The sequence below is a fragment of the Caloenas nicobarica genome, chromosome 8 (assembly GCF_036013445.1).
Source record: "Caloenas nicobarica isolate bCalNic1 chromosome 8, bCalNic1.hap1, whole genome shotgun sequence".
In the NCBI taxonomy this organism is placed as follows: Eukaryota; Metazoa; Chordata; class Aves; order Columbiformes; family Columbidae; genus Caloenas; species Caloenas nicobarica.
This window is the reverse complement of record NC_088252.1, coordinates 24,272,909-24,527,167: the sequence shown is the minus strand read 5'-3', so window position 1 is coordinate 24,527,167 and position 254,259 is coordinate 24,272,909. Positions and strand designations below refer to the sequence as shown.

Sequence of the window (254,259 nt, the reverse complement as noted above, 5' to 3'; positions counted from 1 at the left end):
GTGGTGGGAGGAGAGAGGGGCCGGGGGAGCACAAACAGGCGAGTTCATTAATGTCGCGCCAAGATGCCAGCTCGGGGCGGGGGGCGCGGGGGGGGCGCAGCCGGGGCCTCAATGCCGCCTTTGTTCGACGGGGCCTCCGGGCGGGCAGCATCAGACGGGCGCTGCGCTCCGGCGCTGCCCGCGGCCCTTGATCATTTTCACGCCAAGCCCCAGCCGCGCCACCCTCCCTCCTGCGGGCCCCGGGCGGGGGGTACGGGGGGGGAAAACGGGCGGGTGGGAACGCACCGAAGGCTGCGGGGCGCGGGGGGCCCGGGCCGGGCGTGGGAGACCCGCCGGGGGCTTCAAAGGCGGCCAGCGGGCCGGGAGCGGCCGGGCGGACATCGCGGGGCGGGGGGGGGGGGCGCGGGAGAGGGACACATGGGGCGGGGGGACAGGGGGATCTCTTTCTGTGCCGGCCCAGCCCTGGCGGAACGGGCCACCCCGTGCAGAGGCGCTGCACCCCCGTGCTGAGCACCGGCTGCCCCCGGGACCCCCCCCCCCAGTGTCTCCCCCAGCACCCCGTGTCAGCACTGAGGCCGTTCCTCTCCTGGGGTGCAGGAGGCGGGACGCGCCCCAGGGAGATGCCGGGGGGGCAGGTGGGGCCCGGGCAGCGGCTGCCTTTCTTGATTTTTTGCAGCAGCGGGCAGCAAGCAGTCAGCGTACTGGGGTCTGGGGGGGCAGCTTTGGCCCCAGGAATTGGGGGGCCACACTCACCTGCCCAGCTGGAGGGGTCCCCTCCAGTGTCTACAGTTTGGCTTGTCATTGGTCCTACACTTTTGGGGTGCCCACACCGCGTTCCTGCCCCCATTGCCACCTTCCTGTGCCTCTGGGCCCAAACTCAGCTCCTTTGGCAGGGCAGGGTGCGGCCACATCCCCATCACCTCTTTGGGGTGCAGGGGGTGTATGTGCTCCCATCTCTGTCCCTGTTAGGGAGCAGGGGGTCCCTGGGTCCCCATGTCCATCCAAGGGGTGCCCACGCCCTCATTTCTCTCATTGTAAGAGGGCAGGTGTGGGTGCCCATGTCCCCACCTTTGTCCTTGTTAGGGTAGGGGAGTGTCCATGTCCCCGTGCTCATCTGGCTGGTCAGGGAGTACCCGTGGCCCCATATACTTTGGGGTACAGGGGGTGCCCGTAGCTTCACCTGTCTCCTCCTTAGGGGGTGTCCACACCCCCCTATCTGTCCCCATTAGCTGCAGGAGGTGCCCGTGTCCCCATCCCCATTTAGGGGTTCCCATGCCACCATCCCAGTCCCCGTTAGGGGCCGGGGCGCCTCCGTGCCCGCAGCCCCGGCCGTGCCGCGCTTCCCCCGGCCCCCCCAGGCCCTAATTGCGCCAGCGGGGCGCGGACAATGCCGCTTCAGTGGCACATCAAAGGCGCGGCGCTGCCCGCGGCTGGCACGGCGACAGGCCCGTCGCAGATGAAAGCCCCGGCCCCGCGGGCTCCCACCTCGGCCGCGGGGACACCGCGGGGGCACGCTGCGCCACGGGGGACAGCGGGGACGGGTGGGGGAGCAGCGCCATCCCACCGCGGGAGCGGTCCTGCGCTCCGCCCCGGCGTCCGTCTCTGCACTGATCCCCCCCACTCGTGACACGGGCTCCCGCCGTGGGGGTCAGCCGCTCTGCTGACCGCAGCCAGCGCCCACGCGGGTACTCAAGGCCGGCGTGGGGTTCGCCCCCGGGCCCACCGTGCCCCACTCCCCCGCCGGCCGCGGTGCCAGTGCCAACCCCATTAGCCTAATTGGCGAGGCGCTCGGCCGCACCGGGCGGCGGCGGCAGTGGGACCCCGGGGCCCGGGCAGATCCCAGCCCCGGCGGCGGGGAGAGAGGGAGGGAGGGAGGGACGGCGCCCCCGGGGGCCTCGATTGTCCGGTAATTGGCGCGGGCAGCCGAGCCCGGCCGGCACCGGCGGGGGAGCGCTGGGAGCGGCCACCGGGGCGGGAGCAGTACCGGGGTCCCAGGGGGAAGGCTGGGGCTGCCGGGGTCGGTATCGGGGTGCTGGCTACGGGGTGACTCCGGCCGTTAGGGGGGTCGGGGCAGGGGGCGTGTGGCGATGCAGCGGCGCTAGGGCCGGTTTAGGGGTGCCGGGAGGAGTGGGGTGAGTTTCGGGGTCAGTGCCGAGTACCAGGAGTGGGGAGAGCCCGGGAGGACCGGGGGCATTCGGGTGACGCGGGGGCTGGGGGACGCCATGGGGGTGTTGGAGTGGGACACCTCTGGGCTGGATGGGGGTCGGGGGGGGACCACTATGGGAGTACATTTGGGGCCATGAGAAGGGTTGGGTAGGGGCGGGGGGCTGTGGGCGGGGCCAACAAGGGGGCGTGGCTAGCTGGCAGGATGGGGCGTGGCCTACATGGTGGGGCGGGCGAGGGGGTGGGGCCTGCCCACGGGGTTGGGCGTGGCCTATCCGGAGGGCCGTGGGCGTGGTCAGGGTGGAGGGGCGGGGCTGTGGGCGGGGCACGGCGGGTCGGGCCCGGGTCGGCGGGCGGGGCCGGCGGGGGCCAGGGCCGGGGCCGGGACCGGGCGCGTTTCGGGGCCGGCGGGGGCCGGGGCCGTGCCGGGCCGCGCCATGGCGAGCTCGGAGCGCAGCGCCTTGCTCACGTACCGCCTGTGCGGCGGCTCGGTCGAGGAGGAGCGGGGCCGGGAGCGCGCCCGCGGCCGGGCCGCCGCCGCCCCCCGCAAGCTGCCCACCTTCCTGGGCGTAGTGGTGCCCACGCTGCTGTCCATGTTCAGCGTCGTCCTCTTCCTGCGCCTCGGTGAGTGCTGCTGCCCTCCGGGGCGCCCCCGTCCCCCCTCCCAGCCGCGGCCCGGGGACCCCAGGGACTCGCCAGCCCTGCCTGGCACCCCCGTGTTCTCCCGAGGCCTCCCTGCATCCAGAGCCCCCAGCGCACCCCGAGCCCCTGAGGCTGAAGCCCCGGTGCCCTCACACTGCTTCCCCCCGCGGCCTCCCAGTTTGTCGTCCCAGTGCTCCTCCCTGAGCTCCCCCGGTCTGGGTCCCCAGTGTCCTCTCCCGACCCTGCCACTCTGGAGTCCCAGTGCTCCGCTGCAGTGTCCACCCTAATCTGAGGCCCTGGTGCCTTCCCAGTGCTCTCGCCAGGCCCCCCAGTCTGGAGTCCCGATGTCCTCTCAGTGCCCTCTCAGATCTCCCCCAGTGCTGTGTGTCCCCTCCTGACCCCTCCACCTTGGGGCCCCAGGGCTCTTGCTGTACCTGCCGGTTGGGAACCGAGTTAGGGACTTCAGTACCCTCAGTAAGGCTCCCCACTCTGAAGCCCTAGTGTCCCTGGGACAAGACCCCTGTGCCTTCTCAGTGCTTTCCCTAAGTGGGATCCCAGTGCCCTCATGTCCCCCCTATCCCCCACTGCTGGGACCCCACTGCTCCCCAGGCATCTCCCAGGACTGGCCTCCAGCACCGCACTTCCCTCCCAGTTCCCACATGGTGTCCCCAGGGCAGGACCCTGTGTCCCCCATCCGGCACCCAACTGCACCCCCCTTGCTGTTCAGAGGGTAGAGATTTGATCCCAGTCTGCTCCCAGTTTGGGTTATGAGTCTGTTTCTGGACAATCTGGGAGAACTAGGGGGGCAGGCTGGTCATGAACCAGGTGAGCTGGTGGCCCTTTGTGGGGCCCTGGGAGGAGGAGATGTCCTGTCCCGTCCTGGACCAGGCAGCGGCCCAGGGCAGGCAGTATCCGGCCGGGTCCGGGAACAGGGAAGGATTTTCCTCTTTCACTTTCTGCCCACGGAAAGCACAGGGCGGGAGTTGGCTGTGTGCCCGGGGGGCCGGGAGGCTCCGGGGGGCCATGAGCTCCTTTCCCCAGCCAAGGAACCCCTCGAGCTGTGGGCTGGGAGCACAGCTCTGGCCTGACATCACTCACCCGCTTCCCACCCTCCTGCTTGGGGTCCTCGCACAGACTGTGCACCCCCAAACACCAACCCCTACCCCACAGCGGGTACCGGGGTTACCCCACGGGGCCGTGGGGCTGGAAGGGAAGTGTGGGGCAGAGGGGGAAGGGAGCTGCCGGGAAGAGGAACCATCCTGCTGGGGGGGGGGGCATGGCTTCCCCCATCAGCCCCCCGCATCCCCCACACCTCTAACACCCCCCAGATCTCCAGAACGAGCAGCGCTGCTGCTTACCCTCACGCTACTTTCGGGACACCCCTTCATTTCCTCCCCCCTTGCCCTTCCCAGCTTTTGGCACTCAGGCACCCTCCAGCCCTCCACAGATCACAGGGGTTGCCCCCAAACCCAGCGGGTCTCCCCAAAGCCTCTTTGCCGTGCCCGTGCCCCGGCCATGCCTCGGCACCCCCCTCGCTGCCCCCGGGCATGGCTGCGGCCTGGCTTGTGGCTGAGATCGGGCATCTCCCCGCAGCCGCAGGCGGCCCCTTCCTGCCCGCGGCGCTGCTGGCTGGGCGCCCTGCCTGTCACCCTGGGCAGGGCTGTGGGAGGCTCTGGGTGCCCTGTGCCTGGCCAGGGGGCTCTGGGTGCCCTGTGCCTGACCAGGGGGCTCTGGGCACCCTGTCCCAGGGCGGGGCAGCAAGTGGTGCCCCAGCTGGCGCGGATGCCCCGGCGCTGCTTTCGCTTCCTGCTTTGCAGCGGGTGCGTGGGGCTGCAATGTGAACCTCACGGGGAGCCCATCAGCTCCTGGTGCCTGAAGTGGGGTGCAAGGCACTCCCTGACTGCTGAGGGTGCCAGCAGGACACGGGGTTCCAGCACCACCTCCCTGTAGTGCCCCAGGGCTGGGTGGGCAGCAGGGCCCCTGCCCTGTTTGTTTGCTTTTTGGGTGTGCGCCCCTGAGCTGCCCGTACCCAGGGTGTGCCTGGGCCTGATGCCGGCACGGCAGGAGGATGGAGATGCCCTGAGGTGGGAGGCACCAGCTGGGCTGGCCCTGGGTGCTGCTGCAGGTGAGAAGTGGCAGCACCATGGGAGGAGCTGTGGGCAGGGGGACGGGAGCAGCCCACCTGCCTTGGTGGGGACGAGCTCTGGGTGGTGGCTGTGCCTGTAGACCTTGCCTGGGGGTTGGTCCGTGCTCAGCTAACAGGCATGCCGGCCTCTCCCCAATGCTCGTCAGGGTTTGTGGTGGGCCATGCCGGGTTGTACCAAGCCCTGGCCATGTTTGCGGTGGCATACTTCATCATCGGCATGACGGTGCTGTCTGTGTGTGCCATTGCCACAAACGGGGCCCTGGATGCTGGAGGAGCCTACTGTATCCTTTGCTGTGGGTGCTGCTGCTGCAGGGCATATGGGCCAAAATCGGGTGACTGCCCAGTGGCCTCAGGGTGCCATGCTGGGGCTGGGACTCTCTTGGCCTGGGAGGAAGGGCTGGGGTCACCCAATAGTGGTTTGGGCTGGTGACATCTTCCCTTGACTTGAGCAAGACATGATCAGCCGTGCCCTGGGCCCGGAGTTTGGGGGCAGCATCGGGATCATGTTTTTCCTGGCCAACGTGTGTGGCAGTGCCCTCTACGTGCTGGGGCTGGTTGAGGCAGTGGTGGACAGCTTTGGGATCCCGCCTGGTGAGTACCCCTCCGTGTGGTGGCAGAGGACAAGGGTGTCCCTTACTGGAGTAGTCCTAGTGCCCTGCCAGGTGTGCCCAGCACCTTGCCCAGCACAGCCAGCACAGCTCACCCAGCCCTCTGGCAGGTGACTTGGTGTGTGTCGTGCCTGGCACAATGCTGGTGGCTCTCGGCTCCCAGTGCTGCCCCCTCTGAGCCTCACTGATCCTGTCTTGTCTTTGCCCAGGGCAAAAAGTGGGCACAGGTGTCCATGTCCTGCCCCAGAGCTACTGGTACGAGCTGCTCTACGGCACCGTGCTGCTGGCTCTCTGCCTCCTCGTGTGCCTGGTGGGTGCCTCCATCTATGCCAAGGCCACCTTCCTCATCTTCCTCATCGTCATGGGTGTGCTGGGCACCATCCTCGTCAGCTTCTTTGCCACGCAGCCCCTCGGGGTGCCCATCCGTCTGCCTCACTTCAACAGCTCCGAGACTGATAACGGCTCCTTTACCGGCTTCTCGCTCACCACCCTGCACAACAACCTGGGCGGTGAGGAGCAGCTCTCCCCACTCTGCCCACCGTACCCACCGTGGCACCTGTGCCGGGGTCACTCTGGCACCTCCACATTGGCAGGGGCTTGCCGAAGGGTGGGGGGAAGCTTGTGGGCACAAAACAGGTCCCATGGCACGATTTCCTCTGTGGTTTGGGTATGAGGACACCAAGGAGAGGGTGTCACATACCCCATCACAGCCTGTACCTGTGTGTCCTGCAGGTGGGTATGGGGTGGACTACACCACTGGGCAGATGATGAGTTTCAGCTCTGTCTTTGCTGTGATGTTCAACGGCTGCACTGGCATCATGGCAGGCTCCAACATGTCAGGTACAGGCAGGGGGAGCTGGGCTGGGTGGCACCAGGAGCAGGAGCCAAGGCTGGAGGAGAGCAGAGGGGTGCTGTAATGCTGCCTGCTCCTGCCCACAGGGGACCTGAAGCGCCCGAGCTACTCCATCCCACGAGGCACCATCTCTGCTGTGCTCTTCACCTACCTCGTCTACAACCTGCTGGCTTTCCTTATGTGTGCCACCTGTGACAGGTACAGCCACCTGTCCCCTCACTGGGGCCATCAGTGCCTGGCTGTGCCAGGGCATGCGGGCACAAGTAAGACAGGTGCCAGCGTGTCCATGTCCCTCTCCAGGACCCTCCTACAGAAAGACTACGGCTTCCTGCGTGACATCAGTATCTTCCCGCCCCTGGTCACAGTGGGCATCTACGCTGCCACCCTGTCTGCAGCCATGAGCAACCTCATCGGGGCGTCCCGCATCCTCTACGCCTTGGCCCGGGATGATCTCTTTGGTGAGAGCCCACCTGGCAGGTTGTCCCTGCCAGGGACCCGCCCTGGCACTGGGGAGCCTCCTTCCTGGTGTGAGGGTGATGTTTTAGGGGTTGGTCTGTGCCCACTTGGCTCACCCATGTGCCCTGGTGTTTGTCCATGCCCCAGCACAGAGGGTAGGGACAGGACTCCTGGCTGGTGGCTGAGCCTGTTGGTGCCTGCGGGGGTGCCCCAGCCCAACCTCCCCCCTTTGCCCACAGGCCGGGCGCTGGCGTTGGCCAAGAAGACATCTGCCAGTGGGAACCCGGTGATGGCGGTGATTCTCTCCTGGCTGGTGGTGCAGGTGAGTTCGTTGGCGATGCTTCTTCCCTGGCGCTGCCATGTGAAGGTGGGTTGGCACCTGGGCTGGATGTTGCAGAGTCTGGCATGTCCCCCTGCCCCTGGGGACCCCCCTTGCCCTGGGTGTCCAGCTGCAGCTGTGCCCTTCTCTCCTTGAGCCCATAAATGAAGGATAAATCACAGCAAGGTGCAGGGGTTCGTGGCTGCGTGGCACCGCCTGTACCCTTTCCCGGCACACCACCATGGCGTGACCCGGGCTCAGCAGGGCTGGCTCAGGCACGTTCCAGGATTGCCAGCCCTGGGGGTGCATTCACCTTGTGCCCTCTCCATGTTCTCTGTAGCTGGTGCTCTTCTCCGGAAAGCTCAACACCATTGCGGGGGTCGTGACCACCTTCTTCCTTCTGGTTTACGCCACCGTCAACCTGGCCTGCCTGGCACTGGAGTGGGCATCGGCCCCCAACTTCAGGTACCCCCTGGCACAGGGGAGGGAGGGTGCACTCAGATGCTGGGCTGGCACCCATCTGTCTGTCTTGTCTGTCTGCAGTTCCCCTGCCATCCCTCTTATTGCTGCCCCTCCACAGGGCAGAGATGCTGAGCACCCCTCTCCTGGGTATTAGGGGGAGCAGAGACACGTCCATCCCTGGGGACGGAGAAGGGGCCAGGTGCCGGTGTGGCACTGGCCTGGCACAGTCCCCATGCACTGGCACCACTTTGCTGAGTGGGTACAGATAAATCCAGCGCCACCGGGTACCACCTGCCCCCTCCCCTTAGGCTTTCTGGAGGTAATTTATAGCCTGTGCCTGCCCGGCATCCCCCGGGCAGCTTGCCAAGTGGTGATGGAGCCCACTTTCCATTAGTGCTAATTAAACTAATGGGGAAGGGGGAGGGAGAGGGATTCTGGGTGGTGAGGAGGAGAAGATCTTCCAGGAAGAAGGAGTGTGTGTGGTAGGCAGCCCCAGCCTGGGGTGGGGAGCGTGGGGTACCCTGGCACAGGGCTGGCGGGGCTGCCCAAATCTGGGGAGTCACAGCCCAGTGACTGGGAGGAGCCTCATGGCCCTCCTGGGTGATGCCCACTGCCCTGGTGCAGGGTGCTGTGCTTCCAAAACAGGGGGTGCTGCAAGTCGGGCAGAGGCAATGGCTGAGCAGGGCTGGGCGGCACCGCCCGGGGGTCCCCCAGGGCACCCCATTCCCAAGGGAGAGCTGGTGTCTGTGCCAGGCTGGGGTTTAGCCTCCCCCCGGGCTGCTGTCTTGGCCAGGCACAGATTGGGCAGTAGCAGTGCCTGGCGGGGGAGGCTGCTGGGGTGGGTGGCAACGGGCCCCTGCCCACTCACGTCTGGTGCCCCTCCTTCCCCATACTGAGGTCTCCATCAAGCGCAGCAGAAAACGATTTTAATTACCTTTCAGGAAAAACAACAATTAGAGAAAATAACAGCTTCTCGCCTCCCTGCCTCCGCCTCCCTGCGCCAGGCTGAGCGGGCTCCATGGCCGCCGGTGCTGCCACGCGCTGCCTGGCACTGCCTGGCCCCCCGGGTGTGCCGGGGCAGCCCCAGCCCTGTCACCATCATTACCCTTGTTTGCCAGGGGCTGGCAGCAAGGGGCTGCCCGATGCCCTGGGAGGTGCCATCTCCCCTCTCTGCCCTCTCCTGCAGGCATTGGGGGTGCACGACCTGCCCTGGGCTGGCACAGTGGGGTTCACTAGGGGTGGCTGTTTGGCACCTTGGTACAGCCCCCCTTGCTGCGCCCGCATTGCAGCTGGTGTGGGGGCTGCGTGGTAGCAGGTGTCCCCTCCTCCCTGCTCCAGGCCCACCTTCCGATACTTCACCTGGCACACGTGCCTGCTGGGCATCACGGGCTGTTGCGTCATGATGTTCCTCATCAGCCCCCTGTCGGCCTCAGCAAGCCTGGGCTTCCTCCTCATCCTCCTCCTCGCCCTCCACTACCTCTCGCCCAGTAGCACCTGGGGCTACATCAGCCAGGCCCTCATCTTCCACCAGGTGAGCCCTGTCCTTCTCTGCTGTCCCCTCACAGGGCGGAGAGCCAGTGTCCCTGTGGCAGCTCTGTCCTGGGCAGTGTGTTTTCAGGGTGGTTCATTGAAGGAAGGGAGGTCCCTCACTGGCTGCTCTTCCTCCCTCCAGGTGAGGAAGTACCTGCTGATGCTGGATGTGCGGAAGGACCACGTCAAGTTCTGGCGCCCACAGATGCTGCTGATGGTGCAGAACCCGCGGGGCAGCTCCCGCCTCATCGACTTTGTCAACGACCTCAAGAAGAGTGGCCTCTATGTCCTGGGCCACGTTGAGCTACAGGACTTGGGTAAGAGTCTGCACTGGCCCTGGTGCTGGTGGCCTCTGCCTCTCATTGTGGTGCCAGGAGGGTTCCAGAGTCTTTGGGATGATGCCACTGCCCAACTTCTGGCTGGCAGGGTGGGCACAGTAGGGGAATGTCAGCATTTTGGGCACATGTGTGTGGCACCTTGGGCTTGGCTTGGTACGGGGGATGTAAGTGGTTGTGTCTCTCCCCACGCCTCCTTGCACGCATGCTTGTACACGTGTGCTGCAAGCTTGCGCCTGTGTGTGCTCAAGTATTCATCCCCACGTGTGCAGGTGTCGACGCTGGCGTGCACACGTGGCACACGCCACCCAGCCTCCTCTGGGCCGCTGTGCAGCACAGTCCCGTTGCACAGGTCAATGCCTGTTCACACCCAGCACACGTGTGAGTGTTTTGCACGTGCTCGGCGCAGCCTTGCAAATGCGTGTGCCTGTGTGCATCCTCGCCCCATGCCTGCTGCTGTGCGTCCACATGCTTCGGGTGCGTTTGCACCCTGGTACGCATTGGTTTGCACGCTCCCTGGCACACGCCGTGCCTGTCCCCATCCCCACCCCCAGCGGATACACAGGCTCTGCTCCCCCCTCACCGTTGCCGTGGTGACTAATGGCCTGAAATTGGGGAGGGGGGGATGGGGCTGCCTGGATATTTTTTTATATATTTATGTATAATTTCCTATCTCTGTCTGGAAGCACCTGCTTCCACTCTCCCAGCTCTGTTTCATGGTGCTGGGGTGGGTATGGGGCTTGGCACTGGTTTTGCAGGGGTGGTGCTGAGGGAACACCAGAGCGACCCCCTGGTGCTGCTCTTTCTCCCCACTCAGACACGCTGCCCTCGGACCCCCTGCAGCCCCAGCAGGACTCGTGGCTGAGCTTGGTGGACAAGCTGAACGTCAAGGCCTTTGTCAGCCTCACCCTGGCGCCCTCGGTGCGGCACGGAGTCCGGCAGCTCCTCTTCACCTCTGGCCTTGGTGAGTGGTGCCTGGGCTGGGCACAGGTGAGGGTCCAAGAGTGAGAGGTTGAGAAGTGCCAAGGAGTTTGGAGGCACCTGGATGGGCAATACCAAAGCTAAGTTGAGACTTAGAGGCATCTGTGATGAGCAGCAGTGAAGCCAAGTTGGGACTTGAAGGCATCTGCGTTGGCAATGTTGAGGAGCTTGAAGACACTTAGATGGGCAATACCAAGGGAAGCATGTGGTGTGGGCGACACCAAAGCCAAATTGGAGGTGTTGGGTGAGCAATGCCAGAGCCAAGTTGGGTCTTAGGAGTGTCTGGGTACATGATGCTGAGGGGTCTGGAATCACCAGGGTGAGGAATGCCAAAGCCAAGCTGTGGCTTGTTGGCCCCTGTAGTGCCAGGAGGGCTGGTGGAGCCTTCCACCTCCGTTCAGCCAGGCTGGTGGGGTCTCTCCGGCAGGCGGGATGCGCCCCAACACCCTGGTGCTCGGCTTCTACGATGATGCAGCACCGCAGGACGGTCTGGCCCGGCACCCTGCCTTCACCAGCGCCCGCGAGGACGTCCCCTTGGGCTTCCCCCCGCTGCGGGCGCCCGCTGCCCCCAAGCTGCTGTCGGCCCGTGAGTACGTGGGCATCGTGGCTGACGCCCTGAAGATGCTTCGCAACGTCCTGCTGGCCCGGGACCTGGAGAGCCTGGACAAGGCCTGGGAGCTGCGGCGAGCTGCCAGTCCCCCGCCTGCCATCCACGTCTGGCCCGTCAACCTGCTGCGGCCCGACAGCGCCCGCTATGCCGACACCTGCAGCCTGTTCCTGTTGCAGATGGCCTGTGTCCTCAACATGGCGCGGGCCTGGCGCCGGGCCCGCCTGCGCCTCTTCCTCTGCGTGGAGGCAGGCGCCATGCCCCACGCCCAGGAGGAGAAGCTACGCCAGCTCCTCAAGGACTTGCGCATCCAGGCCCAGATCCAGCTGGTGCCCTGGGACGCCGTCACCTGCCTGCACTGGCAAACCCGACGGGGACCCCCGGGGGGGCCACTGGAGGAAGAGGAGGAGGAAGGGGCTGTGAACTTCCCGGCCAACACCACCCAAGTGTCAGATGAGTACGTCTGTGCCGCCAACAAACTGGTTCTGGAGCAGAGCCCTGCGCCGGCCGTGCGCTTCCTCTACCTGCCGCGGCCGCCGGCCGACACCGGGCTGTACCCGCTGTACCTGCACCAGCTGGAGCTGCTTACCCGCGGGCTGGGCCCCACCGTGCTGGTGCACGGGGTGAGCGCCGTCACCAGCACCCAGCTCTAGGTCACTCCACGGGTCCCCCCTGGCTCCCTGCACCCTCCTTTGCCCAGTGCCTTTAGCAGCCTGAGCCTGGGGATGTCCCCAGTGCTGGTGTCCCCACCCCAGCCAGCAGGAAGGGGTTGGGGGCTGGGTGCAGGGGGGTAGGATGTTTTTTGGGTGGTGATTAAAGCTGCCCTGGCAGGATCCAGGCACAGCCCTGGTGCCGGTCGGGCAGTGTGGTGCATTCACGGTGCCTTTTTTTTTGGGGGGCAGCGGTGGGGAATAGCAGGGTCCCATGAGGGGCCAAGCACCCGGTGCCCCAGTTGGCTGCTGGGAGGCTTTTGGTCGCACCCTGCACTCCCTTTTTCCGTGCTTCCCCACTCCCGCAGCCCCCAGCCTCTCCTCCGCCGGCTCCTCCGGGCACCCAGCCAGCAGCGGGGATTGATTAAAGGCAGCCTTGACCTTGGTGCCCCAGCTCCCCGCCATCCTCCCTGCCTTTCATTAGGAAAAATTAAATGGGAAGGGGTGGGGGAGGGGAGCCCAGATGCCTGGGTTCCCAGTGTGAGGCTGGGGGTGCGGAGAGCAGAAGGGTGCTGGCCCTAATGGCTGTGGGGTACAGCACCCCAGCTCTTGCTCAGCACCCCCAGTGCTGCTGGGAGAGGGTCACCCAGATGTTTTAATCTGTAGGGCCCCCCTGTGGGCTCTGAGCCCCTGATCCTGCGAGGGAGAGGGGAAATGATGGGGGGGGGTGGCCTCACCTGGATGCCTGGATCCCCTGACCTTGTTCTGGGCCCCCTGGCCTTGTTCTGGGCCCTGTCTCATGGGCATCACCACCTCCTCACACCCATCATGACCTGCATGGGGGAGCTGGCATTGCTCCCTACACCCCCCCCCCCATTATTGATTAGGGGAGGGCAGGAAATTGCCTGTATGCTGGGTGATAAATACTGCGGGTGCCTGGCAGGCGGGCAGCGTGCCCGGCTGCTTCCTGATGGATCGCTTCCTATTAGCCTCGGCACGGGGGGGCTGCGCTGGGCCAGGCTGGGCTCCGATGTGGGGGGACAAGTGTGATGCTGCCGCCTGCACCCGCTCTCGCCAAGCCTGGCACTGCCAGCTGGCCCCTCTGCTCAGCCGGAGGGCTGGAAAAAACAAGGAGGCTGGAGGGAGAAAATGTGGGGCCCCTCATTGCTCCCCACATTTTGCAGTGGGTTGTGTCTAAATCCCCAGCTGGGGATTTAGGGGCTGGCTTTGCTCCCTGCTGCAGGAGGGGGGTGCCCTGGGATGGGCACAGTGTGGCCCGCGGGTTTTATTTACAAACAGGCGGGAGCTGGCACAGGGCAGCCGGGCACCAGCGGGACCCGGCGGCCTATAATGTTAATTATCACCACGTAATTAAAAGCCCATAAAAAGCCTCACACTTCATTAAATTAAAGCTTCCCCGCACCGTGCCCACAGGCTCCAGCAGAGTTAACCTTGGCCGTGCCAGGCACCAGCTCCACCGCAGCTGGGGACCCGTGGCTGGGGGGGTGCAGCCCCCCCTGGTGTTGTCGGGGGGTGCAGCACCGAACACACGTGGGCACCCCAACACTGTCACACCTGGGCACACACGGGGAGCACACCTGGCTGCACGCGCGCTGTTGCACATGTGGGGATGCTGTTCTGGTCGGAGATGCCCACACGGCATTGCACAGACAGGTGTGCCCACGCTGCCCCTGCAGACATGCCGCCACGCACACCAGGACATGGACGGGGGGCTGACACGGGTGCACACATAGCGTGCACGCCCGCTGCAAAGACAGCATCGCACGTTGGCACAGCAGCTCCGGTGCACGACGCCCACACGACGCACACCTACACAAACAGCGTTTCTTCCTCCTTCCCAACAAACAGACAGACAGACACAAACCCTGCATCTTTGCCAGGCTCCCACCCATCACTGCCAGTGCCCAGAGAGGAGATCCCATCTGTGCCTGCACCCTTCATGCCTTAGTTCCCCCAGGAGGGGAACTGTGCTGAGGGGGAGAGGGGTGCACCCCCAAACTCTCATGGTCGTGGGTGTCCTGCATCAGGGGTGCTGTGCTGAGGTCTGGGGGATACAAAGTGGGGGTGAGGGCCCCCAGCATACAAGGATGGGCACATAGGCACTGTGTGGGGTGTGCATATATGCATTAAGGGGGGATATACATGTACTAGGAATGTGTGTGTGCTCAGGAGGGTTCTGTGCTGTGGGGTGTATATGTGCACAGTGGGGTGTCTATATGTGCACATGCATTGAGGTGTATAGGCACTTTCCCCTAGGTGTGATGCGCTGATGTACACGCAGGGCTCAGGGTTGGGGGGGCCAGGAGAGACACACGTACCTGTGAACACAAGGGTCTGCAAACTGTCGCATACGTGTGCCCAAGATCCTGGGCACTGCCACCAAGTGGGGTCGCAGGCAGGGCCCAGCCAGGGGGCTGGGGGGGCAGGTGCTGGCGGGTGCCCGTGCCCCGGCCTGCGGGGGTGGGCAGCCAACGGGGCCTCCGCTATTTCTTGGAAATTTTGCAGCATTCATTTCAGTGCAAATAAAAGCTGTCATTGCCGGAGAAATGATACTGATCGGGGTCTGAAAAGACAGCAAATTACCCGCCTGAAAATGCACCGCTGGAAAAAAATGCATATTAAACACACAAAAAGGCACTTTGCCATCAGCCGCGCTTCCCCCGCCGCTCCAGAATAACCACACTTTACATAATTCTCCCTCTCCACCTCCGAATTAATTTTGCAGACAGAGGCAGAGGCAACCCTTTGACAATAGTGGAGGGGAGACGCGGCGGCGGCGGGGGGGGGAGCGGGGCTGGGGGCTGCTGGGGAGGTGTCTGCTCTGGGCTGGTGACACAGCGGGTAATGGGGTACTTAGGGTTGGGGGGACTGAGGGGTTTGGGGGTGATGAGGGGTTTGGGAGGGTTGGGTCCATGAGTGAGGGCTGGGTGTGCTGGGTGGATGCACCCAGCTGTGGGGGGGCGTGCTCCTGTCCTTCCCCTCTTGGGTGCTGGGGAGGGAGATTCGGTCTCTTGGGCTGGCATTTATGGGATGATGCCCACCCCGGCAGGTACGTCCTGGGCCAAATATTTCCTACAAGGGGCAAACCATCGCCCACTAACACTGGGGTGAGCCCACCATGTGCGCACCCCAGAGCCTGGCACCCTCCCTGGGGTGCACATACCCAATGTGGCAAGGACCCCCATGCAACCCCCCCACTCTGTTCTCCCATGTAGCTGCACCCAAAGGACGCCGTAGGCCATGCTGCCCACCCAACCTGACACCCCAGACTAGCACCCCTCTAAGAAACCTCTCAGGAACCTGCACCGCTGGGCATGGGGGCACCATGCCCAGCACGCTGGCACTGCCAAGGGGGAGCAGAGGGTTTAGTGGAGGGGTCCAGCAGCAATGGTGGAGGGGTTCAGCTGGCCAGATGCTTGGCACTAAGGGATTGGTGAAATGGGGGAGTCAGGCAACGGAGGTTGGCACGGCGCTGCTTTGCATTTTCAATGACAGACCCATGCCGGGTGCTCGGGAGAGTGGAAAAATCTTATTTGTCACCTGCTGGCGGTGCGCGGAGGCTCCCGCGCCGCCGCTAATCTCGGGGAAAATGAGGATGCCGGCGGGGTGGCCCGTGGGACGAGCAGGGTGAAGTGGGGCTGAGGAGGTGGGTGCTGCCCCGCGTCCTGCTCAGGGTCGGAGCTGTGTGCCGCAGGATGGACAGGACCCCGGAGTCACACCAGCCTGGTCAAGCCTGGGTGTATTGGCACTGGCAAGGGCTGGGCAGCACCTGCGGGCATCCCAGAGCAAATGCCCTGCACACCCAGCCCTGTCTGCAAACAACTCCTTTTTCCCTCCAGCCTGGCTTCAGGGGCAGCTGCTTGTCTCACAGTGCCATCTCCGCAGGTTGGCACTGCCCACACATCCCCTCGGGGCACTCCGTGGAGATTTTTGTGGAGATACGGCACTTGGAAGCGGGCACAGGCACTGCCTGACCCCCCGTATCTACACACAGGTGCCCGTCCTGCCCCTGCCATACTCCAGCTTCTCAAGATGCCAATTCCTGCAGGATGCCGCAGCACTCGCTGGCTGGCTCAGATTTATCTATTATTTTATATCCACACGCCTTTAATTTTTACAGTCCTATTGGAGCAATACCCAGGACTGTTAATAATGCCAGCCCCCCGCCTTCCCATGTGCATCCATCATGCTCACACCAAGGTGCCAAGCGAGACTTGGGGCCAGGTAAGTGCAGGTATGGGGAGGCTGGTGCGTGGCACCCAGCCCTGTGCCCCCACCCTCCAGCCAACCCCCCCAGGTGAGCAGCAGGATTGGGCACCCTGTGCCCACCCATGAAGCAGCCTGCGTCCAGGTGCCCTTGCACCTGGCTGGTCAGGGTGCCCAAGGGAGGGGAGTCTCTCTGGTGGGGTTCAGGGAGCCCCTCTGTCCTGGCGTGTGCCCCAGGAATGTTTTGCTGCAACGCCCAAGTGTGTGTGTGAGCGTGCCAGGGTCCGTGTGCCTGTAACAGGAGCTGGACAGCAGCACATGTTCACATGTGTGTATGAGGGGACAGACAGCGTGTGTATCCGTACTCATGCGTGTCGGTGTGCATGGGTGTACATGTGATGCACGTGTGTGCCACTGCCTGTGTGTGGGCTGTTGCATGTCTCGGTGCTGCAGTAGGCACCTTGCCCGGGCCATACCCAGCACCCTGGCACTCCAGCACCGGGAAACACAGCCTGTTCCACCCTGGGCAGTGAGGGCTGTGCCTGAGGCCAGCCCTCAGTGCCCAAAGGACAAGACAGTGGGTCCCACGCCAGCTGAGCCATCTGTCCCATGCCAAGCAGGGTCCCCATGCCACCTGTAGCACAACACCCAGTATGTGCTGCCCGGGGCTCCCACCCCAGCACCCAGGAAGACCCAGGGACCTTTCTGAGCACCCAGGGCTGCACAGGCATGGTGGGCAAGGCTGGCAGGGCACCCCGAGCATGGCAGGCAGGAGAGCCGTGTGGGGCAGGGGTACACAGCCTCTGCGGGGGGCTACTGTGGGTGGTGGGAATAGCTGGGCTATAAATCTCCTTGCTGGGCCCCCCCGTGGCAGAGCAGCTCACGATATTTATGTTGGGGATTTATCTGCAATGCAGTTTAATATTCCCGGACCTTAGCATGTGTGTATCCGTGTGTGAGCACATGGCCCCCTCCCCATGCCACCCCGTGCCACCCCAGTGCCCATCCTCTCACTTGAAGCCTTCCAGGCTCCATCTCCTGCCCACCCACAGCGCTTCCCTCTTGCACCCAACCTGGCAAGACAGACGGGACGGGCACCCCAGGATGCCTGGGCACGGTGGGGGGTGACGAGCTGCCGGAATGCGCCTGGTACAGGCCACCGGCCGTACCCACCTGTGCCCCTCCTGGGTGCCAGGCTGCCGGGGGGTGGCAGCAGGGTCCCCGGACGGGGAGTGCCAGGCGAAGTGGCACTGCCAGCCCTGTGCCAGCCCTCGGGGACGAGGGGCCCGGGGACCCCCCTATCCTGCTTCCCCGCCGGCGGGGATGAGGTAAGGCTGGCGGGTGGCACAGGGCTGCTCAATTTGCATAATAATCTCGTTAATGGAGCCTGGCCTGCGGGAGAGCCGGGCTGGAGACGCCACCCCCTCCCCGCCCCGCTGCCTCCCTCCGGCCCCGCAGCTCCGCCAGCCGCGGCGCGGGGCGCGGAGCGGAGCGCGGGGCGCGCAGCCGGACGGGCAGCGCCGGACCGGCGAGCCAGCAACCCCGGGCAGCCTGCTGACATCCCCCGAGCAAGCCGGTGAGCACCCCGGAGCATCCCCCGCGCACCCCGGGAGCGTACCCGAGCATCCCGGGCAGCGTCCCCCGAGCATCCCGGGAGCATCCCCCAAGTGCCTCGGTGAGCAAGCGGTGAGGGAACCCCGAGCAGCCGCGGACATCCTGGGCAGCATCCCGGGGAACATGCGCTGAGCATCCCCCGAGTACCTCGGTGAGCAGCCCGGTGAGCATCCCCCGAGCAGCCCGGGGAGCACTCCCTGAGCCTGCCGGTGAGCACCCCGTGAGCATCTTCCGAAAATCCCGGGCATCATCCCGGGGAGCACTTCCCGAGCATCCCCCGAGCAACCCTCGACCATCCCCCGAGCAACCTTCGACTATACCCCAAACACCGCGGGTATCACACCGGTGAGCACCTCCCGACCACCTCCCGAGCATCCCGGCAAGCACCTCCCGAGCATCCCGGCAAGCACATCCCGAGCATCCTAGGCAGTGTTCCCCGGGCACTCTCGAGCACCCTGGGCAGCATCGCGGGCAGCATCTCCCGAACACGCCGGGCAGCCCCGCCGCAGCATCCCAGGCAGACCCCCGCCCACCCCGCGCCCCGCCGCGCCGCACCGTGCCCGCTGCCGGCCCCGCAAACTTTCCGGCGGCGGCGGCAGCTCCGCGGCTCGGGCACTGCCGGGCTGCGGCACTGGGGCACAACTTTGCCCAAGTTGCAGAGGGAGTGGGGGCTGCGGGGCTTGGGGGGCGCCGCCACAGGGATAGCAGCCACCTCCCGAGCAGCTCTTTGTCCCCAGAGTGTCCTCCCCCATCTGCACATCCGGACGCCATTCTGCACCCTTTTGAAGCGCCCCCCCACCCCAACATATCTATGCCCCACCCTCCTTATCCCTTGGGCAGACCCCTTCCTCCCTGGCACAGCACCTCTGCCAGAAATCTGTGCCCATCAGGCACCAGCTAGAGGGTTGGATGGATGGTGGGGGGGGATTTGCTTTGAGATGTCCGTGGTGTCCAGGTTCCGCCCCCCTCCCAGACTGGAATTAACTTTGCACACGCATCATGCACCGCACCACAATTTGACACAACGCAATGCAACACGGCGCACCACAACCCAACCCAACCCAACACAATGCCACTCGCCACGGCACAACGCAACCTGACGTGGTGCAGGGCCGTGCAACCCGATCCAAACCGCAACACCCCAACCCAATGCCTTCCCCCCATAAATCTACCCAAAGCCCCTCAAATCTTCCCAAAGCCCCTCTTCCCCAAGCTGCTCACCCCGCTCTGTACCCCACCCAGAGGGACTGACAGCCCTGTGGCTTCCCCAGGCTGGGAAAGGCTCTCATGGTGCGGTGTGAGGCTGGGCTCACTGGATCACCCCCCCCATGCCCATCCGGCGTGGGTGCTTTTGCTGGGTGGGCGTGGGGTGTGTGGGATGGAGCTGTGTCAGGGGCTGAAACCTGCCTGGGGTCATGCAGGCAGGACCCTGCCTCGTGACCAGAGGGACTGGCCGAGGGGACATGGGGTAGAGATGCCACTGAGCTCCTAGTACTGGGCTCAGTCCCAGTGCCACCAGCAGGGCAGACAGGCAGGGCTGGCAACGCAGGCGGTGATGACGGCAAGAAGCAAACTCCCCCCACCCCGATCCTTGCTCCTCCCAAAACCCCCCTCAACCACCTCCTCTGCCTTTTCCAGGATCTTCCTGACACAGCCAGGCACCCTCCACCACCTCCCCGCTCTGGGCATGCCTTCGGCATGAACCGTGGGACACCCAAACCTGTCCCCCACCTGCCCTGAGCCCCCCACACCCGTGCTGCCTGTTGGGAGCCCAGTCCCCGGCCATGGAGAAGACTTACTCATTGACGGCCCACTATGATGAGTTTCAGGAGGTGAAGTATGTGAGCAAGTACCAGAGCGGGACCCTGCCCAACGGCTTCAGCCTCCAGCTGGGCACCGGGGCCAAGAAGCGCCGGGGGGGGCTGCCGCGCTGGAGCCGCCGGGAGGTGTGCCTGCTCTCGGGGCTGGTGTTCGCCGCTGGGCTCTGCGTCATCTTGACGTGCATGTTGGTCCTCAAGTACCTGGCCACTGAAGGGGACAGCTACTGCTTGGAGGGGTGCCAGGAGAAGAAGGCCTTCCTGCGGGCGTCCCGCTTCCTCAGCGCGAACATGGATGCCACCATTGACCCCTGCCAGGACTTCTACTCCTTCGCCTGCGGCGGCTGGCTCCGGCGACACGGCATTCCCGAGGACAAGCTGGTGTACGGCACCATCGGAGCCATTGCTGAGCAGAACGAGGCCAAGCTGCAGGCGCTGCTCAGCCGCCCTGTGCGGCGCCGAGCCCCCGCCTCGGCCGAGAGGAAGGTCAAGGAGTTTTTCCGCTCATGCCTGGACCGCGCTGAGATCGACCGGCTGGGCCCGCGGCCCATGCTGGAGGTCATCGGGGAGTGCGGTGGCTGGGATGCCCCCCCAGGCCGTGGGGACCTCAACGAGCTGCTCTACAAGACACAGGGGGTCTACAGTGCCGCTGTGCTCTTCTCCCTCACCGTCAGCCTGGATGAGAGGAACACCTCCCGCTACGTCATCCGGGTGAGGGCACCCTGTCCCTAGAGCTGCTCCCCCCTGCCACCTGCCTGTGCTGGTGACACCCCCAGTGACACTGTCCTTGTTGCAGTGGCACTGTGCGCTTGCCCTGTGTGTGGGCTTGGCTGCAGCAAGCTGCTGGGCTGGGGACAGCTCCTGTCCCTGGGGACACCATCGTCTCCCCACTGCGGGACATCCGTCTCAGGCTGCCCCAGAGTGAGGGTGACAACCTCAGGGACAGGACTGGGGACATGGGCAGGGCAGTTCTACCCACCTGGGTGCTAGGAGCAGCCTAGTACGGCACCAGGGTCTCCGGAGTGCCGGCAGCTGAGCCTCTCACCTTGGCATCCTGGCTGCCACCTCTACACAGAAGGCAAAGCCTCGGCGGTGATGGGGGCTTGTCCACCGGCCCCACAGCACTGTGCCAGGGTGCCAGGGCATCTGCCCATGGCTTTGTCAGCCTTCCTCACGCCTGCCAGCCCATGTCCCTCATCCTAGAGTGCCACCAGGGCTTTTTCTGGGTGTCCAAGCCTCAAGTACCCTTGGTGGCTGTGGGAGTGTGGTGGTGGGCATGGTGGGGGCACAGCAATGACCTGGTGGGGATGCCAAGGTCAGCACAGTGAGGGACATTGGGGGGCCATGATGGATGGCACAGCAGTGGGGGGCATGGTGGGGTGGGCGTGGAGGGGACATGGGGTGTGGGCACAGCAGGGACATGGTGGGCATGAGGAGGGTGGGCATGGTGGGGACAAGGTGTTGGGGATGCTGATGGCACTGGGGGGGACACAGTGGTGGGGATGAGCCTCCCCGTTCGCTGTGAGCTGGTGGGACTGTGGGGGGCGTGCAGGGCCGGGAGGAGCGGGGCCGTGCTGGCGGCCACGCGTGTGTACACTAGAGGGAGCGAGTGTCACAGGGAACGGCGTGGGGGGGTGAGGCTGAGCGGGAGGTGCAGGTGTGCGTGGGGTGTGACAGGGCTGCGTGTCGGGGGGGTGTGTCTGGGGGTGAGAGCGGGTGTGAGATGGGTGAGTGCGACGGGGGGTGTGAGGAGGCTGGGGAGGGGGGTGTACGTGTGGCAGTGCCTTTGTGCGAAACCAAAGCGGGGTTGAGGGGAGAGGGTCTGGAGAAAGGCTGGGGGTGCCTGTGGGTGTGCACATGGGGGGCTGGTGCGGTGGGACACGGCGGGCTGCGGGAGCCGGAGAGAAAAGGCGGGGGTTGTGCGCATGGAAACAGGGGTAAATTAGATGGTGTATGTGTAGGGAGGTGGTGGGGTGAGCATGCACAGGTGCGTGTCATGGGCAGTGAGTTACAGAGCTATGTGTCTGTGTTTACACATATGTGTGTGTTCAGAGCAGAGGTGTCGCACTCATTTTCACCAGGGACCACATCAGCCTCGCGCTTGCCTTCAAAGGGTTGAATGTAATTTTAGGACTGCATAAATTTAATTACTCCTACATTTATACAGTCCTAAAATTACATTTGACCCTCTGAAGGCAATCGTGAGTCTGATGTGGCCCGCCGTGAAAATGAGTTTGACATCCCTGTGTTAGAGGCTGTGCTTGTAACTACAGGATAGCGCAGGGCTGACCTGCCACTCTGCCATCCCACGGATTCTGAGTCACCACCCACGATATGGGGGAGGCAGAGGGTGCCTTGCTAGGGCAGGCTGGGCGTGCACCTTGCTCAGCACAGCAGCCCCTCAGTCCTCACCTACTGCCCCCATCTCCCCCCAGATCGACCAGGATGGGCTGACGCTGCCAGAACGGACTCTCTACTTGGGGCAGGATGAGGAGAGTGAGAAGGTGAGGGTGACCACCGATGCTGCTGGCATGGGGACACCAGGAGAGGGAGCAGCACCCAGCAAGGGTGGCAGATGGAGGGTGGCCCACCGTCATCAGATCTGGGGCTGGGGTACCTGTGGGTGGCACTCAGTGTCCCTTCCCTCGGCACAGATCCTGGCTGCGTACCGGGTGTTCATGGAGCGGCTACTCACCCTCCTGGGGGCTGAGCATGTGGAGCAGAAGGCCCAGGAGATCCTACAGCTGGAGCAGCACCTCGCCAATGTGAGGGGGATGCCTGCCCTGGGCATTGGGGTGCCCCTGCCCAGCCATTGGGCACCCCATTCACAGGACTTTTGGAATTTCCATGCTTGGTCCTTCTGGACCCCACCTCCATCCCCTTGGGAACCTCTGCTCCCAGCCCTTGGGGACCTTCATGCCTGGCCCTTGAAGATCTCAGCCCCTTGAGGTCTCTGTGGCAGAGCCCCAGGGGGCCCAGCCCCAACGCCTTGGGAACCCCTAGTCCCAGCCCATGGGACAACCTCTCCAGCCCTTGGAGAGCCCTATGTCCAGTCCTTGGGAACCCACTCCAGACACTTGAGGACCCCATGCCCAACCCTGGGGAACCCCTATGCCCAGCCCTTGTGTACCCCAACTCCTTGAGGACACCAAGCCCAGCCCCAGGGCCACACTGAGAGCAAGCTGGGAGGGTTGTGGGTCAGCAGTCCCTATTGCCCCAGACCTGTGCCTTGTCCCCGGGCCACCCCAAGAGGCAGGCAGCGGGATGGTGACAGCTGTGCCCACCCCACGCAGATCACGGTGTCCGAGTACGATGACGTGCGGAGGGACGTCAGCAGCATGTACCACAAAGTGACCCTGGGTGAGCTGCAGCGCATCACCCCTACGGTGAGTAACCCCGATACCCAGCCTGCCACCCCGTATCCCCCATCTGCCCTGCACCCCACACTTGTCCCTGTCCCCCTGCTCCATGTCCCCTCTTGCTGCCAATCCCATGTCCCCAGGGCCAGCCTCCACCCTGGGTAAGCCAGCACAAGCCCCAGCACAATACCACTAGTGTCCCCAGAAACATCCTCGCTGCCCCCCCCATATAAGTCCACTTGATCATGATGCACGTACCTGCATGGGAAGGGGTGATGGGAGGCTAGAAAGTCTGGAGGAAGTTTCCTTCATGGTGGCATGGAGTTTGGGGGTGTCCCTCGCTGTCCCTCGATGGTGCCCATCCTGGCAGCTCAAGTGGAAGCGCTTGCTGGACCGCATCTTCCATGACAACTTCTCGGAGGAGGAGGAGGTGGTGCTGCTGGCCACCGACTACATGCACAAGGTGTCCGACCTCATCCGCGTGACACCCAGCAGGTGAGGGGGGACTGGCACCCCCGAGCCCCAGCACCTTTCCCAGCCTGGTAGGGGGCTCGCAATGGGGTGGGCACAGGCTGGCTGTGGCTGGTCCGCCCACCGTCACCACCCTCCTGGGGAGGCCAGGCTGGGGAGGGGGACTCCTGGGAAAGTCCCTGGAAGAGGCCACTCTCATGGGCCCCACAGCATCCTGGTTGTGACCAGCCAGCTGCTGAGACCCTCCCGTGCTAGATGTCACCAGACTCATCACACAACAGGGAGGGATATGGTGCCAGCCCATCCCTGAAGCCCCACAGGACATGGTCACCCCCCATGGCCCGCCTGGTCCCCAAGCAGCAGTGTCCCCACCCAGGCACAGGCTGCCCACCCTCCCCATGTGCTTGGGGACATGCCCAGTGTGGGGGGTCTGATCCTGTCCCCCATCACCAGGATCCTTCACAACTACATGCTGTGGCGCATCGTGGTAGTGCTGAGCGAGCACCTCTCCACCCCGTTCCGCGATGCCATCCATGAGCTCTCCAAGGAGATGGAGGGCAACGAGAAGCAGCTCGAGCCAGGCAAGATCTGCCTGAGCCAGGCCAACAAGCACTTCGGCATGGCCCTGGGTGCCCTCTTCGTTGAGGAGCACTTCTCCTCTGCCAGCAAAGCCAAGGTAGGTGATGCTGCCTGTGAGCATGGAGCCACCGTGTCCCTCTTGTCCCCTTGCTGAGGTGCCTACCACCATCTGGCACCCCCCTGAGGACTGGCTGGCAGGGTGATAGGTGGTGAGGATGCTGTGCCAGCACCCGTGATGACCCGCCATAGGTGCAGCAGCTGGTGGAGGATATCAAATACATCCTGGACCAGCGCTTAGACGAGCTGGACTGGATGGATGAGGAGACACGGAGAGCGGCCAGGGCCAAGGTAGTGGCCCCCAGCATGGACCCCTGCCCTTCCCTCCACCATGGCCTGGGGGCATGGGAATTGGGGGCCTTATCTGCTACTGGTTTTGCCTGCAGCTCCGGTACATGATGGTGATGATCGGGTACCCTGATTTCCTCCTGAAGCCGGAGGCCATCGACAAGGAGTATGAGGCAAGTGGTGGCCCAGGGACACTCAGGGGTATGGACACATGGAGGGGGGACGTGGTTCCCCCATCTGCCTCAGGGTCTGTGGACACCAGGGTGGGTAAATGCTACCTTAAAACAAGCCACCTCCTAGTAGGTCATCGTGCCCACCACTTGCATAGCCTCATGGGCAGTGCCATGCTGTCCCTGGGGTCTTGGATGATGTCCCCTTCCCCACATTGCACCCACCTAGAGTTCATCGCCATCCTCAGCAAGGGCTGAGGGTGCCTCTAACCCTGTGTGGCCCAGGGACTCCACGGAGGTGACGCATATGCAGCCACCCACATGGGCACACAGAACTGGACATGAGGACGCACTTGTGCCACATCTAGCCCAGGGCCACAACCCCACACCCTCAGTCTCCAAAGCTCATGGGGGTGCCCCAGCCCTGCTCCCCACACCCTTGGGGCTGGCACTCGGGGATGGCATTCCCCTGATGGAGCCATGTCCCCCCAGTTTGATGTGGATGAGAAGACCTACTTCAAGAACATCCTCAACAGCATTGCCTTCAGCATCAGGCTCTCGGTGAAGAAGATCCGGCAGGAGGTGGACAAATCTGCGTGGGTATCCCCTTGCCCTGGGGGGCTATCAGGGGCACTGCATGGCCCCACCAATGCCCCCTGTCCCCATGCCTGATTGTACCCCACAGGGTGCAGGCAGGAGAGCACAGGGCAAGCCAGGAATGTCCCCCAGATGTGTGAGGGGGTGGCATTTCTGTGTCCCCTGGTGTCCCCGCAGCCTGACACCACTGTCTCTACTTGCAGGTGGCTGCTGCCTCCCCAGGCGCTGAATGCCTACTACCTGCCCAACAAGAACCAGATGGGTGAGGCATTGCCCGGCCCCTGGGGCTCAGCATCCCCAGGGCAGGGGGTGTGGGGAGCGCCCGAGCAGGGGGGCACAGTGCGGGGTCCCCTGGTGCCAGGGGTTACTGCAGGTGGGCACCGGGCAGGGTGACCCCCTAACTGCAATGCTCTTCTCTGTCCCCAGTGTTCCCCGCGGGCATCCTGCAGCCCACACTCTACGACCCCGAGTTCCCGCAGTGAGTGTGGGGCTGCAGCACGCGTGGGGGGTGCCAGGGCAGGGTATGGGGGTGCCAGGTCCTGGGGCCACCTATGTCCCTGCCAGCACCATGCTCTCCACTCTCACCTATGCTCCCTCACAACAGGTCTCTGAACTATGGTGGGATTGGCACCATCATTGGGCATGAGCTGACCCACGGCTACGATGACTGGGGTGAGTGACCCCCTGTTCTGTGCCAGGGTGAGAGGTGGGTGGGCAGGGTGGTGGGCAGGACGCCTGGATCCCTTGGTGTGACCGGTGGTGGTGATGGCCTTGTCAGGGGGACAGTATGACAGGCACGGGAACCTGGTGCACTGGTGGACAGAGCGGTCGTACAGCAAGTTCCTGAAGAAGGCGCAGTGTATCGTCAACCTCTACGACAACTTCACTGTCTACAACCAGCGGGTGAGAGCCTCTCACCCACCGGGCAATGCCCAGGCACACGCTGCCCCATGTGGGGGTCCCTGCTTGCTCCATTGCTGGAGCTGGGTGCCCGCAGGAGAGCACGGCTCTGCCCTGCCCTGAGACCCAACAACTCATCACACCTCAGCCTGGAAATGCCTCAGGGCCCTGGGTGGGGGAAACTGAGGCACAGCCTCGGTGCCAGGGTGGGGAAGGGAGGAGGCCTGACTGAGGGGAACATCTCTGCTTACTCTGTTACTCTCCTGTCTCTGCAGGTGAATGGCAAACACACTCTGGGGGAGAACATTGCTGACATGGGGGGGCTCAAACTCGCCTACTATGTAAGTGTCCCCTCCCACACCGGGCTGTCACAGCCTCAGTAGGGGCATGGAGTGGCTGTTAATGCCATCCCCACTGGATGGGAAGGAGACCTCCCCATCCCCACCTTGTTCCCTGTATCAGGGACTGGGCATGATGCTGCTTGCTGGGGTGCTTGGGCTGGGGGTTTGAGGGGTGCCCAGGCTGTGCTGAGGGCACCCCTTCTTCTCCAGGCCTACCAGAAGTGGGTGCGGGAGCACGGCCCTGAGCACCCCCTGCACCACCTGAAATACACCCATGACCAGCTCTTCTTCATCGCCTTTGCCCAGGTGAGCCCCTGCCCTCCCCACACGGCATGCACTGGGGTGGAGTCACGCTCTGTGGGACCTGTGGCTCAGCTCCATCAGTGGGTCCTGGGCTCAGAGTACAGGGCTCAGCCCCGCAAGGAGCACCCTGCACACCCCTGCTGCTCCTGGTGACCCTACAATAACAAACGTGTCCTCCTCGTCACCTTCGGACACCGCACGATAACAAATGCACGTGATCCTGCAGCCAGGCAGCTCACAACCCCAGGAGACCCTACAATAACAGATATGTCCCTATGCTATCCCAACCCTTCTATACCATGCACAGAGGCTCCTGGGAGACCCTACAATAACAAACACAACCAGGATATTGCTGCCCTAGTGCTCCAGCAGTCAGAAGGGCCATTGTGGGCTCTGGTGGGTGTTGGGACCTGGGATGCCCCATCCACAGATCCTTGGGGTCCTTTCTCCCCGCAGAACTGGTGCATTAAGCGACGATCCCAGTCCATCTACCTGCAGGTGCTGACAGACAAGCACGCCCCAGAGCACTACAGGTACCAACTGGCCCTGAAATGGGAGGAGTACGGGGGGTGCCAGCCTTCCCAACGGCTGGCGGTGTTGTGCAAAGTGAGGTGGGCACCCTTTGGGGTGCTGACACCAGCAGCTCTGGGTGCTTATCCCTGGGGACAGGGATGGAGTGCTGCTGGGGTGAGCGGGTGCCCCAAGCCGGGTGCATGGCAGCGGTGGGGAGGGCAGGGGGTGCCCGGCTCTGAGTTGTCTCCCTCCCCTGGCAGGGTCCTGGGCAGCGTCTCGCAGTTCGAGGAGTTCGGACGGGTTTTCCATTGCCCCAAGAACTCGCCCATGAACCCGGCGCACAAGTGCTCAGTGTGGTGAGGCCGATCCCCTCCCTGGCAGCCTGGCATCCCCCGGTTCCTATCCCTGGCCGTGTGCCACCCTGTGCCCGATCCCTGCCTCCCCATCTCCTCCTCCTACTCCCCAGGGAAAGGGGGCACCCTGGGTGACGCAGGGGGTCACTCTCCAAAGACAGGCACCCGCTGGAGGGGTGGAGGCAGTGGGGAGAAACTTAGGGTGGGCATGAGCACCTGCCCAGAGGTAGCTGCCTCCTGGCCAACCCCATCCTACCCCCTGCCCTGCAAACTAGGGGGGCCTGAGTCCCCACGGAGGAACCAGGCAATGCAGGGCACCCCTGCAAGGCACCTGTGTACCCCCTCTTCTGTCCACTGACCCCAAACCCTTCACCGACCCATACCACATCCAGCCCAGCACCAGTCAGGGCACAGACAGTGAACCAGAGATGCCATGGGGCTGTCCTGTGCCAAAAGACGCCCCTGCCCAGTGCCCTCCCTGGCACCCCCTGTGCCAGCCCCGTCCTGTCCCCACATCAGCCCCAGCAGCAGGTGGACAAAACACCAGCTGGGCTCAGGGCCAGGTGATGCCAGCCTGCCCCAGGAGTGCAGGGACACGGATGCCCGCTGTATTTTTCGCTGCTGTTTCTGGTCAATAAACCACTGGATACGCCGGGTTCGTGCAAGAGGCAATGGCTGGGGGACACGTGGGGACAGTGAGCAGCAGGGAGCATCCCCAGCCCTGTCTCACCAGTGTCACAACCCATGTTTATTAACCACTGAGCAACCTGAGCAGGAGTTTAGGGTCCCCCTGTGCCTGGGGTCCGGTGCCCCGCTGCTGCATCAGGACCAGGGATGCTCCAAAGAGCTGCCAGCCACCTATGGGTGCTGCGGCCATGGGGAGGGGGGCCCGTGGGGTGCCCCAGGGCTGTGGGGTCAGTGGAAGAGGGACAGGAGGAGGGTGGGCAGGAGCAGGAGCAGGGGCAGGGGGACGGCGTGGGCGCTGGCGGCAGAGCCAGTGGCAGAGCTGCGCTGGCGACAGTTGGTGTAGGGCTCGAGGCAGGCGGCGTAGGCCATGACGTGGGCGATGTAGGTCTGCTCCTGCACCCCGTGGAACAGGTAAGCCATGGGGCCCTTGGCCAGGATGGCCACATCCTCACCACCATGTGTCTCAGAGAGGAGGGGCACAGCTGCCTGCTGCATGTAGTTGAAATTCACTGGAGAGGGCAAGAAGTGGGTGAGGGGAGCTGCAGGGGCACCTGGCCCCATCCCACCACCCGGCCACGGTCCCCATGCACTCACTGACTGTGGCTTCATCTACATCAGTCCGGTTGCCAGCCACATAGCCTGGCCCGTTCCCGTAGAGGATGGATGTGTAGTTCTTCCCATCAGCAGCTGTGCTGGGAGCCAGACCTGGGGAGAGGGCAATGGAGAGGAGGAATCAGCGAAGAAACCCCCGTGTCACCCCTCTGGCTGCAGCCAGGACACCCAGAGCTGGCAGTGCCCAGCACGGGGCCGTGTCCCGCTCCCAGCAGCCGGGCAGAGCTTTACCGAAGATGGAGGAGCCGCGCAGGGTGTAACCACCAAAGGAGAAGACGTGGGAGTGGTCGGCGGTGACGACAGTCAGGGTCTCTGCCTCATCTGTCACGTTGCCCGCCCGTTCGATGGCCCGGTCAAACGCCACCGCATCCGTCAGTGCCTTCTGGGCTGCCCCTTCGTGGTGGCCGTGGTCGATTCTGCCGCCTGCAGACGGGCGCCCGCGGTGGGCTGGGGACCGCCAGCAGCACCGCACCCCAACACTTACCCCAACCCTGGGATGCGGGACTCCCCTCTTGCCCACCCCGAGGACACCGGCCCTGACTTATCTTCCACAAAGAGGTAGAAGCCATTGGGGTTCCTTTTCAGGATGGTGATGGCCGCTTCTGTCATCTCGGCGAGTGACGGGTCCAGGGTGGGGTCACGCACCAGATCATACTCCATGTCCATGGGTTCAAAGAGACCTGGGAGGGGACACGGTGGGGACAGCTTCAGCACTTGCACGTGTCCTAGTGGCTGTTGGGTCCCGGCATGTGAGACATTTGTTACCCATCAAATAGTTCACGTTGGGGTCGGCAGCAGCAGCCAGCATCTCTGTCCTGTTCCAGACATAGCGGGCACCCTGTGAACAAATCCCGGGCTTGGGTCAATGGAGGTACAGTCCTGTGCCTGGGGCTGGTGGGCAGAGGACCATCCCACCATCTGTCACCCACCTGCCGTGCCTCCAGCCACATGTTGATGAGGTTATTCCCATCCTGGCGCATCCCGTTCAGCAGAGTAGAGTTGGGATACTCAGGGTCCGGTGTTCCTGCAGGGGTCATGTAAATCCGACCACCCCCCAGGATCACCTGGAGGGGACAAGATGGGCATTATTAGCAGGGGTGCTCAGGGAGGGTCTCCCGCTCCTCCCCTGACATGGTGGGATGCACGGGGCTCTCAGCAATCTGATCTAGTTGATGTCCTTGCTCATTGCAGGGGGGTTGGAGTAGATGACCTTTGAGGGTCCCTTCCAACCCAAATTATTCTATGATTCTATAGGCAACTCACGTTGATGTCGACGTTGTGGATCAGCTGCCAGGCGATGTCCTTGCAGCCCTGGCTCTGGGCCTCTGCGGGCATGCTGGCATCCGCATACCAGTCGCGATCCACCACATGGGCATAGGTCCCCGAGGGTGACGCGTGCTGCACCCGTGTAGTCGTCACGATGCCCACCGCCTTCCCTGCCATCCCCCCACCCATGAGACTCCATGAAGGGTGACCAGGGCAGGCCATGGGGTCCCCCACCATTGAGCCCCAGGATGCTCACGGTGGGGCAGCCCCGCAGTGTGATGCCCCTTGTCCCTGGGGGGTTCCCCCAGCCTGGCCAGCCCTGCTGCCTCGTGTTCCACATTACCAGCTTTGCGAGCTCGCTCCAGCACCGAGATCACCTCGTTGCCGAAGGTTGTGTTGCACTGCTGGTAGCGGGCGGCCGCGCTCACCCCGATGGTCTTGTAGTTGGTCTTCACCCCGCAGAGATAGGCTGTGGCTGTCCCTGCACTATCGGGGACCTGACGGTCCACATTGTACGTCTGCCGAGGACATGTACAAGGCTTAGGGTGGGGGTGGTTGGCAGAAGCACCGGGCAGGGGGCCCCCATTCCTCCTGCACCCCTTGCCATGCTCATTCCCTCCCCCAAGGCCCAGTGTAGGATGGGCAGGGACCCCATGCACCCTGTAAGCGCATCCCTGGGGTGCTTCCGTGCCAGCAGCCCCATGAGCAGCGCTTTGGTCCCAGCAGCCCAAAATCACCCTGCCCCATGCCCAGTGTGGTGGGGATTTACCTTGGAGAGAGCCACATAGGGGAAAGCATCCATGGCAAGGGGGGTCTCGGGGCCCAGATGTCCCTCCTGCTGACCCTTTAGGATGCGGGTGGCTGTCATGGTGGGGATCCCAAATCCTGAGCGAGGAGACAAGGTTCTGGTCATCCCCTGGACTGGCTGCCCTCCCTGCATCCAGCTCTTTGAGCAGCAGTGACACCAGCCTGCCCGCCACGGGTGCCAGTGGGACTCACCATCCCCCAGGAAGATGATGAGGTTTTTGGCTTCGCTTGTCCTGGGCTGGATGTTGAAGGAGGCCCGGATGGCTGCGGCCGCCTGATTGTTCCAGAAGGACGGGTTCTCCTCCTCCACTGGGATGAGGCAGCACCCGTCAGACTCAGCTTGTCAGCACCCGCGTCCCTGGGGCACCAACATCATCCCTGGGCCACCAACATCATCCCTGGGCCACCCACATCATCCCTGGGCCACCCACATCCCTGGGCATTCCCTCTGACTGGGACCCAGTTGGTCAGGGTGCAGTTTGGGGTGGGGAAAGGCCATTCGGGCTCGGACCCACTGCCTGGGCCAAGGGTGCTGGGGTAGCAAAAAGGGACATGATGGGGGTGTTGGGATGGGGCCAAATCCATGGTGGCGGGAGGCTATAGGCACTCCCCCCAAACCCCTAGCCCAAAACAATGAGGAACCTGGTTCTACAAGAGAAAATTGGCTCAAGGTCCTCAGAAAAGCAGGCATAACCCTTACTAACCCTTGCAGAGCCAGGCAGGCACCGCGCTCCTCCCCAAACCCTCCCTGTGCCCAGCCAGGCTGGTGCCCTGCTGGGTGCCCCACTTCGCTGGGCATCCACTGCAGCCAGGCTGGGCACCCATCCCCATCCTCGTCCCCACCTGGGATGACAGCAGCGCTGAGCCCTGACCAGAGGCCCAGGCAGAGGGCGAGGGGTGCCAGGAGCTGCATGGTGAGATCCATTAGCCTAACGCCACTTGCAGTGTCCACAATTCTAGCAGATCAGGGGAGGGACTTTGGACCAGGATCGCAGGGTGCATGCAGTTCGGCATGTCTCTGATAATCTGGCGTTCTGCTGGGCCGCCAGCACAAAGGCCACGGGGTTGGGCTGCTGGCGCTTCCTCACGCACATCATCTTATTGCTGGGGGGGAATGGACAGACTTGGGGTGCAAACAGATGTTGTGGGGCAAGAGGATGGGCATAACCTGGCAAATGCTCTTGCCCACCCTGGCTGCAGTGCTGCAATGCCAGACAGGGGGATGCCCTGGCCTGGGGTGCCACAGGCAGTGCTGACCATCAGATCTGGGGCAACAGGGGTATTGGGAGCACCTGGGTTCTCTTGTACACTGAGCAGCCCTTATCTCTGCCCAGCAATTTATGGAGCAATAAATCCACTGATATGGACTAAAACTTTGTTCATTGCTCATCCCTTCCTGGGTGAGTATGAACCCTTGTGCCTGTCAAAGCTGGGAGCGACATGCAATGCCTTCACCCACATTTCATCACCTCATTCACCCCAGTGCATCCAGTGCTGGTCCGAGGGTAGAGAGCTGGCAGCTACAACAACATAGGGAAACTGAGTCACGGGGTAGCACCTTGGGAGACATTCACCACTGCAAACACTCGATCAGCAGATGGAGGCAAACAACCCCTGTTTTACTGCATCCCTTGATCCTGGCTCCCACTGCAAGGCTGTGCACAGGACCATTGCCATAGAGGATGCTGGTGTATGCCCGCTTGTCCTTGGCTTTCTTGGGGGCCAGCCCTGGCACAGGGAAACACTTGGTCACTCCTGTCCCATACAGGTACCTCTGCCCAACCCCTGCCTTGGACAGCTCAGCCTCCGGTGGGAGCAAAAGGGGGAGGTGGGAACAGGGATTCTCCCCGCCCCTCCTGGGGACCCACCGAAGATGGAGGTGCCATGCAGCGTGTTGCCCCCAAAGGTGAAGACATGGGAGTGATCCGCCGTCACCACGGTCAAGGTGTCAGCGGGGGAGGTGAGCTCGCCCGCCCGCGCCACCGCCCAGTCCAGCATGACGGCCTCCATCAGCGCCTGCTTGGCTCGGCCGCTGTGGTGGCCGTGGTCGATCCTGCCGCCTGCACGGGGAACGCGGCCGTCAGCCCTGCCTGCTTCCCCGGAACACCCACCTGCTCCCAGACCCGCATCCCAGCGCCGCTCCAGCCACGCTGCCCATCGGGGCTACTCATCTTCCACGAAGAGGAAGAAGCCGCTGGGGTTCCTGCGCAGGATGCGAATGGCCTTTTCCGTCATCTCCAGGATGGAGGGGTCTGTGGAGGCGTTGCGGTTCAGCTCGTACTTCATGTCCTTGGGCTCAAAGAGGCCTGGGGGAGTGGGGCAGGACGCGTTCATGCTGGGGCTGCTCTGTGTCCCCACCAGCTCCTCAGGAGCGGGGAGGATGAGGAGACAGTGCCAGAGGCAGGGCCAGTGATGCTCTCACCCATCAGGTGGCTCACAGAGTCATCCTCGACTGCGTCCAGGCCCTTCTTATCCCAGACATAGCGGGCACCCTGCCAGCGATAACAGAGCCGGAGCCAATGGCACATGTCCCGTGCCCGGCATCACATGTCCTGCACCCTGGCACGGTACCTGCTTGGCACTCAGCCATTCGGCAATCAAGTCCAGGCCGTCCTTCCTGATACCGTTCTGAGACGGGTCCTCTGGGTACTCGGGGTCTGGAGTCTTCCTGGGGTCATGTACATCTGCCCGCCGCCCAGGATCGCCTGCCAGGGAGTGGGGGAGAGCGGCCACCCCATGCTGCTCACCCCGGCTCCCTCCCCAAATGCTGCCTGTGTCCAGGGTGGGGGGACAGCCCTTTATGGCCCTGCCCTTTCCCGCCAGAGGGCTGAGACGATGGGCTGATAACATTCAGGGACTATCTCCCAGCCCTGCCCAGGGCCCCCAGCCCCGCCTGGGGCCATCCCTGCCCCCAGCAGCCAGGTAGGACCTTTAGTCCCTCCCTGGGGACCGGGACACCTGGGGGCCCCCAGCTCCCACGCTGGCAGCTGCTGTGGGACCCCGGGGAGCGGCAGGGAGGGCGCAGGGCAAAGTGCTGGTTTTGCAGACAGGTTGAGCCACGTTGGGCCTGATTGGCCTTGTCTTCCCCAAGACAAACCCGAGGAGGAGGACACTGAGCTGAGGGATAGTGGGGAGGACTTCTTGCCTTTGCTGTCAGTGTCCTCAGATCCTTTCTCCCAGGGGCTGGGGACAGGGGCATGGCTGGGGCTCACAGGGCAGGATACAGGGCTCAGCCCTTCAAGGAGCACCCTGCCCAGCACCACCGCTCCTGGTGACCCTACAATAACAAACGCGTCCCCCTCATCACCTCCCGACACCCACAGTAAAAAAGGCACATGATCCTGCAGCCAGGCAGCTCACAACCCCAGGAGAACCTACAATAACAGACATACCCCTATGCTATCCCAACCCTTCTATACCACATACAAGGCTCCTGGGAGACCCTACCACAAAACACAACCACGGCATTGCTGCCCTAGTGCTCCAGCAGCCAGAAGGGTCATCGTGCCCCAGTGGGTGCCAGCACCCCACGGGTTCTGGTGGGTGCTGGGACGTGGGATGCTGCATCCCCAGATCCTTGGGGTCCTTTCTCCCTGCAGAACTGGTGCATTAAGCAACGATCCCAGTCCATCTACCTGCAGGTGCTGACAGACAAGCAGGCCCCTATGCCAATAGCCCCTCTGGCGCCCTGTGCCAGCCCCGTCCTGTCCCCACATCAGCCCCAGCAGCAGGTGGACAAAACACCAGCCGGGCTCAGGGCCAGGTGATGCCAGCCTGCCCCAGGAGTGCAGGGACACGGATGCCCGCTGTATTTTTCGCTGCTGTTTCTGGTCAATAAACCACTGGATACGCCGGGTTCGTGCAAGAGGCAATGGCTGGGGGACACGTGGGGACGGTGAGCAGCAGGGAGCATCCCCAGCCCTGTCTCACCAGTGTCACAACCCATGTTTATTAACCACTGAGCAACCTGAGCAGGAGTTTAGGGTCCCCCTGTGCCTGGGGTCCGGTGCCCCGCTGCTGCATCAGGACCAGGGATGCTCCAAAGAGCTGCCAGCCACCTATGGGTGCTGCGGCCATGGGGAGGGGGGCCCGTGGGGTGCCCCAGGGCTGTGGGGTCAGTGGAAGAGGGACAGGAGGAGGGTGGGCAGGAGCAGGAGCAGGGGCAGGGGGACGGCGTGGGTGCTGGCGGCAGAGCCAGTGGCAGAGCTGCGCTGGCGACAGTCAGTGTAGGGCTCGAGGCAGGCGGCGTAGGCCATGACGTGGGCGATGTAGGTCTGCTCCTGCACCCCGTGGAAGAGGTAAGCCATGGGGCCCTTGGCCAGGATGGCCACATCCTCACCACCGTGGCTCTCGGATTTGAGGGGCACAGCTGCCTGCTGCGTGTAGTTGAAATTCACTGGAGAGGGCAAGAAGTGGGTGAGGGGAGCTGCAGGGGCACCTGGCCCCATCCCACCACCCGGCCACGGTCCCCGTGCACTCACTGACTGTGGCTTCATCTACGTCAGTCCGGTTGCCAGCCACATAGCCTGGCCCGTTCCCGTAGAGGATGGATGTGTAGTTCTTCCCATCAGCAGCTGTGCTGGGAGCCAGACCTGGGGAGAGGGCAATGGAGAGGAGGAATCAGCGAAGAAACCCCCGTGTCACCCCTCTGGCTGCAGCCAGGACACCCAGAGCTGGCAGTGCCCAGCACGGGGCCGTGTCCCGCTCTCAGCAGCCGGGCAGAGCTTTACCGAAGATGGAGGAGCCGCGCAGGGTGTAACCACCAAAGGAGAAGACGTGGGAGTGGTCGGCGGTGACGACAGTCAGGGTCTCTGCCTCATCTGTCACGTTGCCCGCCCGTTCGATGGCCCGGTCAAACGCCACCGCATCCGTCAGCGCCTTCTGGGCTGCCCCTTCGTGGTGGCCGTGGTCGATTCTGCCGCCTGCAGACGGGCGCCCGCGGTGGGCTGGGGACCACCAGCAGCACCCCAACACTTACCCCAACCCTGGGATGCGGGACTCCCCTCTTGCCCACCCCGAGGACACCGGCCCTGACTTATCTTCCACAAAGAGGTAGAAGCCATTGGGGTTCCTTTTCAGGATGGTGATGGCTGCTTCTGTCATCTCGGCGAGTGACGGGTCCAGGGTGGGGTCACGCACCAGATCATACTCCATGTCCATGGGTTCAAAGAGACCTGGGAGGGGACACGGTGGGGACAGCTTCAGCACTTGCACGTGTCCTAGTGGCTGTTGGGTCCCAGCATGTGAGACATTTGTTACCCATCAAATAGTTCACGTTGGGGTCGGCAGCAGCAGCCAGCATCTCTGTCCTGTTCCAGACATAGCGGGCACCCTGTGAACAAATCCCGGGCTTGGGTCAATGGAGGTACAGTCCTGTGCCTGGGGCTGGTGGGCAGAGGACCATCCCACCATCTGTCACCCACCTGCCGTGCCTCCAGCCACATGTTGATGAGGTTATTCCCATCCTCGCGAATCCCTCTCGCTGACTCATCGGTGGGATACTCGGGGTCCGGTGTTCCTGCAGGGGTCATGTAAATCCGACCACCCCCCATGATCACCTGGAGGGGACAAGATGGGCACATCAGTAGCGGGGGTGGCCAGAGAGGGTCTGTCCCTGCTCCAGCCCCAGCGATGGTCACTCACGTTGATGTCGACGTTGTGGATCAGCTGCCAGGCGATGTCCTTGCAGCCCTGGCTCCGGGCCTCCGCAGGCATGCTGGCATCCGCGTACCAGTTGCGATCCACCACGTGGGCATAGGTCCCCGAGGGTGATGCATGTTGCGCTCGCGATGTTGTCACGATGCCCACCGCCTTCCCTGCCATCCCCCCACCCATGAGACTCCATGAAGGGTGACCAGGGCAGGCCATGGGGTCCCCCACCATTGAGCCCCAGGATGCTCACGGTGGGGCAGCCCCGCAGTGTGATGCCCCTTGTCCCTGGGGGGTTCCCCCAGCCTGGCCAGCCCTGCTGCCTCGTGTTCCACATTACCAGCTTTGCGAGCTCGCTCCAGCACCGAGATCACCTCGTTGCCGAAGGTTGTGTTGCACTGCTGGTAGCGGGCGGCCGCGCTCACCCCGATGGTCTTGTAGTTACCCTTCACCCCGCAGAGGTAGGCTGTGGACGTCGCTGCGCTGTCAGGGACCTGACGGTCCACACTGTACGTCTGCCGAGGACATGTACGAGGCTTAGGGTGGGGGTGGTTGGCAGAAGCACCGGGCAGGGGGCCCCCATTCCCCCTGCACCCCTTGCCATGCTCATTCCCTCCCCCAAGGCCCAGTGTAGGATGGGCAGGGACCCCGTGCACCCTGTAAGCGCATCCCTGGGGTGCTTCCGTGCCAGCAGCCCCATGAGCAGCGCTTTGGTCCCAGCAGCCCAAAATCACCCTGCCCCATGCCCAGTGTGGTGGGGATTTACCTTGGAGAGAGCCACATAGGGGAAAGCATCCATGGCAAGGGGGGTCTCGGGGCCCAGATGTCCCTCCTGCTGACCCTTTAGGATGCGGGTGGCTGTGATGCTGGGAACGCCAAATCCTGAGCGAGGAGAGAAGGCCCCGGTCACCCTTTGGACTGGCTGCCCTCCCTGCATCCAGCTCTTCGGGCAGCAGTGACACCAGCCTGCCCGCCACGGGTGCCAGTGGGACTCACCATCCCCCAGGAAGATGATGAGGTTTTTGGCTTCGCTTGTCCTGGGCTGGATGTTGAAGGAGGCCCGGATGGCTGCGGCGGCCTGATTGTTCCAGAAGGACGGGTTCTCCTCCTCCACTGGGATGAGGCAGCACCCGTCAGTCTCAGCTTGTCAGCACCCGTGTCCCTGGGGCACCAACATCATCCCTGGGGCACCAACATCATCCCTGGGCCACCCACATCATCCCTGGGCCACCCACATCCCTGGGCATCCCCTCTGACTGGGACCTAGTGGGTCAGGGTGCAGTTTGGGGTGGGGAAAGGCCATTCGGGCTCGGACCCACTGCCTGGGCCAAGGGTGCTGGGGTAGCAAAAAGGGACATGATGGGAGTGTTGGGATGGGGCCAAATCCGTGGTGGCGGGAGGCTATAGGCACTCCCCCCAGAGTCCTAGCCCAGAAAAAAGCAGGAACCTGGTCCCCCAGTCTCAAGGTCTCCAGAAAAGCAGGGATAACCCCCATTAACCCTTGCAGAGCCAGGCAGCCCCTGCTCCCCTTCCCAAACCCTCCCTGTGCCCAGCCAGGCTGGGCACCCATCCCCATCCTCATCCCCACCTGGGATGACAGCAGCGCTGAGCCCTGCCCAGAGGCCCAGGCAGAGGGTGAGAGGTGCCAGGAGCTGCATGGTGAGATCCGGTAGCCCAATGTCACTGGCATTGTCCACAATTTTAATAGATCTGGGGAGGGACTTTGGACCAGGACCAGCCCACACAGGGTGTGTGGAGGGTTTCGGCATGTCTCTGATAGCCTGGTGTCCTGCCAGCCAGCCAGCACAAAGGCCATGGGGCTGGGCTCAGGCACTTCCTCAGGCACATCATCTTATTGCTGCTGGGTGGACAGAGAGATTTGGGGTGGAAATAGATGTCAGGGAGGGCAAGAGGATGGGCAGAACCTGGCAGATGTCATTGCCCACCCTGGCTGCAGTGCTGCAATGCCAGACAGGGGGATGCCCTGGCCTGGGGTGCTGCAGACAGCACTGAGCATCAGACCTGGGGCAACAGGGGTATTGGGATCACCTGGGTTCACTCGTGCCCTGAGTAGACCTTATCTCTGCCCAGTGCGTTCCACTGATGTGGACTAAAACTTTGCTCCCTGTTGGTAAGGTATGAACCCTTGTGCCTGTCAAAGCTGGGAGGGACATGGACTCCCCTCGCCCACACTTCATAACCTCCTTCACCCCAATGCCTCCAGTGTTGGTCCTGGGGTGGGGAGCTGGAAATCACAACCATCTGGGGAAAGTGAGTCACAGGGCAGCGCCTTAAGAGGTGACCGCTGCCACTGCAAACCTTCGCACGACAGATGAAGACAAACAACCTATGCTTTATTTCATCCCTTGATCCTGGCCACAGTGGACCTGGCTGTCAAGACCCTTGATGTGGCAGCTGGGGATGGCTCAGGGAGTGGTTGGGCAGCCTGGATTGAAGTGGGGCTCAGCCAGGGGTTCTCAGCCCCCCACCATATGGGCAGCCATGCAGAGGGCCAGGAGGGCGAGCAGGGGCTGTGGGGAGCACTGGGTGCCATAAGATGCCCTGCGTGCTGCCTGGCACTGGGGGCCGGTGGCGTATGGCTCGAGGCAGGCGGCGTAGGCCATGGCGTGAGCGAGGTAGTGCTGCTCCTGCACCCCGTGGAAGAGGTGGGACATGGGGCCCTGGGCCAGCACCACCACGTCCTCCCCACTGTGGGTCTCCGTCTCCAGGGGCACGGCTGCCTGCTGCCTGTAGTCCTTGTCCTCTGCAGGGCGGGCAGGAGAAATGGTGTTGGGGGCAGCAGGCTCCCCTACCCGTTGTAGGGCTGGGGGGTGCAGCTCCCATTACCCGGGCACGAGGGTGAGTCCCACCCAAGTGACTCCTGAACCACATGGTGGCACCGGGATCCCGTGCAGCCCCAGTGTCCGTGCTCAGGGGATGCTGCCCCGCCACCCTGTGCCCCCCAGGCTCCTACCTGCGGCAGGGAGGCTGGCAGCCGGGCGGCCCCCGTTGTGGATACTGTAGCCGGGACCATTGCCATAGAGGATGCTGGTGTATGCCCGCTTGTCCTTGGCTTTCTTGGGGGCCAGCCCTGGCACAGGGAAACACTTGGTCACTCCTGTCCCATACAGGTACCTCTGCCCAACCCCTGCCTTGGACAGCTCAGCCTCCGGTGGGAGCAAAAGGGGGAGGTGGGAACAGGGATTCTCCCCGCCCCTCCTGGGGACCCACCGAAGATGGAGGTGCCACGCAGCGTGTTGCCCCCAAAGGTGAAGACGTGGGAGTGATCCGCCGTCACCACGGTCAAGGTGTCAGCGGGGGAGGTGAGCTCGCCCGCCCGCGCCACCGCCCGGTCCAGCATGACGGCCTCCATCAGCGCCTGCTTGGCCCGGCCGCTGTGGTGGCCGTGGTCGATCCTGCCGCCTGCACGGGGAACGCGGCCGTCAGCCCTGCCTGCTTCCCCGGAACACCCACCTGCTCCCAGACCCGCATCCCAGCGCCGCTCCAGCCACGCTGCCCATCGGGGCTACTCATCTTCCACGAAGAGGAAGAAGCCGTTGGGGTTCCTGCGCAGGATGCGAATGGCCTTTTCCGTCATCTCCACGATGGAGGGGTCTGTGGAGGCGTTGCGGTTCAGCTCGTACTTCATGTCCTTGGGCTCGAAGAGGCCTGGGGGAGTGGGGCAGGACGCGTTCATGCTGGGGCTGCTCTGTGTCCCCACCAGCTCCTCAGGAGCGGGGAGGATGAGGAGACAGTGCCAGAGGCAGGGCCAGTGATGCTCTCACCCATCAGGTGGCTCACAGAGTCATCCTCGACTGCGTCCAGGCCCTTCTTATCCCAGACATAGCGGGCACCCTGCCAGCGATAACAGAGCCGGTGCCAATGGCACATGTCCCGTGCCCGGCATCACATGTCCTGCACCCTGGCACGGTACCTGCTTGGCACTCAGCCATTCGGCAATCAAGTCCAGGCCGTCCTTCCTGATACCGTTCTGAGACGGGTCCTCTGGGTACTCGGGGTCTGGAGTCTTCCTGGGAGTCATGTACATCCGCCCACCGCCCAGGATCACCTGCCAGGGAGTGAGGAGCTGCCACCGGCACCACCACAGCCCTGCAGCTCAGCAGACCCTCCCAACAGCCCTGGTGTCCCCTCCCTCCCATGCCCACTCCATGGCTCACATTGATGTCTGTGTTGTGCACCAACTGGTAGGCGATGTCCTTACAGCCATCCCGCAAGGCCTCCTTGGGCATGTTGGTGTCGGCATACCAGCTCCGGCTGGCTGAGTGGGCATAGGCTGCGCCAGGCGACGCGTGTTGCACCCGCGTGGTCGTCACAATGCCCACCGACTTGCCTGCGGTGCGGGCACGGGATTATGGAGACCCCATCCAGCCCTGCACGGCATGGGATGGCCGTCCATGCCAGACTATCTGACAGGGTCGCCACTGCCCTGTACCTGCCAGCCTGGCCCGGTGCAAGATCGAGTCCACCTCGTTGCCGAAGGTAGTGCGGCATTTGCCGTAGACGGCTGCCCCGCTCAGCCCCAGCGTCTTGGCGTTGGCCTTCACCCCACAGAGGTAGGCTGTGCCTGTGCCGGCGCTGTCGGGCACCTGCCGGTCGATGGTGTAGGTCTGGAAGCAAGCAGGCACCAGTGGGGTTTTGAGCAGGGGCAGGTTGGCCACCCCCTCCCCAGCGCTGCCCCACTCACCTTGGCCAGGGCCATGTGGGGAAAGGTCTCCATGGCCAAGACACTCTCCTCACCTGAGCCACCGGCCAGTTGCCCCTTGTAGATCCGAGCAGCTGACACTGTGGACAGCCCCATACCTGCGGGCACGACAGAACCACGGGGTGGGCAAGGAGTGGGCACCAGGGATGTTCCTGCCCTCCTCAGGCATTGCCTGGGGCCAGTCGGAGAGGAGGGGACCTGCGCCAGCCCCATCTTCTCACCAGCCACGTCCCCTGGCTGCTGTGGAGCCGTGGGGCCCAGCTGGGACCCGCAGGACTCACCGTCACCCATGAAGAGGATGATGTTTTTGGCCCGCCCTGCTGCCGGCTGCAAGGCCAGGGCTGACTCCAGCCTCCTCCTGGCCCCGTCATTCCAGTAGTCCGGGGTCTCCTCAGCGTCTGGAGGCGAGAGCAGAGCCAAGGGCATGCGGGGGCACCGGGCACCCTGAGGGTCCCTGGGGACAACCCTGCCAGGGGAGCAGGGTGGGCATCTCCCCCCTGGGTGAGTGTAGCTGCTCTGAGCTGCGTCCCTAGGAGCCTTACAGAGTCACAAACCATCCCAAGCTCCCAAGGCGGCCAGGAGGGTTTGCCCTCACTGGTATCCCACGGGGGGGTGACAGGGTCCCCAGAGACCCAGAGACCCACAAAAAAGTGCACCAGCCCCAGTGCCCCCCCACCGAGGGCTCACACTCCCCTGTACCACTCATCCCTGCTCCAGCTGTCACCTGAGGCTGCAGCAGATGGCCGGGCGAGGAGGCAGAGGAGAAGGCATGTCCCAGGGGAGAGCGGCCACCCCATGCTGCTCACCCCGGCTCCCTCCCCAAATGCTGCCTGTGTTCAGGGTGGGGGGACAGCCCTTTATGGCCCTGCCCTTTCCCGCCAGAGGGCTGAGACGATGGGCTGATAACATTCAGGGACTATCTCCCGGCCCTGCCCAGGGCCCCCAGCCCTCCCTGGGGCCATCCCTGCCCCCAGCAGCCAGGTAGGACCTTTAGTCCCTCCCTGGGGACCGGGACACCTGGGGGCCCCCAGCTCCCACGCTGGCAGCTGCTGTGGGACCCCGGGGAGCGGCAGGGAGGGCGCAGGGCAAAGTGCTGGTTTTGCAGACAGGCTGGATTTGCCTTGTCTCCTCCAAGACAAACCCGAGGAGGGGGACACTGAGCTGAGGGATAGCGGGGAGGACATCTTGCCTTTGGTGTCAGTGTCCTCAGATCCTTTCTCCCAGGGGACACAGCACATGCTGCCTGTCAGGCCCTGGGGCAGCCCGTGCCAGCAGAGCTCACAGCGAGGTACCAGCTGCAGCAGCGAACAGCCCTGCATCGCCAGCACCCAGCGAGAAGCAGGAGACCCAGGGATGAACGGGCTGCTCCCACCCTGTCCCACGTCCACAGCTGACATCCACACGTGGTTGCACCAGGTCACCTGGAAGGACAGTGCCAGCAGCTCAACCACCGGGGACTGCAGATGACCCTGATGGCTTTCATGGCTTGCCAGCTCCCGGGGAGTGGGTTGTGCCCAGCCCTGACCTGCCCCATGTCCCAATCCCCCATCCTGAGCGGGGCAGCCCGGGTTTCTCCATCTCCTGGCTCCTGCAAAGGGCAGATTGTCCATGCCGAGGCCATGTTTGCCACCACTCATGAGGCAGAGTGAAGCAGGGTCCCCTCCCTGCACGGCACGATGGATCCACCCCTCGCCAGACATCAATCCCTCCACCAGCTGCCACTTCTGGCTGCCTGTCCCCTTGGACGTGATGAAGCAGATGCTGCCGGAGCAGCCACTGCCACCAGGGACAGGCTGCACAGGAGCAGACGTCCACCCAATCCCCCGCGCCACGGCTGAGCACATCCCAGGGCTGGGGGAGGCTTTCACAGCGCCTGGGAAGCGACAGGCAGGGGAAGGCACAGGGCTGCCTGGGAGAGGAGTTATTGCTGGGATTCCCAACCAGAGGAATGCAGAGGAGACAAAATAAAACGTGCACGAGATCCTCACGTGGCTGCTGACCCAGCTTTTATTACATGACACACAACCCTGCAAAGCAACCCTCCTGCACGGCCCCACAGCCGCATCCCACTGCATCTCAACCAGGATGGTGGAGTCAGCTCCTCTCCAGTCCTGAGGACACGCATCCCCGCTTGGCCCTCACCACGGGCACCCAAGGTGGCTGGGGATGGACACCACTGCCTTAAAAAAAAAGCAAGCCTCAAACTAAAAATATCTGAGAGTAGAAATTCTCTGCCTGGGGCAAAACCCTGAGCCCCACTCCCAGACGCAGTTAAAATTCAAACCAAAAATCAAACAGCTGCTCTTTTAAAACTCCCAACCCCAAACTCCTCGTGGGTTCCCTCTGTCCCCGGTGGGTGCCGGTGCAGGGCCTGGGAGGTGAGCGAACGTCGGCAGCGGGGAGCGCACCCAGCCTGGGCTGCTCACTTCTCCGAGCTCGGTCTCTTGAGCAGGGCGCTGTACTTGAGTGGGGCGCCATCCGACGTCAGCACGACCTCCACCAACGTGAAAATGGTGATCACCTTCAGTGATGGAGGGAAAGACAGAGAGAAGAGGGTTTTTCAGGTGGCTTGGCATCAGACCAGGATTCGCTTAGAGCCATGCTGGCACCCATTGGGAGCTGGGGAATGGGGCCGGATGGCTGCAGACAGCTCTGCTGGGGTCCAGGGTGTTCCCAGGGCTAGGGCTGGATGCAGCATCTTCAAAGGCAGCACCGCTGGGCTGCAAAGCCAGCCAGGGATCCCAAACTGACCTAAATAAGCCCCCCAGAACATCCTCACTTATTCCACCAGATCAGGCCCTGGTCTTGTTCTCTGCACAATCTGGGAAGGAGTGTGGGTGACTGTGCCCTTGGCTTGGGTCCCGACCTCCCCTAAAACCTGCCCAAGTCTCCCTTCTCCAGCTGCAGAATGCACATCATCCCTTAATGAAGCAACTTGGCCAAGTGCCAGCAGCAAGCTGCAGAGAGGAAGGTTTTCCACATGATGATGAGCATTTTGTTAGCATCCCGCAAGGAGGGAACAACCTCCCCATGCCCACACAGCTAGAGGAGACCTGGGAAGGGAGCACAACGGATGAGACAGGTGCAAGGGACTAAAGACCCCAGAAAATCAATCCCTCCTGTTCAGGAATGTACCGCCACCTCCCCACTCCTCTGACTCCATCTCTCTGTGCGATTATGCAGATTAGAAGCACAAAGCATCTACCAGGTCTGTCCGTGAGGCACAGTTAACGGGCTGGCTGGGACACCGAGAAGGGGCTGCCATGGTTGGGCATTTGGGGGCTTCACTTGCTGGAGCCCATCCCCAAACCCTGTGTTACAGCAGGGCTGGACGGGGCCATCTGCTCAGGGCTGGCCCACAGAAGCGGGCACGGAGCCACTGGCATAACCTTGTCAAACGCTTCCCAGCTCATCCAGCACCAGTCGCTCCAGATCAATCATTCAGAGCAGGAGAATCTCGTTGAGACATAAACATACCAAAGCAGCCAACAAGGAGCAAACCACAGGGAAATCCTTTTGCAGACAGCTGCCCAGGTAGCTGCTGGCTGTCTAGCACCAGTCCCCTGCACAGCTGGTAGGAACACATGGGTCAGTGGCTACGGGGCAGCCCCCCACATGCGGAGGGCTCCAATGGGGATTATCAGGGCTCTCCCTTAGCAATCCTGCCTCATCCCTTTGCTGAATCACTGGAGAACAGCACAATCTTGCATGCAATCCCCCGATTCCTAGATCCACTTCATACTCAAGCCCTGAGTAATGCCCACTGAGGCCCGCGGCCGTCTCCTGGAGCTGGGGGAGGGATGGGGGCAACACCTCCTGTCCATGGCAGGGCCGGCCAGCCCAGAACCCCGCACAGCTCCCCGCAGCCAGCCCGCCCTGAGTTCCTGCTGCCCACGGGGGGCTGAGCCAAATCGGGAAGCAGAAGCCAAGCGCCAGGGCCAGGCAGGGTGCAGGGGGGGCTCAGTGCCACAGGGTGTCCAGGTGACATCTCCCACGGTTCAGCATGGGAGCCGGCTCATCCCGGGGCTGGAGATTTATCGACTCGGGGATCCGCTGGCTTGGAGGACAGCTCAGAGCCTGCTCCCAGGGGAGGGCTCCGGTGTTTTCTTAGGAGGCGTGGAGGGTTCATTGAGGAGTTTCCTCTATTGCTGAGTATTTGCTTAACCAAAATGGGCCCTGCTCATGCTGGGGCGTCATTTTTCATGCGGGTCCCTGCTAGGGTGTAAGTGATACCCGCTCCTGTAAGAAAGGAGGAACCGAGGCCACTGTGGGCCGTGTCCAGGGGGCTTCTCTGAGCCAAGCTGAGAAAGAAAAGCTCAGCTTCAAAGGCAGGGAGGGAGAGCTGCAGAAATGCCTGCAGCAGTCAGCTCTGGCTGCATCATCTCCCCTGGGAAGGAGAGGACTCCCCAGGACAACCATCGCACCAGGTCAGCCCGGCCCTGCATCAGGAGTAGTTTTCATCCAGCCCTAGGTGGACAAGGATGGGTTGTGCTGGGCTTGGTTGGAAATGAGATTGGAGTGCAGAGCCCTCGGAGCGGAGCAGGTTGGAATCCAGCCCTCCCATCCCCGCCCAGGCAGCAGGCAGGGATCACCGCAGTCAACACAGCTGTGATTTTACAGCAACGCCAGACAGAAGTTGGCAAAGAAGCACCACTTAATCAAGCCAGACAAATGCGATTGCTCCCTTTGATTGAGTTACCAAGTTAATAGATGACAGGGACACAAGAGAAAGATTTCTAGATGCTGTTAAACCATTTGACACTGCATCTCACGAAGTCTGACTTAAAAAATTCCTCCTAATTGGGTCTCAACCCTGTCATGGGGATGGAAACCTGAAGGAAGGGCTGTGCCAGTGCAAGGAATGCCAGGATGGGGGAAGGGTCTCAGCGGGAGTTGCCTTGGGCCTGATCTTAACATCTTAATTGATGATCCGGAAGAAGGAAGTAAACAGCATGTTAATTCAGTTCTTGAAGGAAACTGAACTGGGAGGCAGGGCAGAGTCTGAAGGCCGTGGAGGGGTCAGATGCAGGGGCAGCGATAGGATGGAGCGGGGCTGGATGAGAGAGGAGGCTGAGACTGAGGTCGGGCTTGCTGGGGAGCGGACACAGAGGGACAGCAGGACTCGACAGCGTGTGAGCCAGTCCTGCCTCCCAGACCTGTCCCTGAGGAGACCTCAGGATTCACATGTTGTACACAGTTTCCACGCCAGCCCCGTGGTGTTGGGAGCCTGTCCTGCACTGGGGGGTCTTACCTGGGGCACAGCTTCCTGCTCCGGCTTCTCTGGCTCCCACATCAGCGTCAGCTCCGGCTTCCTCCCCACCTTCTGGAAGTGGAAGCCCAGCAAGGGCAATGCCTGTGGGCAGGGAGAGTGTTGGGAACAGCCCGTGGCCCTGACAACACCCCTCTGCTCAGCTCTGCCCCTCCACTTCACCTGTGGACGGGGATGACGCTGCTCCTGCCCAGCACGCTGCCTCCACAGCTCTTTAACACCCAGGATGCAGCAGCCCGCGAGCCTAAGCCTAGCACGTAAATCAGGGGCTGCTGCGATACACAAACAGCCTGTATATCACGCTATATGTCCTGTTTAAAGATGTCATTGCCAGCCATATAACCAGGTTATTAAGAGAAGATGCTGTCACTAACCGCGGGTGCTGGCCTACAGTGCTGCTGTCACAGCCTCAGAAATACTGTCTGATTAAATGAAATGAAAACCAGCCTCTCTCCCTTTCCTCGCTTCAGCTCCTTGTTGCTTTCTGTCCCCCTGAGTCTGCCTTTATTCCCTTTTAACTAGACTAGATCCGCCCCAGCACATAGCAGGGAGAGAAGGTGGTTCTCAGAGACTGGGCTGCTCCAGACCTCCCAGCCCCCTGTACCTGCTCGGGGCCGAGGGGAAACCCCAGCAAGGCTCCAGAGCAGCTCTGCCAGCTTCGGGGCTGGCACACAAGGGCACCAGGGCAGCCCCTGCCCCCAGTGATGTCAGGCTGTGGCAGCCCTCTCTGGTGAGGCGGTGTTGGCACTTTCAGTGTGAGGTACTTACATTGCAGTAGACGCGCTTCTGGACTCCAAATTTCAGTACCAGGACATCAAAGGCCTCATTCAGGACGCCCATCACCATGGCCTCTGACTCCAGAGGACCGCACTCCTGCAAAGAGACAGAGCCGTCATTACACTAGTGTTGCCCATCCAGCCATCCCCAAGGGGAGCCAATGTCACCAGGTCTTGGAGCTCTGGTGGTGACAGTCGCTCAGTGTGTCCCCTCTTTGCTTTCCCCCTGGCCATGCAGCCCTCTGCCTGGTGGCATCTAGGCTGAGGCCTCATGGGGAAATCCAGAGATGCCTCAGGAAAAGATAGTCTTGGTTCTCACCCTGACGAAGATAGCGAAGAAGAGATCAGCGCTGAGCTCCTGCACCCTCTTGGAAGCCATCTTCCTGTCGTTGCAGTGGTCTGCCTGTTTCTGGATGGCCTCTTTCTTCATCTTGACGGGGGAGCTGGCACCTGGGAAAGGGACACGTGACAATGACGTGCCTATGCTCCCTCCTGCTCCACAGCCAGCCCCTGGCAGCCCCCACCCAGATGCCCAGCTCCATGTCCCTGCTAGCTGAGGGCACCTATGTGCCACGGAGCTGCCCCGTGGGATGCAGCCCCCAAGCACCAGCACCCGTGTCAGGCAAGGCAGGGACCAGGGAGCCACCCCCCGCCCTCGCAGCACCCACCGAGCGAGGCGGAGAGGAGCCGGTGCACGATGATGTCTGCATAGCGGCGGATGGGCGAGGTGAAGTGGGTGTAAAAGGGCACGTTCAGGGCGTAGTGGCGAAAGAGGGTCTCGTCCTCCAGGACGCCAGTGCAGAAGTAGAGAGCCATCTGGAAGGGGTGAGAAGAGAGGGAAAGGGGTGAGCGAGGATGGTGGCGGGACCCTGCGCGAGGCTGGAGGGGTCTGTGTCTGCGAGACAGAGTTCCAGCAGGCAATGGCCCTTCGCCTGCTGCTCCGTTTGGGCTGTGCAGGGACAAGGTGGGTGCTGCAGGACCTAGAGCACAGACAACGGAGAAAAAGCCGCTGCAGGGAGCTGCTGACTCCGGCTGGCCCCGTGGCTTGCACCAGCTTTCACATCACATGTGGGTTTAAGCAGCCTCCTGCTTCTGCTCAGGATTCAGGGCTCATTCACCATCCACCTGTCATCAAGGGGAAGGAGAGCCTGGACTGCCCTGTCCTGCCACGGATGCTCTGGGTCCAGCTGCAGGCTCCAAACACCCACTGCACCTGCTTGGAGAGCACTGGGGGCTGGGAGAGGGGCTGGGATGAGGGCCTCCCCCACTCCCCGCTGTGACCCCTGCTGCTCCGTCCCACCACGACAGCTGGGAAGCTGAGCGTCTGGGCCGCCTGGCTAAAGCAACACTGGGGCTGCCATGGCCCCACAGCCTCTTCAGCCGGAACCTCTCCCGGCTGCGCTGTCCCTGTTATCCCACATGTTACAGCTTTTATTTTTACATCAGTGAAACACCAGCCCTGAGGGCTGAGAAAACAAGGGTCCGGAGCCCAGGCGGGGAGGGAAGGCTGTGCGGGTCAGGGGGGTTGTGGTGGGGTCACGGCACAGTGGCGATTGAATGAACCCGTTTAAAAATAAGAGCAAGTGATTGAAAGAAAACAGGAGTAGCCAGCTCTGATTACGGAGCCGTCCTGGGATCCACGGTTTGGGCAGCTGTATCCTCCACTCTCCAGCCCAGCGGCACAGCCAGCTCCTGCTGAGCAGCAACGCACTGATCCGGGCAAGTAAATAGAGCAGGTTAAAAAAAGCAGCATCAGTCCCGGCCTTATTATGAGACCCAAGAGCTGGGATAGGAGCTGTGGCAGCTGCCAATTTCCACAACCCAGAATTAAATTGTTTCTGATGGACTCCGTGAAGCACGGTCTCCACTCAATTAGCTCGGCTCCCACCGAACGAGGCTCTGTGCGGTCGGGCAGGGAGAGATGCCGAGGGCTGGAGCCTGCTGCAGGAGACGAGTGCCCTTGTGCAGACAGACAGCATGAAATTACAGGGGTTACAGCACCTATGCCAGGCTCCTGGGCAGAGGAGGGGAAGGTCTCCGCAGTGCCAGGCAGGCGGAGAACAGAACGTACCCATTTGACAGCACAGGTCAAAAATCCTTGCTGTGAGAAAGCCACTGGGAAAGGCTCATTCTTAAGTTAGAAAAGCTGCTGCAGGTCCTGCGCTGCTTGCTGGGGCAATTCTTCCTGATGGGTGTGCTGGCCAAACCCAGCTGCTGCTGCGTCCAGCACCATTTTTGACACTCTACTGGCAGCTCATGACCCTCGCTGAGGTTGGCATCAGCCTGGGTAGCACAGCAAATGTACTCTCTGGGCTGTGGTAAGGTTATACACTGCAGGGAACCTAGTCCAACACGTATCTGATACCTGTCTTTGCCACCCTGACAGCGCTACCCAGGGACACTGGCATAAAGCAGATGTTTTCTCATTAACAGATTTGACTCACAAGTGGTCTCCAATCTCCAGGGTTTGCTGCAATCCCCAGAGAACTGCGAGGAGCCTGGAAATAAATCAGCCCCAGCCAACCAGGGGCAGCTTTGTTCTCACGGACAGATTAAATCCCCGAGTGACTGAGCCCCTGAAAAATGATATGTCGCTGCTCCTTCATCTGTTACGAGGCTCCTGGCATGGCAATCCAGGCACTCCTTCAGACACACGTGTTACCAGTTGCTTCCTATCTCTCTCCTCCAAGAGGCTGATGTCTTGATGAAGAAAAGATAGAAGACACAGGCATGGCGTGACCATGGGTTGCCTGTGGGCGGCTCGTTTTGGCTGATTTAACTGCAGCCTTGTCCCTGAAACACCAGCTTTATCACCAGGAGCTGAGATGTGTGCAGGGATACGGGTGACTCCCCCGTGCCCTGGGCTCACGGTCCCCACGCCATCTGTCAGAGTGGTGGCCCAGCCCTCGACACCGGCACAGGCCCTGCCTGGCTGTGCTCTGCAGCTGCCAGCACTCAGATCTGTCCTCTCCCCGGGGAGGGACCGCGGTGTCTGGGGACACGGGCAGGATGGGGCCGATTCTCCCATTTGCTGGTGGCAAAGAGCAAAAAATCCTCCTTGCAGGGAAAGTTCCCTCCACTCAGTAGCTGTCTGCCCTTTCTGAGGGGCTCTGACATGGCTTTGCACTGCCTGTGCTTTGCGGGAACAACGGTGGGTATCTGAACTGCTCAGGATTTTGGGGAACTCTGAGTCCACCCTGCAGTGACTGTGGTCAAGGACCAGAGGCCACAGAAAGTCTCCACAGCGCCGTGGTCCTTCCTTACAGACGAGGTCATATGGATCCACCGCCGTAAGCACATCAGGAACAGCCCTCAACACGGGAGGGGACAGTCTTGGGTGAGTCTGAAACTCCATTTACAAACTAAACAACCGTTCAGCAAATGGCCAACTGCATAAGCTCACCCCAGGATCAAGACAGATTTCTGCTGCTTCTGGCTCATGCACCACTTCCAATAATGAGAGCGCCCCACCACGCATGGCAGTGCCATCTTGCCAGGGAACACCGGCAGACGGGAACGCTGCTCAGCACCCAGAGCCAGGCTGCTCTGCGGGGCTGATGGGCTCCGCTGTAAACTGGGAGTGTGCCAGACAGCAGGATTGCCAGGCACAAGCGGACTGCACAGCACACCTGAACACACGGGCACCTTGGTCTTCTGACCACAAAACGAGTTTAGTTCCTGCCAAAATCACATCTCATGGAATATCTCCTTTAAAAGTTCCTCCTTCTTTTCGCCTAAACTCTCTGTCTGGTATCTACTCTGCAGAAGACCTCATCCCCAAAATCCTGATGCCTCTTTCGCATACAGATCTAACGTGTTCACAGGGCTAAGCCATAACCAAAGCCACTGGGAGGTACCTCAAAGCACACCCGCCACCTCTCTGACCACAGCCTCGGGAGACCAAAGAGGCAAAATCTCAGCAAGTCAGTGGGTCCCAAAAAGCTCATCTCCTCCTTCGTGCCGCTGCAGAACCAAGCCACCTTCTCCTTGCTCATCCGTCCTGGCCCACAGTCAGGCTTGCTCTGAGTGCTGCTGCTGACAAAGCCCAGGCTTGTGCCACAGTCAGCAGGACCAGAGAGGGACCCCAGGGAATGCATGTCACCAGTGAAGTCACCTGTTAGCACCTTCCACCAGAAAAGGAAGATGTGACAGAAGGGACCAGGACAAGCCACAGCAGGACAGGGGACCTGGGACAACAGAGCCTGCTCCAGAGGACACTCCTTGGATTTTACAAAGCAGCACTCCTGAGCTGGACACATACATGAGGGGGTGACTTACTGAACGGCTTCAGTCCCCGGTCCCACTTGCAAACAAGCATTAAGTCACTAAAGTACAGAAAGACTTCAGGCAACTGCTAATGAGTAAATGGAGCAAATAAGTTAATTAGAAGAGTGACAGTCAAATGAGTGATGATTCATTCCTGCAGCGATAAGCAGGCCACAGCAGAGAGACCATTTTGGGAACGTGTCCCTTTTCCCTGTGGGGTAGGGCTTCCCTCGGAAGATGCTGTGCTATGGAAACATGGAAAGGCAGATGCTTCACAAAAACTATTTTTAATGGTGAAGATGGAGCCAAGCAGACAGATACAGCCAGACACGTCCGACAGCACGGTGCTATTCTCACCTGCATGGGCCTGGAGAACATGTTGGTCAGCACTTCTTTCCTGGCTTCGGAGTATTTGTCAGCACCAAATGTTTCATTTAAGCTTTTCTGGAGGAGAAAAGAGAGACAGCATTCAGTGCTGGCAAGCTGTGGTGGCAGGGGGACCCAGGCAGACCTTACTGGGGCAAGCAACAGCTTGCCAGAGCCAAATTCCTCCATTCTCTGCAAATCCCCCCATAAGCCAAAAAGTGCACGTGAAATTGGGCTTTGCTCTGGTCCCAGCAACCCTGACAGGACCGCACACACAGTCCTGAGCGCTGACCCACCTCTCAGGGTCAACAGCAAGGAGCACCTGGGGCATGTGGACCGCTGGCTCCGTCCCCAGATGTGCGAGAGCATCCATAACCCCTCTCCTGATCTCCCGACCTCTGCCTGGCTCCCATCCCGCTAATGAGAGCTTTGGCACACGGACTAATGGGACTCTGGGGAGACGTGGATACAGGGGGTCACTGCCTGGGGCTTGTGGTAAGGAAGGGCTGGAGGGTTCAAAGTGCAGGAGAGGAGCTGAGTGCGCAGCCCTGCATCTGCTGACGTAGCCTCGGCGCAGCCAGCGAGCAGGGAACACAGTCCCAGCCGACGGAGGGGCGAGCAGGAGGCCAGCAGGAATGGGATTAACAGAGGATTATCTGCAGTCCGGTTGCGGTGAGTAAAAAAAATCCTGGAACCTGCGCTGTGCTGTTCAGCTGGAGTTCAGCCTCAGGACACGCTCAGCGGAGGATCGGTCAGATACCTCCCGTGCTGGCTGTGTCTGACCTTTCCCGGCACCGCTCTCCAGTCCTTCCCAGTCACCCGCCTCCCCACCCTGCCCTCCCTGAGACCTTCGACAGCCCAGACAGAAACATCCCCTTGCAGAGCTGCTTCTCCTGCAGCACAGAGCAAGTGTTCTGCCCAGGACCTGCCGAGAAGGCAGAGAAAGGACACGCAGGTGTCCCAGCGAGTGCCCCAGCTCTGAAACATCCTTCCCATTGCAGAGAGGGCAGCACTGGGGTCACCTGCAAGGCGTCCTTCACGCTGCTCTAAGCTCTGTGCACAACGTCAGCTGCCTACGACAGGCTGGGCCACCCTTGCCCAGTGCTGGTGGGGTCAAGAGTGAGTGAGGGAGGTATTTTATTTTGGCACAGCTGTCAGTTCTGCTCGGGCAGAGTGGGACAGGGAACAAACCACGCACTGCCGCAAACGGCCATCACGTGGCTGCGCACCCTTCTCCCCCACGGCCCTGCTCCCCGCCAGGCCAGTGCACTCACATGCAGGGTCCCCGCGCTGCTGAAGTCGATGTCGAGGCCAACTTGGTTGCAAAACTCCATGAGGTCTTTCAGCAGCTTGGTTTGGGGCGGGGGGTGGCGGCGCAGCAGGGCCTGCTCGGGGAAGGAGCGGTAGATCTGATGGGCCACGGCCATGTTGGCGAGCAGCATGAACTCTTCCACCAGCCTGTAGCACGAGAAAAACAACCCCAGACTCCAGTTAGAGAGGGGAGTCCCCTGGGAAGCCAAGTGGGTCCACAGTGATTGGAACTAATATGACACGGGGGACCGGGGAGCAGCTTGTAGTTGCTGTTATAAGCAAAGATTAGATGTGAGACTGCAGCAAATCCCCTCCCAAATTCTCACTTTCCAGCTGAGGTTTCCCCAGGGACTCAGAGCAAGCTGTCCTGCTGGTGCAGACAAGCAGAAGTCAGTGATAAATTGACAGCTTAAATTAGGATAAAATAATCTCCCTTTAGGTCATTTTATCTCCTGAAATGCTCAACAAGCAAAACAAACGCTGTACGAGAGATAGCATGGAAAACAAACACACATTGCTGTCTTCCTGGGCCAGAGAAAACAGCGTCTCGCTTGCTCCCCCACCCCAAGCTCGACATGTGTGGTCAAGCCCAGCCACTGAGCCCTGCCGTTGTGTCGGGCTTCCACCCAGAGCGAGGAGCAGCACGGCTCCCGGGGCTGCCTCCAGCATCCAGGCGATGCAAAGGCTCTGGGGGCTCCTCCGTGCAACCTGCAGACTGCTGGGGACACCCCAGGCTGGCCTGAGCACCCCCCTTCCACCTCTGAACGTACATGCATTGAATGGAAACCTCCAGAGCTATGCACTGCAAAGAAAAGCAATGCCAGCGCTAGAGATCATTTTTAGAGCATTTATGGGTTGTGTTACCAGCTGTAGGGCTGTGCCACAGGAGACTTGTTTAACTGGGCTTAGATAAGCAGAGAGATGTGCTTAACTGGGCTTCCTGCTATTTGCTGCATGTATTCCCAGGGCTCCTAACTAGTGCTAATTGCAAGAAAAGATAATAGATTTACAGAAGTAACCTCATCCTACGCGCAATGCCCAAGTGAGCCATCACTGATTGTGCTGGCTCGGCCTCATCGCTCTTGCAGGCGAAGCAGCGATTCTGCAGGGCTGGCTGGGGGACCCAGGCTGGGGCTGGTGGTCCTGCAGCTCCCGGCCCGGCCATGGCTGGGGGCACTGGCCAGGTGAGATGTGCAGGGCGCTGTGCCCCCGGAGTGCTTGCTACAGCAGCAATGCGTCCCCAGCCTGGGAGCACTTGCCAAGTACTCCAAAGAGAAAGCAAATAAAGACAAGCCCAGAGGAGGAATAAGCACCTGCTAGTGATAACCAGCAGGGGAAATGTCTGTCTTTAATGGGAAGGAGCTCCCTTAAGAAGAGCCTTGTGGGTTCTCCCACAGCATGTTGTGCCAGAGGCCAATACTTCAGACGCCCGGGGAGGGCAGGAGGGACACCCTCACAGACACATGCAGGAAGGGGTGGGGAGCAGCACAGCCTCAGTGGGAACGGGCCACCCACCCTGTCCCCTAAAACACCTGCTGATGGGCAGATGCTGCCAGAAGGCCAAGGGCTGGGTCAGCGGGTGGGCAATGCGCTCACAGCGTGGGAAAAGGGTCTGTTCACCTGTTCACCGTCCCGACAGGCGACTTCCAAGAGGGTTGAGCCAAGCTCTTGCTGCTCCTGTGCAGCTAAGCCAGCAGATGGCAACATCGGTCCCTCTATGGCCACCAGCACCAGGGGGGCTGAGGGTCGGTATGGCCCAAGGGTGCTGGGCACCCCAGCTGAGCAGCACCCAGGGGTGGCAGGCAGGGAGCAGCACCCAGCGGGTTATGGCACCGCCATCCCCATCTCCTGGCTGCGGATAGACCCATCAGCTCTCACCCAGATGCTGTGCCTGCAGGTGGCACGTGGGACACCTGAGGACACAGGTGAGGCTGTGCCAGACCATGTTCATACCTGGTAAGCCCTCTCTGCCCAAGCCAGCTCGCAGCAAGGCACAGCAAACAGTGCGGGCTGTAAAAGGCAGCACCTCCCTTCCCATAGGCTTTGGTGCAAGGACAGCTCCAGCTACACAGATGCACAGGTGGGCATAGGCTGGCCATGGAGCTCCCTGTGCCTCCCTAGAAATGGGGCCTCTACAGAACGAGGTGCAAACCCATTTTTAAAGACAAAGCAATAAACAGCCGTGAACAGCATCTCCTCTTTGTCACAAGCACAACGTGCTTATCTCATGTCCTACAGGCAACACTGGGAGTGCTCAAGCAGTCCCTACTGTTCTTGCTCCTGTTGCACACTACATTGTGAAGCTTTTACCTCTTACCTCCAGCGACACTTTGGGCTGGATGCAATTTCCACCTGACTATTAAGTTCTGCATTTTGTTTTACTGTTTTGGAGCCTGAGGCTTTTACATTTTCCTGGAGATATCCTTGTTCTGATATTGCAGGTAGCACTGAGCTGAAGGTAATAACCTGAGCACCCTCCTGCCAGGGATGCTTTTACTGCCAAAGAAAAACTACCAGCACACATTTCCCACTTTGCTCTGCAAAACCCCATTCTCTCTCTCCTCAACATGTCCATACTTGGAACACCAGCCCCCCAACAGCATCCAAGACAGCCCGCATCAAGAGGAGGTACCAACACATGGCTGGATTGATCACATGGGCAGGAGAATCTCATTAGGAAGCACCCAGCAACTTTGCACCCATGACAAAGCTACTTGTCTTGTTCATCCACCCAAAGGCAGGGGCAGGCTTTGGGAGACATGGCTGTAGTTTAGGCTTCCAAAGAGCAGATAATGCAGATGAGTTTGGACAGGTTCCCCTGTACCCGAGGGGAAATGAAGCCCCAGGAACAGCTTTGTGTCAGCTCAGGTTAACGAACCGTGGTGGCCCAGGAAGGCTCAGTGCCCTGTGGGTTGAGGCCAGAACACTCTGCAGAGACAGGGGGTCCTTCCTAGTCCTGGATCACCTGGCGGTCACAGAGCTGCTCCCCACATGCAGCCCATTGCAGCAGCCCTGCAAGCGTTAAAGGGATGAATGGCATGGGGCTGCTCTGTGCTGACTCCGAGAGGTTTGTTTAAACACTGGGATTTATTCCCCAGGGAGAGAAAAGCAGCTTCCAGAACAGACTGCTGGATTAATCCAGAGCATGCAGATTTCTTGGCCAAAAAGGCCAACAGCATCCTGGCTTCTATCAGGAATCGTGTGGCCAGCAGGACTAGAGAAGGGATCACGCCACTCTGCACTGGTGAGGCCGCACCTCGAATCCTGTGTTCTGTTTTGGGGCCCTCATCATAAGAAGGACATTGAGGTACTGGAGAGAGTGCAGAGGAAGGAATGGAGCTGGTGAGGGGCTGGAGCACAAGTGTGATGGGGAGTGGCTGAGGGACTTGGGGCTGTTCAGCCTTGAGAACAGGAGGCTGAGGAGAGACCTTATCGCTGTCTACAACTACCTGAAAGGAGGTTGGAGCATGGAGGGTGTTGGTCTCTTCTCCCAAGTGATAGGACAAGAGGAAATGGCCTCAAGTTGCACCAGGGGAGGTTTAGATTGGATATTAGGAAAAAATTATTCCCAGAATGGGTTGTTGGGCATTGGAACAGGCTGCCCAGGGAAGCGGTGGAGTCACCCTCCCTGGAGGGGTTTAAAAGGCGTTTAGACGAGGTTCTTAGGGACATGGGTTAGTGCTAGAGTTAGGTTAGGTTATGGTTGGACTCAGTGATCCTGAGGGTCTCTTCCAAACGAAACGATTCTACGATTTTATGTGGGAGCCTGCCGGGGTCAGAGGGGATGGGCTGGGGACAGCAAAGGAGCTGGCACCCGTGCCCAGAGTAACGCCAGGTCAGCTCTTGAGCAGAGAAACAGGGTCTGTGGCTCAGGACACAAGGAGGGAGCCAAGATCTGCAACAAACAGCTCAGCGTGCCAGTCTCACTGCACCTAAAAGGAAAACCATATTCCCAAGAGGGTTCATGCTGAGACTGCATGGGATGTTGGGGACTCAGGAGGACAACCCAGGGCTGGGACAGGTTTGGGTGCTGAGGAGCAGGAGGGCACAGCAAAGCTGCTGCCTTCCTCTTCTCCCCACGTGGCCTTCTGGCTGCACTTTTAGCTAGCATCCTCAGCAGGGCTCCGACTTGGCAAGCACTACGCTGTGCTTGGAAAAAAGCAATGGATGCTGAGGCAACAGGAGCTGAGGCTGGCTGGCAGTGGCTGGGAGCCTGACCAGTGCCCGGCACTGGTGTCGCTGGGAGCTGCGCTGAAGCCCTGCTAACTCATCGGCACGGCAAACGACACGAGCTTTTTTTTTTTCCTTTTTTCTTAAAAGAGCCTAGCTCGGAGTTTGGCTCAATGCGGTTGGCAAACGGGAGTGCAAAGAAAAATATTTCATGGCTAAAAAAAATGGAGACAGAGAGACTGGTCCATCTGAAGGCGCGCTGAGTGAATCCCATGTGAAATGCATTCTAACGCCATCGCTACAGTTTCCTCTGGATTAGCTGAGCTATCCTTGGCTCCCGGCTCCATAAAATCCCATAAACAATCTGATCTGAACTTTTGCCCTTTCTGTGCTGATGCGAGGTTTGCTCCGCTGTCCTGTGAGAGGGCTGTGGGTGAGCAGGTGCTGTCCCCCCAGGAGGTGCCTGCAGCTCCCGGCTGTCCTGCTCGCTGGGGCTGCAGGAGGGAGCGTTTCCAAACCTGCTCAATGCATCATTTAACATGTGCACATGCGAGAGAGATGAGAGGGAGGAGCGGGACCACTTGCGAGCTCTGTAACATGCGTAAGCATCTTCTGCCGGCTCTTTCAATACTCAGATTTTGCTTATGAGCTATGGGCTTGGTGAGGGAGTTAGTGGGTGGAACTCTATAGCCTTATGCAAGACGTCAGCCGGAGCGTACATTTTCAAAAGCATTCACTTCTGATTTTGAAACGTGATCGAGGCGTGCAGGTTCCTAAATCCCACTGATTGCTGGGGAGATTTCAGGCTCCTGAGATGCTGCTAAACACAGGACTTGGTGCTTTTCAAAGTATCTTAAACGATGGTCACAGCTCCTGTAGGCAAATAGCCACCTGTGAAACCATCCAGCTGAAGAGGACTGATGACGGCAGCCCCGAACCTGAGATACTGGGCTGTAACTCCTCTCACAGAGCTCCCACCAGAGCCAAACACCCGTGGGACACGGGAGGAGGAGCTGCACATTCAGACCCTGGAATTGTTTTAGTAGCAGCATTACTATTTGCTGCGTAAAAGGTGAGCTAGACCCTTCCCAATCTCTTGACAGCAACCTTGACAAAGTACTCACATCTCAGCAAGTTGTTTGGTTGACGGCAAATAAAACGTTGGTTTCTCATACCACATCTCTGCAGAGCAAAGCAGGGCAAGTAAAATGCCTGTTTGGCTGCATGTCTCCATGGCAATGCAGCCAGGCTATAGAGCAGCCATCAAAGTGCCCACTCTCCCTGATTAACTTGACAAACGACATTAGCTAAGCAAGGTTCGCTGCAAGGAAGAGACAAGCAAGAGAGACTGCAATCCAGTAAGTGCGGGAAGGAAACAGGCAGCTTGGTTAAAGCAAAATGACACTAAAACATGGGCTGTTCCACCAGTCTACAAGCCAACGGCGGCGAGGTAGAGCTGAACAGATGAGTATGGCCCTTCCCCCATGCCACCTTCTTCACTTCCATCCCTTTCTGCAAGATGTAACTGCTGAGTAGCACATTGGAAATGTTCTCATAGCTGAGGCACAGATTCAGAGATGCACCCGAAATACCACGCAGCTCTCCCATGGCAGGGTTTGGGTTTTTTTGTTTGTTTTTGACAGGCTGGAGAAGTTGGTCATTTCTTCACATGTAGCTCATTGTGGAAATCTGCTCTCAAAGGGAGAGAGCTGAACCATCCTGAGGTGGAGTCAGAGCCCCCCTTCCAATGGTGGTCCACCTGGTTGGGTGAGCTGCCACCAGGTAAATCCCAGCATACTTCCAACATCTTCAGCCAAATGTGACCAAATAATTTCTGCAAAGGTTACCAAACTTCTTTCCCCTGCTTCACTACAAAATCCCATCTGCTGCTCTCCATCTTGTCTCCCCATCACAGCACTTGCTCCCTCCTGCACATGGAACAAGGCTTTTGCTGCTCAAACTCCTTTCCATCTCCAGGTGGGTTTGCTATACCAGCTCAGCACGGGTTTGTGCTTCAACCAGCAGCCAAGGCCTCTGGTTTCTCAGCCCATAGCTACGTGTCTGCCAAGGGTGTCCAGCCCCATGCTGGGTCCAAACAGGGAGAGCACAACAGAGCTTTGAAAGCATCAAGCTTGGTTTGTGTTTGAACCTAACAGTGCCATGGCAGACTAGTGTTGAGAAAAGGAAGCCCTGGCCTCTGTGTGTGTGTCTGAGAAGGCTCTAAAGACACTGATGGATAGAAATCCCCTTGCTAAGGGCAGTACGTGGCTGAGAGCCCTCGCTCTCTGTTGGCTTGAAGAGGATTATTGCTGCAGCGCAATCTCATAACAAACCAGAGATCTACAGCCGCCTCCTGGGAATGGGACTCTAAATCCTGCTGCATTCACCAAGAGAAAGTCACCTTCCACAAAAGCCTGCTAACAGTTCTGTGCACGTCCAACAGCAGCAGCAGCAGCTGAAGGAAAACAGTGAAGAAAAAGCACCACAGTTCAACCAACATACCCTCTCCAAAGTCCAAAGAAGCTGGATGCGGTATGACTTTTTTGTCTTTTCTTTAAATCATGTACGTTTATTTTTGATTACAGCTCTTCCATGAAGCAAAGGAACTTGAGAGGTTTCTATAAAAGCTCTTCTAAAAGCAACATTAGCTAATCCCACATCTCCCGAGAGCGCAGCCAATGACAGAATCATGCTCTTTGGCGAGTAGCTGGACCGGGGCTTGCGATGGCTCTTTTCCACGCAAAATCCTGCAAGAACGGTGTACGATCTTCCTGGTGACACTCCGCTTACCCAACGAACGAGAACATCTTCAGCCACCCACTCCAGAACAGCACTGCTGCTTGAAGAGTTATGAAAATCAAATCCCCTTTTATCCAAAAAAATTGGATCGCAGTGTTATATATGAGCCTTGCAGTGCTGGTGTGGAGCTCCCTTTGCCAACGACAGTTGCCAAAAGCCCAAAAGCCCTACCTTTTTTTTTGAAAGAAAAAGTTGTAAAAGGCAAGAACACTGGTGGTTTCTGGCTCGATGAAAGTCGTTTGTGCTCCTTTCGCAGCTAGTGGTAGCCTTGAACAAAGCAGAGCTGAATAATGGAATTACTGCACTTTCTGAGATTGCTCAATTAGCTCTTGGTTAAAACTGTTAACATTGAAACTTGATGAGAATAGCAGCTCTGAGGCAGTTTTAGATTCATTTTTTACTAAGCTAGAATAGCTTTTCCCTCTAATGAACTCCCCTTCTGGGGTATAATGAATGACCTTTTTATTAGCTATGGTGCCTTCCCAGTAATAGATGCCTACAACACAAATGCATGGGAGGGTTGTCTCAATACAAATGTCACTTACTGGCCACTCTCACACCTTGAGGCTGGAAATGCCACGAGACCACTCTCTTTGCTTTATCCAAATTAACCACGGTACGGTGGAAAACCGCTTTAAGCTCTCAATACTAACGCTGGGCTACTGCAGGATTCAGCATGATTAGGAATTAATTGCTTAAAGCCTGATGTACTGGGTTTGCACACAGGGATTTAAACCACTAGAGAAACCTCAACCATTTGCCTAAGTTCCTTTGATATTATCAATACCACTTGGCAGCCCTGTTACACAAACAAAAAAGCTGACTTAACCTGGCAGCAGGACGTCAGGCCAGACGTCAGGGCACTGGAGACGGCACAAGCGGCCATGGAGCCTCCGGCACCTCTTGGCGCTCGGCTGTACGGATGGCAAACGCTTCCCGCCTGGCCTGGAGCTCCTCAACCTCACCTGTGGTTCGTATGGAAGGGATAAAGTCAACACCCGCCTGTCCCACCACTCTCCATCCCGTCTTGATCCAAGCGGCAAAGGAAACATCATCAACCTGAAGAGCGAACGCTGCAGGGGACGCAGTCTCTGTGGGCCGCACCTCTTCATAAAATGTTAATATGACTGCAGTCTGCTCCTTTTCATGCAAATTGGTGACAACCTTCAGACTCCTGGCACGAAGCTGAAGTGCCCCTCTGTGCCAAAACAGCATCTTCAGCTGCTGCAGGCCACGGATGAAAGCTCAGACCCGTGCCCACGTTCTGGGCCACGCAGGACATGGAGGCAAAACTTCAGCAGGCTCCCTCAGTCCCAGCGTTCTATACAATTTTCTCAAGACTACCATGTTTTCAAGCCCAGGGCAGAGGAATTCACCCTCAGCATCACAGACAAAGGAAGATCTCCCTCCAGGAATGGCCTTCCTGGGTCAAGAAACCCCTTTTTCCACGGGTCCCAAAGAAGCCCGCAGAGTGCCATCTGCCCAGCATGGTCACAGCCCCACATCCACACCACCTTAGAACCGCCTACAAAAAACCTCCCCACTTGTGCTGGATGTCAGCAACAAAGTGATGGCGCCGTTCGAAAACCCTCCTTTAAAACACACCCCGCTCTCCCTGCCTAAACATCTATCCGTGGGGAAGCTGACGGCAGCACTGGAAAAGGTTTGCAATCCCTGTGGTTGGGAATCCTGTTTCAGTCCCTCAGGGACCCATATCAGATCCAGTTTGTCTTTCCAGGGAATCACCGATTCACTGAGATCTCACCTCCGAGAAGGAGCTGTGATGGCCAGGGCTAAGCGGTGACCATTAATGCATACAACCCAATGCTGTGTTCAGCTAACAGATCTCACAGAGCAATCGTCTGGAAAGCCTGACTTTTGGGAATGCATTAGAATGCTCCCGAGCAGTGGTGCTGCCCAGCTGCCCCAGGGACAGAAGAGGGACCTGAAACAGTTTTCTCCAGCCCATGGGAATTGCTGGTGGGCAGCAGAGCCCAGAGACAAGCTGTGTCTGGGATGGTGCAGGAGAGAGCAGAGACACCCCACAAACAGCACCCAAAGCAGGACGGGCAGCCCACATTCCTGAGACGTGCAGCCTGATACGTGACTGGCCCCGCAAGCAGAGCTTATGACAAGATATATAATATTAATGTCATCCAGAGTCCGGCTAAGAGGGGAATGGAAAGAATTCCTGAAGAAATGCAGACAGCCCCTCTCCTGACGGCAAAGTCTCTGGCCCCACACATAAGGCCAGCGCCGCCTGTTATCAGGCTGCGTTTCCCACCGAGCGGAGGAAGCAGGAATGAAAGGCACTTTTCCTCACCATTAAAAGTTTACACAAGTGATTTATGGGTCAGAAAAATTAGCAGGTCCGTTGCTGAGTGCTCCATACAGCAGCATGTGTTACATGGCTGCCGACCAGAAATGCCAAGACCCATTAGGTGGAAGCAAAGGGCAGCATGATGGAAAGTTAAAGATGCTTTTTGCCCATTTAATTAATTAGTCAGGTCTTTTTTTCCATCCCCTGCAGCCTTCATTAATGTAACATTGAAGTGAAGGAATATTAACAATTCAGACAACACATTAATATTAACACAACACCTGCAAAATGCAAATGTAAGTCCATTAGGTAAACAGATGATCTTAAGTCATTGAGGCAGAAATAACATTCTGACATTTCCTAGCACGAGTATCCTGCAGAGATACTGTCCATCACTTTTGCTCCATTATAAAGCCATGACCCCTTTGTACGTAGGAGCTCCTCATCTGTTCCTTGTCCCTGAAAGGATGAGAAAAACTCATATTTGAATTAAGACATTTGCCAGTTCCATATGGCAAGTGTCTTACTAAAGCCGTGTCATGAACCAGAAACATCAAAAGGGATTTTTGAAAGGATTTTATCTCCGTGCTAGCAAGGGATGGACATAAAACCTGAAGTCGATAGCTTGTAAATATTAACCTACACTTGGGATCTCTCCAGAACCTGAGTTTTCAATTACACTGGTTTAATCTGAGATAAGTTTTCAGTAAGGGAGAAACAAACAGTTAATCACCCGGAGAACTGATAGTACCACAGGGAGTCACAGACCGCTAGAACCAGCCTTCCTGCACCACACTGCCCACCAGCTATTGCGCTCCCAGACGCTCCAGCTGAGGAGACGTTCACACTCTGTGTGTGCTTCTCCCTTTAGTCTTTGGCTTTGCTTTTAACAAGCTTATCTGGCATTGAAGGGTTGATTACTTCCAAAGCAAGAGACAAACTGATAGACGAGGGGGAAATAAAGAAGAAGGGATGAACATCCCAGACTGGAAGCATGAGATGGCCTGAGATGGCCAACAACTGGGGAGAGCATCCATGTACCAACCTGGAGGCGACCTGGGGACAAACAAGCAGGAGCCTGCAGAAGCTTATGAAGAGATGAGCAACAAAAGCTAGCAAAAAAACTTCAAAAGACCATAAACGTGGAAATTAATCTAAATAATCCGGCAGTCAAAGGCAGTGGTGGCATGACAAGCCAACATGTACAACGCAGCATAACTTCAAAATTGGATCAGGCTGGCCTTTTCTAGTTGAGTTCCAGCAATCTCCGAGGACAACTATCTCACACCTCCACCTGGGTCCCTGTTCCAGTCCTTAATCACACTCATAAGTGTTGTTTGGGCTCATAAGAGGAGACCTCCAGGAGAAGCAATCACCGGGACTGGCCAGACTTCAGCCAGGGCCTTGCCGGAGGAGGACGGCTCAGGAGAAACCAGCTGCAGATCGAGGGAATTAGAGCGACCACCAGGACCCCTGGTTCTGAGAAGATCCATGTCAGGAAAACGCATTCAACCTAGCAAGGTCCTCAGGGGACGGCATCCAAAATGCAGCAGCAGGATGCTGTGCTGGGGGTGCTGCTTTCCAGGCCGGGCCGTGGCCGTGGCCTCCCAGCGCCGTCCATCACCGCTCCGGCTCAACCTCGGATTTGCAGTTGTAGCACGGAGTGTGGGCAGGTTAAGGGGAATAGTTGTATCAATATGGAGAGCGGGATCCAGCTGGCTCTGGCTGTATTATTCTTGGTCTGAAACGATGGCGAAGCACAACACATGAACCTTCTGGTTACCAGGACTTTCAAAGACATGGAAACCCTTGGTGGGGGGGAGTGAGGTATGGGGGACACGGACACCAGATTGGGGTTAAAACAACCAGTAAAAGGTGGCTAAGGGATGAAAGGGAAATGGGCAACAGAGGATTTGGGGGTGATGTTTTCTAAATAGGAACTACCGAAATACTCTGGATAACTTCTGTTTTCAGGCGGCCTCTTGGCAGATTAAAACATCCCAGAAGGTTTTATATCCAGCTCCTACAATCTTAAACTAAATATTAGGTGAGAAAAACATGCTTCTAAAGAAAAGTCGGGCATAGCCCTGAGTGAAAAACAATGAGCAGAATGAACATATGAGGTTTGTTGAATATACAATCAACAGGAGTTTTCTTTCCCAAAGATAAAGCCAAGAGAATGAAACACAGAGATGAGCAGGATGGAAAAGCTGCAGAAAATTTAGGCAGCCTCCCCCAACCCCATGTCTCCCCCAGGCACGACTCTCACCCTGCCTGGCCTCAGCGAGCAGGCTTGGAGCGATGCCGAAAATTCCTGAGCACGCCTTACCCCCTCTGCAGCGGGACAGACCCAGGGTACAACAGGTCTTTTCCATCTGTAACTTCTCTCTCTTGACTTTTATGTGCACCGATTCAAAAGGTATTTGATTTACTGACGCAGGGGTTGTGAAGAGTCTGGCTTGGTCTAAGGACATCCTGAGGTTAAAGGCAGCAATGCAATCTTACCATCCGGTCCATTACAAGAAAATGGTCAGGTCTGGATTTACAGCCACGTTCCAGCGAGCCCACACATCACAGCAGGCTGGTATCTGCCTCATTTACGCAATGGGATTGAGAAGAAACCGCTAAGCATCCTACTGGAGTTTGGCACATGACAGAGAAAGCCAAGCGGTGGGGGAGTGGGCGCTGAATGTCAGAGAGGAGGGTGCACGGTTGTGGTGACAGAGGGTCAACGAGACCATAACAGGTAAGGATGGGTGGCATAGGACCTGCTGCTGTAAGCAAAGAAGAATCATGTCCTTAAAGGCCACAGATGGATATGACAATCCTCCAGAGCTGGATTTGTAAGAAAGGATTTTGTTTCACATCATGGTCCTTCTGCTGAGATCGTATAAAAGAGAGAATGAGCTCTGCTCACACTGACCTCTGCAAAACCTCACGTGTTGCTGGGTGAAGGCAGCAAATGTCTCAGTCTCCGGCTGTCACAGCCAGCGAGCTAACCTGGTTCCTCCTGCCAGCTCCTTCATCGACTTTATGGGTCCCTCAGCTGCATCTAAGAGCAGAGGAACCAAAGCTAAATCCACAACGACACCCCGAAACCACTCCTTTGGGCCAGAGTCTTACTGGATCGAGGGAAGTTTGGTTAAAATGAAGACAGGTGTGATGAAGAAGAGCTCTTGCAATGCTACTTTCCAGACCCTGAACTGGAAGCTACAACCAGAGTTCAGCAGCACAGACCAATCTTCTGAAAAAAATCTACCATGGCCAAAAAGCAGACACACAGATCTGTCAGCACATTTGTGCTGCCGAAACCAATGGATCTCAGCACAGGATCGTGACAAGATTTGCAACACTGTCATCTTGCAGAGCCTTGGCAGTGCCTTTTAATCTTTGGAAAAGGAGCAATTCAGGCATCAGTTCTTGCCTTTGCATATGAGTGTTGCAAAGCCAAAACAACAACCTCTCTTGGAGCACAGGGCATATCCTAAGATGCCCTGGAGTTTTCTTGTCCTACATTGAGTAGTAATCTCCAAATGACAAAACAGAAATAAAACCATATATCCTCATGTTTTGGTGAGCCTCCAGTCCAGGCCTGACAGGTACCTGGCTCTGGATTCTGCATCTCTCAGACTACTTAACCCTTGAATGAACAGGGTAACTCTGGACATTTAGAAGAAGGAAGCACAACACTAGATCTGCCTTTTGGTTGTAAATCACCCTCCTGGATTGGACGGCAATGCCCTCCACTTTCCCTGTGCCCAAATCTGTCAGCTGGCATCGGGAATCACCAGGGCAGGTCACCACCTGCAAGGACTCCGCTCTTGGAAGCGGAACGGTGGCTCCAGTCCTGGCACAGAAGGACCTCAGTGGCTGGATCTCTTATGGTGGTTGGATCCTTACCAGCCATATTCCTTCCAGGCAACCCAGTTTGTCATGCCTTCACACTCGGCAGTCTTGGGTCCTAGGCCTCCGTTTGGCCACCAGATCTACACATTGGGCCAATCATTTGCAAATCAGAGTGCCAGCCTGAAGCAGCCCACGTGGCCGGGGTGCACTGACTGAGCAGAGAGGTCCTTTCTCCTTCCCAAGCCCTGAAGATACTGTGGGATGGAAGAAGAGCAAGTGGCCATGATGACTGCTGTCTCCCAGCAGGTCCCTGATGCTCTGGTCACACTGGTGGGAACACATCAAGGTCACCTATGGAATGAAAATGCAGTGCCATATCTTTCCTGGAGTCTGACACCAAAATAGGTGCACAGCTCTCTACCAGGAGTTGTTCCATAACATCAGAGTAAAAGTTTTGGGAGCTTTCTCCTGTTAAATCTGGATGGCCAGGGAGAAAGCCAGTGAAGTACCATCAGATGCACTTCACTGACCGGTTTCAGCAGGGGACAAAACCACCCAGAACCACCGCCTGCAGCAGCAACATGACCATGCCAAGAGGTGTTAAGTGGACACAAACACTAGTTAAAATAGACAATCCAAGTATCCAGGAAAGGGCAGGGATGACATGAACCTGGTAACCCACCACAGGAGGTACAACTGCTTCTGTTATTGCCCACATTTCACATGCTCACTTACAGCTGTCTGGACATGACAGACACCAGCAACTTGTGTGAATGCTCGTGGGAGCGTGTCCCTCTGCATCATGACAGATACCAACCCCATTTCAGCCCGAGCTTGCTCCAGAACACACCGAAACAGATCCCACACAGAAAGGAAACGGTTCAGGAGCGATGTACGGATGGGCTGAATGTCAAAGCATGGGAAATACAGCCTATGGTACGTGCAATCCAGGCACATTATACCCTCTCTGAAAGCCACTCTCCCATTGTTATTTAACATCCTGCAAGTTTCAGCCAGAGACGCAGTCTCCCATCCGCGCCCCAAACTGGCCTGGGAATGGCTGGGAAGAAGAAAGGGAGTTTGAAATGAACTGTGGAAAGATTTAAGTGCTCTAACTGCTGCTTTCCAATACAATTTTCCACTTGGGGCAGGGAAGGAGGAGAGTCTGACAGCAGTTTAGAGCCAGTCACAATTGTGACAGGTTCTTCTTTTCCATTTCCAACCATCTCACAGGCAGAAGGAGCACTTTAACCTCCATTAATTATCACAGCCTTATTCCAGCCCAATGTTTCAGAGCAGCAGTGGCAAATTCTTAGGACCAGTTAGGAGCAGGTCTTGCTTCAAATTGTGCTATTCAGCTCAGGGCAGTAAAACTCTGTCATTTGTGGAAGCAAGAGCTACTGCAACTCTTCCTACAGTCCCATAGTTTGCAGCTAAGGACATCTCCCACAGGCAGCACGGCTACTGCCAGAGAAAAAGATCACACAAACGACTTCTTGCACTCCGGACTACAGGAACAGGTTAACAGCCATTTAACAGGCAGATCTGTTGTACAACCAAGCCATACGCACACATAGAAAGGAGCTTAGCAGAGGAATATATCACTTCTGCCTCCTCTCTGGCTGTCAGAGACTCCTGCTATAACTCTACCACCACATGAAATTTATTGCATTATCAGTACTGGCCACTGGATTTGCAGCCTGAAAGTGTGCACATCGTGTTTAGGGAGACACAGACAGCTTGAATACACACAGCCCACATATAACTGGGGCAAAATTATTATGAAATATTGCTTCGTGGTTTCTCCCACTGCCTGGCTTCACGACAAACTATCAAAGATCATTATAAAAAAATAACTGTATCTGAGATGTGCCTGTGCAGGGACTAAGCATGCACCGGCTCAGCATTTCAGCTCACGCTGCCCTGTGTCCCTTCCTGCTCTTCTGTCCCCCGCTCCCACCTGCTCCCAGCTGCAGGTACCGTCCCGTCATGCCCAGTGATGACACGATGCGTCATTCTCCCTTCCCTGGTGACACAAGACCTTTGCAGAGCTGCCCCCTCTGACACTGGTGGCTTGCAAACCGCTCACAGGTATTTTTAGGATCACCCTTTGGCACTGATTAAGGAAAGCAGGGAGATGCTGCTGCTGGATGCGGTCAGAGCTCTTCTTGCCACCCCGCAGTCACACCAGGAGATGCTGGTGAGCAGCTGACTCAGGGTTCAGGTGCTTCGTGGCTCTGTGCAGAAAATAAGCCCCGTCACAAGCATGGCAGTCATTTCACCCCCTTCACCGCCCGGGACAACTGATGGCTCCAAATTTACCAGTATACAGCATGTAAGGAGCAAGGCGGTACGCCTGCATGTGCAGACACGTCGCGAAGGAGGAAGGAAGACTGGCTGGAAATTCATATTTAGAGTGATTGGGACATATTGTGCTGGGATGCTGAGATTCACACAGCAGCAGCTCCACATTCAGCTCTGAGTCACACAGGAACCAGCCTGGGGAGCAATTACTGGTGTAAAAATGCTCTTGAGCTGCAACAAAACGACAGAGAGGAGTTTCCCATCAAAAACCCTTGAAGTCTTTATCTCCCCCACTTAGGCTGGGGAGGATACTTCCTCCTGCTTAGACAGGAGAAGCCTCAGCAGAGGATCTGTTGGGGGCCCTGAGATGCTGGAGGGGACGCGTCCAGTGACGATAATCAGGGGCGAGCAGCAGCCGCTGCAGCAGAGCAGGTTCACCCTGTGAGCATCACCCTGCGCCCCCGCCAGCACTTGTTACTGCAGGATCTACGCTCCCTTACAAACAAGCTGCTCCTTTAATTTGGCCCTCCTGACTCCTCTATTAAAGAAGATTTTCCTGGAATTGTCTGGGGCTTTGACTAGTCAAATGCACTTTAAAATCTGACTTCAGCTGTGACCACACCACTCCCTGCAAGCCCAGCCTGTGCAATCGAGAGCCACAGGGCAGAAGGAAACCCCTGAACCACAACCTGCTCCAAAAACAGGGTCTGCAGCACTAACAAGCTCCCCACACCTTGATCCTTCCCCTGCATCCTCACACACATACAAGCTTTTTATTCTAGTAACCCCATAGACTACCCTAAGACTGGAAGGGAAAACTTAACAGCAAGTGCATGCCTAGATGTTCATTTTGTACGTGCTGACAGTCTCACTTTAATCCTACTTTCCATGTTTAAGGTGTTAACGGGAACCTTGATGCATTTCAGAGGGAACGCACACAGATAGAAGATAGATGCATAAGTCTAAAACCCTGCTCCCGGATTTCACATCAAGTGCTGGATTTGTTTATATCCATATGATACAATCTCCATAAAAGCAATCAACCAGCACCAAAAGGAGATGTTTCAATATCTGCACAGCCTTCATACAGACTAGGCATTATGTTTGCTTTTATGATGCAGAATAATATAATGGATTTTTTTCACAAGTTCCCAAACACTGTTATTAAGTATTGCTTCTCTAATAAAATATGCCGCAACATACAGTATTACATGATGTGGCATTTACACAAGGCTTTTTTCTGTATAGGACTTGCTGGCTTTTAAACAAATCTGTCTTTTCTATACACTACAGAAGCACAAGATGAGTAATTATGTTCTCTGCTTAATAATGTTTTTGCACTGGCCAATTTAACAGCTAATCTCCACAAACCTCGGAGATAGTCCCCCAGCAGCTACATTTGCATGTTGTAATCAAGTCTTGCTATTAAATCATACTTTGCAACAATAGCTGAGCTGTCAAATACAAGCAGCGGCTCTCGCACTGGCACCGTGCAGGCAAAAGCCCTGGATAAACAAGCACAAAGCCACACCGCTCTGCCAGCTAAGAGAGCATCCCTTTGCATTTTTGGGAGCTCGGGGACGGCTGCACCCACCACGGAGCTCAGGACAAGCATCCTTTGGCTTTCTCTGCTTTCTGGAGCAGCCAGGCAGCTTGCAGGTTGTTTTCTCCAGGCCTGCATGCTACTCTTTGCAGTGGTGCAAAGCCAAACCGGTTTGGCCGCTCTTCTCTTACTCCTCGGGCTGCTTTCTGTGGTGTCCTTGAAAAACTGAGCATTCCGGGTGCAAAAGAGAGATCCCTTCGTTGCAAAGGTCTCCCCCTCGGCTGAGCAGGCAGAACAGCTTGTGAGGCTGTGCTGTGAATCACAGCACTGCACACTTCAGATCGAACTGCCCTGCTGGAAAATACCCTGCCCAATTTTCTGATGTCTTTGCTGTACAGAACAGCACGAAGCTGCGGCTGAAGGAGAGGCCACACCAGTGCTCGCTGAGTTAAGTGTTCCTGTTAGTGTCACCATATTTTGGCTGTAGAGCCTGGGAATGGCTGGTGTGACACGCAGCATGGAGCAGGTGTTTGATCTTCCTCCACCGGCTTCTACCAAGGACTGATCCCCTGCTCCTCACTGTCCCGTTCACCTTCCCAAAAACTCATCCCAGAGAGACCCATAAACCCCAGCTTAGCTCAGCATCATACTCCTGCTCCTGTGCATTCAGAAGCATCATGTCCCTTCTTTTCCACTCTCCCATGACCTCAGTTTTCTCTCGATGGAGACAGGGACTGTGAAAATCTGAGTGATCCAAGTGCATCTGTCAAATAACTGCACCAGGAGGCAATTCCTATGAATTTCCCGCAGCAAACATCACTGCACTGGTCCAGGCTCTTATCCATGCCAAAAACTCTTGCTCTGAGCCCAATTCTGCCTCTGCACTCCCCTGCAACATTCTGTAAACGTGCAATAAATATAATTGCAGAGCTCTTGTTGAATTCTGCCTTTTGCAGTAGCCATACCACAATGCGGAGTTTCAACTCCGCGATGCAAATCAGCTGCAGCCCGGCCGCATCGATGATGTCTTTCTCTCCTAATGATTCTTCCTACGCATTAGCACAACATTTATTTCTACCTTGCCCTGTACTTCCCATTTATCCAGAAATCTGACAAGGTCTCCTTCCTTTTAACATGGAGTGAGAGGGAAAGGAGAATTTCTAGCTGGAATTGGCTTGCTCTGCACAACTAGACAGATCAATCTAGAATCAATCTGTCTCACTAATTGCTGGGGGCTGGAACTGACCCCGGGCTGGCCCAGCTGGGAGTGAGCGAGCACGGGCAGGCTGCTCACAGCCCCTCCTGCCTTACGCTGCAAACGAGTCCCACCAGATCTCCTTGAATGTGGTGGACCTTGCCCGCTCCCCGGTAACCCCGACACTTGTGCCCAGCCCCACGTCACCAGGCAAGTGGCACCGCACCAGACAGTGCCTGTCTGGCAGTGAGACTGCAAATGAACACTGAGCATAAATAAAGCATGAAAAACTCATTAATAAGATGACTTCTCCAACAGGTGCCCTGTTTTACTGCAACAGAGCTGCCTCCCCATCTGTCTAGGTGCTATTTGACCACAAAGTCCTTCCCAGGGGTACTCCCAGTGGGGACAAACCCATGCGGCATTTGTTATCTGCCAGGACAACTGCATGTGTTGCTAACCTGATGATGGTGAGAAGAGCAGGGTTTACATCAACTCTTTTACTAAATCTGTCTTTTCAACCTGGACTGTCTGAGCAAAAAAAGGTTAAGCCAGAGGTACAACATGTACAAGAGCTCTGCCAGGGCCGGCTTTCACCAGGGGGGTGTGATGAGCAGTTGGGACGTTGGTCTCTGCTCTGCTCAGTCGGAGAAGGAAAGAAACATCTACCAGTAGCCCAGAAGGAGGCAAGAGCTCTGCTGAACGAGGCAGGAGCGAGCAGCAATCCATCAGCGAGAGATGCTCAATAACAGTTAATCACTGCTGCGTTCAAGCGTCAGAGTTAATGGAGGAGCAGGAGGGCAGAGAGCAGGGAGAGGAGGGGACACGGGGGATACCGAGTTGCTCAGCTCATGATACCAGTGCCGAGAGTCGCACGGCCCCACAGGAGCAGTAAAACCACCCAAGACCTCACCCAGGCTAAAACCCAGGCTGGGCTCTGCGCTGCCTGCAAGTGATCGCACCCAAAGCAGCAGAGCCGAACCGCCCCTCTTTGCAGTAACCGAGACTTCAGTGGTAACGATAAAAGTTCACTTCCCTCTGTTCCCTCCTATTTGACAACCACAAAGTGCTTTATAAATGATAATTAAAAAGCCCCAGAAGGCTCCTGCTCTTTTCTGTTTCACAGACGGTGGTGGAGCAGAGACAGGTGATGTGACTTGTCAGGGACCACGCAAGGGACAGTCTCTGAGTTGAGAGCTGACCCTGGACCTCCTGCCCTGCGCATGGTGAGCTGGTGAGGGGTCCAGTGGGGTCACAGGGAACAGGACATTTCCAGAGGTAACAATGGAGGCAGAAACACTTGCAGGACATCTTGGCCAATAATGATGCTGCTCGTTTAAGAGTGCTTCTGCTCATCAGCCCCATTTCAGATGAGGCCAGTGAAGGACACAAAATTTAAGATGTTCAGAGCTGATCTGAGGAATTTAGAACCATCTCCCATTAAAATTAATGGAAACATTAATGCAAAGCACACTCAGATCCTCAAGCAGGTTCTTTCCAAGCAAGATCTTTCCATTAACTTGAAAGGAAGTTGTGCCCAAATCCTCTTACATTGCTGGGAACATCTCAGATGATACAGGCAAAGCCAGGTTACAAATCCATTAGGCTCCAGATTGACTAATGCATGGCAAATGGAAAGAGGTGAAAATGCTAAGCTATAACAGGACCCCCACACAGGGTGACCTTGACACCGTGAGGAGCTGAGCACACAAAACATGCTTGTGATTCAAAGCTGCTTTTTCCAATGGAGAAGAAGTAGGTAGACATGGAGGAAACAGAGTCCATTGCCAGACTGATCTAGCTGCTCTGAACTGTGGAAAAACAGTTGAAAAAGCAGCAAGACTCACAGCAAAGCACAGAAAAGAGCTGGAAAAGTAGAACTGCTCACCCTTGCTGCTCGGGGGTAAGGAGAGATGCTTCCTCTCTCACCTTCTGATTTGCAAGACATAATTTCAAGCAGAGTATGTGAAGAGGGAGCAGGACTCAAAGCAAATGCTTTGTTCTTCCAGGCCCAGCAGCTGGCAAAACCCAGCTTTGCAAAGAAGACAGTGGTGTCAATGCAAAGCCGATCCTCTACATTAACACAGAGCAGTGTGCCAGGAATTTAAGACTGGGAGGATTATTCCAGCAGCTGACCACCTGTGCCTGGAGGGCTTCAGGTAGCTACTACTCCATGAAATCCACTGACATGTAGAGTCTAAAACACCTTCCAGAAATGCACTTGTCCTTGAGCGGTGGAGAATTCCCTGGTCTTCTCTTGGGACATTTTGCCTCTCTCTTGCCTTTCAAATGTGTGCTTTATTCCTAGTTCGAATGCTTCAGTTTTCAGCCAGCAGCTCTTTACGAGAGAGCAATCCCAGCTGGCTGACAATCCACCCGGTTACTCCAGCTTACGTTGCCGATCCCCTGGGGAATCAAGGTACTTAGTGCTGAGCAGACCGTAGAGGTCCTGCCCAGGGCAAACCGAAAGCCCTGGCTCTCTCCAGGCAGAAAGCACAGATTGAACAGCAGGCTGGCAAGCGGGACTGGAAGGTCCATCTCCAGGCACAGCATCCTTCATCACCACCAGCACAACACATGCTCCTGAGTGCTCAGCATCCCCTTCATCATCTTTGGCCTCACTCCACTGCCACTGGAAAGTTCCATGCAGATTTCCACCGTCAGTTTGTACCTAAAGCACAACCTACCAAAGCAAAAGGCAGCAGCACATGCACTTGCCCACTGGTCCCAGTGCTCCCTGCTGGTAGCATCACAGAGTGAACAGCAAACCCTATACCTGGCAGAGAAGTCACTCTGCACTACAACTATTCATTCAAGGACACAGAGACTAAGCCAAAACGAGGACTCATTTTCCATTATTTGTTACGAAAAAGTACGCCTTGAAATCCTGCTGTGAGAGGGATGGCTAGAGGCTCTGGTGACTTTCTAGCCAGACCTCTGCTCAGGAGAGAGCCTTCTTGGACACAAAACCAATGCAGCAACTTGGGTTCAGGGTGAAACTGAGAGGTGTTTCTTGTGGAAGGAGGATTTTTCACTCTCTCCCACATCAGACCTGTCCTCTTCCGTGCACCTAAGGGCTAATAAGAGACTCAGGGCCACTAAGAAAACCCAGATCCATTGGTTAGCAACTGTAGTCCAGATATAGCTCACTGCCTTGGGCATTAGTCAGGCCTATATAGGCCAGGGAAATTATACTGAAATGCTGGTGAGGTCTTCCAAACATATTGTTAAGCAAATGGATATGTAAACAGATCTCCAGGGATGACACATGGAGACAGCATCTCTGACTCAATTACAATTGCAGCTGATTTTCTCACCTACTTGACCGCCACTGAATACCCAGACATCTAACACTACACAAGGAGGTTTTACAGCTCCTCTCCAAGCAAACACTCTGAAACAGGTAAGGCCACAAACTCCGTTGGTTCAACCCAGGCAGGCCCAGTGCTCACCCGGGTTAAAGAGCCCAGTTCTTCCTCCTCTGTGAGGGTGGGAGCACACAGACTGCTCTGGTACCCTGCTGAGGCTTCAGCGAGACCCACTGGTCAATGTGGCACATCGTGTAGGCCACCAAAGAAAGCTTCAAACGTTCATTTGGAAGGGGTCAGATTATCTTCGAATCCCATCTGCTCGCTCAGGGGAAAGGCAGGTTTCCTTGATCGCCTTTTCCATTCGCAGCCCCCACATTGCACTGACACTCCAAGGAGCTGGCAGTTACTATTTCTACAGCACTGACGGATCGGAAACCTGTTATTAGCAGCAGGGTGGCAGGAGGAGGCAGGTGTGTGTCAAGAAAAGCAACTAAGTAGTACCTGGGCAGAGTCTTTTGCAAGAGCCCGTCTTCCTCACCTAGAAAGGGCCATAGGGTCCCTTCTGCAAGGAAAGAACAACTCTCGGCTTCTAAAAGTCTCAAGTGACAAAGGCTATTTTGTGGAACGTGTCCCAGCAGCCTTTGGTTGTGGCATACAGAAAACCAAGCCCATACTTTAGGCAGGAAGGATGACATATCTTTTGAAGTTTTAAAAGTCAACCTCCAGACTTATTCTCCTGGACAATTTACCCCACACTGAACCAATGCCAAAACGAGGAGGTCCGGTTTATGTCAGGGTACAGTGACAGAATAATTCACCACCCTTGACTGGCCCACTCCAACGCTTACTCTTTGGCAGGTGAAGGATATACATCACCTGCTGACTTGGGTAAAGTTTAGTGACAATTAGTCAAACAAAAAACAAGACGTGGTATCATAAGAGAAACTCCAACCTGCTTAGTTTTCTCTTTTGTCAAATATCATAGAATCATTTGCGTTGGAAGGGACTGTTGAAGCCATGAGCAGGGACATCTTCAACTAGATCAGGTTGCTCGGAGCACCATCCAACCTGGCCTTGAGTGTTTCCAGGGATGGGGCATCTACCACCTCTCTGGGCAACCTGTTCCAGTGTTTCACTACCCTCATTGTAAAACATTTCTTCCTTACATTTAGTCTAAATCTCCCCTCTTCTAGTTCAAAACTGTTACCCCTTGTCCTATTGCAACAGGTCCTGCTAAGCAGTCTGTCCCCATCTTTCTCATCAGCCCCTTTTAAGTATGGAAAGGCCACAATAACGTCTCCCCAAGCCTCCCCTTCTCCAGGCTGAACACCCCCAACTCTCTCAGCCTTTCCTCACAGGATAGATGTTCCAGCCCTCCGATCATCTTCGTGGCCTCCCCTGGACCCTCTCCAACAGGTCCATGTCCTTCTTACACTGGGGGGTCCACAACTGGATGCTGAACTCCAGGTGGGGTCCCACAGACCACAGCAGAGGGGCGGAATCGCCTTCTCGGACCTGCTGGTCATGATTCTTGTAACGCAGCCCAGGACATGGTTGGCTTTCAGGGCTGCGACCACACATTGCTGGGTCATGTTCAGCTTTTCATCCACCAGTACGCCCAAGTCCTTCTCAGCAGGACTGCTCTCAATCCCTTCATACCTTGATATCTTCTCTGCAGTGCTGACTGTGGTGCAGCAGGACATGCCTGGTCCCAGCTCAGCCAGCTTGGCCAATAGGGCATCCTAAAGTGAAAGTCTCACCCTGGAGAATCTGACATTGGCTGGCGGATCATTTCTAGAAATGGAATTAACTTGATTCTGATCTGAAATCTCAACAAGGCATTTAATAAGCTTCAGGTGAATAGCTGTTCCTAGACAGTGTCCATCCAAGCCCGAGATGTCAAGGGGTTACATGTATTTGGATTTCCCCCATGAAATCCGCACCTGCCAAGCAAGACAAACAAGAGGAGTTGCCACCTTCAGAGTCTTCCCTGGCCGTGCAGGTCAGGGTCGGCCCAAGCACTTCTTTGCTGATCACTGACCAGAAGATCAGGTGCCATTACGGGAGACAATTACTTCCTTTACACCAATGCAGGCAGTGCCGCTTGCTGGGACCAATGCCATGGAACAAGCAGGTAATAAGGCAGGTCATGCACCCAGTGACCGTGTGAGCTGTGCAGCGGCTCTTTGCACAAACAACCCACTCTGCAAGCCTCAATTTATCATAAAGAACAAAACATACTATGATAAACCTGCTAGCTCATTGCAAAGCAACCACGTCCATGCTAAAGTCCAACACATGAACCTGGGAAGTACATCTGAAAACAAATCACTTAAGCTGTGTCAGCTGCTTTATGTATTTTGTTCCTAGCACTCTCAGTTTACAGCTCTCCTAGCAAAAAAGAATAAACCCCAAACAATTCTGCTTTGCTCTATCCAGAAAAATACCGTCCGCCCAAACCTCTACCCAGGCTCTGTTTACACCAAACCTGCTGCAGCCCTGAACAGTAGCAACAAATGGAGTGAGCTAATGTGTTTGTGACAAATAACCCATCCAGACAATTCAAGCATAATTATAGGCTGGCTCTCCTGATGTAATGTTGGGTATATCACTGCAGATATTACATTCACCTTACGAAAAGATTGCAGAGAGGAGCTCGGTTGGTAACCCAAACAGCATTATCTATCACTAGCCTGTCAGCATCAGGAGTGCATGCACCCTGGCATTTGAAGTCCTGGTGTTTTAAGTGATAATCCAATGTACCAGGCATCATTGATCTCTATATAAAAGGGGGCACCACTTTTCCTTTCAACTGGAGCTATTTTTCACTTCTCATCCTGAAGAGTTGTGTGGTGCTGCCCGCAAGTGGCTACACTGCACAGCAGCTCTATCTGTAGCACTCCAGGTCCCTGGAGAGAAAAAATGATCAATACTCCAACGCTGCTTTACTAAGAGGCCTCTTAAGTGCTTCCATGCGAGATGCTGCTCCTCTGGGTTTAGAAATTACTCTGAAGAGAACATGAAAGCCCCCACTGCAAATTCATAATCCTGACACAAACCCCAGCTGCAGCAACGAATTAAAATTAAATTCATTGGCAAATGGCAAGCTGGTTTATCAGCAAAGGCAGCGTCTGTGACGTGAGGAAGAGATCTACAAAAGAGACCCGTGCCTGGAGATTAAGGGAGCAGGAAACCATGTTGGAAGAGAACCAGCTGGGGACAAGGAAGCATCACAACACCCTGCAGATATGGCCCACGTAACAGGGTGAATCTTCACAGGGATTTATGGCTCCTTGGCGGGTCTGGGATGGCAGGGACTCTGAGCACTGCATCATCTGAGAAGCGTGACAGTAATTAAAAGAGTCTTCAGAGGAAGGCAAAGGGTCAGACTTGCTGTGGGTAGGTGAGCAGAGCCTAGGAGAAGTGTCTGGATAGTGACTGTGAATGCAGAAAACAGATTGAATCTTCTATTTCTTGGATCGAGCCAAAAGACACTGAAGTCGTCACAATTAATTTCTTCCAGGGGGATCTCAAGTTGGCTTTGGCTCTTCCTGCACTTGGGCTGAAGAAGTCTTTCATGATCACCTGTAACCTTTACTGATCTCACCCTTCCACTGCTGGGCAGCCCACAGAAGCAGGACCAGCCGCACTGTGCAGCTGGGCTTCAGAGCCGGCAGCCAGGCTCATATTCCACATCTGGGACCAGCGACTGCGTGTTGTAAGATGGGATTCATGAGCCATGGTGGATGTGAATGGCCTTGATGATCTTTTACTGCCTGGCAGGGTTTTGCAATTGGATCCTTTGCAGGGGGCAGAAAGCCAGAAACCCTCGACACTCGATTCGTGCCGCAGCCACATCGCGGGACGGCTGGCAGGGCTGTCCCCTCCTGGAAGTGACTGCATGGGGGCCACCTGAAAGCTGACAATATGCTCCTGAGTGTCACCCAGCACACATCACCGGCCACCCCCGTGTCATGGCACAGCACTCTCATCGCAGGACAGCCGTTCCACAGCATCCCGGTGCTCCGTTAATTATACTGACTGATCCCCATTAGAAAGAATTTAAGTAAAGTGGCTTAAAAATGAGAGATCAGACTGCTTGCTTCTGCATGACATCAAATAATTTCGTTTGGGGCCAGGAAGGACAGAAGGACTGGGAAGGACTGGCAGCCAAGGGGTGGAAAGTATCTGGCTCTGAGCAGGAAAAAGAGAAGTGATGTCCCCTGGTCTCTCTCCTGTGACCACAGGGGCAGTGACAGCTTCTGTTCTCCACACAGTGCCAAGCACAGCACTTGGATCGCTACTGGGATGATCAAGTGCCGTTGGATGCCCACATATTACAGCAGGGGGTGGAGTAGCGAGCAGCTGCTGCTCAGCACCTCTTCTGCTCTCAGCCCCGGCTTCGCTGAGCCCAATCTCCCCAAAGTGCTCGGCACCCAGGGTGCGATAGCGGAGCAGGCGCCTGGCGAGCGTTGTGCCCATGAACGCTGCTGCAGGCGGGCAGGCAATGGGAAGCCACCAGGAGCAGGCAAAAATCCCTCGGTGGGGTTTTATCATTTTAAAGGGAACAAATTCCAATTGATTGCCCTTGTAAGAGCCTGCACGGTACTTGCACTTCTAGCCTAAGCAATAGAAATTTTAATTGCTCTGGTAATTACACTTCCGGCAATGCTGCGGTCCTTTGTTCCTGGAGCAGGAGGCCAATATCTGCTGTTCTCCGGTGGCCCCGTCTGGCTGCAGCTTGGAACAGCATTTGCCACTTGGAGGGGAAGGGACACTGCTCTGGTGAGCAGGGTGGCACTGAGCCTTGCCATGCACAGCCCCACTCTCACAGATCTCCGGGGCACCAGGCACACTGCCCAGGTTAGAATGGGTTCCCATCAACCAGGATCACCTCTGCTTCCTCCTGTTAAAGCTGCTGCTCGAGAGCTTCAGCCACCCACGCTCCTGCTGTGAATCTGTTCCCAGCGCAGGTCCCAGCCCCGACGCTCTGCTGAGGATGCTGGGCTCCGGGGTGCACATTTCCAGCCTTTCCCATGCACGAGCTTGCAGGGATGCACAGCGTATTGCCAGCATTTCTTCCCTGGGCTGTGAACGGCTTCAAAACATGGTGCAGACACAATCGTTATGTTGGTTTAACTTCTAGATACATCTTTGGAAGAATGCAGAAGAGCTGTTATACCCTCAGATCCTGATGAGTACCATCAAAGCCTGACGGGGCTTGGGAGAACACAAGGCCTACAATTTACCCTGGGAAATTGCTAGGGAAAAATTATCACAACAACTGCCCTGCTATTGTATGGATAACAAATTAACCCTATGAAAGACCCAATGCTTAAGAAGTACAGTCTCTGCTTGGCTGAGCAGCAGCCAAGTCCGGTGTTTCATTTCACTATCAGCTCTTCGAACACAATCCTCTGGTGCCAATAAAGCTGCAGCGCACGTGAGCTCTTCCAAAATCGGTCAGGGCACAACCAGAACTGAGCACATGTCTGACTCAAGGGCACTTTACCTGCAAGAATACATCAGCCGTGGCACAGACCTTCACGCTTCAGTTCACCGGTCAAGGACTGTCGGAGGTGCTGGGCTCCGTGCACAGGGCTTAGGGGGATAAGCGTGTCCGCAAACTTAGCGAGGCTTTCCCTAGAGACTGGGATCCTGCTCCCCCCAGGTTGGCCAAGCAAGCTATAAACTACAAAGCAGGGCCCCCGCAGGGAGGTATAACTGCAGTTTGGATTCGCCAGACACGCACAAAGTCTGGGTTTACTTGCAATCCCACTCATCCTGCCCGCACCGTATTTTTCCAAGCCACGATCCCAGCTGGCATGGCTTGGGGTGGCTCAGCTTCCACGCTTGCCAGAAACATGGGTCACAGCCATACATCTCTAAATCAACAGCTGCCAACGTGCCACAGCTACTTTGTCACATGCTGGACCACTCACAGCTAAAAGCAAGGTTTCCACACAGAATTGCTGTTGGCCTTAGCGCTAAATAAAATACCTCCACTCCCATCCCCAGAGTTTCCTTAAACAATGGCACAAAACACCCACTGGAGCCCAGGGAGAGGAGGGTCTGTGGCAGAAAATAACGCAGCTGCTGATTTTTGAGATATACGCCACACAATTAGAAACATCGGATCTATAAATATCCTTAACAAAGCCCAACAGGTCTGGGGGTTTTCTTTTCCTCACTGTCCATTGTGTACCACCGCCTTTTAAAGCCTCAAAAACAAATGCTCTTCCCTTGTTGATTTTACGCTTTTGCGCTGAACCACACGTCTCCCTGTTAGCTCGGTGGTGCTGGAGGTATCAGCTCTCCCCATCCATGCCTCTGGGGCTGAGATAGTTGGGATGGGACTGTGTACAGTGTGCTAATCTCCCATCCACACATGGGAAGGATTCTCCCAGAAATTACCTCCCTTCATGTTTAAACACAGAGATTTCCCATCTTAGAAAGGAGTAGGTGCTATTTGCAGATGTCCCTCGCCCTCCTCAGGACTGTTCTCATCAGAGTTTCAGAGCAGATCTATTATAATTACAGGCTGTTTCGTTCATTGACAATTTCATTTACTCTCCTTTTTTTAGGTTAGCCTTCAATAACTGGCAAGAAGCAGAACAATATGGGTGGAGGTAACCGGCTATGGATTTATGGCATGCTGGTATTCAGGCAAAGTAACCCAGTGCAAACACAGAAACATCCTGAACTGTGCTGCTGCTGCTGTCAATTTGATAATGAGAATGTGATTTGAAATAAAAACATCTTGGGTGCCAATTCACTACAGCAGCTAGTAAAAATAGGCAGAATACCTAGAAACTGAGGACTCTGTGCTCCAAGCACATTCAAAGCTTGAATATCACAAGGTACCTCATAAAAACAGAGTGTGGGGCTGCACTGGGGCTGTAGTACCACAAATGAAAGGCCACTCGGTGAACCCACGCATGAGCTTTAGCAGAGAAAATGGGGTGCTGTGTGTCTCTAGCTGAGCAGAGGTGAGGGCTGCCCAGTCTTTGATGGCTTATCCCCAGCCCACACTCCCAGAGTCACAAAACAGTGCAGGGTCTGAGCTGCAAACACCCCTGGGCAAAGCTTGGGTGAGTTCTGCCATAGTGGTATCCAAGAGCTGGCCTTTTAGCTAAAGAAAAGCAGCAGGCAGCTTTTCAAATTCTGCAGAAGAAGGGGGGCTGCAGGGCCTTGTGCATTTGAAGGATCTGGCCTTTAGAGGAGCTGTTCCCAGTTTCAGGTCAAGCCTGAAGCCTGCTTTAATCTACTTTTAACTGGTACAACCAGTTGTGATCCCTCTGCCAGAAGGCAGGGCAGTCTCCTTTCAATGCACCTTGCCCTATCTGCCATGTGCAATCTTACTTGTGGGACTTACTTGTTGCTGTCCCGGTACTGGTAGATGTAACAGCCTTGAGGCATCCCGCTGTCCTGGTCCAAGGTAAACGAGAGCTTGAGCTGCAGAGAGGAGAGCGGGTGGGGGAGAATGAAAAGAGAGAGAGGAAAAAAAAAAAAAAAAAAAAAGCAACATTTTAGGCTCTCAGTCATCACAGCAACTTCAAGCGAGGCTTGTGGGAGAAAGCTTAACTCATCGAGACTGACACGCAAACACCGTGGCCTGGAACATATCGCGGGGTTCCAAACCTCAGGGAAAAGTCACATGCGTTGCAGAAACCTCTCGCTTTTTCCACCCTTTGTTACTATAAAGTGTTTGTGGTTCTTCTGAAATGCATGGGTCATAACGGTTCACCCCTCCAAACCCACCCACGCACACCACCCTTCACCAAAGCGACTGCGGTTCCCCTCAGACACTAGAGAAATGAGTCTTCTCCATCAGCAGCTGTAGTTCCCACGAGTCTTTCTCTGAAAACTTTCCCGGCTCCATCTCGCTCCTCCAATGCATTAGAACAGAGAAGAAACCACAGAGGGAAAGGTGACAGATTTTTCCTTCTGTGCGGAGTTATTAAAGAGCTGTTAGAAGGGTTTGCAGTTTGGATCCGCATCCGGCAGGAGGCTATGATGTGACCTGGAAGCTGCTTGCTTTGCAGCTCCAAGAAGCCGTTCGGCAAGGGCTTTCAGATTTCAAACATGGCTCATTTTATTTAAGAGGGAAAAATTAATCCTCTTTCAACAAGCAACAGAATGGTTCTGCAGGGAGACTTTTTTTGCTGAAAATGTCCGCAGTGGTTTTATATGCTGAATTGCCTAGAAAACAAGCACAGAACTGAGCCCTATATATCCAAGCAGCCCCTTGTTCTCCAGGAAAGGCTGCTGGCCCCCAGACCAGTATCCCACCAGCTCCTGTAGCCACGAGGTGCAGCCCCTCTGCTCTGCAAAAGGGCTGCAGACCCCAACCAGGAGCCAGCAGGCTGGGTAAGAGGGGCAGCATCCTTCAGAGGAGGCAGCTGCAGTCTTTACGCACAGAGCACTCTGTTTTTTTTGGGGTCACGGGGCTGTTACCACTGCTGGATCACGCAGGACTCTTGAAATGGTCTGGGAAAACCATCGGAAGGGCTGAAAGTCAAAGGAGGCTTGTTATGATGAGCCCAGCCTTTGTAAACAGGGAAAGGAGGATAAAGCAGCATTAAGCCACTCCGTTTGATCACAGACTCCTCTCCTTTGGGCTCCAAGGAAATTGCTAACTCAAATTAACAGCTTATTCAGGATTGAACACAGAATTAAAACATCTTTCTCCCGTAGGCTCTTAAGAAACACTGTGTGCTGAATCATCAGATGGTATACTGATTTTTCCTTCCCGAAAGGGTAGCAAAGTCATACGCTGTGCTCTCACTGACCCAAACAAAATGGCATATCATGAACCCATCAAAAATTTCACCATCTTGGATGCCAAGTTAAGAACTGAGTACCAGGCTGACGGCAAATCCAGCCCATCTCCCTTGATGTCTGTGTCCCTAACTCTGTAAGCCGTTCTGAAACACACGCTCCTGTGAAAGCACCTAACACGTGTCCATGGTACAAGCATCATGACTTGTACCATTGTCCAGATGGCAAACACACAACCCAACTACCCCTTCCTGCAAGCTCTGATCTTACTACAGCTTAGCATATTGCTCAGATTCATTCTGGAGATTGGTGTCTCTAAGGCGGGACTAGCCGGGCCATCTAGGGACGTTTCTTCTGGATGAGGTCCACAAAGCCGGGTTTGTGGCTCTGGTCTTTCCAGATGCTTCAATGGCACACGGCAGCTGCCCCATGGCAGCAGGAGGTCACCAAGGAACAAGCAACCTCTTCCAAGGGAGGTAAGCGATCACTTTGCTGTGGCACAGGCAAAGGTTACTTGTCTACGAGAGTCCCCCAAGTGAGTTGCCCTGGTTTGGGGAACTGAAGGAGGAACTGGGAACTGCCCAAAGCCACTTTTTTGGGCCAGGTTTTCCAAAGGTTTCCCACTAGAGTATCAAAAAGCACCTCAGAGGCGAAAGGGACAGCGGTTATCTAAGACACAGCTCCAACTGGTCCTGTGCTTTGAGGAATGGGCAACACATTACAGAGTCACTAGAGAAGAAACACAAAAGAAGTCCAAAACCAGGCAAAAGTGTGGCTTTGGCCACTTTCAACAATATTTCTGATCAGGACAAACTCAGGAATGCCTGAGCCTCTTGTTTGCAGCTCTCAGCTAAGCGAGCTTGGGTCTTGTGGTAACTGAGCATCTCTGGTCACAGCTCACCTGGGCTCTGGGGCCCCAGCACCACCCAGGGCTGGAGCCAGATCTGTGCAAGGTGACAAGTCCAGGGGAAGGGAAGGAAGGAAAAGGGCGGGGAAGGAAAACAGCCTTGTTTGGACAGGCTGCCAGGGAAAGCTGCATGGAAATCAGGTATGGGAGGGTGACCTTTCCACTATCTGGGGTGACAGGGTCCCACGGAACCTGCCTACCCAAAAAGGAAAAATCACAGCTCCCAAAGATAACGGGTTTTCAACTTTCTGTTATTTTAACCCTTCTTTGTCTGCTCACGGCATTCCAGACAAATAAAACACACCCTGCTTGGCAGGCTTAGCCATCTCTGCTACACATCAGTGCCAGCAAGGCCTGGGTAACGGGCACTATCCATGGCTTGACCATCTGGGGCAATACTGTCAGGCAATAGGATGCTGCTGTCACCCACAGTGACAAGAAGACCCCACTCAGATAAATGTCAGGGTGTCACACAGAGAGACGTGTAACTAAAGGTCTGTTCCAGCAGCCATAGCTCAAGGCAGCTGTGCTGTCGCTGATGCACAAAACCTGCTCTTGCGCTGATCTGCCCTGCTGACACAGAGTCACTGCCAGCCAGGAGAGGGAAGAGGGGACCTGCGATCCTCACCAGGTCAGGAGTCTTTACAGACCTCAAATGAACAGCCGAGCTCTGGCTGCGTGGCCACGGGCAATGCTTCGGCTGCCTTTGCTCTTTCGGTGGCATTTGGTCTCTGCAGAGAGCACGGAGCCACCAGGCAAAACTCATCATAGGGTGGAAAGAGAGCAGGTAAGGCAGGTAGAGAAGGACTAGCTGAGCGCTGCCGGGAGGCAAACTGGGATGCAGAGACTGCAAGCTGCCTGCTAAGCTTGCAAAGGTTGTTCACACCCACTCCACGTCATGCAGTTAGGTCTCCTCTGCTGTTGGAGCCACCGGAGTGCTCCACTGGCCACCCTTGGACACGTCCTCACTCCTGCACGGCCGTGCTCACTGCAAAGGCACTTATGCTCCCCAGCACCTCGGTGCTGTGGAAGGTCTGCTCCACACACCTAAAACTTGTATATGAGGCACCTGCTGCCACAGATCTCCAAGAATAAAGCTCAAGAATCCTTTCCCAGCTTTGCACACCCTACACTGCTGCTTCTCTCTGGTCCCATCTTCTCCAGCCACCCTTCTCTTTTGCCTTTGTTCACTAAGCACGTCACAAAACCTCTGCTTACCTCTGAATTAAAGAAGGTTGCAGGGCAAGGCTGGGAGCAGGAGAGATGCCAGGAGCTGATCGACCACTTTACCATTCCTCCTATCTGACTTCTGCTACAGTAATGTCACGAGACATCCCGAGTCCCCTACAAAACAAGCCGGCTTTTGCAATCCTCCTTTTGGCACAGCTCTAACTCTTAACCAATTTGACAACATTGTTCCAACACCACATGCTGCTTTGAAGCTCCATTTTTTGCATGTCAGTTCTCCTTGTCAGAACGCAAAGGCTTGCCGTAAAGCCAGCAAACAAACTAACACTGAGACAAAGGAAAAGCCAGTGGTTTTCAAAATACTGGCTTTTGTGCCTGCAGAGGCAACAGAGGACTGAGGTTTCTTACAGAAATGCAAGTGCATGGTGACCCCATCACAGGGAAGACTCATCAGATCAAGGGATCTTCAGTATTAAACATATGAGATCATTTAATTTTACAATACACTGCTGGGCTTCCCTGGGAGAGGAGGGGGAGAGGAAATTTCCCAGCGCTGTACTGCGGTGCGATTTGGCTTGCACCGCCCCTTTTGGTAGCGTAGCCCCGGAGCTCACATGTTAATAAAGATCCTTTTCCACTTCAATAGCTTTGCACATAAAGAACCGCTCGGCATGGTGCGTGCGTGAACTCAATGGGAAAGGGAGCTGGAACGTAGCCATGCGGAGAACAGAGTGCTGCCTACCAGGCGAGCCCCATCAATAATTGAGATGTCAGAGGCACAGGGAGGTGCGTGAATAAGAGCTGTCAAAAGGAGTAATTGGGATCTGTGTGGATACAGTGATGGATAGGCTCGCTCACCACCAGACACAACTGAAATACGCCCAAACAGAAGAGGAGCAGCGCGCTGAAATTCGAAGGGGCCAGGGCAGGCTGTTTGATGGGCAGGACGTTTTTGCGTCTGTGGTACCCACAGTAACAAGCAGGCATGGGCATGTTACCTGGTGAGCGGTTGACGGAGCAAGAGAACATTCTCATAACACGTGGCTGATCCCTGGTAAAGTTTGGTGGCACGTACTGCAGGCTCGAGGTGAAGCTAACGACACCTCCTTGAGGGAAGTCATCTCAAGGAAAGTCATCTGTCCACAGTGGTCACTGGGCACGGGGGGCTGTGCACACCCGACACTTGTTCAGGCGATGGCTCCACTCTCTAGATTGGTAACATCCTCCCACTCTCTATTCCCACATCCTTAAATCCAGTGGTTGGATATAGTGGGATGTCCTTGCTCCTCCATTCACTGGACCCTGACACGCTTCATCTGCACCCAAGGGTTCCCACATGCTCTCCTGCCCACAGTGAGCAGACACCAAACCAGCACACAGACAGGGACAGACGCAGGACAGCAGCGAGAGCAGAAGGGCTCCCGCAGCGCACTGACAGTTCTGTGCTCCCCAATCCCGCAGGGACCCAAAGTCCCGCTCAGGCAGACGGGCCTCGCTGGGGGGTGTTGGGGGAGCTGCGTACATCTTGGGGCTTCCTCCACCAAGGCCAGAAAAGAGGCTTTTCAAAAAGAGGGAGCGGTGCTTAATGCTGCCATGGATCTCCAGGCTTGCCTGCGCTTCAGCACAGCCAGCAGCTGTCCTCATTTTAAAGAAAGTTTTAGATCTGCAGCAATTAGAGGCCCAGTCATGCGATAAAGCCTGGTAGCTCCAGCAAGGAGAGAACATGAGGAGCAGCCTTCTGGCTGCTGAAATGCTGCCAGTACCTACATTGACCTGACTGGGCAAATTCTGCATGCCCCTTGAGTAAATGGTTTGGCTTTGATCCCCCTGTTCCCAGCCTTGGCTCTGAGCAGCAAACCTCCGTCATGAGACGAAAAGTTTTCTCTACACATGCACTGTATCAGAGAGATATTATTGGTTCAGGCGTGTAACCAGGTCAAAGATTTCAGACGTCCCAGTTCTGGGGCAATGTAAGGGCATGCTTCGGCCAGCCTTGGTTGTAACAGTTCAAGGTAATTCCACCAATGTGCTGGGGTATTCAAGCAGAAAGAGTTCACCCAGGGCAAGAAGAGGCAAAACACAAGCCTCCAAGACAAAAAAACAGGGAACTCGATCTAAAGATTACACTGAGAACAGTCTCCTGAAAGGCAGAGGTTCTTTTCTACCCTTGGCACTCATTCAAATTTAAACCCATCTGCATAAAAGTTGAAAAAGACTGCTATCAGGTCCCTCTCAGGAAAAAGGTTCCCCTCTCCAGCAAGCTCTAGAAAGCTTTTTAAGAATAAACTTAGTCATCAAGCAGGTTTTTATGCCCCGCCCAAACCTCAGTTTTGACCCAAAAGAAAAATAGCCCTGAAGTCCTGACACTCACTTTTAAAACCACAAACAACGAGCCATGCTCCAGTAACGTAATCACAGAGCTTTCTGGCACCTCGTCCCTTAAAAATACATCCATCTGCCTCCACGCAGGCTATCAAACTCAATCTTGTTCACAATGGATTTCCCAATTCCTGCGTGCTGGAAGGGCTGCAGCAGTGCTGGCTGTGCTGGCTGGACGAGCCCTTACAGAAGCGCAGGCTGCAAACCTCACAGCTGTGTTTTCACTTAAAAAAGCTGCTCTTGAGACCGAAACACTTCTCCTTCCATGAGCTTTTCTATTCATGCTGCAGTTCAGAATTGCTGGAGAAAGACCCTGGGTAGAGGCTGAAGAACATGTGGTAAGGGCAGCATGGGGGTAATAAAGGAGAGACCAAAAGTCTTACAGTGGAAACAGAGGAAAGACAAGGAAACTTGCTACCAGCTCGACTAGCTACCTCTCACATTGGGTTGGGGTGGTCTGTCCCTTTTGGCTTTGCAGACAAAGAATGGTTGACCAATCTCAGCACCTGGTTATGGGACTGAAATGCAGAACAGGCACAGGAGAGCATCAGCAACGATGGTGCTGGGTGCCCAGCAGGCTCCACAGCCACCAAAGCCCCATCCTGGAGCTCCTGGGAGTGAGATGATGGTGCTGTGTTTGACTGAATCTCCTTGCCAGCCTTGCCCCCTTCCACAGGAGAGAAGAATAACTGGGTGCAAACAGGCAGCAGAGCAAAGGGTAACTTATGTGTCGGGGTGAGACCTCCTCTCCATTCCTGTTTTGCTTTCCCATCTCAAGGTCTACCATGCAGAAGGGTTCTCTCTTACCTGCATTACACCACATTACATCTTGGGTTTTACTCATTCTGCACCACCCAAGCAACACTTCTCTCTAATGTCTCTTCCCTCTCGTGGCACTAGACCACAAACTACCCCTGTTAACAGGCTACATGATCCATGAGTGTGGCTAAAGGACAATGTCAACCTGAAACTCAATACAGCCAAGGAAACGGAGCTGAAACTCGTTTAGGACGTTACTCTAGCCTGAATCCCTCTGCTCATTTCTATTTTACAATCACCCAGTTTACTCAAATGTTAGTCCTCTGCTGCTGCCTGCATTACACAAGTGCATAAAACATCTGCAAAGCCAGTGAATCCCTGACATGGGACAATGGAAAACAGCAGACAGCTTTTCCCCTTTCTTAAACTAACCTCACAGGCTGGGACCCGAAGTCACAATAAGCTATTACAAAATTATCCCATGGGCTGCAGCAGGTCTTGCCCTCCAAACATCTCTCCTGGAATGCAGTGAGGACCCTGGGGTCTTCCCATCATGGGAAAAACGTCACCAACACACTTTCCCTTGTTCCCTAGCACGCATAAGGGCTGCTCTGCTGTTGTCCAGTGGCCCCTGCTGCGTCATCCCTTTGGCTTTTCTTTCACAGCTGCAAGTCAAAGCTGAAGATCCTTTCTGGAAAGACGGGGCAGGAGACAACTTTCACCACTTGGCAAAAATACAAACTGCAAATGAGTTTATTTTTAAACATTCACACTTCCCTGCACTGGAGGTTTCAAACACAGTATGCAATCCACCAAGAAACGGATCCAGATTTATTTAGAAAGAAGAGCTGGATACTTCCGTTCACTTCATAATTTATAAACTGGATGAGCTCATTCTCTAGATGCATGATTAGGAAACCACAGGACTAAAGTACAGATTATACAATTGCAAAGGGTTTACGTTGGTGGATTAAAAATACCTTCTTCAGAAGCTAACAAATTGTGACACCACACCGCATGCTCTAGACCACTAGGGAACTGTCAGCGAAGTTAAAAGTATTTTCTACACATACATCAATTTTAAAATAAAAGCAAAACATACCTAGGAAATGCCACATAAAAAACTGTGACACTAACAAGATACATGCCAAATTTCACTACTTGGCCGTTTCACATTACTCAGAGCCTGTCTCCCAGCAGTTTAAAGCACTCCCAGCTCTTGTGCTTCTCCCAGCCCTGCCGGTGCTCTGGCAAAAGACAATTTCACTGATTTTATCTCACAGCCTTCACAAGCTGGGCTTTACCAGCCTCAACAGAGACGAGAGGTTTTGGGCTGCAGGAAATTCTTGCATTTTGAAGACTGATGATGACTTACAGGCTTTATGAGGCCGCAGGGGAACAGCTAGGTCCAGCCCAGTGCCAACAGCCTCATCTTCACTTGGGAGATATGGAAACTCACTTGGGAAAGCAGGAATTTGGGAGAAGAGGATGATCAAGGCTCTAGTAAGAGGCTAGATTACAATCAGGAATTTGAAACAACCCCCGAGACTCATGGAGAGGCAGGACTGACCCTTCTCAAAGCCATTAGAGTTACAGACAAGTCAAAACACCAGCAGCACCTACCACGGACACCCAGGACTGACTGAGACCCTGCGCCTCATAATCCCTGGTTCTCCAGCAAGCTCGGGCTGGCAGAGCAGCAAACACATCCACCACTCTGAAAATCCCGGCGCAAATAGACCAACCGCGTTAAAGTAACCATGAAAAAAAAGGAAATATTTCTCCCTATTAACAAGGAGAAAACTTTAAGCATACAGTTGACGTAAAATTTCCCTTAAGCTGACGAGTCTCAGCAGCAGGACAGGCGTTTCTGTGCCTGATGGTCGGTCGTACCCGGGACCCGAGGGGACCCGTGGGGCTGACACCAGCTTTTTCACAGGGTGGGCAGGATGGAAGTCCCTGTATATGCCATTTTGGTTTGATGAAGAAAAGCCAAGCCTGATCGGAAAGGGACACCTAAGGCCTTTCTGTCCCAAAATGCTATGTGAGAGCCTGAAAGACCTAAGAAAAGTAATCGGTGTGTTCCACACTTGCTTTAGATGAAAAGTGACACAACCAAGTGAAAAAAACCCTCTCTAAACTCACTGCTTGGTATGTCGTTATTAGAGGGTCCTACAGCTAACAGGTCATTATCCCCAAGTGCTGTTATTTCAGACACCTGACAGTCATGTGCCTTACTCGACTTACTGACCCTAGTTTTAAGCAGCATGAATTTAGTTTCGTGTTTGGCCCCGCTATTTTGCGAGAGCCAGTGGTCAGCAGAGAACAGCGTTGCAGAAGTCAGTGGCTCCCAAAGAGACGGCAGATCCAGCCAGCGATGGAGGCACAGCCCTGCTAAGGAACGTAACGCCACGAGGGCAACAGGACACGCAGCTTGCAGGCAGTTTCTTTAACGGAAAACAGAACAAAACCACCCGTGATAGTAAATATTCGTTGGATGAAAAGCAAGGGGACAAACGGCTCTTCACAAAGTGCTGGATGGTTTCTGAGAGCTGCCCCAGCCTCAGGCCAGTGACAGATCCCAAAGCAGTGGTTACCTGAAGGAAGACGGGACACCGTGCTGTTTTCACATGGCTCGAGCCACAGGGGAAGGCAAGGTAAGAGCTGTGGGTGCAGATGTGTCTGTGCATGTGGCACGAGGAAAAATGGTTTGACGTCTCTTATTGAACCTGACTACAGCACAACCTTTTTTTTCCCCCCCACCAAGAGCTTTGGAAGATGCTGATACACATTTTACATATCAGCCTATTTTGTGTGTTCCCTATGATTATTTTATGTCTTCCCATAATGTGCTTGGTCTTTGTCATTGCTGTTGGGAGGATACAAGGAGCCCAAGGCAGATCAAACACAGCAAATCCTATTTTCTTAAGTTTGTTAATGCTAACTGCTTCCCCTGCTAAGCCACTAATGGAGCTGTAAGAACCCAAGAGCACAGATTAATTCAGCACCCAGGTACTGCCTTGTGCCTGGAGGGATTTCTGTAGAGTTGCACTGGAAGATAGACGAAAGCTTGTAATACCCTCCACACGAGAGATAAACCCATTAAAATATGAACAGCCCCTGCACCGACATGATAAGAGCTCTGCCGGGTAACAAGAGAGATCACAACAGGATTTCTAGGTTTAGTTATATCTGCAAGCCATTAAACAGGAGCTGGGACTATGAAGGTGCAGAATGCCCTGATCACACCTCGCTGATTGCGGTTTGACGGCCAGGCCATTCTCTCCCATTTTGGGGTGCTGCTGTGAAATATAATACCTGGCAGTCCCAAAGTCCAGCCCTGGCACTGCTGACTCAAGCTTTGCTCATTCTCTGGGGACAACCTGGACTCTCTTGCAGCTTGTTACAACCTGCCAGGCTGTGCTATGTCCTTGGCCAAACCTTCTACTCCCCATGCTGTTAGCAGCGTGGGATGGGAAGGCATCTCTTGCCGTAAACACTCAGCCCACTGCCTGCCACAGAGCATCCCTGCAGAGCATCTTCTCCACACACCGCACACCACAAAACACCGCCCAGCATCCCGCCACGGCAGCGCCAGCTCCCCCCTCCCCAGGCAGAGGTGGCTGCGTGCCATGACCTGCTCTCCCTTACTTAACCAGCTCTCAGGGTGTGCCTCAGCGTGGCTGCTCGGTGCACGAGATCCAAAGCTTTTCAAGGAGGTCCCTGCCGATTCCCACAGATGGCAAGAGCTGCCGCCATCGGCACAACCGCCGCTGGCTCCTGGGCTTGCCCAGGGACGGGCTGGCGGTGGCTCGGTTGAATTCCTCTGGCAGCGACCTGCTCCTGCTCACTCTTTCCTGAGGAGTCGCAGCTCCTCTGTCACAGGGAAAGAAGGAAGCAGGAGCGGACGGGGGCCAGGAGACTTGTCCCAACAAGCCCCAAGCCCACTGCCAGCGGGCAGGGACCCTGCCCTCCAGATAACCCATGGCTGGACGTCTTCCTTCAGGTCCGACACAGCTGCACTTCAGCGGGAAGCAATTTCTACATGTAGATGCTTCGGAAAGGGCTCTGGCAAGGTCCACTCTGAAAAGGTGCAGTGTAAAATGTGAAGTATTTTTGTAGGGCCAAGTTGATGTCAGAGCCCGTGACGCTGCTGTCGATCCCCGGGTTGGAGCGCGGGGGGGTAGGATCAGTCATCATCTTCCAGCATTAATGCACAGCAGGCTGTTTATAACCCTTTACTCTGCACTGTTATTTAACATATGTAAGGGGCTCAACATGGTTTATGTTCAGCAGTTGTGGTTTCCAAGCTGTATTGCATTTCTTCAAAATGAAGATACACTATTTTTTAAACCTATTTTTAAAACCAGTCACAAATCTGCAATCTTTTACATCATTCCTCCTTCTTCCTATCAAACCCAAACCATAACACAGTCACAGAACACCAGCAAGCTCATGTGCGAGAACTCGGCTGCAAGAAACATGTGTGAGCGTGCATGCACAGAGGGAAACTCAAAGCTATAATTCAGTTAAATTGGTACAAGCTATGTTTAAGGTTTTGAAAATATCCGGGATGTAGTTCACTGTTCAGAATTGTGGGTACCAGTGCACTGGGTGCGGAGAAGGAGAATCTAAGAGCTGAACCAAAGCATGAGGTATTTACTTAACGATCTGCCTCAGCAAGTGTAAGAAAATTAAAAGGTCTCCTCCCCCTGGGAATTCAGCATACCAGCAACCTGATCATGTATCATCCTAAAAACTCATCACTGCCTTCCTTGCTGGGACTGACCCCATCCACTCCTAAAGCAAATCACAACACAACTGAATCTCTAATGCCCATTTTTGACATACCCCTCCACGCAGCAGAGTTGGCTGGGGCAGGCAAGTCTTAGAAAAATCTTTAGAAATCAACCTTAAAAGACAGTCTGTAGAGCACTGTTCCTGAGAAATGCCTGGCTTCTGCAGGGCATGGCAGCTCTTGCAGAGCTCTCTGGTTTTTGTGGTACTTCTGCACAAATCAAACTTTCCAGTTTCCCTTCTTGATGGACTTGGGGCTTTGTCGGGTTAATTTTGTCCAGGCAGTCCTGGAACTGGAGTTGTCCATACCAAAGTGGTAAGTTTTAAGGGCAGAAACCAACACCGTATTTTATAGAGACAGTCAAGTTCTTAAAATTAGTTATTTATTCCAACAATATTAAAAGGAGACACAGCACTTTCTCAGTCATTTTTCCATTTGTAGTATTTTGGTTTGGTTTTTTTTAAACCCATGAGCCTAATCCTTAATTTCTCTATGGAAAAGCTGGAAGAAAAAGATCACAGGGATGAAGGATCAGCCTCCTGGAGCATCCACTGCGCTCACTCAATCCCTTGGAAAGGTGGTTGGGTTTGCTGTCGAGATTATTTCTTTTAAATACAGTCTGAAAGTAAATAAATAAATAAAAATATCTCCAGGCATCAGTATTAGCTTGTGAAGGAGACCCAGACAATGCACAGGAGGCTAGAAAGAAGCCAGTAAATTCTAAGGGTGTAGAACAGGAGAGGGGATTAAGCCTGGTGATTAAATTAGGCGACGCATGAATACATTCCAATGCGCAACATCACTCAAGCACTGGACAAAACATATGGCAACAATGGAAAGTGCTGCCCACGAGGTCACCTTTAATATGATTAGCCATGGACGCCTGAAAGCAGATCTCCCAAGCACCGGCGTGCTAACCCTCCTTTGTGCAGGGCGGAGGAGCACCCTCCGAAAGCCTTTGAGGCTTTGAACCCCACACAAACGGCTGCCGGGCGTTAAGGGATGTGCCCAAGTCCATTGAAAGTGAGACACACACACACAAAAAAAATGAGTCTCAAGGCCGGGAGAGCGTTTTGAGAGCGGCTTTTGTTCCCTGCTCACAGGACACCGGCGGGAGCCGTCCCCAGGGTGTCCTGCGTGACAGCTGGGTCACCCCACGGGCTCCCCTGTTCTGCTGGGACTTTTCAGCTCCGCTGGCCCGCATTCACCGGCACGGCTCGCCTCTTTGAAGGGGAGAAAGAGCTTCATCCATCACTGACACGGAGGGAGTTAATTCAACTTCTTCTTTACAACTGGAAAGGCTTTTGCTGTGAGCAGGAGGGAGTGCAGGAAGAGTAATGAAATCCAAAAGGGAGCCAAATGATGCTTTCCTCTGCTAGACGCCAGCGCTGGCAGTGCTCGCTGCTGGCACGGCCCGTGGTGGGTGAAAGGAGACTCTTTTGTGGTATGCCATTAGCTACTTCCAAGGCCTCAGTTCATGTTTACCACAGCCACTGTGTTACTTCACTCGGTATTTTTTTCCAGTCCTGTCGATTGTACTGCAGAACTGACCGATTCCATTTGGAAGCCTTGCTCACAGAAAGTAGAAACAAATTGCTTTTCAAATGGACCTTTTTTTTTTTTTTTCCCCTAAACCAAACCTCGCACTGCTTTCCATAAACCCAACCTAAGGCTGAAATCCCCACTTACGGCTGAAGAGCAAAGGTCCCTGCTAGGCTTTGCCCGCTCCGGTTATCGCCCAGCCGCCCCGGCGCTGAGCTGCACAGCCCGGATTGCACTAGAGGGCACCTTACACCCCGGCATTTCTCCGCACTGCAGCTACCTCAAGTAAAACCCCGTTACAACAGCAGCCAGCAGGTTGTTTGGTCAAGTGTAATGAGAAGAAACACTCGATGACATTAAAGATAATCTCCTGTGAGTCACTTTGCATGACTACCTTGCTGTAATCAGGTGAGCCCTTCAGACTGCTGAACCCTACCCCAGAGGACCTTGGCACGCTCAGCCAAACTCCTTGCAAGGTTTCTGCAGGTCTTTAGTATTTCACATTCCAGGCAATGACTAATCGGGGACAGGCCCAAGGGCAAACTTCTTCCATGCACTTTGTATCTGCATGGCCGAGTGGGCCAAAGTCAGGGAGACAACCCCAGGAGGGACTCACTCTGGCTCCACAGGTCCCAGCAGCTACCAAGGCTCGGTGACAATGCAACAGCAAATATGGCACAGGACGCTGCCAGCTGAGCTCCTGCTATTGCCAGGAAAAGGAAAGGATCATCTCCTAAAGCCTTTTCCAGCTTTACATTTCCTGGATGCCATAACTGCAGCTCAAGCCTTGACACAGCACATTCCAGGGGCCGCGCTGTCACCGCTGACAGCCACAGGCTGTGAAATGCCGCCCTCTCATAACCCAGAGTCATCTCCTAATAGATCTCATCGACTCTCACGGGATCTGCCAAGACTGAAGATCAAGGCAGTTTCTAACCAAGCAGGGTAGACCAGGCAGCTGCCTGCTAGTTCTAAAAACATTTGGGGCAGCGGCTCCATGAAAGAGGGAAGATTTTTTTATTTTAGACAAATTAAAAAAAAGACCCTCCCCAAACGTAACTTTTTCAAAATGAAAATTAACGAGGGTTGGGAGGAGTGCCTGTGGTGGCACACATTTCTTGGCTGTTTAAGCTCTTTTCAGCAAGTCGTCTTCATTCAAATTGTATTTTGTACTCATCACTCTGCTACCACTATTACAAAGGCTACTTGTAGCAAAATCACTGATCCTCAGTGCTGGGTCCAAAGCAAAATACAGATCTACCAAACAACATGAGCAAGGATGAACCCAGCCTGCAACACAGCAAGCCAAAGCTCTGCGAGAAACTCAGCACCCAAAGTGGGTTGTAGAAGCTGCCAGCCTTTCAACAATTTTCCGGAAGGGATGAAGCCCAGATAATGTTACTTTGCCCAGCTATGTGGGGGTGAGGACAAGTCCTCCCTCTCCTGCAGTGCTCAACTGCAGATGGTAGCTATGAACTCAGAAAGAAGGTCACCAAGTTCATCCTAAGGAGTAGCCACTTTCTCCCTACAATGTGGGCACACAAGGGCAGGTTTAACACACCTCCACCTGCTGGACTTCTTCACCCCAAGAAGCGTGTACATCATTTTGTTGGCCCTGGCATGTGGAGACCAGCTGGCCTCCGTGCAGGGCAGGACCTGTGGAAACTCCATTTAGATGCCATATTTCTATCTGGCCTCTCTGAGTATTCATTGCCTGCTCTAGAATGCATCTTAAAACTCCTGGGACACTGAGCTATAGCATTCCTCCAGCATGGTGATCATCAGAGCTCAGGTGAGGACTGAACAAACCCGAGAGCAAGATCCCCCTGTGAGCGGCATGTTCATCACACAGGGTTTTACACCGCTTTGCACTCTTTTAAGAAGAGACTCATGTTCACGGTCTTTAAACTGATTTCAAGGAACCTGTACAAATGCTTCTTAAGAATTTGAAACGAGATGACCACCCTGCACAAGGATTTCAAGGTTGCCTCCCTGTTAAAGGCTTTTTGAGAGCAAGCACCCCTTGGCACCACATTATGGATCCATCAACACACCTACCTCTTAGTCCCACCTAAACACGAGAAAACAGTAACTCCTCAGCTCACTTAACCACTTATACGTTGCCCACTGGCTTGTTTCAAAAAAAATAACTAAAGACCAAAGCAATGCGAATGCAGTATTAAAGACTACCAACCATCACTTTCAGTGATGCTTGAAAATAATAAAAAACAGAGAACTGAAGTGAAAATTCAAAACCTCAAAGTAATTTCAACCATACATACATGAGAAGGGAAAAGTTTATACATGATGCAACAGAAAAAATGACTCACTTTCTGAAATGCCAAAGCCTGTTTTAGTTCATTCTGTCTTCCATACCTGCTAAACACATCACTGACAGAGAAATCATTTAATAAATTGCATTTTTTTAAAAATCCCATTTTAGCTATTTAAGCATTCTATTTCCTAGTATTGTGGGTTCAGGCTCTACTCTAACATGCTAATCAGAAGCAAAGTGCTAGCTCAGTCAATGAGGTTTCTTCTCAGAAAAGGAGAGTCTTGAGATTAAAACAGAGACCTTGAAATTGAGGTGAAACTGCAGCCTTAAAGCTAACGCAAAAAACCTTGTGTTGATTTACGGGACTGAGAATTTCTCAGTCGCAGGGCCGACGGCAGCATTACCATGAGACACCTGATTTGCTACAGCTCTGCAGCCCCCGAGGGTCAGCGGGACCAGCGGGATCAACTCCACGACGTGGCCAGTTTACTTCAGTTGTCAAGGAAGGCACAAATTGAATTTTGTTGTATTCGGGCTAGATTGGTTTTCTTAAAAAACCCAAACAATAGTGACTGCTTGGTTAGTTTGCATTTATGTGTCAGAAACAAGTTTTTCAAGCCCATTTAAAGGCATTACCCACAAAACCCCTTTGCAGTGATTTTGCACGGCTGGTTTCTTCCAGATGTCTGAAGTCTCTCAGACCACTCTAGTCCAACAAACTCCTCAGGCTACTTTCTGGCTGCCTGTTGCTTAGTTTTCAAGTGACCATCAGTTCAATGGTACCTCATCACAGATGGGCAATGAACTGTCACCAGCTTGATTGGTAACTAATTAGCATAAATGCAATATATCTGCTACCAGCCTAGATCCAAACTGGAGATTGCATTCCCTTCAGAGGGCAAAGTTTAATACCGCTGTCAGGTTTTAGAGCACTGACAATGCAACAACTTGTGAATACGTATCTCTGGGGAGAGACGGGTGTTTGTGTCTCAGGATGGGAGTAGGAAGCAACAGGGAATCAGTGTCTCCCGCAAATGAACACGGCGCTGCACAAAGGAGCACATTCAAGCAGGAGATCTCTCTCAAATGTCAAGTATGGACAAATCTCAGAAACAAAGTGCAACGTGGACCAACCAACAAACTTTCTAGATGTCAGGGTTTAGGCTCCCATTTTACGCAATTACATATTTAGGGGAAATCTATGCTCTGAATTATGCTTATGTGCTTGAAGAACTTCCTTATTACAAAATGCAGAGAAGGGCAAGATAACTGATCTAGACTACTAAAGACAGATTCCAAGCCACTGGCTTTCAAAATGAAACCAAGAGGTTGCTCAACAAAATGTGCTCCCAATGGACCACTGCAAACTTTAGCAGGGCTTATAATTTCAGGAGTCATGGGCTTGGACTTGAATATTTAAAGATAAACCCAAAGGTGGACTTCAGGAGGTGCTGGCTCCCTCAGATGGGGCAGAACCAGCTTCATCCTCTGCTTAGTTCTTGGGATTTTGGTGAAGACTCTTGTAGCCTCATTTCAAGGGACTGTGGAAACCACAGGCGCTCTCTGAGCTTCTTTGTACTTCAGTATCTGTATGCTATAGATGAGAAAAGATAAAAGATCTCAGGACTCTGGAGGAATGATCATACTCAGAAACACCTGATAAAATGAGTTGTGGTCATAGAAAGCAAGAATTTTTTCCTCTGCTCTCACTTTGGAATTGAAATGAGAAATCACAGAACTGCAATGTCTGAATCTTTCATCTACTTCCAAAAGTTGTCTTTTCTCATTATACAATTAGCCTTTCTTCCATTTACTGTTAGGTGAAACAGAACTGGCTCTGACAAAGAGCTGCTACATCTTCACCTATGGCAGACTGATCACATTTGAAGTTACATCACTCAACACCCAGTGGCCCCATCCAAAGAGAGTGATGGATTAACCATGCAGTCAGCTATAATTAATACCTGAAAAAAAAAAAAAAACAAGAACAAACTTGTCAAGTCTCTGTTCAACTATGTGATAAATGGAATCTGAAACAACAAGGACTTTCTGATGACGTCTGTTCATCATCAGGGAAGAAAAACATCATCAACTGGAGGGCAAGACTCACAGAGCAAGGATTGTTTCCTCAGTAGAAAATGTAAAGTAAGAATTTCCTCCCAGCACTCAGCCCACATGCACCTCTACACAAACGTGTCTTCCTGGGTTTTATCTATCTTGCTATCAGAGACAATGAAGAGCCAGCTGTTTCTGCTTCATTCAGAAACAGTTTTGCCATCCTGAACCTCTTTCACACAACCAGAAGCCACTACTTCTCTCCCTACCAACCTCAAAAATACCAGCAAGCAGCTTGCTCAGCTGGAACCAGCACTGAACTCTGTTCCCCTCAGCTCTCAGCTTCACGTTTGGGACACATTCCATCACACTAAGCCACCACCTGCCACAGATGTGCTCTCTTTCCCCTAGAGATGCTATTAAGCACTGTCTGAGGTCCCTGCAAGCGACCCCAGGCTGCCTAATACACGAGCATGGGCAAAATCCATCTGTGTCCAGCTAGTCCAGGAAAACAAGAGATGTCTACTTCATGTGTGAATACGGAGCACCTGCAAGCACTTTCAACTCTACTTGCGGGTCAGCACATCATGACTACCAGCTCACCCCTCTTCTACAACAGCTGATCACCAACCGGATTCAATCGACAGAAAAAGCCAAGCCATTTGGGAGGTATGACGAAGTACTGCCCATCGCAGCTCTGTGTCGTGTGAGCAAGAGAGACGTCCGTGGGACAGCGGCACACGCGGGCAAAGGCTGAGAGCTGAAAGGACTGGGGAGAGAGACCACTTGTGAAACACGCTGGTTGCTTCTGTGTTGCAGAGAAGCGCTGGCCCTTCGTGCTGATGTGGTTCGTTTCTCTGCTCTGCACCATGAGAAGTACCTGCTGGGGAACTGGTATAAAAAACACATTACCTTAACTGGGCCAGCAATAAACAGCAGAAACAAAAAAGGACCAATTCTTATTGAATAGCTTCCAGTAATAAATGTGAGAGGAAGAGAATGGTCAGCGCTGGCCTAAAGCCCTGGATTTGGCCTGGGAATCAGGAAAAGGCTTGTCCTGCCAGCTCTGCCACCAACTCACCACGTCAGCTCTGGCAACTGCTCTTCATGCCGCTCTCATCGCCTGGAAGGATGGAGCCGGCCTCCCCTCTGACACTTGCTAGGGGCTCGCAGGTGAAAAAAGCTATTGCTGTGACAGGCAGCATCTCAAAATTAAAACATAAGATCCCTTTGTTTTGGAGAAGCTTCTGAGCTTGCAGGTCCATGGTAGGTTACATAAAACTCAAGGGTTAAGCTGTGTTTGTTTGGAAGCAAAACACTCGTACGTGACCAGAGAACTTGAATATCTGAGTGGCTGGAATACTTACTCCAGGATGAAAAAAGTCATAACCCGCCTGGACACCTTCCTGTGTAGCCTCATCTAGGTGTTCCTGCTCCGGCAGGGGGATTGGACTGGATGATCTTTTGAGGTCCCTTCCAATCCCTGACATTTTGTGATTCTGTGAATCCGCTCTTGCATTACTGATGGTAAATTAACACCAGAGCACCACTGTGTGGGGAGCTCCTTCCTGGCCGTGTTTGCCCAGACATCCGGCTGCGGTGGCTCCCAGCACGATGCTCCACAGCCGAACCCTGTGCTCCAGCGTCCGAGTCCCCCCTCCCGCCAGAGCCAGCTTGACCACTTCACCACCTGCTCCTGCTGGGACACAGCTGCTCAGCTCTAAAAGAACGATCGGGAAACGGCAGGATATGTGCAAGAGCATCAATCCTACTCACACCCCTGGGAGGACTTTATTAAAATCCCATGGCAAAAGATTAGATTCTGAGGACTTTCCACTCAAAATCTTAATTTAATCAAAGTATTTTAAAACCTACTGGCGATGCAAACATCTCCATGCAAGAAGAAGGATGCTCAGCCAACACAGACCCCTCGGTGCTTCCTTCCTGCACAGATCCTCAGTGTGTGCGCAAATTGCCCGACCTGAGTCATTTACTGATCCTGATGACAACGACGACATTTCATGTTTGCCTGCAAAGTATCACGTTCCCTGTCGTATTGTAAGAAAGACATTTCAAAAATCACTCCTACTTCACTAACACACCTTTGCAAAAGCATTTTGATTACTCCTGCAGGGAAGAGCAGTATCCCCAAGCACAAAGCTGTGGCCTCGGATGCCCATTTTGACATATTAACTGGGGCTATGCAAAAAGACATAAAATCCCCAAAGGAAATTAATCTCCAAATACATCCAACTTCCCCCCAGCTGCCTTATGTATCACACAGTATAAGCAACTGTCCATAATGATCGTACAGCACCTGCTGTCCCCATTCTGGGTATCAGCGGTGTCTCTTTAACCAGACATCAAAGAGAAAGAGCAGACAATGGTGGAATTGTGATAGCAAGTGAATAGTGAAAGCTCCTTGTCAGTCCGCATTTCCATTTATCTTACAGCACCATACGTACAGCCCACCCTGCCCCTGCTGCCACGTTCGTGTGCTCTTGCTGTAACAGCCTCTTTCAGGAGGTATCATGGCAGTTTTCAGGATTCTATAAATGGGTCTGTTGGGTTTTCTCATGGATTGAAACAAGTGTCGGGATACACACCTGAATCTACCCCGAGGGAACCAAATCCTGGATGAATACGGTACCAATGTCGCATCCTAGAAGATGAGCACCAGGACTTTCTCGTTGAGACTGGTCAAAAACCCAACAAAAGCCATGCTCCCTGGGGAGACACGAGGACAGCCAAGGGTCAAGGCTTGGAGCAAAGCCATTTACTCCTCTCCCCAGAAGGTGCATGCACTGAGAGTGCGCGGGGGTAGCACAGACAGCAGCTGTGGCTAGAAAACCTCAGCATCACGCCAGGGGTTACTCAGGCCAGGACATCCTTCCTGCCCCAACAGCATTTTAAGACATCAATTAAGATTGTGCTAGTAGGGAAAACACATGCATATTCTGTTAACTGAGGTCTACACAACATTATAGGCCTTTGCTGTCCCATCTAAACAGTTCTTCCACCCCAAAGTGCCTTCCATTTTTATATTAGTATATTTTATTTTGCATACCGTGTCTGTTTAACCAGAGTAGAACCATTTACTACTTCCACACAGCAAGAAGAGGAGAAGACCTGAATGTTTACTGTACAGATATGAGTCAGGAAATATGACAAAACAACTTCCCATAATTATTTCCCACAGTCATTCATATTGGAAAATGTTAATGGTGATAGTAATTAATCTCCAGCTCATGAGATTTCCAATTAAACAACATTAGCAGGACCTACTGTCTAAAAATGTTTCTGTCCTAGCCCATTAGCCACAACTAAATATGAAATTTCCCAACATACAATGGCACATCCTGCACGTACAATGTCCTTCTTCCTCCTGGTTTTCTGTGTGTGGATGGCTTGAGTCAACTTCTCAGAGGTGTTTGCATCAATAGGCAGAGCCAGTTCTGAGAGCTTCAAAAACTATGCAGAGCTGGTTAATGTATCCAGTATGGCACACACCTGGGTGTTTTGGAGCTGGTATTCTGTGCACATTCTGGTGTTAGGAGTCTTTAAGCTTGTTTCCTGCAGCAGCAGCAATACTTTATTACTACAGGAGTCCCACCAACCTCAATTAAAAAAAGCTATTCTCAAAGATCTCTTACTTCCTTAGCCCCAGCAGCCACCGGGCAGACCGTAGGTAAGGTCTCCAGTGTGGTACAATTTTTACTATCTTTAAGTTGCTCAAAACAATAGAGACCCACAGGGAAAAGCAACCCTTTCTCAGATGACAAGACAGTGGCACGGCATGCAGGCTGGGAGCAAGCAAAAGCAAGACCGTTTTACTAGCAATTCAACCCTTAAATTTGCATAACATTCTCATCTTTGCCATTTTAATCCTTTTTGCTCTTCCCTTTTCGCACACACCTGCAAAGCTGAATGTCTGTTGTGCAGAAAACAAGTAGAGAAGCTATTCTAGCAAACAATTAAATGCCATTAACCGGTCTAAACGCAAATGCACTTTGGGTTCTTCTCACGATGAACTTTGGTGAATGCCAACGTTTTGAGCACCCAGGTGTACGGGCACTGGTGAAGGCGGAATCACCAGCACAACAAAAGCCACCGCTCAGCTCACAAACAGTTGTCATAGAGACAGATCAGCATCCCAGGGTGCTCTCATTTTAAATATGCATAGAAATCCTTTTTAACCTGTCTTCTTGTAGGCGTCTGTCCTCGTGATTCATTTATAAACTGCTGAGGCCAAAAAGAGAACCATTTATCAGCAGGTCTCCTCTAGGCAAGCTTGAGCTAATGAGCTTTTCTGCAAACTTGATGGTTTTTGTTGAAAGCAAGTTTCTATCTGATTCTCTGGCTAGTGTTTCTAAAAGCTGTGGTTTGGGGAAGCGATCCAGCTTCAAAGTAACCTGGCCAGGAAAAAAAAGGAAAGTTGAGGGTTGTGCTCACTTTGGTTTCTAAGCCAGGTCAGATCCCTGCTCCAATTTAGAGTGCGGGTGCAGCAGGAGCTGTGAGAGGACAGCACAGGGGTGGCATTTCACGGTCCTGGGCAGCAAGGAGGTGGCAGGGAAGACAATGCTGTAAATATCTGAACATTTTTTCACAAAGCCACAGTGCACAGCACCTCTTGCCTTTACGTCTAAAAGCTGCAGCTCCAAACGAGAAGGAAAAGAAATACATTAATCTCTGGCTGTGTGGACAAAGTTTCATAAGCTCTTTAGTTGCTGAAGGTGCAAAGACTTTGAACTTCTAAAAATCAGTGCTCAGATGTCTTCTGGACCTAGAAAGTCACCAGGCAGCACAGGAAACCATATTCTAGGGAAAAAGCCACAAAAGGGGCCTATGGGGACAGCGAGATCCCACGTAGAGACAGATGTGTGGCTCTAATTGCCAAGAAGGTCCTCAGACCCAAGGTCCAATGCAGCAGGGTTCACCTACAGACCTCTGCAGAGGCACGAAAGGAGCTGGGACAAAGGGTGGCAGGGATGTAGGTTGCCATGGCCGGGACTGAACTGGAGCAGGAATTCAAAATGACACAGCCCCAAAGAGATACATAGATACTGACAGTGAATCCACAAGTCCTAAGCTTTCAAGACTGTGTGCTACCTCTGTAATTTGTCTCCAGGTCTTCTGTGCGACCTAGATATGTAATTCCCAAGTTAGTAAAAAAAAAAGAACAACAAAAACTTCATCCATTGATCTACAGAGATTCCTGTTTCTAAAATTACTGCTAAAAGATAAAACCATGGGCAAGCAGATGCTGCTCTCACACTAGGTCATAAAAATTCAGCAGCGACGTTCAAACGGGAAACATTCCCCTCATCACAGCACAGCCAGCCTGACACTGCTGCATCTGACTGGAGCCATCCTGTGTTCCCTGGACAACCAGTATTTCTGCAGTTATAAATCCATGCCCATGAATGGCTTCACGAGAGAGATGTTCTTAGTTTTAGGGAATAGATTTTCAGTTATCAGGATACTATGGGGGAGAGCAATATCATTTCAAAGGGGAAACTGAGGCAGGCAGGGAGAGCATCAGCCCAAGGCCACCACGGCCAGTGGCAAAGCAAGATGGGAGACTCTTCCCACAATGATCTTCTTGATACCAACAGGAAGCACGAGAGCACATCAGGCTGAAATACAGCTGGGTGGAAGTAAAATATAAAAAGGTATCACTGTTCAATCAGGAGTGACCCCAAGGTAGAGTCTCTCAAACATAATGCAATGTATAGGAAGAGGGCTCGCATCCCTTGGGAAAAAAAGCACAGGAGTCATCCCTGCCCAGCCATCCCCTCCTGTAAGACTGTGGGATGATCATTTCCTTCGTTCACATATTTATTTGGAATCTGATAATTCATTGCCCCTAGTTTCCTGCTGGAGTTTCTCTTCCATTGTTCAGGATTGACATTACTCAACAGGAAATCAGTGAGAGGTCCAGCGATTAGAAAGGTGTGTTTCCCATTCGGACTCACCCTCACTCACTCGCCTGGGGCTGGAAGTCAGACCCAGCACACAACTGAGTCCATGGGAACTCAGGGAAGTGGGGGAGCAAAGGCAGAGGGACTCATCTCCTTCTGTTAAAAGCTACGGATCGCTTTGTCCAGCCATACGCCACTGACCACGTCCACACACCCATCCCTCACATACCACTCGTGCTCAGGTCTTACAGTAACTGCTTCCTCCATGTGCTGGGGATGGTGTAATTTATCAAAATGCAACTATCAAGGCAGCACTTGAAAAGAGTAAGTATGTTGAAAATGTCCCTTGAACTAAAATATACTTCCTTCTCCAAGACCATTACTTTCACTCTGACACCCTTACCAGGGGAGAGAGATTCTGCACAGCATAAAGTGCCACTTATGAGACATAACTCACTTTATCACGTTGGTTAGGAAGAAGGCTGAGTAGAAATCAGCCCTCTCTGGTGCCCTTAGCAGTGACTTTTAACCTTCGTCTCACAAATGATGCTTCAATACGTTCTCTTTAATGGTTCCTCTGTAATAGCACAGAGCAAAACAAAACACCACTTATCTTTTATGGGGTATCACTGGGGCAGGATGCTTCCCTGGCCAAACCTTCCCATTGAAAATGTCACAGCTGTTTTAAAACATATTTTCTCTGAGGTTAGTTTGACAGCAGGTACTCAACTCAGGCACATTCGGTGACCACTCAGCATTGCACTGTGCGACTTGTGCAATGCCACTGGTGACCGTTCTGGGCCACAGCTCCCAGTCACCATGCACGGTTGTTCCCACCCAGGCATCTCCAAGGCTTCCCAGTTAGTTCATCAAGTGCAAAGGCTAGGTTTGTTATGTTTCTCTAGCATTCGGCTTATTAGCCATTGTATGATAAACCTCAAAAAGGGAAGCCTCTGTTCCAAAAGAGGTTTAAGAAAATCCTGCATGACTTCAAAGTGGGAGTCCGATTTCCAAAAAGTATTTGAATATAATTTTAAGAATGATTATTTCCTTTGAGCAAATGCCCTTGCTCCAGGGTCACTTACATGTGCCTAACCAGTCCTCCAGGTCCTCCTACAACAGATGTAGGCAAGATAGCCTCAGACACCACAATGCTACACAGAAAGTTTATCCTCAAGTATAACCCAAACCTCCTCTACTGAAACTCAAGATACGAATGTCTCATCCTGTCCACCTTGGACATGGTGAAAAACACATTGTCCCCTCTTCACAGCAGCTTTGCCAGACTAAGCCATGTGCTCTGCTGGGGAAGGTCACAGATTATAGACACTTCTTGCTCTTGTTGCCCTGCAATGATTTCTCTAAAATTAGACTTCGCTGCAACTGGAGGCAACACTACAATTCTGAGTAAAATGGAAGGGTTACAATATATCTCTTCCATACAATAGTCCTGTTTACATATCTCAGCAATATCCTTATGTTGACTCATGTTCATTTTGCAAAATGAAACAATAGAGCTTCCTTATATTAAGAGATTATTTTGCCTCCTGCTCAGGAAGGCCACTGGGTTCTACAAATTACTGGAACCTCCTATCCACAAAAACTGTCATAAACCACCTCTGAGAAGCTGAACCTCAAATGCAAAAGTATTTTTGCTGTGATAATATAAAATAACTGGATCTACTTATAAAATAGAAATGACACATATCACAACTGATACAAGATTATTTAAATCACCCGAGACAAAAAGCCTCCTCAGCAGCATTTCTTTCTCTGAAACACACCCAATGCTTATAAGCATTAGCTTAGATAACATACAGTCATTTTCCCTGCCCAGAGAACTGCTATGAAAGCTGTGGAAAACGCGAGTATTGCAAGCACAGAAATAAATGTGAAGGATGAGCCTTTCACAGTGAAAAGTGCACTAAGGATACCTGAACTGCCTGATAATTAATGACACCATCATGATTTGTTTCACCGTGTAAGTTACTTACCCACTCCACCAGGATTTTAGGATTTTGAAAACGTTGGAAGATGGAACACTCCTTAAAAAACAGGAACTTTTTTCCTCTGATCTTACTTTACTTAGTGCTTTTGGTACATCATTTGATGCCACTTTTCAGACGACATTAGCACACAAACCTGCCTTTCTATTTCAGCCCGATTTTCCCCCTTGAGTTTTCAGACTGACGAGGAAATCCTTAGGGCGTACAACATGAAACTGCTTCAGTGGAGCAGGAGCCCCTGGCAAGGGCTGGACTCACCTGGTCCAAGCGCAGAGCACCATCGATGAAGCGCTGTTTGCGGAGATGCTGGGCAATTCGATGCAGGTTCAGCACAGCTTGCTGTATCTCAGCTACTGAGTGTTGAGGGGAGACAGGGGGAAGTTCTTCAGGTGAGAACATCTTCCCGGGGCTTTCGATCATACTCTGTGCGTGGTCGTAGCTTAGCTTCACGCAGGAGCAGATGACTGTCCGCCCAAACCATTCGTCAAGGATCTGCAAAATTGGGAAATGTTAATTGATTTGAGGACTTATCCAGTGCACAAAGGCTTGGGAAGTTGTACAAACAGTGGAAGGAATGACACCAGACCTCGCAATTGACTCTGATCTTCAAGTGAAAATCTTCTCATACTGAGACCATCAGGCCTTTTGTCCATACAGATTCTCCAGTGTCTAGGAGCATGTATATGTACAATGTATTGTGCATATACATAGGGAACCGCTTGGATCACTCTCCTCTACCTGATTTCCCTCTTTCATAGAGCTCAAAGAACTACAGCCCATCCAGGAGCTGAAAGCAGTTGGAGGTTAGAGCATGGAGGGAGTTGGTCTCTTCTCCTAAGTAGCAAGTGATAAGACAAGAGGAAATGGCCTCAAGTTGTGCCAGGGGAGGTTTAGATTGGATATTAGGAAAAAATTATTCACAGAAAGGGCTGTCAGGCATTGAACAGGCTGCCCAGGGCAGTGGTGGAGTCACCATCCCTGGAGGGGTTTAAAAGGTGTTTAGATGAGGTTCTTAGGGACATGGTTTAGTGCTAGGGTTAAGGTTAGGTTATGGTTGGACTCGATGATCCTGAGGGTCTCTTCCAACCGAAAGGATGGTATGATTTACTCAAAGGTTACTAGGTGCAGCAGTGGCAACAGGCAGACGTACACATGCAGGAAAGGATCCCCTATCTAAAACACAGCAGACTGCGTTCCACTTCTTTAATTAAAGTGTAGCCAGCAGGGCACGAGGGGCTGGCCCTAAAATACTGTTTTCAGGAGTACTGCAGGAACCCCAGTGTCTGATTAGCACTCGTGAAAGTGCCTGAGTAGGACTTTGGTGGGTCTTGAGGAGAGATGACCAGTTACTGACCCCTTGTTTCTCTGATCGTGTCTATGGTCCTAGGCCCAAACTCAAGCCTTTCTGGGCTTCCAAACTATTTTGGAATCTAGAGGAAAATGATCGATAAATCATCTATGAAATTATTTTATTTTAAACCAGAAGCCACTCCCATTTTAAACTCTGTAACAGACTACCAACGTAGAAGTAGCAATTCAGAATTATTTCTTAAAGCAGAAAGGAAAATCTACCTTCACATGAGATACGTAAGAGAGCCCAAAAGCTCATCAAGCCAGTGAGAAAGCACAGAAGGACAAAGGGCAGAAGGCTCTTCAGAAAAGTCAAGAGCATTGGCATGAGGGCTCTGGAGACGGATGCAGTCCGTGATAAACCATTCAAAGCACAAGTGCTCAGAGAATGAACGGAGAATTGTAATTCTGTCTTAGCTACAAGTGTCACCTCACCCCTTCATCACCACAACAGGACAAAGTAAATTCTGCAAGTGACGGTGTCCGGGGAGAACAGCCAGCTCTCTCTAAGACGGACTCAGCAAGGACATTGCTTCAGAAATGCAAACCCTCTTGTTAAAATAAAAGGATTGATCCCCAAGATACCTTTGCTGCCTCCCTCCCCTCTGCCCCACAGAACAAATGTGCAGTGTAACTCAGCAGCTCAGAGCCCTGAAAGTCACGGGGCATTTAAGCTCATTTCTAATTAGAAAGTGTCCTAATAGCAGAGATGCAGCAAGTGACGTCTTGCAACATAAACTGCTCTGACCCTCGGCTCATGGTTATTCTGTGCACCCCTTCTTTTATGCCAAAGAGAAAGAAAGGAAGAGAAAGTCACAAAGCTGGACAGAGATGCTGTGACAGTGCTGGCAGCATCTGCCCTGCACTCTGCTGCATCCTGTTAAATGTCGTCCGGTTTCTTGCGGTGATGCAGGATCCATATCTGGCAGGTCAGCAACATCTGATGAAATCTGCTGGACCCAAAAAACCTCCTGATATTAAGCGAGCATGAACTCTCATGTGGAAGGAGCTGCACTGCTCTTTAAATGATCCACTTCCAGCAAGATGAAGACCAGTTGGTAACACAGATACGTCAGACTTCAGTAATGCATGGATTAGGTACCCAGGCACCAAAAAGGGGTTGTCCCTTGTTGAGATGATCTCAGAGCAAGGCTGAGCAGCCTTCATTTGAGTTGAGCACTTCTACAGACCCTCCAGTTGTAAGAGGCAGCTCTTTCAGTTTGCTGTTCAAATGTTTTCAGACACAACTTCTATTTCCCTTCTAGTTCATCCATCTCCAGCTATTACTTTATGCATTAAAGGTCACTAGCCATTCTGGCCCTCACTGTTGTATTATGCTACACTAAATATTTTGTGTTTGGAAAGCACCTTCATTGTACTTTATAAAGTGAATGAATTCCATTATGTACATGCCTGTTAAAGAGTTAAGACTGGGCACAAACCAGAAGGGTAATTCCAAAGAGAAGCACTTTCCCCAAGCCCTGGGTTAGTGCTGAACACCAGCTCTGGGGCTACACGGTGCTTTCTGCCACTGGCTTCCCAAGAGCTTCTCTGTCCCTCGCAGGAGGCAACAGACCAGATTTCCACTTCACTGTCTGAACTTGAAGCTTTCAACAAAATCTCATTTTTCTGCTTCCTTAGAAAAGGCCAAATATTGCAGAACTCCACTCCCTCCTTGCAAGCCAAGAGATGCAGCATATTGGCCTCCCAGAATATAACTAGAATTTCAAATCTCAGGCAGGCTACATTCAGGGCAAAGTGTCAGGACAAGCAGTCCATTACTAGCAGATATTAAACTTCTTTTATTTCTCTGTTTTCCCAATTCCTTTTTTCTGTTCTTGGTCTCTCAAAAGCAACCAAGTAGCATGATGCAGAGCATCCAATTTCCATTCTGCAATGGCTCTAACAGGTGTAAACTGGACAGTGACAACCCTGAGAGGTCTCCTGTTAACGTACCCAATAAACACCTTCTCACCAAGTTTGCCTGGATGCATTAAACACACTTCGGACAGGCAAGGAATGGCGTTTTGGATGCATCTTGCCCCGTGCAGTCCAGTAATCCCTGTGTGTAGTGAGCAGAGCTGCCAGACTCAGCCTTGCTGCAGGGCACGCTAACTTAACTCTACCCGCTGTCCAAGTATTTGCTGGAAATATCCTCCGTCTCTGCCTTCAGCGGCCATCTGAGCAGACTTAGAGTAACCACAGCCTTCTGTCCCTGGTTTGGAAACCCCACCAGAGGAATGGGCAAGCTTCGCTTCTGCAGGGAAAGCCCACAAGCCTGGCTGATCCAGGTACCAGTAGCTGACAGATGGGCAAAAGCAGAGCTCAGAAGCAGTGCCTGAGGGTTGTGAACTGAGACTGGAAGATTAAAAGCAGCCCACAAGACAGGTTTGCAAGGTCTCCCCCATCACAGCAAACCTGGTGCACCCAGTCCCCAGGCAGAGTATCACTATCTGAGATATTTCTAGAGTTAAGGCTTCCCTTCCCCAGCTTGGGTTGCTTTTGAGAAAAACCTGTAGTCCCCAGCACATCGTGTGATGAAAATCAGCGTGGCTCAGCTGAAATCCTCCCATCAGCACTGTCCCTGTGGTACAGATCTCTTTGAGGGTGTGACGTAGCTGTGCGCGAGGCTGAGGACTCTCCCTATGCAAGGCAGCATCCATATCACATCCTGGCTGATAACAACAGTTTTGAGTCTGGAAGACACGTTGTTTGTAAAGGTTGTTTCAAACTGAAGCAATTTATCTTCCTCACTGGTAGAAGGAACCGGCAGGGCTGTGCTTCAAACATCAGCAAGCAATAACTTTAAAAGGAGAGTTGCATCGTTTGTTTTCAAATATCTTTCTGTTGACTGCATCTGAACAAGAACGTGCGACGTTGTTCCTATAAAAGCCCAGCTCTGCTTCTGAAGAACAGCACAGATGCTACAATATGGTTAACGCCTCTGCCCTTGGAAAATCATCTCAGATCATGTCACACTATCCCACTGGAGTCCATTGAGCTTTGTGGAGCACTGCCCAGGCAATATTTTGTTGTGCTTATGCAAAACTAGAAGACAAAATCTTCAGAACCCAAAAGCAATAGAAACAAGAAAGTGCCTGTCTCCCAGAAAGGGCTCAGCCTGGCATTATTTTTTTAAAAGAAACAAGAATTAAAAACCCCAACAACTTATCAATAGTCACATTCAAGTGAGGAATCTGCATGGCTTTTCCTTGGGAGATGCATTAGCTCTAGACTTATTTGCTTTGGAACAGTAACAGTGGCAGCTCAGAGCGGGTCTCACCGCCAGCGGTGCAGTTGGGCTTCACTTTGCAAGTCCAAAGTTATGACGCTGCTGCACACACAGGGTGCAACCAAGTGCCCTCCGGCCCCATCCATCCCTCACCGAGGAATGTCCTGTCCTCGGTGTCAGTGTTCTCATGGCTTTCCACCACCGGCTGAGGTTCAAAGGCCGTGTGGGGGCCTTTGACACACCTCCCTTTCACCCAGCAGAGCTTGGAGAGCATGTGATCCTGTTTACACTGCGATTAGGCTAGAGTGACACCTAGAAACACAGGAGACACATTCTGTCCCAACTCACAGATAAGCCCTGACAAGAATGACCTGCTGGGCAAAAGCCCTACAACCGCTTCTCTTCTTGGAAGGAGTAAATTCTTCTCCAGCTTTCACCTGATTTTCAAATCAAGTGACCTCGACTACGACTGCAGCCCTGAAAGGCCTCCTAGGAGGAGCAGTTTGCTGAGATGGCCGTAGTTTGCTTTCCAAGAGGCAGCGTGGTCCTGGCCCAGACCACGGCTCCTGCAGGGATCAGCTCCCTGGGCAGGTGTAAGGCAGATGCTGCAGCTCCTCCATTTCCTCACTGGTCAGATAAGGTTGGTCTGAACACTGTTCGAAAAGCAAATAATGTATATATTGCAGGGGATGAGACATAAGATTTAATTAAAAGCTTATTTTAATTAAGACTTGACTATTAGCTGTTCAAAGACCACTGAGAGTCAATAAAAGGCCCACCAAGTAGCTACTATTAAAAGGTCCCATGAGCAATCATGCTGTCGCTATAGGAAGTGAAACGCTTTTCACAGTGAACAAATAAAACTCACCTTGGTGCCAGAGCACGGACTTGCTGGAGTAATGGAGATATAGGACTGCAACTATATTTTACTAATGCACAAAACAAGATTCAGTATCCTTTAGAGCAGCATGGACAATAATAAGGAAGTAAAGTTAATCTTAGTGAAAAATTACCAAATTTGCACAGGAAATACTCTCCACAGAGAGAGTTGTGTATAAGCACAACACTGGTTAAAGAAAAACGATTCTGAGTACAAAAAGTGTACTTCTCATAGATCGGAGAGTCCTCTGGTACTGGCAGTCTTGAGCCCTCCTCGATTAGCAAGGGGACCCTGTGATCACCGAAGAGTAGAATGTCGGGGTTACAAAGTGCGGGAGAGGAAGAGGCAGAGAAACAAAGAGCTGGGGAGAGCTGGCGGGGAGCGGAGGGCAGCTTGCTGCACAGACAGGCAGCATCCGCAACCGCTCCCTGGAAACAGCACACGCAGAGGATGGAGCTGTGCCTGTGCTGAAGAGCCACCATGCTTTATTTGGATCGTTGTAATTAGCAGCTCTCAAGAGGCTGAAATAGTCTGTTTTACCAGAGAGGCCACAGAGGGATACTGCCCACATCCACCGAATCGCACAGCTGCCTGTGAGAGCATGGCAGGGTTGGAGTCAGGGGGGAACAGCTTGTCCCACCCAAAGCATTAGCTTTGAATTGCTGCTGGAGGTAAGGCATTAAATGGATGGGTGACCTGGCAAGAAGCAGGCAATTCTGTTCCTGAGATTCATACAAATATTCTTCCTTTCCCCACCATGTTGGGAGATCATTCCAGTTGGAAGCTCCATGGTATCATCAGTGAGACAAGACACAGGGACAGTTCTACATCGTCCACTATTCACCAACAAGTCCTTTGCTGTCTACCTGGGTGTTAAGGGATGACATTTTTACCACTCTGTTTGCAAGAGTAGGGACTGGCCACCAAGGGAGAACTGATTAGCAGATGACTGCCTGCTACTTGAGGTACCTTGCCTTCTGGAGTCACCTTCCACATCACAGAGAACGTCAGCCTATCTCGCATGGGATTGAGACTGCACAACTCCTCACAGAGCAGCTTGGGAAGCATCGGGATCACCTGGAAGAGAAGGGAGTCTTGGTTAGATCTGGGCTTTTCGCAAAGACTTGTCTGTGGCCAAGCTTCCCTGACCAGTTGGCAAAAGACAGGCTCGACAATGCACAAAAGGAGAAAATGCGTTAAACCTTCAGGATCACATTCTCCATGGTCATGTCATAGCTCTGGGATGCATCACCCATGCCAGACCTACATCACGTGGTGAATGACATGCTGGCACAGAATGAGTAACGCAAATCCTCCGAAAGGAGAGGCAGTCAGACACTGCCGAGGCCACCAACACTCGCATCAGCCCCATCCCTCAATGACACTGGAGGGGGCTGCCAGTCTCCAACCCGGGAATCATTCCCAGCGCTCCCCTCTGAGGAACGGAATCCTGGAGCATCCTGCACCCTTGGTTACACAAACACTTCACTCTGCAGCTCTTACAGTCATAAAATTTGGTCGCTTTTCTCCTCCTTCCCCAGTGCCATTTTGACACTGGGAGGAACAAGGAAGACTCAGCACATCAGGAAACTTGATGTTGAAGAAACATGGTCCTGGCAGTCAGGAGCTGAAGAGCTTGGATTTGGGAACTGTCTCTTCCTTTGCCACCGACGACTGCATAACCAGGCAAGTAATGCAAGTTTGCTCCCTGCAAAGCAGAACTGAAAGTCCTCCCATGCATCAGCAGAGTGGTGCTTGGCTTAATAAAGACTGAGCCAGGCTTTGTAGCACAGACAGGAACGTGTAGATGCAGGTGAGATAAACAAAAGCACCTGTTTTCTTACTAATGAACATGGTGTTTGCAAACAGAGAGAGAACAATTATTATTTTACTATACTCAACTCTGTTTGAACAAAATGTCAGCCAGCAGGAATTTTTGGCAGGGAGTTTTTAACCTGTGTTAATTCCTTACAACCAATCAATATTTGTGCTGCTGGACACTGAATTACCAAACCATCAGTTACACACCTGACTACAGCAACAAAGCAACAGTTTTGGAGCATACTCACACTGGAGCACATCTGAGCAGCTCCAAGTGTTTCTACCACCCCTGAGTTATTTTCCAGTAAAGATAACATTCAGCAGAGGTTTAATGAAGCAAACCCAATTATTAGAGTTTCACATTCTTATTTCCTTTCTCATTATTTACACTTGTGAAGAAGCAGTAACTGCCCTCAAAGAGCAACCATGATCTCTCCTACCTGTTTATCCTGAGTGGGGGGTGCATCCCACAAAAACACAGAGAGAAATGCTCTACTTAGTTGCCATAAAATATGTTAGCTATTTAATTTGGTTTCTGTTTTGACTGTTCTGCTCTGTCACCTTGTAAATATAAGATCAGCAGCAAGCCAACTGGCATGCAAACCCCAGCTCTTCCAAACTTCGTGACACTGATTTGATGATTTCAGAGATAAGATTTTCTATCTGGATGCCACAGGAACAACTGTTCTTCAGAACAGTAAGAAAAGTCAGTCTCAGGTGTCCATTTTCTCCTCAAGTGCACATACTTCATATTTCCCGGTTGCTTTGAAGGAAAGACTCTTAAAATATTTAATCACATTTGTGGTTTGGCATCAGAGGATGGCCATAAATCCATCCTAATTACAGTGCATATTAATGCCAAAAGGTTAACTGTACGGTCTGCGACTGTCAAGGAGTCACTCACAACACGAATCAGCAGCACTGGTTCGGCTGGAAGGTCACAAGGGCACAGATTATGATAAGCTGTTTCCCGCAACACAAAGGCCGTCAACTCTGTTATTCCATTTGTGAACAGTACATTAACAATACTGGTACATTCATAACTCACGGATCCAGTACGTGAGCTCTGCCATGCTGCCTGGAAGGACCCACTCCACGGGGTTATAAATTGAGCGTGTGTGGTGTCAACCCATACCAGAAAGGAGAGAAAATAGCTTTTATAGACTATCGGAAATCCCTGTCTGCCTAAGATTGCCCATGGCCACCGTGAGACCCTGAAGTTCAGGTCACAGTGAACAAAGTGCTAGTAATTTAATAAAAGCTACCGTGTCCTTTTTCACCCAAATCAAAAGCTGCAGTTACTAGCTCTCCCCTCTCTCCCTCCCTTTGTGATTGATTATCTGATAATGGTCTGTACTTATTGAATATTTTTGTGCCGTAGTGCATCCTCTTTCCCTTCGCATCTCCTGAAGCAATAACAGTCTGCCAGAAAAATGCCTACATGAAACATGAAAGCCCATCCAGGAAGAATACCCCGAATGAAACAACAGGATGCTTGTTTTAAATGTACTTGAGCAGGATTAATATCCAACTCAAGAGGCTATAATTCTATGGAAGGGCTTTCAATGATGTGAAACACAAGCAAAGCTTTAACTCGGATCATAATTACAGCACTAAACATTCACCAAGCAATTAGCTGTAACAAACTTACTGTTAAATAGAGAAGCATCAACCCATATTACTCTTGTTTTACAGGAGAGAAACTTTAGGCAAAGTAACAACACAACCCATGGAGGAAGAAGCCTCACAGGAGAGCAAGAATTCAATCAACTTTTCCTGGGCTCAGCAAATACATGCGTAACACAAGACAATGTGACCTTGCATTGAAGGTATGTCAACTTTATCTACCTTCCTGAAGCGAAAGAAACCTGTTTTCAACATCATGACAGTCTTGGCTAACTGCCTCCTTCTGCTTTAACATCACGATTCCTCTTCACACTCTACATGGAAAATCAACCAACTGTCACAGAGGACAGAAGTTTAAGCACAAATTTCCTTTTTCCTTAACATGATACAGTCACAGGCTGAAAGGATTCTTAGTAGTTTCAAGCCCGGCACTTCACATAAAAAGTTGTCACCATCATGTCACACTTGGAGAGCGAGATGTTTCAGGAGTTATCCCAGGGGCTGCCCAGAAGGAACTTCTGCAATAGGATTACCTCCACCTCTTTCTGAAGGAGACTGAGGATAAGAGGAGATTTCCCTAAGTACGTCTTCAATGCCCAGATTTGCACAGTATCAGGGTTGCACAGCATCCCCTCAAATAATCCAGAGGTTGCCTGGCATCTTTTAAATGCTTTGCCCTTCCCGTGACTGTCTGCCAAGAGACAGCAGCGTCTGCCAGGTGCCCTGGAGTGCCATGGCACGCAGAAATCCAGCTAATGAAACCCTGCCGAGGGAGATCACCTCCAGCGTGCTTTCCCCAGCAAATTGCTATGGATGTGACTATGCTGGGGATGGCATCATTCAGCTTGATTTTACTGCAGGCGGAAATGAAGTCACCTGGGCTTATACTGGGATCGTAACACTGCAACAGGGCTGTGTATAAACTTAGTTGACTCTAGGAATGCAGTTGGAGACGTCCAGCAGGGCTAGGGAAAAAACTTTCACAATGAAAAAAATGACCTGTGGCCCCCCAGAAATCTTTTCTAACAAATGTATCATAGAAACCGGGGCTGAAGAAAGGCTTGGGTGGTGAGAGCTTGTCTGGTTTTCATCCCTCTCTATCAGCCAGACTAATAAAAGACATCATCTCTCCCCACAAGCCCAGCAGAGCCCAAGAGATCCTGAAAAGGGCACTTCTTTGAGTGAAAGGCTGATAGCCACAATGCTCGCAGCTGTGGGTCTGCATTTCAAACCCAGCTACAGACAGAGGATTTCTCTTGCCCCGTTTCCAAGTCCCAAATGCAGAATCTCCAGTGTGACCGTGCGCGGCTCCGGCACTCCTGGCAGTCCCCTTGGCGCTGCCGGCTGTCCCCAAGGGCAGCCACACGTCCCAGCACACCAACACGGTGGCAGCGAGGGAAAACCAGAGCAAGGGAAGGCACTGCTGGGGCTTGGGGGTTTCACAGAATCACAGAATAGTTTGGGTTGGAAGGGACTTTCAAAGCTCATCCAGTCCAACCCCCGCCATGAGCAGGGACATCTTCACCAGCTCAGGCTGCTCAGAGCCCCGTCCAGCCTGGCCTGGGATGTCTCCAGGGATGGGGCATCCACCACCTCTCCGGGCAACCTGTTGCAGTATTTTACTACCCTCATTGTAAAAAATTTTCTTGCTCATGTGTTCTTACACATCATTGTCCTGGGGTTATAAAACACGTGGGCCTCTAACCACGGCGAGTCACGCTGCTTAGCAGCTGGCTCCTCTGCATGGTGGAATCGCTTTGGACACGGGAAGATCTCACCTCCTGCTTGTGAGAGCCCTTGGCTTGCTTTTGTTTTGCCTCTTTGGCTGATAAAGTGCTTCCAGAAACCAAATCAAGTTTCCAGCCTCAGACTCATTCCTAGGGAGCCGGGCAGTGGGAGGGAGCACACGCATAATGGGATGATAAAACTCCCCATTCCCCTTAAAACTAGAACCATCTGCTGCAGGTTCAGAGTGGGTTTGCCAGGGTGGCTCTCACTAATGGACTCGCTAGAGCAGGTTTTCAAGGAAGGAACGGATGGCAAAAATCAGTCAACCAAAGTGAAAAGGGAACAAACTCTGCTTAGGAAACCCCCTTATTTTCACACCCCCATTCTGCCAGCGCCCTGTTTTGGCTGCCCGCTTAGGCTCGGTTCAGCTGATTCCCGGGGTGACCCCTTCTCCCACCACTGGTGCGATGGGGAGGGACGGTATTAACCGAGAGTTTCCATCAGCTGCTCTCCCCAGAGCTGGGAGGAGGACGCCGAGGTCCAACAATGGGGTGGGCTCAGCAAACCTCTTGCTTACACACTAAAAGATACTCAAAGGAAATAGGCAATTTGTTTATGAGCCAAGATTTCTGCTCCAGACTTGTATCAACACTTCCATGAATTCACATGTCGAGCAACTCTTTGTTACTCAGCCTAAGATTATCAAAACATCAACACCCTGACAACCTGCTGGTGTCAAAAGTGAATGTCTAGAAGTCCTTGGACTCAATGTGAAGATAGGCTTACAATTCCGATCTTTGATCTCCAGTATAAAATAGGACCGGTAAAATATTACAGGGATTTATGGCTGACCTCTCACTCGAGCTGCCTCACACCTAAAATAACACTATAAGATGTGCCAAAAAAGAGGAAACTGTTTATGTTTTCTTGCTTCTTAAAACCTGATACACTCCTATTTCAAAAAAACTTTTGACTTTTATTAAGTAGACTGCTAGCAATTATACAATAACTCCCCTTCTGGAAACATGGTTTGTGAAAATTAAATATGTGGCTTTATTTAACTTCTTTGGGAGGATTAGTATGGTGCTAACCACTAGCAGAATCACAGCTGTCTTAGGAAAAAGTTCCATCAAAGGGAAGCATATTTTCTACCATCTTGTATCAGACAGCCTGGCTGCTTTCCTTTGCCCATCCTCTCTCTCCTTTTCATCTCTTGTAATTAAAACATTGACCATTTCATCATCTAACCTAGTTTGCACTCTTAAAATATATGTTCTGCAGGGCAGAAGTGTGGGTAAAACACTAATCCTGACTGCTGGGCAAAGGTAGTTGAAGAGCAATTGAAGATTATAGGCAATAGATATGTTGGCATCGTACATGACTGACTGGTAGTGTTGGTGGGAAAAAGCACTTTGAAAGAAAGTCCAACAAGCTTTTCAAATTCAACTCGCTTCTCATGAAATGTTTCCTTTCTATATGGAATTCTTTCTTTGCCCTGTAAAAAAAAAGTCACATGCCTTCAAACCACAGTATTTTAACTTGGAAATACTTGCTGGACTCCAGCTTTGCTGCCCCGCAGTGACGCCCCCCAAGCTACGGCCGTTATGTTGTGCATCACAGGGGCAAGCAGAGCATTGCAGAAGCCGAGGGCTTATCCCTGGAGAGGCTGCAGGACTGGGAAGGCTCTGGTGCCAGAACTGCTGTTCCCATGAGACAGGCATTGCTTCCCACTGCTGGAGAACAGGAAGGCACTGGTACCTGGTGTCTTCCAGCACGGCCAGTCCTTGCACCTGTGAGCTGCCGGGCTGGTGGCTGCTGACCCAACTGGGGCACTTCTGCATCGCTACCATGGTTACTCCAAGCAACCCATACCCGCAGAGACCTAAAATCCACCAGAAGACCCCCCTGAAGCTATGACTTGCTGTTTCTACCCAAGGAAAGTTATGGAACAGCTACTAAAAGTTAACAGCTTGACATCAAACCACTAATCCGATTTCAACAGCGTAAAAAGAAATCATTTTATCATATGGAACAAGCACCATTACAAGACCCTCCTCAGACAGCAACTTTGTGAACATCCAGGAAGGGAAGAATCCCCCCCAATCCTAAGTAGCAAGTAGGATATGTTTATTTATTATACAAAACATGCCCTGTCATCTGGGAAAGGGCTGCAGAGACAAGGACTTCAGCCTGACTGAATGAGAGTGTGGGGAGAGGCAAAATAACCTGCTCCGATGAGACTGCCTCAGCACTCCTCTTCGTGCAGCTGATGCCTCAGGCCAGCGCAGGACACTTGACAGCCAAGCTTCCCTGCACGCACAGCGCCAGCAGGATCTGATGGGCTAGGAAATGCTTCTGCACATTCAACTGAAAATGAGACAGGCACAGAAAAAAACCTGGATGTTTCCTCTCCAATAACATTAAAATTGAACCTGTTCATTTTTAAAGTGTGGAAGTCAACTTTAAACTTGACTTTAACGTGTGATTCTGTTACACTAAAATCTGAACAATTTCAAATATCTTTTCACTACATGATGAAAAGACATAAGTCACCATCCCTGGAGGTGTTTAAAAGGTGTTTAGACGAGGTTCTTAGGGACATGGTTTAGTGCTAGAGTTAGGTTAGGTTATGGTTGGACTCGATGATCCTGAGGGTCTCTTCCAACTGAAGTGATTCTGTGACTCTATTCTATGATTCTGTAATTTCTCCAGCACTTGGGATACCCAGATAAAGGAAAAATCTGTGAAATACTGTTGTACCTTCAAGATGTGAGATCGCACAGGATGCTTTATACCCTACTCTGCTATGCACCCATTTCTGGAAGGGATTAGCTAGTACCACTGCACTGAAGACAAAGACAAAAGTCTCCACCTCCACCACCAAATGTACAAATTTCAAGCTCTCAACAGTGGAGCAGACGAGCCAGCTTGCATCTGTCACGTTTATCTCAGGGTCAGCATGGCATAAATGTAGCTATGGAGCTCTGGGCCCTGAACTAACTCCAGATCAGCAGAGCCCGTTCACACGGAGCTGCTCCTGAGCTGGCAAGTCCTGGCACAGCTGGGTCTCGGCCCACGGGCACAGGGTCACGAATTGCTGCATCTCCCCTTGCTCCCTCCGTAAGCTCCAAGGTAGCCAGCAGCTCCATTAGCTCTTGCGTTTGCATCACTTTACTCATTTTCATAGGTTTGCTGCAATAACAGCCAGATTTTGATTGCAGGCATCTGAAAACAAACCTTTAAAATGAATTTGTGGTAAACGGAAGACACGGCTGTCAGATGAAAAAAGGAAGAGTCACCCTTACCTTCTGCACTAGATACACGCTAGTTGCTCTTTCGCTCGCTACTTTATCCAGTGCTGTTTCTTCCAGTACAAAGTAGCTGACATCTGCGATGTGAACACCCACTTCGAAGTTCCCTGAAATTGCACGAGGAAGTCAGTAAGCTGCAGGTAGAAATGAAATGGTGATGCGTTTAACTCTGACCCCTCTCCCACTGCTACCGTAACCTTTTTACCTTATGCCTAGTTCTCTACAAAAATGATACTTCTTTCCCCCTCTTCCATCTGATGCGAAAACTGCGGTCTCTCAGCACACTAGCAAACACATTGTTGGTACAACATCCGAGTCAATACACACACGAGTGAATCCTCAGCACAGCGGTTGGTATGTGAAACCCCTTAAAAACCACGGGGAGAAGTTTTTCCAATCAGGAGCTTGTAATAGTGAGCCCAGTCCTCATCCCTTTGCTGTCAGACAACAGTAAGCAAGAAATACGGGATCCCACCTTAGAAGCAGACAGACGATGCAGGACACGGGTTCCCAGGTGTGGAGTATCAGGTCACACACACCTTCGGGTTCCCAGAGCTGCACTCGTTTCCACTCCACCCTGGCTGAGCCCAAATTGCTGCTGGTGACCCGGGAAGTCTTCAATGACTTTGGACCAGGCTACGCAGAAGTGCAGCTTTCACAAACAGAATATTCCCACTGTTATCCTGCCTTCCCTTCAGATCAGGCCATTTATCCTTTAATTAGAGCCCAGTCTAGAAGTATCTTAATTCAAAAGTTAGGCTAGAGAGGAGTACTACTGAGGTTTATCATGAGGTTTTGGCAATAATTTAGATTTGGAAGTAGTAATCGCCCTCAGCTTTGGAAGTAATTAGTACCTTGGTCCAAGAAATTCTAGTTTGCTAATCCTCAAAGAAGCCTATTGACCTTTGTTTTCTCTGGAAGGACTAAACTAGATTTGAGGTGCTTATTTGTAGAATAGTTCTAAGTGCAGCGGGTTCCTAATTATAACATTTGGTTCTGTAGAGGAATTCAGTAACTTCTTGCTATCTATAAATATTTTTTCTTTAATTTTTTTAAAAAGACAACGTAATAAGATACCATGCGGGTGACAATCCTGTTTGTTTATACACCTTGCAAAGAATATTATCAAAGCATTTCTCTAGAGCGCCACTTTTTTGACGGATAAATGGTTCGTGGCTGCCATTGTTACGCAGCCCATCTGTGCCCATGGGATGAGTATCAGTGCTAGATCTCAGCAGAGTGGGAATGGAAATGTAGACAGGTGAAGAGGAGACATGAGAAGGTTTAAGCTCCTATTAGAACTACCCAGCCCACTGTGCCCCAGCTGGGAGTTCAGACAAGTGAGCACCAACCCTCCCTGTGCAAGCGTTTGAATGCGTGACAATTTTAACTTTATTAAGCCACGTTTGCACGGCACTTAGTACGTCAAGCATTATCTCGCATTTTGAGCTGCACTTGACTGAGCACAGATGTAAAGGCGGCAGAAAAGCACACGGAAGATGGGTGTGCTGGTGTTTAGATTTGTCCACATAACCTACAGTCACTGGAAGGTCCTGCAGAGAGTAAATATGATGGCAGCAGGGGGAGAGGGCAATAATCCCATCGCACACCGAGGGACAAATTCCACCACTCGTTAGGAAGCTGGGAGAAACGACTGCAGATTAAATGGTTCACCTCAGAAAGCTGCCAACAGCTGTGTTGTGATATTATCACATGCCTGGAAAGCCGCTCTACATGGATTAGGCATCCAAGCCTGAAACTACTTAGTAAGTCTTAGACCAACAGTTCAACCAACAGGTCTAATATTACATGCACTTGAAGCCAACACACTCAAAAGGTAAAAAAATATTGAATACTTTGAAGTCTATATTGTAATGTATTGACCCTGCAGGCAAATATTGACGAAAGGAAAAGGAGAGAGGGTCATTACATCATGTCTTTAATGGTACTTTAATTCAATATGTGCACTGTTACATACATGAACTTTTTGTCCTCAGTAGAAAATCGACAAACCAAGAAAGATCTCATTGCATGAGATAATAAAACATGGAGTTAGCCAACGAAAACACATTGAGCAGAGTTAAATTTCATTCAGGTTTCCCACCAGAGCTTCTAAAAGCTGGGGTCAGCATGAGCCCCCTGCTTTTGAACTTTTAATGGAAATTCTATCTAAATATTTTCTTACATACATTGACATAATGCAAACTGGCAGCTCTTGGGTTTGTCTTGCTCAAGTATGAATCAGTCTATCTCCCTCACCCCCAAAAAATTCAGACCAAGAGAACTTGAAGATATAGCACAACGATCAACCAATCTGACTTCTCTCAAATCTCTGCGTTTGAATGTATTAGAAAAAACACCAGCCTAGGCCTGCACAGAAATACCTGCCTACTGCTCTCTCCTGGTTTATTTGCTGATTAAAACAAAAGAGATTTGTGGATAGATATATACTATTCACCAGGATTCTCTTCCAGGTCCACAAACAGTTTTTCTAGTCTCATTAATTTTTATGACAAAGTCACAAAAGGAAAATTTCACATTGTAACTCTTGTGTTATTTCCCAAGGAAAAAAGAAAATGTGGCCTGAAAGACAGTTAAACCAGCACTCGTTTATTGAAAAAGTCTTGTCAGAGAGAAGAGAAAAAGGGGAAAGGGCGGACACCACATGGACCACACACCACAGACTGCTACACATGGTCTACTCCACCTTCATTTTGATGAAGAAATCTGCTTTTCCAGGAAACAAAGGCTTCAAGTCTTGGCATGTAGCTCTCCATCATGATAGACTTTATAACCTACATTTCTTACAGAAACAAGTACTTTACAAACCACAGACTTGCTTCACCCCAAATGTAAAATCCTCCTACAATGAAGCTAAAGCTGCACAACAACCCCTAAAGCTAGGTATACGCCATCAGTTTAGGGACATATTTTTAAAAAATCTGAATTTACATAAGAATGTACAGGAGCTTAAATGAGACACTTCATATGCTGAAATCAAAGCAAGAGGTGAAGGAAGTATCTTATTGCGATGAAAAACACTGAAGGCACTTGGATGGCTTCTTTCACTCAGGACCTCTGAGATTTAAAATCATTTTATCTGAAAGCGGGTGCAAAATTGTCATCCCATTCAAACTCCACCACCACAAAGCTGCTACACGGGAGATGTTCAGCAACAGGGAATGCAGTTTAGAATCAAGCAACACATGCTTTATTAACCAGCAGTACCCTACTAACCCCTCTGTGCACACACAGAGACACGGCAACAGAGATGGATGGGAGACAGGAGTATTATTTGAAATTACACTGTGGCATTGCAAAACCCAATAACGAGGTCTTTTACAAAGAGAGGCTCTTCTCCTAAGGTCTGTAAGTAGAAATAGGGAAAGGGCTGGGCACTCAGCCACCCTTGGGCCAATGCTCTGTGCAAGAGGGACAGGATTTGTTGCCACCTCAGTGCAGACAACACAGTTTCTGATGCCCTTGTGGCACTGCACACAGAGAAGAATATTTCCCTTTCTGTCTACCATCATGCAGGCTGCTAGAATGGCAGAATATACTGGACCTGTACTTCTTCCAACCTTCTAGAAGCCTGGATCTCCTCTCGAAGCTTCCCAAGCGACAGAGCTACGAGTGGCAGGTGTCCCCCAGCACGATGCTGCATTGGGCACACAGCAGCTCTGGGGAAGGTTCAGCTCCTCGATCTGAGAATCTGGTTTATTTGAACCCACTCCAGAACCTTGTGTGCATAACACTGATACAATGATAAAATCAAAGGAGAATGGTGGCACCTTGCAGAAGAACAAAGAACAAGCTGTTCCTTTTATTAATTTTTTTTTTCACTGATGATCTCATTCTCTACGACAATACAGTTCAAAGAACTTTTCTTCCGTCTCTATTGAGGAAAATTATAAACAAAAAAGGATTAGCAAGAAAGAGCTGGAGGAGATGGAAAAGGCCCTTTTAGTCTGTAAATGCTCCATAAAAACTGCCAATCCAGCAAGTCACATCAAGTATTTGCCCCAGGAATTAGAAAGCTGAGTTGAATGTATTTGAACAGTATGCAAGGGAACACACTGGCAGCAAATCCCTCTCCTCTGTCTTCAGCAACCCCAGTCAGTCCCAGCGCAAATGCAGAGAGACAGAGCAAGCAAGTTCACTTCATACCTGAGGTATGCAAATGCACTTTTTAGGACCATGCAACTTAAAAATGCAACTCTTCAAGGATAAAACAGCAGAAGGTAATTCTCTAGCACGCATACACACTCGCCTTTATTTCCATCTCACCTTCAAGCATTATCATTCTCAGGAGAGAAAACAAACGCTAGCAAGAGCGTTTAGTCAACTTAAAATCTCATACCAAGTTTTTTTGTATTAACCACTATTTCTCACGCTGTCTTCACCCTTCAGTTAGGGAGATACAGAAGAGTTCAAAGCCGATTGCGAAGTGTTTGCTCTAGCCAAAAACCAGCCAACTACCCCCCTGCTGCCAGTAATACAAGGGAGGTGGCTGTTCCCTGGCTAGACCCAACTCTTGCAGCAAATAATTACAGCTTTTTCCCTCTCCCCTGCCCTGGGGGTACCACGCTGCCGCTCTTATCTGCAAAGCAATATTTAATGCCTTGCAAAAGTATGAAAAACTTGCATAAAGAGAGACAAATGAGGCCTTTAACCTGCATGCACGTTTCGTTGCTATTAGCAGTGCTACAGTAGAGCATGTGTCTTCATCAAGGCTGAGGTTCTCGTGTTATCGTGGGAGACGGCAAGGACATGTCTACAACGAAGGGCCTCAGTTACAGAAGGGATGGTCAGAGGGGCTTCAGACAGTAATAGCAGTGGACACAAAACAAATATAAGTTGCACTGAGACTTGGGGAAGCTGCTGGAATTAGCGAGAGACCATCACGGATCTTTAACACGTGCCTTTAAATGAAGGACCTGAGTCCACAGCTCAGGTGTGACAGGAGTGTCCCTCTTGGATAGAGAGAGGAGAAAAGAGGGAGAGAAAAGAGAATGACTGAGTGGGAGAAAACAGCAAGTGAGGAAGCAGAAAAAGAGCAAGATGGAGAAGAGAGAAGAGACTAATACAAAAATAACAGTGGAACCACAGGGAAAGCGAGTTATTTGTCTGCTCCAGATCCTGAAGACAAAGGTGGGTGGCTTTAATTCTAAGCTGAGGTTACTTATCCACAGCAGGGAGCCAAGCTACTCTTCAGAAAACCTGACAGTGTGTTTTATTTTACTTATTTTAAAACAACAAGGAAAGAGCTTAAATTTTACTTGCATGCCCTAGAGCCGTTTTGCTTTTTGAAAGCGCAGTGCAACCGAGCATAAATCCATTAACTTGTTTACCAGGAAACCAAATTTTTTAAATCATCACATGGTGGTCCTTTAGCCAACCAAATTGCAACTAATTACACCTTCTTAAAGCATTCAATAGCTTTTTCCTTCTCAAAAGGTCTCTTCTTTGACATACCCTTACGAAAAGACGCTGGCAAAAGGAGCCAGCATTCTGTATCTCAAGAGAGCAGGACAAGTCCCCAGGGCACAGAGCAGCAACTTCTCCATCCAAGCATAAACATGACTTTAGCAAATGTTGCAACAGCTTCAAAAGAGAGAAACCTGTCTGCCCAAACAAACAATAAGCATCGCTAAAGGGTAACAACCCACAAAATACTACATACTAGCAGGCGTTGCCCATAGGAGATGTCCTCAGAAATAGCCCCCTTCAGCCACCAGCCACAGAGAGACCATCAGGAGCAGCCTGGCCAAGGTTTTGAGTTATCTGAACTCTTCTCTGAGCTCTGCTCACTCACTTTTTTGTGGGTTTGTAGCACCTGGAAAGGCAGCCACGGTCATGCCCCTGACTCTTCTGAGCAGCTGCTCCAAATGCTGTGTCCGACTGGAACCAACAAAAGTGCTGGGTGCGTCTGGACTTCTGCTTTGCTTCTTAAATCACAACTAAAACCATTGCTTCCTTTCAACCTTTTAACTCTTTAGCCTTAACAGATCACATTTACCTTCTTTGCTTCAGGAGCTGGGCTGATGTAAAGACAATAAAAGCCGTGACTTTTCTCATTTAACTGCACAAACTCAGGAGCGGCAAGATGGACCAAATCCTCGGTGTCAGCAGGACCGAGATTGGCCCCAGCTATTCCAAGGTGAGAAACAGGCTGAGATCACAAGGGAAGGAAAAAAAAAAAAATAAAAACATCTTCAAATGTTAACTCTTCCCATCCTGAAAGTCTGGGGGCTTCCTGGATGTATCTGAGAAACCACTAATAGGAATAATGATGTTGCAAAGTGATGCTTTCAGTGATTCTGAGAGAACCAAGAAATATTCAAAGCACGTCATAAAAATATAGCATAATACTTTTTTTGTTATTTTGTCTTTTTCTTCTCTAAGTTAAAAGGTCAATGTGGGACATCAATGAGTCTAAAATCAGAATAACTTCCCCTTGCTTTGAAGTGACTTTTAAAGCACTGTTTAATCAGGTCTCAACTGCCCTGACCTTTGGCCATTTTGTCTCTGGCATCAACTGAATGTGATGCAGACAACTACGATTTTACAAACCAATTTGGGATTGGCTCAAGGTAATGTACAAAACAAAAATGATGTGTTCACTAAATGCAATGAAGGACAAATGAAGATGAGAAGCAGAAAAACATACTAGGAAAGGAACCCTTCCTAAGCAGAATACTTTCCAGAGTTTTCCATGTGCCATCAGCAATTTTTAAGTAGTTTCAGAACTAAGAGGAGACTTTATCTATTAGTAAATTAAATGCTGGGACCAAGTCTTCCATGTGAATTGCATACGGTTTTTGTCTGTAGCAGCTAATAAATTCAGCGATGTCCTAAAACCATTTAACTGAATTTAAAAGCTACCTTTTATATCTTAAAAAAAAAACCAAAACCAAACCAGGACACCTTCATGCATCATGCATTAGAGAGCCCTGAGTTTTACACACAACCCAACACAAGCCAAATCAGTTAAGCACAGTTTCAAATACTTTGGCTAAGGTTGTTGTTTAAAGGCCCTGTGAGGAAGGTGCTCCCCACGCTGCCCAGCTCTGCAGGGCCTGCTCAGAGATGGCTCCTGGTCAGCACGGGACATTTCCAGGCTCTCAGGAGAGTCCATCCTCCCATGGGAACATGGGGTTGATCTTCCTCCTTGCGGTGTTGCAGTTCCCATGAGCTGGAAACATCTAAGCTGGTGATCAGTCACACGTCAGGTCTCCAGATCACGTTACCGAGGCAGAGAAACATTAACACAAGAGTGTCCTGGCCTGTGGGTTGCCAGTGAACCCAGACCAGCTCTCCATCACCTTGTGACAGGAGATGCTGCCATCCAGAATGTACCTACTGCCTACACCGTTCCTGAAAACCACCTTCAAACTCGATGTAATAACTCCAGAGGAGAATGAAAGAGCTCTTCTGTGCAGGCGGTTCCACTGCACCATTAAGTTGGATACTTACACAAGAAAGGAATTCTCCCGAGGGGAAAAAACACCACTAAATACTCAGAAGGACAGAATTTAAACAGCATGTACAAGATAAAACATTTAATTGCAGACTGAAGGACACAGGGAACGATATCCAACAGAACAGGCATGCTGCATAAAGATTTGTTCACACCGCTGAGCAAGACACAAGTAGGAAAATACAGATGAAAGCAGAGCACGAGTATTTTAATAGTACAAGTCAGACCAGAGCAGAGAACAGTCGGGGACAGACAGTATAAGGATGGAAAACAAAGAGAATGTGTCATTTCTTCGATCTATCAAACGTGTCCAACATTGGCAGATTGAGACCAGACACAATGGTTCCTTATGCAGCAGCACCTGTGTCCCAACTACCACCCACACAGGTTTTCTCCCCATTCCTACGCTGAGGGTCACGGGTGAGCTGGTTCCCTCCGTGCCTGCACAAGCACCTAGCAGACTTTGTGAGGTGCCAAAACAGCAAGTTCCACTTAGAGGTTTTATAAATTGTATTGATTTCTTTGTGAGATTCAGGTGTGATGAGTGAAGTGGAGTTACAAACCCCAACTACATCAGATTTATCCACTGAATGCCAGTACTTGCTATATGGTCATCTCTGGGAGAACCTCTAGATGACTACTTATGACTTAGACCAACATGAATCTTTGCTACTCGGAGTGTAGTCCAGACACTTGGCAGATGGATCTTCAATCCTTCACCAAGACAAAATGTCAAGCAGGACACCAAGGCAACGATTGTGAGGCTGTGGACTCAGATTCCTAGCTTGGAAAGCACTCTTTGCTGGTAGGGAAAAATTACCAAGGCAAATTGTGCTGAGATTTCTCAAGCAGTCTCTTAACAGTGAGGTTTCCAGCCAACGTGATGAAAGTAAAAGGACAATTTCTGGTATTCACGTCATGAATTGTTTCTATCAGTATCCCAAGACCCATTCAAGATGCTGACTCTTTCAGGAAATCAGCAGTCTTTGAATTCAAAGAGATGGGAAGTGGCACCCAGCAGCTTTCAAGATGAATTACAATCATTGTGGGTGTAGGATGTCATCCTGTTCCTGAAACGAAGGTTTAAAGTAGGGAGGGACCAGCATGTCTCTACCGCGGGGTCAGTCCTTTTTGTGATATCTCTACTGAACACAGTAACCCAAGGCTGAGCAGGCGTTCCCAGGCATTCAAAGAGACCTTGGGACTTAGTGCTAGGTCGAACACATACAGGTACTTCCACCGAACAGCCTTGACATTTCAACTTCTTTGAGAACAGTAGACAGCCGCTGAGATTTCACTTTTAGCCATCCAACTTTTTTGTTTATTTTTGGAAGCATTTCCAAAATAATTCCATCTGCACCTGGTTTTACTCTTTCCGTGTAACTAGCATAATATTCAACAATCGAGAAATACTGCCATGAATCGCACTGCAAGAAGATGTTTTTCCTGTTCAGCTGGGTTCTGAAACCCCTGCACTGCAATAAATTAAAAGTTAAAACAATAGTGCAGTGACTCCAGAGGATCCTGTCATTTTAGAAAGTTGATAATAAAGAATATATACAGCAGTAACTTTTTTGCTGCCTGCTCGCAACAGAGCATGCGACTGAAGTTAACCATGTGGGAATTTATTCCTAGCTATTTGCACCCTTTCAAAGTTTATCTTCCTCACATATCTTCTGACTCTTATTTGCTAAATTTACTGAAAAATCCTGTTTTCTCTAGCTCTACCTGGTCATCACCTATCATTTGCAGTTCTTATCTAAAGACTCTCCTGGTCCCTGAGGTCCATTTTGGTGAACAGAAATCCTAGACAAAATGCTTTTAAATCTCTCTGTATAGGAATTTCTGGATCCTCTCCCCATTACCCAGCTCCTTAAAGGCATTTGCATTTTGTTTAGGTTGGGGTTTTTTTCTTCAATATACAATTGGACACTCTTGTTTTTAAGTCCATATCCACAAATGCCTCTAATAACCGCTAAGAGGCAAAATCCTGCGCCTCGAAATCTTTGGGGAATTGTCCCAGGTCCTGAATTTGTGAACTGAAACGATCCGGAAGGTGACTGCGCCCAGAGCATCTCTCCTCCCTGCAGGAAAGTAAATTCACTTTTATGAGTAATTCTACTGGTAATTGCACATCTGTCTGCATGTTGTGCAGTCACGGTCTTCATTAGATTAGTCCTTCATGCACAATCTACCTTTCATATTGTTTTAATCCTGTGTCTTCTTCCCCTACAGCTTTCTTTGTGTACTGTCAAAAATAAAGCTTTTGGGATAAGAATGGAATCTTTATGAAATATCTATACTTGATACAAAAATCCAGTGCAATAACTATGAATATCAATAAAAATCCTGCCTATTTTGCTTAACCAAGCTTTTAACCAATCTTCTCACAAGTAGCAACAAATGCTTTAACAAATTATGTTCCAGCAATCAATGCTCCAATCAAATCCAAACTTTATTTAATCTCCACCCCAATACGTTATCACTCAGTTTAATGCACTGTCTGAGGATTAGGCTCAGTCTATTTCCCTTTCAACCACCATCAGTTTGGAGCAAGCTCAAGCTGAGGGGAGCTCTGTGCCGTCCAGTTGTCTCACTGATTTCAAGAGAGATGCTCGATGGAGGAACAGTGATGCAATCCAGCCCTCTGATTCTGTTCAGTCCTGCACTTGGAAATTGAAAGTGATACGTGTTTCTCCACATAACCCCATGTTACTTTAAATGCAGAGGCAAAATATCCTGTACATGCTGCAGTTCCCCAGCGTTATACGGAATTACGCTATGGGACACAGCAGGGATCTGGATTTGGCACAGACCTGAGTATATTTTGCATATTTCAAAGAATCTGCAACCACAAGCCCTCAACAGAAAGGATATGTACCTGTTTCTAATCACTGCAATATGTCTTTTTCACTTTCCTAGTGACACAACAAAAACCCACCAGATTAATCAGCAGGTAACAGGAGAGCAGAGCTAATTACATCCGATACCAAAGGAAAAACTAACCAATTATTATGCACAATCCCATTCCTTGTAGTTCTTTATTTTTCCCTTATTTGACTCCTGCAACAAATTTAAGTAAATTGCAGTTTTACATTTTACTCATATATAAATGTGGGGTTTCTGTCATGTTCTCTCTAAGCTAAGTCTGGTATCTGTTCACCTTAAACATCTTACAAAGAAGGAAGCATTGTAATTTAATAATGTAACTTTTGATTCAACACTAGTCCATTCTTCAGTGTTAGTCTAAGCAAGTCAGCCCAACATGTCTCCAATTACAAACTCTTCCTATACTCTGTGCTGCAGGAACCAAATAGATTAGCTGAAAGGTCCTGTACCACGTGTTGCTAGAGCAAATTGCACCCTACAGTCCTCAAGTGGCCAGAGGGACAAAACCGAACAGAAGAGGAAATATTTATGTCTTTAAAAGCAAAATATAAGTGCATGCAACTTTGGAAAATGAAAACAACCCAAGTGTTTGCAACCTGCATCAGGAAAGAACAAGGATGGAAGGAGAGGAAGAGTGGGATGTCACCTGAGATGGTAGAGAACATCTTGGGGCTACCAGGGCTCTACGGGTGTTCTTTATGGCAAGACACTGGAGTTCATGCACTGAGGGATGTCTAGTAAGGTGTCCACGAGGCCTAAGAAAAGCAGCCCAGCGTCCGCAGGCCTGCGGCAGACAAGGGATAATTTTACCAACATCTGGTAAAACATTGGTTGGTTTTACCAAAATGGGTGAAATAGGCTCCTTGAAGAGAGAGATGCAATTCCTCACTCTCTGCAGACGTGTTTCTGAAAACTGCAGCCCACAGTGGGTTGAGGGAGAAAGGTCACGCTGCATTCTTCCCAGATTTGGGTCACTAAGAGAAGGTCTCTTCTTTGCTTATACCAAATTTTCATGACACTTACAGAAACACAATGTGTTTGAAGGCTTTTAGCTCATTCCCCCTAGGTATAGAATCCTAGAATAGTTTGGGTTGGACAGGACCTTTAAAGCTCATCTGGTCCAAGCCCCCTGCAATGAGCAGGGACATCTTCAACTAGATCGGGTTGCTCAGAGCCCCGTCCAGCCTGGCCTTGATTTAAATTCACCATCAGGCTGAATGGATTTAAAAGGAAGGGAAAACCAGGGAGCAGCACACGGCAGAACACTCATTTGCTTAGGTCATCAGGTAAACACTGGGAAGATTCAATGAATGTATCTATACACGACCTCGCTCCAAAATGCAGACAATGTCACCAAGGACATAAAACCCAAGACAAACAGTCTGTGGAATAGGTTTCTATTCTGCAGTACAACAATTCCTCCTAGAATAAGATTCTCCTTACTTAAATTTAAACTACTTTTTGAAAGATTGTAGGGATACAGGAATGAAAAACAACAGTGATAACCACGTTAGTCATCAATAAACACACAAAAAGACGTACAGAAGCTCTGTCAGGACAGCCCAAAATACTGCTTTTAAATCAGTATCAAAAGACCTGCACACGGTAAGACAACCCCACAGAAATGCACCTGCTGCCTCCTTTCCCATCACAGCCTGACATTTCACTTAGATGGAACCGTCTGCCTTTAAATTTGTCAAATTTCATTCCTGTTCCTACCAGTAAGCAGCCCTCAAACACAACTGCATCGGTTGTGTACATTACCAGAAATACAAACACCAGTTGCCAGTGATTCCCAGAAGAGGTTTGGCAAGCGTGGGAAACTCGCCTGGTGCCGCTGGGACACGCGGGTCACCGGGGGTGCCCTCACATGATGAAATAAATCTTTAGAAGTCTGCACCCTGGGTGAAAACACTCAGGCTTGAAAGCAGCATGGTTGTTTTCTGCGAGTATCTGCAACATTTGCACAAACGGAGAGCAGCTCTGTTGTGTGCTCCTGGCTGCGGTAACCCGCTAGGAGACGTGCAGAAAGGATCACAAAAGAGTATTGAGTGAAACTAACTCACTAAAAACCTCAAGCTACCCTGAAACAGCTCTACAAAGGCTGTAGAAACTAGGTGCAGTCCAGATCCATCTTTTACTCCAAGATTATGCCGAGTCATCTAAATGGAGTACAATTTGTTCATACTTCTACAGCTGTTACATAAATAACCTTATTTTCCATCTTTATTGGAGCTGATCTCTTTTAAAATATACACTCACAACTGTGAACAGCACGCTTACCTCCCTACTGCTATCATTAAACAATAACGAGGCGCACGACTGTTAATCAAAAGCAGACTCCAATATAAAATCCTCTCAAAACCAGACTGGCCCACTTAAGATATATATTCCTGAAAAGTTTCCAACCTGCTGCAATATCCTAATGTGAGCTCCATTAAAAATACAGCTATTCCCACAACCCCCCCCGCCACGCTTCATTTGCTAGTGACACTCTGCTACCGGGTATTTCTTCATGACAGATTTGTGGATTACTTCTGCAAAAAATTCCTTTCCATCTTTTACCGAGCAGGTAACACGGGCAAGTCCTCCATCCAGTGACTGGAACCGATAAGGGTGACACTGAGAACTTTTAAAACTAAGTGAAGGTGCAAAAACTGTCCCTTATCTCTCTGCTTGTTGCCTAAGATCCTTCAAGGCAAAGAAAATGTCTGAGTCTTGAATAAACTAGCAACAAATGCTTGAGGACAAGGACAATTTCATTCTTTACAATCTTCTGAAATGCACTGATTTAGCTGTCTGATAGAAGAAGTGCGAACAATGAGTGTTTTCTTTTTTCTTGCAGTTATGACGGGTGCTATGCACCAACAGAGAGGCATTTTCTGAATTGGGTTCTGCATTCTCTGTTGATTTTTGGAGATCACCTGACATCATGAGGATGTCGGGTATGTGGTTTGCTCGTGTTGGGCTTTTTTGGTGCCGTTTTTTTTCTTCTTAAAGTGTTTTACATATGGGCAAAAAAAGATGGAAAAAATAATAATTTCTTGTAACTATGTTTACATTTGGAATAAAAACAGTGTTAACTCTTAACACAACTTCGGCCTCATGAGAGACGCAGCCTTGCCAGCCCTGGATAAGCTCTTAACCTCTAGAACAACTCTTTGTCATAATAATTGCAGCTAGCATAGCAATTTTTAAAGCCAGAAATCCTCAGTGTACCTCCAAAATACACCAAGAGGCTTTATTAAGCACAAGATTGAGGTTCTCATAAGGACTCTTTCTAACACAGAAGAGTTGAGGATGGTCGTAGCTTTGCAAGCAAGTGAATACAAAGAAGTGAACCCAAAGGACTCCAGGCACCGGTTTTGGATCTTTCTAAATCTGCAAATTCCTGAAAAATTTGAAGTCAAAATACAGATATCTTAAAAAAGCTCATATGCTCTGATTGTTTTATACCTCTGCTTTTGCCAGCTGCATTTCATAGGCCTATAATAGTTATCTATGTAGTGCTATAGTAACCACTGAACCACAGGCTGAAAAATCACTGAGTAAAGCTGTCAGGTCACAGTGAGCCAAAAACAACAAAAAAAAGTAACAAACCCACAGAAATTGAATTTGCATGCAAAAAAATGTCCCAGGAACTTGTGATACAAGATGGATCTGGATGTCTCCTGCCAACTGCAAAGGACAGGTCTGAGGGCTGGAGTCCCCAGTGCTGGCACCTGAAGAGTCTCCTCAGCTGGGTAGAGCCCAAGCCCATCCAAGAACAGGCCAATGGTAATTAACTATTAATGGCTTTAAATGCTAATCACCGACCATGAGGCAAAACAGGGACAGCAGTGAAGAGAACATATGTCAGGTAATATAAACGCACAGGTTTCTGTTACCTTTTCCTGCTAGGAACAGAGACGGTGCAATGCTCATACCCTGGTCAAGGATCTAGCACCTTGTCTCTTGGGCAACAAGCTCTGCGGCTGTCTCTCCGAGGTGGCACCTTAGAAAGGATATAGCTAATATTGCCAACTGCATGTGAAACAGATATCCCTTATAGGAGGCCCACAAAATAATGTTTTGATTGGATTCTTCAGATCAGGAAGTTATTTGAAAAATTTAACCTTTGGAATTTCGCACTTCAACACCAAAGCATAGTTGGCTGAGGAAAGATTCATCAAATGCTGGATCAAGCTTGTGCCTCAAACAGCAGCACATTGGGAGGATAATAGAGAGGAGTCCATCAGTATGATTCTTAGTTGCTTTTATTACTTGTCTTCACTAAAAAGATTCTGCAAGCATCTCCTTGCACGACATCAGAAGCCTTAAAAGTGGAGATAGTTCCAGCTACCAGACTGGACATCTCTTCTTCAGAGGTATCTCATGTTTTAAACAAACATTGCAGCCCAGAGACAACGCCAAGATTTCCTCCACCAGCCACCTGCCTGCTTGAAGGACACGGAGGGGTTTCCTGTGGCCTCCTTACGCCGCTCGCTCCCGCTCAGATCCTCGTGTCCCTCCCCAACTGATCGTAACTGCATCGAAAACCAACCAGACCTGTTTTCCTGCCCGCACTTCCTTCTGAGCCACAAGGTTTCCTCAGAATAAACGCCACAGATTTCAAAATAAAGGGTATTTCCATGGAGGTTCTTTCCACAATGATGTAAAAAATGGTCCCTAGGACACTCACTGACATCAAAATTGGCTTTTCCCTTGGCCTGTGATGGAGCATGGGCGCTTCTCTCATGGAATGTTGGATGCCCAAAGGAGAGGCAAAGGGCACAATGCCCAGGACAGGCACAGATAAAATCACTCTCAAAGAAGGCTCCAGCTCAGAGCATCTTCTCATTGAGAGGAGTCCAGGGTGGAACGAGCCCGCTGCAGGACACACGGCTCCAGTGAAGAGGTGGAAACCTGGCACACAAAGGGCTGCTGTGAGCAGGCTCCCACTTAATGGTTTATGGAAAATGAGACGTGGGGGTGAACAAAGGCCTTCAAGCAGGCACAGCCACCCAGGGGTGCACTCACCTGTCTGCCTCTTGGATTTTCTCATCTAAGGTTCATTTGGAGGAAAGTGGGGGGTGTGTATAATGACCTGAGATGGATGTAAAACTTTCAAAAGCACCAAACCCACACTGGATTTCCCATCCTATAAATTTTGGATACAAGCCAAGCAAATCTTTACTTTTATTCTCAGGACAACAGCCATGACCTGTCCCCTACTGCTTCCCAGTTTCTTCATGTCTCTTCTAAAACACACTGGTGAAGTTTATTTCGGGCAACTGAAATAGGAGAAAGGTTCCTGCACCTTCCACTTTTGTTCTATTTGAAAAACTAAGCTTTGCAAATCTTCTCTATGCAGAGTGACCCTGTAGTTTGATCCCTTTTACCCTTCTGTCTCAGCTGCCTGGTTTTCCTGGGAAAAGGAGGTGTTATCTTTAACTGCAGAAGCATCCTCCATCCACTCAGGTAAGTGCATCAGAGATCACTTTTGAAATAACAGGGTATCCTGGGAGAGAAAACTGTGCCCGCTCCTGTGTTATACAGGTAAAGACAATCCCTGAAAGCCCGGCTTTGACACGACCCTTTTGTATATTCCTTAACCTTCACACAAGATGAGGGAAGGGCAGTGAAAACCTTCATCTGGGGGCTCTGGGAAGCCAGCACAGGCCTGACACAGCCCCTGGGAGAAGAACAAGTCAGAAATAAACAGGCCAAGAGGATGCAAGTGCTCACTTTGTCTCCTACGTACAGGCAGCTCCTCTGCCTCATGTCGAGGCAAAGAAGAGCAAAAAGCAACAAAGCAGGGAAGACTGGCAAAGCACATGAATGAAGACAACTTTTTAAAAAAAATCTATTTGTTTTTATGGGTTTTTTTGTTTGGTTTCCTCAGTTGGATCGCATGAGAAGGACCTTGTTCCAAAGAGGCTTGATCGGCACAGGGCAGCACTGCAGCCACCCACCTCTGCACCACATGGGGATTTTTAGCAGTGATGCTACAGAGCTCTCGCAATCAAGTAATTCACCAGTAACACCTAGAACTGGACCTTACAAGTAGAGGATCCCTTCTGCACCGGTACATCTCCTTACAGATTGGAGAAAGAGGTCTCATAAAGCATTTTCTGCGGTTGGGGTCAGAGACACAGGCAGAGCGCAGCCACATCCCTGACCGGCAGGTTTATCAACAAGTGCCAAGTATGAGCGAGAGCCCTGCAATGGCTTTGCGGAATTTCTGGGAAAGAAGAATTCTTGTTCAAACAGATATTCTCCTTGAACGCTTTCTCCAAATGGCTTATGGATAAAGAGGAAAACGGAGATGTATGCACCACAAACCAGCTCTGTGAATGGTGTCGCGCAGCATCTAAAACCCACGTGTATGTGAGCAGTAGAGGCTCAGAAGCTGGAGTTTCAACACCTCAGATCTGAGGGGCTGTGGGATCACAACACTGCCATAAATCTACAGATAATTCAAGTGACAAAATTGAAAGAACAGAGTTCAGCTTGGGATCTCTCAAGAAGTTTAAATTTTCCGTGAAATAGAACACCGGTTGCTTCAAAACTGCTATTGTACAGTATAATTAGAAATAATTTTATTTGCCACAGGATTTCTTTCATCTCTCATTTTTTTAATCAGTTTTATAGCCCTGTAATACTATTCTGTACAATTCATTGGCCACATTGCACAGAATGAAATCAACCCCAAAAAGAGAGAACGACATTTCTGATATCATCACATTGTGATGATTAACAAGAGCAAGAAAAACTAAACACACCCCAAAAAATCACTTTATCTTCTTTGTCAGTGGTGGATAGGCTAATCAAATCATGCAGTATTTCTAAACCAAGCCTGTTACTGGATCTCATCAACCTAAATGAGGAGAACTTGGATAGCAGAAAGCTTGCAAAAGGGAAGTTCCTTAAGTCAGAATCACCAAGATTTGGCTTCTGGAGCTTTACTTTCTGTTCTCTTGGCTTACAGCATAGTAAAAGTAAAAATAAGGCAGAACAGAAAGCTTAAAAGGCAATGAGAGGAATAACGCAACTTATAAGGCACACTGTGTTCATCTGACAATTCCCAGCATCCTATAAACTCCAAAAAGCAATTCGGCCAGTGACGTTCAAAAAACTGGATTCCTCTACCCAGTGATGGTGTATTCAAGGTCAAAGTTTCACTAGACTTCAGTCTGCAAGAGTGGCATATCAGCTATTCAGCTGTAACTCCTGGAATGACAGGAGACAGCTGAGATCTGTTCAAATCAAATTACAGCTCTGATTATGCAAAACACCACGGTTCTGCATTTCCTGACACTAAGACTACTTCAGAGTGCAGCTTGAAGATATCTGCTCTAAGGTTTCTGAAAACAGGCAATTAAAACAACAAGAGAAAAACTAGTTTATTACTCTACTTGCATTTGTTAAAGAATACTTCACGACAAATTATATATATGAATGTGTCAACAGATGAATATAAACACTGAGAAGTTATTTTGTAAAATATATCTCATACCGTCAGGGAGTTGTTTACAGGACAAAGCATCATCAAGATCTTTGGCAGTTGATGGGTCGATGGTAAAAATGCATTCTTTCCTATCCAAGGAAAAAAGAAGAAAAGAAAAATTTATCTTCCAGTCATGAAGAAGGTATCAAAACACAGAGACCATCAGAGACATCCAGACAACAGCAGCCATGTTTTCAGAAGATTCTGTCTGTTAAAACATCTTCCAATCTAATCTGAAAGTAAATTGAATTTTAAAAAAGAAAAAAGGATTTTAGACAAGTGACCCTCCTTGTTGTTTTATGGGTTTCTTTATTCTTTTTGGTTTTGGTTTAACTGCTTGCTCTTAACGGCTTCCATCTCATTATTGATTTTCCTCCACAAAAACTAAACAATTTAGCCATCATGTTCGCCCCAAAGAAACAAGCAGGAAAGAGTCTTGATGCCTTGCAGCTAGAGTAAAAATAGATTGTTCCTAATTGCAAAGCTAAACGGAACACAAATAACTGCGCTTATGCATGGGCATGGGGGTTATCTCACCACCTGAAACCCCACGAGCCCAGCTGGCATGGAGCAGAGGCAGTGGAACATCTACAAAACATGCTGAATAATAACAAAAGTGAATGAGAGTTTTGGTCTCAGTAAAGACACCCAAGAGGTGCAGTACTTTCTAACATCCACATTGCCTGTTGTGCACCAAAGGGAGAAGCGGGTTCAATAGGAAACAGTGTGAAAAGCTGTAGAATGAAAGAGCCCCAGATCAGCTAATTAGAGCCAGCAAATCAGCTTGAGGCTTAGGAAAAGCTGAATGCCGCCCATGTATGCTGTTCTAGGTGGTAGCTGGAAAAGGCAGCCCTGCCCTGGAAGGCTTACATACATACATAGAGACAGACAGACAGACATACACCTGACAGCAGCAGGGGACAGGGACACCAGGAACACACCAAGATGGATCACAGAAATGGTCTAGGGCAAAGGAGATGAAACAGAAGAGAGCATCTCACTCAAGAATCCTCATGTCTAACAGAGTAGGGCCTGGCACCAGCGAGACCCAAAATCTGAAGCGCTCAACACATAAAACTTCCTAAACTGCTCCAGGGCTTCTCTCTGTCCTGGGCTGCCCTACAGCAACTCCTTGCCCGGGCCCCTGCACTACAGCAACGTGTGGATCATGGGACTGGAGCTGAAGAGCGGTGAAGACAGTAAAGGAATGGGTCTGTTGGGGTTTTTTTGCTTTTATCTTAACCTTTAGAATGCGTTCAGCCCCCCCCTAGTTAAAAGATCCCCAAGCACAATGGTGCAGGCTGGGGCTGTGCCAAGGCAGAGATCACACCGCTTCTTTTCTTCTTGTCTCATATCACGATGGCAACTCCCTTCTAGAGATGTGTAATGAAAACACACATAATTTTTCTTACTGCATAACCACCCGTATACTCCTGGGGTAGGAGAGGCAGGAGGGGAAAAATTACAGCGCACTTTTAAAGGCACAAGTGTCACATGGAATTAGCAGGTCTTAGTCTTTTTGCACGGGCGCCCACACAGTGAGAGCACTGTCTCTATCTTCGCAGGCATATCACTTCGGAACTTAAATGCTCTGGGTGGTATTGGTTGGTGTCAGACAGCTGGCAGCACGTATTTATATCATTCCACCAGGCACACTAAATAGAGATTTTCAAAGACATAAAAATCAGTAAAGCACTTCATTGCCTCTGAGACTTCAAAATTTTTTTAGAATATTCCAGCTTTCAGATTGGATAGCAAAGCTGCTTTAATACCCAGATGCACATTAGTTTCTGATGCTTCACGTGCATCTAAACAAATTAGAGATCGTGACACTGAAAGATAAAAAATCTTTCCAACTACACTGGGACTTTGATCAGTTGCTGCCTAGCTATCCAGCACTGGGAATCAAATTTTAAAGGCTTGCAAACAACCTTACTTGCACAAATATACCTTAAAATTCCACCTAAGGATGGAATTTCAGGATGCTCCCACTCCAGGGGACTGTGCGACTTTCTTTAGGGAGCCACACGTACGCGGATACACAGACACCTATGCCACAAGCAGTACGTGGGCTTGTGTGCGTGCTGGCGTGTGTGCATTGATACACCAGGTCCCACCAACTCACAGGATATAAAGGCAACAGCATCCTGGCACTGTGGCTGCCCCCCAGCCACATCTAGTAAATCTTCCTTTAAGTTACTTAATTTAAAAGAGCAAACAGCACCGAACGGACACTAATGGCTTGCTTTATCTGACAAGCGAGCAAGAAAAAGATTTAAGAGCTTCTTCAAAGAGAATGTGGGTTCTTGTGTCAGAAGAATCGATTAGCTTATCCCAGATGTTCGGGCCTGCAACCACAAGCATCTGCCACCCATTGCGAATCGCAGCTCCAGGCAGCTCAAAAAATTAGCAGATTGGTTTCAATAAAGTGCATATTGCAGTCTGCCCTGGAAAGAAGTGAGCATAAATACACGGGTGCCAAATTCTGAACACATTTATACAATGGCAGCAACTAACAGGCTGCTTTGCTGAGATGTATTTGGCCAGTCAAATCCACTGCAGAGGTCAGCGGCGGCCCCGGTTCGGTGAGCTCAAACTGGGGGGACGGCAGGGTGGCCCCCAGCCCCCGTGCACAGCCCACGGCCCTTGGGGACACGCTGGCCAGGTTCTGAGCGGCCTCTTAGCATGCAAACTGCAGGCACAGACACAGCTCGCCGTCTGGGATACTTAAACTCACAGACGCGAAGCTGAAGAGGGGTCCAGACAAATACTGATTTAGCATTTCTATGTGCAGCACAGCTGGGCTATGTTTTACCATCAGGCTCAGATCCACTTGTTTAAAGCTACTCAAGGGACTTGGACTTGTAGCTTGTCACAGGAAGTTTATTCTGGGCACAGACTGCAAGGTGAGGTAAGAAAGTCACTGAGCAAGTAACACACAGAATGATCCTCCCTGGCACAAGGACTCTGCAGAAGTGTTGCAGAGCCGGTGGCCAGGTAGTCAATGGGACAAGAAAAGCCGATCTTCAAGCAGAGCTCAAAGTTCATGGCAGTGCGATAATCCTGGCACACACGAGTACACCTCGCTGAAGTTTTCTAAGTGAATCCCGCTCACCAGTAACTGCATTTATTAAGTGTGATGAATTATATTTCTGGTTCTCCGTTTTTATTACTGGAGAAGTTTCAGACAGCTATAGGAACCGTGGCTGGCATGTGAGAAAGAAAATAATCCAGCGAGTGATGGGAGCGCAGCACCCGCACACATGCTCCTGCGGGGCGAGGTCTCCGAAGAAGGCACCTCTCAGATATCTCCTCCTGCTCTTCCTCCAGCCCTGCCAGTATCACCTTTTATCTCCAGCACGCTGCATCTCTCCTCCCAGAGAGAACCGGCACAAGGCAACGAAAAGCGAGGGGAGGAAGGGCTGGGTGCCCTGGCGCTGCCAGCTGTCCCCTCCCTTGGCACCCACTCCTGTGCAAACCTCCAGGAGGCAGCTGACAAAAACCATCTGGGTGAAGAAACAACATTGCTCCCAGCTATGTGGCAAGTCCGCCCCGTGCAGAGGAAGGAGCCATCCAAATTCCTCCCCTGACCATACTGTCTGGCTGTACAATGCCCCGAAGGCTATGGCAAAAGGGATCTCAGAGAGATCAGACCACATTTCTGACCGTAAATGATAACCAGCCTGCAGTGGGGTGGATGACTAAACCTCAAGGCAACAGTACTTTTTATGCACCTGCTAACAAAGATGTTGCTTAAGTACAAGCAAATGGCCCAGCTACTGTACATACATTTGCACTGACCACAGGTAAATACAAATTGGCAGCTGTCTCCAGCTTCTGGAGGGCCACCCAGGTGACCTGGTGGGCTAAGGAGCTTGACCGCCCCTCCCATTCTTTAAAAGCCCCGAAGGAGCCATCTTTCATTGTCATTACACCTAATAAAAATCTGTTTTACTCATTTCAAATTGTCAAAACATACTTTGTAAAAGTAACGCGATGTTCCAAGCCCACTCCTTCCAACATACACACAACTCGGTTAGTTAAAGGAAACTGGTTTAGGAGATAGGGACACAGAGAGTTAAGAGATTTTCTGGTCTTTATGTGGGAAAGGACTAGAGATAAACATGTGCCTTTAAGAAACCCCCAGCAGTGATCGAAAATAAACATTTCAGTGTGGAAACTTCCCCTTTCTACAGGAGCCTCTTAGTCCAAAACGTATGTTTAATGCAGGTTTACAGAGGTGGACTTGCTCTGGCATGGACCTTCTGTTGATGGAAGAAAAAAAAAACCATTTTCTTCCTCTTCCTCATGGCCAGAGGTTTCATGCACCAGAGCAAGGCAATGCCTGCAGGGGTTTGGGAGGACCAGGGCACGGCCGGCACTGAGCGTGATGGAGCAAGAGTCAGGACAGCAGGTGCCACACAGGCTGCCCAGACCCCACCAGCCACCTCCAGCCCCCAGCGGCCACCTCCAGCCCCCACTGGCCACCTCCAGCCCCCAGCGGCCACCTCCAGCCCCCACTGGCCACCTCCAGCCCCCACTGGCCACCTCCAGCCCCCACTGGCCACCTCCAGCCCCCAGCGGCCACCTCCAGCCCCCAGCACTGCTGGCGGCTCTGCCTGCCAGCCTGCAAACCAACCATCTGGGGGAAAAAACTGCAGAATAGAGCACTTAGTTTATTAGACAGTAACGACAGCATGCACATATACAGGCTGGTATATCGATCGTAATTTGAGGAAAGCTAATTAAGTGCAGTGCTTCTTTGCACAGCTTAAGGGAGCCTAATTAAAGCGGACAAGCGTATCTGCAGAGCGGTTAGTCTTTTTACCTTTAACACGACCTAAAATAAATGGCTCATGCAGCAGCAGAGGTAAGATAAGTAGTCTGTTGGTGAGCTGGAATTACCGCCATGGTAATTAAAACCTTCACAGATCACAGGACTGCAACAGCAGTTTGTTTTTCTTTGTGCAAATACGTACATCTACGCAAAGGCATTCGCAAGAATCAGCAGAGAAAATACTGTACAGTTGGTGCTGCAAGGTTTGGTACAATATACCTCTTTTTGCCAGCTAAACTGTCCAGAATTCAACATATCAGTTAGTTCAGCCACAATACATAAACACCTACGACACAAGGAGATCACAAGTCCCAGTGGTCAGGGCTCCATCCTCACTCAAGTGGAAGGCTACTTGGGTCAAGATGAAGCATTGCATTCGTAAGCCATGGGCTCGGGCTGTATTAGAGGCAAGGTTTCTGGCATGGCCAGTTGTTGGGCAAAGCTTGGGGGCTACCAGTGTGATTATCTGTAAAAAGCAGCTTGGTGCTGCTAATGGAGAAAAGCACCAGCAGACAAAGCAGTGCCATGGAACCGTGCAAATCCTCCTCACACGACCGGACGGCCTCTCCAGGCAGCAGCGCAGAGATGAGTCAACCCACCAGTGGAGACACAGAGCTCTGATTTTCACCACTCTAACAAATGTGAGATAACCATTCAGAGAAATGCATGTACCCGCTAGAGCATCAGAAAACCCTCGGTGAGCTAAGATTTTTGTCCTTACCAGCTGAAGTGACCATTGGCAAGAGGCAGAGCCCTAAAGATGCGAGGACAAGCCAGATACGCAGGAACCAGGGAGAGCAGCAATGGAGAAAGGGCATCCCAGACACCATGAGCAGAAGCCAGCTGGGCAACCTAACCATGTCCACGTTCCTGTGAGCTGCACGTCACCACCCCTGCCAGCCCTGCCGCAGCCACCACCAACTCAGGTCACTCAGATGGAAGCCCAAACTTTACCATTTGCCTGAAGCTGGACTGCTCAGGGCTGAGGTCATGGGTACAATTCAGGTTGCCATCTCTCACAAGAGAGAAAAAGGGAGCTGAGTGTCTCTGCAAGCAAACCAGAGCATCTGAGGAAGACACTGAGCAGGGAACCCCAAAAGTCTCCAGCAGGAAATCCAGGCAAAGGGTCTTGGGTAGAATTAAGGTGCCTGAACTTAATTACCTTATTTACCTCCCCATCCCAACTCTTTCCCAGACTTTCAGACTGAGTCAGCCTCCTGCAATGTTTAGCGGTCACTCATGAAAACCGACCCATCCAAAACAACTACAAAAGAGAACAAAGAACCCATGGCGTTCACTAGCACAGAAAAGGTGGCTGAAACCCGCTGCCTGTGAATTCCCAGCACACAAACACTGGGCAACTGAAAATTCAAGCATATCAGAGGCTGCCGCCCACACACGTACCATCCCGCCCTGCCCAGGCTTGGTGCTCACAGCCCACGGTCCCTCCAGTCACCCAGCAGCTCCCGAAGCATCACGATAAATCTCCTGCGGAAGCATTAGCCTGTTTCCAAAGACCAGACTGCTGCAGCTGGAGGTGAGACAGCAACGACCATCCTTTTGTTTATTAAAGTTTAGGCAGTAGGAGCCTTCTTTAAACTTGAGTCTACCAGTGCTAAGACATTTACAGTGCAAGTGAGTGCACGTCTAGACAATTACAATGCATTTACATTCTTCTAGGGACTCCTTAGATTGTCCTGTTCTCTCCACTTTGTGAGTGCATACAATAGCCTGGTGGGAGTGAAAGCTCAGCCTCCTGGTTTACCCTTATTAACTTCAGCTCAAAGCTAGCATTTTAAAATTAAGCACAGCAAAGGCACTTTTAGAATCTTTAAGCTCTTCAGGTCATTTGTAAGATCCTGCTGAGCTCCATCTTGCAAAACTTAAACAGACATCATTTCTCAGAGCTGGAAACAGTTGTTTTAATTCGGGAACAAGCATCCTAGAGCTGTCAGCTCACTCCAGTGAATGCAACTAACATTTTTTCACACAACAGTCCAATTGTTATGGCAACCACAAAAATCAATCTCATTCTTCAATCGTAAGTAAACCCAGCTCAACCACAACGTCTGCGCAGGTTTGTTATAAAGTGCCAATAAGCATGGGACCAATTCCACTGATCTTCATCACTCAAATGAGGATGAAGTACTCCTCTCCAAGAGAAATTTCAGAGAACAATCAGTGCCTGAACATTTCAGAGACTTCAACAACCCACTCCTAAAAGGCATCTATTACGTGTAGTGTCTACCACATTTGTCACACTTGATGCTGGCAGATTTTAGTTAAAACCCCAGAGTGGCTGCTTCCAAGACAGACTCTTAAAAGGAATATGTTACAAAAATACTCATGTAACAGAAGTACCCTGACAAATCTCTGACGGCACTCCGAAAGCCCTGTAACATACCAACAGAAATACTTGACACATTACAAAACTCCTTTTGCATGGTGCATAAATTTCAAAATGAACTGAAATTACAAAATTATTGGAAGCAAAACCTGCCCTCTCCAAACACTAATTGTTATAAGCCCCACAAAAATCCAGCACAGCATAAAATGCACTGAAAGGCCAACTTTCTCCATCAAGTCAATACTGTTCTTTTTAATTTCTCTGTGTTTATGTTTTAGCTAACGTCCTGTTCTGGTTCAGAAAACAGACTTTGGTCCAAGAGAGCAGCTGACAATGACTCCTGATGTATTACACATCTTCAACAATAAACATTTACATTTTCACCAAGGTCTGCTTGCTAGATTGCCGAACCAGAATCAATTATTCCTTCTATATGTTTACGGCCTCCCAGTAAGGAGGAAGAATGGAAAAAGAGCACTGCAGTCTTGTAACATACCTAAATGGCTTGAAAAGCCAACATATATATAAAATGAGATCAGCGTCTCGAAGAGCCCAAGTACCAGCAGTATTTCCTACAAGTCATGCTGTAATTGTGCCACAAATATAATGAGGTCTCTGCACTGCCACTATCCCACGCAAGAAGGTGGAGTGTAATTGAAAATGCACTTGCATTATATAAACTACTTTAATCATAGATGCACAGAGCTAGAAATGGAAGAGACATTAGGTCATCCAACCCCCATAGGTCAGAGCGGGACTACTCAACAATACATTCGCAAGGACTTTCTCCAATATAGTATTAAGCACCTTTAGCAATGGAGTTTCCAACACTTTCTTTAGTAGTCTAAGCTACAGCCTATTTTAGGAAGAACAGGAAAGCTTTCCTCTTTGTTTTACCTTACTTGTCCTCATAACACTCCTTTCTATCCTCCCACCACCTTAAATGATTCTAATTTTTTCATTTTGGTCCACATATTTTAACTATCAACTACTATGTCTTTCAAAAACTTCTAGTTTCAGTCTTGGCAAATACACATTGAACAGTTAATCCTTCCTTGTAAATCAATCCCTCATCTCCCAGAATATTTTTGTTAGTCTTTTTTCCAGAGTGCCCCTTTTCTTATCTGTGCTCTGGTATCTCCAAGTACAACTCCGCCTCATACAGAATACCTGCATATGTGCGATCTATATGATGATTTTTTTTTTCTTTTTAGAGACTGAGGGTCTGAGAATAACCTTGGAACAAGGATCCCAACACCCAAAAAGCTGCAGTGCAAATGGAGAGGTCAAAGAGTGCTTCAGACCACTCGGCTCCCAGTGTTCAGGATCAGAATGGAGCCACACGGAAAACGCTGCCCCTTGTAAGGACCAGCCTGTCCCAGTGATCAGCCCTGAAACACCACAGCGGGGATAACCTACCACGCCTACTGTAGAAGTTCTGGGTTTCTGCATCTACAGCAGAGACGGATACCTGGGCTGACAGCAGTACTTGGAACCTTCATATCCCTATTTACTCCTGTGCTATCCAACCTGCAGAGAGAAGGGTGTCTGCAAACCACCGCGGTATCAAGGAAAGTGGCAGTATTTGGCACACCTGAAGCGGGTCACTTAACATATATAAATATGAGAAGACTGGGCACTTTGTTCTGCTCATCATACACAGTTAAAGCCCACTTTGTGATCCAGTTGAATCCAGCAAGAAATGGAAAGGCTCTCAAATTGATTTAAGATTTTACCCTCATCTCCCTGTGTTATTCTCTCCATAGAACAGGCAGCCAGGCAGGAACGAGACTGTATATATAACAACTTAGTCGCAAAAATTATTACTGTTTTTCACAACTAAACAGATTCTTAACTAAGTAAGCTTAGTTTTGATGGCCTGGAAGATCAGAACACAATAATCCCGTCCAACTGCACACCACTGATTCCGCTCGAAGCTGCACTTCCAATGACCACACGCGCCTTCCTGTAAGGGAAAACACCAGTGAGGTTGCCAGTGTGTCTATGTACACTAGCCACTGGTAACAACAGCACTTGCGAGCAAAGACCATGCATCATTTCGCACAAAACAGTGTCACCACAACTGCCGTAGCTATAGTGTACTAGAAAATGTTATGAAAACACAGAGGAGGACCTGAAGAAGCCAACCAGAAGCAAGGAGCTGAATCACATTGCTCTGACAGGAGCACCGTATTTATTCAGAGTTTTACTTACGCAGTTAATGGGTGAGGACGGAGCTAACGTGAGCTCTCCCCACCGATCCAAGACCGTTCTCCAGAGTGCCTGGACAGCTGAAGTACCCAGAGCAGGTACAGCCATCACCACCACCTTCTGGAATCAATCCTGTCAGAGGGGGACTAGATCTGATATCCTCAGACACCACTGAGTAATCCTTTGTATGCCTTGTGCCTCCTTATGGAGAACATTAAATTAGTCACAGAACAGCTCAGGGAGGGGGCAGAGATCATAATCTGGCCCTGTTTGTGTCTCTACTCTACGCCAAGATAACGGTCAGGTCTGTAGCAATGTTGCTTATACGTTCACTAAACAAGTCATTTCTCAGTTTCCATCAGAAACCAGAGCATTTTTACGTATCCTATTATAGCTGAGTAAGTCTTGCTCTACTTAACACTAGCTTTTTGTAGTGGAAAATCTCCAGGAAACAAGCTGTTTAGTGATGTTTTATCTGACTTGCACTCATTTCTAACTAAAGCCGTCCACCTGCCTTGAAAAGGCATCTGTTTCAGAGGCTGGCTGCTTTCCCCCAACACCCCTTGCACAGCTCAAGGCTGCCATGTTTACCATCACCTTTAATTTTATCCACCAATAATCTCCTTGGGCATCTACAGCAAAGAGCACGCTGTCAAACCTCTACTATAAGCACTGCTAATCCCTGTTACCAGCTGTAACACTCCTGAAGAAAGAAATAGAGGGCAGAAGTGCAGTGCAAGTACTGTCCTGCTGCCAAGGCTTTGCAGCTACAAGCTGCATTAAGTGCAGAGTTTCCCTGCACAGTGCACACAGAGACACAGCAGAGCAGCTCCACTCTTCCTCTTTTAACAACCAAAGGAAGGATGCTGCTTTGCTGAATGGGCAGCCGAAATTACAATTTAGCCTTCGATAACACCAATAGCTTCAGGTCAGCTGAAATTGAGGTCACACGCTGAAACACCAAGATGCAAATTTTAGCTGAAAGCTTCATTGCGCTCTTAGAGCTCTTTCCCTGCAAGAGCAAAGTTCATTAACTCTGCCCTGCAAGGGAAGCAAGTCAGCATTAATTGTCCCCTGCCCATGCCATGGATCCTTGCTGTCCCCTGGTCTGATACCCTCTAGGTCTTCTAGCAGTCAGGAGCAACACTCGAGCTCCTCATGGCAGGAACAGACAGTTGTGCTGCCGTTCAGAGGAACGGCAGCAGAGAAATGGGCTGATGGGAATCTCATGAAGCTCAAAGGGAAAAGCAAAGTCCTGCACCTGGGGAGGAATAACCTTGTGCACCAGTACAGACTGGGGACCGACCAGCTGGAAAGTAGCTCGGCAGAAAAAGGTTCTGACGGACAAGTTGAACATGAACCATTGTAATAAAGATGGCCAAGAGCCTCCTGGGCTGCATTAGGAAGTGTTGCCATCACGTCAAGAGATGCAGTCCTTCGGTCCTTCCCCTCTACTCGGCACTGGTGAGCCCATAGCTGGACTGCTGTGTGCAGTTCTGGACTCCCCAGTACCAAAAAGACATCCACATACTGGTGCACGTTTGCTGAAGGGCCTCGATGATGATCAAGGAACTGGAGCATCTGACCTACAAGGCCAGGCTCAGAGAGCTGGGACTGTTCAGCCTCGAGAAGAGAAGGCTCAGGCAGGGAGATCTTATCAATGTGAAAATGTACCTGACGGCAGGGAGTAAAGCCAGAGCCAGAGTCTTCTCAGTGCTATCCTGTGACAGGACAACAGGCAATGGGCACAAAATACAGCAGATTTCACTTAAAGGTAAAAAATATCCATGCTTTTACTTTAACAGCAATTGAACCCCAGAACACATTGCTCCAAAGGGTTGTGGAATCTCTATCTTTGGAGATATCCAAAACCCAACTGTATGCAGCCCTAAGAAGCCTCCTCTAGTTGACCCTGCTTTGAGCAAGGGAGTCGGAGTAGATGATCACCAGAGATGCCTTCCAATCTCAACCATTTGGTGATTCTCAGGAGTTCAGAGCTGCTCGGTTGGAGTCAGTCAGTTTCTGCTCCTCAGACCACATCCATCTTGTAGATATTTCGGATTTTCTTGCCACAGCACCCTTTCTGTGCTCAGTATTTTTAGCTCATTGTTTTGTATTTTGCCAGCTGAGAAACTGCAGTTTGTAATTTTACCTTCAGCTTCATATTTCTTCTTAAAAGTGAATACAATGTCCTGTTTATAATAATAAAATCACTAGTTGGCAGGATGACATCAAATGGAAAAAGAGAAAGCAACTGGAAAATTTAGAGCAAGCAATTTTGAGTGCCAAGTTTCACATTTGTAATAGTCCAGCGGAGGTCAACAGGCTCACTTATTATTAGGCAAATGGTAAAGAAATAGATATCCTCAAGTTCTTCCATGTTAGACTATATAAACCATCTCTACTTGAACAGCCTCTAGCGCTTTCCAAAAGAGTGATGTTATACATTTTCCACAGTAACACCAACAATGGGAGACAAGCAAAAGGCAGAACTGCTTTGCAAAGAACAGCCTTTTTTCTCTCTCCAATATTTAGGTTTTTGTTTCCCACTATGCTCGGACTTTCCTGGCTTTAGTTTCTTGTCCCAGTTAAGCAGTAAAGGAAACAAAAAGATATGAATGAAATTAGAAACATTTGGAACAACTCTTAGAAATAGCTTTTGGGTTTCTTAGATTCCTGGCTATACCTCTTCAAACGGCCTCGTCCTCCTCCAGCCCCCCCTGTCCTGCACCCACCTTGAGATGTGCGTCTGCTCCTCTGCCCTGGCCCCTCTGCCACCCAGTCTGTGTTTTACCCACACCACCGAAACACTAAGTGCAAAGCAAAGCAAACAAGGAAATGAAAATTACACGTTGAAACACTGGAAAAGACCGGAAAATGGTTGAAACTTTGCATCCATCAAAATCTGTCTCTGTGACACTAATCCGCCAATGTTTCTCTAAAAGCAGAAACCAAACACTTCTCATGAAAAAAATACCAATTCCAGTCAACCTGAATAATAAAACAAGAACTCTGGTCCTATCTGTATTATCACGTCTAAGGTCCCTGGAAGGGAAGTTTCCCCAATCATGCTGTTCTGATACTTTATGAAACTTCAGGTTCTCTATAAAAATACAACTGCAATTTGCAATGCCAACACCTACTACTTGCCTAGTGCTTTTCATTACAAGTTTTGGTGCTCTTTAAAAACAAGTAAGCTGGGAGTGCCCATTAAATATTTCCCTGATTTTACAAACACATAAACCCATGCAGGTAAGAAAGCAGATGTCCATGGCAGAAGTGAGCACTAGTGGCAGAGCAGTGAGTTAAATCAGCTAAAAGATTTCAAAGCCATCCACGAGGTTTGGATCTTTTCTGCCTTAAGTAATATTAAAATATTATGTAAACCTTTCTTTGTAAGCCATTACTGGAGAAATAAGAAAAAAAAAACATCTCTTGGAAGCAATTCTGCACAGGCTATGTAGGTGAGATCACAGTTGCTATCCAAACAGACTGTGCATGGCAAGAACAGGCTTCCTGTAAAACTGAAAGACTTGCAGGAAGATCAAGGAACATATTTACAAGATGGCATGGACAAAATATCCTTCCCTCTTCTTGCCCGGCCTCAGCAGCTTGGTAAAACACATTGTCTCGCTTTCATTGAAAACCACACTCACAAATGCCTCCGGTGCAGAACTTCTACCTCCCTGCTCTGTGCACTGACTCACAGTCAGACCCGACCACACTCGGGACACTGGTTAGGAGAACACAGGTCACCTTTCGAGGAGGAACGAGTCATCTCCCGTGGTGAAAGGAAACAAGGAGAAGTTATCTCAGGAAGAGGAAACACCAGAAAACCCAAGATTTTGCTCAGGTCTCAGTTCTAAATCCCAAAGGCTTAGCACACAACCCTAGAAAATTTACAGCACTGGGGAGGATTTACTATAGATGAAAGTATTTTTAAGCCAAACTCTAATTTATGTTTACTCAGGTGAGCAATGTGTAAACTGAATTAGGATGAGCTACTTAGAAGTGTTAACATGGATGCTTCGGGAGGAAAGATGAGCCTGTATTTCACTGAAATTTATCTTACATTGTACTCTGAGTACTGTACAGTACCTGTGAGCCTGACAGATCAACGTGCACAAAGTACAGCAAGGACGGGCACCCACAGAGGCCGGTGCCACTGAACACGGTGTGAGCTCCCCAGGAAAACAAGGCACAGCTCCCAGGTTCAGGTGTCTTCCTCGGGATGCCAACCTGGGCCAGTCTGTCCTGGCTGCTTGTACCACAACACACTTATTGCTGACACTATGAAAGCAATATAATATGTAATACCACATTAAAGCCGTGGGACTTGTCAAGAACAGTGTCTCAAGGTCTGATGGATGAGACCAGAAGAGATGCTGGCCAGGTCTCCAACCACAGGCCCCAACTCAGCTACAATTCATGCTACATTTACTAATAAAACTTGTGTTTTCCTGGGTAGACAAACCTCTCACTGTGAGGAAACAAAAAAGACAACTCACCTGTATTTTACTTTCTATAATGAGAAGCCTCATGTTATCTCATATGTATTTAGACTACAGACTAGTTAGTTAGCGGTGTTGCAGTTGACATTAAAAGGATTAGTAAACTAAGCTCAAATAATTGTCTTAAAAACCTGGACTGTTAAATGTTTATATTTGAGAGGATCAAAAGGAAATCTACTTTGTAGTGTGCACTGTGGTTGGGAAGGGGCAGAGAGGGATTTAAATGGCTTAACTGCAAAACTGTTATCACCTTGATAAGTCCCAGTGTAATAATTCAGCAATAGAAGCAAGAAATGCACTTGGAATTTGTTTCCAAAACTGATTGTCTCACTGGAGAAAAGTCAAGCTATTTATTTGCTTCAAAGAACTTGGTCAGAACAAACAGAGACTGCTACTGAAATGTAGTTAAGAATATTTTTAAAAGTACTTTCCAGTGACTTCTGAACTGCAGCTTTCAGTATTTTTTTTTAAGCTACTCAAAGCCTACAGTCTGGATCTGGTATCTGACTGTTACCACTAGTCAATCAGGAGCGTGATTCTCCCCTGAATTATTCCATTGTATGGCAATGGAAATCCAGCAAAGCTGAAGCACTAAGGAGGCTGCAGTGCAGTATTTGGTCCAAAGTAACATCTGGAGTGCACTTACAGATACAAATGGCTGCCGTTTATCAGTTTATTCGCTCAAGCTGCTAACATCCATGCCAATAACACAGATAAACGAAGAGGGAGAGGAGCTTGCTGCATACATGCAGGTGCTTAGTGCAGCGTCAGGAGGAATCAGGCTCACGGGGCTGTTTCACCTCAGCAATACGCAAGAAAGCAATGAATCTGCCAACAGAGCCAGGAAGCTCCAGCACAAGCAAGGATGGGAGTGGAAAACTCCGTATCATCTTAGAAATGCATTTACTGTTTCAATTTCTTGCACCTTTCTTTATTGCAAAGTGAGGTTCTAAACAGATTAATTTTCTTTTGTCTTTAAATCTTTTCTAGTAAAGAACGTCTCTGAAATCTGATACTTTGACGCGTAGCAAATCCACTCGTTTTGTGTGGACCGGTAATGTCAGAGTGTCTGCTACCCAACAGATGGTGGAGTTCCTGAAAAATACTGGGAGCATCACTAAGTCACAGGGGTGGGCAACGTGATGGAGGGGCAGCATTTGCCAGCTGCTGACCTTACCAAGAGCTGCCATAAACTCCACAAGACACTGGGTCTTCAAAACCGAGAAAAATGTTGAGACTAGACAGGAAAACGCAGGACAGTCTCTACCTGCGCTTAAGTTTCAAAGTAACAATGTCCAAGATCATTTGATCTGCCAGGCATTCAGAAAATCTCTGCTATAAAACTACCACTAAAATACGTAATACATTCCAGACAAAAACATAAAGCTTTCAGATTAGGTGCCAAACACCAAATTTTCAGTTTTCAGTAGTTCCTTTGAGAAAATGCCTCTTTGCCTCACAAAATACTTCTCCAAATAACTGGTCTTCTGGGTTCGTAAGTATTTGCAAAAGCAGTTTCTTTGCATGCTAGCACAGGTAACATGTAACATAGTACACATAATAAAGTCAGTGCCTTTTCAAAGTGTGATGAAAGCAAAACAAAATAACAGAACACTGCATTAACCCAAGAAGGAGTGTCAGATCGCGCTTTTTGTCTTTACCTTAAATCTCTTCTTTTGGCCAGCTCTCCTGGTGAGATAACCCAGGGCAGGCTCTGGGGAAGACATTCCAGGGCTTCAGGGGAAAAGTCAGAGAAATCCACACCATACTCTGTCAGGATCCCCTCCGTCTCCGGCTCAATCTCCCCAGCCTGCCCCAGACTTTTGGCCAACTGCCTGCAGAAAGAAAGAAAGAAAGAAAGAAAGAAATGCTTTTTTTAGTGTATAATTACCACCATCATGTTGTTACCGTCCCCACAGAGAGGATGCTGAGCCCTCAAACACCCATTCGCTCATTCACTTCTCCCTGAGTTTTGGCAGAGGACTTAGCAGGAATTCAGACCATACCATGACTTCTGTCTGCTGGAGATGCAAAACACAAGTCAGACAGTGCACCTGATTTTAAGGAGATGTTTTATATTATTAGGTTTTTGCAGTGGTAAAGCATCAAATTTTAGGAAAAAAAAATACACCTAACATGGATAAGAAAAGCACAGCCCTCCACTTAGGCTGCTCTAGCTTTACGTGCGGCTGGTTCCCTTGAGATCCTCGTTCTTCTCCTCACTACTGAAAAACATGACTTGCTCCCCGCTGTCTGAAATGGAGAACAGGTTCCCATCAGACCCCAGACAGCTCTGCAGGAGACGGCTCCATCCCTTTTGGGATCTTTTGATACACCTCTGCCTGGGCAAACTGATGCCCTATGAAGACATCATAGGGTGCGAGAAACCTTATAGGAGTCGCACACACGGACATGGCCACGGATCATCTTTCCAACCATTTTCCAGGCTCTCTCCAGGACCTGAACATTGCCAGTAGTTTGTCCCTTCTCTCCTAGTTAAGCAGAAGCCTCTGAACCAGAAGCCAACTGGAGAGGAGCCAACAAACCAGAAGCAAGTCACAGAGGAAACTGTCCCCCACATGCTAATAGTCTTTGACGAAATATTCTGCACACGTGTGGATGAGGCTGCTGCTCTGTTATGCTGAGAGAAAGTTTCCATCTGCTCCAGGGCAAACTCCAGCACGCGTTTGAGCGCTTCGGTGTCAAACAAGTGTTCAGTTCTGGACCCAGCACATGAACCAGGACTCCAAAGAAGTGGGACGTTTGTCCCCTCCCTACCTGGTTACAAATACTACATGACAACCTATGTCCCATGGTGCATCCCCTTGTCCCCTTTCTCACCCTTAGATTGCTCTACAGTACACAGAGGTAGATTATTTTTTTATGTTTTTAATATAGTGCCATTAGGCCAAATGGGACATTACAGCCAATAGAGATAACACTCCTGACCCAAGAAAATTACAGCTGAAATGAAGGCAAATCCATCAAAATATGATACAAAAGAGAGGGGTAATAACACAGTGCAAAACCAGCCACTCTAATAAGTGTTTTTCCACTGCATAAAATACACAATCATTATATTGATCCTTCTGCTTTAAATCCAATGAGTGAGAAGAGGCACTAATTACTTTCCTAAATTGGGGCCAAAACAGTGCACTTGTCATTTGGATGAGCAAGATGCTCTCAGGGCTCAAATGTGCCATAAACCCACAGAACAAACCCCATCCACACAGCACAAACAACCCCATCTTCTTTATGGGAGCAAAGCTCGCCCTCCTGACAACGGGAAGGGCTGTGCAATAAACCTGTCACACTGTGTAATATGCTGGAAAGGACTGCGCGCTTCATGGTGTAGTAAATTGTAGGGTTCACGTTGCCTAGCTTTAAAATAAAAATGAAAACAAGGATAAAAGATATTTCCCTCCATTGTTTCAATTTTATGTACAAACTGTATGGCAGAAATACGTGCATGTTTGGCATCAAGGCTGTGTTCTCTTTTCCTGCAGCTTGGTCCCAGTCTGGTCCTTATTTTAATGTAAATAAACGAGGCATCAGTTTTTGTCTCCCCCTCTCTCAGCAGTAACAATAAACCAGAGTAGTCACCACTTCATTTCCAACGTCTGGTGTGGAGCTGGGGACTGAGCAAGGACGAGCCCGTGGGCCTGCGAGCGCATGAGCACCACTGAGGATGGACTGGTTAAAAAAAAGGAAAAGAGAGGACATGTTGCCCTACCAAAAGAAATGGCAAGAGCTTGAGTCTCGAGTGCCCCTTCTCTTAGAACAGCAGAGAGCTGAGAAGTGCACCAGGAGGGTGGCTGGACATCTGCAAGACAAGTCATGGAAAGGGCCTCTGAATGCCAAGAGTGCTTCCAGCTCCGTCTTGAAACCCATGTTCTCTTGATCCGTTTACTGAAATTAGATTACGAACCTTAAGGGGTTTACCCAGAGGTTTGATATAGGACTAATATTTTTTTTAATAGTAATTAACATTTGATTTACAGCATTCCAGGGAACATTTCCCAAGTACCTTGAAATAAAAAGTGTACAACTGACTTTAATTGGGGCCATGTTACAGTCACGCAGACACGATGACTTGCATCAGAGCAAAATCTGACAGGACAGCATGTGATCAAAGGTAACGCATATAGGATCACCGATGGCCCCGGAGTAACAGCCAGGCTGCAAAATCACTCACGGGGCACCGAGGGCAGCAAGAATAGTTCAAGAGGCTTATAAACAACAACACGCACGGGGTCCAGCGGCAGCCAGACATTCTGTCTGTGACACCCCAGGCTTACGTGTGTCTCTTTTTTTTTTAATGTTAAAAGGTAAAAAAAAAAAATTATAATGGTCACAGACATAAACATTTCTTTTCAGTGACGTTGATGGGGAGCATTAGAGCATGCTGGAAGGTTCCTTGAATACCCTTGGGCTGATGTCAGAGACAGTGGCAGCACCCACTGACGGGAACGTGCCATGGGTATTTCTATGGGTATTTCTCCAAAACAGCCATGACTGCAAGGTCACTGAACTGCTCCAAGCTGCAGACTCACTGGAGCTTGACCTCCCACCCCTGTGCTCCTGGGGCAGAGTCACCCTCGTGCTGCCACCTCCCCCTTCATGGGGACACTGACCACATCTATTTGGCCACCCATCTCTACAAACATTCCAGCCCTTTCTGCTCCCCAGACTCAGCTGGAACCGGCCAACATGTTCAAAGGTTATATGATAAGAACTCTCCAAAAAGACAAAGCATAATTACATAAGGCTTGTTTCCTTTGGAAAGCCAGGCAGGCTCCCAAATGGGAATTAATAACTTCCACGGGGACTTAAGAACTTTACTCAGTCTCTCCTGGAACAGACTTGTCCACAGTCATCCTACACGGAGGGTTTCCTTCAGCAGCAGAACCTCCTACCCATCAATAAGCCACTGCTCCTAGAGGAAGCTTGTACAGCAGCAGGAGAGGGGACAGCAAGGAAGGTCACCTGGCTGCTCCCACCATCCAGAGCTCACAGGCAGAGCTGCACAGGCTTGATAAAGCCCCAAAGTTCCAGCGGAGACGGTGAGATGTCTGCAGGGCCGAGCATCACAGAGACAGAGCACCCAAGAGCGTGGCACAGGCTTACTCCAACCATGGACCGGCGGGGCCTCCTTCCATCGGGGTGCAGCAGCATCACCGTGCTCCCCATGAAGGTGGGACCAGCCCACACTTCAGAGCGGTGCAGTGATTAGCTGTGCCGTGGAAACGCAGATTTCCTGAGAGACGGTCCCACCTGCAAGAAGATGTTTTTCCAACAGAGATACACTGCTGGGGGATCAGACCTTCCCTCAAGCCCTACAAGGAGCTACCCAAGGTAACCAGTCATTTGCCTTCACAGCAAATACTTTTGTGAATTAAAAATAACAGAATAAAATGCCAGAGATGAAAGGAATCCAAGCCACTTGGATGGATTTGGGAAGAGCATCAAGCAAAAGAACGTTTCACAAAATTTTATTTTATTGCAAATGCCATGATAAATCTTGTCACCTTGACAGACCAATATCTAAGACTCTGAGGTAGAAAAGTCACAAGCCCTGCATGACACAGAGGGAATCAGTGATCTGACATTCTACTACTACATTTGTTTTTAATAGTCTCATCCATCATCATAAGCTGGGGAAAAAAGACTCCACCTTAACCATCTCCAAAAGTGTGGAGACATCTGGACTAATTTTCCGAACCACCTCAGATCCCAACATTGAGAAAAGGTCCCCAGAAAAAAACCATACATGGCAGTACTTGTAATTTTTATCTGGAAAAGGAGAACATTGTGGAGATATCTTGCTTTACCTGCTACCTGAAGCGGGTACAACTCAACAGCATCACACGGCAACAGTAAAGTCACTTCTCATGCAGGAGGCCGCTCAACAGCACACTCAGGACATCTCCAGTGGGACGCGGAGCCATTCATTCCTCCCTGCTCCTTCCCAACACAGTTGGGGTGACAGGGTGGCCTTCAGAGGGGACAGCATCTCACTGGTGACCACCAGGTGGCAATCATGACACAGAAACACACCCCCCTCCCCAAGGGGACCTCCAGGTTGCCCAGTGCAGGTGACCACGCTGGGTGGCCAGTGCCACCACCAAACTCTTGGCCAGGGCATCCCACTGCTCCGGCCACGTGTGGTCACTGTGAAGACCAGAATATGCTGCAAACTGTGATTGGAAACCCGACCCTGAACTTCCCAAGGGAAAAGGAAAGCTGAGGAAGGTGCATGACCATCCTGGGGGAATTCAGCTGCAGGATGGAGAGTACCTGGAAACACCCAAGGCATCCAGGGGAAATGACTGTCAACTATGGAGGGGGTTTCCCTTGTTGTACTTCCAGCAGACTTAGATGGTGCAGAGCAATAAACTACGGGTTTCTTAGTCCAGATACCTTCAAAACTACAGTGGTGGTGCTGCCAAAGGCTTAACATGAAGTCTGTGGGCAGCAATAAGCAGTGCACAAGAAAAGTTCAAAAACCTAAGCGTGCCAATGAGCTGCAGATCCTCTGCTCTGCTCTCCTTCAGGTGGGCCACAACTAGCAACGTGCTTATAAACAAGCTTACAAATCAGCCCAAAAGGAAACAGGAACTTTTGGGACCTTCAAGAGGTTTCCTTGTCTTTCGGTGTTTAAACAAGCATGTATTTATAGTTAAAAACAAAAATGGGTCATCAAGGTTTTATGCTCCCATCCCCACAAGGCACTTACTGAAGTGCAACAAGTCCCAGAGGAAACAGCTACGTATGAAGACAGTCATGGACATTTTCTTTCCTGACAACACCCTTTACATCAGGGAAACTACCAAAACAGCCAGATGAGAATATGCAATATTGTCAGAAGCACAGATTAAAGGCACACACATTAGCCAATAAAAAAAGACATTAGCCCATCCTCCTAATTTCCCCTGTTTCTGCTGAAAAGGGTGGTTGTTCATGACAAGAAGCCAAGCAGTACCATCACCCTCCAGTCTTTTCTCTGCTGGAGTCAAAGGTGGCAAAGAAAATCTCTGCCAATAAGAAACTTAATCATAGCGAAGTTCACAGCACAACCAGCCCATAGTTAAGTGGGGCCACTCCAGTTCATGCACCACAGTTTAGCTGGGAGATAGTGAGTAACTTAACGGCTCATGTGGCTCTCAAGGAGTACACGTGAAACTTGCTATTACTGGGCACACAAAACAGCCACAACTGATAATGAACTCAAACTCAGAGAACCAGGGACTTCAGTTGAGTTTACTTTTAGTTTCGGGGTTGGTAGATCTGTGCCAACATACTTACTCTTGAAAAAAAAGAAAACTTCCATGTCAGTTTTAAGCTCTACATGGGGTTTGAGTTGAGGATTCCAAAAGCCATGGTGCTGACACCGTACATCAGTTGTGCTACCTCATCAAACAGCTTTACAAGGTGAAGAGTTGGGCTTTATGCCCACTACTGCTCGTGCTCCAGACTACATCCAGATCTCCAACACCTGTGAAATGTGACCACACCATTGCCATAGGTCAGAGTTACCTACTCTGGATCACCAACTAAACCAGGACTACTCAGTTTTTGCCAAGATAACTGATGTATCAATGTCCACCATTTCTTATCGAGTCCCACTCAATAGGAAACAGCATGGCCACTCCAGGTAGGTGCTTGGCACACTGCAGCAACGCCCAAGAAGGAGTAAAAATGCTGAAAACTACAGGATCTTCCTCAAGGAGAGGCAGAATGAACTTCCAATCTGGATCCAGCCCAGATAGGCCATTTGAGTAGCCCTGGCTTAAAATCTCCTCCTTCACGGTGGTGCCTGCCATTTGAGCTCTGGACAGCAGACTTTACAGTGCCTCCTGAAAAGCACAGAGTGCAACACCCTTCTCATCTGCTTCAGGAGTGAATGAATCTTCTCCCTATTTCTAGTATGCTTCCTTGAAGCGATGCAAATTTAAAACCACAAAAATCTGTGAATTTTTTCTACTTCTTGTCAGTAAAGGCTTAACAACCCAAGATGAACCTCACAGCTACAGATCTCTCCCTAGCAGAAGTTAATTGCCTGCACGCTTTGTACTCTTCTTACACAAAGGCAGGAGAGACTGAACGGCTGCCAGCACCTCATGGTGTTTGTGCTAGTCAGGATAAGTACCTGTGTGTGTTCCCTCTAGACTGCAAGCTCTTTTGAGCAAAGACCATATGCTCATTAATGCTGTGATGTCCAGGCACACTGAAGCAAGCACCAAAAGAAACCAACATTAAACAGCCATGAGATTAACTAACCTCATCACAGTTTATCCACCAAATACCAGAGGGCTACAAGACAAGTATCTTGTTAAAAGATTCCTGTCTCTATTTAGCAAGTGATAGGACAAGACGAAATGGCCTCAAGTTGCGCCAGGGAAGGTTCAGATTGGATATTAGGAAGAAATTCTTCACAGAAAGGGCTGTCGGGCATTGGAACAGGCTGCCCAGGGCAGTGGTGGAGTCACCATCCCTGGAGGGGTTTAAAAGGCGTTTAGACAAGGTCCTTAGGGACATGGTTTAGTGCTAGAGTTAGGTCATGGTTGGATTTGATGATATTGAGGGTCTCTTCCAACCGAAATGATTCTATGATTCTATTGTATGTATCAAACTAAGTGAAACCAAGAACTCCGACTAGAAATCTCAGTCATCTCTACTTCCCATGGCAGCCACATACCCTGTTGCAAAGTTGCTGTCTTCTTTCCAGTCCACTATGCGACAGATGAAGAGCATACTTGAATAGTCCTCAGGCCTGGTCACAAAGTCTGGAGGGCAATCAGCCAAGGACACGTAGGCCCTGGGCACTCTGTGGTCCACAGGTGAGAACATGGCACACCGCCTGAAGAGTTCGCTGTTCTTGTCTGCCAGAAGCTTGATGAAGCCTGTAGCTGCTCGGGAATGTTTCTTTTCCAAAATATAGACCACCTGGAAGAGGAAAAAGTTCCTACAGTTAATACCTTCAGAGGAAATTATTTTCTTTAACAGAATAGGAATACACAGAGGCTTAACAGAATACCTGGAAAAATCACAAGGCCTATATCATGTTTTCCCAGTGTGTGTATACGTGTGTGTGCATTTTTTAACCAAGTGTCTATTTATAATGTATTTTCCTTGCCATCTTGCTCATGGCTATAGAAGAGCTAAGTGCCCTCCAAGTGCTAGCTCTCTACAGCAATTTTCCTGATTACAGAACAAAACCAGACAAGAAGCAGATGCTTCCAAATGCAGGGAATTAGCCACAACATACAAGCAACTCCTGTAAAATCTTTCATTTGTATCCTCGGCCTGTGATTTCGACATTCAGCACGGAACAGGCCAGTCCCAAAACGGTGCCGCTGGCAGATCCAATGCTAACCACAGGAAAGGATGTGCTGTGGGGAATTTGGCAGGTCTCTCCTCCTCTCTGTGCTTTCCGAAGTTAGGGGTTATTTTACCTTTATACAAGATGGCTTTGAAAAGAATAATAAATTACAATATCACTAAATAATTGTTCCAGAGAGGTGTTCATACAGTCTTTGTTTTGAAAAGAATAATAAATTACAGTATCACTAAATAATTGTTCCAGAGAGGTGTTCATTCAGGCTGTATTTTTGTAGACCACAATAAATCACTGGATAACAGAATTATTATAGCTGGTTTCCTAAGCTTATACAGAAGAGCCCTTCCAGAAAGTTTCAGGAGCTGCACCTTTGTGCAATTCTCAGCGCTGGAACTGCCACGCTGGATGAGACCAGAGGGCAGCCCAGCCCACAACAGGGACCAGAATCGGAGCCTGCAAGGGAAAGCAAAAGACGAGGAAGAGACCTGACCCTGTAGTCCTCTTCTGGTCTCTTAGCATGCAGAGATTGACCCAAATCTTGGACCAACAGCCTTTCCAAAGTCTGTACGAATTAATTCTGACAATTTTGGATATTCTGACACTCATATTAGTATACAATCTTTTTTTTTCTGAATCTTGCTAAGTAATTTTTTGCAACAGAATTTAAACTGGATAATTGGTAAAAATAACAAGACACTTGATTTTTATCAGATCAGACAACTAGTCTCTTTGAAACAGGGAAGAAGGTGCAAAGATCAACAGACAGAGACTGCAGGGAGGCCAGGGCTGGTCCTTCAGCCTTTGGGAGCACACCCGTGTCTCTTGTCCCTCTCCACGAGTTACCTTGGCCGTCCTTTGAAGAACCTTGTCTGGGAGGAGCCAGGGATCATTCGCCTTGGGTCCATCATCTTGCTCTGCTCTGTGTGCACCGCTGATCCCAACAGCCTTCGCTGCATCAAACACACAAAGCAGTCACTGTAGCACATCCCCATCACAAATTCGTATTGGGCCTTTGCTGTAAACTACAATATAAGGTGAATCTAGTCGACCTATCTGAAAGGAGAGAGATCTCTCAAGTGTTAGAATAGCCAAGCATGAAGCAGTTATTATTCTCCAGAATACCACAGCGAGCAGATATATGTTTGCCTACCATGCAGAGCTGCTGAAAAATGACAAAAATCAAAATAAATCCAAACTTTACAAGTACAACTATATCAGCCATAATAAACAAAATGGTGGAAAATACATTCTGTTTATTAAATACTAAGAACTACATGAATTTCCTGTCATTTCTTAGTTGGAGTCATCAACATTATATAAATAGTCTGTTAAGTACATAATTCATTTACTACTTAATTACCTTAAAAAATGCTATGCAAGGTTATAAAAATGCATTTTCATCTTCGAAACTGAAACCACATCGACTAAGCTGGCCCTCTTTGTCTGTGGACCAGGATGATTAAAAAGTCTTCTAAAAGTAATTGCTACATATGACAAACAGCTCCCTCTCCTTAAAATTTCTTCACCAGACACTGAGAATATTTAAATCAACTGTCAACTAATTTCTAGTCTGCAATTTCAAAATATTCACGTATCTGAGTTTGAAAACATCTGCTGCAGGTGGCTGGCACACCAAATGCGTTTAGCGCTTACAAACATCCGAAGCGATTTTCGCCATGAGAAGGGTGGGACCGGTCCCTTCTTGAGCTGCATCACTGCGCAGAGCCCGTGGTTCCTGCTCCAGCAGCGTTTTTCAGATGGAAATATCCACGTGCCCTTCTCTGGAGGGCTCACGGAGGATGGATGCCTTTTTCCCCTTATATAGCGATCACATCCATCTCAAGCACATGTGCTAAAACCAAGCCCCGAGCCTTCAAAAGAAACCTTGCTTTCTTAAAGAGCGACCGCGGCACCAACTGCGAGTTTCAAGGGACGTATCTGTCACTGTTCCCCTTGGAAGGCACGAGATGAAGCAACGTTTTGCTGAAGACTGTGCTCCAGCAGGCCAGCGGCACTCACGCACGCCAGAAAGCCCCCGGGAGAGCCGCGGTGACACGCGGCCCCCAGATGACACCCATCTGTCCCGCGGGGACCCTCGGCAGAGGCTGCTGGTGACATGACGGATGGCGGGGGCCAGGCTGCGGCTGCCGGGGCACCGGGGTGGCAGCAGCTTGCCCCGAGGGGACCGGCTGTGTGCCACCGCCACCGGCGCACCTTCACAGATGGTCCCGCCACCGCGGACGGCCTGGGTTGCCTTCGGGCAACGCTACCCCAGCAGTCGTCTGACAGTGACGGCGACGGCTCTAATGACAAACTCTGGCTCTCATATGCTGCTAATTATCCCCAGCTTCGCCTTCTGATACAAAGCTCTTCAGACTTCGCCTCTCCCCAGAGATCGTCTTTTTCAGAAGAATCTAAGTGACTTTAATTTTATCTTTACTGACTTGCTAGCAAGGCTGAGAGGAGAACAGACAGATATTCAGGGGTTTAAATAAAAATCTACTTTCCTCAAAAAAGCAGCAGTAACAGCAGCAGCAAACCTCCTTCTCTTTGACTTCTACTGAAATTCAGATGTGCCACAAACAGGGTTATTAGGGGATAAAACCACCCAGAGTTTCATGGTGACAAACAAGCTGAGGAAAAACATTGCTTGGATAACTATAAACAGTTTAAAAAGTAGGGATACCCAAGTTACACACCTCATTTGCTTGTCTCCTCTAAGATCTCTGCCAGGTAAAGGTCATATCAAGCAATCAGTTAGCAAGGAATAAAAGCAAGGAGCCGCTTTGTTTTCTTAAAAATGTTCAAGCCATCTGTTAATAGTCATGGGTTTATGGTGTGCCAACCATAAAGACAGCTGGGACAAAGAACAGGACGATCTGGAACAAAGGAACATTGGCAGGCGCGGAGGGCGAGGGGAGGTTGGTGGCCTTCCAAAGGCCATGCCTTGAGACACACCTGCCACCAGCCCAGGGCTCTACTGGAGCGCACCCTCTCCCACCAAACAGCACGTAATGGTTGGAAGGGAAACCAGATCTAAATGCGCTTGCAAAAAAGCAAGAGCTGCACTCGCCGCTTTCCCAGCGCCGCAGAAATGACGGCACCAACTCAAGGGACAACAGGCAAGAATGAGAAAAGCGCCAGGAGCCACGCGAGGCCTGTGCCCTTGTCAGCACTGCCTGCTTGCCACTTCTCCTTCCAACTCTGCAAAGTTGCTCGCATTTTTTCGCAGAAGTAGCTTCCCCTGTCAAAAAAGGAGTCAGCAGTGGTGTCCTTGGGAGGTATCACACACACACACATGCGATTGCACAGCAGCGCCAAGGCGCTGTCGGGGGAGCACAGCAAATGGGCCACCACAGCTTCCCTTGCCCGAGATGAAGGACATGCATGGCTGGGGCATTGTCCCCCATCTGCTGGAGCTGAGCCCCATGTGGACTCAGTACAGGTACCAGAAAGCATCTAAATTCTCACTGTAGCACATGGTAGAATCTGCCTTTTTTCCTTCACAGCCAAAATCAACCAGGGGCCTTTGGCTGGCTAAAGAGCACCTTCTTCCTCAGGGGTCTCTCCAGCTTCAATACCCCTCCTAGGATTATTAGAAACTCCAGCAAAGGCTGGCATCTACAACTATACCATCAACAGAAAGAAAGAAGGAAGCAAATCCTAGCCATCTACTTATTTCTACCCATCTTTCTTAATCAACTTCAGTATCTAAAAGGTCATAGTGTACATTTACTGATGGGCAACACTCCAGAAACAAGGGATAGGGAAGAAGATGCATGAGGAACTCCACACTTTTGGGGCCAAGAGATGTGGACTTCTGTATAGCTGGTAGCTGCTCCTTTTGAAGTCAAAATTCTGTTGGTGCCAGGGCTGCATCCACCTTAGCAGAGCAGCAGCAATGAGGGCTCCCTGAGACAAATCCCTCTGCTCAGAAAGGACAACCGCCCAGATCCAATGTCCACCTGGCTTCCTTGTGAAATTACTGCACAGAGACCTCAGTCTCAACAGCAATAATCTGCCATGCGAGTCTGGTACCCGCATTCCCTAAATAAACTTCTGACAGTCCCTGCCTTTTGTTGGATATCCCCCTTCCCTTCAATGAAACTGGAATTAGTTGGGTGGCAGAGGTGGGAGGAATCAGGGCCCCACCAGAGGCTGGTGGTCCAGAAGATCTGAGCTGGGAGACACAAACGTCTCCCGCAGCAGGGCAGAGCCACGGAGACAATCCTAAAGGAGAGTTAACTTGTGAGAGGAGCAGGATTTTGAGCAGGGGAGGTGGGAAGAAACTCTTTGCATTATGCCAAACAAAAAAAGAATTATCCTGACCCCTTTACTGCGGTGGTTATCCAATGACCATTCAATATTTCCACCCTGGGCAAAGACATGTTTTCTGAGAAAGATTTACTATGTTAGCTTGGGCAACACTTCATAAGCTTATCTTACAGTGAAAACACACTTCAGCAGCTAGGATCCAGTGAAACTGCATTATAATCTCAGTGTTTTCCTTTCAGCGATTATCTGACAAACCAAAACTGTAACAGTCTTACTTAAAAAAAATTAGGCACTAGATACAAAAAGCAACTCAAATTAGTTCTGTTATTACCAACAAAGTAGATCCAGGACACTTGGAATTTGCCTCCCTCTGTATGAGATCAGTTTAGGCAGCTTCAACACACACTTAGATTTGCCTGACAGGCATTCCTAGGTCAAATTTTTGGTTTTTTTTTAAAAGACCCCCAAATTTCTTTCTACAATTAAATTACCATGACATTAAAAGGTGGCCAAAGTGGACCAAAAGTCATCAGATCAGAACTCTAATTACTTGCAACAGATCCAAAATTATTTTCACCAGGTTTGCATTGGTCACTGTGGAAATTTGCAATTCTGTCCAAAAAGAATACAATTAAAGATGCAATATCCACTTGCAAATGAAAATATATCACAGTTTCAGATCTCAAAAACAACTCACTGGAAAAAAAATAATATCCCTCTCTGGATGGAAAGAAACAAGTTTTTTAAAAGAACAATTCAATGTTTGCTACTTCAGCTAGGAAAAAAAAAATCTACTTGAGAAGTTAGTTGGCTTACTCTACACAGGCATATCTAAGAATCCCATCAGAAGGCATTATTGATATGAAGCTTTTAAAAAAGAAAATACTGCTCTTCACCTTAGTGCGCAGATACCAGCACATCTGTAAACCTTTCAATAGCAAAGCTACTACTTATTTAATGAAGTAACAACACTTCAGTTCTCTGATGTCTGCTTCAATAAGCTGTTTTCAGCATATTATGTTTTAGTACCAAATCCATAAGGAAAGTGGTGTAATCCAAACCAGTTTATTATAAATATCTCAAGGATTGTGTGTCACACTCAAAAATTACGTGTTTTTGGAAGTTCTGTCTGTATCAACACAAGAGTAGTGGAAATGAAAACTCACTTCAACCAAAAAATGATACAGATGCATGTACAGATTTGCCCTGGATTACACTATTCTGCTACAACCTTCATTTAAGGAACAAAGAAAAGAAAACATGTTCCTGTTTAGAAGACAGTACAAGCGCTCTCCATATTGTGTCACTGGTGTTTATTGGCACAAAACAGGTTCTTCCTCCAGAACACAAAGCTGATGGTAGGAACCAGAGGTTCACATCATACTTGGTCCTCCCTTCACCAAGTAAATAAAAAGGTAATTTTCCGAGGATCAAAGCAAAGAGATCTGGTTTCTTAGAAATACTTGTCCCTAGCTGGATGATCTCAGTTCCTACAAAGTTATTTCAGTACCTAGAGAGGTAGGAACTCGGGCTTCTCCTGATCTTGGCAGGTTTTCCCAGTACAGAGGTCTAAGTGAGCTCTCTCTAAGTCTCACCAGACAGACTGAAGAGCCTCTCCTCCCTGGCCAAAAGGTAGGGAGGAAGGAAAGTGCCATTCCACTTGGTACCAGGTACTATCCAAAACCAGAATTTCTTTTAAACAGGCTCTAAGAAGGCTCACTTAGGAAAATATTGTGCAAGAAGCAGTACTTTGTGAGTATTTGTATCTCCACACATAGAGCTTTCCACCATGCAAGAGGGCTCTGCAGGTAAGAAGCAGAGCTGCTCCAAACCATGCAGCACCCCCGAGCTGTCTCATCACAGAGCTGGTGTCTAATGAACAGGACTAACTTCCTTAGAGACATTTATTTTAAATGCTCGTTTAAGCAGACTCACTCTGCCACAGCTGTTCATGACTAAACACCTGAACTCACACACCTGTGTGTCCAGGGGCTCATGGAAGACAAGGACCAGGAGACTGGGATGATTAGCAAGAAGATTTTTGAAGACGCACAGGCAGGAGGAGACTCTCAGAGAGGGAGAGGAAAAGCATAATAACATGCGTACAGCAGAGAGACAAGCATCTGCAATAACACAGAGCAAAGGCAATATGAAGAGGTGAGTATGGTTGGCTTCCTTACACACCCAACACAGTCAGGCATATAATTATTTACTTATATTTAGCCACCTCCATGAGAAGGGATGGAGGAGATAGCAGTATGTTGAGACAGGAGTGTCACTTTTCCTTAGAACCCTCCAAACCTGATCCACAACAAAGATTCAACATCAGACAGATCAAATCATAGCTGTCTCAGTAGCCACATGACATTACGATGACCAGAGCCCAGGTACTCTGGCCTCCCAGCCCTCTCACGTCCTTGACAAACTGCCAGTCAACAGGAGCTTGGAAGCTTTATTGCAACACAATCAAACCTAAAAAAAAAAAAAATCAGGTGGTGTTGCAGTCTATGTAAATACAGTTTTATTATATTAACAGCAAGTAAAATTAAAATGTTACAAAAACATTTCAATTGAATACTTTGCCTATCTACTTAACGTTCTTCCTTCCTGCATGTGCATTTGTTCCTGAACTGTGTGTGTCCAATTTTACTATTGCATGGAAAATATGTTAGCTGAATGAATCCTAACCTGATTCATCTTGGAAACCCTGCTGCTAACAATGACCATACTCTAATATGTTTATCTTCACACCCACCATTCATTCTCAGCATTGTGCCCTCTCACTTACTTGACACAAACTTGTAACTCAAAGGAGAAATGCAGGTGAATTCAGGAACATATGGTAATATGCTGAACTTAATCTAATTCCTGTTACCTAATTGCATGAGTAATTTTCTTTTTTTGCCTTACTTAATAAGTCATTTGAGGGTCAAGATAACTTACTAGGGAAGAACAGCATAAGAAGCTTTCCCAACATTAACTTCCATTGCAGGCTTCAGCTGTGCAACAAAAGAATAACTGGAGCTTATTCAGCCCGTAGCATTTAATCAACACAAACCGTAAAGCCCAATTTGTTCAATAACAGCAGAACATTTTGCTTAAGTTGCTACACTGTTTATTCTTCAAGAAATCTATGCTCTCTTTTCAGAAAAGTTATAGCAACAACCAGAAGAGTTAGATCCAGAGACCCGCAAACATGAACACAGGATAAACTAATAGAGAGCTGTCTCAAGCAGCTGAAACAGCTCCAGCCTCTCTGCTGGTTTTCCAGGCTTCAGCAGAGTGAAACCGATCTGATTTTTGACAGTTCCACCCCAAGCATTGCTATTAAAAGCCATGTAACTGAGAAGATTTCCTGGTGAGCTTTCACTCTGCTGTGGCCTAGATGTTAAGAGCTCTGCGGTGGAGACGATCCATCTCCAGAAAGCTGCGGGCTAGGAAAGAAGCGTGAAGGCTCCTTAAAAGCAGTCGGAGCAAACAGAGCCTCTGAAGAGCAGGGAGAAGAACATTTGTTCCTTCCAGCAGCCAGTGACGTTGGTGGGCTCCAGATCTGTCAGAGATTTCATGGTCGCTAAACTGAAAGAAGGGGCGACCTGACCACAGCGTGTGGTCCAGATTCTTGTCACCATCATCCTTTCTCTACCAGGCTTGGCCACAGAGAGGAATAGCAGTATCTCCCTAAACTCTGCCTATGCCAATAACTGCAGAAAGGCTCCAGGTGCCAAAGGAAGACACAAAAGGCAGGTGGGCATCTAGTCAAGCTTAAAAGAAGCCACAGGAAGGGGCATGGAAGTGCATGAGAAGGTATGAAAGCGCAAACCAGAAACTCTAGATTAGAAATATATTTTTCTCTTTTGCTAGCAGGATCCAAAAATCTTTCTAAGCACTTACTCTGGAACATCATCTTAAGAAAAGAATGGCTTAATGCGTTATCACACAACCATACAGTGAAGTTATCAAATGCCACCAATTCTGTTGAGCCAAGCAATCCTGAAATACTCAATAACAGCTTCCAGTCAGTAGCAGGATGGGCACCAAACAATTTTAGGTTATAATTTCCAACCTCACCAGTGCTACTAGAGACTGACAGTCACATTTCACTTGAAAAGAGACCAACCAGCATCCACTTGGCCAACGCTGAACAGATAGGGAGACGGGAGCAAACTCTGCAGCAGCTCCAACCCAAATTCCGTTGACCCTACCTATTAACTATCAGCTATTCAACTCAATTTTCCATCACACGACTGGCCGAGTTTACTCCGTCAGTTTCCTCCGCCTGTAAATGAGCTATTTCTATTCAAACTTCATTACGTCAAGGCAGTGAGCAAGCCTGGGACATTCATACATTCGAACTCTTGACTTGCAGAAGTGTAGGTGGAAGTGGAAATCCTGAACAAACACAACTCCCTGATTGCTGCCAGGGCAGCCAGTCCACCAACTTGATGACTTCTGTGAGCCACCCCGTGGGAAGCAGGATATTCTGCGTGTCTGGTAAAGTAAGATCTCTCGTGAGAAGAGTTGAAAAAAGCTGAGCAAACTAGTTTGACCAGGATAGCTTTTGGCATAGTGACACAGATTTATAAACTTTTATTTGAATATCCTTTTGCAAAGAAAGGCTGAGGCGCTTTTATGAGCACAGCTGCCATTCTAAAGAGTACAAGTAGTTGCTACTGTTTGATTGCTGATGCTTCTTTATCAGAGTAACCTGACTCCAGCATTTAACAAGAGACAGCTCACATTTGTATGAAACTCATGTGACACACAAGTCTGTGTCGGGATACAGTATCGTAAACTATTCTGTACAGAACACTTTGCACTTTTCCTGGGTTGGGAGGATACAGAGAAGTTTCTATTTTTTTATCACATATTGAAATAGATTATAAGGAAAATTCTTCTACTGCAGTGACAAGTCACAGAAAGAATGTATTCCAGCTCACTACTAAGTGATAAGATAAAAGTTGCGTTACCTCTGTTGCAGTAGTCAATGTGAATGAGGAATAAGGAAAAGAATTACAGACCTGGCAAAGGTCATGTCGACTGGCAGATGACACAGTGACACAGAATAAGTTGAGTTCTCAGGGTAAAACACAGAGGACTTGCACATCAATACCAAGCACTACAGAGAATTCATCTTTCCTATATACACAATAGCGTCCAGATTGGTGCCAGGATGCTCTTGCCTTGCTCTTTGCCTGCATTTCAACAGGGCATTGAAACCCCAGAGAGGATTTGAAGGACATTGGTAAGAGAGCTGAGAAACTTTCTTCAGGGTGTTCATTCTTACTGTTTTCACAAAGTAAAAAAACAGAGAGAGAAAGTTTGTTCAGCATGTAGCGATATTTAAACCTTGGAAATACAACTGAAAATTCAAGTGGAAAAAGATTTCCAACTTCGCTAAAAAAGACCTACCTCCAATGAACAAAACTTAACATTAAGACAATCTAACTTTGGAACACGACAATATTGCTCTTGGTGTGGAACAGCACGCTGGAGAGGAAAATGGCTCATCACTTCCTAGATCAGAGATTTTTCTGAAGATAATCTTTAACCCAACTTCTTTGCAAGAAGACTTCAGAAAAGCGGAGCGAACTCGTTTGACCAGGACAGCTTCTGGCAGAGCGACACCAGTCATGAACTTTTATTGAAATATCCTTGAGCAAAGCAAGACCAACGCACTTTTATGAGCACAAGAGCTTTCAGAAAGTACATGGGCCGAGAAATAGGCTGAACGCGACGGTCTCTTCACTTCTGTGGATTTCTCTCTTGCTTATCCCATCCCTTCTTGGGTCTTAGGAAGAGATAACAGATAACAAAAGATAACAATTTCTACCAATTTGCTTTAAGCCCCTCCAACGCACAGGAAGCCCAACGTACAATAACTTCAGGGAAATTCAATCCATGCAAATCTGGGCCGTAATACACAACATTTCACGCTTCAGAGCTGCTGACAGCGAGGGCCAACCCCAAATTCTTTGCCCCAGCGTGTAACTAGAGATGGAGGGGGTGACTGGTGCCCTGAAGAGGAACAGAGTCAAAACGAGGGATGAGACACGGGCCAGGGTAGAATAGATATCAAAACAGCCTGCGCTCCCAGCATGACGCAGAGTGCTCTTATTTGAATGACACATCTGCTTTTATTCTTCGTGCTTCATTCTGACCATCGGCAGCAGAACAAACGAGCCAGCAGAGACATTGCATAATTCTGCTCCTCTGTCAGAAAGGACAAAAGCCATCTTGCAAGCGAGTGGCAGCAATCTGCAGAGCTTGTGTATATGCATCAATATTTGAGCACCGTCTCGATGTGGCTCTCTTCTTTTGCCCCAGAATGAGTAAAATTTACTTTTGATTCTCTAAGAGTAGCTATAGATATTTTTCACCCCCAGAAATCTGGTGGGTTTTTTTTTAGTTTGGATTTTGTTTAGGTCTTACATATATATATGGATCGTTTTTATATATATACACATATGCACATGTATGCATATACATACATAAAGCGCACATGAAAACGTGACAGACTGTTTCTTGATTTTATTTTATTACATACGATACCTTGATGGCATCTTTGTCTGGCTTGAAACTTTCAGACTTCCCTATATTAGGGAAAAAAAGAAGAAAGCCCACTACAAGCATTCATTTAAGAGTTGCACTGGCCACCAATTATTTCTCCTGCTCCTTTCTGTGCATAAGGCCATGCAATGACTCCGTACTAAACCCTACAAAGCAACGCCCAAGACATCCCCCCATGGGAGATCTTCTCCCACCCACACTCTGTGTTTTGCTGCAGTAGTTGTTGCCAGCAGAAGGGATGTAACATAAAAGAAAAGGCTCGTATGCCGCTAGTTTGGAAGTTGAACAGGCGGCCCCAGCCAAGGAGCCCTCCCGGGGAGGCCCACGTTACATGGGGACGACACTTCCACGCACCACGGTCCAAGCCTGTGGAGCTCTCTGCCCCCAACGCCGGTCCCACGTTCCAGCGGATGCCCTTAGCTAAGTTCTGCCTTGAAAATTGTACGTCTGGTGCTTTTAAAAAAGCATTTTGAGCCACACCTGTGAAGGCTGAATTTGGCAGGATCTTTTTTTTTCATGACAGTTATCACCGATGCTAGAATAACTATAGCTGTTTTCCAGGCAGGACTTAAAATTTGGATAAGCGACGATATGAGAAATTGCATGAAAGACAGGAAACAAGCCAAAGCAATCATCAACGGCTCAAAAACACCTTCAGAAAATGCAGCATCGTAAACTTTATATGTATAAAAAACAAGGGCATTAAAAAGCAGAGCAAGAAGAAACTTGAGAAAAATTCATATGGGTTATACGGCCAAAGAAACTGAAGCAACCATTAAAAGATGTGATAGCAAAATACAAACTCAGAAGAAATCTAACTGGCATATTCACACCGGCCACAGGGCTTGTTAAGGATGAACACGGAAAGGCCTTGAAAACAACAGAAAACAGTTGGCTCAGACAAGTTCAATGGAAAAGTAGGTTGGATTTCAACTGTGTAGACAATAAGCTGATCTAACATCTGCCCTGCAGATATTCTCCAAAGATAGAATTAAATGGCAAAAAACCCACTCAGATGACACAGATTTTAAGAGATGACTCGATAACCTCTAACACAGGCCACTCCAGAACATCTTGAGGAACAATGAGGCATCAAGAAAAGTAACTCTCATCAAGTGTTTATAGCAACACACAGTTACACAGGTAAAGTAAAATATTGGCTCAAGTCTCTATCTCTTTTAGATGCTAGTGTCAAACTGGAATGTATTTCTCTGTATTTTCATTTGGCATTGCTATCAGACGCAAAACCAGAGATGCAAGAGACACGACATGTGACTCCATAACACATCAGGAGATCCAGAATTGCCGAGTCAAAGTGGCAGCTCGACGGGGTGCAGCTATCACAGAGTGTCCAGGACTGCAAAAAAGATGGGGTTAATAACTAGCTGCATAAAACAGCCACAGCCAGGACAAGTAACTCCCAACTCAAGCCCTACGCTGGAAAGCAATGGAACGGGACAGAAGTTGGTTCACATAACTTGGCAGTAACTCAAAGACAGTGGAGGTACCAAGAAGGAAACAGCATCACGAACTGGGGAGGCGGCAGCTCCATTCATGAGCTGAAACCAATGTTTTGTCATAAAAACTACACCACTTCCACTCACATGTTATATCCTGTTTTACTAACAGATGGGCGTGAAAAATGGAAGTCTACCAACAGTATAGGCAGAGGTCTGTGCTTCTTCCAAAGCGACCTCTCAGGAAAACACAAGGTATTCCATAAAACAGCTTCACAACCACCACCAATATTTGTCAGAGACCAACAACTACTTATGCCCAAAGTTACTGCCATCTTTTCTGGACAACTGGGATACACATCAGAAACACACCAGAGAACCTGTCCTGGTGAATTTTTCACCAGCAGCTGGAGGTATATGTTAAAATGTGCCGATTGTCAGAATCCTTTCAACACACAGCTCTTCAGGAAGGGATTTAGTACTAGAAAGGACATGCAAAGAGCAGCATAAACATAGTTTGGGACAGAGGAGCCTATTTTAATTTTGCCCTAAGCAATACTTGATGGTTTGGATGGAATTCAGATTCAGAATAAAATAGGTTTGCCTTCCAAACAGATCTCATAATTGGCTTTAGGTTTTAGTACCATTTTCTTTTTAAATGGACCAAATCTTTAAGTTGCTCATAACTCAACTGTTTGAAAACAGTAACAAAACTGCCCTCAAGGAAATATATTCTTATCCTCAAACTGAGACACGTAGATTGGCCAGCCAAGCTGCAATGAAGGAAACTGCTACAGCAGCATCTTGAATTAAACAGCACCCAGCAGTCCCCAGACAGCCCCAATTACTGCAAATCTAAAGGTGTGACTTCTGTTTCACAGATTTACTTTGCATCCATCAAAACTACATAAAACCCAGTCCTTAATATCCATTCGGATCTATGAAGGCAGTTTAGCACAAAGGGATAGAAGTGATAAGGCATTAAGCTTTTATGCCTGCATTTTATATCTTGCAGCAAAGCAAGGCAACAGAGTAATACTTCACCAGTTTGCTCAAATAAAGGTTTAAATCAGCATTCTGATCTACTCACCTTTTTCACTGGTATCCAGGGAAAGTTTCTTGATGTCATCAGCCAACGTATCCTGCAAGTGGTCTTGTCCACGCTCTGCATCATTATCGTCAAACTGAGCTTCTATAATGACGTCCGGACTTTTAGCATCGCCTTTCACCGTCTCTTGAGGAACGCAAGGCCCTGACATCTCCTCGGGGACATCTGATTCATGTGTGGCTTCTGTTTCTTTGTCACTACCATCTGGCTTTATTACCTGAAGGAGCAGGGGATTAAAAAAAAAAAAAAAAAAACAAAAAAAAGAGGCAAGCTAAATCACTGGACTGAAGAAAGAAAACATTATCTTTCCTTTTTCATCTGCATCCCCAAGGAGCTGGCGATGAATTGTGGGTGGCTAGTGGCACACTGCAATTGCCGTGTAATTAGCCACAGACATTGCACAACCAAAAGAGGTGCCTCGCTAGGGTAAAGATGGGAACGACATGGCTTTTGCAATACCTCAACTGTGACAATAATGTATCCAAAGCGTATCTAGAGCATAACCATACTGTTCCTGCCAAGCCTCTAATCAGCTCTCCAGAAGCCAGGAGGGAGCACAGGGAGGGAGGAGGATACGCTACAATTTAATGAGTTGCTTAGACCATTGTTCACCAAGATACACTAATCATCCTGGGAAGTCCCAGAGCAGTTCGAGCGAACGATGGGTCCATGTCAAAGCACATCTCCGGGAGCGCTCCCCAGCACACAATTAGGAACAGGCTGAAAAAGTACAGAGCAGGGAACACGGTGCCCTGCGACCTGCGGAGGAACCCGACCGCGGCAGCTTGGTGGGGCACCAAGGTTTGCATTTATTTCAGGTTCCAGTCTTTTTGTTAAAGGCACTCAATTACTGATGTAACTTATACAAGTCTCCTAATTAAATTACCAAGAGGAATGAACTCAATTACAGTACAAATTACTTAACCATTAACTAACTGATAATTCAGATAAGTAACTCTGACCATTGCTACGGATTAGTCCCCACTTTAATGCAGCAATGGCACATGGAAAGGAGAAACCATACGTGTAATCACGTCAAACAAAATTATGAAGCCCCAGTACAGCAGACACTAGACTTGCATTGCATGTAACAGAGGCAGGAACTGCCCCACATCAGGTTATAACCATCAAAATGGTTCATACCATGGATACAAATGCTTTTACCAGCATCCTTCATGCAACCAGCAGCGAGTTGCGAGCACCTACCTGGCCCTGGAACCTAGACCCAGGTTCTAGTTTTGAAAGTGTTTCACTCGAGCTGTGGTACTTCTGTGAGAGATCCAAATCAGCATGGAATAAGAAATAACCCACTAAACATTAAAATCACAAAGAAACTGGTTGACCAGGCTCTTCTCTAACTGGTGCTGGTGCTCACCAGGCGGGTCACCCCCTGGAGATGCTGCCCCGAGGTCCCCAGTCCTCAGCATCACTAACCCAACTCATGACACCAGCAAGACAAGTGAAGGGCCCTTTAAAAAGTGCAGTGAAAAAAACCTTTCTGGTAACTTACTTTATCTGATATAGTCAGAAGACATAACCATCAACAGCCTCAACAAGTCCTAGCTGAAGACAGCTGTTCCAAGGAAGAAAAATACAATAACCAAAAAGCTCCACAAGTTATTGTTTAGTAACTAAAAAGCAAATAGATCAAATCAGACCTGTACAGGGAAGACTTTCACAATTTTACATATATAGAGCTACAGTCATGCTTTTTAGCAGTACCCATATCTTTGTAATCTTTTCACAATACATAACAGAAATAAAACCAATTTTAAAACGGGGTTGAATTCAAGTCTTAAAAAAAAAAACCCTCAGATGACATTACTTTGAACTCTTGTTACCTTTTGTGACTCTGCTTTCCATCTTTATTTTCATTTTTTAATATGTATACAATTTGTTGCCATAGCAGATTTTGATTCAAACATTAAATTGTGACAAAAGGGGAAAAAGTTTGGCAGAAGGTGGAAAAATGGCCAATTATTAAACCTGGCTACATTTGGTACATAAAATACTGACACACAATGGTCTGGGCAAGAACAGTCTATTAGATTAGAGAGCTGACAAGGCTCCACACGCTAGCAACTCTGCCAGTGTGCCTATCCAAAAAGTAAACCAGTGTTAACAGTAATGTTTGGACCCTACCATGGTCAGATGTGGATATATCCAGCTCTTAAATTTCAATTGCACCAGATGTGTGCAAGTGTGCAACTGCAGCAGTTCATTTTCTTCAACCCCGTCAGGCTTTGCCTGAATTTCTCTCTCTCTCCAAGTCGGTCTTTGGAGAGCAAGAGATGTGTTTCAGGTGCTAAACTACAAAGCTTTCTATACATAATGCAGCAAACATCAGATATATTTGAGTAATAGGAAGTGCTTCTCTAAAGATGCAGCACTGAAAAGCTTATGCTTGAGGAGTTTATGTTGCATTAAAGAAGGCAGCAGATACAGATTTCATTTTAAATGCCATACACTAAAATCACCATGCTTCCTCCAAGCCAGAAGATACACGCTGCTGTCACTAGCTAGCGTGATACTCCAGCTGTCACTACGTAAGCCTCCAGTCACACATTTCCTTATGGATTTGCAAATGGATTTTTAAGTAAAGTTTTCCAGAGTCCACAAAATCATGACCTCCATGCAGCGTAGAGCAGCAAAATGTCCAGATGCTGGCAAGCATGGGCGATAGGATTTGTTTTCTTTCTAAGGCCAAGACAGATCATTTAGGCTGACCTCATACATAACAGAGCAGGGAATTTCACCCAAGATTTGTTACATCACACCAAAAATTTAGGGAAGCTGTGGATCACAAGACTTGGAAAGCTTCATAAGGATTTACAAAATCAGGAGCTCAGTGTATACAATTACTCCATTTAAGATGATCAGAGTTGCTGGCCAGCATGAGCTCATCACACAGATTCCAAAAAGCAGGATCCTTCTGTATGTGAGCAGCAGGAAATCGGACCATGACAGAATAAGCATTTCTTACGTGCAGTATCTTGGAAACCAGAAACTGATGATATTGCACTCCCCTATTCCTTATTATGCTATTGAAGCTCACACATGACGCAACACATACAGTTAGAATATATCGGTGCATATCAGAGATGCAGAATAAATCAAATACGCAATTGGCCGAGTTGATCACGTATTCATACATGCAGAACAGAGAATCGTTCTTGGCCAGTGCAGCTGATTCTGCACGGATGCAGAAGGAGGGGATTCCCCCATGCTGCAGATGCACAAAATGCAAAACTCCACTACCATGCAAACAAGTTAAAGCCCCTTAAAGGACCTTAACTTCCTGACCTGGGAAGTCAAATGTCAACCTTATGGTTATACTATTTTCATATGCTTTTTAATTAAAAAAATATTTTAATAAGCATTTTGATGAAAGTCAGTCGCTTATTTGAATACCTGATCCTTAAGATAGCGGGCGAATAAGTTTTCTTCCAACTTTAAACAAACATCTATCATGGAACAAGCATCAAGTTTCTGCCCCACAGTGATCAGTTTGTAAAGTCATAGCTGAATGAACACAAGATCTTTGAATGAAAAATCCCATTTCAACCATAAATGTAATAAAAAACAGCTAGTGGGCAAGTACAGCCTGGCATGGATATGTATGATCTGGACAGTACAGTGATTATCTTGCTGCATCCAGACCAGTCTTGAAGTAGCCATCAAACGAACAATTGCCCTTACTCAGAAGGAATTTGTTCCAACAGAAAACTGAACCAGGAGTGTGTGCACCAGAAACCAAAAGGGTCACCTCCTGAGCTGCAGGAGAAACAGCTTGCTCTGCCAGAAGCAATCTTATACCTGCCCTGTTAGTTCCAAGCTTTTCACAGGCTTTTCACTTAAGCCTCACATCCGCACATGGACAAAACTGAGAGCTGTTTATTCTCAGATCAGCTATGGGGTTTTTGTTGCTGCCTCCTCAATGGCAACATCTAACAACTCATACATTAGTCTATAATCTCAAACTACTGAACCAGACCAGTAATTTCTATCACCTTTGAGCTACTAACCCCCAGGCTTTTCCAACAAACACACCAAGCCCCCAAAGTGTTTAAGCCCGGTACTAATAGGTTTGCTTTTCTTCTTTATTCACCTGTGATCCTTACAAGCAATCCATGAATCCTCCTAGATCTGAAGATGAGACATGGATGACTGCTGGACTAGACACAGTTGGATGGATGTACCTTGCACAGCTGAGGTCACGGTTTTCAACAACAGAAGCTTGTGCAAAAGGACCTCCCTCACTGAGAGCACCTTGCAGGTAAGGAAGAGGGATCATCTTCCCTACAGCTGTTTTGGACACAGATCCAATAAAAGTGAAATTTTTCGTCTCACGCAAAATGCCGGTATTAAAAAGAGGGACTAAAATATTGAATTTTAGATACTTCCACTAGATCATACTATTCTTGGGATTCTTCAGGTCAAACTTGCCTACCACACGCTCCAGGACATCACTGTTACTTCAGGCATCTTAAATTCTTCTTCAAATATCCAACAACTTGTGCCCAGTTTTCACTGTCCTTTTTTCCACAGCAGAACTGCTACAGAAATTCAAGCACAGCATTTGCTTTCACTTAGAAAAGAAACAACAAATAGATACATGACTCATTCCAAAAAAAAAAAAAAAAGAAAAAAAAAAAGTGTTTAGATTTTATAGTGAAGGAGTATGCTTATGACATTTATCAGATCAGCCAAACTTGGTCAGCTAGACCCCTTGGGAGGTATCCTTCCTGCCACTCCAGAATTCACCAAAGCCCTCAAAGGATGTCTTGCAACAAACATGCAGTAGGAAACCCAAAAGTATGCAGAACAATCCACTGGGAATTAGGTTTTCGGTGGGATTCCACAGAGTTCTGCAGTAGGCCAAGCATTCCAAATAATCTGAAACTAAATATTAAGTCACTAGTAATAAAACTCATGGATGACAAAGACTTGCGGAGCAGTCAAGTCCAATTGGTGAACAGGGTTGATCTGAATCCAAAATGTTTGAGAATAGCCAAAAGTAAAGTCAAATATCTAAGAATACGCAACACATGCCTGTGAACGGGTCTGCCTTGGAAATTGCTGACTCTGAAAAGAATGGGAAAGATTTCTAACGAACAAGAATCTCGGCAAAAGGATTCTTAGTATTATAAAGAACAAAACCAATCTTGGCTCTATAATACTGCACTGGTGAGAGATGTCAGCCTTGTCCAGCCTGTGTTTTCATAAGGATACTGGGAAAGAAGGGAGATGATATAACACAACACCTCCCCAAGTCAGTCAAAACCCAGCGAAATGCCTCATAAGGAGTAATCAAACCCAAAATGTGTAACTTATGATAATGTGCCATTAATGGTAACGCTCTTCACTGGGGTTGACATACGATGTGCAAAGAGGCTCCTCAAGCTGCTACAGACGGTGGAAAAGATTCACCAGTGATGGAAGCTGGGGACAGATTCCCAGCAGGCAGGGAGCTCACATTAAACAAGGAGGATTAAACATGGGAACAGCTATAAAGGAAATAAAGTCTTTAGCACAAGCCCATCTCCTGAGGTCTGCAAACCAAGGAAATACGCCTTTCTGCCGAAAAATGCTTTGGTCAAGCACAGGTCCTGCTTTAGTTACGGATAAGTTATTATGCTCAATATTGAGCAGGGAGACAAAGTTTAGGCCAGAGTCATTGGTCCTCTCTGCAGCTGAGCCTGAGTTAAGCAACAAGCCTGAGAAACAGAAACAGGTTGAAAGCGGTTATTTCAAAAGGAAGACAGCTGAAAACAGGGGCTTTGGACCGAATTACCATTGCACCGTTAAAAAGACCGTTGCTACCACAACACTAATACAAACACCATATTTCATACCAATACTGCGAACACCTGCATCTATTAGGCTCCCAGCTTTTGCCATATTAAACAGGTTTCACTTAAAAGCCAGTTCCCTAATGTTCACTCACGAGGGAGCAGGAGCGGAGCCTGGCTAACATGAGGATGCTGTCACAGCTCATACATACGTCCCAGAGCCAAGCTACCATAAATATTGCAAGGAAGAGCTTTGCTTTTCTGAGAAGAGCAGCTAAACAAAAGCTGGCTCGCTCTAGCTCCTGCTTGGATAAAGAAAGGATGGCACTTCCAATAAGAGAAAAAACACCTGTCCCAATCACCCTTCCTTCTCTTTATAATCCCACGTACACCAAACAGCTCTGGCAAAGATGACAGCTCAGTAAGGGTGACTAGTCTTGGTAGGAGCAGTTACGGCATTACTTTAAAAATAAAAATAAGGTTAGACTGGGTTTTTTTGTCGTGGTTTGAAGCTGATTTTTTTTTTTAACAATCTTTTGATTCTAAATCACTGGAAAGACTTGCTAACAGCCCACAGGATAGCTATTTTATATTAAACAGCACATTATAGTTTACATTCCAGGCATCACAGTGGATGCAATAACCATATAAATATCCAAACTAAAATCTCTCCCTCTTGGTTAGGAAAAGGCTACTCACTCCTCCCCAGTGGGCTCTCTTGTTCCCAGATGTCACATGCAGTTTTGTCACAGCAATTGCTACAAAGCTATCCTGCTCACGGATTCAAAGGGGTAAAAAAAATTGTGTACGCAAAAGTTTCTTGGAAACAGTGACTTTTCAGAGCTCTTCTCTGACTCACTCCCGCTGCAGGAGGCAGGAGAGAAACAAATGAAATATAATGCATGTGTTTTCAAAATAAAATAGAGACAGATCTGCCATGTGCCCATCAAACCTACTGAATCCCTAAATCCATCTCCCCTGCCCTCACCAGCATCCTGCATCCTCCCTGCTCGGACTAACCTGCAAAGTGACTTTTTACTACAGAGTTAATTCAAGTAATGGGCCTGAGCATCCAGGCTTAGTCCAGCCCGAGCAGACACGGCAGACAGCCCCACACCCAGGCTTGTCAGGCAGCTGCACAAGCAACAGAATTAACTGCAGGAAAAAAACCCCACACAACTCAAAACAGCCACCTTTTCTCACTACTTCATCCTGCCTCCACCAATAAGCCTCACTCCTGAACTGTTCACTCATCTCTTTGTGCTTCAGGCTGTACCAAAACATCACAGGTTACAGCGTGTCCCCTCCGAGTCCAGCTCAAGCCCTTCTCCTACCACCTTGCACAAATAACCAGAACAACAAGTGGCAAAGCATCAAAAAGGAAAATTCTCAAGACTGACCTTTCTGAATCCTAAAGCCAAAACCGGAAACGTCTCCTCACCATGTATCTCCACTCCCTACCTGGTCTCTGACCTGTCATTTGCCTCTGAAAGCTCCCTGCTCGCGCTGCCCTGGCCCGCGTCCCACACCCACACTTTGCTTCGAAACGTGTTTATCAACACCTCATTATCACCGAGCAGGAGACAGCTGCTTCTGTCCCCGTCTGTCCTCAAGCCTACTCCTGCCTTCACCTCCTTCCTGCCACCTCTGTGGTCTCCCCAGACCCATCTCTGGCAAGGATACACAGTCCAAGGATCAGGACCGTTTTCCCTTGGGTTCATTTCATCTGGTTCTCCCAAAAGGATAAATTGCACTGCTCCATCTGTATGCTTCTGCCTTTTGTCTCCCATGTGCTGCGGGTCAGCTCACTCCAAAACTCCAGACAGGCACCCCTCTGCAGCCTGCAGATGAAATACCTGAGCTCAAAGTGGACTTGCTTGCCCTGAGTTGCTTTGAAAACGGAGCTGGTAAAGACTCATAATAGGCTCCTGCTAGGTCTGAACAACCTTTCCCAAGGATTACTCGGGAATTCCTCTGAGAGGTATCTCTCAGAACTTGAGGAGATTCACACTTCAGAGCTGTTCTGTGGTATTTAGACATGTTGAGGGTAACGGTGTCACGGAGACACAGGGAAGGACAGTGTCCCTGTGCCTGCTCGCAGGCAACGCTGTCCGATCTCCTTTGTAGACAAACGAACCTGGTGAGGACTCCCAACCGCACTACAAAGCGCTGAGTATTATTATAGCCAGATCAACAAACTTGTTCCACGCTTTCCACTCCTCCTGCCACCCCCGGGATTTGATTCGGTGCTAAAAAAACAGCCTCTGTTTTCAGAATACCTACTGCTATTGCACGAACCTTCCCACGCACATTCCCCAAAACGCAGGAGTCCCTGGAGCAGAAGCGAAACGGCAAACACCTCGTGCCCCAGCCACGGCTTCCCGACCCACACGCTATTCTTTTATGCAGGTATATGTTGTCACACTTAAAGCAGTGATATTTAGTCATAGCCCATCATCTATCTGTACAGCAAATCTCAGTAGCGAGAAAAGTTTGACCCCAGAGAGGTGCCAAAGATCCAGTTCAGCATCCAGCCTTTAACACCACCCAGGAATCAACCATCTCCTCCACGCTCACAAAATCTGATGAGGCACACGCAGTTCCTCCATCTCCTACGAGCAAACTCTTTTCATAAAAGAGGCCCTTAAAACTGGCAGCCTCCCTGCTGGACCCCAGCGAAATGTTCCTTGCACCTCGGGTCTCTGCGCTGCCTGCTCCTCGCAAGACCTCCCACTTTGGTGCATCTCATGAGCCGCGCGTTGCACTCCAGGCCACAGCGAACTGGAAACGAGAGCGTAATGCACAGGGCCCAGTGCTGAGCTTGCCAGAACATATTGGTTTGAAACATCACAGAAAATATTCGGCTCCATATTTTCAACAGTAGCCAGGAAGAAAATGCATGGAACAATTTTGAGAACTGTTTTTCAAAAGTCATTTAAATCAAATTATGCCACATCCATACTGGCAGCAAAGCCCTCCCTACTAACTGGAACTGGCTTTCTTTTCTTTGCATGCCTGTTCTTTTCTTTTTGGTTTAATTTTTTTGTTTTTTTTTTTTTTTTACAACTGTCTCCCAGCCATCTTTTTCTGGTAATGCGGACAGCCACCGCAACACTACAGGAGTGGGTGCCAGGACAAAACCTATGATGCACAGTCCCTAGAATAAATCACTCAAGAGGGGTGAATTAGAGGAACAGAGCAATGTAAGGTTACGTCTTCGAAGGTATCATTCTCTGAAATCATTGCATTTTCAGCAAACTACTGCAGAAAAATATCTAGTTTGTATCTGATCTAAAGCAGCAGACAGGCTTTTGGATTATTTGCAACTTCAAGACAATACCAGGAATCAATATATATTTTAAAATATGTCATTATTACACAGTGCTTGCATGTAATCAGAAAAGAATCTACTTGTGCTGAGTGTGTATCATTTGAAAGTTGCAACGCCAAGCAAATCCACACTGTTGGCTCACACTAAGCCAAGGTATTATCCAATACTGCTTTTTTTTTTTTTTTTAAACAATACAAGTATGTATGAAAAACATATTTCCTGGAAACAATGATCCTCTTTGAAGACTTATTCAACATTTCATAAACTGAACAAGCCTGCACCCGCACGTGCCCGTAAGAGGAAAGTGGGTCGACATGGCAAACTAATCAAAATGTACTGGAAGGGCTACCCAGAATATTTGCAAACCTATACCTCCCAAGGCTATACAGGTTTGAAGCTTTGTAAAAATTATTTCCCACGTGTCTACAAAAAATCTCTTACCGGTGATCAGCACTTTAATTCATCAAGGCAGGAAACAAATCACCGGAGAGTTAACACGTTGGGGCTCGTGCCTTAAGCCCCTCACCTTCCTTTTTTGCCCCTTTCGATGGGGCTCCGAGGGCCAGTTCCCAGGGGTCTCGGCCCTGCCCGTGTTTTGACACACTTTCGAAGCGCAGAACGGCACACCTGGGACAGAGCACACACTGTGCAGGAAGCGCACGGCGGCCAAGAAAAGCAATAGAAATTTCCACAGTTAACTTGCATTACTGGTTGCCAATAAGCCTCTTATTATGAAAACCCATAATTGGAAACTGTCGTATTACAGAACAATTTATGGACGTTTTCAGAGTATATAAGCCCCAGTGGGAACTTCCTTTGACTGGTGTGTTCCATCAGCCCAGGTCTGCTTGTTTATTCACCCAGTGGGCAAAGAGCATCCGGAACCTAAACAAGTAATTGCTTAGGTATCACTGAGACTCCCACTCCAGGAGTGCTTCAAATAGTTTTTAGCTCCTTAGTCTTTCCAGTCATCCATCTTTACGGCTGCATTCAGTCAACAGGTGGACTGCCCTATCTTTATTTAATTTTATTTTCTGCAGGAACATTCTTGCACTTACATTGAGATCGACTGCTCCTTTGAGGACATAGAAGCAAAAAGCTGAGCGCATCCTGCTACACCTGACTTAATCCCATCAAACGGGCTCAGCAAAATTAGATCCTACTCCTACAGACTGTACCCTGTCACACCAGGGAAACTGGCACCTACATTAATTCCTACATCAGATTTTAATTGTATTAAAATATGGCTCCAACCAAGAACAGCCACCTCCCCCAATGCCAGCATGATAATACTGAAGTAAACCGCACAAAAACCGTCAGTGCTTGCCTTGCAGATAGTCACGTTTTGGTGTGAAGGTAAAGGGATTTCATAATAGGTGCTGGAGACTTATGCCAGGAAACTTTGAGACTTTTAGCAACAGAAGACTAGAAGTCCACTTTAACACTACATTTTCCATACAGGAGCCAGCAGGTACCATCTGCCACAATGGTTTCTCACTATGGTCGACTCCATCCTCTAGGAAATGGGTTGAGACACCAACTGACCGGCAGGCTGGCTGTATTTTGGCACACTGGGCTGCTGCCAGTTCCAGTCATGCACACCAAGACCACTGTGAATTCAGCAGTTTCCCCATCACCCCGGGACGGGCACTGAAAAGGCTCCGTGCTCAGGGGAAGCTGTGGCAGAACAGGGGCAGCTGTGGCTGAAGAGAACCACCCACAGAGGGAAGGAACTGGAGGAGAGAATCCCTGCAAATCAGGGAAAAGAAAATCAGATTATTCACTGGGGATAAAAGATAACAGCTTCCTCTGCTGTTCAGAGCTTTCTGCGTCCCTTAAAGTCATTTCTGAAGTGAAGACTGTGAGCCAAACTTATTCCATCATATTTGATATCATCAAATTCTGACTCTGGACAGCATCTCAGTGCAACATAAAACCCAAGTGCCTGTGGAGGAGAAGAGAGAGATGACAGCAGCACATTTTGCTCAGAGACTCCCACAAATACACAGTCTGTGTTTTCAAACAGGGAACTTTCCCCATATGTGACCTAAAACTGCTGCAAATCCATTTATTTGGGCTTCCTGACTTAGGGACTGTTTCACTCAAACGCACAGAGGAGTCCTTGAATGCCTAGCTAGAAAGTGCAGGTGGGACTTGCCTTCATATTAAATCACTATTACAGCCAGGAAATCCCAGACTTCCATATCTATCCTAGACTCTCAACAGATTCTTTTTGAAGTGTATAAGGAAAACAATCCTGCTCTCAATCACTCATGACTTTCGGTAAGCCATTCAATCCATCTTGCCTATTTTGCACTACTTGACACCGTGCAAGGCAAAGCTACGTATTCTGTCCTGAAGATGTTACAGCTGAATTTCACACGGCTAGCAAGGCAGAGTCCGAGTGTGAAAAGAAGGCTGAAAATAGCAAAGTAGCTGTGGTAAAGCCGCACACACAAATACCTGACAGTTTTAATAAATGAAGTACCTTGGGTTGCTCTGCTTCATGGGTATCAAAGCAAGAGCACGTCAAAGAAAAACACATTAATGCAGCTGGGGAGGCAGGTGACACAGGAAAAAGCAAGGGGGGCATTTCTCCCCTCAGAAAATGGGGATGATATTTGGTTTATGTGCAGAGGTGAGGATTAATGTTTCCAAACACTTCATCTAGGTTCAAAGAGTTACTTAACTCTTAGGGGTTTATCAGAAACACCGACACACCACTTAGCTTTCCACGAATGGAGGGAGGTTTTCTCTTGTCTTCCCACCCTGGGACTGAGGCTTAACCACATTCAGGGTTTCACAACTGCAGATCAGACTTTCACAGCAGGTACTCACATAAACGAAAGGCAGCATTAATTTACAGCTGCTAGTCGAAATTAAGACAGGATGGAAACAAACGTCCCACAGTTCCAAAAACAAAGCATCACTTCTTTTTGTCACTGGGAGAAATCCAATTCCTACTTCTACACACAAAGCTAACAGGCTTATCGCTAATCACAGCAATTATTGAATTCCTATTTAAAGATGACCTGAGACATCACTCTGTTGTATTGCACTTGGGAATATCATTAGAATAGCAAAACAGAAGCAAAGCCATTAGTGACTCCACAATTATAACCATAGCATTGCTACCTCTCCATAAGTTCCAGGCACTTACTAATAAGAATTTTTGGCAATTTGGTTAACCATGCCTTCCCAAAATTAGTTCACATCTTGATCAAAACATTTAAAAACGAAATGTCAACTACTTGAGAACTAAGTTATCGGGTTCTGAAATGTTTAGATAATTGACTATCACAATAACAGAAAACTAAATTTTTATTACAAACTTCTTCACTGAGCTCACCTCCAGCACCAAAACTAGTTCACCAAGGTGCTCTCCATACCTACCGGTCTGCTGTGACTTGTCACGTAGCTCCATCTATACACAAGCAACAGCGATGGTACCAAAGAACTAACCTCTTTCTAAAAGCGAGTCACAAACTTGCCACAACAGAAGCCAAGCTGGAAAGAAAGGCACAAGAACACAGCAACTGGTGTGTCTCTGGGGAACAAGCTTGTCTGTCTTCTCCTGCTAAGGCAGCAAGGAAATGCCTATTGAAGGGGCAGGTTCTACACATCACCACCTCTGAAAAAATGCATCTTTCCCAGGGTTATGTGTTTTCTAGTTGTGCCCAGTTGCCCCAGTCAGAACCAGGGACACACCATAGCGACGGCTGCACCAAAACATTTTCAACATTGTTAATGCTCCATAGAACTTTTAGGAAGCTTTTATTAAACATAAAACAAATTAACAGGAGGGGATAGATGAGAACAAGGAGGTTACACACAGATTGCCTTTGAAAGGAGCTCATCTTAATGGAAGTTAAAACAAACTAGGGGCCCAAGATGTAGTAAAGATGCTTCTTGACACAGGTGGGTGATGCTCAGCATTTTACAGAGGACATGTATTGCTGCAGTGTTTTCTCTCCATCCAGTGAAAACAACCAGTATCACCAGGTTTCCTCTTGAAATGGTGGCTGGGAAACGACTGCTGGCATTTGCGTCATGTGGATCTGCTCACATTACTTAGTGACGAATCTTATTAAAAACCAAGCACCTCAAGTGAAATGTCTGTAGCTCAATCTGCTTGCATTTACCTTTAGCAACGTTATGCTTCATTAAATTTCGAAGCAGTGTTTATTAGAAGAGTAAAACGCATCAGCATCCTTCACCAGGCTTCTCAGCTTATTTTCATGACGTCAATATTCAGGTTTATTTAACCCAGTGAAAATATACATTGACTAAACATGGTCTTTGAGCATCTCCTGCAGCACCGAAAAATGCAATAAACAGCAATGGCATATTTTTACTTCTTTCCTTCAGAATAAGATTTACCGTTACCATAAACAAGGTATATCTCACCTTTGCAACAAGCAATTTAGAAATCCTCTCCCTGCACTGAGCAGGACTGACCACCACGGAGTTCCCTGGTACTCTCTGGTCTGTTTTTCCTGCCTAGCAGTGGATGCTGCTTACCAAAAGCTTTCCCACAGAATGAATCAAAAGTTAGGCTCAATGGTTACAATTCAATTTAAAAGTCGAAGGACTAACACAGGGGGATTTCTGTTGCACTACTTCTCTACAATCTGGGTACCACCACCAAGAGATTTCAGTGTATGCTTTTCCTCTGTAACCTCAACTTACAGAGCAGTCCAGGTTTTCTTTCCCTCTCTGAAAATTCATTACAACGCCTTATTCGAGCTGAGATTTTGTATACAAGTTTTCTGCCAAGAACAAATTTTTACAAGTGAGTTTTAAGCTCCTTTAAAAAAAAAATCCAGAAATTTATAATGGAAATACTGACAGTGCTCATAATCACAAGTGCAGAAACATTATGGTGATATAGTTCATATCCCATCCAAAAATAAAAGTTGGTGTCTCAACCAAATTCCACGTTCATTCTGTAACAATGGCCAGTTATGAGATCCGTAAAACAGGTGCAAACAAAAAATACTGGGGAGTTAAGCACTGGTGATGGCAACATAAAGCCATCACCTTGGTCACTAAATTCTGGTTGTGCAGGAGGTTTTTTTAGTAAGTCTTGAATTACTTTATAATTCATTTCTCCTGGGCAAACTCTTCTCCTAGTGGTCATCACAGGCTACCTTGGAAAAATCTTTGAATTGTGCTTCCAAATCCTAATAGCTTGGCCATTCCCAGAAATTATTAATATTCAGCTTTGTCAGTTTTGGCCCAGTCTGATGAAGCCCACTGCTATATATGTGCCGCTCAGTCACACAAAATGCAGCTATTCCCTGCTGACAGACTAAAGCTCTGCCCTACGACTTGCCACGAGCTCTCCCCTCTGCCTCAGGGTAAATTTCATGTTCCAGCAAGGAACGGAATGGATGCCAGCACGCTGTGACACACTGAATCTTACAGGTGACACGAAAGCCGTGATGAGCCGGCTGTGACATTGCCTGCAAGGGTTATACCTCAAAGAGAAAGAATCAGTGTCCACCTGTAGTAATATATTCCTCTTAATATTCCGAATACACTTCCAATTCTCCCAACAAACACGCAGCAAATGCAAAGTAGAAATACAAGAAAAATTATGCGCTTGGTTGTGTTAAGAGGTACAAAGCCGAGGTGCTAACGGGCCACGTGTGGACGCAGCGCAGCGTCAAGTGTTAACCCCATCCAACACTCTTGCAAAATGAATCCGAGAAGGGCAAAATTCAGACGCGCGGCTCAAAAACATGTGACTGTGAACTACCCTTGACACCTGCTTATGTCATTAATAAAGCATTTAATACACGAAGAACACTGGGTCTCCAGAAGTGCCTTTAACCGGCGCTGAAATGTGTTAGTCATCCAACAAGAACTCTCACTTCAACACTGGCAATTACAGAACAAGGAAATCAAACTGAACCTTTACAAGGTAACCAGCTCAACGCTAAGTCTGGACTGTGCTACCCGCAACCATTCAGTGCTATAAATTACAGATTGCTAGTCCTTTTCAGCAAAAGGAAGGGAGTATCTCTCCCTTGCAGTACGTTGTGTACGATTATTGGACTCCGAGACAGGGACCTACACTGAGCTTTCACTACGCTCATTAAACAACTCCAGTAAATTCAAAGCTGCTTCATACAAATCTGCTGAATGCAAAGCAATCTTCACTTGTTCAATCTTTCCCTCTGGGTGAAAGTAAGTATGGGATGACATTTAACAATTTTCCTTACCTGGAAGAAGTTATTTCAAGAATATCTACAAAAGTAAACTGTAATACAGTTGTTTAAGCAACTTGACAAAAGAAAAAAAAGCAAATTTGCACTCAGCAAAAAGGCAGGCTACTCCAGAAAATTGAGAAGAAAGTAAATTTGTCTTCAGCACAATTATTTATGTATCATTCAATTTGTTGTTTCCGTAACACCTTCTGTCATGTAACTTAAGAGGTCTTGAGAATTATATTCTTGAAACTGCACAAGTGACAGGACTAACTCTCAGCTCCACTTCATCACGGGGAAGTTTGGAAAGCAGCCTCTGGAAACAGCACTGCCGCTCTGCAACTCACCAACCGAGTTTATGTTTATTTTGTAAAAAAAGGAAAAGTTAGCCTTTTCATATACACACACTCGTAAGATAACGAGATTTTCTTCACAGCTTCAAGTTAGGCACTGACATACTTTTGTTATGATTAGTTTTACCACATTGAATCCAAATGCTCTGGATTGTTAATCAACTCTTCTGACAAGTCTCCAATAATGAAACACAAGGACTCGCCATTCATCTTAAGCTGATAAAACAGAAGAGGAAGAAGGGCAAGTTCTCAGATCCTACCCAGGCAGCCACAGCTTTAGGAAACCCCTTCCATTTGCTTTCTCACCAGCAAAACCAGTGTATTTGTTAGCTCTGACATGGCAAACTTCCCACTTGCCTACTCCCATTCTACCCGTAGATGACAGCTACTACATCAAAGACTATTAGCATGCAAAGCATCTACATTGCCCGGAGGTCACGTGAAAAGCAAGTAAGTGCCCTCTCAAGTAAACATTAAATCCTCCACTTCCTTTTTGTTTAATAACTCCTTAAATTCTCTGCCTTGTTTTGAAATGTCTGTTCACCCTTCAAGCTAATTGCTGTTGCTAATTTGCTATACCTATGCCACAACACTATTAGCAGAAGACGACACCACTTCACACAGCAGTTTGTGCTCAGGATCCAAATTCTAATCCCAGTTCTCAGTCTGGGACCCAAAGTCACCACTTGCAGCTCCCCAGTCCGGCTACACTGGGCCCTGGCACTGGAGGATCCGCGGAGAGAAAAGCAGACGGAGGAGATAACACGGGGTAGAGATCGGCCATGTGAAGTGATGAAGCGTGCACACACTCTCCCACTTCACTCTACCCGTTCTCACCCACAGGCTACTGAATAAACCACTTTATAACCCCTAGCCCCTCCAGTTACACTGCACTAGAAGTCAAATAACACCAGGAGGTTGCACATTATGAACCAGGAGTAACTGCAGCTCTTGCGTGAGCAATTCTAAGAAGCTGGGGAATACTTGCTCCATACCCTGCACACACGCACTGCTCCGTGGCACCAGCACCCCCAGAAACTCTGTCCCCCCTTCACTGCCCTTTGCTGAAGTTCAAGCTCTTGCTGCATGTTGCAGATGATTAAACAGCTTTTACAGTCCCGGGTCCAAAACAAATTAAAAGGGATACAAGTCCAAAAACATCCGGTGATAAGCGTTTGTTCACAGCGAAACAATTAAACGGAAGGACTTGTCTCGTTAAACATACAAAAGGTTATCGATAACCTACCAGTTCACACCGTGTCTTCCAGCTCCAGGGAGGGACTGGTTCCCGCTCCGTAACAACGCACCTGTGCTATTTTACTGTATTATGCACAGTCCTACGAGTACAATTAAAATGTTCTACCCAAGCTCTACAACATGAATGGCTTTCATAACTTCTTAACAGAATATTCCTTCCTTTGACCAGCATAGATCATCCACCCCCAATTTATCAAACATTTAGTGTAGGCTAGTTAAAAATAAAACCAACGCTTCAAAAACTGGATGGAAACCGGTTTCAAATCTCACACCATTCAACTGTATGCCTAGGCTTTATCCTCTCATCATGACTTTACGAGCTGCTCCCACCAAATTCCACGTCGAATGGCACCAAAGCAAGCTATGAGTTTGTAATTGAAAGATAAACATTTAACAGCTTCGAAACTGCCAATGATACAAAACAACGAGCCAGCATCAGTGAGCTCTAAAAGCACTGAGACCTGACTTAAAAGAAAAGCAGAAAGTTGCTATGGTGCTTTAAAATTAGGAGTCACAGTAAATTAATACACAAATCGGTCTCACTATAGACACCATTCTCACTTGTATAAATATTTCGCAGCAAGTCATGTAAAACATATGGATATTGCAACACAGGTACAGTGAAACAAGCATGCTACAGCCCCCAATACACAATGTAGTCTGTCTTATTTTCCTTTAATGATAAAACACAGACCTTTTAGGAGTTACTCCAGTATATTAGCTTGAAACTTTGCAAGCTATAGTCCATGTAACCATGCATTACTTGGGAATTTAAGCCACCCTTGAACAGTCACAAATTGCCACACAAATACCAACGTACTCTTGACCTCCACAGGGAGCAGCTCATTCCTGTCTAACATGCCAACAAGTGCTGAAGATGAAGTCTCCCTGGTTTCTAAAGGTATCTGCTTCTACTGAGTATTAATTTTTCCAAAGCAGTCCCCAAAAGTTTAAACACATCCTAAAGACTCTGGGTCTTTCCTTTTCTTTTTTCTGCCCTCATAACCAAGCAGAAGCAACGTCTGTCAAGTTTTCATCCTGGCGTCATCAGCTGCAAAGTTCCTCCTAAAAGAAAATTCTTCACATAAGTCTTTCCACAAGTACAACAACATGAAATGAAACCATTTCGACACACAGTATTTTACTTTAATTTGAGAAGAATCACTGAATAGACTTACCAAATTTTGTCCATAAAACACCAACTTCAAAACAAACCTCTAAAGTCGTTTTTCTGCCCAGAACAAGTTTGTTTGTAGGTTGCACTCAATTCTCCAAGCTTGTAACACAGAAAGGTCGACTAACCTCAGCTTTAAGTATAGTGTTGAAACAAGCATAAATATCCTGTAATGTGTAATATATTCAGGTATGATTTAAACCTTCTTCAGTGAAACTTTTAAAAATCATCCCTGCCTGTCTGTAGTCACTGTCATTTATCGAAGACACATGAACTGGGATTCTCTATTCTCAACTCATCACTCATTTATTCTGTATTTACTTCTGCACAGGGAGAATATCAGGAAGACTGTGCTGGAAAAATCTGACAGTTTTTGTGTATAATTATTTCACAATTATGCATCAAAGATAATTAATGCTGGGGGCGGGGGGTGTTCTTATTGTAAAGAAAAGGTTACGTATACCTTTTAAAGACATAAAGCAAGCTTCCCCTGGTATATCTTGGGGAAGAGCGGATGTTTTGCTAAGCCCACAGTATTTTTCATTTCAGAGCTGAGGGGATGCAATGCGGGCAGGAAGATATTTATTCCGATGCCATTCTAACTAAACCTGGAAAATAAAGGGACTTGAAAAATTTTAAAAGGTGGCAGCAACTAATAAAGCATTTCCTGTGAGGAATTTAAAATTTGATGTTCATGCTTTTCATCACTTTTTTTATACTATAATCCTTTAATGTACCATACGTCCAGCCATGGACTCAGCTGGAAAAATACTTGACCCTAAAAATGGCTGATGCAGTCTAAACAAAGAGCATTTCCTCAGTTTTCCTGCTAGCCAGGACATAGGAGCCTCCTCGCACCACATCTGCAAAAGGGAAGAGATTTTTCTTTAACAGACACAAGGGCACGGAGCTGCTCAGTAAAGGATTTACTCACGTCACCTAAATGACATGGATCAACCTATGCGAGCAGCTGCTTTTATATAAGTTAAGGCTGAGGCAAGGAGCAGGGCATTTGGGCACCAGGAGGGGTAGGACGGAGCACACCCAGCCTGCCGAGGTGTTGGGGCACGTCAGCGAAGACAAAAGGATCCGGATGTGAAATATCGGAAGGAAGAGTATTTCACAAATACTTAGTGCTTCCTGAAGTATTCGATCCTTAGCTGGTGAAACCACAGCGTTTAATCAGAGAGGGCGAGACGCCAGTGTCGGGAGCTCTATTTCCTAGTACCACAAAAGCCCTGCGCAAAGAGTTACGTATATGTTGCTGCCTGTCATTTTGCACAATGCCCTTCCCTCAAGCACTGGCCCTCAGAACGCATTATACATTGTTAGTGGAGACCAGTATAACTGCAGATATTTTTTTTTTAATTTTTTTTCTTTCTCTCACAAAGCACTTAACAGAAATCAGTGCTTGGGAACTGGAGTTCTGAAGCACGGTCTAACAGTTTATTTATGATCACAGCAACTAGTTGCTCAAATACAACCCTCAGGCCCCAGGACCATTCCCAGGCCATTGAAATCGGCCACTCATCCCCAAGGAACCACTGTTGTTAACTGGCTTGAGTGGCTTTGCTGGAGCAGGAGGGCAGACAGTTGAATAACTGACCACTGGATAATGCTGACTCCTTCAGTGACAAAAAGACAATGGAGAAAAAAAAAAAAAAATCCGTTTTGACATGTGGTAGTGGTTTTGTTAACAAAAAGCCTGCCCAGTGTCCCAGTCAGCTCATAGGAAATTACTGCACAGATGGAGACGCAGCCCTGACAAGGCCAGCGTTCCCCTCCCAGCCTTTCCTTGACTTGACAGCGGCAGCGGCCACCACACCTCGTCTGTGGGCTCTGGTATATCTTGGCCACTGATAGGAGTCACCCCATGGGAAAGCAGGATGGTGGGACCAAAATGATGTCAGGTACCATGAAGAACATTTTCCTTTTTGGCTTCACAAACTTTTGAACCTTACAAGAGGGGAGCCATCCGTTTCTATGCTTTTTTTTTTTCTTTCCTCTTCTACAAACGGATTTTAACAATGCATATCCTGCCAGGAAATGTTACCGTGCATTACTGATAAAGCATTACATAAAAAGGTAAATTAAGTTTCCAAGACGTGAATCTGAGCTGATAAACATATTACATCCACGGTTCAACAACTAAGAAGAAAAAAAGAATAAACAGTTTTAGAGAAAGCTTCAGGAATATGGGGAAAAAAACCCAGGAACAGTAAATAAAGCAACGCCATGCTGTCAGAACAGTGCTATGACTGTGCACGAAGCATCGCTACCAAACTAAATCGGATTAAGCTAATGGCCATCTATTGACTTTGTGTATGTCTATGTGGTACAGCACAGTCCAAAGAGGGGAGCTCAAGCACCGGACGGCTTTGCCAGCACAGCACTCACCCCTGGCTCAGCCTGAAAATCACCCGGAGCCCGAGGTAAATGGCCTCAAGTTACACCAGGAGAGGTTTACATTGGATATTAAGCAAAACTTCTTCACTTAAAGGGTTGTCAGGTATTGGAACAGGCTGCCCAGGGAAGTGGTTGAATCACCACCCCTGGAGGTGTTTAAAAGACACGTAGACGAGGTTCCTACAGACATGGTTTAGACGTGGACTTGACAGTGCCAGGTTAACAGTTGGACTCTATAATCTTAAAGGTCTTTTCCCAACCAAAATGATTCTATGATTCTATTCTCACCCGGGGCAGCGGGGGTGATCCTGCGCAGCTCTTCAGTACGGTAGGCAGAGGAGAAGAGCTACAAGTCCAAACCTAAGCCAGATCATCACTGCAGCTGGAGCTACTACAAGGGGCTGCAGACCTGATCTGCACAGAAAATTAAAAAAAAAAAAAAGCGAACCCAACATCAGGTAATCTGACATCAAAAGGGATGATAAAACCCTAGAGGAAATTCGTTTTACAGCAAAAAAAATGAAGGAGGTCATAGAGGTGAGTTACCCAGCTACAGTACTAAAGGCTTTTACCAGAACTCCCCACCCCACTGCCCTGAACAGTCACTAGGTCAGGAAGAAAGAGAAGCTGCTGAGATAACCCTCCCACTTCACACAGCTCCTTGGGACCTTCCCCAGACAGCAGCAACCTGGCAAACACAATGCCATGGGGGATTTAAAGAGACCACAGTACATGAAATGCCGATTTCCACATAAACGGCCAACACGCATTCCAACAAACAAGCAAAAAGTAAGGAGGACAAGAACAGAAGGATGTCCTGGCAGTCAGCTAATTAGCAAAAGAATTACAGTCAGGACTTCCAAGCACTAACAAGAACTAAGCAGGATATATACCTTTATGCAGGATTTTTTTTCAGACAGAACAGAGAACAATGTCTGGGGAATTCTTCGTCAGACACTTTTTGCAACCCAAAATACGCAAGTGCTAATTAGATCACGCCAAGTCTTCATTTTCACACTTCCAAAGCCGCTCAATTAAAAGTATGTGTTTTGGCACTGCTCTCTATTTTAAAATAATCGAGACAAAGCTAAAAACAAAGAAATGCCTGAGCCCCACGAGATGATACAGCTGAAGACAGATGAATCATTAGCATACCGCAAACCTAAAAAACTCGTAAGAGACATAGACAGACCTACTTTCATGGAAGTTATTGCCTAACGTGATAGAACACCGAAAACAAAAATAAAACAATAGAAACAGTGAGAAAACATATAAAACATAAAAACATATAAAAGCAACTGCTGTTTTCGGCAGCATTAGTAGCTTAGCAGTCTATCCTGGAGTACTTGCTTACAGTTGTTACCAAAACTTTTTTAAAAGCCTCCAGGTAGTTAAGGCTGGGACAAAAACTGGAAACTGCAGATAGAATCTGGGACCTTCAAAAACCCACACCAGTTGTCTTATCAGCAAACACATGTCGATAAATAATGTCAATTACACAACTAAGGAAGCAGTGAGGCATTAGTTGGAAAAGATAATCGGGATGAATTTGAATTTATCTTTCAGTGCTTTGAGTGGCACCTCTTAAACAAGAAACTTGGTTGAAAGCATCACTTGCAATTCTTCAAGATGTTGCAGAAAGAGAGGCTGCCGCCATTAGAGGTTCCAGGGCGTTGATTTGCACGTTAATTGGGTGAAGGATAATACCAAGTAGCAAGCAAGACTTCTTATGTCAGCAGTGTTAAGGAAATTGCTGTTGATGCATATAAATCACTGGGCATCTTCCACTGCGCGATAGCCCACCAATAATAGACTTGTTCCCAGTTCTTGCGTGTAGCTTCAGAAATTTGAAGAGAAGGGAATCCCCCCATAGCAAATAACATCAAAACGCTCGGAGAGGAGGGAGTGGGAGGCCAGGAGATGTCCTCAGCCTGGTTATCTTTTGCATCATCTGGAGGAAGGCACAGGAATAAGAGTTTGGGAGAAGGAACAACCATCCCAGCCCTCTGAAGCTGGCGGCACGCTGATTCAAAACCTATTAGGCTTCAGACAACTTTATCTTAGACGGTTACAAATTACCTTGTGCCAACAACAAATTTAAGGCATCCCATCCCCGATGACAAATATCTTCCTTATCTCCGAGAACCACGTGGTTATAGATGAGGTCCCACATCTCGCCCCAAAGATCCTGTTGTAGAAAAAGCCCTGTCACTCCTCCAGCCGCTGCAATTCTTCATTTACATAAACCGCCCCTATTTTAGATTCCTTGTCCCTCTGATTTATGGCTTCAAGAAAAATAAACATGAGTTAAGGAAATAAGGGAAAAGAGTTTATGAGCCAACCTTAGTAGCTTCGACCACATGTAAATACTACAGCCAATTGTTGCTTCTCTGCCGATAACAAGAATAAACACGCAAATAGACATGTAGCACTTTTCCTTTTCTTCAGAACTCAGGATACAATCCAAAACCACCTCACCTAGGGACTTTAAACATTAACAGCTTTTCAGTTTCACAGTAGCTCTTCATTTCTCCAGCTATCGAGATACATTAGGGGTACGAGCTCCTTAAAAAAAAAAAAAACAGAATATATAATTTGAACTTATTCTTAACTATGTAAATCTGAAAGAAACACAGACTATTGGAAATCTGGACAGTCTTTCGAGAAAGCGTTTTTATAAAAAGTTAAATGAATTTAATATGTGTGACATTCCAAAACCCAGTCCCATCACAACAACAGGTATCCTGACTCTCTCTTTTAAGGTACAGGCTCCAAATACTCATGTGATATCATTAAATAAGTCTCCAAACTGGCAAAAACCAAACAGTTCTAAGAAATACTAATTCCACAGGAACCAAGAATTAAGAAAAATCCAAAATGATAGTGGTTACATAAGAGATTGGATTAAGAATAATCTACTGTGATGTGCGCGTATTTACAGAAGACTTGGAAGAATAGAGTTTAAAACAATCACTTAAAGAAAAGCTAGTTGTTAAAGGAAACAATTTGCTGTACTAGATTATATTCATGTGACCGAGAAAGCCAAAAAAAAGTACCACGAGAAAAAAAAGTGAGAAGGAACAGAGATGAGGTATTAAATGTTGGCCTGACTCCTATTCTAAAGTAAGATCAGATGCCCCCACGAGCACTTTCTTCCATTCACGATGAAGCTCTTCCAGGAACAGGCACTGAAATTCAGTAGCATCTCAGCCTGAAGTCACCCCCCTCACAAGGGACTTATCTGCCATCACTCCACCGGGACTATGACAAGTGACCACACGTGAGATGAATGATTATTTAGCGCTTGACTGTTCACCTAAGGGTAACATTTTTATCTTATTTTGCATTTGTGCAGCCAGACCACATCTGCAATAAAATTCTGTGCTGGTAGGACAGGATGCAGCCAGTCAATAGAAAGAAAATCACTTTCCTACGTAAACAATTTGCTTTGCAATATCACTCTTACCCAGCACAGAAGGCGGAAGAATAAAAAGGACATTAAATTGTTCAAAAACTCGTTTTGGCTTTCCCAAAGAGAAAGAGGCAGGTATTGACAGGAAAGGTCCTTTTCACAAAGGTAAGGTTGCTCACAACATCCGAAAATCTGGTATTTCTGCCTCCTCCTTTTACACATCCAGGGGGAGGCACGGGATAAATGCAGCATCGGGTCACGGCAATCTGGGATTATTATAGTGATCTAACAACCCAGATCATTATAGTAATTTTATCATTATATACCATAAAAAGCATGCCAAGTCTTGCTATTAAAACTCACTGTCTTAAGACGTCGGTTGATTCACTTCAAGTGACATTTGATTAACAAAACGTGAAAGCAACATCTGCAGGAAGAGCAAATTTAATGCCACATATGTCTCAGTGAGCAACACTTCCTAGTTTTTTTTTTTTGATCAGTTTTTTTGCTATCAATCTACTGTATTGCTATTCCATACCCGGCCAGTTTGGAGCTGAGCAAAGCCTGGAAAGAGCCACACCAGCTCACAGCCAAGGTCCATCGCTCCCAGCAGCGTGGAACATGTGGCCACCCGGAGAATGGCACAAGCAGAAAGTGAGCACGTAATGAAGCTTCTCCAGATTCCACCACGGTGTGGTGTTGGGATTTTCCGAGATGGGGAAGGGAGTGCATGCACGTGTGTGCTACCATCAACTTACAGGTGTAGAGTCTACAGCAAAACAAATTTAAAAAACCAACAAAAATATTTAAAAAATAAAAATTAAAAAAAAAAAAAATAAAAGCAACACGCACACCCCACAACACCACCTACCCTTCCTCCTTACAGCATCCATCAACCTTTCAGATTTGCTTTTCTGGACATCTTCCTAGCTGGCTTCCCACTTCCCACTTTACTCCTGGATATCATGAATTGCACTTGAATGCTTTCAACGTGCCAGAACACTTACTATTTCAATAATGACTTCTCCAGAGCTTTTTTTTTTTTTTTTAGTATTATGAATGTAATGTTTCCAAACAACATTCTTGATTGTTAGACTCAAACAGCATTGCCATGATAACCCTCTAAGAACCCCATCTCCTCCTAAGTTACTGTTATCCTTACATTAGCTGGGAGATTTTGAGAAGAAACTGACTCTCAGAAGAATTTGGTGGAAATGAATTATTCACCAGGGCAAACCCAAAGCTCACATCCCCTCCGGAGAGCTAATGGTTCACAGGTTTTCACCACCAGTCGGAGGTGGTGACTTGCCAGGATATGTAGCTCTGTTCAAGCGATACACGGTCATATTTGTGACATCTGCTTGAATCAAAATGTTCCTTCTCTGCGTTTGTTCGTAATTACGCCAACAACGGTCACAGCCGGGAAAAGTGAATTGCAATTTATGTGTTCTGTAGAGAAAGCGTTTAAATATTTATCTGTGATGTATGGCTTGAGAAGAGGCAGCTCTAAGATCTCCCGCCGCACTGTATTGTGTCTGACACCTCAGTGTTGAACAGAACATGTGCTTTCAGGAGCTATAAAGAATTACTATTTCTATCACTTTCAGACACTTCGTGACTAAAATGCTGAACCCATTATCCAGCAGCACACGTAAATGAAGAGTTATACATCCTTGGCCTTGAAGACCTTCTGACAAGATCAAAAGAACCAGCTGAAAATAGTGCGAAGGAGCACTTTAACCTGAGGAGGAGATGATTCATGAAACAACAACAACAAAAAATATGACCTGCAGGCACTGATTTCTGAGAAACTGGCAGGTTACTCTGTCATTATTTTATGTACATATATAGTATATGTTGTTATTCTTTTAATACATCACTACTGCAAGCAGATGCAGAACTGGCGATCTCTCCTGCATATCATAGCAAGCAATAGGGGGTTGCACCCCAAAATCCCTTTCAGGCAGTTTTGAGCAGGAAAAAGTCCTTGTCTGTGTACTATTTTCAGACTAAGACTCTAAAATTTCAGCCATAGCATGCAATGCATGAGACGGTTGTCATGAAAAACATTCCACGTTATAAACTACTACTCTAAAAGTACCAGAGATCAGGCCAAGAATCCAAGCCCCAAGTGATATCAAATGACTTATTATGCTATTTCCTTCCACCAAAGAAATTACATCTTGCAAGAAAAATCAAAGCAGATAACTGAAATTAAACAAATTCTGTCTGGCAATTAAGCAGACGGTAAAAGCAAAAAGAGGCTGTGAGGAAAGATGGGTTGGGTTTATCATTTCTACTGACACGCTGCTTCCCTCCTTGATGAGCCTGAGAAATATTGCCGTAACCATCCTAACAACATTTTTTTTTCCTTCCAGTAATTACACCACTGTATAATTGAAGCTCTTGAAATTGATGTAAGCTCAACTCCATAAAATATAATAAGAAACCATGAGTGGAAGTTAAAGCAGTGAAAATCTGTCAGGAAATAAAGCACCATTTTTCTTCTTTATCAGAATAATTGACAAGGTCTGAGGTAAATCCTCTGTCACTGGCTACCTTTTATCATGACGTTTTTCCAGAAGATAAAGGCACACATTCAGGGAAGCCCTACAGCTTGAAGTAAGCAGAGGATGGTCTAGTTGACTGCAGCGATACTCTGACTTCATTCGCTACGAGTAGGTTAAGTACCTGGAAAAACAGTCTAAGTCAAATACCTTACTTTGCAAAAGCTAAATATTTGAAAGTTGCCATAGCACCTCAATATTCCCAAGATGTAACACAAGAGGACAGGAGAGGAACTTCTGAAATACACCCTCTGAACGCGGTCACCACGAGGCACGAAGCCGACGGCCACCTTCTTCAGGAGGGCAAGGGAACAGATTTCAGGGACAAAACGTCTCTCTCTCGAGCCAGTGGTGCCACACTGGAATTGCTGGCTCTCGATCAGAACTAATCGTAAGCGCGGAAATATGAACTGGACAAACTGAGCATCACCGAACAGCAAGCAGCTCTCCTGGAGGATAGATGAGCAAAGGCAGTTTGAAGACCAGACAGAATAAACACAGGGAGGACCATCCAAGCACTTGGTGCACACGCTGGGAAGGAAGGACATGATGGTGAGAAATTCAAGCCTGATAAATTTCCCACCACTGAGCCAGGAAGGGGAGGGCTGGAGGAAGAAAATACTGCTGTCCCTCTCAAGGAGGTATTACACACAGTATAACCAGGCTTCTAGAGGATTTCACCATCCCCTTACATTTCACTGTGGCACTTATACCTGTGTAAGGTATCACCATTACGGGTGCAGCAGAACACAGTATATCCCTGGATAAACTGCTCTCCAGCCGGTGTTTTTGCCCCACAGGCACCTGACCCACAAAGTGACTCACCGGGTACAGGGCTGCTCCTAACTTTTTCAACTCTTCAAGCAACCACACAGATTTCCCTACCCAAAAATCCATAGTTTTACCAGTCACAGGTTCTCCCCCTTCCTCCCATTTACACACATAAATTGAACGGAGGTTCCAGCCAAGTCAAGTCCCGCCAGTGCTGAGATGTAGCATTACACTGTGACATTGCACAACGAGGTCCATGGCAGGAATCACCTCCACCAGCAAGGGGAAGGTCTCCCCCAGAGCCCCCAGGGTCCTTGAACCTCAGCAAGTACAGACCCACCAGCAACTTTATCTTGTGCAAGACAAGGGTGTATCAGCAAAAGACCCAGCTCAGCTCTTGGTGGAGCACAGACTAATGGGTTGGGAACAGTGAACCATAAAAACGATCTGCATGCACATCTCAATCCCAACAAACCAATAGGTACAGAGCCTGTAAAGCCTCCTCTGACAGCATCAGTTATGCCATACATCTCATTTACATTTTTCAAGGAAATTATTGAAGCTGTTCGGCTTGTCCCAAGGGCCCAACGGGAAGGAGAAAACCCTCAAGACACTTATGCGGCAGCTTTGCAGCAGCATGAGACTAAACAAATGGAAAAACCTAAAATAGGTTGCGACAGTTTATCATTAATTAGTAGGAATTACTTGGCAGAATGCAGTATCTTTCAAGTGCAACTTAGTGGCACCTTTCCCAAAGAACTAATACAAACACAAGCACATAGCAAGAGATTCAGGGCAAAGGGGAAAAGGGATGTCATCGCTGATTAAGTTGCTGATGGCAAGAAACAAAAAAATGAGACCACATAGCACCTGTGTGGCTGAAAAACATGACTGGCGTGTTCCAGCTACTTCATTTGGCAAGGTTAAATTCACCAAAGAAGAATCATAATCATACTACAAACAGCAAAGTCTTCTGAATTGTCTCCTTGCAGTCAGACACCACTTCTCCACCAGCTCTATTTGTTACAGCATTTGCCCAGGACAGGGAGGATATTCTGAACCTTTCCTCTTGTATTCATAAAAGAACATTACTATTAAACATATGAAGGCATGAGGATATAAAAGAGAGAGAGAGGCATTATCTTTGTTTATAGCCAGATATAAATGGAAAACCGCAGAGAAAGCTTCCAGCTCAGGCAACCTTTATCAAGCCTACAAAGAAGCCCTTGTGCTGGCAGGTCCTGGCAAAGGATCTAAGCACCCAAACTACTCAATTTTTCCAACTACATGAAATGGTCTAATATAAAAGATAATTTACGTCCATGGATTTAGTGATCCAAACATATAGTAATCATCACAGCTTTAGTAAACTCTGATTTGGACTCTCAAATAGCTATCAAAGGAATTTCGCTTTGACCCTCAACATTTGTTTTCAGAGGTTACAAAGGTTGCAGCAGACCTCTTTCCTATGTTTGTATATAGATATAGCTGTAATATCTTAGATCCCACTTTGATTGCCTTTTGCATAAGGTAGTTTAGCACCTACACGTGTCAATAAATACCTAGGTGGTTTACTCATTTTATGCATATTTAAAAGGAAGAAACAAGTTCTAATATGTTTCAAGCCATCATTTCAATTACTGTTAGATTTGAACAGAGATGGCAGAAGTTTCACCAAATGACCAGACTTAAGACTTTGCATTTGTGAGACTAAAATCACATAACTTCAATCAACATCAGGCAGAGAAGGCAGCTACAACAACTAAAAGGCATCAGCCCAAAGTTGTTCAGACCAGTTCCCACACTGCTGGAATCATCCTCATTATTACTTTTGTGCCAAAGATATACTATAGTCTTTAAGTTCTCAATAAGAATTCAAAAATATGTTTGAAAAACAATTTGTGACAGTTCTGTTGCACTTACGTGTAAAAACCTGTGTTACCATTGCTAATGGTAGCTTACATCTCCCAGCAACTAAAGCAGTATGGACTTTTTTTTGCATAGAGGTGTTAAAAGAAAACCCACAAACAAGATAAAACTATCCAGATGTTTGAAAGGGCTCTGAGCTTGATCAGTGAAAGAAAAAAACCCAGAGAGAGTGATCTTAGTGAAATTCTCAGACACGAAAATGAAAAAAGGATTGTCCTACATTTGCATTGCTCCAGTCACTTCCCACGTTCTTCATTCATGTAGCGAAGGGTATTACCACAAGATCTGGAGCCGTGACAAGATAAGCTTTCCATGGACTGAGGACTCACAGATTAGAGAGAATTAATCATTACTAAAGCTTTGTGAACAGCACTTGTCGAAGATTTAAGCAACTGCAAACACCTACAAAGCAATCAAATGCCAAAGCATGAAGATGGCTAAGTAACGGATGTCAGAAGTCACCTCTGCCAACCAGGCTTTCAACCAGCCTTGTCATCAGGGCTGTGTGACTTCTCCACATAGTGGTAAAAAGGGCCATTCTGTGCAAAGAGTGAGGTTTCAACATTTTAGGCATTGCTGCTTCCAAACATTGCAATGGACAGAGTCCATCTACAGCAGCATAGACTGCAATTTAGCTAATCTGATTTGCAGGAAATTCTCTGTCTCAGGCCCTATGTCTAGTCAACAAAACAGCAAAAAGCTCTTTCTGCCAAATCACAGAAAAACATACCGAACTCACCTTCCATTGCTCCTTGGGAAGCAGTTTCACTACCACGATGTCACCATTCAGGGCTCTATTGCGAGCAACCACTCCATCAATAAAGATATCGCGAGTCCCATCCTAGTGAAAGAGGAAGAAAAATAAATGCCAGACCAAAACATATCAAATTACAGTTATTATGAGGTTTAGAACACCGTCCTCAAAAAAGACACGCACCCTGCTGAGACAAACATCCTGCGGTTGTGCACAGAAATGAAATGGATTCACCATATGCCCTTCAACAGGCAATACCTTTCAGCAAATAAGCTCAAATAAGCTCCTTTGTATGTATGTGCCAGCACAGTAGTTCCACATTATTTATTCAAGAGAGCCAAGCCTTCAAGATGTATTGTCTGCAGGCTCCGCTCAGTTCCTCTACAGCTGCTCTTGGGAATGGGTAGAGAGTTTTCTGCAGTCACAGCTCTTCACACGTTCAGTTCCCAACTCCAGCGCCCAAAGCTGTTGTTCAGAACACGTTTTCAAACCGTTGCTGCGAAATGCCCCATGCAGAGCTTCTGCTGCTGTTCTGGTGCGATGGGAGAGCGGGGACAAGGGATCAGCAGGTTGGTCTGTGAAGGTGGCCTGGAGAATGGCTGGGGATGCAGCCTCTTCTTTTTCAAATGAGTTAACACCATATATTCTGCATTTGGCACAACTAACATTAGAAGAGATTCCAAAAAAATGATGACTACGGATGTCAACTGCAAGCCAGAAGATCTTTTACTGTAACAGACATGTTAGGACACCTTCTCTCAATACTCTGGGTTAACAACCTTGCACAAGAGCCTATAGTAATTGTACACACTATGATTATCCACCCCAGACATGTTTGGCATTCGGCTCATCTAGATTTAGCTTGGAAGATTTTCTTCATGGGCTGAATAAAGATGAACTTTCCTGAAGATGCCAACACAAAGGTTTTAGTTTTTAAAGGACTGCTAGTTTCGTCCTTTTTTTTTTGGCTAATTCTTGACAGTGCTCTTGCTGCTTTCATTTGTTTCCCCATAATTCAGTAGACGAAAAATTTCATGTATCTGTTTACATGCCATGAACACGCTAAATAAGGTGAGCATTTAGTATCAACATGAGCACTCAACATAGTTTTTCTAGAGAGATCTATCTTTGCATGGTTCTGAGGTACAACAAAAGAGGATGAGTTTCTTTAGATTAGTACTTCATTGTCTTTCAATGAAAAAAGCAGCCTCACAGGAATTAAAATCTTAATTGAAACTTTGGTCACTTCTCAGATACACACCCCTGAGTCTCTTATGCTTGAGTAAATCCAATCAGAACTACCAGTGTGCTCAGTCTCCAAGAAAAACTCCTTTTATAACCTGAAAACACGAAGCCCTAATATCACATAAATATCTTACTCTGCTTAGATACCAAAACAATAAAACGGCAGAACCTTGCCACGATGTGAAACTATGGACATCCTCCAAGAGACCAAATTACTCTTAGAAAGAAAAGCAGCAGCAGCTCAACAGCTGTGTGAAAGCTGCCTCCCATGACAAGATGCAGAAAAATTGCAAAGCCTCTTGGACCAACATAATTCAAATTGGAAACTGTTCTTTTCAAAAAGCCAGATTTTTTACACATGGTCTTATTCCTTATTTCTCTCCACCCTCCCTCTTCTGCCCCAACTCTTTACCTAAATCCACTACATACGTTAAAAGTTCAAAGTCACTTTTTAAGAAAAATGTCTGCACTCTTTTTGTCTGTACATGTAGCTGCTCTGCGCTGCAGGACACAGTCTGGCATTCATGATAATTTGTTTGTTCTACACATTTTCCTTTTCTCCTATGTCCAAGAAAACACAGGGCAGACCCTTTCCCCCAGCCCTGTAAAGGTGCCTGACAGGTCACACCGCCCAGATAAAGCTGCATCTCCATACTCTGCAAGAGTCTTGTCTTGAATTACAGCCACTCTCATTCTCAAACAATATACCCATATATATACACTTATATACGTGTACACACACCTATTTTATAGCAGTTAATTTCAATATGTGCACACAAGCTGTAACTATGAATTTGCCATCGGCTTTGTTTTTTCTCCAGAACAAAACACTTCTGTGTCTAGAGCTCCAGACTCCTGATTTTTACGCAGACTTATGTACTTCCAAAAACACTTGCGCATCCCGCTTTTTTCTTCAGTGTCCCCAGCTCCGCACAGCTGGCACTTCAGATTACCAGTGCAGTTAAAATGGCACCGAACCACGACAGAACAAAATCACTTGCAAAGCCCCAACTGCCCCCAGGGTGCACATAGAATGGCTTCGAGGCTTCTGCAGCCCCCTCCAGGGAACATGGGGCTTTTACTGCTCCGTGGCCACCTGTGAGCATCACCAGCAGAGCTCTCCATCCCCTGCAGTGTTTTCATCTGCTCTGGCTGTGTCTTCCACAAGCCCAGCACACTCACTCCATCACTCACGCTCAGCAGCATCGTCCTTCACATTGACAACGCCGGCATTTCAAGCCACGCCACTGTGCGCAGGGAAGACACGAGATGCGAGGCAGAGATTTAAATGCCTGGGTCCATTCCCTGGGTAGCTTTTGAGAGAAAGGCCCTGGGCATTCTCCTCAACTCCTCATGCAACAATGAGATGAGCAGACAGAGCACATTTGCAGCAAGAAACCCGCTGGGACTTCTGGTGTTAGAAGGTGAACAGCTGTGGCATTTGAACTGCATGAAGCCACAGCCAAGTCAGGGCTGAAGAGAAAGGGATACAGTGCCCTAGGCAACAGCAGGAGAGAATGGGAGATTTTTCACAGCTGCAGCTCTTGCAGCATCTGGCAATGATGGGAAGTCCTGCAGAACACAAAGGCTGCAAACCCTCCATTATGGCAAATGATGTTATATAAAGGATAAGCTCCCTAAAACATCTGTCTTAAAGTGAGGTTTGTGTCCACGCCAATCAGTGTCACCTTCATCCAGGTGTTGATTCAGCTTGTTATAAGGGACAAGACTGGTTCTGGCAGGAAAGTAGAAAGATAGCTGAGATAATGATCTCGGCTAACTCTCCTTAATGTACATATTCCTGCATGCAGAACGGCGAGCAATCGACTGCACCCAGCAACAGCTGGACACGGGGGGTGATTAGCAGTAAATTAACTGGATTAATGTCCAGTTAAACTCATGTGAGTAGCTGGGTTTCTCATTTAACCTCGCATTCTTTAGTTTCAGATATGTATAACAGCTCACACTTAGCATACCTACAAGGACACCTGTAAATGAAGAATCACAGTTTTTCACTTACACACAGAGTGCTGCTCTGCTGATGTACCCAAGAGCTGCTCTCTACTTCTTCCTCTAGTTAATCTACTTTGTGCACCCCCGGCCTTCCTCCCACTCTGTAACGCCAGCCTCTCTAACAAAGCGGGCTCCAAACCATCCCAAATCAACAACGTGAACTGACAACACCACAAATTTCGAGGTTTTCAATCCAAGCCCCAAAACAATAGCGCCGTCAGTAGCAAGGACAACAGAGTCAGTGTTTCGGCGTCTCGGGGCAGGCTCTGCCTTCTCTCCCCCGCATCATCAAAACATCTCAATATGAAACTCTCTCTCATTGACGGCAACATTTTGACCAAGTTGGTTCCAGATAAAAAGCCTTGGCTGTGCCAGCTGTGAGGTCACCACCCCTACTGGAAGCCCCTGAAATCGCAAGAGCCCTTCTTTTCTGTCAAAATAAGGAGAGAAGAGGCACAAGCCAGTCCCATGTGACAGAAGTACATCCCAAGCCAACCAAGACACAGTTCGTGCAAAAGCGGGCACATGAAAAGGAATCATGCATATTATTTCTGGAATGACTTTTCAAATTAGCTCATGCAGCAGATCGAAAATGGAGAGCATATTTGTTTAGGGAAGATTAACTTAAATCAGTGGAAAATCTATAAAACCTCTGCAGCCATAAACCAAGGGTTTCCGATTACACTAGCTGGTGGTCCTCAAACCTGAACTCAGCTGGCTTCTGTGAGACCCAGCAGTATCCCCAATTTCTCCACAAGCGAAGTAAGTAGTTCTTTGAGGTATGAAAAAGCGGGATTTGTTTGGAAATATTTGATTTAAAAGAAAATCTAGATCATATTCATTTATTCCGACTCATTCACCTCTGAGTGACCTTTTGTGCACAGCATAACTCCTGCCTTAATGCACCTTTACTTATGAACTTTAAAGCATTATAAAATTACACTTACTGGAGATGGAATGAAGGCTTCATGGTACTTCTTAGGATTTATTCTTAAGGGTCCCTTAAAAAAAAAAGTAGAAAAGGAGAAAGATTATGCCTGAATCTTATTAATTTTATATAACATCAGTTAAATTAGAGAGCTGTGGGTAATATATCTACTGTGAAACAGGAGAGATACATCTAAATTTCCATTATACATTTCAAGTCTTGACAACTTAGCATCCAAGCAATTTCCAGGCAAAAGGCAGTTCCATGATAGACTTAAGCTGATCTGCTGCAGTCTGTCGTCGAAGAGATGTTGAATCATAAGTTGTTGCTACTGGGTGAACTGTTCCCTTCACACATTTTCTGCTGAGCATCTACCAACTTCATTAACAAACAGACAATAGAAACAGTTTGTTTTGCTCTGTTTTGGAAAAGCAGAGTGTTGGGTTTGCTTATTTTGGAGGGCGGGAGGAAAGAGGAAAAGCTGACCTGCCGAGTTCGCATGGCAGCAGGTACCAGCCTCGTGGGGCTCTGGCTGCTTAGGCTGTTCCTGCAAACAGACAGTACCAGGAACTCTGTGATAAAGAACATTTCCAAAGAAGAATCAAAAGGAATTTCCAAAAGCAAACATTTAAAGCCTACAGGATTAAATTCTGTTTAAAGTCAAGCTATCTTAAATACATTTGGAACTCTACGGTCTATCTATTTCTGCTTCATCTGCCAACTCAAAGCTCAAGTCACCTGCAGCAAATTCATATCACCCCTCCAAAGTAAACCAACCAGTTTTGCTGCTCGGGCTCTGCTCCATCAAGAAAAAGGCAGAAAGGACTCACGGGCTACGTAATGGTGTCATTCCCATCCCACGAGGGGCCTGGGAATTCGATTCAAGCGACTGCAGTTAAAACTGACAGCATTTGATCCTTACGGAAACACAATGAGGAATCTGCCTTCAGACACGCTTCTGATCTGGGCTGACACCGTGAAAACTTTCTCCGCTTGTGTATTTGAAACAACGTTGGCCAATTTGTTACATGAACAGATTCCATCTGTTTGTACTTCTGTGTTAGGCAATCATAGGAACCTCTCACAGGAATTGCTTCCTTAAAAATTTACTGCGGCATATAATTTTTTTATGTATTCTGGGAAACACTCAGACGATAGGAAAATAAGGCTGATTACATGTGGAAGTTTTGCTGCCTTGAAGAAGAATTTGCAGATTTATGGAGGTTTTCCATTGTTTTTGTTTGCTTAAGTTTGGAAATACCACCACCACACATTCTATATTCTTCAGGCATTATTTGAGTACTTTGCTGCGATGTCTTATTTTGTGCCTTATGTAACTAGTATTAATGAGCACATTACCCACACGATAGGCAAAACCCAGGACAACAGCACAAAAACAAAGACAACCCACTGGGAGCAACCCTGGGGATACTTTATGATTAGGCAAAGTGAGAGCAAACTCGCTGTCATCAGCCTCTATGAGCACTGGTACCCGCTGATGGAAAACTCTCAATGGTCTTTTTTCTCCCCTTATTTCCCAGAATCAGCCATCAAAAACAATACGCTGTTAGTAAAGGAAGCTCCTATGGAGGAAAAGGAAAAAAATGAAAAGGCATGGTTGCTCTGCTTGACGATGAGTCAAACAATTCCCATACCAGCATCTACCCACCAGCACGAAGCAGATGAGGGGATATCCTGTGTTACTCTGCAGAATCCCCTTGAATAGTTTGGGACAGCTGTCAATCAGCCAGGTGCAAATGCCCATTATGCGCGTGAAAAATCAGGAGTTTCGTCCATGGCCCAGAAGGCGCCGGAGCGGCTACAGGCCCATGGACGCCCAGCTCCAGCAAACACACAGAGGAGCAAGAGTTACCACGTTTACTGTGCAGTGTTTCTCTACATTTTATATGCAGCACCTAATTATGATCAACATTAGAATTCTTACGTCAAGCAGCATTAAAATACTTCAGCTCCTTCCTTTAAGCAAGGAGCTCCCAAAATTTATCTTAGAAAGCAGATGGGCCCTATTATCTGTGCCTATGAAAATGCTATTTACGATGTTGTACATTTCACGCTGTGATATCATATCTGGAACCAGTCACTCTCCCCATCTGCAATGAACAACTGTTCTCATATGTGTATTAGGGGGTGAGGATCTGGCTGCGGAGTCTCATGATGTCACACTAGTGTTGTATTATTTTACAATACATTGCACATAATAGCTTCTATATTTATCAGTGTTTTTATGTCAGTAGGACCTTTGTTTTGAAAGGGAAGGCAAAGGTTTGCAGGAAGGTTTCTAAAACACTTTCTGATGATTCAAGTCAGCTTCACACATACTTGCCAAAATAGTTTCAAACCTTATTGAGCTTCCCCAGCAAGATACAGAAGGGTCATGATTTCTCAAGTTGCTCTGCTAGAACCGGGGCAGGCAACACTCAGACTAAACTTCAAGCATCTCAAATCAAGCAGTTTATAACAGCTATCACAACACTTACGCCTAGATTTGTTTGTACGTATGAAATACCAAAAAAGGTCAGGGTCCAAGCATCTGCTTGCTACCAAGGCCACCTTTGAAAAAAGAACCCATGAAAATCAGGGAAACCCCAGCCTTCACACCCACAAAAGAAGAGCTTTCCAAGGAAAAACACCCTCTTTGCAGCAAGGCAGGCTCTGCAGCTCCGTACACCGCGCTCTCACTCCGCCTGCGCCCAGCAGCCCTGCAGGGAGGGTCTGGGCGACGCTGGAGCTGAGGAGCAGACACGAGTTTCTGGCTGGTGCTTCACAAGATGATTACGGTCCTTTGGGTCAACGTTCCTTAATACATAATCTGACTTCATCTGCTGTGTATCGCCAACACCGTCTGCTTACATAACTGCGCAGAAGTTATTCCATCTTGTTTGCCTTCAGACCGGCTGACGTGATTCCAGCCAACCTGAGACGCCTGGAGTTTGCTCGCCGCAGGCAGCTTTACTGGGGGGGAAACGGGAATTCTGCACTCTCCGAAGCACCTGAGCTCGGATCCCCTTTCCTTCGGAAGGACACTGCCACACACATCGCAGGATTAAATGAATCCAGGAATCCCGCAGGGCGCACTTCACCATGCTGCTGATCAAAGACCGAGTTATGTCAGATACAGTACCAGAAGCCATTAAGACCAATATTATCGACAGACGTCAGCACCCATAAAGATAACACTTTTGTTCTTCCTGATCTAGGACTGCTTAATCTTCGTGGCACTTGTGTTTTATCTGAGCAATCTCCACGTCTGCCCGTAGTTTCGGTGGGTTGGACTTTCAGGAGCACTTAATTGCGTAGCTGCGTTGCCAGAGTCCAGCGACAGCCTCAGAGTTCACGATAGGGTCTCTTCTCTCTAACAGATCTCTCAAGTTCTCACACAAATATATGCAGATCCAGTGTTTCCATGATGCTCCAGGGGACGGCCCTTGCTCAGAGAGTCACACTTCTGTCTGGCTAGCACTCAAGTTTGCTCAGGACCACCAGATTCAGACCAATAGCTTTGTTCTCCTCTTCCACAGGCTCTTGTGGAGCATTTTTGTAGGTTACTATGCTAGGCCAACGCCCTGCTTTTGAAGATTAACACAACAGGTATTTATTCACTATGTCTCTTGCCATTGCACAGAACAGTGCTGAGTATTTGTCCATTCACTAGAGTTGCTTTCAGGATTTCATCTGTCCTGGTTGAGACTGCAATGATGAATGGTCTTGATGAGATCATAAGGATGAATGAGCTAACGATGAGAGATACTGAGCTGGGATGCTCATGATCTGAGACTCAGCCCTAAATGATTAAGTCCAGCTTCTACTGCTTCCCTGAGATGTGGAACTGGATGAAAGGAAAACAGATAGAGCCTAAGAGAGCACGTATGACTCTTCCAGTTACGCAGCACATGACCTGGAGTAGACACTACGCATTTACAAGAATTAGGGATTCTTCTGCCAGAGAGCATGCAATCACAGGTCCTCCGAGACTCAGCATTTCAATGTGATTCTCAGGTAGTAGTCATAGTCTGGAGTGTCTTGTCCACAGCTGCACTCGACCTCAGCAGCACTTTACACACGCTGCACTTAATGCTATCAGGCTGCGAAAGTCACAGCTTGAGGCTTCCATTTCTTCCCTCACCATTTGCTTCCCATTGTGAATGTCCACAACAGTCGTGTGAAGGTCTCGGTAGCCCAGCGGACCACTCTGACCATCAGCAGGGATATGCCTCATAGTCTTTTTTCTGAAAGCTAAGAGCTCATCAGATTGGTCTTCAGGACAGAATCAGGCAATCCTATATATGGAATCCTCATTTCAGCTCCAGAAATTACATGGACAGAATCAGGCAATCTTATATATGGAATCCTCATTACAGCTCCAGAAATTACACCATTATATCACTATACAAGAATTACTATACAATTATAACAAGAAATCAGACAAAAAGTGAGGTGATGCCATTTGCAACTTCAATGTAGTGATGAAAGTATCATCACCTCATCAGCATTACAACACTAATTAAATGGCAATGCAGCAGTTGTGTGTTTGGGTAAACGATGCCTCAGCATGAGTGTCTCTCATGCCCTCACTGACTTCCACCTGCCTTTTTTCCCCAGCCAGACTGATCTCACTGGGACACGAGGCACATCCAGAAGAACATTACAGCATGTTGACGACAGTACTACAGCAGTGGTTCTAGGACGCTGTCCTCTTCTACATCTCAGTGAACCTCAGCCCTGCCTGCTTTTATGCAAAATTCTTTGAGATCCAGCTGCCCACACAAATGGCAGGTCCACCCACACATTTTGCTAGATATTCAGAGAGCTGCTGCCTAACTATGGCTGCAGTTTTGCTGCTCTAAATGGAAGCACAAAGTCCAATCTTTGATCTTTAGAATCAATAAAATGAGAACATGCTTACTGCCAGCTGTTCAAGGCAAATAACCATACACATACATGCAAATTATTTTCTGTACCTTGACGGGCTCTTCAGCTCCAGCTACTATCTGTGCCTTACTTCAGTAAACCACACACTGTCATCAGTGGCTGGGTCAGCTCTAGAACCTCAGGTGAGTGCAAAGCAAACCAAGGGTCCAGTACCATTGTCTGGCCATTTGATATTAATTTAACCGGTTGTAGTATAGTTTATAACACGTTATTACAATGTCCTGGGTAGGCACAGCCCTATGAGACCCCAGGGACCACAGCATTACCTGCACTATCACTCTTTTTTTTTTTTGAGGAAGACCTCTGGGAAGACTTGATAGATTGAAAAAAAGAAGAACAGACTGGACGCAGAGGCGTCTGCACCTCATTGCTGATGACTAATGAACATCTTTGTGAGGAATATCAGCAAGAAGTGTCTTGCAAAGGGCATCCATTTTTACTTAAACTGACAAACACAGAGGCTGCCAGCATCTGCTGTGGTTTTGAGTATCATTTGTAAAAGCAAGTGTCTCCACGATAATGACTACCATGGCTAGCAGAACATCCAAACAGAATTCTGCAATTCATCACGATTGTGGAATGTTACACAACATGCAATCAAACCAAAAACTATACTTCAGCTGAACATAAAAGATTTCATTGCACTTCTAGAACCTTCTGAGAAAGGGAAAAAAAACATCTTCCTGTAGCATCTAGAAACAGTACATCAACTCCCTGTCATGCAACCAGCTGACACTGATTTCCAGAAATGGCCTGTGATTTCCACAGGCTTATCACAAGAGCATGGGTGTTGTTATGTTCCAGGCACCTGAATCAGCTCTCCCCTTTTCAGTCCTGCTGAAACATCTTCTTTTGACATGTAGGCTTCAAATATACTCTTCCTCCTCCCTCGAGTGGGTTTATTTCGATTCTTCCTATCACCTGATGTTGGGACAGCAGCATAGGATCCTCCTGCAAACAAAAAATTCGTAAGTGTTATCTTGCCCACAGAATTTGTCTACGTATCTTAACAGCAGCTGTACGGAGGCTTTGTATTCAAAGTTGAACTTCTGAGAACAGTTTGCCTAGAAATACTGGCATCCAACTTCAGAGCACTGAAAAGCCTGGAATAATCACATTTTACAAATAATCAACAGTCTTTTACAGCTCATTTTAGAGTTAAGAGCATTCATCCCAATCCCAGCCCATCTTTTAACAGTGCTGAGCACATGCTTCAAGGCAGCTTATTCCTGAAGCATGTACACACTCTGCTTTAATACCTCTGGGAGTTCCCAGTTGTCTAGGACTTATTCTGCTGTCTGAATTGTTCATTGTTTCTGTCTGTGATTCAGAGAGTTGCCTCTTCCTATCGAAGTTCTGGGGACTTCTTGCAGATTCCGAGTTGTTTCTGGTCCTTGCAAACCCTCTCCTTTCTGCACCTGAAATCAAACACAGGTTTGAAATAACAGGGGAAGGAAGAGGAGCCCCATTGCCAGCTTGTGATCCTGGTGAAACTCATGGTCTGCAGTACTTCAGTACAAGTCACAACTGAGAGAGATGCTCTTTAACCAAAAGAAATGATGTCTTCATTAGTTCATTTGCAATCTATTGGCTCTTCATGCCTCTTAATCCACCACTGACTTCTTTTAGCATAAATAAAACTCTGGAAATTACGGTACTAAAGTTGGATACAACCCTTCCAAAATCCTGGGAAATTCATTAGAGCATATAAAATGTGAAATCGTTAAACTGTTTCCAAAACTTCCACCCCATTAAGCCCCCAAGTAGTGAGAAAATATAACTTCCCTACAACTTAATTACGAAGTTCAGGAATCACAGAGGAAAAAAAAAAAAAAATCTCAGCAATCCACTCTGGACTAAATAACTTTTGAGCTACCAGAGACAGCACAGTACACAATGACACCACAAAGAAATGCCAAGGCTCCAAATGTCCCGCCTGCTCAGAATAGGCCACGATCACACGAAAATATCCTGCAAAGACTCACCCCCTCCTTCCCTGCCATCACCTCAGCCCCTTCCCTACAGCCAGGAGAGCGAGCAGCGGCTTCCAAAGCGTGTGCCAACGCTGTTCCACGGATCAGCACATTGGAATGCAAGCCCGCGCCGCGCAGCTGCCCTCTTGGCCCTCCACCTGGATACCGAACATGTCATCACAGCTTTGCCTTCCAGCCCCTCCTGGCTACGCGCCCCGGGTCCAAGCTTGTACCTGCAAGTCAGAAAATGTGAGATGCCAACTTATTTGCCATGGGGCTATCCAAGTTACAAGGCAATTTTTTTTTTTTAACGTATGGTATCCTTCACAAATGAAATTGCAGATTGCTCACTGAAGCAGTGAGTGAAAAAAAAGGTTTAAAAAGTTGTACTTAAGCGAAGATCTTCAAAAATATGATACCATAAGAGAAAATTGCTACTTTACCCAACTTCCATATATAAGAACAGGCAAATCAGCAGGAGGAGGGAGGAATCCTCCTAATTCAGGAGAGGAGATACCAAGACAGGCAGAGTGACAACTTGAGGTGCTGGCTCAGACCAGCCCAGGAGGAGATTAAATGACGCACGAGTGTCCCCAAACAGGACGCTGACATGAAGAGGGGGCTGCTGTGTTCAGTGACAATAAGGGCAACATCGTTTGGCCTCTTTCTAAATCACTGAACTTTTCATAGTCTGCCCATGCTTTCAGACTGTCCAAGAGAGACTGCAGCTGTAACACAGCGAGAGCACAGCTCCAAATGTAGGTTTCAACCGATGCGAATGAGGCAATATAACCTGTACGGACCACAGGGTGAGATGGAACTGTTAGTAAAATTAACCGATTTGCAAATGCCCAATGAACTGATTTGCAAATGCCCCAAGGGTCAAGAGATTAAGTTCAAAACCAGCGAAAGTAAAAGTAAGGACTGGAGAGATCTGAGCAGAACAGCTTTTGAATCGGCACCGTGGTTTGCTCTGGACTGGGTTTTCAGAGACATTTTGGTGAAGGAATCTGACTTAAACTGCAATAGGTGGGATCTTGGGCACACTATTCAAAGAGCAAGGCACTAGGCTGATCACCCAGAGAGGTCACGCAATCTTCTTCGTTGGAGGTTCTTAAAAATAGGTGAGACAGACGTCTGCCAGAGTTGGTCTAAAAAGACTAGTTTTTTCCTTGAGGTAGTGAAATGGATTACACGAGGTCCTCTAAAGCACTCGTTTCTATGACAGCAACTCACAGAAAATACTACTATGAATTAAAGAACTTGGGATTAAAAGGAGGCAACATCTTAACATGTAATTAAGAAGGAGCCACCAAAAAAAAAAAAAAACAACAACCAACAAAAACAACACAGCAGAAAATTAAAATGCAGGGTCAAAAAGAGGGAAAAAAAACCGTCTCGTGAGTTGGGAGGTGAGCTGAGAGCCAGAATTAGCCACTGCAGAGCAGAGCTGGCCCAGCACTTGCCATGGCCATCGGTTCAGAAAGTTTGGGGCCACTACTGCCAAAAATAATGCAGAGCAACAGCAAAGGGTGGAGAAGCATCTTCCGTGACGAAAAGTAGACACTCGCCCGTTTTCAACACTGAAACCTTTGGCTTGCTCTCTGGTGGGATTTTTCATCTGCTCAGACACAAACCCAAAGAAAGAAAAAAAAATTACTCAAATGAACAAACTCTGCATTGACTTAGCTGGTTTGTGAGCCAGACACACGTGGCCACTTTGGGTAAGTATTTGACCCCCTTGGCCATGATGTTTACAGCTACACAAAACCACTCCTGTAACAAAGCCACAGACAACTGTCACAATTAGCATTCAACTGGAACACATCGAATTCTGCATGACTCTAATTTCTTGTATTTCTCCTGTTAAAAGAAAGAGAGCTAACTACAGGTTGCCATCTGTTTCAACTAGATACAATATTTGCTTCTATAATGCACCTGTCCCCTAAAACTGGAAGTCAGAAATACTTCTCATGATGGGCTTTCCTGCTGCCCAGCGTTAATATTCTGATGGATAAATGGACATCATTCCACAAAGCAAACTCCATCCTGACAACTCTATAGATTGCAGGGGATATGTTGAGACTACTCTTTCTGAAATAACCGCTATCACTAGCTTAGTTAAACTCTGTTCCAGCACCAGATGTGTCAGAAGTCTGACTTTTCCTGTGGTGTTATGGTTCTGTGATTTGTAAGATAGAACAAAACCTTTTAAGGTAAGATGTCGCACAAAATAACAACACATTCTAGGCATTAAAATAACCAATGACTAAATAAATAAGTAAATGTAATAAAAAATTAAAAATAACTTCAGTATAAGGGAGTCTAAGGGGCAGTGACTGGGAGCTGGGGGTCGTCGAAGTGGGGGTTGAAGCAACCACAACGCACCAAACACGTCTGCATGTGCAGAACCACTCCAGCTTGAACGCAAAGCAATTCTAACGCAAGACACAGACGTATTCACAACGCACAGCAAATGCAACGTGTCTGGGTACGTTTATGTGGCTGCATGGAGCTGCTCTCTGTGGATGCAGCCACCACTTGCCTGGGATTTCTAGATATTCTGCTATTTAGAATGATAGAATCATTTCGGTTGGAAGAGACCCTCAGGATCATCAAGCCCAACCATAACGTAACTCGAGCACTAAACCATGTCCCTAAGAACCTCATCTAAACGCCTTTTAAACCCCTCCAGGGATGGTGGCTCCACCACTGCCCTGGGCAGCCTGTTCCAATGCCCGACAGCCCTTTCTGTGAAGAACTTTTTTCCAATATCCAATCTGAACCTCCCCTGGTGCAACTTGAGGCCATTTCCTCTTGTCCTATCACTTGCTACTTTGGAGAAGAGACCAATCCCCCCCCATTTCCAGTGGGAAATAATACAGGAGTAACAATTTGAGGAAAGGTGGTTGACTCTTCATTGTGTGAAGTCCTCTGGAGGGACACAGGTTGAAATAACCCCAACACCTCTATCAGGCAAGGAGGCCTGAGGGACAGAGGGACACCTACACAGGACCAGGTGTTGTGCACACGGAGCACTGAACCACCTCGAACTACAGAAGGGGAAGCACCTGTGGGACGTCGAAACACACAACCAGGACATGGAGCGGGAAGGATGGAGCTGGGGGCGGCCCCAAGGCAGGAGCCCGGTCCAGCAGCGGCTGGTTGGGCTCCGCTGGAGCTCGGTCCAGAATCCAAACCATGGCGCTTCATCTCCGTCACAACAACAATGACATCATGCAACGGCACATTTTAGTCTTTAAACCTAAGTACCTATTAATCTTTTCTTATTTTGGAAAAAAAAGGCAGGCAGGCAGCTTCCCAGAATAATTGACCCGGCTTGCAGTAAAAGAGGAGGCTCGATGTTTTAAATCAGCGTATTTTGACATCATTTATACGACGTTACTCTATAGTTTAGGGTTTGGAAAGTACTGCATTTAATTAAATTTACATCTATTAGTCAGTTATCAACTAGATGGTCAACTAAATCAACTAAAATGTTCAACTAAACATGAAGTTAGTAAGGCCAGAAAGTCTTTAATTTTATATAAAAATTTGCATATTGCTTTACACAAGAAAGAACCAAGACCCTCAATTTTATCTACCAAAAATAAAACATTTCCAACTTCCCTCTAACACCTGACAAGCTATTTAGTTACTACCAACACAGAAGGAAAATATTCCTCACTGAATTTTCATCAGCAAATCCATGACCCTTTGGATACCCCGCATCCAAGATCCAGTAAGAATTAGTTTTACTTGAGAAATCTAAGTGACTTCCAAGACATGGACAACTTGGTACAGCTTTCCCCTTTCCTGTCAAAGAGCATCTACCTTGTCACTAGGCATTTTTACCTCTAACTAAGCTTCCATCTGTATTATTTATATTTAACCCAGCTCTCTGGGGTGGGCAGGACTGTGAGAGCACCATATTTGTGCTGGTGACGCCTCCACAGGTTTAGGACTCACCCCACTGACGTCTCTCTCGACACACAAAGGTTCCTTTTGCGTCTTAACAAAAAACAAACACATGAAAAATTATGTTGAAAGTGTTGGATGGAACAGTGTCGCAACAAACTTTTCCAACACAAAATACTTCCATCTACTACTTACCTTTATCAGTCCATGACTGGGCATCAACACCTCCTCTAACTCTGCTATTGCTAAGAGGATTTTCCATTCCAAGCATTAGATCATGATCTAGATACACAAAGGAATCCTTCAAATACACCCGCTTTACAGTTAGCATAAGCGTGAGAAGAAACAGAAGCATGGCCCCAGAACTGATAACATGCAATAGAACAATTTGTTATCAGTTAATGAGACACTCTTAACTAAATATTTGTCCATATTTCTAAAATGTTTTATTTCATTGCTGACACATTTCAATGACTTAAACCAATTTCCTTCAAACCTTCCAAGAGGTTCCCTGACATTTAATTCTTCAAGACGACCCAGTTATGCACTTCAGAAAACTCTGTAAGGATACACCCGTGAGCTGGAAGGCAGCTTTTCCTCCAAAAGCAGGAATTAACCAACTAAAGGCAATGAGAACTACCCTGATGCCAACTCCTGCTTAGTCCTGCACTCCCATTTAGTTCAGACTAGGTTAAGCATGGCAAGAAAGCTAAATACAGCATGTTCCTGCTCATCCTTGCTAGAGACCCAAGGAATTAGAGTCCAACCATCTGGCAGCTCAAGGCATCACCTCGCAGATCTACAATTTCAGGCTGGCCCTTGGCTCCTGCAGAGCTGGCAAAGCAAATGTTAGAAACCGTCAGTTTTGGTCTTTTAGCAAACACATACTCTCCACCGCCCTGCCAAGAAGTTCTACCTGCAGCTTTATGAGCTGCTGTGGATGCCGATGTGGAACAGGGCACATTAATAGTCTCAATACATGAGTTTAGCCAACTGTTTTGCAAAGATGTCTAGCACCCAAAAAATCCCAAAACCTACCTAGCCCCTGAACAACCCATCCCAGGTACTTCTGTGAATCCGACTCTGCAGCTTTGATGAGCTGGGGGACGCAATTCTGGCTGGTAACTCCAGATGGACACAGACCTAGTGCAGATACTCTTGTACCAGGCAACTATTTGTTCCATTCTCCAAAGTCACATAAACCCTACAAGCAAAAGCACACTTTGCCACTACAAACTGCATTAACATCAAGGCAGTTTTGCAAGGTTCCCCACGTCCTTCCCTTTCATATGCTTAAACAGGCAATTCAAGCACTATTTGATATTTTCTGTTGCTCAAAGAAGCCTCTAAAATAATTTCCTCTCAAATTTTAAAAGCCAAAATACGTTTATTAGATTGTTTTTGATTTCCAGCTCACCAGTGACCTCCAACATATGCCATATTATATAAGTGACTAACTCAAAAACTCCAGGCGCTTAAATGTCTACAATATCCAGCATCAAATTACCACACATGGGAAAAAACAACAGGCAAAACCAACAAACATCATCGAAGTGATCTCAAATGCAAGTTATGTCAACAAAAAACACTGGTCATAGACAGGCCAGAAGTAACTAGCTATTTATGTTTTGCAAAATATTTTGCGGATTTAAGAGATTAAATGTCCCACTAATGGTAACAGCTAAGTACTTTTTTGTTCTATTTCCTTTTAAAAGGAAATACATAAAGACAGCTGTCGGTATAGCTGCTCGGGGAAAGAGTTTTGTATCAGGAAGAAAAAAGACATTCCTTGGAAGATATCTCAAACAAAACTCTTGTGCTAGAGCCCAAATGACAGGAACAGGACCAAAACCCATCCTCAGCTCCACTCCAGTCCGTGCTTGGAACAGTTGTGCTTCAACACGGCTCTCAACGTGAATTAAAGGAGTTCAGAGCTCTCCGATAGCCTTGGAACAGAACAACCTCTGTGCATCTTACAGTATCTTGACGCAAAACGGTTAAATAAAAGAGATGGCTCAAGATTAAAGACAAAGCAATAGAGAGAAATGAGGATGTCATGGGAAGGAATTCATTAGAGATGTAGGAGTGGAAAGGCAAGACTTTGAGATACATTATCAGTTCAGTGAGGTTTCACTGCAGCAAAGAGGCTTTCAGGAGATAAACCTGGGAGGCAATACTTCAGATGCCCAATCTGGAGTCTAAAAGAAAGTCTGAGAGTGCATTCTCCTTCTCATGAGCAAATAACAAAATGAGATGCGCCTCCTCTGATGAAATGTAAACTCTAAGAATCCTAAACTGGAGGTTCCGCAGCCACTCCTGTGCTCAGTCCAAGCCTGACCACGGAGGCAGTTCCTACAATGTCGCTGTGATTCCTCCTCAAAAATAACCCAGGACGTGAATTATTTGAAATTATCTTAATAATTGAAAAGTAGGGGAAACTTCTGGGAAAGGGAACATCTTGTCAGAAGTGGAATAGGACAGTGATACGACAGCACTGTAGGGATTTTGGCAGATGGCAGATTGCATAATTAAGCTTAAAGTTAATTAAACAGTCATTCAAAGAAGAGAAACAATGCAGACCTACATTTACATGCATGGGCTGAGCCAAAATGTAAATTCTATGCAAACGTCCCGAACTGAGTGGATAATGTATTGAAATCCAGCTGCCAGATCGAGCTCCCGTGCCCACCAGTCTCCACTAATTGACCCATTTCCATGGGCCACCAGAGCCCAGACACGGCGCAAACCTGAACTGTAACTTTCCACCGTCAAGACAAATCAAAATAAAGTGAGAAGACGGCGCATAAAGTGAAGTCCTGTTGGCACAGCTCTTAAACGTGGTTTTTAATAGTGATTCAAAGCAACCAGTTCCTCCAGCAGCAGCCCAGCTGGTTACCAGCAACTCTGCACAACGCAACGCAGCTCCTCTGCCTGTGCCAGCAGCTTGTCTATGCGTCTGTAAATGAGGACGCGGTCCAGCTACGAGACATCTGTACACCCGGGAACAAATCTGGAGAGCTCTCTGGCCCTGCCTCTTTGGAGGAGGTGATTCTCTAAACATTTTTGGCAGAAAGTCTGCCAAAATCTGCACAGAAGAGTTGAGTGTCCACAAAAGAAAAAGGCACAAAGGGGATTCTTGCTGCGTGGGGGACAAGCTGGCCGCACGAAGGCAGCCTGGCCTCCAGCCGGTGACTCCTGGATGGGGAAATGCAGGTTGTCATGGTTTGCGAGTGAGTTCACGGGGCCATGAGGTGACCGCACCACTGTAGCTGGCTGTAAAAGACTCAAACATCCAACATTCTCACAACGAGCTGTCGAAGAAGCCGCATTCCTGTTTAGAGATGGAGGCAGCAAAAAAAGTGAAGTGCCGTGTCCATGGCTGCTCAGGAACATCAGGAGCAGAGAGAGATGCTCCTTTCCAGACCCATGTGCTGCGTGCCCCTAGATTTCAGTATGGAGCTAGGCAAAATGAAAATGTTCTTGCTGACTTCGGCTTTCTGAAAGGGCCTATGCTTTGAAAAACTGAAATGAAGAAAAATGGACAAGGGATTCCCTCTGCTGTGGAAAACAATGCTGTGGGAACTGCTCCCGACCACCAAGATCATGTGCCCACGACACCATGATTCCTCTTCCAAAACACTTCCAAGCATCCTGATGCTCGCAGGATTTTGACTTCAGTAACTCAGACAGTAACTGCAGCTTTATTCAATTCCTCAGCAGGGTTTGTGTTGTAGGAACACTACAGGAGTGTAAGAGCCAAAGATACCATTCCAGGCTCCGCACAAAGGGTTGGTGACGAAACTCATTTAGTAGCAATAGACTAAAAGTTTATCAAAATAGTTACTGTGCTCCAGCTGCGTGCAGCAGCACAGCGGCGTTGTCAGGGAGGGGATACAGCTCTTCTGGTTTTCAGGACTCTCTGTGAACCTGCTCCACCCTGCTCTTGACCTCCTCGCTACCTGCTCCGCCTGATGACTGCACCGCTCCAGGCTGCCCCTGCCCCCTCGTCCTTCCACCCCCCACAATACCTTTTGCTCTTGGTTTTATCCAGCAACTACGCTGTGAAAAGGCTTCTTCAAGAAAAACACCTTAAAAGCGCAATATTGCAGAAGTTCCCTCTTTGATTTCTCTGGGCTTGTTTGAGGGAAGCAAGTTGCTTGAAGATCAGAGGAAGTCCAGAGGCTTTGTAAGGCAAAATACCTGACAGCAAGTGCAAACGTACCAGGAGACATTAACAGCGGAAGAAACGAAAGAACTGCTTTCAGATTCATACATATTCTGAGGTTACCAAATGTGCTGCAGAACAAGACAATTTGCTGATGAACTGTTCCCTGTACCGCTCATTCAGTGTAGCATGTACGTAATTCAAAACCCTTAGTACTATGTGGGGAAAATGCCTAAAAACATACAAACTGAACAAAAACGCATTATTGCTGCAAGGCTTCTATCAGAGAGCCTGAAAAATTCTCCAAGGCATGACCTGCCCTATGCATCTGCGGGCTGCAGCTGCTGGTGTTGACATTTTCCTTCAGCACCCTGGAAATTTTTATTTTTGTCGCATGAGACATTATTTTATGCAAGAGATCCCAACATTTTGTTTTCCATCCTGGCCCAGGCAAGTTTCTACTCTTCTGTCGCTCAGATTTCCCCACAAGAGGGAGTGAGGGACATGCAGCCCACAGGACTTCATGGAGCTTCTTAGCAGGGGCTTGGGGTGGGAGGGCAGGAGATGGACACCAGGACATGGAGAGAAGATGCAGAAGCATAGGCTGGAGAGCAGGGCAGCGGTGAAAGAAGACGATGACACCTCAGAGATTATCTGAACAACGGGCCGGAGTTGTCTGGGGTACGCGGGCTGGCTGACCTCACCGACAGCAGAGGACAGACGGCTTTTTAAAATTAATTCCCATGCGAATTACAGCATCTTTGGGGGGTAGAATTTGTTATCGGGGCTTTTAAACGTGCCAGTAACAGCCTACATACCACAAGCCTTGGTAAAACCGTTCCAATGGTCATTTACCCTCACCACTGAACCGTGCTGTGTTTCAAGCCTGGATTTGTTTAGCCTCAAACACATTATATCATAATCTGCTCAGCTGAGTAGCCTATTATTGAACATCTGTTCCCCATGTAGGCAATTTACTGAAAGCTCCCTTCCCCCAAGTGTCTCTTTGATAAGTAAAGCAGGGTTCCTCAAATCATTCCCTCACGATCCCAGCGTTTTAATCTTCCTTGTGGATGTCCTCCGAGTATTCATCAATTCATCACCGTCCGCCCCGAACAGAGGGCATCACCGCAGGATACGGGGCTGCAGAAGCTGCTGCCGTGCCAGACACACGCAGCCCGTGCTCCATCTTCCATTTCCCATGCTCATACATTACACTTTTGGCTGCATTTCACAGGAGGGGGATGTTCAGCTGATTAATCCATCAAAAGCTCGAAACTTTTTTTCCAAGCTGTTGCTTCCCACACTGGGTTCCTCGCACCGCCAGCATGGATCTGTGCTGGCCCAATAAATGGATTTTGTTTTGCCTGCTCCCAGTCCACCAAGTGATCCAGACGGCTTCCAGTAACTGCCCCCATTATTCAATGCTCCCTGTGGTCTCCAAGTCATCCCAAAACGCCTTCAGTCCTACTTGTACATTTTCTTCCTGATGATTGATAAAAGTATTAAATAGCACAGAGTCAGAACATGACACTGCAGGAACCAGACACACCTGTTGGTAACAATTCTCAATTTATTGCTGCATTTAATTAGCTCAGCTAAACAGCTTTTAAACCTTACATTACACATGTGCTGTGAATTTATTATGCTAATAGACCAGCATCCACACACCTTTATCACCAAACTCCTAATCCCATAAGAAACTGACACTAAGGGAGCTCAACAGGACCTCTTGTTGCATAATTTGATGACAAGCCGCATTAAAGAAAATCTTTAAAACTAATTAAAAAATTAATTCCATTCTTCTAGAAGCCTGTTATTTTCCTGGGAACAACATCAAACTGACAAGCATAGTTACCTAAGTTATAGAATGGAGGCCTAACTTTGAAGATTGGAGCCAAAAGGAAGAAAAAATATAGCTTAAAAAAAAAAAAAATAGCAGGTTAGCAGCAACAAGTGTTTCCGCTGATGAACACGTTACATGAGCACCAGCACATGAAGGAAGCTGCTTCATGGAGATGAAAGCTTTGCTGCCAAGTGCGAGGGCTCCTGCTGCAGAACTTGGTCCCGCTGCACCACGGCATGTTTGGGGATCTGGCACCGGGCAGGGAAGACACTTATTAAGTCACATACAAAAATCACGGTCCCTGCAAGGGCAGGATCTCATCTCCCCAAGAGAGGATATTAACTCATATTAACACACATACTATAGCTGATGTTAGCCAAAAAACATTGGTTGCGCAAGACTCAGGAATGCAACATTTTTTTTTCTATCAAAAACAAGAGAGAAATTTATGTTTGCAATGACAGTGCTAAACCATTAGAGAAAGGAGAATTCTGGTTTTCATGTGTTTGTCAGATGGGGCCATACAGTAAATGCAGTTTTCCCTCCTCTCCCACATCTTATTACTATGATTAACGGCATCTAAGGAACGTTACATTGGACCTGGCAAGATTAGCTACGATTTAAAGATTTCCACAGCAACCCGCATTCTCCATTTATTGAGCTGATTCTACAGCCTTTACTAGATCGCTGGCTCACATTTACTGGTGCCAGATAGGGAGATAACAGCATTTTTAAGTACTGAATTCCACCACACAAGAACTGGAAGGCTCATCACTAAAAAGCGGCATAATCTTAAATTGGCCTTACAAGAAAAGCAGAAGCTCTGGCTCTTCCTCCGAAGTTCCCCCAGAGAAACAAAGGCAAATGCAAAATTTACTGCAGTGTACGATGGAAACACAAAACCCCCAACATTTTGTCATCTTTTCATCCTGGTATTTCTTGATCAGCTGTGCCCATCAAGCATGCAGGAAAGCCATTCCACGACATTGCCTTTACCTACCCTGAACCTTTCAAATGTCAGGGTTGCAGCCACAAACATAACACCACCATCCAACAGCAACGATTGTTTTTAAAGCTCTGATGCTAAACACCCGCCCGCTCGCCAGCGACGCTCCTCCGTGGAAGCTGCCCAAGTGGGTTAAGCACCACAGGCTGGGCAAATAAATGTGTCAGACGATAAATCAGAAAAGGCGGTGGAAATCCTATACAGTTTCAGAGGAGGCATGTCGTTACCCAGGAATTATCTGTTCCTACTCAGGGGGCACGCTGACCCTGACGGCTGGGCACGATACCTCCGTCACATCATAAACCCACGAAGCTCTTACGAGAGGAGCCTCAGGAGGCTACCGAGCAAAGCCGGTGGTGTGCTCTTCCCAAGGAGGATGTCTGCAGATACAGACTGAGATTGTATATCCAGCCCTGCAAAACCTGGACCTATTTCAATAGCAATCCACCTTCACGAGCGTCCTGCTCCACCCAAATTTTCAGCATCAACAAAGCCACCTCAGTCCCAGCTACTCTACCTCCTGAGATCCTCTGAAACAGAGTGTGGCCAGGAGCTGGTGTTCCCAAAGACCATGCTGCGCTCCACGTTCGGAGGACAGTTCTCTTCTGCAGATGTCTGGGTTTTAGGCTTTCCAGCAGGCTCAGGAATGCACTATCAAGCAGCAGCGTTCCCCCAAAAACAGGCTGAGAAGTGCACGTACTCAGAAAGCAACCAAAACCACGCTGCCCCGAATAAAACACATCACTTGGTCTAAACTACTTACTGATAAAGCAACGCACCACAGACATTTAAGATGAAGTTCCACTTAGGAGCCGTGCAAATCCTAACTACTAGCATGTGACAGACAGATGCCACAGAAGGAGTCGGTACTTCTGTCCTCAAGGAAAAGGGGGTTTTAAGCCCTTTTATGACAGAAACATCAGTCAGTCTGAAAAGAGATTTTGATGACTAACTCTGTATTGAAGTGGGAAAACCCTTAGAGCCTTTGATCAAAACCAGAAAATCACCCAGGGGACTTCAGAAAAGACTGTCTGTTAAGGAAGTTTAACCGAATTTTAGCACCCAAAGAACCTACAGGACTGGAGATTTAGGGAAAAATACCAGCAGGGAAATTGTATTAGATGAAAAACTATAAGCATCATAATTTAAATTGGCATTTTAGGATTACTTTCTGTCTTATTGGGGCTTGTTTGAGAAGAAACTTCAGAATAGCAGGCTTTATGGCAATTCTCCTCGCAGAGGTTATAGCTGCACGGAAAGGAGCAACAATCTGCAAAATGTACCTATATGCAGCTTCATCCTCCCAAATCTCAGTGCTGATGCTGCACAGGGAATCCAACGCGCAGTTTCATGGCTGTGTCACATGTTTCAGATGAGGGACAATGGAGTTTTGTTCACACTCAGCTCTCAACTGCAAAGTTTCCAACACTCACTAAAAGCAGTTACTACATGGAACACCAGCAGAGACCACCAGGGCCAATCTCCTCATTATCTACTAGGAAATTATTTCTGTCTTCCAAGCCTCTCAGCCCCTCGCTGCCCACAGCCCGCCCCAGAGCACTCAAAGGCTTTTCTCGGCCCTCCACGTTCACCTTCAATTTTAGCACGTTCAGTTTTAGGATCACTGCAAACCCCACCATGGTTAAAGCCTGAGCTGCAGAGCTGTTAAGAAGAGGACAATGAAAAGAAGCGATATAAAGAGAGATGCTTGGCTTTGAGATTAGCTCAAAAAGCCTTTTGGAAAGCCTACAACAGCCTGAACCGAGTTAATTTGTGAGGAAATGTCACTGCTGAAAAGATTATATGCCTCACCACTATGACAGACGCAATTCTTGCCATCACAGTTTCACAAGCCTTGATTTAAACTGATCAAACCAGACACCTGCCTGTGCAAAGTAATATGACTTACATCAGCATCAAGGGAGAAAAGACAACCTTTGAAGTCAGAAAATATTAATCTGGGACTGTGATGTGTGAGTTCTTATACCTAAGCTTGCATACTGTAAAGCCTTCAGTTCACTTGAACAGGAGTACTAAAATATACTAAAACTGAACAGCAGAAAAGACAATTCTCTGAATCAAATTACGCTTTTTTTTTTCCTATTTCTTTCATCCCCAATAAACTGTTTTCATGTCCCTGCAAGTGTTCTGGAGAGTAACCACTCTCAGCTACACAGGAGTGCGGCTGGGGAGGCACGCAGGGGGAAGAAGTGGAAGGGTGTCACTGTTAAGCAAATAATTTTCCAATAATCTTCCACACAGTGTGAGTTTTCCACCTGGGAGGTCAAACATGAGGGTCAACATTTTCTGCTCTAGGTCTTTACACTAAACAAACAACTGGTTTTCCAAGGGTTTGTGCAACCCTACTCCCAGCTACAGCAGGAGGGGACTGCAGGTGCTTGCTTTTGAAAGCCAGGGTATTTCTATTTTCGATTAAAAGCCATGTAGATACCTCTCATTTTCATGCCTACAAACTGTAAGCCTTGCAGACTATCCACCTCTGTTAGCTGCTTTTCCCTCCTCTCCAAAAACTGGCGGGTGAAAGGTAGAAAAGTCTATTATAACAGGCTAGCATAACAGTGTTACAATAAAGCATGCCAAAAAACCCTCCCCAAAATCAAGCTCATCAACAAATTTCAGCATAATCTACTTGTGTTAAATCTCTGACTATGATCTATCTTGCAAGAACTCATCAAAGTTTACCAACTTTAGCACATAATCTACTGTCACAGCCTCAAAAATGCCACAAAGCCTGTAAAAAGCACATTACTTGCCACTCTTGAGTGACAGGGCATAGTCCTGTGAGATTGATTTAGTTAAAGATTTACTTGATTTCCAATCCAAGAGCTGTGACAGGCCTCAGGCCCATCTTACCCATCTGAGAAATTGATCTCCTTTCCACTTGTTACAGAGAATTTAATGCTGTGACATTTATGAGTTCCTCCAGTAGCAGCTCATAGGATCAGGCTATACAAGTATTTCACCATTAACAACATTCAGAGAAAGATTTAACCCATTGCACTGAGAGATCCAATTTAAATTGGCTTTAGTTGCTTGTTGATGCTGTGGTTTGGGGGTTTGTTTTTGGTTTGTTTGTTGTAATAAAGGATTTCATTTATCTCCATAAGCGGGCTTTTTGTCTCGAACATCGCATTTAAGAGACACATTCACTTTACTACTGCAAGATGTGGTCTCTTTGTTCCTAGCAGCAAAATCTACTGGAGTCAACACTCTGTATCAGGAATTAGATATTATGCAGGCACCTTAGCTCCTGCGCATCAGATGGACTTGGACCCTCCACGAAGGCAAAGCAGCACTCCAGATACAAAGAGGCAACGCAGAGGAAAGCGTGACTCTGCTCTGAGTCAGCTCAGACCCAGCAGTCTTCTTAATTTGGACTCTACAACACAGAAATTGGGCTCTCCTGGTCTTGAGCTGATCCTGGAAGCAGCACAGCCACATTCACAGAGCCCAGGCCAGGGGATTAGGTCCTGCCAGCACTGAGCTGGCTCCACACAAAGCCATTCGCACATGCCGACGGCTTACTTGTAAACCAGGACAAAGCCACCCACAGGTAACTAAGGGCTGACTAACTTGGACAGAGTAGAACTGGCTCATGTTAACTCACTCATGACTAAAACATCCCATTCAATCCCACAGTAATTGTAGCAAATGGACCAAACAGTTCATTAGCAGGAACTCACCTTGGACTTGACCTGGAGACAAGTGACTGTTTCTCCTGGAATTTATTGCCGGCACATCCTCACTAAACTGCTCAGTCAACAAGTGTCTAGCTGCTGTATCCGTGTTGGCAGGACACCTGCCTCGTTTCTTGTGTTTCCTCCTCCATGTGTCCTCCTCTTCCTTTTCATCAGAACCGGAGGACTTCTGCGGAGCCGCACGATGCCTCAGGCTGTTCGACACTCTCCCACCCAGGGCGTCGCTCATATTTAACAAGTCGGCTGCAGCTCCATGCTGATGCACATAGTCGTCTTCCTCCACCTCCAAGTCTCCTTCTGGGCTAACGATTGCATTTTTTTTATGAGGATATCTGTTCAGAGCGGTTTGGGGTTTATCATTCTCAAATCCTCCAGGCATGGGCTGTTCCAGGTGAGATGTTCTGACCGGTGAGTAGCTGTGCACGTTCAACCCATTCCTGGCTGGATTGTCCTTCCCCAGGCCTCTCCTCAGCGGTGAGTCCAGATCCGAGCTGGGCTCGTTGGACGTGCTCTCCTCCAGCTGCATCTTCTGCGCAATGTGGTTCAAATAGGAGCGGAACCGGCTGCTGTGGTGCTTCTGCACAAGCCTGGCATACGCATTCTTCTGGGGAGCGGCGGGCTTGCTCACCCCCTCTCTGGCACCTTGGGCAGAAGGAGAACTTCTCACGTACCCCGGCTGATCCATAGAGCAGTAAAAGGGCCAGACTTCAAAGAGTTATAAATAGACACAGGGGGAAAAAAAGGGTTATTTTTTTGGAACAAAGTGTCAAATAATTGGTTAAGCTAAAAGAAAAATGTACTAAATAAGAATGTATTGACCTTTGCAGAAATTCTGGGCTGGCGAGTCACTCAACTGGAGGAAGGGGTTTCACCATGTGCTCAACATCTGCCCTGCACTGAATCCCCATCAGTGACCATGGCCCGTAAGCCGTACCTGCCCATACGCCACACACAACGAGAATTTTTGTCCTGATGCAGACGCCCAAAATATAAGGGATGCCTTTAATCCACTCTCCCTCGCCTTTGAAAAAGCCGGGTAAATTAAGGCAGTGACTGACAGACTGTATCAGATGCATCAGTTTAGCAGTTATCAGAAGTAAAATCTTGTCATGTCCAACCTGGAGTCTTCAAAAATAACCGCATCCTTACTGAAGGGCTTCAGCGTTGCAGTGAAAAGCATACACCGCCTGTTACCTCCCCCAACAGCGACTGATGCTTCTAGATTATATAGAACATTTGCTTCAAATACCAAGACAAATCATTTCAGCACATCTTTCTAGCCATAAACTCACTCTTGGTGCAACTGACATACAATAAATTCCCTAGCACAGCTAAATATCTTGCAAGACCTCATAATTCTTAGTGATTGAGACACATTGGCTGCTGCTCCATCCAGCACCAGTTTCTGTAGATGGTTTTTACGCCTCCGCCTTTGCCACACAAGTGCGGAACTTAAGTAGATCAAGCGTCTTCCAATCCTGTTTCACCTGCTCTAGCTTTTAAGTTTTTGGAGTGAAACAACATAGGAAATTGTCCTCAGCTACTATTAACGTAAATTATAGGTATGGACAGGACATAGCAGTGCCTTTTGCTGTAGCTAACATCAAAGAGCAAAATAAAAATATATTGATAGTGGAGCCCAGTGCAACTGCTGTCTTGTGCAAGTTTTCATTAAAATGCCTCATTTTTTCTTTCAAGACATGTTTGAAGCTGAACTTTGCCCTGGCTGGTACATTGAGAACTTCAGGGCTCACCATCATCTCTTCTATGCCAGAACTGAGGGGCACCGGACTCTAAAATAAAGGATACTGTCCATTAAACCTCTCTCTCTTCAATTCTGTAAGCACAGGGGTGTTGGCAGGGCAGAAAACAGAGTTCAGCAGATGAGAAATTTATATTCCCTTCTCCAATCCCACCACGCTTGGAATTTTGCTTCAACCCAACCCAGCCGTTCTCTCCCTTCTGCTGCAGTTGCACAGACCAGCACCCAGGCAGTCTCCTCCATGCACACGCTGCCTGGGAACGGAGCATCAATCAACATGGACCAAGAACCGCAGCACCAGCTCCTCCCCACAGTCCCTGCTCTGGCCCTTTCGGAGAAACAACACATGCTGCAGTGAGATTTACCTAAGTAATTGAGCACGGATGTGAATGGGCTTCACAACACAAAGCAAAAAATTAAAAATCCCTGAATAAATAGGAAAAATTCTTTGTGTGGTTTGTGATTCTTGTTCCTAAGATTTTCCATCGGTGCTGGCCAATAGCTAAACTTTTCTAATAGACTGACCTGCTACAGTGCTATTACAAAACCCTCATGCGGGTAGGTCTACAGCAAGCTTGCTTTTAACGTCACCTTCTGCCGTTGCCAACAGAAGTAGATAACATTCATAAAAGCCAGCAAGGCTACTGTCCAAACACTGGTTCCGGTATACAGGACTTTGCCATCTTTATTTACAAGCAAAGAATAAACATTTGCACGTCGCCTCCACTGTAATTTCTGCAACTTTAATTACGTTAGTAGTTTGGAATTGGAGCATAGACAAAAAAAATAAAAGGGGGGGGGGATGGACTTACAAGCCCCCACACGTTATAGTTTCATTTTCCACAGGCAGCCCGGAACGGAGCGCTCCCCCAGAGCCGGGCGGGCAGGGGCCGCGGGCACAGCCGCCCCCGCCGGGACAGCGGGAACCGGCGAACAGACGGACGGCAGCGCCGGGGGGGAGACGCTCGCTCAGCGGGGCCCGACACGGAAGCCGTCCCGCTTATTTTCCCCCGGCCGGTTGGGAGGAGCGGCCCGGGGCTCCCCCGCCCGCCCGGCCCTGGGGTGTCCCAGCGCCACAACCGCCCCCAGCACCGGCAGCGCGGCCGGGACGGGGCTGTGCGGCCGCACCCGCGGGCCCAGCGGCAGCCCCTCGCCCGCCTCCTCGCCAGCCGGGCACCACCAGCGCCGCTCCCGCCCGCAGCCCCCGCCGCCCCCCGGGCTGTCACCGCCCCGCCGCGGGGCCCGGGGCAGGAGCCGGCGGCGCCCGCCCCACCAGCCCGCAAACCGCCGGGCCCGGCCCCGCGCCGCAGCACTAACGCGGGGCTGACAGGGCCTGAGCGCCGCCGGGACCAGCCGGGAAGCCGCTCCCTGCCCGGACCCCCGGTGCCGGTCCCGCCGAGGGGGCCCCGGCCCGGCCCCGCCACTCACCGGCCGCGCCGCTCCCCCCGCCGCGCCGACCGCGCCGTTTAAATGTCCCAACGCCCCCGCCGTCCACTTCCGGGTCAGGGCGGCCTACGGGCCGCGGCAGGGCTCAGAAGGCCTCACGCGCGAAGCGCTCGCTCCCTTCCCTGACAGCGCAGCCGCGGCCCCTCGCACCCCGGGCGGGGGGACACCCGGGCGGCCTCCGGTGACATCCTCCGGGTCCGCTTGTGCAGCACCGGGCCTGGGGACCGGCCTCGGGAGGGGCCCTGCGAAGGGGGCACTGCCGCGGGGCGGGGCGCAGGGGTCTCCGCGGCCCCCAGAGGGGCTGAGGCCGGTGTCCCCGGGTCAGGCACCCCGGCTGGGGCAGCTCCTGCGGGGGCTGAGCAGGGACCTCGCCCGGGGTCCCCGCGGGGCCGGGGCGGTGGAGACGGGAGGTGCTGTCACCCCGGCAGGTCCCCACGGGTTGTCACCAGCCGGCAAGGTCACCCTGGTCCCTGGGGTTGGCAGGCCCCTCCCCTCCTTCCAGCCCGGCCGACGCCTCCGTGATGGCTTCTTCCAGTTCTCCGCCAGCTCTCCTGCTTCAGCCAAAGTGTCCAGCCAGATAGGCGAAAAAAAAAAATTATATGTGTATATACATATATATAGTTCAGCCAATTTGATATTGTGAAGAGCTGAGACTGGTATTGACCCATTGGAAACCCTCAGAACTTCGCACCTGTCCCTCCAAAGGCAGCGCGGATAAGCGTCCCTCCAGACCCACACGGCATCACCGCCACCGCAGGGGACAGCGGGCACCGGCTCCTGTCCCCGTGCCCCTCACGCTGCCCCAGCGCTGGGGTTGGGCACCAGGGAACCTGCCGGTCCTCCAGCCCGCCCACCCGGGTAATGACCAGCTCGTGGTGCCGAGTGGCAGTGGCCTGATCCCCTGCAGGATAAGTCAGAGCCTTTGTGTCACAAGGTGACGTTAAAGCATGAGACCAGAGTCAGGAGCTGGGACTTGTTGCTCCCCACTCCTCCTGTGGCTGCAGAGCTCCCACGGGGCTTCCCAGCAGAGTCAGACCCAGGGGCTGGCTGGGAGTAGGGAGTTTGGTCACCCTGGTGGTACCTGCAAACTCAGGCTGGGTTTGCCAAAGAACTTCAGCCAGAAGAAGAACTGGAGAGCGATAAACTGGCCTCACGGCACCCTCAATCAACCCTGTTTGAGCTGTCTGCCCGGAGCAGCCCCGCCGGGGAGGGGGGAAGCAGGGCTTTGGTGGGGAAAGGCTGTGTGGAGCCCCCAGTTCAGCAGGAACATGGGTCTGAGCAGGCTGTCTGTGCTGCCCCTTCACTTGGGATGGGGAGGACACCTGACCCGTGGTGGTTGTTCCTCCCCCTGCGGGTCGCTGCCACGGTCCTGGTTACCTCTAAAGCCCACGAGGCCGCATCTGCTCAGCGTGTAGCACAACCCGTGGCCACCAGCCCCGCCAAGACACAAACCGGCCCCGCAGCCACGCTCCCATCCAGCACTGCTGAGCCTCCACGAAGCCGCGGTGACCCCTCTGAGATGGAGCTGCTGAAGGCAAACACCAGCCACGCAGCTGCCACTTATCAGGCAGCAAGGAGGGGAGCAGCCCTCCTCCGAGCGAGCAGAGCCTCCAGCTGCACAGGAGCTGCTCCCCACCGGCCCCAAAAACGGAGGGTGGACGCCGTTTCCACTGGAGCTGGCCCCAGGGGGAGCATGGCCGCAGGGGATCACATTTCGAGTGGGAGGGCGCACGCACCCCCGTGTCCTGCTCACCCAGCTACTGCCAAAGCGAGGCGGTTGGCACCTGCTCTGCTAAGGCTCGGCCGTGGCACGTCCCCAGCGGTGCAGGGCTGGCCCGCGCTGTCCCTCCGGGCTGCTCTTGCTGCACTGGGGAGCTCACCCACCCAGAAGAGCAGGAGATGGGGCAGAGGGGACGCAGGAGCCCTCAACCCTTCTGCCCCTCTCCCCGTGCAAGCCAGGTGGTACCAGCAGCTCCTCTCTGTGCCACTCACTAAAGTCACATCATATCTCTGCTCTTCTTCGTTCCCCACGTGGGTGAAGCCAAACCCAGAGCTTGGACAGGTTCCCTCCTGCACCAGGTGGTGCCACTGGCTGCAGCAGCTTCAGCGTGTCTGTTCCTTCCACAGGACACGATAGATGAAGGGAGGAAGCTGGGGGGATTCGGGGTTTGTTAGCGCCGCTGCCGGCACTGGAGCCTGCGGTTTCGCAGTGATATCATGCGTGACGAGAGGGATATGGCTCCTCGGCTGGACGGCTCTGCCATCCTCACCTCCTGCTTCCAGCTGGGGCCCTGCTGCACACAGGGCCACGAGCCCCAGCAGACTGGCAGAGCATTTCTCATCCCTCTTCTCCTGCCAGCAGCTGGAGATCTGGAAATCTGGTCTGGTCCGTGGGGCAGAGCCTGCATTTGTGTCTCCTTTTGTTCTGCCCCATCACTGGCCCAGACAAAGAAGAGATACAGAGAATACATGTCGCCCTCCCAGTGGCCCGTGGACACGCAGCAGATCCCCGTGTGGCTGGCACCAGCTGCGTTCCTGTCCTTCGCACCCTTCGAAAGAGGCCACGTGCAAACGTGGCAGCAAGCTGAAGCCTCGTGCAGGTTCTCACCAAACACAATCCCTCCCAGGGAAGGGCTGGACTGCTTCAGTCTTGCCTTTGGCACCACCTTCCATCCATGCTGTCCTCGTGGCTGCAGAGCAGAAAGAAGCAGTTGCCTCACTGCTGCTTCTGCAACCCTCCATGGCGACTCCTGGGCTTTCTAAAAGGGCAGATTTTTCCCCTGTGCTCTCGTTTCCTGGGGTCCTGTAGCAGCAAGCCCAGCCTGGTGTCCCGGCTTGCTTTCCCACAGCGCAGGATTATCTCACCATCTCCCCCGGGGCAGTAACTGGTAGCTGCTCCCCGACGAAGCTGGAGGCTGGAACGTGTTGCGGCACCTCGGCTGAGGCGAGAGCACCGCGTGGCTCCTTGGCTGGGAGCACCCCGCTTACGAAGGCTTTGGCTCCTCTGCTTGTGGTTTCAGCGAGGAGTTAAGGGCCCACCCGGTGCTCATTTACATCAGTGTTAATCAGGAGTGACTGGCCAAGGGGCTGGAGCCTCCCCAAAATGACTCGGTGAGGGGAACCCTGGATGGAGCAGATTGGTTCCTCTGGTGCCTCCACCTGCTTCCCGCAGCCCACCCGGCACAAAGCGGCACTGCAGGTGGAAACATCGCCCCTGCCAACCTGTCACCTCTCGTTGATGCTGAATATTTCAGGTTGCGGGTTGTGGCAGGGGCATGGAGGGCAGAGGGGTGCTCTCCCTGCTGTTGTCCAGAGGATAGACCCACAGGGCACAAGGATATGCTTGAAGGCAGAGCGGGACCGAGGGTTCGCTCTGGAGCCTCTGAGCACTCTTGGAAATGTCTCGATTGCGGCAGAAGCACCCAGAGTTCAGCCAGAGTCTCACTTGCTTTGACATCGCTCAGGCACTGGGAGCCTTCTGGGCACTTGACCTGAGGACACAAGCCATGCTCGGGGGGGGACAGAGGGGAGGGAGACAGATTTATTACCATAAATATGCCAAAAACATCTCTCTCCACAGTAGATACCCATCTGCTGTGTCACAACGCATGTGGTCTTGCCCCACCCGTCCTTCAGCTTCTCCAGTCTTCTCCTGAGCCCTCCATACCTCTGGTTGGGAAACAAGCCACCCAAGATCAGGACTGATGGGTTCCCATCTCCCTCAAATGCCTGGAGGAACGCCTGCAGCTCCCCCCAGGCCAGGGGAAAGGTCTGGTTTGGGTATGTTTATCCGGTAAAGGGAGAACCAGACCCCAGCACAGAAGGACAGGCAGCCAAGAAAGAGGTGAAGGAGGCAGCGGAGGAAAGAGGTGGGGTGCCAGGGTGGGACATCAAAGCAGCAGCGTCAGTGCTTTGCTCCCGATTCAGCTGGGCTCTCCTGGCTTTGCCTCCTGGATACCTTCAAGGCTCTTCCTCCCTGCTTATAGATGGCCAAATCTCTTTTAAAACCTGGTGCTCGGTTTCCCTGCACTGTCCCAAAGGTGCTCAAAGGAGTTTCAGGTGAGAAAGCTCTGAGGTCCCAGGGTGCTGGGGCACATGATGGGACATAGATCCATGGGCCCACCAGGAAACCCAGGCAGGTAGCTACCCTGCACCTACCCCATTTCCCTGAAAATAAAACCTACCCTGAAAATAAGCCCTAGCATGATTTTTCAGGATTTATGAGGATGCTTGAAATACAAGCCCTACTCCAAAAATAAGCCCTAGTTACAGTTCATTTAAAAAGTCAATTTAGATAGTGTGCAGGCAGATATACATGTAGAAAAGTAAGCATCTTTTGGAGCAAAAATTGTATAAGACCCTGTCTTATTTTCGGGGAAACAGGGTACTGAGCTTGTGGGCAGCGAGACCTGGGGACAGCGCACATGGGACAGGGGACATGCAGTGAGTTCAATCCCCGCCTGATACCCCCACGGGGATGGAAAAGGCACCTTTGAGGCAGTCAGGGACTAACAGACCACACTGCTCCACAGTCCTGGGGTTAGGTACTCACCCCGCAACCCCACATCGCTGCCACCCCCACCCCATACACATGGGCTGGGGTCTGAACAGCCCCTGCAGGGGCCACTTTGGGGCTATGGGCTGGCTGGGGACACCATGCCGAGGGCAAACAGGGGTGATGCTCCAGCAGAGACCGCGTGACGGAGGGGCCGGGAGCACATCCCGGCTCAGCGAAGGCAAGTGGAAGCCACTGCCAGCCCCAGTGCCGGCTGGCAGGCGGAGCCATGAGTGAGAGCGTAACTTATCAGTATTAGCTCATGTGAAAGCTCTGTGCCTTTATATCTCAAGCAAACACCGGCCATTATACCCCAGCGAGCCGGTATTGTTATTCTGTCTGGTAGCAAAAGGTTAGGGCTGTGGAGCCCCGCACGTCCACACCGGCTGCCCGTGGGGCCGCCGTGACACCCTGCAGCCGGCAGCGCTCCCCGAATGCAGGAGCAGCGGCCCCCGCTATTCCCAGGCATGGACGAGCCGTCATCTGCTCCTCAGGGCTGCCCAGCCATCCGTCATGCCCAAATCTGCCCCTGCCCTCACTGTCCCCTCATCCTGCCCGGGGCCACCCTGTGCTGCTCAGCCTGCACAAATGCTCCCGTGGGAGACAACCAGACCCCCTCCCAAAAAGAAAGAAAAAGGACAGAAACCCCAAATTTGGCTTCAGCAGGATCACAGCCCTGGCAGGAGGCTTGACCACCAGCATCCCCGAGACCAGCACAGATTTGGCTCCCTTCATCCCAGCGATCCCCTGGGGTTTCCCACATCCAGGATGCTCCGGTGAAAGGCCCGGGAAGCCCAAAGGTTTTGTCCCAAAGTGCTTCTGCCGAAAGGGACTTCCCACCACTTGGCACTGGGTTCCTGGGAAGCCGGCTCAGAGAGGCTGGGAGGCGTTTGGGCCCGGTGGTGGGGCCACCAGGGAGCTGCTGACAGCACCTCCAAGGGTGACGGGGTTTCACCAGCCGAGCCAGGTGGAACAAGCCGCTGCCAAGCCGGGGTGTGCGTCGCCGCCAGAGCCGCGGGGCTGGTGAGGACGTGCTCACCCGGCTCGGTGCACACGTAGCGCGTTGGGGCACAAATCCCCCCGGGGCTGCGCAGGGTGACGTGGTGCAGCGGTGGCATCCGGCTCCGGCACCGCCGTGGGGTCCCCGTTGGGTACAGGCTGGGACTCTGTCTGCACTGGATCGCTGCTCGGGAACTGCACAAGACACGGATTCCATGGGGATGAACATGATGACGATAACTCATCCTTCAGCCTTTCTGGGCCATCACCTCTCTGGGCAGTTCCTCTTCCCAAAAGGGTGCTCAGCGCGAAAACTAACAAGCCTGGGGTGATGTTACAACCTCCTGGCTGTGGGTGAAATGCTCCCAGACACCCATTTCTGGGGGAGACACATCTGAGAAAGGGAGGATAAAGATGACCGTGGCATTTAGCTTGGAAAATTCCACCAACCTGCTTCTATGTTAGCTGCAGGGCCGAGGCTGCCAGCAGCTGGATGCGATGCAATTTGTATCCTCTGAGGACCAACACAGAGGGAGGCTCATGGTGTGGACTCATCCGTGCGTTGGAATTGCTTCATTTTCTCGATGTTCAGCAAAAGCCTGAGATGTTGTGTTCTTGCAGCCGCCAGCCCTGGAGCACGGCCATCCCAGCACAGCCCTGGGGAAAAGAAACACCCAGAAAGTCGGGAGGAGAGTGGAGCATCCCGGGGAGCCCCAGGCAACTTTGCAAATCCCAACAGGGAAACCCCAAAGCAAGTCCCAAGGGGAAAACACGCAGTTCCTGCCAGGACACCAGCACTTCACTAGCAAAGACCCAGGAGTCTCTGCCTGGGGTTTTCCCTTGTCTCCTCACCCTCACTGTCCTGGGAGTTTCGGGAAGAGACAGAGATGCTCTCTTGGTCCCCATGCCCTTGCTGCACCTACAGCCCCATCTCTGCCTGCCCCATCAGTGCAGCTCTGCGGGGACTCTCCCCATCACAATCCCAGTTTGGGAAGAGGGGATGTTGGCTCTGTTGGCCAGAGCCCTCTCCCAGACCCAAAGGAGACGGGGGAAACATAAAATTGTGTAGTGTTTCCTGTAATGCCTCATTCAGCAGCAACATCCAAAATAAACACCAGGGATGTTCACACAGGCAGAAAGCTCCATCTGCGTTTCAGACATGGGGACCCAGAGGTGAAGCAGGCATCTGTGCTGCCACAGCACCCCAGGAGCATCGCACCCCGGCGTGGGGGGCCACCCTGTCCCCACGACAGACTGGTGGCTGCTCGGGCTCTGGGGTTATTGGCAGCCACGTCTGAGTTCCCCGGCTCCTGGTGCTCCTGTCCTCGGGGGTTGTTCCCCAGAACAGCTTGTTCCAAAGCATCCCCAGGGGGAACACCGCCTGCTGCATCCTGCCACAGTGGTGGGACCAGACCGTCCCCTGCCACGGCATGCGCCGGTAGCTGCTCATTCACCCCTGCAGCCAAACTGTAATCCCTCCCTCAAAACAGCATCTCGCTGAGCCTGCTATCACCAGACCTCTAGAGAGGCACTGTAAAACCTGTAAAAAACTCATAAACTGTAAAATAGTTCCTGTTGTGGCACTTCAAACCCTCAGTGGCATTCTCTTGGCAAACACCAGGACACGTCTTGTTCCTGCAGACTGCTGGTGGTTGTGCTGGAGGGGAAGTGGCTCCTCCATCCTCGTACCTGCTCCATCCTTGTACCTGCTGCATCCTCGTACCTCCTCCATCCTTGTACCTGCCTCACTGCCCTGGCCCTGCCCCAGGTGGGTACTGAGCAATGTGGGCAGGAGGAGCAGAGGGCAGCAATGTTTTGGGGCTTGTTCCAAAGCCACCAATGGACTTTGGGACAATGCTTAACCAATAGATCCTTGGGTTGGCCACTGATTGTGGGAAAATATTAACTGCTCTGGCATTTCCATCACACACAGGCAGCTTTCTGATGTCTCTTATTGCAAAGGGACAACCAGCCCTTGCACAACATCAGCTGGAAATCCTCACACTGCAGTTATCCATCGCTCCGTCAGGAAAAGCTCCCCGGCCCATGGCAGGGGAAGAGACATCAATCAGGGCGGTGATTTCCCCAAATCGATACAGAAACACACTCTCTAATGAATAGCAAGTGGAAGAAAAAGGGGATAGATTTCACTGCTGTGGTGGCATGGCTTTCTTCAGGCTGAAGTCCGCGTTTCTGTCCTGCGTCTAAGCAGGCTGAGGTGGGCAGACCTTGGTCAGGTTTTAAACCTTCTTGGGGTCATCCACAGGAAGGTGCCCGAAACCTGGTTCCTGAATTCAGCCAGGAGGGCCAGGGCCCAAGCGCTGCCCAGCAAGATCCAGCCTCACCCACAGGCATCGCTCACCCCTTCCTTGTGATGGGGCCGAAACACCCCATGCTGCTGTCACACGTACCCCCGTGAGCTGTCTCCTCCCACCCTCCAAATCATGCTGGCACCAGTCACACTGGGATGAATCCCTCCCCATCCTCGGGCACAGGGACCCATGTGCCATCTCGCACACACACCTGCTCCCTACACGCTGACAGCCCCAACCTGCCCAAGCCCCCTTCGCAGGGGTCACCCCCGCTTTGGTAAGGCTTGGCAGAACCTCCCCGTTTTCAGCCCTACAGCAGCAATATTCTCTGCTTTCAGGCAGAGCAGGTTACATCCTGGCTTTGAGTGATGCCCAGGAGGATCTAAAGGTGCGAGAGGCTCAGGCTTGGGCTGGATGGAGCCAGCACCACTGCCAGCGTTCGGACACCTCTGAACAGCCCTTAGTCTGCTGTCACACGGGAAAGGGTGCAGGGGACATTATGTGAGACATGAAGAGCAGTCAAATACGTTTTTTCACATTTTTCTTAGGTCACCCTGAGCCGCCCACTCACCAAACACACCACAGCCCATCACCCCATGACCCCTGTTTCAACGCTGGCGTCCCTCAGGGCAGGACCAGCCCCAGAGCCCCCCTGTCCCCCAGGCCCCTGGGTGCCATGGGGAGGGGTGTCTCCCCCTCCAGCCCATGCCACAGGTCTCCTCATCCCACTGTGCAGGATCTGCTTTGCTCTCCAGCACCCACTGGAAGCCCCAGCAAGCGCAGCTCCCTCCACCCCACACTCTGGCTTCCACACCTGCCCCAAGTGTGCCAGTTCTCAGCCCGTGTGAGCATCCCGCAGGGCAGTGGGCTAAGGCAGGCACATTCCTTCAAGGGTTAAAAGCTTTCAGGCCCCCATCCCCAGAAGCAAAAGAGTTTCATGCTCTTAACCCGCTCCTGCCCACCTCTTCTCCCCACTCTGAGCTTTTGCCACCCCGGAGGTGGATCCGATCTGGTTTGAGTTAAGGGAAAGGCTTTGTGCGCCTCCGCTCTGACTCCAGCGACTTCCAGCAGAAAAGGCAGAGTAATTTGAATAACAAGACTAATTGGATTTATAAAGCACAGCCCCCCCTCGCCCCCCCACCAAACCCGAGGCTCTGCACAGTGTGACAAAGAAAACACGCTAATGAAAACCACTCTGGTGAAAGCCAAGGGTGAGGGACGAGCCTCCTGCAGGCAGGCGCTGGCTGAGACCTGACGGTCTTGTGGCATTTGTAGCAACAGAGCTGGTGGAGAAGCTCTGATATTGCTCCTGACCCCATGTCCCGCAGCTTGCAGGAGGCTGCGGGCAAGCAAGGCAGCCCTTGCCCCCCGTGCTGTGACATCTCACCCCAGCTGTCCCCCTGTCTCCTTCCCCATCACGGGTCCCCCCTGGGAGAAGCCACCGGGCAGGGCTGCCTGCAGCATCAGGAGCTGGGACGGTGACGGCTGGACCGTGTGTTGGCTGCCGCACCACTGGTGTCCCCAGGCACCCCAACAGCCCTATGTTGCAGAGACCCAGGGCTCAGCTCCCCGCTGCTCCCCTTTCCCCTGCACCAGCCCGGCTGAAGGGGGTAGTGCTGCAGAGACCCTCTCCTCACACCCCGGGGAGGCTGCACGTCACATCTTGGCACGTTTTTGGGGGGATTGAGAATGGAACCCCAAGAGAAGGGGCCTCTCTCTGCTCCTCGCCGGCACCCACAGCTCCCTGGAACCCGGGGTTGGCTCTAATCCCGACTCCATCGCCTCGCTCTGCCTGCACGCAGACAAATGCCCAAGCACAACTTTACACTCCAAAAACTCCAAGTTGTCTCCACCTGGCAGGCACGATGGAAAAACCACCAAGACCTTCTCCTTCCAGCTCCTGTTCACATGGAGCTGAAAAGCCAATCTCCTTTGAAGTGTCCCGTGCCCAGTAGCCGGAGCTGTGGAGAAGGAAACATCTCCCTGCTCCAGAGCTGGGAAACCACGGACCCCCAAAGAGCCATAGCCCCTCAGGAGGGACAGCTTCCCAAGGATTTGGGGAGCAGCAGAGCCCAGAAAGTCCAAGAAAAAGAGCAGGAGGGAGGGACCAGCCTGGAGCTGACCTCAGGAAGAGGAGGGAGAGCAGAGAGCATTTCCCTGGTCCCGGGGAAGGGATTTGGGGAGCAAATCCAACCTGGTGCAATCCTGCCCTGCATGCTTCTGCAAAGGGAGGGTGGGTGTTTCCACAGGCTTGATCCCAGTTAGAGCATCCCCTCCAGCCAGGCTGCCCGGATGGTGCCCAGTTCCACTGGCAAAAAGTAACCAGAGCCCCAGAGCTGCCCGGTGCCAGGCACACCAGCAGCAGCGGCACAAATCCTGCCCTCCCGGCTGCAGAAGGGGAAGGGTGAGGGCAGGAGGGTCCCCACTGTGTCCCCAGAGCCCCTGCGAGCCACTGGGGTTAATCCCAGGATCACATCCCTCTCCTGCATCCTCCAGCTCCGGGAGCAGGTGGGAGGAGGGCAGGCTGCGCAGCCCTGCGGTGGGTCAGCGCTTGGGGTCCTGTCCCCAGCAGGGACCCTGTGACACTGTCTGTGCCCTGCAGAAGACATCCCCAGGGTGTGTGAAGAGTCCCATCTCCAGGGCCAGGGCCAGGGACACCATCCGGTCCCACCAGGAGAGCAAAGGAACCAGGTCACCCCCTCCAAGCCAGGTGACCCACCTGGGTGCACTTAAGCAGCACCACTGTCCCACGCATCCCCCTGTGTCCCCAACACCCAGCCAGGGAGGGCAGTGTCCCCTCTCTTGCCTGGGAGGGAAGTTGGGAGATGAGCAGGTTCTGATTTAATCCTGGATGTGAAAAAAAAAAAAAAAAGTGCTTTTTGTGCTCATTCCCGTCTTTTGGGCTCAACCCCCTGCCAGGACCCCCACGCCCCCACAACAGCCACCCCAGGCTGGCCCATGTCCTTCTGCGGGGGGTCCCTGGGGAAGTGGGGGGGAGCAGAGGGGCCGTGGGGCAGCTGGGTGAGGGGAGGGCAGACAACTTGCAGGGGGGGGTCCGGGAGTGTTTGGGGGGTGGGCATGGAACCAAATGCTCCCCGCTTTCCCTTTCTGCTCTCCAGCTCCCTGAGCCGGTTGCCTTGGGCTGATGTGTCATTTATTCCTGCCAGGGGAGAGGGGACACCCCCCCCCCTTTAAATTCCTGCTATTGTGGAGTGGGAGGCCGGGTTGGACCTGGTTGTTTAGATGACATCACCGAGCAGGTTGGGTTATAAAATGAATGAAGCAGAAAGCCCAAGTTCACTAGCTCGGCACTTCGCGGGCGGCAGGAGGGACCTCGGGGCTCCGCTCTGAACTTTGACTCGCGGTGGTCCCGGCCTCTCCCCGGGGCTCCCCCTGGCTCCCCGCTGCCCCCCGGACCCCTCTCGCTCGGCCGCGCAGGATGCAGATCTCACCCTTGCTGGCTGGAGGACTTTTACTCGCTCTGCTCTCCGTCAGGCTGGAGGCGAAGCCGGCCTCTCAGCTCCCACAGAAGGTACGGCCGGAGCTGCCCCCGGCTCTCCCTCCTCTCCCCGTCCCGCTGAGGGTCCTAAGGGCACAGGGGGGAGACGCGGGGGTGACTTTGGGGTGGCAGAGTTAGTGCGAAGCAGGGTCCTCCTTCCCCACGGGCTTTTTGGGTGCCAGGGGACCCCCTGCTTCTCCAGCTTGTCCCAGGCGTGCGTGTCCTGGGGATGTCAGCCCAAACCAGGGCTGGAGGGGGACGCCGTGTGTCCCGTAGCCTGTAGGATCGGGGCCGGGGAGGGTGGCAGTCTGCTCCCCGGTGTCACCCCGGGGACCCCCTCTGTGCTGGGCACTGGGGAAGGGGAGCAGACCCAGAGCGGGGTGGGCAGCAGGTGCATGGCTGGCAGGGTGCGAGGCCAGAGCCCTCCCCAAACAGGCCAGGCAGGGCCACCTGGGGTGTCCCCCGGGGAAAGGGCACCCCAAATCGGGGTGCCCCAAGGAGCCGGGTGTCCCGGGATGCTGAGGAGGAGGGATGCACCGGAGGCCACCGACACTGGGTGGCACTGCTCGGAGGGCTTGGCACAGAGACGGGGACACGGACTGAGGGGCACCCCAGGACAGTGATGGGACAGAACTGGGGGTGTCCCTGTGAGGAACTGGGGTGCAGACTGCAGAGAAAGGGGTGGTGGGAGGGGGGTCAGGGAGGTGAATGGGGATGAGCAACCCCAGGGCTTGTTGGGCAGCAGCCCTGAGCAGGGAGAGAGACGGGGAGGGGCTGGGAAATGGGGGTGCGGTGAGGAAGGGGTTGTGCCCCCCATAATTGTGAGTCAGAACTAGAAGAGTGAGGGGACCCCGAGAGCATTAACTACCGGGGGGAACAAGGGTGGGGAGCCCTGATCTCCTCACTGCTTCTGGGGACACTCTGCAAGGCAGGGGTGCAACGAGGGGGCTGCTCAGAGTTGTGTGACCCCCTGGCGCTGGGCTGGGGGGCAGGAACAGCCGCCCCATAATCTGAAGGGGCCTGAAAGCCGGCAGGGGACATAGTGACCGCAGGGACCTGAAAGGTGGCAGGGGACCCCCCTATTGGGGTCACTGCGTCCCCTGCCAGCTTTCAGGTCCCTTCAGATTACCGGGGGAGGGGAGTGCAGTGACAGCAGGACAGCCGCGGGGCGCAGCGCCACCGGCACTTTTTTTGGGGGGGAGTGCAGTGACCAGGACAGCGCCGGTAGAGGGTCCGCAACCCTGATGCGCGGGGAGGGGGCTGTCCTGAGCGCGTAGCCCCGAGCGGGGCGGCGGGGACGGACACCGGCGGGCGGCGGTGCTCTGACCCCGTCCCTCCCCACAGGCCTCCCGCGGCTCGGCAGCGGGTCCGCCCGAGGCGGCGGCGGAGCGGGACAAGGAGCGGGACAAGGAGCGGGACAAGGAGCGCAGCAGCAGCGGCGGCGGAGGCGGCGGGTCGGGCCCGCGGGAGGCGAGGGAGACGCGGGCCGAGGGGCGGCCGCGGGCGGGCTGGACGCGGCTGCTGCAGGACCCGCCGGGCCGCCGCCACAAGGGCCTCCATAAGAAGGGCCTGGGCAAGGGCTGCTTCGGGCTCAAGCTGGACCGGATCGGCGCCATGAGCGGCCTCGGCTGCTGAGGGACCCCTGGCGGTGAGTGCGCGGCCGGCGGGGCGGGGGCGCTCGGGGGAGGATGCGCTGCCCCAGCGGAGCGCGGTGCCGGCTGGCGGGGGGCAGGTAGCCGGCTGAGCCACCCGCAGCCCCCGGTGCTGCTGGTGGGAAGAGAGCAGGACCCCGAAGTTGGCTTTAATGGCACTCCCGTCCTTCCTACCACCCCCGGCTGCCTTGCCTGCCCCTGCAGAAGGGTCAGAGATCCCGGCTCTTGCTCATCTCGGGCTGGATTCCCCTTTCCGCGTGAGCCAGACCCGTAGCTCCAGGAAGGATGCAGAAGGAGCTCTGGTGTAGCAATACATTCCCAGTTGCTCTGAGCCCCCTACACTTGACCGACATAAGGTGATCTATGGACATGTCCTAGGAGAGCAGGGTACCCACCACATGCATGGGAGGATTAGTGAAGCACCTGTCTCAGCTGTGCTCTAATTCTTTTAATTTAAGGGAAAACAGTGCACAAGCTCCCCAGGTGTCTCTTAGGTGTGGTGACAGCCAAGGGTGATGCTTTCCTAACTTAGGTTTATGCCTCCGTGCAAGTTACGCAATGCTGGGAGAAGTTCTTTCCGCAGCGCTCCGTGGCCATTGTGCTTAGGGACTGATGAGCAAGAGAAGCATCAACTCCTTGCAGGGACCGGTTTGGGAGAAGCAGGGCAGCTCCTCCCCTGCCAGCTCTCCCCAGGGTTGCTGGGGGTGAGGCAGCGCTCTGGCCTGGTTCCTGCCGGCAGCCGCTCACTCCTGAGCTCACACCTGGGGAAGAACCTGCCCACTGCAGCCCAGGCCACTCTTCTGCCCACGGCCCTACTCAAAGGAACGTGCCTTGGCCCTGCATTCAGATAGTCGGGCATGGAGGGGACCAGATCCAGGCCTCCCGCTGCTCTGCAGAGCAATGGGAAGAGCAAGGCCCAACGGGTCCCGCAGGATATCAGCGCTGGTCCATGGCCCTGCCCGGAGGGATGGGTGCTGCTCCGCTGCTCCCTCCTGCAGCAGCTCCTCAGTGTTCCCAAGGAATCACCCAGCTCAGGGCTCTGAGAAGCACAAACATGCTGCACAGTCGGCTCACACCCATCCTCTCTCATTAAATTATCATCAGGAAAAAAAAAAAAAAGATTTCTGCTAGACCCAGGGGGAGCAGCACACTTTCCCCAGCCTCTCCCCTAAATACCAAACAGCGAAGGGTGAGCTGCTTCCTTGCTTTAGCACAAGCAAAAAGCTCAGGGAGGGGTTCTGCTGACTTCAACATCCCCCAGCCCCACAGCAGCATTATTCTCGTGGGGGTTTCACCTTGGGATGGGTAAGGGCTGTTGTACGGCAAACACTAACAGGCACTTTGTTCTCGTTCCTCGCAGGCCTTCGAATCCGTAGTCCATTTTCTCCTGCCGTGGCCAGGCAGGGCCGTCCCCCAGGCAACGCCTAGAAGAGCAGAGACCCTCCCCGGAATGGACAAAAGATGTGGCTGTGTTTTTTCTTTTTGGTACGAGGAGTCATGGCACCAGCTGTTTTGGTTTTGTTATTTTTTTAAAAAGCGCTCTCTATCTTATATATATTATATATATACAAACACTCAACAAGACAAGGGACAGTGCTTTTCCAAGAGACTGATGAAGCCAGCTGTATAACGTTGCTGTTTGTAAATTCATGTCATGCATAAATGTATTTATGTTGTAAAGCTATTTATATATTGTTTATAAAGAGATATTTATAAAAAAATTATTTATGTAACTAAATGAAAAGTCAGGCATTGTAACATTTTTTTTGTCCTAAGTAGTTGAAAAACTTAAAAAAAAAAAAATCATTCCGTGTGGCATTTTGTAACTTGTCTTTATTTATCAAATTCACATACAATTTAAGTGTCAGATTGATTGATTTTAACCGAGTTAAAGAAGAAATTGTTCAGATGTTTTAGAAAAGTCAGGAGCGAGAGAAAGGCCAGCTGATATTTTAAGCTTTGATCCCGTATGCAAAAGTAAACTTGCACCCGATCCTGTGATGTTCTGACGGACCGAATCCCGCCCGGCGCTGCGTGCAGCTGCAAACCTCTGCAGAACCCAGCTGAGAAACTGCGAGAGCAACTCTGTGCCCAGACCCCGAATGGCACCTGTGGAAATAAGCCCATCGTGTTCAAGCCTAGACCGGCATCGATAGCAGGGCGACAAGAGCAGCGTTTGGCCTGGACGCGTTTTAACCGCTTCCGGTCTGCAGGTTTGGGTCCAAATTCCAGCCCGTGACTCTGGCTGTGTCACTGGGCGCTGTACGGAGACGCAGTCCCTGCCGACAGCAACAAAGAGACCGCGCTGGATCCGGCCCCCGGCTGCGCTAGTGGGAACCAAGCTTTATGCCAAAGGCGCTGTTATTCTCAGGATCCAGCAGCTCACTAAGTATCTTCTTGATATTCCCATTTGCCAAACCTTCACCGGTAAGCTGTAAAGTCCCTTCCTCCGGCAGAGATTTGTTTAACTGTGCCTGGGACAATACATAGACCAAAATATACTGAGGGCTGCCTGTAAGGATTCACGGACACAGCTGTTGCTACAGCTTCTTGCTATGTAAAGTGCATGAAATAAATCGTTAAAATGACTTGGAGCTCTAAAAGAAACAGCAAGCGAGGGGGCAGGGAGAGCAGCAAACACACAAACTCCTGCACGGAGGCTCTTTGGTCTTATTCTTCAAAGAGGCCTTAGAAAAAAAAGAGCGGCAGGCGCCCAGCCCAGCCGTGACAGGAGTCACAAATTACGCTCTGACCATTGTAGCGGGCTGGGAAACAAGGAGCGTTATGTTCTGCTGGGCTCCAGTGCCTAGGACAGGGCAAAAAGAAAATCACCGGGACCTAGAGGCAAAGAGATCCTTTTCCTTAGCAACCACCAGGAAACCATAGAAACCTCCAGCCAGATTCTCCTCAACTCTTAGCGAACATTAGGTTTAGAGAACAAGAGGATTCATCCAGACACTCCACAACTCAGTCATCAGGTTAGGAGGGCGCATGTGACGTTTCTAGCCTCATGTGAGCAAAGCCTCCATCAGAGACAGGTACCCACCTCACGGTGCCCACACAGTCCAACTGGATGGGGAGCAGCAGTGGACGGACCACGTAAGAAGTCACCTATGGAGAACAAAATCAACACCCTGGGAGGGAGGGAGGCAGGACAAGGGCATCCAGCAGCAACATGCTCTGCCCAAGGGTCAGCTAGAGCCCTCCAGAGATGTCTGTAGGCAACAACAACCCGCTGTCAGGGGTCTGTAAGACAAACACCCGCGAAGGTCACCCTGCCAGCTCCACACAGCTGTAGAGGAAAAGAGGGGCTGTACCAGGAGCTCCCAAAGAGATGCCCATCAGAGGGGACTGTCCACTGTCACCCAGCACACCTAGGGGACAGTAAGGAATTGCCTGCTGTCCAGACCTTGCACATCAGTTCTGAACAGCGGTGTAAGAAGATGGTACTGTAGGTCCCCCTCAGGGTCCCGGTCCTTGAGCAAGAAGCCAGAGTAGTGACCAGAACAGAGCGCCAGGCTGGGACCAAGGTAGGGGCGAATCTCCTTCCAGCTTTGGCTTTTTGCTGCAAAGCCAAATGAATCAAATGAAACCATCTGCCTGGTGACAAGGCCCCTCCTCAACAGAGCAGATTGGTCTCAGGAATTCAGTCCCTAAAACTGGACAATTTATGTGAGGCACAACCTGAGCTCAGGCTGGGAGAGATCTTGGAGGTCATAGCCTGGGGTTGCATATGGTCTGGATTTCCAGCTCTCCTCTGCACCGCAGTCCGAGGGGAAAAGTACAGCCCCGCATCACGAGTCCCTTCCGCCCGCTGGGCTTCCTGGAAAAGAGCAAGCCCAAGGAAAAGGACAAAGCTGCACTGCAAAAGGACACTAATTTGGCAGAAGGAGAGCGATCAGAGTGAAAGCTCCCTGCACAGAGGGAGGGGATAACAGCTTGGTTCCTCGCTTTGCTGCTTCTGCTCTGACCAGGGATAAGTCACCCTGTCCCTCGGTGTGCTGGTTTCCCAAATGCAGGACAGGAACATCGTGCCCACGTGAGGGTGCGAGCTGATGTGCAAGAGAGGAGGGGTGAAAGGGCACCTGGGAACACTTTCAGATCCACTCAACCTCAGCACCCACCAGCGGGGTCAGAGGAGGGTCTGACGGGCAGAGGTCAGTTATCAGAGCGCTGACAAGCCCCTTCCTCGGTTCATCGGACAGGCGAGAACGGGGAACAGAAACGGCTCATCAGAGCACAGTGAGCACCTGATAAGGCCACAGGTGGGTCTCCCTGACAGAGGATCAGTAGGAAACAAGGCCGGCAGGAAAGAGGGGGGCCACAGGAATGTAATTAAGAGGGGAAGAGGCCTCATGTGCAGCAGAAACAAATTGACCTCGTGTCACCGCCTCCCCTGGGGGCCAGCTAGGTCAAATCCTCACAACATCAAGTAAAAGGATGCAGGACCAGCGCTGGAAAACTCCCTCGCCACATCCCAGCCTGGAGACAGCACAACTGAACAGCAAGGGCTGGCCTGGGTGCAAGCTGCAGCCTCGGGGGTGGCATCCCATGTCTCAACAGTGGACTCAGAGAATGGCATTTAGCAGAGGAGTGTGTACACACCTGGCAGCGAGGGCGGCGGGAGTCACAGAATCACAGAATGTCCTGAGTTGGAAGGGACCAACAAGGATCATCGAGTCCCGAGCTCCTCTGTCCACAGTCAGGTCAAACAAGCACCCATGGGACCTACACACTTCCTGCTTTACCAGCTCAACAAGCAGTAGACACATTCAGCTTCCAAATGGGAGCGCTCATGAAATGACACGGGAACAGCCTCGATTTCCCCTCTCCAGGAGCTATTCCTAGCGTGAGATGAGCCCTAGCCCCCAGCCTGGAAAAGCACACTGCTCTCTAGTGAAAAAGGACAAGTGCTTTCTCCAGCTTTGCTGTACAAGTGCCTTGCAAAGCCCAAACGGGCCGGAGCAGACCTTGGAGCTCCCACAACAGGGACACGGTTGCCCTCCAATGTGTGGGAAATCAGTTCTGTTCCCCCAGCCCGCATTGCATGTTTTTCCCTGGTACCATTAAAGCAGCTTTTCCAAAGTATTTATTGCTGAAGAGTTACAAAGCCCAGCTCAGGTGACAGCAAATCCCAAACCAATGAAGAAAAAGAAAAGCCCAGAGCCCCAGAGCAGGAGAGCAGTGGAATTTTCCAGCTGGAAAGAGACTTGAGGCATTGAGCAGGGACTGCCGGGGGCAGCGGCACACACGCCCCTGCCTCTTGCTCTAGGACTTCTCCAAGCATGGGCTGCTTCCCTCAGAAGGCAGAGAAAACAAAGGGAAGGGATCACAGGGCAGCTTCCAGAGGGAGCCTGCACCTGACACAAGCACAAGTCAAAAACAAGGAGGGAATTGAATCGAGGCCCCTTCCTGTCAGTCAGCAACTAACCTTGTCAGAAGGGATGGCAGCGCTAACCAAATCAGGCAATTCATTAGGTTGGGGCACACAGCAAAAGCCCACGTTCTCCAGAGCAGAACTACAGTGAAAATCCAGGGTAATGAGTTGCAAACTGCCTTTGTAAATGACATTTCTGCAGTGGCTGTGGCAGGCTGGGAAAAGAGCTAATAGGAAAATCATTAGATAGCATCCCTTTGATACTGTTGAAAACGGCACAGGCTATTTTTCCTGTCCGCTCCATAATTAACCTGGTGTATTACCCATATAACTCCAGGCTGATATTCCCACCGTGGACCACCTTATCTGCACCAGGGAAAAAGAAGGGTATGGTACACAGGAGGAAGATGACGGCTAGAAAAGCTTAAAAGCTTTAAGATTCCCCCCTCCTACCCACATGCATCTTCAATTCCATCAGCAACGAACCTCTGCCCAGCCAGACCAAAGCACTTCACAAACCTCTGTCACAAAGTCAGCACACGTGAGACAGGCTGTCCTGCGAAACTCAGCTGCAGAGGAGCTGATGAGCCCAAGGTTGCTTTCAGCAGCTGTAGCAGAGCTGGAATAGGACACAGCTCTGCACTTTGCCCCTTATTTATATCACTGTCCTTGTCCTTGATTTCCATCATGCTAAACCAGGCAACAGCCTGTGCCCCCCTAGGCGCAGAACAGCTCTGAGGAGCAACGCCTGCCCACCTGGCTTGTCTGCCAACAAGGAGAGGTGTCATCTCATAGTCACGATGTAAAAGAAACAGCATCACAGCGGGCAGGTGATCCTGTAGGAACTGCTGCTCTCTAACAGCTGCAAAGGTGACAATGAAACACCAAGATATTACTTATTGTATCAGCGCAGGGCAGCCTTAGGGCTGTGCTGATGAAGAGGCGTCAACTGAAACACCAGGGCCGGTGAGACAAACAGCATCTTCAGGAAGAGTCTGGAGGGCTGGACAAACTTTATACCCATGGCCCTGTGGTCAGACTAGCTCAAAATATTCACAAAAAGGCCAATCTGATGGAGTGAGGTTTCCCTTACCCACCACAATCAGTTCTTCTGGAAACAGAGAGGTATCGTGTGTGCACGAGCATTTGAAAAAATGCCCTAATGATACCGAGATGCACAACCCTCTCTAGGAGACCCAGAGCTGTCTACTAAAATTACACCAAGTGATGACTACTGGCAAAAATTCTTTTGCACTCTGTGGGGAAATACACATTTCAGGACTGTGAAATGACCTTATGGCATCC

The 254,259-nt window shown here is 50.0% G+C and overlaps 7 protein-coding genes across 9 annotated transcripts; 3 read left to right on the top strand and 4 right to left on the bottom strand.

Moving 5' to 3' along the window:
- Positions 1 to 2,528: 2,528 nt before the first annotated feature.
- SLC12A9 (solute carrier family 12 member 9) lies at positions 2,529 to 14,213 on the top strand. Of its 2 annotated transcripts, XM_065640206.1 has the most exons (14): positions 2,716 to 2,787; positions 4,839 to 4,930; positions 5,098 to 5,232; positions 5,405 to 5,542; positions 5,769 to 6,068; positions 6,292 to 6,399; positions 6,499 to 6,610; positions 6,713 to 6,870; positions 7,108 to 7,190; positions 7,528 to 7,652; positions 8,988 to 9,180; positions 9,322 to 9,496; positions 10,332 to 10,478; positions 10,923 to 14,213. In XM_065640206.1, exons 2-14 carry the CDS (start codon positions 4,855 to 4,857, stop codon positions 11,753 to 11,755), a joined length of 2,583 nt encoding a protein of 860 aa, XP_065496278.1. In that variant the 5' UTR covers positions 2,716 to 2,787; positions 4,839 to 4,854; the 3' UTR covers positions 11,756 to 14,213. The 2 variants fall into 2 exon arrangements, with proteins under 2 accessions (XP_065496277.1, XP_065496278.1); XM_065640205.1 differs by lacking the exon at positions 4,839 to 4,930 and having other exon boundaries at positions 2,529 to 2,787.
- A 5,164-nt stretch (positions 14,214 to 19,377) lies between these two features.
- On the top strand, positions 19,378 to 27,348 carry ECEL1 (endothelin converting enzyme like 1). Its single transcript, XM_065640242.1, has 17 exons — positions 19,378 to 20,121; positions 21,846 to 21,914; positions 22,065 to 22,175; positions 22,704 to 22,796; positions 23,140 to 23,264; positions 23,694 to 23,916; positions 24,069 to 24,167; positions 24,263 to 24,337; positions 24,827 to 24,930; positions 25,135 to 25,193; positions 25,358 to 25,409; positions 25,536 to 25,603; positions 25,710 to 25,834; positions 26,107 to 26,172; positions 26,383 to 26,478; positions 26,932 to 27,008; positions 27,249 to 27,348. Exons 1-17 carry the CDS (start codon positions 19,378 to 19,380, stop codon positions 27,346 to 27,348), a joined length of 2,286 nt encoding a protein of 761 aa, XP_065496314.1.
- A 795-nt stretch (positions 27,349 to 28,143) lies between these two features.
- LOC135991336 (intestinal-type alkaline phosphatase-like) lies at positions 28,144 to 31,706 on the bottom strand. The gene is made up of 11 exons (XM_065639858.1): positions 31,557 to 31,706; positions 30,906 to 31,022; positions 30,676 to 30,791; positions 30,250 to 30,424; positions 29,904 to 30,076; positions 29,570 to 29,704; positions 29,406 to 29,478; positions 29,188 to 29,320; positions 28,872 to 29,065; positions 28,623 to 28,733; positions 28,144 to 28,537 (listed from the first exon to the last, which is right to left on the bottom strand). The coding sequence occupies exons 1-11, from the start codon at positions 31,636 to 31,638 to the stop codon at positions 28,257 to 28,259; spliced, it is 1,590 nt and encodes a 529-aa protein (XP_065495930.1). The 5' UTR covers positions 31,639 to 31,706; the 3' UTR covers positions 28,144 to 28,256.
- Positions 31,707 to 34,664: 2,958 nt separating this feature from the next.
- On the bottom strand, positions 34,665 to 38,023 carry LOC135991328 (intestinal-type alkaline phosphatase-like). The gene is made up of 11 exons (XM_065639839.1): positions 37,951 to 38,023; positions 37,359 to 37,475; positions 37,129 to 37,244; positions 36,703 to 36,877; positions 36,357 to 36,529; positions 36,137 to 36,271; positions 35,973 to 36,045; positions 35,755 to 35,887; positions 35,444 to 35,637; positions 35,195 to 35,305; positions 34,665 to 35,109 (listed from the first exon to the last, which is right to left on the bottom strand). Exons 1-11 carry the CDS (start codon positions 38,018 to 38,020, stop codon positions 34,829 to 34,831), a joined length of 1,578 nt encoding a protein of 525 aa, XP_065495911.1. The 5' UTR covers positions 38,021 to 38,023; the 3' UTR covers positions 34,665 to 34,828.
- A 770-nt stretch (positions 38,024 to 38,793) lies between these two features.
- On the bottom strand, positions 38,794 to 41,882 carry LOC135991360 (intestinal-type alkaline phosphatase-like). Its single transcript, XM_065639943.1, has 11 exons — positions 41,810 to 41,882; positions 41,367 to 41,483; positions 41,068 to 41,183; positions 40,816 to 40,990; positions 40,541 to 40,713; positions 40,297 to 40,431; positions 40,148 to 40,217; positions 39,899 to 40,031; positions 39,594 to 39,787; positions 39,337 to 39,453; positions 38,794 to 39,124 (listed from the first exon to the last, which is right to left on the bottom strand). Exons 1-11 carry the CDS (start codon positions 41,880 to 41,882, stop codon positions 38,826 to 38,828), a joined length of 1,602 nt encoding a protein of 533 aa, XP_065496015.1. The 3' UTR covers positions 38,794 to 38,825.
- Positions 41,883 to 43,089: 1,207 nt separating this feature from the next.
- Positions 43,090 to 236,158, bottom strand: DIS3L2 (DIS3 like 3'-5' exoribonuclease 2). Of its 2 annotated transcripts, XM_065640190.1 has the most exons (22): positions 234,543 to 236,158; positions 231,338 to 232,057; positions 215,985 to 216,143; positions 215,534 to 215,676; positions 209,795 to 209,848; positions 205,575 to 205,676; positions 175,614 to 175,848; positions 163,068 to 163,174; positions 161,583 to 161,830; positions 154,546 to 154,719; positions 138,988 to 139,067; positions 121,115 to 121,227; positions 113,604 to 113,711; positions 107,431 to 107,664; positions 81,937 to 82,016; positions 53,037 to 53,220; positions 51,754 to 51,840; positions 47,799 to 47,946; positions 47,450 to 47,580; positions 47,123 to 47,227; positions 46,337 to 46,438; positions 43,090 to 43,606 (listed from the first exon to the last, which is right to left on the bottom strand). In XM_065640190.1, exons 2-22 carry the CDS (start codon positions 232,035 to 232,037, stop codon positions 43,508 to 43,510), a joined length of 3,393 nt encoding a protein of 1,130 aa, XP_065496262.1. In that variant the 5' UTR covers positions 232,038 to 232,057; positions 234,543 to 236,158; the 3' UTR covers positions 43,090 to 43,507. The 2 variants fall into 2 exon arrangements, with proteins under 2 accessions (XP_065496262.1, XP_065496263.1); XM_065640191.1 differs by lacking the exon at positions 231,338 to 232,057 and having other exon boundaries at positions 234,543 to 236,155.
- A 9,541-nt stretch (positions 236,159 to 245,699) lies between these two features.
- On the top strand, positions 245,700 to 249,190 carry NPPC (natriuretic peptide C). The gene is given in 4 exon segments (XM_065640398.1): positions 245,700 to 245,821; positions 245,823 to 245,958; positions 247,270 to 247,573; positions 248,938 to 249,190. Coding segments are annotated over 3 exon segments (549 nt in total). The 3' UTR covers positions 247,561 to 247,573; positions 248,938 to 249,190.
- The last annotated feature ends 5,069 nt before the right edge of the window (positions 249,191 to 254,259 follow it).

Bases quoted from the DNA above. Each gene is read 5' to 3' on its own strand.
- ECEL1 (XM_065640242.1), top strand. From the start codon at position 19,378: ATGGAGAAGACTTACTCATTGACGGCCCACTATGATGAGTTTCAGGAG. The intron at 20,122-21,845 runs GTGAGGGCACCC...ATCTCCCCCCAG, and splicing joins CCTCCCGCTACGTCATCCGG to ATCGACCAGGATGGGCTGAC. The intron at 24,931-25,134 runs GTGGGTATCCCC...CTCTACTTGCAG, and splicing joins CAGGAGGTGGACAAATCTGC to GTGGCTGCTGCCTCCCCAGG.
- LOC135991360 (XM_065639943.1), bottom strand. From the start codon at position 41,882: ATGGGGTGGCCGCTCTCCCCTGGGACATGCCTTCTCCTCTGCCTCCTC. The intron at 41,484-41,809 runs GTGACAGCTGGA...TCTCGCCTCCAG, and splicing joins GCCATCTGCTGCAGCCTCAG to ACGCTGAGGAGACCCCGGAC. The intron at 40,714-40,815 runs GTACAGGGCAGT...CCCGCACCGCAG, and splicing joins GCACCGGGCCAGGCTGGCAG to GCAAGTCGGTGGGCATTGTG.
- DIS3L2 (XM_065640190.1), bottom strand. From the start codon at position 232,037: ATGGATCAGCCGGGGTACGTGAGAAGTTCTCCTTCTGCCCAAGGTGCC. The intron at 215,677-215,984 runs GTATTAAAGCAG...TTTTGTTTGCAG, and splicing joins ACAACTGGGAACTCCCAGAG to GAGGATCCTATGCTGCTGTC. The intron at 161,831-163,067 runs GTAACTCGTGGA...TTCCTCTTCCAG, and splicing joins TTCTTCAAAGGACGGCCAAG to GTGGTCTATATTTTGGAAAA.
- LOC135991336 (XM_065639858.1), bottom strand. From the start codon at position 31,638: ATGGATCTCACCATGCAGCTCCTGGCACCCCTCGCCCTCTGCCTGGGC. The intron at 30,425-30,675 runs GTAAATCCCCAC...TGTCCTCGGCAG, and splicing joins CCTATGTGGCTCTCTCCAAG to ACGTACAATGTGGACCGTCA. The intron at 30,077-30,249 runs GTAATGTGGAAC...GGGGGATGGCAG, and splicing joins GGAGCGAGCTCGCAAAGCTG to GGAAGGCGGTGGGCATCGTG.
- SLC12A9 (XM_065640205.1), top strand. From the start codon at position 2,601: ATGGCGAGCTCGGAGCGCAGCGCCTTGCTCACGTACCGCCTGTGCGGC. The intron at 5,543-5,768 runs GTGAGTACCCCT...GTCTTTGCCCAG, and splicing joins CAGCTTTGGGATCCCGCCTG to GGCAAAAAGTGGGCACAGGT. The intron at 6,611-6,712 runs GTACAGCCACCT...GTCCCTCTCCAG, and splicing joins ATGTGTGCCACCTGTGACAG to GACCCTCCTACAGAAAGACT.
- LOC135991328 (XM_065639839.1), bottom strand. From the start codon at position 38,020: ATGCAGCTCCTGGCACCTCTCACCCTCTGCCTGGGCCTCTGGGCAGGG. The intron at 35,888-35,972 runs GTAACAAATGTC...GTCCCCTCCCAG, and splicing joins CAACGTGAACTATTTGATGG to GTCTCTTTGAACCCATGGAC. The intron at 35,306-35,443 runs GTAAAGCTCTGC...CCCTCTCCCCAG, and splicing joins GCGCGGCTCCTCCATCTTCG to GTCTGGCTCCCAGCACAGCT.